Source organism: Taudactylus pleione, unplaced genomic scaffold (genome assembly GCF_031769625.1).
Source record: "Taudactylus pleione unplaced genomic scaffold, aTauple2 ptg000189l, whole genome shotgun sequence".
NCBI classification, from domain to species: domain Eukaryota; kingdom Metazoa; phylum Chordata; class Amphibia; order Anura; family Myobatrachidae; genus Taudactylus; species Taudactylus pleione.
The window spans coordinates 10,423,244-10,711,601 of NW_028284591.1; the positions used below are offsets into that span (position 1 = coordinate 10,423,244).

Sequence of the window (288,358 nt, forward strand, 5' to 3'; positions counted from 1 at the left end):
AACCGGATCAGACCTGGAGTTAGCCGGCGCTGACCCAGGATATTCCAGAGTCGGCGCCCTTCACACCGCAGCCGGGTCTGCAGTGACCCGGCTCTTCCGGCGTGGAAGTGGACGCTTGGAGATGACGTGTTCTCCAAATGCCACTGAAGCCGGCCGGCATGGGCGCTCTCCAGGTAATCGTGACCAGGAGCGCGCCGTTTACACTGCAGGGTTTCACGGGTTATTCCCGTGTTAAACCCTGCAAGTTACCTGGGTTGGATTGCCGGGTCACTCCACCCAGGAATCCAACCCTGTCCCCTTTTACACCAAGGAGCTACCCGGGTTAACCCTGCAATAACCCTGGTTTTAGCTCTAGTGTAAAAGGGGTATTAATAATGCCAGACCTGTGTTTTTGGGAGGCACCCTGACAGTCTATGTTTTCAGGATATCCATGCTTGAGCACAGGTGACTTAATTAGTGCCTCATCAGTCAATGATTTAACCATCTGAGCTGAAGCATGGATATCCTTACAACCTGAACTGTTAGGGTGCCTTGAGGACCAAGTTTAGGAAGCAAAAAATATATGGGTTGTCCTCCAGGGAATTACAGCCCCATGCTGCAAGTACTAACCTTCTTCTTAGCAGCGGTGCCCTCTGGGTGATGAAGTAATAAATAAATCAGCATTTTTGTCCGGCAGCTATGATAAAATGTACTGAGAATACAGACCCTCGCTCACCACTTATTAGTTCATTCCAAATGAATCCTCTTCCTTCTTGTAAATGCCAGGGGTGGGGTAAAAAAAAGCAAATTTACAGCTCAACTGCTCCACCGCCTGCTCACACGTGACCGAAGCATGTCATCAACTAACCAATCCAGAGCGACCTCACTCTGATATGTCAGAACCTGGGAAATCCGCTCTGATTGGCTACTTGAGCTTCATGACATAAACGAGGATCAGAGATACATTGATGCAGCCCCTGAGCCTGTTACTGGTCATACACTCAGTGGCCACTTTATTAGGCACCGGCTCAGTCATGTTGTCCGTGGGACGATTGCTGCTGCCAGGGAAGTACTTGGAAGTCTTGGTCGTGCGCGTCCAACCACTGTCGGACATTTCTAGCCATGTGACATATCGCATTGTCTTGCTGAAAGATTCCATCCGTCTCTCGGAAGACAATCAGCATGTATGGGTGTACGTGCTCTGCAAGGGTGGATTCCTTACCAAATCAGTTGATCCACATGGATGAGTGGGCCCAGAGAACGCCATGAAAACATTCCCCAGACCATAACGCTGCCACCACCAGCTCGTGTTCTTCCAGCAATGGTTGAAGGGTGTTTGTTCTCCGATGTTTCTCGCCTGACTCGCCAACGTCCATCCATTCAATGAAGCAGAAAACGTGACTCATCAGAGAAGACAACTCTTCGCCAATCAGCAGAGTTCCATTTCCGATACAAGTGTGAAGATTGAAGCCTTTTCCGCCGATGCACCTTTGTTAGCATAGGGGCAGTGACCATCCGTTTGCTTCGGAGCCCCATACGCAGCAGTGTTCGCTGTACTGTCGTTTTAGACACACGTCTGGTGGCCCCAGGTTCATTTTGACGGTGAGCTGCTCCACTGTAGCCCATTGTTCGGCCCTTACGCACCTTCATAGCTGATGTTCACCTCTCACATCAATGGCACGTGGTGCTCTGCAGTTTCCTCGTTGGTTATTCGCAATGGTGCCATTTGTCCAGTCACGATACATCTTCACCACAGCAGCACGCGAACAGTTCACAAATTGCGCTGTCTCAGAAATACGCCACCCTTGGCCCGAATGCCAATAATCATCCCTTTTTGCAACTGTGATAAATCGCCCCTTTTACCCCTGACCGCAACGAGTTATATGTGTGCAGACGGCCTATCACACCTTTTTATATACCCACCAAGCCAACGCACGGCAAGTGACGTACTTCATGGGCTACGTGCTGCCGACGTCAGATGTAGGAGGTGGTCATAATCAGTTCAACCATGTCACAATTCTCATGTTGACCTAATGACTGTCAACGAATGATACCACATCCCCTGGCACACATTAGGCCCCTAATGCCAACTAAGCTTTGTTTATATGCCACAGTCTACCTGAGTATTGTTTTGCTACTCACCTTTATGGCCAAAGTGTACCCATCTTTTAATGGCTACTTCCAGCAGGATAACGCGCCGCAGAACACAGCGCACGTCATCTCACGCTGGTTCTACGAACATGACATTGAGGTCAGTGTACTGCAATGCAGTCATTATAAAGGCTGTGGCTTTCCAGGGCAAAATCTGATATGGCTGTGTGTCACTCGCACATACCACTTCATGCTGGGGGCATACCGGATCCCCCACCCCCCACAGCACTTCATGCTGGGGGCATGCCGGTCCCAACCCCTATACCATTTCATGCTAGGGGGATTGCCGCCCCCCCCCTATACCACTTCATGCTGGGGGCATGCCGGTCCCAACCCCTATACCATTTCATGCTGGGGGCATGCCGGGCCACCCTCCCCCATATCACTTCATGCTGGGGGCAAGCCGGGCCACCCCCCCTCCATATCACTTCTTGCTGGGGGCATGCCGGGCCACCCACCCCATACGACTTCATGCTGGGGGCATGCCGGGCCACCCTCCCCATATCACTTTATGCTGGGGGCATGCCGGGCCACCCTCCCCATATCACTTTATGCTGGGGGCATGCCGGGCCACTCTCCCCCCATATCACTTCATGCTGGGGGCATGCTGGGCCACCCACCCCATACGACTTCATGCTAGGGGCATGCCGGGCCACTCTCCCCATATCACTTCATGCTGGGGGCGTGCCGGGCCACCCTCCCCCCAATATCACTTCATGATCAGGGGCAAGCTGTGCCACCCCCAGCATCTGACGTGTCTATATGTGGCGATGAGAGAGTGACCTCGCAATCCCCCACTGGAGACTGCGGCCCCTGGTTGGGACGGCGGGACAGTGCTTAAAAAGTGGGACTGTCCATCCCAAATTCGGATGGTTGGGAGGTATGCAATGGAGAATGTGAGGGGAGATTCTCGGCATGAACGTGCAGCCGGCGAATCTGCAACAACTGCGTGATGCTGTCATGTCACCATAGGCCAGAGTCTATAAGGAAGTTTTCCAGCAACTAATTGAATCCATCTATGCCACAAAGAATTTGGGATGTTCTGGGGCAAACCTAATAAAGTACCAAGGGACTGCCTTGTAGAAAAGACTGCCACTGCTAAATTCAATGCTTGTTGTTTATCCCATCCTGCCTGAACTAGAGCGGTTTCAATACATGTGATAATAATATGTCATAACTCTTGTAAAACAGGAAATAATAATTCTTTCCACAAGAGGGCAGCATTGGACAATAATATAGTCACCTATATTAAGGTATTACTCTGAAATTAATGTTTTGTATATTACTGTGAATAATGATCACAAACTGTCTCTTCCTAATTGTATCATTTACATTTTCATCCTAAAGGATGTAGACGATGTTCCTCTCTGAATATTTAAATTTAAAATAACTTGGAATGTTTTAACGTGACGCATTTGAGTAACACTCTTACATAAAATGCTGGATATTTCTTAACAGTAATTTATATAGCGCACATATTCTGCAGCGCTTTACAGAGTATTAGGTCATTCATATCAGGCCCTGCCCTAGTGGAGCTTACACTCTATATTTCCCATCACCCAGAGGAAATCCACGCAGGGAGAACGTGCAATCTCCATACAGTCAGGAACTTGGGCTTGATTCAGACCCGTTCGCTATCTGTGTACGATCGCTATATGCGTATGCAAATTTGTCAAAGTGACGCCACGGGAAGCGATCGCTTGTCAAGGCATAAGCACGCCCACCATGTCTTAGCGAGCGGCCACTTTGTGTATTTATACGCCCAATCACACAGGCAGAGCCGCCCAGCAGCTACACGTCATCTCCAGGAAGTGTATTAAAAGTTTGAGCACCATCGTATGTGAACGTAGCGCTTGAGGTAGCTTTACCCTACCGCAAGCATTGTGAGGAAATCAGAGTAAAAAAAGGCAAGTGACGTGTACTATGACGCTGCCTGTTAATTATGCACGCCTCTAAAACGGCGTTGAAACACCCCGGCACGCCTGCGTTCGCATCTCCAACCCTCCCGTTATTAGTGTCCTGCCCCTGTTACCACCCACAAACGGCCTCTCCTGTAACTCATTACCCTGTGCTGCCTTTGCTGGGCGAGTGTGAGGGATGCGATCGCAGTGTGTAGTTCGCACACGCGCAGAATGAAACGTGCGCGTACGCAAAACATCAGGCCACTTGCGAACGCACAGCGCGAGCAAGCGGCTCTGAATCAGGCCCCTTGTTTTGAATGGAACCCAAGTCCTCAGTGCTGTGAAGTAGCAATACTAACCACTATGCCAGTTGTGCAGTCACAGTGTACAGTTCATTTTCACATTTTATGTCTTTAGCTTTTTGTCTCATTATTTCCTAGTCTACCAGCAGCAGAAGAAAGAGGAGGAGAGGAAGATACCTATAGAGTAAAAAGTTACAACTAATTAAAGCCACTATTTGCAATAATAGTTACAGATGTTTGCATTGCTGAGCTATAGAATATACAGTAAATGGAATGTTCAGCCAACACCGGGAGCCCAAAGACTAAACATCCTGACTGGGGATGGTAGGTGTGCTAACCCTCTCCTGCCCCCCCATACCCTCGCCCCCCCCTTACCTTGCCTTAGTGGTGCCTAACCCTGACCTCCCTCTGGTGGTGCCTAACCCTACTGGGGAAGGGGGGGTGCCTAACCCTAACCTACCCCCCCCCATCCCCGGGGAGACTAGTATACTTACCAGAGTGTGGTCGTTCGGGATATTGGCGGCGACATTATGCCGGGCATCGGTATATCGGCATCCCGTTCGCTGGCAATATACCTACATCCCACAGTAAATGACTGGATGTATTTACCTGGAACTAAGGGACTGATTCGGGGGTGGGCACATTTTGAAACATCAAGCGCAAGCCAAGACACACTGTGCATGTGTGCCGATGGTTACTGCGGGGGACGCAATCGGAAATGCATTTCCGATGGGCGTTCCTGGGCATTCATTGGCAAGCATGTCTGTGCCAGGGACCGCAACGGATGACACAGTGGGCCTGATTCAGAGCCGCACGTAAGCGGCCGCTCGTTCGTTCCGAGCGATGTTTGCACAACTGCGCATGCTTACGGATCGTAATACGCATGCGCGAACCAGTCAGTGCGGCCGAAAATCGTTTGTTCGCTAAATAGCGAATGCCTGCTATTTTGAGTGACAGGAGGAGGCGTATGTGGGTGGTAACAGGGGAAGGTGCTTGAAAACGGGGAGTGGAGATCAGAACGCAGGCGTGCTTAAAGGTCAAAACGGGCGTTTTATGGGTGTGCATAATTAATACAACAGCGTCATTGACCACGTCACTGGGTTATTTTATAGCCAGAACTGCTCGCAAGATTGCGGTAGGAAAAACCAACCACAAGAATAGCGAGCAGTTCATACGCTGGTCGATGTACTCGATTAATCTAATAAATAGCGGACATGACGTAGGATGCGAGCGGCCAGGGGGCGTATTTTTCCAAAAAACGACTGCAAGTTTTGTTCACTCTTTCAGACCTAGAGGCGTGAACAGACCGCAAAGAGCGAACGGTTCATTTGAATAGCCACCCCTATTTTCTGAACGAGCGAGCGCTAATTGCGTCCGGCTCTGAATCAGGCCCTGTGTACCACCGGACATTCTGAGAAACAATAGGTTTGCTCTGATGTCCGATGATACGGCTGATGTCCCCTCTAGGATGCGACTATTTGCACACCGCAGTGGATTACGGCCGATGTTGGTGGATATCTCAATGTACAGCCCATCGGTTGCGGCATCAGTATAAATTCGCGGTACCGGCTGCCACAAAAGTAGCAGCCACTACTGCATTAGCATCCACATCTGAGTCGGGTACTGATTGTACGGACCAGGCTTTCTTTCTCACTGCAGGAGCCGGTTTCAAGGTTCTCTTTCTAAATCGGTAGAGAGTGACTGACCGCCTTGTAGACTTGCTTTGTAGAAATGCAGAGCGTGAATTGGTAGATACATAGACAGGCTTGAGGACAGTGATGTCACAGTAGCTTTACTGACTGCAGTCTCAGCTTTTTGTCCTGCGTCTGATACCATCAGTGATGCATTACCTGGCTGTTACTGCATAATGGCATTTTCTTTTCTAATTTAGAATCTCCCTAACAGTCTTTCAGGGGATCCCAATGCCCCTATACTCCATACGCGAGCTTCCTTCAATGCATGTAAAAAAACATTGCTGTTAGACCTCCAGAACACGTGTAAATATGAAAGTTAGCAATTAAATTAACGCGTTTCGCTTTCATATTTCAATGCCGGGGGGCCGCATCACAACCCCCTCTCCGCCGGCCTCTGCAGCGGTCGGCTGATTACCTGTACACATAACACGATGAGCAGATATATCTGCTGCACAGCCGATGCGATATGTCTGCACACGATATATCGTCCGATCAACTAAACGGCCAGTGTGTACCCACCATAATGCTGTAGGGCAACAAAATTAATTTAAGTGTAATCAGTTTATCACTTTAGGAATAAATAAAACCATGCAGATCCCGCGTAACTGAAGTGCAGCAATCAGAGACCCGCCATCGCCATTCCATCACACCATCCAGACTAATAAACCCCTGCATAAACAATTACTGCAAACATAAAGAGCTACAAATGCTTTGATCAGCTCCCAGCGTGTAACAGCAGGATGTATATCAGTGATTAGACCTCATCTGAGAGCATAACAACCTGGAATAAAATGCTCTTCCGCACAGAACTATGCTTATCATTTGGAAATCATCCTCCCAATGTATACTAATTAAATTGTTTTGTTAATGGTGGAGGGGTGCACCCAGGAATAAAAATAGATATGCAAAAAAAGAAGAAAGAAAGTATTCCTATATCGGGGCACTCATTGAATAAATGGAATTTATGATATCCCTACAAATACAACAATTCATTAGCACTATTAATCCTAAAATATAACCTTTAATATATCCTTAAAATAAATGAGCGAAATATTTTATTTTTATATATAGTGAACATATAATTAAAATTATTATCACACTATTCAGATGTAATTCCTTTCGTTCATAACATCGTCATGTTATAAATAATTCTCGGGTGTCTGTATACTAGGGACATATGTTTTATAAGTTATTGCATGCACAATACGTAAATGATATATATGTCAAGGGTATTATAGAAAGTCTCACATACGCTGTTGATCTTTCTTACTTATATTTGATCCTAATAGTCTTAGTGCAGATATTATTAGTCCGTCAACTGTAATACAACTAATATTTATTCATGCACATCTGACACTGGGTTATGTATATATTAATATCAATTCACAATAAATTATTATTATTACCCAGTATGTTTATCATTCAGTTGATCAAATGGTGAAATAAAGGGGTTCTGCTCGCTACTTGCGATGTGGAATCCCTTTATACAAGTATTCAACATGAGAAAGGCATTACATCAGTTCAATACTTTCTAGAGAAAGATGGAATAACACAATTTGGATCTTTCTTGGTAAAATTACTCTCTTTTGTACTAACCAAAAACTTCTTTGTTTTCAGTGACAAGTTCTATTTACAAATAAGGGGCACGGCGATGGGGGCAGCTTGTGCCCCCACATATGCCAATATCTACTTAGGCTGGTGGGAGGAGACTATTATCGTTTTCAATGAAATCCATGAAGAGTACACGAAACACGTGTTAATTTGGATGAGATACATAGATGATCTCTTCATAATATGGGATGGTCCCCGTGATAAATTTCTTGAATTCATCAACTTGTTAAACATCAACGATTTGAACCTCAGACTAACATTTGAGATCAGTGAATCAGAAGTGACATTCTTGGATCTGAGGATATGCATAATGCAAGACGGAAGAATTTCCACAGCTCTGTTTAGAAAACATACGGCAACTAATAGTATTTTACATAGGACAAGTGCACATTTTCCGCCAGTCCTAAAAGGTATACCAAAAGGGGAGTTTCTACGTCTGAAAAGGAACTGTTCTGACTCCACACAATTTGCTAAAAGATCAGAGGAATCGTCTGATAGATTGATTAGGAGAGGGTATAGTAGAAGATTGATTAAAAAAGCTAGATATGAGGCCAATCTGAATGATAGGAACTCTCTTCTATACCCTAACAAAACTAAATCTACAGAACCAGATAAGATCAGACTGGTTGGAGATTTTTGCACTGAATGTCAAGAGATCCAGCAAATAATAAGCAAACACTGGTCTGTGTTAACATTAGATCCAGATCTTGCTAAGAACATTGGACCTCATGTTTCAATAAGCTGGAGATGGTCCACCAACCTGAAAGACAGACTAGTTCATAGCCACTTTAAAAACAACAAGCAACGAAAACCGGTGGCGGAGGGGTCATTTAAATGTGGAAATTGCAAAGCTTGCAATGACATGTCACGTGCCACTGAATTTAGAGACAAATATAACAAAGCACATAAAATATGTGACTTTATAAATTGCAAGACCCCGGGGGTAGTATATTGTTTAACATGCCCATGTGAGAGAAAATATATAGGGATGACTAGGAGACCCCTGAAGTAAAGAGTGCTAGAACATGTGGGAAATATAAGAAATTCCAAAATTGACGTGTCAAAGTTCAAGCAAATGACATCTGTTGCAAGACATTTCTTTGATCAACATCATGGTGATCCTGCAGGTTTGAGAGCTTATGGTATAGAGAGAGTCCAGTTAGGAATTAGAAGAGGGGATGACACTCGAGAATTATTAAAGAGAGAGAGCCATTGGACCTTCCTGTTAGGAACTTTATATCCAGCTGGAATGAATGAACATATCAATTATGGGTTTTTTTTTAATTAATTTACCATCTATGCTATATTACAATACTCATGGGACCTTTGACCCACTATCTTATATTATATTATGGTATTCATTGACTCTTTGATGATCATGGTTATTTATTCCCATATAGGGAAGAGGTTGAGTTTGATTGGATGTTTGAGTACATAATAATCCACTATATGTACATTATATTTAATTTCACATACTAATGATATTGCACATAAACGCTGTATATTAAACACATTCATCACTAATTTAAGATATTCATTTATTCAGCACTTGGGTATTTGTTTACACAAACTGTATGAATTTAATTTATTTCGTCACCATTTTATTTTTATTATTTTTAGAGTTAGGGATTAATAGGGTATTGTTTAATATTAATATTTTTTACACTCAAGACAAGATTATGTCATTTAATACACTAATGTAAATGTTCAATTATATTATTCAGGTTAGTGAATATACCTATTGCACTTTTTCACATGTCTTTTATAATAAGCGGCTGTTTCTTTTAGAAATAACTATATTATTATGGGGGATAATAAACTATGATCAGAACACATTGGATGGTTACGGCAATGGGATATAGATAGGTATTTATCACATAATGGATTGTATATATTCTAATATTGCCATTGCTCATATTGGGAGATGAACAATAATATGATAGTTGCGGACATTTGCATTCTGATATAATCAAGATGTATTTTTGGACCGATTAATATATGGGGAAGTTTAATTTAATATAATATATTATTTACTCCTTAGGGTTTTTTTTCCATCTATAATATAAGGACATAAGGGGTCAAATTAAGAGTGTCTGGGAAGTATTTGATAATTTCGGCATATTTTTATTACTTTAACCACAACTCTAACCAATGAGAGTCTGCTCATATAAAGCCGATTGGCTTTGGAATCTCTTAATTGTTCCAGTCTGCTCCTATTTTACTGATAGAGCCTTTAACCAATAGACGCACTGACAGGCAAAACTGATTGGTGGAGAACTCTGTCAATATACTGAATCGAGCACTGATTGGTTAGCAATGAGGATATAGTTTTTCACAACCCGTTACACAGGTTGTTCCTAGGATTAAGCATACCAGCGAAACGCGCGTCAGGAGACACGCGGTGCACGCTGTTTAATGTGCAATATGTGTTGTTTGTTTTTATGTATGTCACACTAAAAGACAAATAGATGTATCTATGAAGGGTGTCTGTTAGACGTTGGGACGCTAAGAGCAGGTGCTTGGGCCCCAGCACATGCTGTATATATTTGGACTAATGGTTACAATGTGTTCAATACACCTAGTAACTTAATTACTTCTGTGACTAGCGCAGCAGCTATACCTGCACCATTATCAAGGGAAAGCACCAACGCTGACACTAATGTTAATTATCCCTGGTCTCTGACATTTGATCTATGGATCATAGAACGATAATATTATCTGGTATATGTACATTAAGCCATGAAATAAATATAAAAGACATATAATGTCAGTTCATTGTTGGGAATGTACAAGATGAGGGATATGAATAGTATCCATTGAATTAATAGCGGTGCTCCTTTTATATTGAACATAACCCCTTAATTTCATCTAATTTTTGTGACAAACTACCAATAATTGGTGATTTGTGAATTCAGTTTATTGATAGCGGATTTCTGTACCCAGATAGTGCTATATTAATTGAGGGGTTTATTATATTTAATCCATTAACGTTGGATACATGACTGTTTATTTATGCACACCTGTTATATGTTAATGGTCTATTGATATAGATCATAATATATAGTACGCCATCATTATGGTTTCACCATTTGATCAACTGAATGATAAACATACTGGGTAATAATAATAATTTATTGTGAATTGATATTAATATACACATAACCCAGTGTCAGATGTGCATGAATAAATATTAGTTGTATTACAGTTGATGGACTAATAATATCTGCACTAAGACTATTAGGATCAATTATAAGTAAGAAAGATCAGCAGCGTATGTGAGACTTTCTATAATACCCTTGACATATATATCATTTACGTATTGTGCATGCAATAACTTATAAAACATATGTCCCTAGTATACAGACACCCGAGAATTATTTATAACATGACGATGTTATGAACTAACGAAAGGAATTACATCTGAATAGTGTGATAATAATTTTAATTATATGTTCACTATATATAAAAATAAAAATAAAATATTTCGCTCATATATTTTAAGGATATATTAAAGGTTATATTTTAGGATTAATAGTGCTAATGAATTGTTGTTAGTATTTGTAGGGATATCATAAAATCCATTTATTCAATGAGTGCCCCGATATAGGAATACTTTCTTTCTTTTTTTGCATATCATAACAACCTGAGATAGAACTCTACACCACATTTTATGTAATAGAGTTTAAAAATATAAATGATTCCTGTTTTCTGTAAGCAGCATATCCGTGTTTGCGCAGGCAGCATATACAGTTACATTTTGGATAGAAAACAACTTATTTGTTAAAACATTTTAGAGATGTTCCTGTTTATTTAATTACGAAAAAAATCAATATGGTTCTGCGGCCGATGTTCTTCCTCTTTTGGCCTGTGTAGCTGTTTTAAGCTGGCCATACGCTGCACTGGGGCACTGGGCACACCAGCCGTCAGGGGCAGGCGAGGAGCCGGCTGTCTAATGGTTGTAGCGTTGCGCGATGTATGGAGACAATCTCCACTGACGGCCTGAAGCTGGCTCAATGATGATCGGGTGGATCTTAGTTAAACTGGTGTGGTTTATTATGTTAATACCTAGAATGTCGACACATGAATTTTCTACATGGTCATTATGTCACTATTGTGCATTTCGACAGTCGGCATGTCGACATACCACTTATCTAGTGGTAGAGTCCTAACCCTAACTGCAGCCTACACCTAACCCTAAACCTGTAATGTCCACATTTTCACTGTCAACATTCGCAATGTTAACCTAGACATACTGACATGGCCATGTTGACCTTCTGAATGACAACATAATGTTTACATACCTTAAACAACACAGAATAAATATATGTATTCAGCAAAAGTTAAGTTATATTGAGTTCAACATATCGAGATATTTCCTGGAATGTGATTTACGGACGCCAAGAAATGATAGCCGATCGCTGCCTTCTGTGTCGGTGGGTAAAGCACGTATGTGGGATGATATATTCCGTCATTTTGAAGCATATGAATTTTATTGTAAAGAAAGTCCTAAATAATGAGAGTCACAGTGAAATGCGACGCAGACTACAGCACAAGTGGGCGGTACGGGAGGTGCCGATAACGTGATACGCGGTGAATGTTTATATCCTCTGAACACCAAGTATTGTACTTCTGAGACATCTGTAACCTGCCAAGCACCGTCCGCAAGGGGCTCATCTTTCTACAGATGTTTGAGAAATAAACATCTTGCCTTAAGACGCCTGCATCTGATGGTATCCTGTGACCACCAGAGTAGTGCAAAACGCTATTCCATTCTCCAGCTCTTCTGGATTGATCCCAGTGTTTTCAAGCTGAAACCGTCTGCCAACTATTCTGTGCAGACTGGTCAATAGTGAGGCACCAGTGGTAATTAGCCTCACGCCTCAAATGAGATCTCAGAAACTTGGGGAAAATTCAGCACTGTTGCCTATTTATCAATTTATATTTCCAGGACAGCTGTTTTCCGGTGTGTGTGTGTGGTGATGATGGTGGGGGAGGAGTACCTGCAAACACAATATCCAATTAGCCGCGATAAATCGATAAATTATTGCCGGCTAATTTATCGCACTTATCGCCGGTTTTGGTGCGATATTTTCTCCTTTACCGGCAATGCGCGCTCCATTTTTTGCCAAATCCTATTGCAAAAGAAGCGAAAACGCATAGGCGCGATAATTTTTCATGGCGAAACCTGCAAAAATGTCCCCACATTTTGGGAAATCAGTCTGTACCCCCAAAAAAAGCCTAACTGACATAGGAAAGTGTATTGGCTGTAATAAAAGTATTTTGGGTTCTTAAATTGTGTCAATTGGCTGTTCTCTGCGTATTTGCCTAAGTGTTGAAAACTTATAAAAAAAAAACAATATTTTTTTGAGGAAACAATTGCTGCAGTTAAATTGGGGGTACATTAAAATGGGTGCTAGTATATTTATGTTTGTATAAAGTGCATTTAAAAAAAAAATGAAAATTAAAATGCATCGGCTCCAGCAACCGGCAATGTTAAAAACATCTGTCCAATCCATACAGCCCGCCAAAATACCAGAGGCCCACTACTTTAAACCCATTCTCCACTATTTTTATTTTTTTCAACCCAAAATTGACATGTCATTTTTGACCAAATTATGCTAAAAAAACTTTCTGGCTAATTTATCATTAACATGCAAAAATATGGATTTTGCATTTTTTTCTTGCTCTGAGATGGTGAAAACTTATCACTGGTTCCTGTCTATGCAATTATCGCACATGTGATAATTGAATTGCGCGATTTCGAAATTATCACAAAAGTGATAATTTATCGCAAAAACGGGGCTTATTGCGTCTACTTTGGATACCCCCCTAAGTATTCCCGGGATGTATGGCGGACTGCTCTAGATATCTTCAGCAGAAAGAACGGTTGCTTTCTGGAGTGGTCCAATCCTGAATTCAGAGTCCTGATCTAAAGGTGCGTATCCACTAGACGATTAAAATGAGCGATTGAACGATTACGACATCATTATCATTCAATCGTTCATTAATCGTTCATAAATCGTGCATTAAAATGTCGAAAATGACCAGCGATGCACACTCTCGCTGGTCGTTTTCGACATCTATCATCGTCTGAACATGCAGGCCAACCTGGTTGTGCATGTTCGGGGAGGAGGAAGGGTGCCTGCACTGAACGACATATCGTTCAGTGTAGGCACATTGGACCTCATTCAGAGTCTCTCGCTAGTGCTGTGCGCTCGTAAGTGGCCTGATGGTTTGCTTTCGCGCATGCGCACGCTTTGTTCTGCGCGTGCGTGAACTACTCTGTGCGATCGCAGGCCGCACGCTCGCCCAGCAAGACAGCCCAGTGAAATGAGTGACAGGAGAGGCCGTTTGTGGGTGGTAACGGGCAGGACACTAATAACAGTGTTTCAACGCCGTTTTAGAGGCGTGCATAATTAACACGCAGCGTCATAGTACACGTCACATGCCTGTTTTTTACACTGAAGTCCTCCCAGTGCTTGCGGTAGTGTAAAGCAACCACAAGCGCTGCAATCGCTTCCGATTGTCCTCGATGTACCAATGTTTTAATACACTTCCTGGAGATGACGTGGGCTGGTGGGCGGCTCTGCCTGTGCGATTGGGAGTACACTGGCCGCTCGCTGACATGGTGGGCGTGCTTATGCCTTGACGAGCGATCACTTCCCGTGGCGTCACTTTGACAAATTTGCATACGTTGGGGGCGAGCGATCGCCTCTAGCGAGAGACTCTGAATAAGGTCCATTATCCACTGCACAGTATTACAATGTTGTAATCGTACAGTCGTTCCACTCTCGTGTAATGGATTCGCACCTTAAGGAAAATGATTCACGCCGAACATCACAATAATATTCCTAAACTGAAACAGTTTTGTAAGTAGAAATGGTCCAACATCGCTCCTGACTGTTGTGCGGGTCTGATCAGCAGCTACAGGAAACGTTTGTTTGAGGTTATTGTTGCCAGAGAAGGGTCAACTAGTTATTAAATCCAAAGGTTGACAAACATTTTCAATGTATAAATGGTGCATTCAATAAAGACATTGAAGTGTATCATATTGTGTTATTAGTTTAAGAAAGACTGTAAGGCCCGTATTCAATTTGAGGCGAAAAGTCCGGATCCGCAATACTTTTTCGCCATCATTTTCGCCTGTTTTACTTTTACCCCGTATGAATTTGAAAGACTTTCCGCTTCAATACAATGTAATAGGCGAAAAAGTTTCACCTGTGAATAGCAGGCGGAAAAAAATGCAGAATTGGGGTTTTGTGGTGCAATGTTGTGGGAACCCCCCTCCAGCCTTCAGGCAGTCCCCCAAAGGTAAACTGTCCAAAAAATTGCAAAAAAAATCCCAAAAAATCACTTTGAAAAAGGGGGCAAAAAAAAAAAAAGTTGGAACAAAGTTAAAAACTAGCGAACTTGACTCTTGACCCCCCAGAACTTGACTCTGGGGGGGGACCCCAAGTATGCCCCAAGTGTTTTTTGGATTGCAGGTGCTTTCGGCAGGTGGATTTTTCACGATTTTTTCAACTTGACTTTAGCAACTAAATATGCTGCCCCCCATTTTCAAGTACCCCAAATTTGCTGGGATAAGTTATTTTCTGCAAAAAAACCTCCTGAATACTATTCTGCACCACTTGTACAAAAACGCTATTTAGCAGCTATTGAGCCCGTTTAAAAACAGCAAATACCTTCAGCAAGCCAAATCGGGGGGTATCACAGGGAACCCCCATGTCAGAGCATCATTTGGGGGGTGTCAGGCCGATTCCCCCAAATCTGACAGTACTTTCCACCTGTTCAAGTTTCGCCGGATCCCGTTTTCGCGTACATTCAAATTGAATATGGGGTAAAGCGGGCACGCGCGCAATACTTTTCCGCCTACAAAACAGGCGAAGTAGGCGAAAGTCCGGGACGCGAAAAAGTATCGCCGCTCTCAAATTGAATACGGCTCTGAAGGCCCCCATACACGGTGAGATTCAAAGTTGGTAAGATCAGTTGTACGATTTCCCTTGAAATTCTTCATAAGATGTGGTGAAATGGTGTACGATTGATCATTAAGATCATAAGGGTAAGATGCATAGAAGTGTGTCACATCGTACACGATCAGTTGAGATCTCTCTGCAAAACCATCTGATCTGCGATCCAACTAGACGACAGTGGGGACGCGCATCGGGGTCGCAGAAGACTCAAAATTCAACTATTTGCAAACGATTGGTCTGTCCAACCTGTAGAAACTGCCAAAATCGTGTTAAAAATTGTCCAGTGTATGGCCAGCTTTAGTCTATGTTTGTGACTTCGATGAAGATCAGATCACACTTTGGGCCTGATTCAGACCCACTCGCGAGAGGCTGTCCGCTCGCAAGTGGGTCGATGGTGTGCACTGAGCATGCGCACGACGGAGGGAACGCCTACCGTCAGAAGCCGGCCCACTGACATCACTAGTGATGTCAGTGGGAGTGATTTTGGCTCTGATAGAGCCAAAATCACTCCAGGGCTTGTGGTCGAAAAACCCGACCACAGGCTTCTGGTCGCACTGGCGATGGTCGCGATGGTCAAGACCATCGCGACCATCATCCTGCACGCTCGTATGTGCTGTGGGTGGTGACCCACAGCTATACGAGTGTCCAGGAGGACGCTCCATTTTTATGGAGGACGGCCCTCATTCAGAGCGAGCGCTCTGCTCAGAGCGTCCGGCTCTGAATGAGGGCCTTTGTCACCAATTTCTGCAGGAATCCAGGTAATTCCAAAGGATTTCCTGCCTGTGTGTGTGTATTTATACCGCCGGAGCTTTGTAAATAGGCGGCCCTCCCTCTCTGGAGCAAGCTGCTGCTGGTTTGTGCACTTAGTATGGAGATCAGGTTGAGCTGCTGGCACAGTGTAACCTTGATGTGACTCAGTGACTCAGTCAGTGCAGGATCCATGTACTTATCAGCTGCCTGGCACGGCTGTGCTGAATTACAAGTGCTATTCGCCGCCTCCAGCCATGTGTTATTTACATGTGCGCGGGGAGGTGAGGTGTGCGTAGGTAAAAGCTCCGTCTATATCCACAGGTCATAATTACTACAGCTCAACCAGTCGCTATGTGGAGCCCTGTTATGTAACCAAGGATAATTATTTATTAGAAAAATAAACCGTTCTTTCTATTACTTCTTAGGGATTTGGGCATTCGGTGGATTTTAAGCTAACTTGCAATATTGGGGGTTGGTTTGGAATACATTAGTTTTAAAGGGATGTAGTCAAAATTTAGACAGTCAAAATCTAATAATAATAATAATTTTATTTATATAGAGCTTTTCTCCCACAGAACTCTCGCTCTGAATCAGGGCCGTCCCTCTGAATTTTAGAGCGGCCTCCTGGCCGCTCGCATAGCTGTGGGTGACCACCCACAGCTATAGCGAGCGGCCAAAAAGATGGTCGCGATGGTCAAGACCATCGCGACCATCGGGCTTGTGACGAGACCCTTGTGGTAGGGTCTCGTCTGCCGCAAGCCCTGGAGTGCTTTTGGCTCTATCAGAGCTGAGAGTACTCCCACTGACATCACAAGTGATGTCAGTGGGGCCGGCCCCAGACGGTAGGCGTTCCCATGGGAACGCCTCCGTCTGGCCAGCCACGCCCCCGGCACGCCCACCAAAGTGGGCCTGCTGTCACTCACCAACGACAGCACGCCCCCTTTGTAGCGAGACCCATAGCGACGGCTTGCCCGTCGCTATCCGGGTCTTGCACATGCGCACGATGGAGCCGGGTCCGTCGTGCGCATGCGCACTGGCCCAACATCGACCCGCTTGCGAGCGGGTCTGAATCAGGCCCTCAGTCGCTTTACAGACATCAAACATGGGATGTTGTACAAATGATTTAGAATTAGAGCAAGAAGAAAACCACACAGGAATAATTAAAAAAGACAAAATCTGGAGAGCACGATAAGTATATTGCAGGGTTGGTGCAGACATTTTGGGTACGAAATTCCACAGGTTGTCTGCTCCACCCACAAAAGGTGCCAGACAAGGCAGACGTTTTGGGTGCGCTATGTAGGACAGGGGCGTCTTAAGAGAGGAAGGGGCCCGTGTACATTCCCCGTTTGGGGCCCCCTCCTCTCTCCACGGCGGCTGGCCGGCCACCGGGTGTGAATTATTAGATCGGACTCAACTTGTTCGACTATTAAATGGTCGACCACGTTAGTTCGACATGTATTTTAGATAGCCAAAGTATAGATAGACAGTAACAATAGTCAGACAGTAATATAGTCGAACAGGACATTAGATCGATATGTAATATATATCGAATATGTAAGATCGAAAGGTATATAAGGGCGACAGAACGTAGATCGACAACCAATTAGGTATACAAATAATAGATTGACACCACACAAATAGACATAATAACAGATCGACAGCTAATAGATCGACAGCTAATAGATCGACAGCTAATAGATCGACAGATAAAAGATCGACTAGTCCAAGATTGAAGCCAACTTGGTCGACACGTTACTTTGATACAATACAAAATAGTATCCATATCCTACACGCTGCCCGCTAATAGCGCATCCCCGCCGCTACTTTCAACCGTGGAACTACAGGTCCCAGCCAGCCCCAACATCCACCCTGCAGCCCTTGTCCCTAATTTCTGGGCACCCCCATGCTCTGCAGTGCACCCCTTCATCAACCCCCCCTCCCTGTGCTCCCCGCTATTCCTGGGCACCTGGACCTGGGGCATCTTCTCCCTGGCAATAACAAGCCGTCTGCTTGCAGACCCTCCAAAGGCTATTTCGCTAGTTTTTGAATTTGTACCATCGCTTTGAATTTTGTTTCCCACATTTTCAAAGTGCTATTTTGGGGTGTCCTTTTGTCTTTTTATGCGTTTTTTGACGCAGTTTGCGTGATGGCTTCTGTCTGTCTTTTTTTGTTTTTTTAAATTACTTGCAGCCCTTCCTCCAAATCCTTACCAGCCTCGGGCTTTATGAAGCCTGTCCTGGTTCTAAAAATACAGGGGACAAAGGGCCTGATTTAGAGCTGAACGCTCTGACCAGAGCGCTCGCTCTGAATCAGGGCCCTCCTACCTTTTTTTGGAGCGTCCTCATGGACGCTCGCATAGCTGTGGGTTACCACCCACAGCTATAGCGAGCATCCATGATGATGATCGCGATGGTCTTGACCATCGCGACCATCGGGCTTGCGACGGAGATCCTGCGGTAGGGTCTCGCTGCCGCAAGCCCTGAGTGATTTTGGCTCTATCAGAGCCAAAATCACTCCCACTGACATCACTAGTGATGTCAGTGGGGCCGGCTTGAGACAGTAGGCGTTCCCATGGGAAAGCCTCCATCTGGCAGGCACGCCCACCAAAGGGGGCGTGCTGTCAATCAACATCGACAGCACGCCCCCTTTGGTGCGAGACCCGGAGCGATGGAGAGCCCGTTGCTCGCCGGGTCTCGCGCATGCGCACGACGGAGCTCCCTCCGTCGTGCGCATTCGCAGTGGGGGAACATCGACCCGCTTGCGAGCGTACTGCCGCTCACGAGCGGGTCTGAATGACCACCAAAATGCGTAGGGGTCCCCTGTATATTAAGAACCAGCACAGGGCTTTCCTGAGCCGGGCCTGGTTTTGGATAATCAGGAGACAAAATTCCAAAACCAGCACCGAACTCTTTCTATCTGGGTAATGCCACAGCCAGGGAAAACCTTAGATGGGACTACTTTTATTTTTATTTTTTTTAAAAGTTGCAAAATGCTGTTCTTCACCACTTGCTCACAGACGCTAAAGAGCAGCAATTGAGGGCATTTAAGCACCCCAAATACCTTTAGCATCTTAATCTAGACGGCTTGTTATTGCCAGGAAGAAGATGCCCCACGTCCAGGCGTCCAGGCTGCCCTCTAGCTTAAGACGCTAGGGACAAGGGCTGCAGGGTGGATGTTGGGGCTTGCATTGCCAGGAGCGCTTGCAGGGATGTAAGGGCTGGCTGGGACCTGTAGTTCCATGGTTGAGAGTAGCATCGGGGGATACGCTATTAGCTTGCAGGATGTAGGATATGTATACCTTTTTGTTTTGTCTAAAAGTAACGCGTTGATCTGTTAACTGTCGACCAAGTTGGCATCGGTCTTGGACTAGTCGATCTATTAACTGTCGATCTTTAATCTGTCGATCTATTCAATGTCTACCTATTTGGCTTCGATCTGTTCTTCTGTCTACCTTGTTTGTTGTCGATCTGCATATCGTCGATCTGCTTTGTTGCGATCTTCTGTTGTGTCGATCTCATGTCCGTGGCGATCTTCAGGTGGTTGATCTAGGGGTCTGGTCGATCTATGGTTTGTCGAGCAATTGTTCCTGTCAAAGTAGTTGGAGTCGATGTACTGTGATCGATGTATGTATTGTCGATCTCAGTTAGGTCGATCAAACAACCGGATACCTCGGCCACCGCAGCATAAGTAGACTCTGGGCACTAGAGTGCCCAGAGTCTACTGCGCATGCGCAGATCACCGGGGAATGGCGCAGCTGCCATTTTCCTGGTGATTTCCTCAATGTGCATGCGCAAGACGCCGGAAAAATGGGCGCGGCACCCATTTTCATTTTGAGCAGCGCTGAGACACCCGACGCGGGACCTCCGAGAGGTAAGTTTTTGATAATATGGGTGCAGGGTGTGCGGTGCGGGCCCCCCCTGGACCCTGCACCATATTTGCCTACCTTTTGCTTCTCCTCCCCGGGAGAACCCTGGGAAGGAGAAATAGGTGGGTTGAGACGGGGCCTGACGGTGCGCGTAATTATGAACCGCCCCATTTGCAACAAATTGCCGTGATTGGCTTAAATTTAAATAGGGGGTGGGGCTAAATGACGGGATTCGTGGAGAATCATGTCATTAAGCCCCGCCCCTTACGCGGGGACCCACAATCGCTGCGAAAATTCTACCCATTCTGCCCACTTCACTAGGAAGTGGGCGGGATGTGGGAGAAGTGCCTACTCTACCGGGGGTGCGGCTGCCCCAGTGCAGGGAGGGTTCCGGGCAGGTGAATGGGCGGTGAGTTGGCCGTCCTACATTCCTCTCATTCAGAGCAATCCTGGGGGCCAAGAGGCATGTGAGGGAGGCTAGCATGTGGAAAACTGGCGGCCGCGGCCTGTCCCGGTGCTTCCTTAGGCCTCAAAGATACCTGAGTCCCCCGTCGGGCGGAAGTAGGTGGTGGAGGCGCCGGCAGGTGCGAGTAGGTAGCTGGAGCCGCAGTGCAGGTTCCCATGAAGGGACCGGGATTCCTCTGCGATGGTCTGCGGGGTCTCAGATCCTGCTAGATGCCTCAAATGGGTGAGGAAGAGTGTAAAGAGGGCAAACAGTGCGCCTTTATTTGCAGCAGGGCTTGACCACGGCTTCACATGCACTTGGCCACGCCCATGGTACCGGGTCCCATCAGATCCCCTGGTGGCACTGCTCAGAGAGTTGGTACTGTGGGCCTGATTCAGAGCCGGACGCTATTTGCGCTCGCTCGTTCAGAAAAAGGGGCCGGACATTTAAATTGAGCGCTCGCTCTTTGCGGTCTGTTGACGCCTCTATGTCTGAGCGAGCGAACGAAACATGCGCTCGCTATTTTGTAAAGACGCCCCCTGGCCGCTCGCATCCTACGTCATCTCCGCTATTTATTTGATTAATCGAATACATCGAAAGGCGTCTGAACTGCTCGCAGTGCTTGTGGTTGGATTTTCCTACCGCAATCATGTGAACAGTTTAGGCTAAGAAACAACCAAGTGACGTGGTCGATGACGCTGCTTTGTTAATTATGCACACCCTTAAAACACCCGTTTTGACCGTTTGGCACGCCTGCGTTCGGATCTCCACTCCCCGTTTTCAAGCACCTTCCCCTGTTACCACCCACAAACGCCTCATCCTGTCACTCAAATTAGCAGGCACTCGCTATTTTGCGAGCGCTCGATTTCCGACCACACTAACTGGTTGGCGCATTACGACCCATACGCATGCGCAGATGTGCGAACATCGCTCGGAGCGAACGAGCAGCCGCTTACGAGCGGCTCTGAATCAGGCCCTGTGTATCTAAATAAAACCACTATTACTCAGCATTACCAGTCCACAGAAAAAGAAATCAATATGCAAGACAAAATTTCCCTACCCACCATACTTATTATCGCTATGTTTACAGAGCGCCACGGAGCACAGTGCAGAGAATATTTGTTCTTCATATCAGTGCCTGGCTCATAGGAGCTTGCAGTCTAAAAATTTAGATATAGCCAGGGCCGGACTGGCCATCGGGCACTTCTAGCATATGCCAGAAGGGCCGATGGCCTAAGGACCGGCTCGAGGAGGAGGGAATGAAGTGACCCCTGCCCTCCACCCAACGGCTCCGGAATCATTAAGATATCACGGAGACAGAAGGGATGGAGGCGTGTATGGGCCGGCGGCGGCTGTACTGGGCCGGAAAGAGAGGGGGGGCGTACTGCGAGGCCAGTCCCCGTGACTCGCGGCATGCCCCCTTGTATTAACCACGCCTCCTTCACAATCAATTGCAGGGCGGACTGCCAGGGCTGATATACAGCTCCAGTCCCTGCATATAGCACTATATCTTGTTCATCCCCAGGGCCGCCTCCAGGGGTCAGAGCACACTGTGCCGATCCTCTTCACTGCGCCCTATCTTCGCGCGTGGCCGAAAATGGGGGAATGGCCTAATTACCACAGGTTCTCAAACAGTGCATGTTTTCCAGGTCTCCTCACAGAATCACAAGTGAAATTATTAGCTCCACCTGTGGATCTTATAAAATGTATCAGTGAGTAATGAATACACCTGTGCACCTGCTGGGTGACCTGGAAAACGTGACCTGTTTGGGGTCCTGAGGACCGAGTTTGAGAACCACTGCCATAGGCCATGCCCCCTATGTGACGTTATTAGGTGGTGTGCCCGCCTCCAAATAATGTCAGGCTGGGGGGATCCTCACTAGCTTGGCTTCCCCCAGCCCCTCTCCTGCCACTGAATGGATGTGGCGCAGCATCCATTCAGAGTCTCCGGGGTCCGGCACTGCCACACAGCTGCGGCGATGGGGATCCCCAACCTCCCGATTTGACCACTCACGGGCCACTTCGGCCTACGGATGGAGCAACAGCTGAAATCGGTCGAACACCCCCGGCCTACGGATGGAGCAACAGCTGAAATCGGTCGAACACCCCTAGAGCCGGCCCTGTTCATCCCCCCTATGGAAAATCATATAAATTAATCCAGCCCTGACACTAGACTCAGCTTGTGGTATTTGGCTCCTTTGGCCACACTGTGGAAGCTGAAGCTTACCGCAGCCTGGCCAGTTCCTGGTCACTTGGGAGGCCAGGAACACTAAGGTTGTGCCAAGCATACTTGCTCACTGCCAGGAGACCCCTGAATTTGGGGAGAAACTCCTGGCCTTCAGAAAATTGAGAAACTCTACTGCAACTGGTCGGCTGCCACCATTGTAAGTGATACAAAACACCCCACGACCCGCCCACCAGGACCTCGCTCTCCGTTGACCTTCCAGGAGGAGACTTGTTGAAGTCGTTGCTGTATGTATGCCATGCATTCCTCTTAGTATATGCCGGATGTAGTCAGCAACTCTGTCAAAATACCGACCGTTTGCAGTGGTGAGTATTCGGGTTAAGGGGAGGGATAGGTTTAGGCTGCAGGACAGGAGGGTTACATCGAGGCTGCGGGATGGGAGGGTTACATCGAGGCTGCAGGACGGGAGGGTTACATCGAGGCTGCGGAACGGGAGGCTTACATCGAGGCTGCGGGACGGGAGGGTTACATCGAGGCTGCGGGATGGGAGGGTTACATCGAGGCTGCGGGACGGGAGGGTTACATCGAGGCTGCGGGACGGGAGGGTTACATCGAGGCTGCGGGATGGGAGGGTTACATCGAGGCTGCGGGACGGGAGGGTTACATCGAGGCTGCGGGATGGGAGGGTTACATCGAGGCTGCGGGATGGGAGGGTTAGGCTGCGAGAATGGTTATAATATTTGAAGAAATCTGTTGGCATTCTGACCGCAGGGATCCCGTACCAAACGCCTTTATGCACTGAGGGCCTGATTCAGAGACGGACGCTCTGAAAGAGCGCTCGCTCTGAATCAGAGCGTTTTTGTTTTGTTTTGAGCGGCATCCTGGCCACTCACATAGCTGTGGGTGATCACTCACAGCTATTGCGAGTGGCCAGGTGATGGTCGCGATGGTCTCGTCTATCGTGACCATCGGGGCTTGCGACGAGACCCTTGCGGTAGGGTCTCATCTGACGCAAGCCCCAGAGAGCTTCCGGCTCTAATAGAGCCGGAAGCTCTCCCACTGACATCACTGGTGATGTCAGTGGGGCCACCCATAAACGGCAGGTGTTCGCACGGGAATGCCTCTGTTTGCCCAGCCACCACCCCTCCCCGCCTTCCAAACGGGGCGAGCTGTCGATAAACATCGACAGCCGCCCCTTTTGGATGCGAGCGCCGGAGCAAGTGCTTTTTGCTCACTGACCCACCATCGACCCGCTTGCGAGCGGGTCTGAGTCAGGCCCTGAGGCACTGGTTACCACAGCCTGCTTAAAGAAAGGTAGGAGGAAGGGGGTGGCCTATTCAACCTCCATATGTATATTCATGTTCATCCATTCAAAAATTGCTATGGGCCCAAAAACTTAAATCCCCCCCCCCCTCCCCTCCCTGGACAAAGCCCCAGATAGCCTACTAGGGAATGTCTTTGAATGCAATTCATAGGTAGAGCCACCCCAGAAATAGATATAATAATAAAATATAATTAGTAGGATTTCAGTTTGCAGACAAGACACATGGACAAGGCTATGCGTTCGCGAGCGGGTCTGAATCAGGCCCACAGTGAGGAACTCACAATGGGAGTAATAATCCCCCCCTGTCTTGTAACTAAAGATTACTAATAAAAATGCTTATCCTCGGTCACAGCTCACATTAGCAGCAGCAGAGTAGGGACGGACATCGATGGTCGATGGTTGCAGACCAGCAATGTTTCCTTGTGTCGGTACTGATTTTACCATTCGATGACACAGGGCCGATGATTACCGTCATTGAATGGTAATGAGTTGATGGTGTTCCGATGGCGACCTGCATTTTAATAGGCTGAGACCTGCGCCATCCCTGGCTGTTGCTCTCTGCATCAGGAGGGCACCATGGGTTCATTGGAGACTCAGACGTGGCCTACTCAGCCCCTCTCCCAAGCTGCTGCTAGGCAACAGAGCACATTGCTAGCTCTGATTGGATCTCACTGTCTCAGAGAGCCAATCAGAGCTAGCCATGGACTCTGTTGCCTAGCAGCAGCCTGGGAGAGGGGAGGGACTGGAGCAGTTACTGCGACAGGGACAGCCTCCAACAGACAAGATAACCCCCCCCCCCCCCAAATCTTCAGACGGCACTTGATCTTGGATCCCCGCACCTTCCTATGGGATGGAGTTCTGGGGATGCGAAGAGGGATCTGAGTGGATACCTCCACCGCCTCCTCGCTTCCTCTCTGGTGGCTGTGCGACTGTGTGACCAGCCCGACGGGAAAGAGGTAAGTAACGCAGCTACTTATGCAGCTGCGCAACTAAACGCGGGGTGAGATGCTTTTCGGAGCCTGATGAATTTCTCCGGTGTCAAGTTTCATCAGCGAGATAACATAATCCTACGGCCCCCGATGATGAATAGGCCCCTAAAAGTGATAACTCTATGACACTTTCATTTAAATATCACTTTCCACAGTTTGTGATTCTAAAGTAACATTGGGCCTGATTCAGAGCCGGACGCTATTTGCGCTCGCTCGTTCAGAAAAAAGGGGTGGCTATTCAAATGAACCGTTCGCTCTTTGCGGTCTGTTCACGCCTCTATGTCTGAACGAGCGAACAAAACTTGCGGTCGTTTTTTGGGAAACTACGCCCCCTGGCCACTCGCATCCTACGTCATGTCCGCTATTTATTAGATTAATCGAGTACATCGACCAGCCTATGAACTGCTCGCTATTCTTGGGGTTGGTTTTTGCTACCACAATTTTGCGAGCAGTTCTGGCTATAAAATAACCCAGTGACGTGGTCAATGACGCTGCTGTATTAATTATGCACACCTATAAAACGATCGTTTTGACCTTTAAGCACGCCTGCGTTCTGATCTCCACTCCCCATTTTCAAGCACCTTCCCCTGTTACCACCCACATACGCCTCCTCCTGACACTCAAAATAGCAGGCACTCGCTATTTAGCGAACAAACGATTTTCGGCCGCACTGACTGGTTCGCGCATGCGTATTACGATCCATACGCATGCGCAGTTGTGCAAACATCGCTCGGAACGAACGAGCGGCTCTGAATCAGGCCCATAGACCAGAAATGATGGGATAATTACATTGATGCTGTCCAGTTCCCACTGCAAAATGCTTATGTTGGGGTCCTGTAATCAGCTTTCTAATCCATGGCTCAGGTTGTGATTAGAAATTAAATGACTGCTCTATAAATATTATAGTTAATAAAATATAACATTAGCTTTTCAGCAGTTACTAATGATGTATTTGTAAGATAGCCTGAATTAACTAAATATTTATATTATTGAACAATAACCACTAATTAATAATTGTTAGTATATAAGGCCTTTAAAAAACTAGGATTGTCACTACCCACTGTTCATGTCATGGTGGGTAGTGACAATCCGTACTCCCCCAATGCCCATGGAGTGGGCATTGACCAACAGGGTAACATCCCCTGATGTAGGCAATATAAGGGTGACCCTGTTAATAATTAATTAACTCAAATGCCAATTTTGAAATATAATTATTATTTTGCCTCACAAACTTACCCTGATAGTCCCTGCCAGGTCCCAGCTGTCATTATGACATCACCATGACAGTGCAGGACGTGTCATAATGGTGATCAGGGTGATATAAGAGGCCGTACCGGTCTTGTGGCAGTTTGCAGAGGGGAAAGAGCCACACTCATCCCCCACTTCTAGTACCACACCACATCCCCACCATCCCTACCCCTAACACATCCACCTCCTCACCCTCCACTAACACCCCCACCCACCATCAGCAGGCAATCCCTATGGCACAAGTTAACATGGTAGTAGGAGATTTAATAGGGTGGAAGTGGAGGTAGGGCTGTTGGTGTGGTGGTGTCTTGGGGACGGTGGAAGTAGGGGTAGTGGTGATAGGGTGGGGGGTGGTCGTGGACGGGGGTAGTGAACATGGTGGTATATCTGGGGGCAAACACTTGACCTCATCCATTTGCATACCTCCCAACCAACCCCAGCATGACGGGCAACAGGGGCATGATGCGTGACCATGCCCCCAAAGTGGTCCAACCCCCCCAGTGGCTAATGTAGCTCTGCAATGAGTGGCCACTGTGCTGCATCTGGCACATGTGAGACTGGACATCAGCCACGTGCCTCATCTCTGCCACGTGCCTCATCTCTACCACATGCCTCATCCTTGCGGCGTCTGCTGCTAATCACTTCGCCAACAACCTCAAATGCATGAGGGGAAATGCTTCACATGAGACAAAAAAAAAAATACTTTCTAAATAATATTATCCCATTGGTGACTGGCCGACAATGGTGAAAACACTCGCCATCAGCCGCGGACCATCGATGGTTGGAAGGTCACGGCCCACCGTATGCGACGACAGCCCTGAGGCTGGACGTATTGTGTCTCCGTGATGCTGCACAGTTTCTAATGGTTACCTCTGCTCATGCACAAAATGTTCTTAAATTGCTGCCACATTAATAGATACAACAGAGAAAACCATAAACAGCGCTGCGAAGCCAATATCCAAACGGGAGACACAGGTCCCAAATGTGCAGCTGTAACATTCCAACGTCTTATTTTCTCATAACTCCAACATGGATTTTCACGATATGAGAAAGAAAAATACAGAAAAATTGGTTACATAACTATTAGGATGTACGCAGTTACTGAAGAACGAGGGCCTCAGACCCGCTCGCAAGCAGGTCGATGTTGGCCCAGTGCGCACGCGCACGACGGAGGTGGCTCCGTCGTGCGCATGCGCGAGACCCGGATAGCAACGGCAAGCCGTCGCTATGGGTCTCGCTACAAAGGGGGAGTGCTGTCGATGGTGAGTGACAGCACGCCCCCTTTGGTGGGCGTGCCGAGGGCGTGCCTGCCCAGACGGAGGCGTTCCCATGGGAACGCCTACCGTCTGGGGCCGGCCCCACTGACCTCACAAGTGATGTCAGTGGGAGTGCTTTCGGCTCTGATAGAGCCAAAAGCACTCCAGGGCTTGCGGTAACGAGTCCCTACCACAAGGGTCTCGTCGCAAGCCCGATGGTCGCGATGGTCTTGACCATCATGACCATCTTTTTGGCCGCTCGCTATAGCTGTGGGTGGTCACCCACAGCTATGCGAGCGGCCAGGAGGCCACTCTAAAAAAAGAGATGGAGGGCACTGATTCAGAGCGAGCGTTCTGTCAGAGCGTCCGGCTCTGAATCAGGGCCTGAGTCCACTGATTCCCAAGGCTGTGCTTAGTAGTAGAATACACCTTTAGTGCACGTCGCAGAAGATGCATAAAGTAATGCTTACTATAAGCTTACATCAGCAAGACATGTCGCAGACTCATAAAGGTTTCTTTTCTCCGTATATTTTTTCCTCAACTTCCCATTGGTCACATATATGAAAGTGAAGAAAAACTCAGGATGTAGATAAAAATCACTTTTTAATGTATAAAATATAAATAAGCAATAATACATCCGTACCAGATGGTAACAAGCCTAATCCATGAGCTTTACAGATAGTATACCGGGTGCTCTATTTAAATGGTGTGAAATAGGCTTTGCAGGTACGGAATGTAAATTCACTGTCACAACGCGTTTCAACTAGGGATGTGCAGGCTCGGATAGGTTCGAGTTTGCACGCTGAGTTCGGATTTTCCCTCCAAAAAAACGGAACTCAGAAGAGGCAAAACGTCATCTTGCATGGACAAACATCATTATACCTGGACAAAGTCCAAGAATGAACTCAGCGTGCAAACTCGAACCTATCCGAGCCTGCACATCCCTAGTTTCAACGCTCGCTGGCATCCCTGTTATAGGATCAAACCGGCACTGGTATCCACACCCAAACAGCGAAGTTGGGGGACAGGGGAAATGATGGTGTTGTCAACAGTGAGAAAAATGAAGAGTTCGGTTTTGTCCATATTGAACTTCAGAGAGCTCTCGGACATCCAGGAAGAGATGGTGGAGAGGAAGCTGGATACCTGAGAGAGGACAGAAGGGGAAAGTTCAGGAGAGGAGAGGTATAGTTGCGTGACTGGAGACCTCAAAATGTGGGTGCGTGCCTCTTTTACAGGGGTAGTGCCAATGCCGAGAGAGATGGATGTGTACTTTGAAATTCACTGGTTGGACACGTAGGCACATTTGTGCATAAACAAACAACGGGATGACGTGTAACATAACAGAGATTAAAAGTCCCATTTATAATGATGCCATCTGTGTGTCTTTGTCCTGTTTCACTTCCTCCACTCATGCTGCATTGCGGAATTATCCAGACACTTTTTAAATAATTATAATATTAATAGTTCAATAGGCTTGTGCTGTACATTTATATTACGCTATGCAATTGTCTCTGCCCGCCAGCTTCTCATTTTTTTTATTTTTTTAAGTATTGATCTCTCCTGTAATTGGCTCCAAAGTGCGTCTGGTGAGAGCAGGAATTCCCGGCCGCAGGGGGAAGCAGCTAATTGTCCGCAGTGTTGCTGATCACGGCAGAAACCAGCACCAGGATGTGCAGGAGATGATTGCCTGGCGCTGCAGCTGAAGTGGAAAGTATATCAAATGCACAACATCCAAAGCAAAGCTCTGCAATGCAAAGGCGGATGAGGACCAGCCCTGCACCCTCATCTGAGCAAATCTAAATTCTGCCTATGTGCACAGGAGAAGAGGCTTGCACGGGCAGAGGGAAGGAGATTGGTGGCAATAAGTCCTGGACATTTTAGTGACCTAGGTAGGCCATATACGGAGCGCCCACCCTAAAGTTGGCCATCTGTGGATTAATCATTGATGGCCACCATAAATGGTACCATTGGTGTTTAACCTCGATAATTTCTATCTCTGCCATCGATGCTAAAATGATCACCATTGGTGGCTAACCATTGATGATAGTTGTCCATCCCTAGCCCACCCCTTAAAGGCTGTCTCTGGCACCTCTGTATGGATGCTCTTGGATCCTCTCCACAGACCTCATACAATGTTCGAACGGGAGCAAAGAGCCTCTTCGGGAACTGGTGCCACTTGGGAAGCAATGCTATTGTAATGAGCTAAGGGGGCAGAGAAAGCATGGCCGTGCATGGACTCTTCTTCACCTCTGATCAACCACATGCGGCAAGCCGAGGAAAATACTTACGTAATTGGCTGACGGAGGTGGACCTCGCGTCGTGTCCGCACTACACTGACCAGTGTCCTGGACCCCGCCAGTTCAATGGCACCCAGGGCACGTGCCCTGCTTGACCCCTCCTTAGTTACGCCACTGCTGGTATTACACTACTATCAGGATTGCGGTCATGTAGAACCTGAAGTCCCGATGTAGCGAGGGCAGAGCCGAATAAAATACAATGAATATTCTATCACTCTGCCCATTATACCATACACCTCTCTTCTGCAACCACTCGTGATAAATACACAAAGGGCCACAGGTCCCGTAACACTCTCACATTTGCGCAAGATTGGCGACACAAAGTACCACACACTCAGTTGGTCTTCCCCTGCTTCTAGCTATAAATAATAGTTATAGTGTAACCATAGCAATCTAATAGCTTCCTCAAAGACTGGCTTCTGGAGCATATATAAAATTAAATAATAAATAAACACTTTATTTACAAAAAACAGTACAATGCTTAGCTACAGAAATGATATAAAGAAAAAGGGTTACAGATTATGTAGGCAAACTGGTTGCAATTTCAAATAAAGAAAGGATAAAACACGCAACCTGTTCTCGCTGAGGCACAGCTGGAAAAATGATGGTGCAGTCTCCCAATTACTGTAGCTTAATCCCCAAAGTCTGACAGAACAAAAAATTCATACCTTTTATCACCTGTCATGTTCCCCCCTCAATAGATGTCATGACTAAGCCTAAGGGTGAGCTCTCGTACTGTCAGCACTGGGCTATCTTTGTCTAGGAGGCCCCCCTCGGTCTAAGACTGGCTGTGCTGGTGACTATGGGGAAGATTTTTCAAGTTGTGCAAATAAATTGCAATACATCTCCCCAGATCCTGCATACTGGCAATCAAAAATGGCGATATGCAGGATTACTTACCTGCTGGAACAGCTCATCCAATACAGATGGCGTTGCCTGTACGAGCCTATGGTCTTCTTTCCTCTAAGTGGCCTGGAGAAGGATCTGAAGGGTCCCTCCCCAATAGTGGCCACTAGTGCAGGAGCAGCTCAATGGCCTGGGCATGGGCATAACTTCACCTGGGTCATAAACCTTGAAGTGAAGGTATCGCTGGGACAACTAGGTATTTTGGAGCTGTCCCAGCAAGAAGATAATATGCCCTGCAGAAGATCCCTGGGTAAGTAGGCAGTGATGTCAGTTAAAGATCACATTATAAATGTGATCATTAATGCATCTTGCCCTATATGACAGGAAACCTGTGCAATAGGGTTCTGCTGTAATCTGTGCACCAGCTCTAGACTGTCCAGCTCTAGACTGTGGTGGGACTCGCATAGTGTTATTGATATCAACATCACTCTGTTTGCGGAAATCACTGGAGAGGGATCTGAAAGACTCCTCTCTGTTCCTTGTGGCCGATGGGTGCATATGCAATTTGGACCCCAGGGTCATAAACCCAGGGCTTAAAGTGGGCAGGAACGGGGTGGAACTGAGGGCCTGATTCATACCCGCTCGCAAGTAGGTCATTGTTGGCCCTCCGTCGTGCGCATCCGCGAGACCTGGATAGCGCCGCCCCAGCCATCGCTCCGGGTCTCGTACCAAAGGGGGCGTGCTGTCGATGGTGAGTGACAGCACGCCCCCTTTGGTGGGCGTGCCGGGGGCGTGGCTGCCTAGACGGAGGCGTTCCCATGGGAACGCCTACCGTCTGGGGCCGGCCCCACTGACATCACAAGTGATGTCAGTGGGAGTGCCTTCGGCTCTGTTAGAGCCGAAAGCACTTCAGGGCTTGCGGCCACGAGACCCTACCACAAGTCTTGACCATCGCGACCATCTTCCTGGCCGCTCACTATAGCTGTGGGTGGTCACCCACAGCTATGCGAGCGGCCAGGAGGCCGCTCAAAAATCAAGAAGGACGGCCCTGATTCAGAGCGAGCACTCTGTCAGAGTGTCCGGCTCTGACTCAGGGCCTGAGGGGGTCATTCAGACCCGGTCGTTAGCGCCGATGCGCTCGGACTGGGTCGATGGCCCCCCACAGAGCATAGCGGGACTCGATCCAAAGGGGGCAAGCTGCTGTCGATGTTGATTGACAGCTCGCCCCGTTTGGAAGGCGGGCCGGAGGGGTGGCACCCCAAACGGGGGCGTTCCCATGGGAACGCCTACCGTTTGGGGGCAGCCCCACTGACATCACTAGCTGAAAGCTCTCCGGGGCTTACGACAAGGGAGACCCTACCCTAGGGTCTCGTCGTAAGCCCCGATGGTCGCGATGGTCAAGACCATCGCGACCATCACCTTAGGCGGTCGTAAGGCTGTGGGTGTTAGGCGGTCCTCCCCTCATTCAGACCGACCGCATGCTCTGTGCGACCGGCTCTGAATGAGGTCCTGAGTTCCGTCACCTCTAATGGTAGATGGAACTAGTTCCACCTCCACCAAGTCCCTGCACAGAAGTCCCACAGACAGAGAGCCAATGTATTTCACACTGTCATAGTTTGTGGGGACCCCATAAAAAAAAAAATAACTCGGAGGCACGACAGAAAAATAACACTGATGATATAGAATTTTTTTCTTCTTTTTAAGTGATCTAACACTGTAGTCTCAGCTGATATCAGGACTGCTAAAAAAAAAAAAAAAAAGCATCTAAAATGTATTTCACACTGTCATAGCCCCAAAAGCCCCACCATTCACTTTACCGTTTCCTATACACAATAGTGTCGGGTGCGTAGACGGCAGGGGAGATGAGTTCCACCACCTCTCCAGGACCACTTTAAACCCTGCATAAACCCGGAGGTCATTACATCGCCGAGACGGCTCTGTGGATGGAGGCAATGCAGGAACGTTCCTAATCCAACACCCCTCCTTGCTCAAGACTATCATCACATGACATAACGAGAGCATCACACACATTCCACGTCTCCCCTGTAGTAAGAAACAGAAAGGTTTATGCAAACATAACATTACTCAGCAAGTAACTAAATATCAACATTTACATATGTTCCATCCACTTTCCTGTAAGAAAACATTCTGGACATGAGAAAACAACACTTCTGTCAGCAATACCCTTTTCACATGAAAAACATTAGTTAAAGGATCCTCTATCAGCTCCCTGACAAAGTGATATCCTGCAGCAATGCTGAGAGCATTCTCCGAACTAGAAATGTTCAAATAATACTTAGTGGTACATGTACTAAGAGTCCACATTCTGCAGTGTTACTGCTGCTCCTGCTTTGCCTGTTATCGATTTTCCCGATGTCCTGGAAAGTGCCCCATAGTCTACTGCTGTAGTCAGTTTGCTGGCGGCCACCGGGAAGAGAGGAGGGGGCCCGTGTGCATTGCCCCCTCCTCTCTCCCCGACGCCCTTGCTGGGAAGACACCCACCAGTAAGTGCCTTTTCATGTTAGTAATATCTGATAATCTTGCCTGATTTAGCACTTCATACAGAAGACGGTGAAAATCCCTTTGGTGCATATCGAGAAGCAGTATGTGCAGGGATTTTTTCTGTCTTTATCATTTCTAGCTCTTATATCCGGTTAGGTCCAACTGTAGGTAGGATAACTGTGAGTATTCCCTCAACTTCTTCCTTTGCAGTTGGATACACAACTTTTGATGCTTCCAAGCTTCTTGGATACTTGTTTTGAACTTTAGGACTTATAGTAGATTTCCACTCTTGCCAATCATTAATTGGTTTTGGATGATGAAGTGTCAGAGGTACACAGCAAATAAGTCCAGCAAACTCCTCGCTGTATTTCCTAGGCTCTTTTTGTTGCTCCTCGTGGAACTCCTGTTCCTCAAATGGTTATTTCTATTTGTTGTCTCACTCTGATACGCTTTCAGCTGTAAGCATATGTACATCACAAGTCTATGTGGTTGTATGGTACATTACTCTGGTTGTCTTCAGCTCATGTACAGCCTCATGAAACTCAACGTCCCTTGATAATAGAAGCTATGTATTGTTAATGTCTTATAGACGGTAGCCTTTGCTGTGTTTACAGGATCCTAGCATGATGCACTTGATGGATTATAATCAAGTTTGTGTCTTTTCTCTTTAGGTATGTTAGTATAAACTCTACTCCCAAATACACATAAAGTACTGATGTTTGGTCTTTTCCTTGACTGCCTCTGTAGGCGATTGATTTCTGAGGAAAACAGCTGTTTATAGTGCTTCTGCCCAAAATCTTTTGTTGTCTTTTAGCTCAAGTTCTTTCAACTATTGTCCTATTTGCTCCTCACGCTATTCTGCTCTGGTGTATAAGCTCTAGTTAGCTGATGTTGTATGCCATTTTATCTAAGATAGTTAGAAGCCAGATCTTTGTTCTTGTACTCTATTTTCGTTTCAAACCTGTTTTGGCTTTTTATGAGGTTCTTGTACTCTCTGAACTTACTTGTTCCTAAGAAAATAAACATGTGTCATCCTAGTAGCATCATGAAGTATAATTTCCCACCCATGGATTCTACCTCCATTAATTTGCACAAATCAGTATACACTAGCTCCAATGGCACTTGTTCTCTACATGCAAACTTGAGAAAGGTGCAACATTTTTCTTGCCTTTCATGCAGCTTTCACATGCTGGTCTTACAGGACTGTCCATTGGCATCCCAGTCGCCAAGCCATTTTGAAGCTTCTATATATTGTCATAGCCCAGGTGTCCTAGCTGTCTGTGCCACAATTCCATTGATTGGTTGGATTCAGCAGCTACCACTGCACAACATTCTACTGCATTTAGAGTATAGAGTTGTTGGTACAGTCTCTCTTTGGTTGTACACAACACACAGACCCATTGCAAATTGGACTCTGTATCCTCTCCTTTCAATTACACTAATGGCAATTAGAGTAGTTCCTAGATCAAGCGTACAGTAATTGTCCTGACTTTTGTGGCATTTAGGACCTTGTCTCCTGTTACTCCGATATTTACTGACTCACATGGCTTTAATGACTTGAACTAACTTTTGTAACAGCTAAAATGCCTTGTGACTCCTGAGTCCATGTACCAGAAGGCCTTATGGGGGCTGTCTACTACATTTAATTCTGACTCATTCTAGGTGATGAGGTGCCACATGATACACTTGATCTGCATTTTGAGACCTTATGTCCCTATTTGTGACATTTGCAACAACTATACTTTGGCTGTTTGTGCTTTGTACATTTTCAGCTTTTAATTCTATAGGTATGCGCTATTGAAACTGCAATAATTTAGCACATACAGTCTATGTAGTTAGATTCATAGTAATGGGCTGTAATGCCACTACCAAGAAGTTGTGCTCTAAGATTTTGCAGCATCACTATTGCAACCTCTTCCTCATCTATTATGATGCCCACTGAAGTCAATTGCTAAGAGATAGATAACATTCTGTCTATATATTTGGCCGGCCATGCGCCCTGCCCGCCTCCCAAACGGGGCGAGCTTTCACTCACCATCGACAGCTCGCCCCCTTTGGTGCGAGACCCCTAGCGACGGAGCGCCCGTCGCTAGCTGGGTCTCGCGCATGCGCACGTCGGAGCCGGCTCCGACGTGTGCATGCCCAGTGGGGGAACATCGACCCGGTTGCGAGCGCTCAGTGCTTGCTAAATCCTACCAGCATTTGACGCCTTATAAACTTGCTGCAGCTGCCAACAGGTTTTCCAAGTTCTGCTGGGTCTTGTATGGAAAGTTACAGATCTGTTTGGAAAAGAGATAAGTAATACATGACACCTCTTACAAAGCTAAACAATAAAAGAACATCCTATCCCACACAGTTCTCTCTCATTATCCTCCCTCTCCATACTCATTGTCCCCTCCATGTCTGTATCATTATCCCCTGAGAACCCCTCCTTACACATCTCTCTCATTACATCCTGTTCATTGCTCACTCCCTCCATATCCCACTCATTACCCCCTCCATAATCCCACTCATTACCCCTTCCATAAACACACTCATTACCCCCTCCATAACACATTCATTACCCTATCCGTATCACACTCATTACCCCCTCCATAATCACACTCATTACCCCCTCCATAATCACACTCATTACCCCCTCCATAATCACACTCATTACCCCCTCCATAATCACATTCATTACCCCATCCATAATCACACTCATTACCTCCTCCATATCTCTCTATGGGATGTAGTCAGACTACCAAAGCCCATGAAGTCGTCTCATGGAATCCCGACTAAGGACTAAAGGTAGCCGTCTAAATCCTGACACCTATCTGTAGCCTGGTGACGTAATCTAGACAGACGGCTTCCTGAACGAAGGTAAGCAGGGTTAGCGTTAGCATCAAGGGGTTAGGTTTAGGGTGCGGGAAGGAGGGATAGGTTTAGGCATCACTGGGGGGATGTAGGGTTACTCATCCCCCCCCCGGGAGGGTTAGATTTAGGGTGCGGGAAGGGGGGGTTGGGTTTAGGCATCACTGGGGGGCTTAGGTTAGACAACCCCCAGGGGAGGGTTAGAGAGCGGGAATGGGGGGTTAGGTTTAGGCACCTCGGGGGGGACTTAGGGTTAGGCACACCTAAGGGAGGGTTAGGGGGGGAGAGGTATAGGGATAGCTGTTGGAATTCGGCTGGTTTGGGCTTCCGGCGTCGGCATTTCGCCGCCGGGATTTCATACCTAACCCTCTCTATGACCCCTATATCTCTCATTGCCCCCTCCATAGTTCTTTATTGCCCCCTCTATATCTCACTTGCTGCCCACCCCAAGCCCCGTTCTCCACATCTCTCCGCATCCCCACTTCCATAGCAATCTCATCACCCCTGAGCCCCATCCCCCATATCTCTCTCCCTGCCCTCTCCATAGCAATCTCATCACCCCCGAGCCCCATCCCCCATATCTCTCCCTCCCCTCTCCATAGCAGTCACATTGCCCCATGAGCCCCCTCCCTCCATATCACTCTACCCCTCCTTCCATTGCAGTCCCATTGTCCCCTGAGCCCCCTCCCTCCATTTCTCTCTACCCCTCCACCATTCATAGCAATGTCATTGCCCCCACCCCCTCCCTCCATATTTTGCTGCCCCACCTCTCCTCCCCTCTATAACAGCCCTGTCCCATCCAACAGCTCTTACCTTCTGCCGTGTGACTGCCTATTGCTGCTGCTGCCGCCGTGCGCGCGCTCAGTCCAGCCGTTCCACCGTCCTCTCTCCTCTGCTGCAGGCTGCAGCTGACAAGGGGCGGGGTGCATTAAGCATCTCATTTTGGATGCGACGTATCCCACCAATGATCGCACGCATACTGGCCTTTAGGTATATCGTATGCATGATCATTGCAGCAACGGACAGCTCTTCCAATAAGAGCTGTCCTTTGTGGTGTCGGCACTTCTGGGTTTATGACCCGGGAGTCCATCTGCGCGTGCAAGGCCATCTGCCAGTGCATGCGCCAACTGCGGGGGACCGTCTATGAGACTGTTGATATTTCATGGTAGGTGATAGTCACATGATATGAAGGAAAGGCATCATAATTATGGTTAGTTGTGGATGTTTTCTATTCTGTAATGTCCTCGCATTCATTACATAGAAACAAAGGAGACCACTCCTAATTGATGAATGCAAATAGCAGTGCTTTCCAAACGTTGGATTACGGTGCCCTACAGTGTCAGCATTTGTTATTTCACATTATCTTTAGGCCAAAAGTTTCTTATTGAGGGGCCTATTCACCATCGGAGGCCATATGATTAAGTATTGATCTCGCTACGAGGGATAGATTACACCAGAGCAATTCATCATTGCTCCGGTGAGGGGGCAGCTGCTCCGAAAAGCAGCTGTCCCCTGGGTTAGTATCGCAGCTACAGATGCAGCTGCGTTACTTACCTCCTCCCTGTCGTCCCGGCTACGTAGGCCTGACCTCGGATCACGCATGCGCACAGCTGCCGGGGAGGTAGTGAGGAGTAAGTTTTAAAAAATTCTGCATTTGTGCACCTGCCGCTATAATTCTATTCTAGAAAACACCTGCCGCATACTTGCAGAATAGCCCTGAACCTATTTCCCTATTGTTTAACAACTTTTTCCCATTTTTTTTTTTTTTGCACCCCAATTTTTGAATTAATTTTTTGGGGTGTCCCTATTTTTTTTTTTACTTTTTTTGACACAGCTCTTTTTTAAATGTCAATCTCAGGGGTGCAGGCTATTTTTTTTTAAACTTTTTTTTGACACAGTTATTTTTAAAATGTCATTCCCAGGGGTGCAGGCTATTTTTTTGCAGGCTGCACCCCTAAACCCCAATTCTGCACTTTTTTTCGACACCTATTCAATGGTGAAAAGTTATCCCCGTTTTTTATCAAAGACTTTTCAAAACTGCGATAAGTCTTTGATATTGAATACAGTGTAAAAGTAAAACAAGTGATATTAACGCAAAAATGTTAAAAAGTGCGATATTTACGCAAAAAACGATGTTATCGCACCCATATTGAATACCCCTATATAACTCCGGCGCTGGCCATGCACAGCTCAGTGCGGTGCCGGGCGGAGAGGAGGGGGCCCGTGTCGGAGACTGCACACGGGCCCCCTCCTCACTAGAAACGCCCCTGTGCAGAAGCTAGCGTTTCCGCATGGTTACCGGGCCATTTATCATATGATGAATAGGACCCTGAGAAACTGAGCAAAGATTGCTAGATCAAGTCCATTGTGCTTAGCTGCCATCCTTGGGTTGACTTATGTGATGGTGGTCAGGGCTTCGCTTCTGGTGTCCACTTATTTTATGATAGGCAAAACCAGAGCTGATGGCTGTCTGTCACACTGACCATAAATAATATGATTTGGTCCTGGGCCATCAACCTCTGGCACCCCTACAAGTGCACCGTGGAACCCAGTTTAGGAGCCACACGTCTGCAGTATGAACAGGTAGCATTAGTAGTTACCAAATATTTCACTGAGAGGAACACGCTGAAGTAAAATACTTTATTTTTAAAAAAAGAAGAAAACTCGTTCTCCGATGAAACTGCGGCAGAGCGAAAATGCTAAAAATAACGGTGACTCCGGAAGCGACAAATTTGGCTTTAAAGTTTGAGCAATTGGATGATTTTAGAAAAGAACACAAATCCTATTTATTACAATGCCGCCTTCACATTTTTCTGTTTTGAAAAAAAAAGCTTGGACGCTCGCAAGATGGCGGATCACTCCAGGACAATACCAACGCCATCTTCTGCCATTCTGCAGCGGTCCCTCGTGGCATTTTATCACCATATAGCATTAACGCCTACTGTCCTAAAATGTTAGAGCCTCCTGAATAGGGGGATGGTGTAGCACCTGGACTCCCGACAGAGCAAGCCATTCTCACTAAAGCGAAAGCGATGATGTAATAAAAGTGGCGATGTACGACGTGAGATGTGTCATCATGTACTGCCTATCACTATAGTGATGTGGTTTGTAGCATCCTGATTAGTGATTACTGAGGTGGGTGGGGCTTGATGAGGAAATCTCCCGGCCCACTTGTGCCTGGTGTCATCAAGCACCTCCCACCTCGCCTTCACTTCTCCTGGAAGCAAAGTAGGAAAAGCAGAAAAGCATGATATATAATTACCTTATAATATACAGTATATACTAATTGTCTCAATTGCTAATTGAAGCCATGTCTTTTGTAATTTAATTTAAAATAGAATTACAAAAAAAAATACTCATTGCATATGAAATTAAACACAAGACTGTGAAATAACCTACATGTGTTTATACAATTATTTCATCGTTATTTATTATGCATTTCATGCAGCTCTGAATACAGTATATCGGCATCTGGTGAATAATTCATATAAGCAATAAGGTAACATGCGAGGTCTTTCTGATTCTCTCTTTTCCCGGGAATGTTGTAGATATGAGAGAGAACGCTGTCCTGCTGAGGCCACGGGGGAGACGATGGCATGCGCTGTGCTCTCATTTACATCCGTACAAAGCGCACGTGTCTGAGATGCTATTACTGTACAACAAGCATCGTATGATATGTGGTTTTATCATCAGATACACTCACAATGCAACTGCAGCCTGCAGATCAATTACAGATGCAGTGTCTGAGTCTGAGCAAGACGAAATGTGGACGGATCCCGTGGAACAGATGCAAATTGCGCGCATATGCCGCACCATGCACAGGCACACAGACGGAGGCTGAAAGAGCGGATGGATTTGGCTGTCCGTTTTGCGGACCACTCTTTCAGTGAAATGGGCGGCAACTGGCATTTATGGGCGGCAACTGGGGTTACTGTGCGGGATGCAGTCAGGAAGCCGACGGTCGAAATGCCGACCGCCAGCCTGCCGACTGTGCAATCCCAACAGGGGACTAATTATAGGCGTCAAAATCCTGACGCCTATCATCCCTATGCCGGGAGCCCAACGCCTGGCATACCAAACGAAGGTAAGCCGGGCGGCGGGCGCGGACAGCCGCAGGCGGGGGGGTTTAGATTAAGGGTTCCCGGGGGGACTTAGGGTTAGGCACCCCCCCCAGGAGGGTTAGGGTCAGGCATCCCTGGGGGGGGAGGTTAGGGTTAGGCACGTCCCCCCAAGAGGGTTAGGGGAAGGCGGGGTTAGGGTTAAGCACCCCCCCCCTGGGAGGGTTAGGTTTAGGCACTAGGGGGGGTTAGGGTTAGGCACCTAAGGGAGGTTTAGAGGGGGGGGATAGGGTTAGTGTTACTTACCTTAATCCCCAGTCGGGATCTTCACTGCTGCTGGTTTTCCGGCATCAGGATTTCATACCGATCCCTACTGTGCGAATGCACGGAACAGGTACAGTATGTCTCTTGGGTGTGTCATTTGGAGCTTGCGGGTGGAGACGGAGGTGCCTGTTTCTGATCGATCTTTTGCACCCAGCATGGGGTGGGATAAAGGGGTCTATGAACTAAGCCTTGGGGAGAGATAAAGTGAACAGAGATAAAGTACCAACCAATCAGCTCCTCACTGTCACGTTACAGGCTGTGTTTGAAAAATGGCAGTTCGGAGCTGATTGGTAGGTACTTTATCTCCGTCCATGGCTTAGTACATAGACCCATAAAATCCTGATGCTAATGATGACGGCTGAAGACGGAGAACAAGACAGAAAATAGGCATATGGGGGCGGGATCCAATCAGAATGTCACAGTCATAATGTTCATGTTTAACATTGACAGCCAGTATGTTGACATTCAAAACTGTTGACATGGTTAAAATGTTGACATTTTCACAATGTCTACATTCAACATCAGAATGTTGACTTACGTTTCTTTCGCTTATTTTTAGGTTTAAAGTTAGGGTTAGGCTAAAATTCAGAAAAAACGATGTGTCGGCATTATTACCAACATATTGGCTGTCAACACAAGGTGCATGTCGACTTTTCATACCACACCCATAGGGGCAAATACTGGCAGTAGCATGAGGTAGTAAGCAGGCTGCTGCCACTGTACAGTCAGGTAAAATATTGGACAATTCTGTCTTCAATTCAGTTTCTCCCCGTCGCATTATACAAACGAGTTGGGTATCAAATCCCGTCTGTCGGGATACCGCTGGTCAGAATACCGCCAACGGCATGCTGTCAGCCAGAATCCTGACACCCATAGAGAAGAGCGGTAAGTATTTTTCTAACCCCTACCCTAACCCACCCTCCCTGGTGCCTAAACGTAACCCTCCCCCCAGTGCGTAAACCTAACCACCCCCTCCCTGGTGTCTAAACCTAACCTCTCCCTAGTGCCTAAACCTAACCTCCCCCTCCCCGCACCCTAAACCTAACACCCCCTCCCTGGTGCCTAAACCTAACCTCCCCCTCCCCGCACCCTAATACTAAAACTCCCTACCCGGTGCCTAATGGGGCCCATCCATAAGCGACGGATTGCCGCGATCCCGCGATGCTGCAACCCGGCATTGCCGGATCGCAGAAATCCAACATGTTGGATTTTCCCGATTTGATGATCGCGATCAAAAAATGATCGCGATCGTCAAATCGGGGACATTTAACATGTAATATTTCAGCGATCCTGCGACGGATCGCTGACCATCGATGTTGGCCGGCCGGCGTTTCCACCCGGCAGATCGGCATTTCCGATCGCGTCGCAGGATCGCAGAAATACCGGTCAGATGTATGGGCACCTTAACCCTAACCTCCCCCTAACACCCAATACTTACCTTCGAGAAGCCGGCAGTCGGGATATTGGTGCCAGGATCCCGACCTGTCAGGATTTCGGAGTCGGTATTCAGACTGTCGGCACCCCGCACGCCGGGATGAGACTACATCCTATACAAACATACATGTGAATATATTCGGCAAAAAAATTCAAATTCTGTAATTTTGTGAATGTAATTTTATTTATTTTTTTGCTACAGATAACATGGCCCTGTCTGGGGGACACTGCAGCCGCTCGGGTCAGCTACAGGATGTGGAATTACATTTGTATCAGTAAGCTTGCAAGCAGGGCCCTCCTACCTATTTGTCTGTCTGTTATTACTCAGTCTTCTTTTATTCTTGTTTTCAGTTATAAAGTGCAACGGATACTGGCGCTATATAAGTAACTGTTACTAAATTACACTCGAGCGCCTGGTCCCATCTGATGTCTCGGCGCCCTGCTCACCATTCTCCTGGGAGAGAAGTTGGAAAGTTACTTTACTTCTTTAGCTCGCTTTCAAAAATGTTTAATCTCAAACACACTGAAATGACAGTGACGCAGGAGAGAGAGAATATGGAAATAAGACTGTATCCTGCAGGAAGGTTCCGCCTCGTAACTCCGGAGAATTCCTCTTTAACAAGGAGCTGCAGGACGGCAGAATACTCAGAAATGTTTGAGAGACAGATGAGAGTCAGAAAGAGCGGGATCCATACACTAGGCAGCAGCAGGAGGTGTCATGATGCTGCATATACTGTAATTAGTCATTTATTAATGGGTACACAAGGGTGCTCTTGATTGCACGGCCAATTATGCACTTCCTGGCAGTCTGCAGATAACATCAGTAATCTGTGTGTGGAAGCTGTGACTACATATCTAAATGCTTTCTCTCCTGCATGACCCGTTTCCTCCAGGTGCCCCCATTTGCAGCCGCAGTCCCAAAACATGCTGGATGGAGCAGTGTTGAATTGCTGTGGCTCTCACGTGACGTTGAGTCTAAACGTTACGTATCGGGGGCCGCCCGTTGTGTGTGTGGATCTGAGCACTCAATCATTATAACTAGGGTGGGCAATCCTGGGATCGGTGGGACCCAGGATTTTGGACCAAATTTGGGCATGATTGAAATCTTCAAATCCCAGGATATCGGGATTGGCCAAAAAATGTTTTGTTTTGTTTTTAATGCCGAGCGACACTGAGCACCTTCAGCAGAGTGCTCAGACGCTTCTTGGCTCCCCCCTGCCCCCGGCTGTGTGCACTACACAGCGTGACGTGATGACAGGGGTCATGCTGTGAAGCCTGACGCAAGCCGTGCCACCGGCTGTACCGCCCGTCCACCCACCCCTCTACAGCCTGCTGCCAGAAAGCCCCGCCACCACCCGCCCCACGACGAGAGGAGGTAGTTAAGTCACTGTGGGGGCTTTTTCTTTTATCCCAATCCCAAATATCCCGGGAACCTGATTGGCCTCCTTAATTATAACATTATGGGGTCTATTTATCAAGCAGTTAAAAGTGTGGAGCAGTGGACCAGTGGAGAAGTTGCCTATAGCAACCAATCAGCTCTTTCCTATTATTTTATAGACTGTACTTGATAAATGTTACTTCAAAGCTGATTGGTTGCTATGGGTAACTTCTCCACACTTTTCACTGCTTGATAAATAGACTCCTATATAGACTCCTACTCTTATAATCCTATTAATTAGAGACACTGCGCTATTCTGAGCAGGGCCGGTTCTAGACATTGTGGAGCTCAGGGCGAAAGTTCACAGTTGCGCCCCCCCCCCAAAGAACAACAACTTTTTGTAGATGATGTTCCTCTGCGCACGCTGAAAGCACACGCGCATCCATAAAGGGGGCGTGTCCTTGCTGAACACCCCCAATTCATCACACTGTGGGGCGTGCCCAGCACTTATGAATGTGCTGGGCTTCCCCCAAGCTCTCCCCTCGTGGCGAATAATTGCCATGTGCAGTATTGCGCCTTACACAGTAATGCCCTTTATAAATACATTATGCCACACGCAGTAATGCCCTTTATAAATACATTATGCCACATGCAGTAATGCCCTTTATAAACACATTATACAACACACAGTAATGCCCTGTATAACACATTATACCACACGCAGTAATTCCCTTTATAAATACATTATGCCACATGCAGTAATGCCCTTTATATACACATTATACAACACACAGTAATGCCCTGTATAACACATTATGCCACACGCAGTAGTGCCCTGTATAACACATTATGCCACACACAGTAATGCCCTGTATAACACATTATGCCACATGCAGTAATGCCCTGTATAACACATTATGCCACACGCAGTAGTGCCCTGTATAACACATTATGCCACACACAGTAATGCCCTGTATAACACATTATGCCACATGCAGTAATGGCCTGTATAACACATTATGCCACGCGCAGTAATGCCCTGAATAGCACATTATGCCACACACAGTAATGCCCTGTATAACACATTATGCCACATGCAGTAATGCCCTGTATAACACATTATGCCACATGCAGTAATGCCCTGTATAATACATTATGCCATACGCAGTAATGCCCTGTATAATACATTGTGCCACATACAATAATTCCCTTTATAATACAGTATCCCCAATTCAAATTATGCCACACAGTAGTCCCTTATTCATGTTATGACACACAGTGGTGGCCCTTTTACACAATTAGTGTAAATTAGTGCCCCTTATACACAAGGTCCACAGTACTTAGTTGTGCCCCTAATACAATGCCCACAGTAGTAGTGCCCCCTATAGTAGTGCCCCAGTAATAATTATTTAATAAGCTAAATTGAAAATCTGTGGAATTATTTTTCATTACTATATTCTCCAGTTTATAATAAAATGTCTGTATTCATAAATGTTCAGGTGCATTATAGTGGAAGAATAAGCATGTAACTAATATACTTTAGAAAATACCCCTATCTATTTATTAATGGGTTCAGTGCTCTTGTATCTCCTTTTTCAACATCGGAGGGGACCTCTGAAGTCATCTGTCCTCCACAAGTGTAGAGGGGTGGCAAAAGGGCGGTGCAAAATAGCTGCCGTGCATGGGTAGTTGGGCACTTATCTCCATCCACTCACTCCTACCTTCATGCCACCGATGCCACTTGACTGTCCCGAAACCCAGGTCGGATGCGGACAGTAAAAGTTGACCTCCTGCTGATGGACCCTGCAAGGAAAACATGTGCTGAACCAAGATGACCTCCACTGAGATCAGTGGATGGTCATCTTTGGCACTGTTGACCTCAGACTCAGGGACAAACACAGATTTTATGCTTGATTTTAGAGCAAATGTGGCCACACACCACAAGGATGGCATAATTGGCACTTAACAAGTCTGTCTCATACAAAGTGAAGTGCATGTAATATTTCAGAAATATACAGGGGTAGCAATCATGGGAAGCCGTTAGATGCAGCGGTAGGGCCAGCCGGCCTCAGCGGAAAAGGTTAAACATCCCATAATAACATCCCTCATATTAGGATGCCTGTCTCTTCTTGCTGGCAGCTGCTCTCTGGTACACTGTGCTGATTGAGTGCTCAGATCCACACACACAACAGATATAGTAGGAGAAGCTGCTGCCACTGGCCCTTATACTGTACTAGGGACCCATCACGATAGTAATTTCATCTCGCCACAGTCCCCTGCATCTCATCACAACTCCCTGCTTCTCACTCCTGCCCCCTGCATCTCACCAGTGTCACCACAACCCCCACTGCGGCTGCCCTGCAGCTAGCTGGGGCTCGGCCACTGGGATGTGCTGGGAAGGGCAGGAGGATCATGGATGAGAGATTTGTATTGCAGCTACCGTAAGCATTATCAGCAGCATGTCCCCAAAGCTGGGACACCTGTGCATATTTCCGCAGCCTCCATGTGTACCCCTCCACAACTGCCGAACATTGTGATGAACAATGTCCTCTTTGCACAATGTACCCTGTATCTCCTGGACTTCCTGTTGAGCCTGCTCATCATGGTACCCCATGCCGACTTCCATGGGAGGTGCCTCCTGTTCACCCAGGGCATGTGGCTGAGCAGGAACATCACGCTGGAGAGGGAGCACTTCACGGTGGAGGAATGGTGGATGGGGTCCGTCTGCAGGTTCAGCGTAGGGACGGACATCAGAATCAGATGGTTCCTAACCATTATAGGGATGGTCAAGGACGATTTCAAAACATCAATGGCAGCCGCCCGATGTTAACTAGTTTTGCAATCGATGGCAGAGAACCAATGGTTCACCACCATCGAATGATGAGTGGGAGTCAATGTTTTTTTTCCCTAGACAGGAAGGAGCTTAACACTGCCCCCAGTGGCTGCTTAGCCCCACCGCCATTTTTAATTGGCCCATTTTTGATTAGATGTTTTTTATGCCATTGATGGTAATCACCGATGGGATCTTTGATGGACATTTGATGATCCGATGGTTGTGTTTTTTATTTTTTTTTATTCCTGAGAGCTATGCCCCCCTGGCTCCTTCCTGGCTACTGTGTCTGCTTCAGGGAATCTTCGTGGGTTTGTTGAAGGCTGTCTCTCACTATATGTCTGCCTTAGACGAGACCCTGCTCAGTCCATGACTCCCTCCCCTCTCTAGGCTGCTGCTGAGCAACAGGGCACATTGCTATCTCTGATTGGCTCTCACTGTCTCAAGAGCCAATGAGAGCGCAGCCATCGTCCCTGCAGCAGTCAGTTACTCACACAGCACAACAGTTTTTTTTATGTGACATTGCTTCACTCCATGGGGTAAATTCACTAAAAGTCGATTTGCAGGTCGATTTGAGGAGTGATTTAGCTCTTCTCAAATCGACTCAAATCGAATGCAGTGAAAGCAGTGAAAAAACGGTATTTACTATTATTCAATTTGTTTTGCGATTTGCAAAACAAATTCGATTTGAATCGGTTCTGAATAGTGATTTGCTGTTCGATTTGGCATGTTCATGCAAATCCCTGACACGTTAGAACTGCTTCATGCTTTCACTATCAGCCCAGTGCTGGTTGTACTGAGTACAGGGAGACCCTATGTAATTTTTTCCCTGTACTTAGTCAACCAGAACTGGGTTTCAGCAGTCCGGGGCTGGTTCTGATTTGTCGAAGGAACCTCAATTTTTTTCTAACTTTTAACTGTTTAATTACTTTTTCCAGTCAGATACATGCAGGCATCTCACTGATGTCTGTATGTGTCTGTGTCAATCCGACCTGCTCATGCTCAAATCGAAAGCATGAAGCAGGTCTATTCTATTGGGGATTTGAAGTCCGATTTTAAATCGAATGATAGTAAATAAGGGTTTTGTGTGTTGGTAAAAGTACCAATGTTTTTCCGATGGTCGATTTGAGGCCGATTTGACTCAAAATTCGATTTGAAGTCCGATTTTACATTCGATTTGGCCTTTAGTAAATACCCAAAAGTAAAATTGAATACAAACCGAATTAAAATCGCACCTCAAATCACTCAAAATGCCAAATCGACCTTTAGTAAATTTACCCCCGTGTCTCAGTTTCAGATGCTCTCTTGCTGTTTCAGCACCATGGCCAGCTCCTATATAGCAGCTTGGTGCAAGGTTTTTTTTTTTTCTTTCTGTAACTTGCTTCAATAAAATCGTCACTGCTCAGCTCCCTTTTGTAACAGAAGAATGTTCCATACACCTAAACCTTCCTTGATCAATGCTGTATAGAATAGGGAAATGCCATAAAAATCTGTCCAGTGGTTCAAGAGATTAGCCCAAACAAACAGGCAGACCGCCTAAACCAGGGATTTTATTTTATATATATATATATATATATATATATATATATATACATACATACTGTAGAGATGTTGTGACCTTAGCTCTTTAAATATCTTAATATATATATACTACTGCTATTGTCATCATGATGTACTGGCCGGGGCCTGCAACCCTAACGAAACCACTGGGGGGGTACACAAAAAACATGAATTATGCTCACCGAATACACTGGTCCCCTTGATGGTCGAATGGTCCTAATCTCAGCACCTATGAGGGGGCCTATTCATCAACACTAAAATAACGTTTTTAAGGACATTTTCCTTAAATAACGTTATTTTGGTATTCATGAACAGACTTAGTACAGGAGATATCACAGATATCTCCTTGCTAAGTTCCCCTGCGTTAATTTCCACACTCCCCATACATTAGTACATTAGTATGGGGATGTGGAAATTGTGGTATTCATCAAATTCCGAAAATTATGAATTTTCGGAAATTTGATGCAGTTACTATTCGCCACTGTGAGGTGGCGAATAGCTGAATCGACTTACCTGTATCCACGTGATCAGGTCCCCCGACGAGTCCCTCCAGCGCTCTGCTCCTTCCTCAGGCTCCGGAGGCTGGTCGGACATGTGTGCTCCCCAGCAGAGCACAAGAAAGTTTAGAAAAAAAAAAAAAAAATTTTTTTTTTTCTAATCTGTTATGTGGTCTGCTGGGAAACCACATGACAGACCAGCAGGACGGAGCCGGAGGCTGCTGCGCGGACAGGTAAGTCGGGGGGGGAGGTGAGCGGAGGGGGGAGGGGGGTCGGGGGGTACACAAACTTACTGCATCTGTAGGCAGTGCTGCGCATGCGCTGGTTTTACAGATGTAACAGCGCATGCGCAGCACTGTTTCCAGATGCGATAAGGTAGTGTAACAGGGAAAAGTATCTATTTCCCGAAAAGCTGTCATCGCAAAAATGACAGGTACCGGAATAGATACTTATGGAGAGGTGGAATGATGAATTCCACCTATAATTAGGTAGAACTCCATGCGAGTTCTAAACCTAATTATCTCCATCGAATTTTTAGGTTTACTGAATAGGCCCCTAGATGTAGTGTGCTTCCTACTACTGCCCTAACTACTCGACACAATGCAGAGGACACATTTGTTGATGAAGACACACTAATACTTTTTAGAAAATGCATGTAGGGATCATTTATTATTGTGCCTTATACCCAATACAGGGTAACGATACTAATTATCCCATTTGAATGTATATATCTCTGTTTTTTTTTTTTTAATATAACAGCTTCATAATGGGGGTAAGGTGCAACCAGGGAGATTGCTAGACTCTTCAGGGAGACAGGAGATTGCTGCTATTTCAGGGAGTGTCCCTGCCAATGAGGGGGAGTTGGCAAGTATGGCAGGGTTGCTGACTGTCTGGCTGCCCCTTCCGGGAGGGGGCAGCCAAATTGACAAATCAAGGGAGCGTGGCTGGCATTTGTGGGCGGAGCGGGGGCATGGCCACTTGATCACGTCATTTTGGCCCCGGCCTCGCTGCACAATGCCGAGATTACCCCCTGCTGCGGGGGATTATTTTACAAATGCAAGGGGGGGTTGATTGGGGCCCTCACTAATGATCTTGGGCCTACTGGCCGTCTAACGAGGGCCTTTGCGTAACCGGGCCGAGTGCCTGTCTGCTGGTCACACCCACACAGCACTGGTCACACCCACACACAACTGGTGACACCCACAGAGCACTGGTCACACCCACACAGCACAGGTTACACTTACACTGCACAGGTCACACCCACACAGCACTGGTCACACCCACACAGCACTGTTCACACCCACACAGCACTGTTCACACCCACACAGCACTGGCCACACCTCTTCAGCTTCTCAAAATGTGCTCTTGCCTTTTGATCATTAACAGCCCCATGCCCATGTGACCCTTAATACGGCCCTGTGGCCCCAAAACCTTAACCTTAGGAACCTAGCTCCTTCTTGCTTTATAACTGTTATCCTTACCTCCCAAGCTCTGGTGTGTAAGAAGTGGGGAAGTGGAGGCTTATTTAAGAGAAAGGGGGAAGTCTGAAAGGTGTTTGGGGGTAAATTAGATTTTAAATGTCATATGCAGGGGTTTGGGGTATTTGGCATTGTGTGGGTTCTGAAGGGTGTTTTGGGATGAGTGCGGTCTGAGGGGTGTATTCTAGGTTGTTTTTTTTTATTAAACGTATTGTTTGAACTTAATGAAGGGTATCGTGTGGCCTTTTAAAAGTTAGAGGATCACACATGCATCACCTGTCTATCAGTGCGCTAACCTGCTCCCTAACTTTACAGGTGCAGCTTCCAATGGTAATGCCGCTATCCGAGTGATTGACAGTATGGACAACACTGCGCCAGGTGCACTACAGCACCCATTATGCTGTTTCTCTATAAGGACCTTCTCCCAGGACAGTGTAAAAGTACGTTGTGAATAAGGGCATGCGAGAGCTGTACACAGAGCCATGAATGAACACAAAATAAACCATCGGGAGTGAAATAGTTAGCAATGCAATTTAATTTATTAGTTATAAATAAAGTACAAAAAAAGTCCACAAAATGTGAATTGAAGCAAGTACACAATTTCTAATGTCTCATTTTTAATGCACTATTGCTTTCATATTGATAATAATAAATAATCCTCTAGCATTTTTTATTCTTAGTTTTTTTACCATTTTTTTTACTATAAAATAGTCTATATGTAACAAAATGTTGCACCACGGCACATCAGACAGCAGTAGAGATTACAAAACCGAGATTGACCTTTTCCCTCACTCACGTTATTAAACAACTCATTAATTTCATTTTTTTATATATATTTTTTTTATTTTATTTTAGAGTTTGCATCTTAATAGTTATTTTGGCACAGAGAATTGTGAAATATATGCACTGTAAGATACACACTATAAATCTTTCCTTATACCCATTATAGACTGGCTTCAAATCTTTTCCACGTAAAGATCATTAAATTTGCTTTTTATATCAAATTAAAATTCATCCTGCATACATTATTATTTAATTGTCTATTTAATTAAGTGAACCAGTCACCTATGCACATCCATTTTGTGGTATAATAAACCAATATATGTGATGAAGTAATGACTATTGACTCCTCCTAAACAAGATGGCTGCTCACCTGTGGGCAATCTTGAAATAGAGCATAAAAGGCTGTGATGTGGGAAATTGCTCAGAGGGGTGGATTTACTAAAACAAAGAAAAGTGGGTGTGTTTCCCACATCAACCAATCAGATTCTCTCTATAATCTTATAGACTGTTCTAGCTAAATGACAGCTATAAGCTGATTGGTTGATGTGGGTAACACCTCCATTTGTCTTTTTTAAGACATATTAATAAATCTACCACACAATGTGTTCCCAAACTAGGAGAATATTGCCAAATAATCCACTTAAATAACTGCACTAAAACCATATTATGGGGTTTACGTAAGAGGTTCCAAGATTATGCAGTCGGCGTGATTTTGGTGAGTTCAACGCTAAATTTAAAGTGCCAATTAGTTATAAGGCACCAGCCTTATAACTGGTTGCCGCTTAAAATTTAGCGGCAAATTTGTCAAAATCAAGGAGACTCCATAATCACAGAACCGATTACATTGATAAACAAAGTCTGAAAAAAAGATATTCATTTAAACATGTCTAAGCAAGGTTATTATTTTCAAAACCATGTAACATTAAACCTTTATTATAATACATGTTATTTCATGTAGCAGCTAATGAGATCCAACAGTAAAGAAAAATATCCGATATTCGTTATCTGACACCTCAACGCAAATAGTACTATTTATATGTACCACGATGTGCAGTTTGCATAACCCACAGCAACCAATCAGGCAAGACTTACAGTCTAGTGTAAGTGCGACTAATGGAAGCAAATTTCTAATTGGTTGCTCTCGGGTAAAGTACCGTTGCGAGGTTTTGTATAATTTTAATCAAGTACTGCGGTTGCCTCCGTGCATTTCGTGACTGAATCAATATTCCTGAAAATGCAATTTTGTGCTGCACGCCTTATAAATTGATAAGCTGCTTTTCTGTGGATATTGCTTCAGCACACAAAATGGCTGCCCCCATCTGTCAGGCGATGGGTGAACTTTGTTGTAAATAACAACATAACGGGTGCACGGGTGTTGATTTTTTTTTTTTGTCTTCTTTTTACATCTATCGGCTTTCCCTGTTACCACACAGTGGACATTTCCACATACTGCCTCCGCAGACAAGCGGCTTGCTGCCATTGGACGTATAAATGCTGTATGTTGCATCTAGGGGGCAATCCTGAATGTACTGGTTGTCCTCCCCCTTCTAATGATAATGGCAGTTTCTGGTTGTCTTGGTATCTAACCGCGCATCGAGTAAGTTAATGCACTGTTGAAGCGGAGCAATTTCTCTCTCAAATGCAAGTTACGGGGCTGTTTATGCAGATGATTCATTTGCATATAGTAATTGAAAGCTCCCAACGCTTTCTTCTCCTCACCTCCGCTCCCGGCTTGTTCAGAAATCCACCTCACAATCTGAGCCGCTGGCTCTCCACGTAGAATTGTAATGTCCGTAGCTCCGTTCATTATGAAATTGAACAGGGGCCTATCTATTATCATTATACCTGATACAATGACCAGCATTAGGAGGTCACTTCGATTTACACTTCTCAGAGCTGAATGTGGCCATCCTGACAAAATAAGCATCAGTCACATCCGTGGCCAGCTAACAGCCCAACGGGTGGACACAGGGGAGGGGGGCGCAATCTGTCCATAGCTCTTCAAGAAAGCTCCAAAGAGCTATACATGGAATTCAGTCCTCGCGGCAATAACGACCAGACTGCAGGCAGAAGAGTTCAGAACTAGGCTGGAGGGTAAGGTGTAATCAGGCGTTAGGCCCCGAGCTGAACCTACACTGACGCAGGCTTGCATGCAGGAGACGTTGTCAGAACACTACCTGATTAGTCATATACTGGGATGTGATTAAAGTCACAAATATCTATGTGAACACTGCAAAACTACAAAGGTCATGTGACGTGCTACTGTAGAAGAAGGGAGCTAATATACAGGTACACGAAAGACGTGTATTGCAGGGTATTCCCTCTTGTAACCGCACATACATAATTTACACAGTTAAGTATTCAACTATCTTGCGATGGTGCCTTCATTCCGACCTGGCGCCTCCCGATCACCACCCTGACTGATTTTTCTTCGATTTCCTTAGAGGTGCACAGGAAAATCTGCAAAGTTAGGGCCCTGTGATTATAGGTGATGTGGCATGCGGCTTATCGCCAGCTGTGCATACTGCCAGCGCGCGTCGCTGATAACTGAATTACCCCCATTGTATTGGGAGAGCAATATGGCTACTGACAGCCATTTCTTTTCATGGTTCTTATGTGTGTATCAGACATGAAGTGGTATCAGGAATGTGGAAAGTAGACAAGCCATTAATCCTTTAGGCGTTGTCTTTTGCGATGTACGCCTGCGTTAAGATTTAGAACGTCCTTATCAGTAGTTAACCAATAGAGTAGTTTGAAGTAGGTTTTTGCCCATATTAGTAAAAGTTAGTTGGGTATGCAAGTAGGATACTATATAAGAAAAGACAAAGGAGATCCTAGCAGCCTGCCCTATGCCTGGATCAGACTGCAGCTGGTGGCCAGGAAATTGTTCATCCAGCTATTTCTGAAATAGACCGAGGCTCCTGGATCGTGTAACCATTATATATTCCGAAGCTAATTAACTATTATTCTTTTATATCTTATTTATTGTAATAAATTATATCTTTTTTCAAAATACTGGTTTGTGTGTCTTAATTAACCTTTTGTATCCAAGTACCTTATTTCGTTCCACCGGAAATTCCCCATATTATCAAATATCCTAACTTCTGTGAAGGTGCTGAAATCGCAAGTTCACATATTAGTGACACTACGAAAATATTATACATACATATGAATAATGGAGGGATCGGATGAGCCAGAAGTGGCTTAAACCAGAAGGATGTGGGTGGGCTTGGGTGGTGATCACATGCAGTTCATCTAACCTATTGGATAGTTAGGGGTGTGGTTTGTGCAGAGTTTATTTAAGCTTCGGATTGCAGGCCGAAGGCCTCTTTCCTGAAGAATATTTGCTCGCCCGCCTGCCCCTTTTAGTTTGCATTGTTGGGTTGCTTTGTGTAGGGGCCGTCCTTTCTTACCACCATGCAATATTTTAAAATCAAAATAAAATAATTTAAATAAACAGCTGACCTGTTTTAAATCCATATACTGTCTCCATGTGTTTATTCTGAGATAAATTTGGTTATGTATGATGATCACGCATCCAGGACACACTTCAGCTGTTACTAGGTTTAATATATATATATATATATATATATATATAATATAAAATCCAGGTGATTGTAAGAATAATTCAATTGTGCACACCACTATGCATTTAATATACTTGTAACAATGTTTCAGTTAACACCCATCACATTGTAACATATTATCAAAGCCTACAGAAGGGGCCCTTTATAAAAGTTACATGTGCAGGTTTTTGAGATTAAAATACAATCATTGGATATTTTACATTAATTTTCCTCAACGTTACTTACGCTGTGAGAATATTATACTTTCCACCAGCTTGCACAATCAATTAATACAAGTGTCATATGTTACAGCAGGTTGACTCTTTGGTTCTTAAAGGAAAAATATAACCTGGCCATAGACAGTTTTAATTAGCATTTTAAAGAGCAAAAATGTGTTTGGAAATAACGTATCTTATTTTTGCACAGAATGTGCAGTTTCTGCATATATACTTTAAGTATGCGCATATGTCTTAGTGGCAGCAGCTATATTGCAAATAGATATTGCTTGTTAAAGACCAAAACATGAAAACGCGTTAGAACAAAAGTAAGCACTACTGACATCGCAGTAATACGGTACTTCATTCAATTTAAAAAACTTGTAGAGTCTGAAAATGTACATTGGAATTGATATATATTTATTAACATTACAATCTGTTCAACTGCACATGACACACATTTAAAAGTAGGTATTATTTAGGTATATTTTTCCTTTAAATAACCAGGTCCTTTATAAATACAGGAAAAAAGTGGGAAAACTTTGGTACCACATCTGAAAAAGGAAAAGTTACATATCTGCAATACCTAAAAGAGTAATTCAATAACATGATGCGAAACTCAAAGGAAATGAGTGATTGCAACCACCCCGATATCCGCTTTAATTATCAAACTCAGTAATCAGCAGATGCTCAGATGCTGGACTGCCAACCTTTGAAACTATTTTTTTTACTAAAAATGTTATAAAAAAATATACGATGTATTTTTATCACAATATGTCCAGAAAATAAACTAGAGGCACTATATGCAAAACAAATGTAAATTGGTATTTTAATAAAAGGGTTTGCAACCCTACACAACCTAAACATTATTCTATTTGCTCTTCTTTATGTATTACTGAAGTGACAGCAGGGCCTGATTTTTACAATTACTTTTTTATTATTAATATGTGATCATTTTTATTTTTCTACTGATTGTCAGTAAAGTTAGTCATGGTTTGCAACCTTGCTTAAAAGTTCTATAACAATCAATACAAAATTATTATCATCTAGCAACACGAGAACTTCTTCTATTTCTGTTGAATATTATATACAGCAACGCATTTCACTGGCTGGAGAACCTGGTATTCGGAAGCTGCATGGTGACACCACCTATAGGTTGCTACACAGATGCTAATTAAAAAGATACTATTCAATATGGAATCGTGTTTGTTACGGATTCCTCACCCTGGTAGACTAATGTTCTATTTGGCTTCAAGTTTTCATGCAAGAGTCATTTAATAGACGCTGAGTAAAGTGAAAGGGTCATCTCGGTTTGATTATGAGTGCAAATAATATTTATATGTGCTAAATACGTCCACTATATTGCAGTTATCCACTAGGTCACAGCATACAGAAAGTTTGCATTCTTAAGGAATGTATCCAAGATAACAGCACCACAGTAATACAGTTCATAATCACACACCCTGAATTAATATTATTCATTTTTTTACAAGATATCATTTGTTTAAAATTACTTTCACATGCAGAGCATTCCAGTCCAGAACAATGCAGAAAATGAGGTAATAGGAGTTATATATATATATAAAAAAAATTAGTATCATCTCTAAATAAATAAATTATAATTAAAAAGGCCAAAACAACTATAAAAATAATTAAATAAGAACCCACAAAAAATCTACAAGTTAGTCATAAATTATGATTGTTAAATATAAGGCATTTAAACTCACGAAACCCTGTAAACTATCAACAGTTGATTCCTACAGATTTGAAATCACTCTATAGCTTTCTATTCGTACAAGATATTAAACACGTGGTACCCATAACACCAATACAATCTGTGACATTACAGCTCACTGTTTTTAGGGTTCATACACATGAATACAGTTTGATAAAAACTTGATGTTTTTAGAAAAAAATGTGCTTGTTCATTAGGCAATAATTTAATACTTGTCAGGACCAAAAACTCTGAAAGGCTACCTACCGTGCACTTAAGGAAGAGTCTGTTCAAGCTAAGGGGTATCTCATACAAAGACGAAACATAATAGAGCATTTTTTTTTCTTTTACACCTGTGATAATGGTTTGATCTGCTGATGCTGGATGTTAGACCCCATGGCCGTTCCACAAATTTCCAACTGGATTTTCACAATGGCATTAGATTTATTCTATAATGGCTTCCCATTAGGTAAATTGTGCTCTTATTAAAGGCTCTAAATGGTATTCGTTCTTTGCAGTCGTTGAACATCAGCTCTTGGGATCCCTGCGGAGCTCTAGCCGAGCATTATTAACTTCACTGAATTTTTGTCAAATTGAGAGGTTAATAGAGAAGAGAGGTTGGTACAGAGCTATTGAACAGCAGCAGCTTCATTAACAAGATCAATATATAAAGTCAGCGTTATTCACTAAAGCGTGCCAGCACCCTAAGAGTAAGCCGAACCTGTCCATGCTTATTCATTTTAGGGATAATGTAGAATTCAGTACCCAGTTGGCCTCATCCTGGAGTTTTTAGTGAGCCAGCAAACAGGTGTACCCAAATTTATAGGTTTTGCGGTCAAGTAGCTTCTGATATTTGTCCAATGCCAGATTATTATTCATTTATTTATTTATTTTAAAAAAATTGGAGCATCAAGCTTAAACAATATATTCATTATTAGTGGAGATGCAAAAATATAATTGATTAAATGCTCCTATGATTAATCTAATTACAGTAAGAGCTATAATATAGGGGACAAGTTTAGTTACTATTAAGCCATAAACACAGCATTAGGGCCCCTTATGAAAACATGGGAAATTAATATCCTATTTTCCACTGATCGGGATTTCCACTTTTAAATATAAATGTTATTAAATGAATAAATATTTACACTAGCAAGGAAACTCCTAAATATAGCAAATGTTTGTGGAAGGGACCCCAACCAAAATTCTATAATTATTTATTTATAAAGTGGATTTTTTTTATATTTTAGAGCCCTAACTGTTACAATTGTAGCCCTCACATAAATTCTCATTTTCAGATTGTGCTATAACGAGGATCCGATATAAATTTGTGCTGTGAATATTTTTTGGGGGGCTAGTGCTAACAGCGTTATTAAATCAGCTGCTTCCAAAAACATGAAGCCCCTGGACAACTATGGCTGTAATTCCACACTCCCTGCTCATGCATTTTCTTACAAATACTCTTGCGGACCCTGAAATACAACAGCTACGAGAACGGGACTTGCATCGTCTGTCGAGGGAATTTTTTTTTCCCCGTAAAATGCCCAGCAAAAGCAGAGTAAACCAAAGTAATGAAAACCTCAGCAACCTTCACCCTTTATATAACCTTCTGTAAACATAATTCAAGAGTAATAAATAAATTATTTTTGTAAAGTAAAATAACAAAGTCGAGGCTCCAAATCTCATCCTTTTATCTGTAAACAGGATATTCTTTTTAGCCTCGCATTTTGGAAGTTGGGAAATTTTGATGTATTGACCTTAATGGCTCACCCAAGCACCAAAACAAAAGAAACAATATATATAAATAAAAAAAACCCTAAGAAATAATATTTGGTGCAAAAGTAGGTTAATAGCAACATGTCAACCACAAGATGACTAGGGCATCAAACACAGAACATTTTTTTTGTAATAAGCTAACATGCTCCAGATGCCATCCACATAAATACTGCAGCTAAGTGTACCCCTACTTGATTCTACGTATTTGAGAGGTATATGTACAATCCTTTTGAGGTGCAGGATTGGCAAGCCAGACGACTACCACACTAGTACCTTGGTGAGCTAGTCTTCATCTCCAGCGATCGCCCCGTTTGGCTCTAGGAAGGCCAGCTTCCAGTAGGGCGTTATGGCTGTTAGGATCCTCCAATATTGTTACATGCCCACAATTCATCTACAGAATATGTGCTTGCAGGCTGTCCTCTAAATCAAATGGCTCAGAAGGCAAAGTTTTGCTGCAGGCAATGGCCACGTGACCTGATCGGGAACATGGGAATCCTGATGAAGGTCCTGCGACTTTCAACTGTCCTCTCCAAGTTGCGTCTCAATGTCCACCCTGCAGATGGGGCATTTCTTACTGGTCACTAACCATTGGTCCACGCAGACTTGGTGGAAGAGATGCATACATGGTAATCTCCTGGTGGGGGGGAAGAATAAAGTTAGATTCAGAGAACAGTTTGACAATCACAGGTTTTTTCAAAATAAGATAAAATTTTTCACTCTATACAAAAAAAAAAGAGCACCTTGCGGGGGAATAACCTAAACTGTTTATTCCCATACCAACATTTTGAAGGGATCCCCAATGCTTCTTGAGAGACACCTCTCTCCACAGCGGTTGTTCATTTTATACCCCACAGTAGTGACTTAGTTAATTTTATGCTCCACTTCACATTATGCTACATAGTACTGCAATCAGTTCACATTATGCCACATAGTAGTGCCCCCAATTCACTTTATGCCACATAGCAGTTCCCCCAGTTCACATTGGCAGGCTTCTGATTTACCGCATTCCTCGACCGCAGCAGCGCTCTTTGTTTTTTTGGTGGAAGGGGACAGTCTACAAACCGCTCAACAGAATTAGTGTATTCAAAACACCATATCGAAAACACCAGTGTCAAGGTGATTAGTGAACTGCCCTTCTGTATTTACCCCAGGAGCAGGTCTTCTACTTCAAGTTCTCTCGTGGTTCCCCAAAACCGCAGCTTGATTGACAGGCTGCTGCTGTTTGGGGGGTGGAGAGTGGATGGAGCCGGCCTGCGTTCCTGGAAACAAGGCTTGTGCGTTGGAAGACACAGATTTCCTGAACTTGGCTATGCAGGTAAGACGGCCATTCTGTTTAGCAAAAAGGCTCTCTCAGATGGCCGATGCTGCAAACATTGCGACTGACGGTTGCGATGGTGATCTGGTGATGCACCTTGGGACGCAGCACGTGGATCTACGATGCTGTGAGAAGGCGTCTTTTCTCCTCAGACGCCTCCTGCTGCATTAGCATAGGTTAGCGTCGCTGCTGCTTCCAAAGACACAGCCGCCGTGGGACCTGCGTCCATCTCTGAATCGGACCCTTAGTCCATAACTAAAGCTGAGCCCACATAAAGCAAATATCTTTATTTTAGATAAATTATTGAATTACAGTATACAATCAAGTCACACTAGGGGGTAAATTTACTAAAGTGAGAGTTTTTAGAAGTGAGTTTTAGTAGCATTCCTCCCAACTGTCCCACATCCAGACTAGTTTTTCTGGAATTGTCCCGCTGTCCCACCTGCGGGCCGCAGTGTCCAGCAGTGGGGGGGGGAAGTTGGGGGGACCACTATACTGCCCAGCATCTCAGTATAGTGACGAAAATGGGTGAAGCCACAAGGCTCCACCCCAGTTTCCATAGGCTCCACCTCTTTTCCCTTTTTGGCTCCGGGGCACGGACTGTCCCTCCCCAAGATGGCTAAATGTTGGGAGGTATGTAGAAGAGATGTTGCCGATAGCAACCAATCAGATTCTACTTAACATTTAACTAGCACCTTCTTGAACGGGGATGGGGAGCCTATTTCCTGCCGAGGACCATTTTGATATATATAACATTATTCATGGGCCCAGTGCAGGCCACGCTCCCTCCATGTGACGTCATATGGGGTAAGGCCACAATCGCCGATGATTTCAGCAATGCCCGGAGCATCCTGAGGCTCCAGGGAGCTGTAAGGGCAGCGGTGTGACCGTCTGAAGCGTCCTAAGGACGCACCAGGCGGCACTGTTGCATAGATTCTGGCTGCAGGGTGTTATTCTAGGCCCCCTGCTAACCAGATGAGGCTAGCAGAGAAAAGCTCCAAGGGCCAAATCAAATGCCCGGGCCTGAGGATCCCCATTCCTGTTCTAGAAGATAATAGCTAGAATCTGATTGGTTGCTATGGGCAACATATCTTCTAAAACTCTCACTTTAGTAAATTTACCCCTAGTTACTTACAATGTGATCCTTCTACACAGGGCCGCCAAGAGCCAAGGTGGGCCCCGGTAATAGGGGGCATGGCCTAATCTCGAGAGTTGTGGCCATGCCCCCTTGCCGAAAAAAATAAAATTAAAAAAGATTTGCAGCGGCGCGAAGCGCCGGGGAGGGGGGCACTCTGAGCCCCCTCAGCCCTGCGCAAAGCCAGGGGGGGCGCGATCAGTGTGATCGCTCCCCCGCACAGGCGTAGGAGACTGCTGTGGCTGCTGCTCAGTAGCCACGAGCAGTCTCCAACTGCAGCTCAGCACACGCTGTGTGCTGGGCTGCTGTGAGGGAGGAGGGGGTGGCGTCGGACCCAGGCCCCCACCGGGCCCCTCAGGAAGCCTGGGCCTGGGTAATCTGTACCCGCTCCCCCTCCCTCTCGGCGCCCCTGCTTCTACATCTGATAAGATTTAGGGCTCTATTTACTATAATCCGCATTTGTAATGCAGATTGTAGTGTGATATTATCGACTGAATTCGCATTGCGAATTCAGGCAATATCACAGGGATTTACTACCAATCCCTTGCAGGGACAGAGCTTGCGACAAAGCTCTGTCCCTGCGAATCCCCTCTGCACACTAGTCACAGTATTTTCACAAAAAATACCGTGACAAAGTGCCGACGCATGCACCGACCGACTGTTACCCCCCGCCCCGCCCCTGGCACTAAGCCCCGCCCCCCATGACCGCACCCCCTGCGACCCCCCCTCCCTCAATAGCACTTACCTGCAGTTATCGGTGCTCCGGTGATGTCTTCCATGCCTCTGGTCAGCTGACATCACATACTGCACTGGGACACGGTCACCTGATGACCGGGCCGCAGTGCACTATGGGAGACCAGTTGACCGGAGGGAGGACATCACCGGAGCCCCGATCACCGATCCATGGAGTCAGGTAAGTGAATTTTTTTTTTTACTTTTTTTGTCTTTTTTTTTTTTAGCAGAGATCAGCTTGTGGTCTGTTTAGACCACACAGCTGATCACTGGGACCGGCTCCGGGCTCTGCTCTGCCCGTTACAGCAGAGTAGGAGCCCGGTAACCGGGGGAGACCCTGGATAACGCCACCTCCAGGTGGCGTTATTATCACAGGGCCTCCCTAGGTATTTTTATCACTATTTATTTTAAGTAACTACCAGGCAGATCACATTTCCCATTACAATTATGGGAAATGCGATCTGATTACTAAAAATAAGTGATACTTAGTGGTTGGAGTAGAATTGCCCTGTAATAACTATAGGTGATACTAAAATAATGTGAAAAGTGTGTGAAAACACAAAACACCCTTTTCACTTTATTTTAGTAAAAATAATGATAATACATAGAGCCCCTAATGAGATCATAAATCCCATACCCATGTTCAGGCTTTGATTAGACAAAACAGACAGACATGTTCAGCTGGGGCATCAGCTCCAACCTGAACCTTCTAGATAAAGAATGGACTATTAGGTAACTGATTGATTTGCAAATGTGCAATTGCTCATACATTGAGTCTATTGCCAGACATTTACTTTTTTAAAGTTTGATAAAAAAAAAAGAATAAAAACACCCAATCAGATTGAATAATTGGATCGTAACGTATGCGCCAACTACAATGTTCTCTAGAGATTGTAACCCATTGAAGAGCCCGGGGGTGTAAAACAGAACGATAGTTATGCAGTTTAAAAAGATAACGATCATCTTGAAAAATATATTTTGGCGACAATGGCTTTATAATTGCTTCATAATAGTATCGTGCGCGGCGGCTGTCCACAGTTCCGAAATAAGCCATAATATAGAACAAAGTCCTCACTTGCCGACATTCTGGCTGCTAGGTCGGCATAGTGGTTGGGGGGGCTTGCAGGAACGTCATGTTTTATTTGGGGCGGAGCAATGGCGAGGTTACCAACATTGTGATGCAGGGGATGGGGCCACAATGACGCAATTCAGCGCGAATTGCGTCGATGCGTAGGGAAGGGGGGGCTCTGGGGTAGGCGGCCAGATGCGAGACTATTGATCCAATTGTATTGATTTGATCTTGACCCTGGATGTGATTTTTTTAATACATCTGGGAGGCACACGGTTTTGGTTTTTCGCATGAAATCTAAAAGTTTGCATTATACTCTTTTATGTTGCCACTCTGAAATATATTATACTAGCATATTGGACCGACCATTCACTGGGGTAAGGGTTCAATTCAATGGAAAAAAAAAAAGTTATTCAGATGTTGCTCAATGTGTGCTGCCATATTTTCACGAGAGTCCGCATCACATTCTTAGCCACTGATTTAGGTCAATAAGTACACTGCCCTGTTGGAAGCCATGTATGATCACCTTTCTTCTTCTTCACCTTTATTTATTCATGGTTCACAATAAAACAAGACACCAGGGTACAGAGCGTTTCCATCAGTATCGAACTATAGAAAATGTTTCCATGACAATCTCACTTTTTAAGTTGCTATCAGTTGGAGGTGGGGTAGAATTAAGGGCCCCTTAAACTATAGCATACCACTTGTGTCTCTCATCTAAAAGCCATGGTGCCTTCTATGTACAGTGGCACAAGGTGCCACCTGTGCACAGCTTCCTGTAATGTTGGGCCTCCACCTTTACTGACAGTAGGATGACTGGCAGGACATGCTGGGTATTGTGGTTCCACTAGAGACAAAGAGCTATCGGCTCCAAGGGTGGGGCTGCAGCACAGTCCAAAATTCAAACAGGGGAGTCACACCAACTGCCGGTGAGTGCCAGTCGGCAATGTATGGCAGCATTTAGAAGTGCAGCTGATGTGGCTCTCCTGTTTGAATTTTGGACTGTGCCGCAGTCCCACTTCTCTGGAATTGTCCGTAACTGAATTGCACACAAAAGAGGTACACGGGTTACAATGCTTCTTTTTAAGTCCTTTATATTTTAACTTTTTCCCATTATGCTTCGTATGTAAAATTGTCTACAAAAAATTAAAAATCAAAATGAGAAGCACCAGATAAAAATCACTAATTGTCAAGTTCTCGTAATTGGGCTTATTCAGATCTGCACACAAACGCCATCCCAGCTGCCATCTCTCACGCATTGCTATTCCGAAAATATGCTAATGACTCCCTCGCCGTCCAGTGCGTAGAGACGCCCACTGAAAGCATCTCACGTCCGCCGGTCATGCATAAAACCGGAAACATGGGACGCAGATCAGGCGCCCATCAGCCTTCTGAGTAATGGGGCACATCCACTAGCAGATATTAATGGACGACTGAACGTTAACGACATCGTTATCGTTCGGTTGTCCATTAATCGTGCATGAATCGGGCACTAAAATGTCAGAAACGACCAGCGATGCCTGCTCCCGCTGGTCGTTTCTGACATCAATCATCGCCCGAACATGCCGGTCAACCTGCCGATAACGACAGATTGGCCATGTTCAGGGATGATGGAGGGTGCCTGCCCTGTACGACTAATCGTTCAGTGTAGGCACTGCAGGGGATGGGGAACGACGGTACGATTATGATGTCATAATCGCACTGTCTTCCCTGGGTCGCGTAGTGGCTGTGCCCCTTTAGTCTAAGCTGCCGCAGACATAGACGGTGTTCCTTCAGATACGCAGAGGGCTCTCCTGCTGCAACGAAGAACGCAGCGGCTAATTTATAGACGCCCAGAAAATTATGTTTAAACGGTCACTGTTACCTGTTCAGTTTTAAGTGTCTGGTGAGTGCACTAACTGTGGAGACCCCCACTGCTATAGGCTGACAGAACTGAGCCCCAGTCTCAATGCCCAGAGACAGGAGTCTGGCCTCCACGTACCTCACATCCTCTCCATCTTCAAGCATAGACAGGCAGATTGTGCACTTCTCGTCTGTGTCGGCCTCCTCCTCATCTTCCTTCGTGTCTTTGCCGTCATGCGGTATCCTCTGTACAATAGAGAGTGTGAGAGTAATATACGGCAAAGCATCTGAGAGAGGCGAGTGGAGCAAGGCTCAGGGGAGGCCAAGGAAGGATAGGTAAGGTGGAGTCTGGTGATGGAAAGTCGATGGCTAGATGGAGCACACCACTAATACCGGGGAAGTGGAGACAGGCTAATTTACATGATGAAAGGGGAAGATGAGATAGAAGGATGGTTACGTGATGGAATAGTCAGATTGGTGGAAGGATCAAATGCTTTAAAATTGAAGTGGTCAATGCGACTATGGGGGAGATTTATCAAAGCTTGGAGATAAATTGGAAAGAGATAAAGTACCAACCAATCGGCTTCTAATTGTCTTTTTACAGACTGTGTTTGCCCCCTGTTTGCTACACAGTGACATAACCTCGGCCATGCGGGCACTTACCTTCTGTGGCTTGGCCGGCTCCACCTGAATGCTCCCAACTCTGTGTTCTGCATGCATACAGCGCAGAGTGGCTCCCAAGTACCCTCATCAGCGTCAAAGATGCGATGTGTCACATGATACTGATGAGGAGTCTCGGGAGCTTCTCTGCGCTGTATGCATTGTGCATACAGAACACAGAGCCGAGGCAGCCCCCATCCGGGAACAGATGCCGCTAGGCACATGTTCTCGACTATTGCAGGGTCAGACAACTCTGTGAGGGGGGCCCTCTGTGTTTGGGGTGCCAGGGCAATCGTTCCTGTTGCCCCCCACTTAATTCATCCCTTACCATGCGGGAGATGTATCAAACCTTTGCGAGAGATATAGTGGAGGTTGGCCAACCACAACCAATCAACTTGTAACTGTCATTTATCTAGCACAGTCTATAAAATGACAGAAGCTGATTGGTTGCTATGGGCAACTTCTCCACTTTCTCTAAGGTTTGATACTGAGCAAAATTCATTAACATAGTACTTATTTATAAACACAGAATTTTCACACTGCACCTAGCATCAATTTAGAATGCATGAGTGTGAAATGCGTGCGTGCATGAGTGTGAAATGCGTGTGTGCATGAGTGTGAAATGTGTGTGTGCATGAGTGTGAAATGCGTGTGTGCATGAGTGTGAAAAGCGTGTGTGCATGTGTGAAATGCGTGTGTGCATGAATGTGAAATGCGTGTGTGCATGAGTGTGAAATGCATGTGTGCATGAGTGTGAAATGCGTATGTGCATGAGTGAGAAATTTGTGTGTGCATGAGTGTGAAAAGCGTGCGTGCATGAGTGTGAAAATCGTGTGTGCATTAGTGAGAAATGCGTGTGTGCATGAGTGTGAAATACATGTGTGCATGAGTGTGAAAAGTGTGCATGAGTGTGAAATGCGTGTGTGCATGAATGTGAAATGCGTGTGTGCATGAGTGTGAAATGCGTGCATGCATGAGTATGAAATGCGTGTGTGCATGAGTGTGAAATGCGCGTGTGCATGAGTGTGAAATGCATGCGTGCATGAGTGTGAAATGCATGTGTACATGAGTATGAAATGCATGTGTGCATGAGTGTGAAATGCATGGGTGCATGAGTATGAAATGCGTGCATGAGTGTGAAATGCGTGCATGAGTGTGAAATGCGTGCATGAGTGTGAAATGTGTGTGCATGAGTGTGAAATGCATGCATGAGTGTGAAATGTGTGCATGCATGAGTGTGAAATGCGTGCATGAGTGTGAAATGTGTGCATGCATGAGTGTAAAATGTGTGCATGCATGAGTGTGAAATGTGTGCATGCATGAGTGTGAAATGCGTGTGTGCATGAGTGTGAAATGCATGTGTGTATGAGTGTGAAATGCGTGTGTGCATGAGTGTGAAATGCATTTGCTTCTTACCTTCTTGTACTTGTGAGGGAACGTGCACCTTTCTATGATGTTCTGCACTGCTCCTCGCGTCACACTTCCCAGTCTGTCTTCTAACTGCAGCAGTTCCTTCAGTGAGAGAGAGACACAATCATTCTATCTATGTCCCATTAACATGACCGAGATCACAAACAGACCGGTGTCTGATGCAAGGAGAGAACACACAGGACAATCTCAACAGCTCTGATTGTCTGATCCTGTGACAGATTTGTAACTGACAACCGACATTTCCCTTCTCATCTGATCTGAAATCAATGATTGAAAATCAGAGTTATACAGTTTGGGTTTTAATCTTCTTAATTATCATTTATTTATGGGTACGGAAAGAGACATACAAGTTACGAAAATGACAGATGATTAAAATGTATAATATTGTAGTGAGACAAAGAACCTATGCTAATTTACTAGGGTGAATTCCAATGCTTGAATACTGATATCGGTGCCATGAAAGCTTTAATCACTTGTTATAAAGGTTATGTGACTATGGGCCCTAAATCAGAAGTGCTCACAGATCATGCGCAGCTGCAATTTCTGAAACAAATGCGAAAATATGTGTCCTGCCGCGCTCCGGACTGAGCAGACCCTGATACGCTCACTTTGCATATCTGAGCAACGCTCAATCGAGCTGGTGGATCCGATCGTTCCACCATCGATGCACCATCGGCCACATCATCGAATCCTCGAGCAGACCTGCTTGAAGTCTTTCTTGTAACTTTTTTAAAATATGTCCACAGTGTCTGCGGTTCTGTGAAAGAGAATGCTCAACTGCGCTAGCATAAGCATTGCGCCCACCTCTATGAAACAGAGCTGAGCCAAATTGCGGAAAAATATGGCACTAATCGAGTTTCTCTGTGGTGCAAGGTTCCAGTGGACAAGGAGAGAACGAAGTTTCCCATGGCAACCGCTTCTAACTGTTAAGGGGGGCATCCACTACACGATTTTAGCAGGCGATTGAACGATAACGATGTCGTTATAGTTCAATCATTTATAAATCGTGCAGTGTTTGGTCGTTAACGATCAACGATGCGCGCTTCCGCTGGTCGTTTGATCGTCTCGTCAGTCTACCGAACATGCAGGTCAATTTCACTTGATCTATTAAAGATAGTTGGCAAATCGTTTAGACTGAAAGATAAAATTTCAAGGGAAAATCGTTTAGAGATTGGACAGGGAGTAGATGTGCCCTAGTGGATGTGCCCCATTAGGAGGGAGCGCCTGCGCTGCCTCCTCCCAGGACTCTGATAGTGGAGGCTGACTCAGCGATCACTAGGACAGTTAGACAGACCAGACCTCCGACATGCCCTCCTGCGTCTCTTCAAGTCTTTACTCCCTGGCGTTCCATGGGGACTGTCAGACCCAGGATACTCACAGCCTACAAAGCCATACCGAGCCCAAATACCTAACAGCAAGTACACTCTATGACCACCACTGGTGTATAGGGCACCCAGTGCACTACAACGCCCAGCAACTCCCTATATATTCTGCATACCGCTGTTACACCTGTGATATCCCTGTGTCAGATGCTACTTAGTTTTATTACATCAGATAGAACAATAAGATCTGGCTAAGCTGTACCACGTGTGTACTAACCACCATCTGCGTTACATGCTTAATACCACATGTACCTTGGCCTAAGTGCATTGTACCCTGGATTAACTTTCTATCTGGAGGACTACTAATCCCAGCACGTCCACCCTTTATATATCGATGGCCACATTTACCCTAACAGGTTGGGTCACCCAGTACGTTATCATCGCTAATACTAACTAGCATTTACCAAGTACATTCTATAAAATGACAGGTGATTGGTTGCTACGAGTAACTTCTCCCCGTCTCCAGGCATTAGAAACTCTGATACACCTCCCCCCATAGTCTCTGAGTTCTACTTTTGCCTCATCAATCAGCACTGTATGTTATATATAGTCCATGAAACTACTTAGGTCAATGACGGTCACCTTCGTCTACTGTGCGCCACGGTCATGGGGGCTGATTCAGCATTGCACGCAAATGCACTGATGATCGCAGACTCATGATTATCGGGAATCTGCGAGTGCGCAGGACCCATTCTGCGAGTGTAAAGAATGGGTCCTGGGTAGTCGCACGCAGCCCCTTCTGTGCTTCTGCCTGATTGACAGGCAGGGGCATTTAAAGGGCAGCGCGGGGGCGGCTGGCATTTCCGGACAGAGGGCCCTGGGCCCCCCCTCTGTCAGCGCCCCCAGCGTGACATGAAATGGGGACATGACATGTGACTACACCCCCTTTTCATGTGTGCGCCAAAGGCTTGGAAACAAGGATCCGATCCCTGCATCCCAAATGTTGTCATTGTTTAGTGTCCCAGCCCCCCAAAAAACATTTATCCAGCTCTGATGGACCAACAGCTGCGGTATTTTAGCTAGATGGTGCAAGAAGGAGGGGCAGGTCCGTAGCAGGGTAACAATGTGCCAGCCCTTCCCCCGAACATGTGATGTCACAGGGAGGAGCTTCTTTGTCCCAAGGAAGCTCTGGGTGCTTCTCTAGGCTACATGGTGCCATTCCAGGCAGCGACGGTTCTGCCCCCTATGCCCACCTCTAGTTACAGCCCAGGGAGAGGGTGCAGTTTAATGCTTGATTTTCTAAACAATTAAATATGCGTTGGTTAAATTTGAAAAAACTGCATGAAAGACGGAGCTTAAATGGAATCAATACACAAATAAAATCCAGATAGCCCCAAAGTTTCTGTTTCATTCTACACCCCTATTACTTTTCATTGGGAAATCATTTTAAAATCCATACAAATGGTATATAACATCGATTTACAATGGTGTGAAACTGAACTGAAATATTACACCGCAGAAACCCATTATATTCAATGGGGTTACTATTTCATGCTGTTACCTTTGCAGCGAATGTCATATTGAGTACAGCAAATTCTTATCACTGTTTATGAAAGGTAAGTACTCCACCAGGTAAAGTCGCAGGGATTAGATCAGAGCTTTTATAAGTACGCTCATTAATCTTTTGTCTTTACAAGCTGTGCGCGGAATGCTAGATTAGAGCTGATGATAATACAAGGCTGGGGCAGACTTCAATCGCTAGAATAACAATCTGCATTAATAGCATTGGAGACCTCCTGACTTCCCGTATAATGGAAAACACACGGAGCGGATAAATGCTGCTGTAATCAGCCCAGAGGAGGGCGAGGGTATCGGAACCTCTAGCAGCAGATACACAGTAATTATTGGTTGTGCTGTCTGGGAGCGGGTTCCTAGTCCAAGCACAGATGCCGATATCTGACTGCAATTGCTGGGACACTCTGCTGCTACAATGGGCCCGGGGCACCACAACACACCCCAGGGCATTGCACCGTACGGTGGACCCCTGACCTCTATTAACTGGATGTAATTTATAAAGCACAAACTGTCCACACACTGCGATTTCCGCACGTGTACCCAGATATCTACCATCCATGGCCTGCTCTAGGGTAGGGGGAGTATTTGTCAAATCTTCTAAATAGGGCAAGTGAAGATGTTCCCCTTAACAACCAATCACATACTAGCTATATTTACCCTGTACATGGCAAATAAGACGGAATCTGGTTGGTTGCTATGGGAAACACCTCCACTTCTCCTCATTAGGTACAGAAACAGGGTTTCCTTTTTGGAAACGGAGAGGGTGCTTTTTTTTAGGGGCATACCATGCAGTCTCCGACACGGGCCCCCTCCTCTCCGCCCGGCGGCCGGCAACGCACTGAGCTGTGCGCGGCCAGCGCCGGAGTTATAGACTCTGGGCACTAGAGTGTGCCCAGAGTCTATAGTGTATGCACAGGTCACCGGGAATATGGCCGCATGCGCAAACGATGGGAAAATGGCCGCCGCGGCCATTTTCCAGTCGTTTTACTGCGCCGGGCCCCCACGCCGACGTGCGACTCCAGAGAGGTAAGTAATATTATGGGTGCACCCATTATAGATACGCCCCTGCTGAGCTGAATGTACACCCTTTTCCACTCTGCTAATTCAAACATGAATTTGGCAACAGTTTAGAATCTGGCGGCTCCAGGGGTGGGGCTGCAGCACAGTCCAAAATTCAAATAGGGGAGTCACACCAACTGCCAGTGAGTCCCAGCCAGTGAGTGACAGTTGGTGTGACTCCCCTATTTGATTTTTGAACTGCGCTGCAGCCCCAACCTCTTACCAGGGAAGTCCAGGACCAGAGCACTGTGTCCCTCCTGCAGAGGGTCATGTTGGGAGGCATGCTGTAATGCGAATGGGTAAGGCGCATTTTCAGGTGAACTCCAAGCCAGGTAACATATTATAAATACCCCCCTCCTCCCAAAAAATAAATAAATAAAATACACACCTGTAATTCATACTTACCTGACTTTATTCCCCCAGGGATCCAGATGGCCCATGGGAGAGGGGCGGGGTCATGGTACTAATAATCACCTGATCTCTGCCCCGCCCTTGTGGGGTAATGCCACGTTTTGCAATCATTACCACGGATGATGTATTAGTATACCATTATTATTATTAGGACTATTGCAGACTATAAATAAGTACTGGTAATGAGTACACAGACAAACTGCTGCACCCGGTACAGGGGCTCATCAGCGTAGGGTAAGGGTTACATCTCAGCACATGCAGCAACATAGAGGCTACCTCATGAGTAACTGTTACGTATAGAGGACCTGATTCTGCGGCCGCCTTTCCGTCCGGCCGGACCAGCCTGCTTGCTTCCTTTATGCCAACGCGAGAATCCGTCCGTGTGTGCCGAACATCCGTGCGTCTGCATGTGGGAGCCCGTCCCGCCCACTATTATTACATCTGCAGCCGTCTCCATTAGTATCAGGCGCACCCACCTCCTTGCTGCAAATGGAGGGCGGACTTGTGGGGAAGGGGTCTGACCTCACGGCACACCCCTTGTTTCATCAGTCTAGCGATGTGCCCAGCACTCTCGGAGATGGCAGTCTGCCCCCAGACACTCTCCCTGCACTGCTGGCTCCTCATTGATCGTGAGATGGGCTCTGCCCTGTTATGTTGGTGCTCCATGTCACTGAGGAGGAGTCGGCATTTTGGTGCCACCACCCTGGAGGGTGGCCCCTGGTGTGGTCGGCGTGCCCCTAGTGACGCCACTACGTGCAATCACTGTCCATGTGCGTATGCCTGGTCTGACACAGGTGCAGACTGCACCATTTTTTTAAGTGCCACATGCGCAGTACGGGGATTTCCGTGGGATCCGGTCTGCATTCTCACTTGCCTCCAGCTGAGAATCAGGACCAGATACTTTTTAATGCAACGACGGCCACCTACCAGCAAGAATACGTTAAAATGTAATAAGGTCAGTATTTGGCCTAATAAAATACATATAACAATATACCACGTTACAACATAAACCCATCGGCAGAACCCCCCACACACGCTGTGCCCCTGATACCAAGCATACAACACAAACAGTAGGAACGGACAGTCTTAGGTGCAGAGGTTCCAAACCTATTATGCTATTTTCTTTGCCATTATATTGAAAAATCTAAAGTTTAATAGTAAGGAAGACCCTGGGTTCTGTAATGCGAAGACTCAGCCCCTCTAAGCCGTGTGCCACCAGCAGTAGCAATATTGGTTTCATTGCTCGGTCAGCTTTGTCCAGAAGATTTAACATTTCAATATAAAGGTTGTGGTAATGTTCCAGCCGTGACACTGAGCTAAGAAGGGTCTTATTATATGAACTATGCCACCAAGCTCTCCAGTCTCTGCCCTCCGGAAACCTTAACTTGTTGGGAAATACGGCCAATTCGCAATAGCGCCCCCAGGGGGACACTCATTAGATAAAAGAAAACTCTGCAGGTCATTTTTAAATGCCCACCCCCAACCGATAATAAGATTATCTGCAAAGTGTGTTATTAACTTTCCTGCTGCCTTCTGGGAGAGAATTAAGCATTTATTAAAGTAGTTTCTCTACAGACGTTGATAAATGCAGCTTGAAATGACGGCGGTCTGTGTCCTTGCATCCTCTCTCATTAGTTACAGTTACATAGAGGTAGATGTATGAAACCTTGGAGAGAGATACAGTGGAGAGAGATAAAGTACCAACCAATCAGCTCCTAATTGTCAATTTACAGGCTGCTGTCTGAAAAATGACAGGTAGGAGCTGATTGGTTGGTACTTTGTCTCCCTCCACCTTATCTCTCTACAAGCTTTGATACATCTCCCCCATAGTTATTATATACAGTAGTTACATTGTTACTCAGAGCCGTCTCTTCACTCCTGAGTAGGCTCCTGCGCATAGTCTACAAACCACGCATGTGCAGCGGCCATTGCAGCGGTAGGTTCTCTCTCCCGGCCAGTTTTGCGATGTGTAACCCATAGGCTACAGCAGCACAACGCCATCTTTAGATAGTATTAGCTGCGGGGGGACGAGCTCCGGAATGCTTTGCATTTCGGAGCTTGGTAAATCTGACACTATGGCATCCTCCATAGAAACCTATAGGGGTTGCGGGTGCTGTGAGAAATGGAGGGACAGCAGCAGATATCTGCCGCGGCGGGTTACTAAAACCGCCGCTTCGTAAATATCGCTTTTGCTCAGGAACGGCTCTAAGCTTTATCATAACATAAAAATACATGATCCTGCAAATGCTGAAGGTTATGTTTTGTCAGCTCCCAAATAGGTTTTTATGAGTGTGGGAGGAAACCAGAGTACCTGGAGGAACCCTAAGCAAACATGGGGAGAAGATACAAACTCCACACAGATAGAACTATGGTTGGAATTGAACACATGACCCTAGAACTGCAGCAGAGCAATAATGCATTCTCCACCCCCACCACATGTGACATCATAAGGTCATGGAAGGAGGCCGGCTGCCGCCATGACCAGAAAGCTGAGTTCCCAATGGTGCAGCGGGCAGGTCTCTGGCTGCAATGTGCTGTCCATGTACCCTGCAAGCCAAAAACAGGTGCCACCGGGGCAGCAAAGATGCGACCCCCTTGGTCTTGCACCTTGAGAGTCAACACTTCTCGGACGGGGGATCGGTATGAAATACCGCCGGACCTATGTCCAGCGGTTCAAATCCCGACGCCGGAGGCCAGCACCAGTGAAGATCCCGACAGCTGCAAAGGTAACTAACCTAACCCACCCCCCCAAACCTAACCCTCCTTTAGGGGTGCCTAACCCTAACCTTTCTCCCTAGTGCCTAACCCTAACCCCCCTCTGTGCCTAAACCTAACCACCCCTTCCCCGCAGCCTAAACCTAAGTCTCCTGGGGGGGTGCCTAACCCTAACCCCCCCCTTCCCCTAGCCTGGGGAGGGGGTGCGTAACCCTAAGTCCCCCCCGGGAGCCCCTAACCTAACCCTCCCCCCGCGGCTGTCCTCGCCCGGCGCCCAGGTTACCTTCAATCGGTATGCCGGGCATCGGACTCCCGGCGTAGGTCTAATGACAGGCGTCGGGATATCGGCGCCGGCCATTAGTACCTTGCCGGGATTTGACAGTCGGGCAGACGCGGTCGGCATTTCGACCATCGGCTTCCTGACTGCCTCCCTCGTACGGCGCTAGTTACACCCTACATGACCTCTAGCGCTGTGAGAAACCCCGATTCCCCTGTGTTATCAGTCACTCAGCAACTTAGCTGATATATTGTTAGTGGCAAAGTTACATCTAAATACATTGTTATCTGTCTAAAAACAACTTATCTAATGGATAAATTATATCACTCTCCTAAACATATGGATAAAGAAATTCAATTACATTTCTACTGTGTTTAAATACATGACGTGTAAAGCACATTACAAGCCAGTGAGTGATAATACTATACTATTACTTTTTAAAGTCTAATTTCCCCATAAGGATCTTAAATATGAGGAATGGATACACTGGGCCTTAATTATAAAGTGTAAATCGCTCATGGCGAGGCACAACTTAATTTCCGGATTTCGCAGCTCAATTTGCACCGGTGGGTCTGGTTTGTGTCGCAAGTTGTCGGCGTCCGTAGAGATGGGCAGTATACAGAGCTGCGTAGCGAAGGAGATTACGCGCTAAGTATTCCGTGCACTGATTTTGCAGAGCAGTGAGATATCGGCATATAGTTCTGCAGAGCGAGATGATTGACACGAGGTGACGGGGTGAAGAGTGTGCAATTTTAGGGGAGATCACTACACAACAGGGCTTGAATTTTGCACCAGTTCTTTACAGGTCTATATGGGGTAACGTCCTATGTCTTTATTGGTACATAATGTATTCAGGCCAAAACGCCTAAATGCAGAACAAGCACACTGTCAGGCGTTCATGCAAATCTTGTGATTAATTCTGGATGCTCAATGTTAAAAAAGTAGCTGAATTCTGCTGATAATTGTATTATCTGCGCTAATTGGGATGAAAAGACCTGACTGCCAGATAAGTACAGTCCTGTAACTCACGTGTTGTGCCCAGCCTCAACCTTAACTGCAACAATGTGTCGTATAACTTATATATATAATAATATGTCATGTAGCTTATAATCATTTTTTGTAGTTAATAATATTATTGTCTTATATGTGATATTCTATGACCGGTCATATTGTTGTTTCAGGATATTACATTTTCTTTTATATTTTGATCAATTATATTGTGTTTTATTTTCAGCCAGGTCTTCTTTTCATCCCAATTAGCGCAGATAATACGATTATTAGTTTTGTGTTCCACCTGTTTTTCAGGTATACATTGTGCCTTCACAAGCACACATCGTTTTCTGCTGCTGTATTCAATTTATTCTATATGTACATTCTTATTTTTTTATTACTGTTTAAATTAATTATTTTTATGTTTAGTAGCGCTTGGGTATTTTTTGTTTCAATTAATACTGTGTAAGTGTGAATTCTGCTGATGTCACATTGACCCGAACAGACTATGTATCCTTAGACTTGTGTCCCCTGTACACGTGGACAGGCTGACTGGATGGATGGACTATCTCTCAGTCCCTTTGATGGTCGGATGACCTGTAATTTGCTTTCTGTTGAGCTCTTGCTTTCAGACATTCCAGAAGGGATACATTGTCCCCCAACCACCTTGATAATTGGTTGGAATGGCACTCATTCTCTATTATAGTTGGACGGACGGACACTAATGCATTTTGATAGATGCAAGGACTGTCACTCATCCCGTTTTGCTGGTTGAATGGACAGTGCACAATTTGTTCGTAAGAAGTAATACCATTTGCATAGTTTGCTAGCTGGACAGACGGTGACATGCCTAGCTAGTCTGTCACAAATACAGATTGATGGATTTGCTAAGTTGAATGGACTGTCTGACTTAACTTGGATGGACTGTCACTCAGACACTTGACATGTTTGTTGGTCTTTCACTCATACATTTGATAAGTTGAATATACTGTCACTCATACATTTGATAAGTTGAATATACTGTCACTCATACATTTGATAAGTTGAATATACTGTCACTCATACATTTGATAAGTTGGATAGACTACAATACACTTGGCAATTTGGATGGGCTGTCACTCATACATTTGGTAAGTTGGATGGACTGTCAGTCATACATTTGGTAAGTTAGATGGACTGTCACTCATACACTTGGCAGGTTAGATGGACTGTCAGTCATACACTTGGCAGGTTAGATGGACTGTCACTCATATACTTGGCAGGTTAGATGGACTGTCACTCATACACTTGGCAGGTTAGATGGACTGTCACTCATACACTTGGCAGGTTAGATGGACTGTCACTCATACACTTGGCAGGTTAGATGGACTGTCACTCATACACTTGGCAGGTTAGATGGACTGTCACTCATACACATGGCAGGTTAGATGGACTGTCACTCATACACTTGGCAAGTTAAATAGACTGTCACTGATACACTGGATGAACTGTCACTCGTACATTTGGCAAGGTGAATATACTGTCACTCATACACTTGGCAAGTTGGATGGACTGTCACTCATACACGTGGCAAGTTGAATGGACTGTCACTCATACACGTGGCAAGTTGAATGGACTGTCACTCATACACGTGGCAAGTTGAATGGACTGTCACTCATACACGAGGCAAGTTAGATGGGCTGTCACTCATACACGTGGCAAGATGGATGGGCTGTCACTCATACACGTGGCAAGTTGAATGGACTGTCACTCATACACGGGGTAAGTTGGATGGGCTGTCACTCATACACGTGGCAAGTTGGATGGGTTGTCACTCATACACGTAGCAAGTTGGATGGGCTGTCACTCATACACGTGGCAAATTGAATGGACTGTCACTCATACACGTGGCAAGTTGGATGGGCTGTCACTCATACACGTGGCAAGTTCAATGGACTGTCACTCATACACGTGGCAAGTTGAATGAACTGTCACTCATACACGTGCCAAGTTGAATGGACTGTCACTCATACACGTGCCAAGTTGGATGGGCGGTCACTCATACACGTGGCAAGTTGAATGGACTGTCACTCATACACGTGGCAAGTTGAATGGACTGTCACTCATGCACGTGGCAAGTTGGATGGGCTGTCACTCATACAAGTGGCAAGTTGAATGGACTGTCACTCATACACGTGGCAAGTTGGATTGGCTGTCACTCATACACGTGGCAAGTTGAATGGACTGTCACTCATGCACGTGGCAAGTTGGATGGGCTGTCACTCATGCACGTGGCAAGTTGGATGGGCTGTCACTCATACACGTGGCAAGTTGGATGGGCTGTCACTCATACATCTGGCACATTGGATTCACTGTAACTCATGTACTTAGCAGATTGGCTGGCCTAACACTCGTACACTTTAATGGTTCAATGGACTGTCCCTTGTGCACTTGGCAGGTTGGCTAGACTGAAAATAACATAATGGCAGGTTGGACAGACTGTCACTCATGTACTTGGGAGGTTGGATGGTCTATGATTAATGCACTTTGATGGCATAAAAGACTGTCACGCATGCAACTTTCAGTATTATGGCCTTTCGGACTTAGATTTGGATGTTGGATGGACTTCGTACTACGATTTTTTTTTTTTCTGAATGCCAAATGATCCTGATCATTTAATTTAAAGCACGAAGCTACTCACTTCATAGCTTTCCCTCACAGCAGACGTATGCCGCACTGGACTGAGACCCTGGAGGGCAAGGAGATGTAGCTGCGGGTAAGGGTAATTTCTGATTTCATGGACAACCTTTTAAAACAGACAGACAAGAGAGACAGTTAATTCATTTAGAACAGTTGCATCCAGCCTGACAACGAATGTCCAGTCATTTGCACCGTGATAACTTCTGCAGTGCCCCCGCATAATTTGTCCGTATTTTCCTGAGCAATGAATAAGACTAGGCTAGCTTACCAATATCAATAAAGGTCAATACGGATGGGATGATGGGGCCGAATAGTACATACCAGATGAATAAATTACATGAATGGTTAGAGAATGATAAACTCAATCAAAAACACAAGAAGGGTAACTTAAGAAAAAAAAAAGTGCCACCGCCATGTGTTGCTATTTCTTCGCACATTCCTGCACAGTCCCTATGTTTGTTTGTTTTCTAGCTGACCGGGTCATAAGCATAAGAAAGGTTTTTTTTTAACATTTGTCTTAAACTTTAATAGCTAAAATAAATAAATAATAAAAACTCCCTAATACAGCAATTATAAGCTTCCTCCTCCGGTACAGAGAAAAGTAGCAGAAAAAGAAATAAATTCTAAAATAGACCCACATAATCCCATAATATAGGCAGGAGCAACTATCGGCTTCAGAGGTGAATCCGCAATCAACCAATCAGAAGCGGCTGGCTAATGCTGGTGTCGGTCATCATCGTCACCAGTGTATATACTGTCAGGCATATATGCGTCCCCATACAGGTCTGCTATTCGTACTGGATAGTGTACTATTATACAGTATTAATAATTAACCCTATTGATGGTCTATAGCAGGGCACCCCTAACAGTGCATGTTTTCAACATGTCCTAGTTGGTGCACACGTATATTTATTTCTAGCTGACACATTTTAAAAGATCCACAGGTGTTGCTAATCGTTTCATTTGTGAAACTGAGAAGAACATGCAGCGCTAGTAACATTCTATTATACATGCATTACTATTTCTATTGTTGTCATGGTGCGTGCTGGGGAGGGGTGTTTCCAGGCAGACGGAACCCCCCCCCCTGCGTTTGCCTATGGGCTCAACGCGTTTCCGTGTGGAAGTAACCCACATCTTCCTCAGGAGCAAATCATACATTTCCTGCGAGGACTTCTTGCTAAAGTAACCAGGATTGGTAATATCTCTACTTATTCAATATTGCTGGACATTATACCGGGACATAATATCTTATACATTCCATACTCAGTGATCCCTTCAAAGGGTGGGATATAACAGGCAGCGGAACGCTGATCGCCAATAACCTTTTTATATATTCTGTTTTATTTCTGTATTTTATGCCCTCACTCCCTGTACAAGAGATGACAGGCTATTAATGTGTCTAATAAATGTTTTATTACACCAGCCATGTGTTAGTATACATAAAACTCTTTATGGTGTAGAGTCATTCTCAAACCCCACTCTAGAGACCATTCCTGCCCCACATTAGCTCGATTATCTACCTTTTGTTTTCCATGAACGTAAGGTGACATCTCCCTACAGATGTCACTTCAGTGTGTTTTATTATTTTTTAATTTCATGCGTATTTGTGCACTTAGGAATGCGCTTTCCCTCATTAAACGGCCATAAATAAGAAAAGCAGTACAGGATGACTCTCAAATCTACTTCTGTGGAGATTGAGGTTTCTGTGCACCCCTGTGCTTGCTGACCAGGGTATCGCCAATAAAAGCTTCCCTCTCCACCCTTTCATTATCTGGGAATATTTCATTCAGCCAAATATAATCTTGCTTTTGCATATTGACGCAATATTAGCTACATTCATGCGTGCATTTAGCTGGGAGCGCCAAGGTCCATCCGAGTCCTACAAGCAGAAATGATGCACCCTCCACAGATGCCGCAGTCCTGACTCACATTTCCTGTAAAACACGGAGCATCAGTGATTAAAAAAAAAAAAGCCACACGTAACGTCCCCTAATCCTTTGTGGTGATGCTCCTTGGCGTGTTGTAAGCTTCATGCCACATGTTTATAGATCATACATACATTAAGTAACGCAGCAACAGTCTCCACTATGTACTAAGGGCCTTATTCAGCTACAGAAGGAATTGCAAAGCTGCTAGCAAACAGCTTTGCAATGCCGTCTGTGCGCAGGGCCGGCTCCAGGGATAGCCTCGCCCTGTGCCAGCTCGGTGTAAAGCACCAGCGACCGAAAATGGAGGAGGGGCCTAATTACCATAGGCCACGCCCTTTTGTGATGTTATTTGGGGGCGTGTCTGCATGGCACGCCTCCCGTGTAACGTCAGGCTGGGGGAGAGCCCAGCACTCCGCCACTAGCTAGGCTTCCCCCAGCCCTCTCTCAGCACTGAATGGATGCCGCGCGCATGAGCGCAGCATCCATTCAGCTACTCCGGGTTCCGGCACCGCCGCACAGCTGCGGCGGTGGGGTGCCCAACCTCCCGATTTGGCCACCCACGGGACACTTCGGCCCACGGGTGGAACGGGACAGTGCTGTCCCGCTGAAATCGAGATGTTGGGAGGGGGTGAATCATCAATTAAGAAAAATGAAAGTGTAAGGCAGCAAGTAACAACATCACTTATCTATATTGTGCAGTTCCCACAGAGAAAGAATTATTGGCACAGAAAGTTACATAGCCCCGCCACCCGCTGGCCAGCTGCCAGGGCGATTACATCATGCAATGATATCCACGCTCCCAATGACCTCATCAAAACACCATAATCAACAGGTCCAGCCAATGCTCTGACAGACATACGGATAAACACAGTACTATACTAATAATAACTGCAAAAAGTTACATAGAAGTTTTTACAAAAAAGGAGTTCCCGACTCCCCACACCAAATTATATCTTATTTATATTGTTTAGAATTCTTTTTTTGGGGGGGGAAATTAATCATTCACAGAAGGGTATACAATACATATACAGAGACTGGACACCGCCAATGATCCGATCTGCAGTTGAAATCCTGGCACTGGCATCCCGAAGACAAGTAGAGGGATTAGGATTAGGGGTTAGGGTTAGGCACTAGGGGAGGTTAGGTTTAGGGTGTGTGAAGGGAGGGTTAGGTTTAGGGGTAGGGTAGTGGTAGGGTTGGGATACTTAGCGACAGGTGTCGGTATCCTAATCCTGTCGGGATGTCGGTGTTGGGATTATGACCGCTGGCATCCTGTACCCAACCAGAGGCCCTGTTACTACTTTGCTCTTACCCAATTACTAATATACTGTATATATATATATATATATATATATATATATATATACACACACTGACATGAACACACATCTCCATATATACAATGTGTACAGTATGTGTTTTGGTGCAAAATTGTGTTCATTGTTTTGTTTTGCAGTTGTTCATATCTTGCAACTGTCTTATTGTTGCTGTAAGCCAGAGGAAGGCAACTTGTGTCACTCCAGCCACTATGGAACTACACATCCCAGCATGCCTTGCCGCAGGTTTAGCAGGATCTAACAGCAATACTGTAGTTAGGCACGTTTGGGATTTGTAGTCCCACAACAGCTGGAGTGTCACACGTTGCCCGCCCCAGCTATAAGGAACACCATCTCTCTTCCTCCGCACAAGTTTTCCTAAATGTCTATGAAAGGGGCTCATTTAATGACGTTGTGCCCAAAATAATGACATCCTGTAATTCCTATCAGCTGCTGTATCAGTCTAGTTCTCTCTGAGTAACGGAAGCGAATATCTGATTGGGGTGTTGGGATTACAGCACCTGTTCTACATGACTATTTTATTAAGTAATCCCTACAGAGTCTGAGACACATTCAATTGCCTCCGACAGCCGAGATAATTAATTATGGTGCATGGCACGACCAACTTTGCAGTAATTCTCATTTAGCGATGTTACACACGTCTTATGTATTTTTTCCCCTCATTATTAATTGTTTGCTGCCTGGTAGTCAGATCCCCAGTTGCTAAAGAAAGATGTAAGTGAGATGGATCATGCTATGGTGACAGCGGTGGGGAGAAGATCTCCTCCGTGTGGGCTGACAGACGTCCCAGCACGCCGCCACTAACATAAGAGGAAACGGGAAATTCCTTGTCTCAATCTGTTCCCTGACAGCGCTCCATTCATAAAGAATAATAACACCAGAAAGAAACATCGGTTCCTGCACTACGGCCCAGATTCAGACATGGACGCAACGAGCGATTATTGGCGGTCTGAGAAATCCTCAAATTTCAATACCACCGGCGAGGGTTGGTCCGCAGTTTGACTACCAGTCTGGGACCGTTTGGTGGAGGTAACGAGGCAGTGGTGACGAAAATGGAGACGTGTCGCGACCGTTGTTTTGGGGGCATGTTGCAAACTGCGATATTGTATGCAGTACACATCGCTCCAGAGTCTCAGCTCTGGTGGCCATTCTGCGCAACCTTAGGCTTATCGATGGCCTCTTGTGACTCCAGCTGTGAGTAGGGGTGGGCTTGTAGTGCACTGCGCGCTGGCAAAAATGGGGCATGGTCTTGCGGGTGGGGGCGTGGCCTGGAGGGTGGGACGTGGCACCCCCCTTGTGACGCCACTGGGGCAGAGCAACGCATACGCATGAAGATGGATGGATACTCGCAGTAGTATAAGGTAGTAAATCTTGCAGGCGCAGACATACCGCATATGCGCAATCACGCCCTATATGCAGTTTTATATGCCGGTGTGTGGTGCGGAGATAGACACGTGCTCCTCATACAGGTATGAAAGTAAATGCTGAGTATGAGAAGCACGAACATCCAGAAAGGATTAAGATTGTGAAATACTCGGAGGTTCTAGATCTGAGGGGGCTGCGGTAGGGACTGATACAGTGAGATATGATAGGTGTCACTGGTGATCACCTATAACCACACACTGACTGATAAAAGTTATCCATCTGGCCATCGCTACAAAGAACAGATCATATAATATGTCAGAGTCACCACCCTTAGGGCAGGGGCGTAACTAGATATTTGTAGGCCCCATAGCTGCAACGCAGCAGGTCTTGTTGGGGACGAGCCAGGCAAAATGCTAAAATGACGCAATTCGCAATGTTTTAGGCCCACCCCCCGTATACGGACCCACTGTTCCCGGTATAATCTCCCCATCTTGCTGACCAGGATGCGGGCGATCCACCCACTCTAGCCGACAAATCAAGAGTCTGCCGCACATCCAAGAGAGGAGATAAGTAATATGTGTCCCATAAGCTAATGTCTGAAACGCCCGTCACCTTATAGGAGCCGGCGAGCAGGGCCCTTGTACCTCTCTGTCTATTAACACCCAGGGGTAGACTTACTAAAGCTTTTAAAACAGACAAGTGGAGGTGTTGCCCATAGCATCCAATCAGATTCTGTCTATCATTTTCTTTAGAATGCAATGGAGAAATGATAGATACAATCTGATTGGTTGCTATGGACAACACCACCACTTTTCATTTTTAGAAGCTCTAGTAAATCTAGCCTCATGTCTCTGTTTATGGCTGTTGTGTGCGTAACGGAATATGCCGGCGCTATATAAATAAAGGTTAATAATCTTGTACTTGTACTATAAGACTTGAGCTTCGGGCTACGGTGGCCAAAGTCTGCGTTCATTACATCCTACTCATTTATTTCTGCGCTCTGCGTATGAGTCCTATGATAAACATTGCTGTGTGTTTCGCCATAACAGGACTTGTTCACACGGATGTAACTGTTATATGGGAGGTCTGGTCCATTCCACCAGGACTGGCCTCCAGTCCTAACTTCCATGTACACAAAATAGGAGGGGCGGCCAAATCGGGGAGGTGGAGAAATGAGGTTGAGCAATGAGAGCTCCAGGCAGGGAAAGGATCTCACCATTTGCGTTAGCGACGTGTTCCTCGGGAAATGGTGCAGTCGATGACTCGTTAAATAATGTTGATAGTGCTGGGGGACAGGTCTGACCTGGAACTGAGCGTGCGTCAAGCCGGCGTCCACACTGAGGTCCCTGGGAAAGGGAGAAGAAAGAGGCGACAGATTATTCACTACACAAATTGTTTTGAGCTCAGACACGTCGAGATTTGTATTGTATCCCATTAGGCCTAAAATCTATTTAGCCGTTAGTAAATAGGGCCCATAACTGTTTATAAGGGTAAAGAGCTATTAGAAGCACATTTTGCAAACAGAAAGGGTATATTTACTAAAGTGTGAGTTTTTAGAAGTGGATATGTTGCCCACAGCAGCCAATCAGATTCTACATTTAACCAGCACCTTCTGAAGATAATAGCTAGAATCTGAATGGTTGCTATGGGCAACATCTCCACTTCTAAAAACTCTCACTTTAGTAAATATAGCCCATAATTACTTTCCCACTTCCAGGACAGGATAACCATCTAATCATCGCTCTGGTGAAGCGTAAAATTACAGGCGGCTGAGGCTTCTCCACATCTCTCTTTATGTCATGAAGAGCCATTCAGCTATCAAAGAAGTGACATGTTAAACGTCGTCACTGCAGGACACACAGCAATAACCGGATCGTTTAATATGTTTCTCTGCATATGGCCTGTAAAACATCCCCCCACCATCCCCAGGCCCCCATCTCCAGACCCTGCGTCATGGACACATAGGTTACAGAGGACGTAGCACCAATTCTAAAGTGAAGGGTTTTTTTGTGATCAAACCTAATTTAACATGAAGCAACTAAAGGCTTTTTTTTCAATGGATGTTTCCTGACTATCACTGACGGAGGAAGCTTTGAGAGATCTGTATTAAAGAGACCCTGTCACCAGGTTCTGGAACCCTCTTTTTATTTATTCATTGCGCAGAGCCTAAGTAATGGTTTCCTCGCCCGTCACTGCCCCCCCGGCCTCACTGGCCGCTGGAGCTGTATGAGAGCGCGCCTGGGGGAGATCATAGAACAGGATCACTGGGGAGCAGAGTGGAGTGGATCACTGGGGAGCAGAGTGGGAGCAGAGTGGAGTGGATCACTGGGGAGCAGAGTGGAGAGCAGAGTGGAGTGGTTCACTGTGGAGCAGAGTGGAGTGGATCACTGGGGAGCAGAGTGGAGAGCAGAGTGGAGTGGATCACTGGGGAGCAGAGTGGAGTGGATCACTGGGGAGCAGAGTGGGGAGCAGAGTGGAGTGGATCACTGGGGAGCAGAGTGGAGTTGATCACTGGGGAGCAGAGTGGGGAGCAGAGTGGAGTGGATCACTGGGGAGCAGAGTGGAGTGGATCACTGGGGAGCAGAGTGGGGAACAGAGTGGAGTGGATCACTGTGGAGCAGAGTGGAGTGGATCACTGTGGAGCAGAGTGGAGTGGATCACTGGGGAGCAGAGTGGAGTGGATCACTGGGGAGCAGAGTGGGGAGCAGAGTGGAGTGGATCACTGGAGAGCAGAGTGGGGAGCAGAGTGGAGTGGATCACTGTGGAGCAGAGTGGAGTGGATCACTGGGGAGTAGAGTGGAGTGGATCACTGGGGAGCAGAGTGGAGTGGATCACTGGGGAGCAGAGTGGGGATCAGAGTGGAGTGGATCACTGGGGAGTAGAGTGGAGTGGATCACTGGGGAGCAGAGTGGAATGGATCACTGGGGAGCAGAGTGGAGCTAATTTGCAAGTGCTGTATTTGGGCTGGAGTCAGAGATGTACCCTTATGCATTCGCAGCTGCTGTGCTAGATTTTGCTAATGCTGCAGCCAGCTGGCAATGTATTGAGGGGCCCACTGGCGGCCTCGCAGATCCAAGCAAGTGTGTACAAATGCGCAGCCGCCGTCGCAGGTCATTGGATAATCAGCCATCTGAGCTCTATGGTCACGCAAAATGGCCGCCTGCACTGAGACGCCGGAACCATTTAATCTGCGTACAGGATCGCAGGCGCAGGCAATGACACGTCCCAAAATCGGCCGGTACACGCCTGCATTTTTTGCCGCCACTCCCCTGTAACTGCCCGCAAACAATCCCTGTCCATCACTTTGTAAAGTAATCCTCACGGCATGTGGCATCGCTAAGGTTAGTTTTACCAATAATCACTTGACTGCGTAAATATCGGAATAGCGTAAATCTCTGAATCAGGCTCTTAGGAAAAAGCAAAGGAGGGACTAAAATCTGCACGGACACCGGGCTGTGCTTAAACTGGGACCCCCCAAAAACTTTCTTGTTCCTGTACACCCGCTGGGACCCTTATTATACAATACCATTCTCTCTCACCCCAAGATAACATTTATATACATAGGAAGCATCAGACTCCCAGTAATTACAATAAATGGCAAAAACTTATCCCCAGAAAATCCAAATATAGTGTAAGACCCTCACCCATAACTCACTTACACCTGGTCATGGTCCCACTTGCATAGGGAAGTTCTTAACCCTTTTACTGCCATGCCCCCCCTCCCCCCCGCACCAAATACCCATTGTAATAAAGTTTCTTTTACATAAATATTGCACAAGCCTACGTGCAATAAATTAAAATTGGAATCTATTGGCAGGTTCAATGGTTCAACTGTGGTCAATTTGGACTGACATGATCCATCTCAGTGCTGTGCAACAGTAGTACTAACCACTACACCACCGTGCTGCTATATAGTTATGTACTAAAGAGGTCCCTGCTAGTGGGAGTTTTAACTTTTCAATCTATAGGGACAGGGCAGACAGACACAGGTGACTGGAGTGAGTCAATGTAACCAGATTTAACCCAGCCTACACTACAAGGTAACCATTTGGACAGCCGTCAGGAAATAATTCCAATCTGTCCTTTCTGTACATATCACCCTGATGTTCTAGAATGTCAATTGTCAGAGTTTCCTACATTGTTACTGTAACACATCCTGAATGGAACAGTGAGAACAGCAAGTCCCAGACAGTAAATCATCTTTGAAGCATAATCTCCATCTGCTTTTATTTAACAGAAGCTAAAGTCTTTATTTTGTACAAAAACAAACCCAGAGGAGCGAGAACATTTACCTTTTCCACTGTACAGTAATGTGGATGTCTGGGACTGTGCAGACAATTAGTTTAGTGCAGGATTTCCCAACTTCGGTCCTCAAAACACACTCATAGCCCTTTCATATATACATATTGTACATATATACATACATACATACAGCAAAAACCCACTTTTTTTTGCCGTGAACGTGCATCGACCTGGGTTTTTGCTGTATGTGAATAGGACACACAACCCGGGTTGAAGTAAAACATGCACTGAGGACTGGAGTTGGGAAACACTGATATAAGGGATAATTAGTCCTCGTTCCTCAGGTCTGAGCCAACCTTGGATATTAAGGGAAGGACCATATGTATCAAAGCAGGACAGTATCTAAATATTACTTACCGGTTCCAAAGTCATTTCTCCAGCTTATAAACATAAAGAGGGTGGAATGTGGTCTCCACTTACCAGTCTGTTCCTTCAGCCAAGTACCTAGGCCCCAACGTTTGGGACATCTGAACTTGTTGATTGAAGTCAAAGCCTGGGCGTAACCGATGTGGATGGACAGAGATTCGCTCCTGAGTCCGCCTGCGAGTAAAATGCATACGTTAGCCCGAAGGCTGACAATTAAGCGTGAGGGACATTAAACCATGCGTGTTTGATTGTTGCCATTTTAATCAGGTGTTGGTTATTGCCCCTTTAAGTTTAGTTTTGATAGGCAGCCAATGACTGGTTTGGGGGGAGTGGTTAAGGAGTATATAGTGTGGAGAAGTAGTGTGATAATATTAGATTTCCGGAGCTTGATGAACTCTGTCCCCATACTTGTGCATGGGGACAGCGGACCATTCCGCCAGAGGAAGGTTAGTAGGAGATATCTGTGATATCTCCTGCTTTACCCACTTGATGAATGGCCCGATGATAACTTAATTTTCACAATTGCAGGTGATAATGTGCATTTTCACCTGCTTTTGTGAAAATTAATTGATGATGAATAGGCCCCTTGGAGATATAAAAGTTGTCTATGTACAGTACTAAGCCTTGGGGTTTATACATAAAGAGAAAAATTTCCCCTGTGATAAGGACTGTACTGCCTGCATTCATCATGCCTGCTTCCTATACTTAATTATCATTTCCATAAATGCTGCTCTTTTTGCGGAGACAGCTTTTTGGAATAAGGGGAATTTTCATTTGCTGTCTGGTCTCTTCGCAGCCCGTCTTGAGGAAAGAAGATGAAGAAGTCCAGCCCCTCCTAACCCACCCCCCTGTCCCTTGCCTGCTCGCTCTCCCCTGCACACTGCTGGCCAACCCCGCTGCCTGTCCCCTGACGCCCCCGCAGAGGTGCAGCCACCAAGGGAGTCTGTGACCCCCGCTGAGGCCGTTCAGCCCTTGGTGTCAGTCCTCCACCGCCGCTGTTGTGTCCTCTCCCTTAGTCCTGGCTCACAGGAGCTTGGGGACCAGGGAGGAAGCTTCATTCAGGTAAGAGGACACAGCAGGGATGGACATTTTCAGATCCCTCTGCTGCCCTAGGTGCTGTACGCCATCTCTGGGGAGCGTACAGTATCACTGTCAATGCTTTTTCAGAACTTGATGAATTACATAATTTCCACATCCCAATACTATAGTATGGGGACTGTCGAAATTATTGGGGGACATTTATAACCAGGAGATATCTGTGATAACTCCTGCGTCACATGAATGATAAATAACCCTGATTACTTAATTTATACAAAAATAGGTGAAAATCATAATTTTTACCTACTTTTGTAGAAATTAAGTGATGATGAATAGACCCCTTGGAGAGAAATAAGGTGGAGGGAGATAAAGTACTAACCAATCAGCTCCTAAATGTTATTTTACAAACAGCCTGTAACATGACAACCTGAATGGTTGTTACTTTATCTCTCTTTAAGGGCTCTATTTACTACAATCCGCATATTGAATGCAGATTGTAGTGTGATATCAATGACTGAATTCGCATTGCGAATTCAGGCAATATCATTGGGATTTACTACAAATCCCTTGCAGCTCTGTCCCTGCGAATCCCATCCGCACACTAGTCACGGTATTTTCGGAAAAAATACTGTAACAAAGTTCCCGCGCATGCGCCGATCGGCCGCTGCTGCTACCCCCCGTCACTAATCCCTGCCCCTCCATTAATTACACTTACCTGCATGATCTGGGCCTCCGGTGATGTCCTCCATGTCCACCGGGCCGCAGTGCACTATGGGAGACCAGCTGACCGGAGGGAGGACATCACCCGGACCCCGACCACCGGTCCCTGGAGTCAGGTAAGTTAATTTTTTTTTTACAGTAATCAGCTTGCGGTCTGTTTAGACCACACAGTGATTACTGGGACCGGCTCCGGGCTCTGCTCTCCCCGTTAGAGCGGAGTAGGAATCCGGTAACCGGAGGAGACCCTGGATAACGCCACCTCCAGATGGCGTTATTATCACAGGGCTTCCCTAGGTATTTTTTTCACATTTTATTTTTAGTAACTGTGGTTAGATCACATTTCCCATTACAATTATGGGAAATGCGATCTGCTTACTAAAAATAAGTGATACTTAGGGGTTGGAGTAGAATTTTACAAATTCTACTCCAATTGCCCTGTAATAACTATAGGTGATACTAAAATAATGTGAAAAGGGTGTGACAACACAAAACAGCCTCTATCACTTTGTTTTAGTCAAAATAATGTTAATAAATAGAGTCCTAAGGCTTAAGGTGTGCAGCCACTACACAAGAGTGAACGACTGTACGATTACAACATTGTAATCGTTCAATTGTTCATCATTCTGTGCAGTGAGATAATGTGCCCACACTGATCGATATGTCGTTCCGTGCAGACACCCTCCCTCATCCCCGAACATGCACAACCTGTCATTTCGGCAGATTGACCTGCACGTTGAGGTGATGACAAATGCCGACAACGACCAGTGGGAGCGCACATCGCTGGTCATCGCCGGCATATTCACTGAACGATTAAACGATAACGATGTCATAATCGTTCAATCGCTCATTTTTCTCGTGTAGTGGATACGCGCCATTAGTACATAGCCTAAACCTAAGCTTCCAGGGTTGTGCCTAACCCTAAGTCCCCCCCCAGGAGCCCTAAACCTAACCCTCCCTCCGTGGTATTCCCGCCCGGTATCACTTCGATCAGGATGCCGGGCGTCGGTCTCCCGATGTAGGTAAAATGACAGGCATCAGGATTTCGACGTCTGTCATTTAACCATTGCCGGGATTTAGCAGTCGGGAAGCCGGCGGTCGGCATTGCGTCCGCCGGCTTCCCGACTGTTTCCCGTTCTGATGTGTACCTAGCCTTAAGAGCTGATTGCTTGGTACTTTATCTCCTAGGCTTAGTACATCTACCCCTATATCAGCAACTTTATTTCTTGCTGTGTGTAGCTGTTGTGACTAGTGATCACCCAGCAGGCTTCTTTGCAAGGTCTTGTGGGTCCTTTGAAAGCTAGCCAGGGGGGAAAATCCAGGATATGGCTTACACTTAGTTAAGAAGATGTTCACTTATACTAGTAACTTTGGGCCTCAGGGCCTGATTCAGAGTTGGACGCTCTTTCAGAGCACTCGCTCTGAATCAGTGCCCGCCTATTGTATTTTTAGAGCGGCCTCCTGGCCGCTCGCATAGCTGTGGGTGACCACCCACAGCTAGTGCGAGCGGCCAGGATGAGCAAGAGCAAGAAGTCCACCCACTGACATCACTTGTGATGTCAGTGGGGCCGGCCCTAGACGATAGGCGTTCCCATGGGAACGCCTCCGTCTGGGCAGCCACGCCCCGGCACGCCCACCAAAGGGGGAGTGCTGTCACTCAACATCGACAACACGCCCCCTTTGTAGTGAGACCCGGAGCTATCCGGGTCTCGCGCATGCGCACTGGGCCAACATCGACCTGCTTGCGAGCGCTCGCGAGCGGGTCTGAATCAGGCCCTCAGTTGGAAGCAGCTCGTTGGGCGGCCGCAAACAGAGAGTTTGAGCAAACTGAGAATGCGCAGAAGCGAATTTATGGATTTCTGAGTGTCTCTGGCCGATTATGAGATCTGTCTCACAAGAGTCTGTGTGGTGGAAGTTTTGCTAAATTCCATAGCATTCGTCATGCGTACAGCAAAGGGATGCTTATTTTCTTATAGATCTCTTCCACCAAGCAAAGGGCAGGTGCAAGTAGGCACTGTGAAAATCAGGACACATGAAATACACCTTTCCATGGCTGCATTTCTGTAGGCAAGTCAACTAAAGTACGTGGCAAATCATCATTTATCCCTCACACTTACAGTAAAGTGTGTCATTATTCCTGTAGCAGTCCACAACACTGCAGCCTTGGCATCAAGAGCCCAAGAACCCAGAGAAAGACTGCACAATCCCCATTTTATTCTGCCCCTTCTTTACGTAGAGGCAGATCTGATCACTGTACTCCGAGGCCGTCGTGGCTCGCCGTGACTCACCTGGGGTGAGGAACGAGTCTGCGGTGCTGTGCCTCTAGAAGTTGCTGTTGGAGGAGGTATTGCTGGTGTAGGGCCTGAGGTAGGAAGGAGGGTCCCGCCACCTCCTGAAACTGTAGACCAGTCAGAGGCGGCAGGGGCTGGTGCAGTGTGCCATTATGCTGGTGAGCCGTGGCCATGTGGGAAGCCATTCCTTGTTGCGGCTGAACCTGGTGATGGTGCAGAGGGAAGTCGGGGAGTTGAGGTTGAGGGCTCAGATGAAAGTGGCGGCAGGAGGTAGCGTGGGCATGTTGGGAGCGCTGAAATGGGGCACCTGGAAAGCAATACAGCACAGAGTTAGAAATTAAAGTTGACAAATATTATTTACAATACAAACAGAATTAGGGTAAGTAGTGAGATACCGTATCCTCCTGTGTACTTAGGGCCTGATTCAGAGCCGCTCGTAAGCGGCCGCTCGTTCGTTCCAATCGATGTTCGCACAACTGCGCATGCGTACGGATTTTAATACGCATGCGTGAACCAGTCAGTGCGGCCTAAAATCATTTGTTAGCTAAATAGCGAATGCCTGCTATTTTGAGTGACAGAAAGGGGCGTATGTGGGTGGTAACAGGGGAAGGTGCTTGAAAACGGGGAGTGGAGATCCGAACGCAGGCGTGCTTAAAGGTCAAAACGGGCGTTTTATGGGTGTGCATAATTAATACAGCAGCGTCATTGACCACGTCACTGGGTTATTTTATAGTCAGGACTGCTCGCAAGATTGTGGTAGGAAAAACCAACCACAAGAATAGCGAGCAGTTCATACGCTGTTCGATGTACTCGATTAATCTATTAAATAGCGGACATGACGTATGGTGCGAGCGGCGAAGGGGCGTCTTTTTCAAAATTACGACTGCAAGTTTTGTTCGCTCGTTCAGACATAGAGGCGTGAACAGACCGCAAAGTGCGAACGGTTCATTTGAATAGCCACCCTTTTTTTCTGAACGAGCGAGCGCAAATAGCGTCCGGCTCTGAATGAGGTCCTTAGTACATAAAGAAGATGACCTATGGAAAAACTGTGCTCTACTTTGGCCCCCAGTGAAATATATCCACTCTTAGGGCCTGACTTAATGTGCGCACATGCTACACGATATTTTCCACAATTTGCCCAATTCCGACGCATCAGAACGACAAATCGTAGTGTCCACTAATGATACTGATATTAATGCACAGTCCGGCGGGTCGTTTGTCGTATCCTCAGATCTTACCTACATGCAGTCAGATCTACCAATTTCCTTAACGATATTAAGGTCGTTGGTCAGATCGTTTGTCAGATTGCACAGTTTATGCAAGATATCGTTTGTTGGTTGCCGTGGGGAGTTCAAGGGAGATGGTTGACGGAATTGCATCTTTTGCGAGTCGTCTAGTGTGTTTGCACCTTTAAAGTTGGCACTAAGTCAAATTGCGCTATGTAAACATAAAACTATATATAAAAACTTGATGTGTGCACAACTTGCGCCCGTATTTTGAGTTGAGCGCTATGCCGGGCGTCGGGATTTCGGCGTGGGGCTAATAATAGGCGTCGGTTTTTATATGCCTATCATTAGTCCCATGCCGGGATTTCACTGTCGGGAAGCATGTCAGCATTTCGACCGCCAGCTTCCTGACTACATACCGTCTATATGCCAGGATTAATCACAACCTTGGTAGTCTAAGTGTACGGACGCACTTTTCTGTGTGTACCAAAGACACAATTTCATTTCTTATAGTAAATCAGTTCAGGGGACAAGGCAGAAGCGGGGCCTCTCAATGATCAGAGAATGTACAGAAATGAAGTTGCACTAAATACAATAACAATAATAACTGCTAATGTATCATATAGGTGACTTTACAACCATTACAGATAGGGCCCTGATCACACGGACAGCAAGATAAGCGCTTTGTTGTAAAAGATGATGTTTTGCATCGATCCGAGCTTGGATGGGAGATCCAAACCAAAGCCAACAGGTCATCTCTAATTCTAACCACTTGCATCAATGATGTAACCGAAAAAAAACTTGTGGGTTTTGCCTTTTAAATGAAATTACTGACGCTTGAAATCTTGCTGCTAAATTGCTGAAATTGCAACTCTCTGGCTGCTACATTTGGGGACGTATGACATTGGTGGATGCTCAGATACATCTCACAGATAGGAAGTCGCAGCACCCGGGCCGCTACACACAGGCAGGAACTGCGCTGTCACTTGGCCTCATACAGGCAGCAGGAGCTATAGGGACTGTAACTGTACAAAGCTTTCATCTGTCTCCCCTGTAGCATGATGTATGTGCATTATTACATTATGCTCAGAGATTCCATTCCTGCTATTCCATATGTGCAGTATTTCTATATATACAGTATTCCTATATGTATAGTATCCCTATATGTACAGTATTCCTATATGTATAGCATTTCTATATGTATAGTATCCCTATATGTACAGTATTCCTATATTTATAGTATCCCTATATGTACAGTGTTCCTATATGTATAGTATCCCTATATGTACAGTGTTCCTATATGTACAGTATTCCTATATGTGCAGTATTCCTTATACAGCCCCCAATTAGTTCCCCTTACTCGGTGCCCCCAGTAGTGGTCCCCCCAAATGCAGTGCCCTATGTAGTGTTCCCCCTTATGCAGTGCCTCCAGTAGCAGTCCCCACAATGCAGTGCACCCAGTAGTGGTATCCCCTTATGCAGTGCCCTTTATATAGTGACCCCAGTAGTAGTCCCCCCCATGCAGTGCCCTTTATATAGTGCCCCCAGTAGTAGTCCCCCCCTATGCAGTGCCCTTTATATAGTGCCCCCAGCAGTAGTCCCCCCCATGCAGTTTACCCAGTAGTGGTCCCCCTTATGCAGGCACCCAGTAGTGATCAAACCCTATCTAGTGCCCCCTGGAGTGGTCCCCCCAGTGCAGTGCCCCTAGCAGTAAGCCCCTTATATAGTGCCTCCAGCAGTAGTCCCCCCTCCCATGCAGTGCCCCCAGTAGTGGTCCCCCTGATGCAGGCCCCCAGTAGTGACCCCCCCTATCCAGTGGTCCCTGTAGTGGTCCTTCCTGTTATTGCCCCCAGTTGTGGTCCCCCCAGTGCAGTGCCCCTAGTAGTAGGCCCTTTTTATAATGCCACCAGTAGTAGTCCCCCCACCCAAGTAGTGGTCCGCAGTTGAGGTTCCCCCTCCCGATTAAGTGTCCCCTGTAATAGCCCCCCCCAGTAGAGGTCCTCCCAATAATGGTGCCCCCAGTAATAGCCCCCCCAGTAGAGGTCCTCCCAATAATGGTGCCCCCAGTAGTAGCCACCCCCCCGTTGTGCCCCCACCCCAGTAGAGGTCCCCCCAGTAGTAGCCACCCCCCTCCCCCGTTGTGCCCCCAGTAGTGCTGACAGGTTTTTTAAAAAAATATATAAAAACATACCTGAATCCACGCTGCTGCTCTGGACCGCGACACTGCTCCCGCCACCGCCCGCCAGTCCTACCCGGTCTGGCGCGCTCAGCATAAAGGGAGATACGTCATGATGTCATGACATCTGTCCCATTACCCACTGCAGGAGCTGGACGGAAGCCTGGCTCTTGCAGTGGGTGCTGCAGCAGCCAATGAGACTCTATCTGACTCTCATTGGCTGCTGTTTAACACACGCATTGCCGCCAGCGCTGGCGGCGATGCGTGTGTTATGCACAGCCTGAGCCCGCCTCCTGGCGCTATTGGGCAAGCGCTCAGGGGGAGGAAACGGGCTCAGGTGTGCAGCACAGGACCGGCACTGGAAGCCTAGCGCCGGTCCTGTGTAAATGTGTAGCGTTGACCGCACTCGCTGCGGTCGGCGCTACACTGGTGGCTAACTAGAGCGGGCCGGACCGTGGCCGGCGGCGCCCCCTCGCCCCCCCCCCGGGTCTCACCCTGCCCTAGTTACGCCACTGAGTATTCCTATATGTATATGTACAGTATTCCTATATGTATATGTGCAGTATTTCCATATGTGAAGTATTTCTTTATATGCAGTATTTGGATATGTACAGTATTCCTATATGTATATGTACAGTATTCCTATATGTGTATGTGCAGTTTTCCATATGTACAGTATTCCTATATGTACAGTATTCCTATATGTACAGTATTCCTATTATGTATATGTGCAGTATTTCCATATGTACAGTATTCCTATATGTACAGTATTCCTATTATGTATATGTGCAGTATTTCTGTATGTGCAGTATTTCCATATGTACAGTATTCCTATATGTATATGTACAGTATTTCCATATGTTTATGTGCAATATTCCTATATGTGCAGTATTTCCATATGTACAGTATTCCTATATGCATATGTATAGTATTCCTATATGTATAGTATTCCTATGTGTATGTATAGTATTCCTATATGTATAGTATTCCTATATGTGTATGTACAGTATTCCTATATGTATATGTACAGTATTCCTATGTGTATGTATAGTATTCCTATATGTACAGTATTCCTATATGTATATGTACAGTATTTCCGTATGTGAAGCATTTCTGTATGTGCATTATCTCCATATGTGCTGGATTTCCATATACACAGGTTTAAGGACACTTGGACCAGAGGTCTGTAATACATAAATAACCTTTAAGTCAAGTATTTAGTGCCCCCTCTTGCTGATGGAGTGGATGGGAACAATTTTTAAATAACAGAGACCTTGTCTTTTCGGCGACAAGCTGGGAGATAATCTTTTAACTCATTGATATGCTAATTGCGGCCTTAACAACTTGGGGTCTAAGGCAATCGCCTCAGTTGTCTTGCCCTCGATCCTGCTGCTTTCATTAATGAAGGAGACATAACTGCTGGTTGTAATCGAGCCAACGAGGACAGGAGGACTGGAACTGTGAGTAATTCTGTGTCCCACAACGTCCTCTAAGCGGTCACCATTAACAAAAACTATTATACAAGTGATTACGATGAAGGAATTCCTATTGTATAATTGCACCAAACCCTTTTATGAAGGATTTGACAAATACCAGTCCGTGTCTAATTCCCCACTTAATAATTAGGAAAAAGGAAGTGCATGATGCTTATAGGCAATTACATCTTCCATAAATGAAAACTTTACATCATCAGGGGAACTTGAGTCTTCGTTCAGCCTCAATCCTGAACCAGAAGCTGAAATCTGTATATCTACAAATGTAGCTCAGAAGCGAAACGCGTGGTGTGATAACTGCCCACTTATTAAGAATACACAAGTCACCAGCCCAAGCTCTACAGTATGATGTTTATATTCATCAGTGATGGTTTTTCCGCATACCCATACTTTCCGACATTCAGGGCCCCCTTCCGGGAGGGAGCTGAATGCCTGCATTCTGTGGGGGGCGTGGCCGGGCTATGATGCCATTTTGGGGGCAGGGCCAGGGGCGTGACAGCACGTTCGCATCATCGTGGCCCTGCCCCCTCTTCATAATGCTGAAAAAAAGGCATTGTGAAGCAGGGGGCGGAGCCACGATGACGCGAATCAGCCGGGAGGCTTGCCTGCCTTTGAGGGGGGTTGGGAGTGGCACCTGATATTCGGGAGGCTCCCGACCAAATCGGGAGGGTAGGCAAGCCTGTGCAAACCCCATATGTACTAACCACCGGAATGCATCATCCCGATGGGTAACACCAATTTCAGGTGGCGTTACCTAATAGAAACTTATGGGCTTCTTTTCAGGATGCCTCTCCTGAGAGGGATCCAATCGAATCCCTCCCATCATCCCCCGCACATGCCCAGAAGGATGCCAGAGGCTCTTCTGGTGGTTAAACCCGTAAGTCCCTCTGTCCAGAGCCATCGCAAAGGACAGCTATTATCAGGAGATCTGTCCTTTGGGATATTCTAGGTACATACTGCGGTAATCAACCACGTTATATACCCGAAGACAGGTGGGATGTACCGCATTGCGGATGCGATGCTTAGTACATCCCGTCCTAGATGCTGTCACAGCAAACGGAGAATAGTACAGTGATAGCTTTTGGTATCGCTACTCTGCCGCGCATGTGCAGAGAGGACCAACCTACTTGGGAGGAATCATAAAATCCTTATGACAACGCCATATTCAGACTGAGATAGCTAACGGTGACAAGCGAACTATAAGCCTGATTCAGAGTTGGGAATAGAGAGAGATCTCTCAACTGATCATCCTGGTGAAACCATGCTGCACTGCAGGTGGGGCAGATATAAAATGTTTAGAGAGATTTAGATTTGGGAGGAGTGTTTCCAAACTGACATCTAAATTGTAGAGTAATAATAAAGCTGTGCAGTATTTGTGGGCTACATGTAAAAGCAGCCAGTATTTACCTTACATGAAAAAAAATGTATGTATTTACACCCCTTGCATTGCAACATGGTTTGTCCAGGTACACAGTTAAGTGCTGGATGGGACATCGAAAGAAAACATTGGAAGTACTGATGTTTTTAACATTGAATACAAAACATTGTTTAGATATAAACATTGGTTCTCTGAAACCGATGTTCACCGATGTTTTTTTTAAGCAAACTGTATTTAAACATATAATAGACTAAAACTTTTAAAATAAGCTTATACTATGGCTATCTTCATGGAGGCATGCGGTATATATATATATATATATATATATATATATATATATACTAGGGGTGTGCACCGGCCACTTTTCGTGTTTTGTGTTTTGGTTTTGGATCTGGATCTTTAATTCGTGTTTTGGATCTGGATTGGTTTTGCCAAAACCACCCTTCCGTGTTTTGGGTTCTGGGTTTTGTGTTTTGGATCTGTATTTTTTTTTAAAAAAAGCATAAAAACAGCTAAAATGACAGAATTTGTGGGTTTTTATGCTCCTATTCAATTATTAACCTCAATAACCTTCATTTCCACTCATTTCCAGTCTATTATGAACACCTAACACCTCACAATATTGTTTTTATGGCCAAAAGGTTGCACCGAGGTAGCTGGATGACTATGCTAAGCGACACGAGTGGGCGGCACAAACACGTGGCCCATCTAGGAGTGGCACTGCAGTGGCAGACAGGATGGCAGTTTGAAAAACCAGGCCCCAAACAGTACATACTGCAAAGAAAAAAAAGAGGTGCAAGATGGAATTGTCCTTGGGCCCTCCCACCCACCCTTATGTTGTATAAACAGGACATGCACACTTTAACAAACCAATCATTTCAGCGCCAGGGTCTGCCACATGACTGTGGCTGAAATGATCGGTTCGTTTGGGCCCCCACAAAACAAGCTGGCAATTAATGTGTCCCTGCTCAAACTGGCTCTACGGAGGCAAGATGTCGTCCTCATCCTCCTCATCCACCGATTCCTTGGATAAAAGAGGGAAAAAGGGATTTAGGTGTCCTTGGACTGCTTACGGTCTTAGCCAAAGTTTCTGAACTTGACAGTAACTTATTATGAACGCGCTGCAGGTGCCGTATAAGGGAGGATGTTCCTAGGTGGTTAACGTCCCTACCCCTACTTATTTCACCTTTACATATGGTACATATGGCAAGAAAGTTGTTGTCCGGATTTGGATAGAAATATTGCCAGACCAAAGAGGTGGAATGTTTGGTCTTCTGCCCAGGCATGACCGTGATGGGCTTTTTCATCCCACGGACAACAACTGTCTCCCCCGGAGCCTGATTTAAACAAACCACATCACCATCAGAATCCTCCTCGCCAACTTCCTCCTCAGCGCCAGCTACACCAGTATCCTCATCCTGTTGTACTTCAACAGTGACATCTTCAATTTGCATATCAGCAAGTGGACTGTGGGTGCTCCTTTCAGCACTTGCAGGGGGCGTGCAAATGGTGGAAAGAGCCACCTCTTCCCGTCCAGTGCTGGGAAGGTCAGGCATCGCAACCGCCACCACACTTGGACTCTCCTTGGGGATTTGTGATATCTTCTTAGAACGCACAGTTCTTCGCTGTGCTTTTGCCAGCTTAACTTGTTAGATTTTTTTAGCGGGAGGAGGGCTTCCATCGTCATGTGAAGCTGAACCACTAGTCATGAACATAGGGAAAGACCTTAGCCGTTCCTTGCCACTCCGTGTCATAAATGGCATATTGACAAGTTTACGTTTCTCTTCAGATGATTTAAATGTTTTTTTTAAGGTCATTTTCCTGAACTTTGTCATTTGGGATTGTATGTGCCCTCTACTATGACATTGGGCATCGGCCTTGGCAGACGACGTTGATGGCATGTTATTGTCTATGCCATAACTAGTGGCAGCAGCTTCAGCACTAGGAGGAAGTGGTTCTTGATCTTTCCCTATTTTATTTTTATCAGAGAAAGTTTGGTCCTCCACTTATGTTATATTGATATATACGTGCAGCTAAGGCGCACACAAACACAGAAAATATTTTTTTATTTTTGTTGGCGACTAGTGCACTTTGTGGGTTACACCACCCTTTAAGAAATTAGCCAGCCGGCCCTTTACTTATGGGACACAGGCGCACGCTTGGCGCTGCTCCTTTGTTGATGCACGTGCAGCCACAGTGCACACAATTCACAAACACAGAAAATATTTTTTTATTTGGTTTGGAGTGTACTTTGGGGGTTACAGCACCCTTTAACGGTCAAGCCAGCCGGCCCTTTACTTATGACACAGGCGCACGCTTGGCACTACTTTGTTGATGCACGTGCGGCTACTGCGCACACAATTCACAAACACAGAAAATATTTTTTTATTTGGTTTGGAGTGTACTTTGGGGGTTACAGCACCCTTTAACGGTCAAGCCAGCGGGCCCTTTACTTATGACACAGGCGCACGCTTGGCACTACTTTGTTGATGCACGTGCCGCTACTGCGCACACAATTCACAAACACAGAAAATATTTTTTTATTTGGTTTGGAGTGTACTTTGGGGGTTACAGCACCCTTTAACGGTCAAGCCAGCCGGCCCTTTACTTATGACACAGGCGCACGCTTGGCACTGCTTTGTTGATGCACGTGCGGCTACTGCGCACACAATTCACAAACACAGAAAATATTTTTTTATTGGTTTGGACTAGAGTGTACTTTCGGGGGTTACAGCACCCTTAACGGTCAAGCCAGCCGGCCCTTTACTTATGACACAGGCGCACGCTTGGCACTACTTTGTTGATGCACGTGCGGCTACTGCGCACACAATTCACAAACACAGAAAATAATTATTTTTTTGGTTTGGACTGGAGTGTACTTTGGGGGTTACAGCACCCTTTAACGGTCAAGCCAGCCGGCCCTTTACTTATGACACAGGCGCACGCTTGGCACTACTTTGTTGATGCACGTGCGGCTACTGCGCACACAATTCACAAACACAGAAAAAATATTATTTTTTTTTAGCACTTGGGGGGAGCACCCCTGACGGACAGAGCACCCCCTGGACAACACAACAGCACCCCTTTAGGACTGGGACACTGCACAGGACTTTGGAGTGGACACAGCCCCTATGGACAACTGACTGCACAACACAATCCAGCCAGCCCCTATGGACTTTGAAGTAGTGGACACAGCCCTTATGGACAACAGCAGCACAGCACAACACAGCCAGCCCCTATGGACTTTGAAGTAGTGGTCACAGCCCCTATGGACAACAGCAGCACAGCGCAGCACAGCACAGCACAACACTACTCTACTCTACTCTGCACTACACTACACTACACAGCCCAGCCAGCCCTAACTCCGACCCTCCCTCTTCACTGTCCACAGCCGAGTGAGAAAATGGTGCCGACGCGGGTACCTTATATAGGATCCAAAACCCAGAAGGCGGGATGATGAAGTTTTGCCTCGATTTCAGATCCGAGTCAGGCGGTAAAAGTCGAGCCTGACTCGGATCGGCCTCGGATCGGGGGGGCTCGGGGGGGGTTCGGATTTCAGAAATCCGAACCCGCTCACCCCTAATATATACAGTATAGGGGTGTGCACCGGCCACTTTTTGTGTTTTGGTTTTGGATCTGGATCTTTCTTCGTGTTTTGGATTTGGATTGGTTTTGCCAAAACCACCCTTCCATGTTTTGGGTTCTGGGTTTTGTGTTTTGGATCTGTATTTTTTTTTTAAAAAGCATAAAAACAGCTAAAATCACAGAGTGTGTGGGTCTTTCTGCTCCTATGCTATTATTAACCTCAATAACCTTAATTTCCACTCATTTCCAGTCTATTCTGAGCACCTCACACCTTACAATAGTGTTTTTATGTCCAAAAGGTTGCACCGAGGTAGCTGGATGACTATGCTAAGCGACACGAGTGGGCGGCACAAACACGTGGCCCATCTAGGAGTGACACTGCAGTGGCAGACAGGATGGCAGTTTGAAAAACTAGGCCCCAAACAGTACATAATGCAAAGAAAAAAAAGAGGTGCAAGATGGAATTGTCCTTGGGCCCTCCCACCCACCCTTATGTTGTATAAACAGGACATGCACACTTTAACAAACAAATCATTTCAGCGCCAGGGTCTGCCATACGGCTGTGGCTGAAATGATTGGTTCGTTTGGGCCCCCACAAAACAAGCTGGCAAATAATCTGTCCCTGCACAAACTGGCTCTATGGAGGCAAGATATCGTCCTCATCCTCCTCATCCACCGATTCCTCACCCTCTTCAGTGTTGTGTACATCCTCATCCTCACAGAGTATTAACTCGTCCCCGCTGGAATCCACCACCACAGGTCCCTCCGTACGTTCTGGAGGCTGGTCTCCCTGGAAGAGTTGATAATTCATTTTTCTGAACATCATCTCCACATTTTGTGGAAGCAACCTCCTACGCCTTTCGCTGAAAAGGTTCCCGGCTGCACTAAACACTCTTTCGGAGTACACACTGGAGGGGGGGCAACTCAGGTAAAATAAAGCCAGTTTGTACAGGGGCCTCCAAATTGCCTCTTTTTCCTGCCAGTACAGGTACGGACTGTCTGACATGCCTACTTGGAAGCTGTCATAGATATAATCCTTTAACAGACAGACGCATGCTTGTCGCTGCTGCTTTGAGGATGCAGGTGTGGCTACAGCCCACACAATTCACAAAGACAGAATAAAAAGAAGAATTTTTTATTTTTTGTGGAGCGCAATTTGAGGGTTACACCACCCTTTAACAGACAGATGCACGCTTGTCACTGCTGCTTTGAGGATGCAGGTACGGCTACTGCGCATACATTTCACACACAACCACAGAAAAAAAGATTATTTTATTTTGGTTGGAGCGCACTTTGGGGGTTACACTACCCTTTAACAGACAGATGCATGCTTGTCGCTGCTGCTTTGAGGATGCCGGTGTGGCTACAGCCCACACAATTCACAAATACAGAAAAGAATAGAAGAATTTTTTATTTTTTGTGGAGCGCACTTTGAGGGTTACACCACCCTTTAACAGACAGACGACAGCTTGTCACTGCTGCTTTGAGGATGCCGGTGCGGCTACAGCCCACACAATTCACAAAGACAGACAAAAAAGAAGAATTTTTTTTTTTTTTGTGGAGCGCACTTTGAGGGTTACACCACCCTTTAACAGACAGATGCACGCTTGTCGCTGCTGCTTTGAGGATGCAGGTGCGGCTACAGCCCACACAATTCACAAAGATAGAAAAAAAAAGATTTTTATTTTTTATTTTTTGTGGAGTGCACTTTGAGGGTTACACCACCCTTTAACAGACAGACGCACGCTTGTTGCTGCTGCTTTGAGGATGCTGGTGCGGCTACAGCCCACACAATTCACAAAGACAGAAAAAAAAAGAAGAATTTTTTATTTTTTGTGGAGCGCCCTTTGAGGGTTACACCACCATTTAACAGACAGACGCACGCTTGTCACTGCTGCTTTGAGGATGCAGGTGCGGCTACAGCCCACACAATTCACAAAGACAGAAAAAAAAAGAAGAATTTTTTTTTGTGGAGTGCACTTTGAGGGTTACACCACCCTTTAACAGACAGACGCATGCTTGTTGCTGCTGCTTTGAGGATGCCGGTGCGGCTACAGCCCACACAATTCACAAACCACAGAAAAAAAGATTATTTTATTTTGGTTGGAGCGCACTTTGGGGGTTACACTACCCTTTAACAGACAGACGCCAGCTTGTCGCTGCTGCTTTGTGGATGCAGGTGCGGTTACAGCCCACACAATTCACAAAGACAGAAAAAAAAGATTTTTTTTTTGTGGAGTGCACTTTGAGGGTTACACCACCCTTTAACAGACAGGCGCATGCTTGTCGCTGCTGCTTTGAGGATGCAGGTGCTGCTACAGCCCACACAATTCACAAAGACAGAGAAAAAAGAAGAATTTTTTTTTGTGGAGTGCACTTTGAGGGTTACACCACCCTTTAACAGACAGATGACAGCTTGTCACTGCTGCTTTGAGGATGCCGGTGCGGCTACAGCCCACACATTTCACAAAGACAGAAAAAAAAAGAAGTTTTTTTTTTGTGGAGTGCACTTTGAGGGTTACACCACCCTTTAACAGACAGGCGCATGCTTGTCGCTGCTGCTTTGAGGATGCAGGTGCTGCTACAGCCCACACAATTCACAAAGACAGAAAAAAAAGAAGAATTTTTTATTTTTTGTGGAGCGCAATTTGAGGGTTACACCACCCTTTAACAGACAGATGCACGCTTGTCGCTGCTGCTTTGAGGATGCAGGTGCGGCTACTGCGCATACATTTCACACACAACCACAGAAAAAAAGATTATTTTATTTTGGTTGGAGCGCACATTGGGGGTTACACTACCCTTTAACAGACAGATGCACGCTTGTCGCTGCTGCTTTGAGGATGCAGGTGCGGCTACAGCCCACACAATTCACAAAGACAGAATAGAATAGAAGAATTTTTTATTTTTTGTGGAGCGCACTTTGAGGGTTACACCACCCTTTAACAGACAGATGACAGCTTGTCACTGCTGCTTTGAGGATGCCGGTGTGGCTACAGCCCACACAATTCACAAAGACAGAAAAAAAAAGAAGAAGTTTTTTTTTTGTGGAGTGCACTTTGAGGGTTACACCACCCTTTAACAGACAGATGCACGCTTGTCGCTGCTGCTTTGAGGATGCAGGTGCGGCTACTGCGCATACATTTCACACACAACCACAGAAAAAAAGATTATATTATTTTGGTTGGAGCACACTTTGGGGGTTACACTACCCTTTAACAGACAGACGCACGCTTGTCGCTGCTGCTTTGAGGATGCAGGTGCGGCTACAGCCCACACAATTCACAAAGACAGAAAAAAAAGAAGAATTTTTTATTTTTTGTGGAGCGCAATTTGAGGGTTACACCACCCTTTAACAGACAGATGCACGCTTGTCGCTGCTGCTTTGAGGATGCAGGTGCGGCTACTGCGCATACATTTCACACACAACCACAGAAAAAAAGATTATTTTATTTTGGTTGGAGCGCACTTTGGGGGTTACACTACCCTTTAACAGACAGACGCACGCTTGTCGCTGCTGCTTTGAGGATGCCGGTGCGGCTACAGCCCACACAATTCACAAAGACAGAAAAGAATAGAAGAATTTTTTATTTTTTGTGGAGCGCACTTTGAGGGTTACACCACCCTTTAACAGACAGACGACAGCTTGTCGCTGCTGCTTTGAGGATGCCGGTGCGGCCACAGCCCACACAATTCACAAAGACAGAAAAAAAAGAAGTTTTTTTTTTGTGGAGTGCACTTTGAGGGTTACACCACCCTTTAACAGACAGGCGCATGCTTGTCGCTGCTGCTTTGAGGATGCAGGTGCGGCTACTGCGCATACATTTCACACACATTTTTTTTGGAGCGCATTTTGGAGATTACAGCACCCTTTAACGGACAAGCCAGCTGGCCCTTTACTTATGACACAGGCACACGCTTGGCGCTGCTCCTTTGTTGATGCATGTGCAGCCACAGTGCACACAATTCACAAGCATAGAAAATAATTCCTCCACCATTCTGTCAGTGGTGACAGTATCATATGCAGTGACAGTAGACATGTCAGAAATTGTTGGCACGTCCTTCAGTCCGGACCAGATGTCCAAACCGGCCCTTGACTTATGACACAGGCGCACGCTTGGCGCTGCTGCTGTGTTGATGCACGTGTGGCTACTGCGCATACATTTCGCACACAAACAGAAAAAAAAAGAATTGTTTATTTTTTGTGGAGTGCACTTTGGGGGTTACACCACCCTTTAACAGACTTATGGGACACAGGCGCACGCTTGGCGCTGCTCCTTTTTTGATGCACGTGCAGCCACAGTGCACACAATTCACAAACACAGAAAATATTTTTTTATTTTGTTTGGAGTGCACTTTGGGGGTTACACCACCCTTTAACAGACAAGCCAGCCGGCCCTTTATTTATGACACAGGCGCACGCTTGGCGCTATTTTGTTGATGCACGTGCGGCCACATTGCACACAATTCACAAACACAGAAGATATTTTTTTATTTTGTTTGGAGTGCACTTTGGGGGTTACAGCACCCTTTACCGGTCAAGCCAGCAGGCCCTTTACGTATGACACAGGCGCACGCTTGGCGCTACTTTGTTGATAACCGTGCGGCCACAGTGCACACAATTCACAAACAGAAAATAATTTTTTATTTTGTTTGGAGTGCACTTTGGGGGTTACAGCACCCTTTAATGGACGAGCCAGCTGGCCCTTTATTTATGATACAGGTGCACGCTTGGTGCTACTTTGTTGATGCATGTGCGGCTACTGCGCACACAATTCACAAACACAGAAAAAAAAAATATTTTTTGCACTTGGGGGGAGCACCCCTGATGGACAGAGCACCCCCTGGACAACACTACAGCACCCCTTTAGGACTGGGACACTGCACAGGACTTTGGAGTGGACACAGCCCCTATGGACAACTGACTGCACAACACAGTCCAGCCAGCCCCTATGGACTTTGGAGGAGTGGACACAGTCCCTATGGACAACAGCAGCACAGCACAACACAGCCAGCCCCTATGGACTTTGGAGGAGTGGACACAGCCCCTATGGACAACATTAGCACAGCACAGCGCAGCACAGCACAGCACAACGCTACGCTGAGAAAATGGCTCTGACGCGGGTACCTTATATAGAATCCAAAACCCGTGAGAGGGCACTACTAGTGACAGACAGTATGGCAGAAGTGTTGTGTGTTACTGCTGGCAGGGCACTACTAGTGACAGACAGTATGGCAGAAGTGTTGTGTGTTACTGCTGGCAGGGCACTACTAGTGACAGACAGTATTACAGAAATGCTGTGTGTTACTGCTGGCAGGGCACTACCAGTGACAGACAGTATAGCAGAAATGTTGTGTGTTACTGCTGGCAGGGCACTACTAGTGACATACAGTATTGCAGGAGTGATTTGTGTTACTGCTGGCAGGGCACTACTAGTGACAGACAGTATTGCAGGAGTGTTGTGTGTTACTGCTGGCAGGGCACTACTAGTGACAGACAGTATTGCAGGAGTGTTGTGTGTTACTGCTGGCAGGGCACTATTAGTGACAGATAGTATAGCAGAAGTGCTGTGTGTTACTGCTGGCAGGGCACTAGTAGTGATAGACAGTATAGCAGAAGTGCTGTGTGTTACTGCTGGCAGGGCACTACTAGTGACAGACAGTATAACAGGAGTGTTGTGTGTTACTGCGGGCAGGGCACTACTAGTGACAGACAGTATAGCAGAAGTGTTGTGTGTTACTGCTGGCAGGGCACTACTAGTGACATACAGTATTGCAGGAGTGATTTGTGTTACTGCTGGCAGGGCACTACTAGTGACAGACAGTATTGCAGGAGTGTTGTGTGTTACTGCTGGCAGGGCACTATTAGTGACAGATAGTATAGCAGAAGTGCTGTGTGTTACTGCTGGCAGGGCACTAGTAGTGATAGACAGTATAGCAGAAGTGCTGTGTGTTACTGCTGGCAGGGCACTACTAGTGACAGACAGTATAACAGGAGTGTTGTGTGTTACTGCGGGCAGGGCACTACTAGTGACAGACAGTATAGCAGAAGTGTTGTGTGTTACTGCTGGCAGGGCACTACTAGTGACATACAGTATTGCAGGAGTGATTTGTGTTACTGCTGGCAGGGCACTACTAGTGACAGACAGTATTGCAGGAGTGTTGTGTGTTACTGCTGGCAGGGCACTATTAGTGACAGATAGTATAGCAGAAGTGCTGTGTGTTACTGCTGGCAGGGCACTAGTAGTGATAGACAGTATAGCAGAAGTGCTGTGTGGTACTGCTGGCAGGGCACTACTAGTGACAGACAGTATAGCAGAAGTGCTATGTGGTACTGCTGGCAGGGCACTACTAGTGACAGACAGTATAGCAGAAGTGTTGTGTGTTACTGCTGGCAGGACACTACTAGTGACAGACAGTATAGCAGACCCAAGCACCAGTGTTCACTGAGAGCAGCACCAGTGACAATGAGCCAGGGGTGGGACTGTCCTATGTGAGGCTGCTAATTGGCTGACCAGAGTGTCTTTCACTCTGCCAACCACCTCCCCCAGCAGCAGCATGCACACAGCAGCCATAACCCAGTCAGTGTTTTGTATTCTTGTCTTATGGAGCGTACACACGGTCAGATTTGTCAGACTTGTCAGATTTGTCAGATGAACGACTGAACGATTAAATGATCTGAACGATTTGAACGATTTGACCAAAGTTTTGAACGATTTGAACGATTGAACGATTGAACGATTTTTTACTGCATTAAAATGAATGGAATCGTCCAAGTCTGACTGCAAACCCATCAGATGTCAGATATCGTTATCTGACAAACGGGAACGCGCATCGTTGATCGTCCATCGTTCAGGCATGTCAGATATGAACGATTTTCCTTCAGATATGAACGACTGAACGATTTTTAAATCGTTATCGTCCATATCTGAAGAAAAAATCTGATCGTGTGTATGCACCATTAAGTTGTAACTGACTATAAAATAAGGAGAGAGCCAGCTGGCAGCCCAAAGCAGTGACAGAACCACAGTGTTTAAAAAAAAAAAACCATTGGAAAAGCAGGAAAAACATCGGGGGAGAAATCTTGCGATGGTAATGAAACATTGAATCAAAAGCATTGCAGGGTTAAACATCGAACATCGAAACCATTTAACTGATGTTTCTGATGAAACATCAAATGATTCCCATCCCTATAGCTCTCTCTCTATTCCCAACTCTGAATCATGCCCGATGAGACAAGCTATATCTTAAACAGAATAGTCCATTTACTTAATTGAGACATAACCTTGCGAAAACTTAAATTTTCACAGGATTTATAGCTGCGCAGAGTTTAATAAACAGGAACCTTAGGGGTCTACGTACTAATAATCGCAGAACTGCTGTGATTATTATGGCCCTCATTCAGAGCCACTCGTAAGCAGCAGCTCGTTCGCTCCGAGCGATGTTTGCCAAACTGCGCATGCGTACGGATCGTTATACGCATGCGCGAACCAGTCAGTGCGGCCGAAATTCATGTGCTCGCAAAATAGCGAATGCCTGTTAATTTGAGTGACAGGATGAGGCGTATGTGGGTGGTAATAGGGGAAGGTGCTTGAAAACGGGGAGTGGAAATCAGAACGCAGGCGTGCTTAAAGGTCAAAACGGGCGTTTTATGGGTGTGCATAATTAAAACAGCAGCGTCATTGACCACGTCACTGGGTTTTTTTTAGCAAGAACTGCTCGCAAAATTGTGGTAGCAAAAACCAACCACAAGAATAGCGAGCAGCTCATACCCTGTTCGATGTACTCGATTAATCTAATAAATAGCGGACATGACGTCGGATGCGAGCGGCCAGGGGGCGTAGTTTCCCAAAAAACGACCGCAAGTTTTGTTCGCTCGTTCAGACCTAGAGGCGTGAACAGACCGCCAACAGCGAACGGTTCATTTGAATAGCCACCCCTATTTTCTGGACGAGCGAGCGCAAATAGCGACCGGCTCTGAATCAGGGCCAATGTATCCATATCACAGGGGATATTTTCATTCTTAATGAAAATATTCCCGCTTTGTACAAATGGGAGCTCGCAGGAGGGCCACGGTTGCGGTTGCGGTAACCGCTGTCCCTGTGAGTTATATCCACGACGAATTTTAGAAGACATTCACGATTTTGAAAGACTTCTCCTGTGGAAGCTGTAATCAGGTTTTATAACCTACAGTATATATATCATTCTGCGCACTGGTTGGATGAAGAAGAGGTTGATACCAGCACCGACCACCTAACAAGAAAGACGCATAACTATAATTTATATACAGTAGTACAGTAGACAGCTATCATCTGATTGGCTGCTATGGGCAACGCCTCTACTTGCCCTGTTTAGCAGGTTTGATAAATCTTTGCCATTTCTCTCTTAGCGGAGTGAAGGGGGTAGAGTAAAATGAGAGAAACCCATCGCCAGCATTACATGAATCATCACTTCTAGGTAAACTTACTTGCCTAATCTCCCGGAAGATACAGGAGACTCCCAATTTTTTCAGATAGCCCCAGGATCCCCTTAAAGTGGATGGATCTTCCGCATCCTGCCCACTTTCTAGTGAAATGGGTAGGATGGAAAGAATATACCGGGTATTGCAGGTCAGTAGGCAGGGGGCACTACCAATATGACATGAAGAGCCCAGCACCACCCCCTGAGAGGTCCTGCCCTTCGGTGCAAAGGGTCCTCATTTAAGCCTCTGATTCTACCAATCATACAAGCTGGTTCCACATGAGATAACTACTGTCATTTATCTGGTACTGTGATAGCATGTTTGCTGCAGTGGAGGGGATTAAATAACTCTGATTTGAATCCGTACAGCAGGGGTTCCCAACAACGGTCCTCAAGACACACTAACAGCCCAGGTTTTAAGGATAGCCATATTTGAGCATAGGTGTTTTAATTATTAGTTATTTTTAGTTAACCATCTGTGCTCAAGCATGGATATCATTAAAACCTGGACTGTTAGGGGTATATTTACTAAAGTGCCGTTCTTTAGAAGTGGAGATGTTGCCCACAGTAACCAAACAGATTCTAGCTATTATCTTCTAGAAGGTGCTAGATAAATATTAAGTAGAATCTGATTGGTTGCTATGGGCAACATCACCACTTCTAAAATCTCTCACTTTAGTAAATATACCCCTTAGTGTGCCTTGACGAGAGAGGTTGGAAAACACTGCCGTATAGGATAAGCTGGGTTTTCTGTTTTTATTAAATGTTTCCTGCAATCTCCTGCCCCTTCTTGCGTGCTTTCCTAGAGATGAGATCAAACACGGTGAGCGCAGGCTATAACTGTAATGAATCCTCAAGCTTGGAAAAACAAACAGCTGAGGGTTTGCAGGTCCTGCGTCTATGGTGCGATAATGGGATATCCGTTATTGTTTCGAGACTCAAGGTCTATTCATCAAAACTAAAATAAGGACATTTTCCTTAAATACCATTTTTGTAGTATTCATTAACACACTCAGGGGCCTATTCATTAAACGTAAAAATTCAATGGAGATAATTAGCTTTAGAACTCTCATGGAGTTCTAGCTAATTATAGGTGGAATTCATCATTCCACCTCTCCATAAGTATCTATTCCGGTACCTGTCATTTTTGCGATGACAGCTTTTCGGGAAATAGATACTTTTAAATAGGTACTTTTCACTACCTTATCGCGCCTGGAAACAGTGCTGCACATGCGCTGTTACATCTCTAAAACCAGCGCATGCGCAGCACTGCCTACAGATGCGTTAAGTTTCGTACCCCCCCCCGATCCTCCCGCCTCCGCTCACCTTCCCCCCCCCGACTTACCTGTCCGCGCAGTAGCCTCCGGCTCCGTCCTGCTGGTCTGTCATGTGGTTTCCCAGCAGACAACATGACAGATTAGAAAAAAAAATAATTTTTTTTTTCTTTTTCTAAACTTTCTTGTGCTCTGCTGGGGAGCACACATGTCCGACCAGCCTCCGGAGCCTGAGGACGGAGCAGAGCGCCGGAGGGACTCGTCGGGGGACCTGCACATGCGGATACAGGTAAGTGGATTCTGCTATTCGCCACCTCACAGTGGCGGATAGTAACTGCATCAAATTCCGAAAATTGATAATTTTCGGAATTTGATGAATAACACAATTGTCACATCCCCATACTAATGTACTAATGTATGGGGAGTGTGGAAATTAACGCAGGGGAACTTAGCAAGGAGATATCTGTGATATCTCCTGTGTTAAGTCTGTTCATGAATACCAAAATAACGTTATTTAAGGAAAATGTCCTTAAAAACGTTATTTTAGTGTTGATGAATAGGCCCCTCATTACAGGAGATATCACTGATATCTCCTGGTTAAGTCCGTCTGCGTTCATTTCCACACTCCCCATACATTAGTACATTAGTATGGGGATGTAGAAATTAGGCTATTCATCAAATTCTGAAAATTATGTATTTTCAGAATTTGATGGTGTTGCTATCCGCCACTGTCAGATAGCGTACAGCGGGTTACACTTACCTGCTTTCAGCTGGGCAGGTCCTCCTCGGCTCCCTCCGTCACTCCCTGGCCCCTCCTCCGGCTTCGGCTGCTGCCCTGTGTGTTCTCCCGGCAGATTACAGTAAAGTAAAAAAAAAAAAAAGCCTGCCCCCTCTGCCTGGCCGTACCGTCCGCTGCAGATCGGGGCCAGGCGGGAGGTCCAAGTCCGCGGCTGCGGCCTGTGACAGGCGGCCAGCTAGGTGGGAGAGCGGAGTGGAGGAGGGACACAAAATCCCGCAGCTATAATCAGGGCGCTGTAGAGAGCCCGGCGAGGCCCGGGTATAGGAGGGGGCGTGGCCTAACCGCGGGGGGCGTGGCCACGCCCCCTTAAAAATATATATCAATATTGCAGCGCCGCGCACCGGGTAGGGGGGCACTGTAAGCCCCCCAGCCCAGCGATAAGCGGGAGGGGTGTGTGTGATCGCTCCCCCCCACAACCATAGGAGACTGCTCCAGCTGCTGCAGCAGCCACGAGCAGTCTCACACTGCAGCCCAGCACAAGCTGTGTGCCGAGCTGCTGTGAGGGAGAGGAGGGCGATGCCGGACCCGGGCCCCGACGGGCTTCTCTAGCAAGCCTGGGTAAACTGTGCCCGCTCCCCCCCCTCTCGGCGCCCATGGCTATAATCTGTGCTGCACTAATTACAGCTGCGGCAAGTTAGAGCAGGCGGGGAAAAGTATTTATTTTCTGAAAAGCTGTCATCGCAAAAATGACAGCTTTTTGGAATAGATACCTATGGGGAGGAGGAATGATGAATTACTCCGGTAATTAGGTAGAACTCCATACGAGTTCTAAACCTAATTACCTCATGCTTGCCGACATTTGGTTCCCTCCTTCCGGGAGGGAGCTGTCGGGCTTACAGGGCTGGGGGCATGACGCGGCCAAAGGGGGCGGGACCCGGCACAAGACGCAGCGTTGGGGGGCGGAGCATGGGGGCGTGACAGCGCGATCGTGTCATTGTGGCTCCGCCCCCTCTTCACAATGCCGTGATTAATGGCATTGTGCAGCCGGGGGTGGAGCCACGATGACGCAATTCAGCACGAATCGCGTCACCAGCCCCCCTGCTGCCGGGGTTTGTACTTAAAGGCACAGGGGGGTGCGGACACATCGCCGGGGCCAGGAGGATTGCCTGCGTTCCCGGGAGGTCGGGAGCGGCACCCGATTTTCGGGAGGCTCCCGACCAAATCAGGAGGGTAGGCAAGTATGAATTACCTCCATCGATTTTTTAGTTATGATGAATATGCCCCTCAGTGATTCCCTCTTCTACACTGGGTGTTACTAGCTGACCCCTCTGACAGCTATTACTCCAAGGTTTACCAACTATAGATGATATTTACTAACAGAAACATCAGTAAAGGTTAATTTCATATTTATATTACCAAATGAATAACATTATGATATGGAAACAATGTATTATTTACTTTCCTGCTGTCTATTGAAGTGAAAAACACGGTTTACGCATAGCACTATAATAATAGATATTTAGGGAGAGCTCAGACCTTTACAGTAACTTACTTTGAACTGGGTTCTGTCGCTCCCAGGTGTAACGTCACTTGATGGCTATTGTGGCATAGTACATTTGGAGGGGGGATGCATCTGCAGATGAAAAACATCAATACACTGCATCCGACTCAGGAACAGGCCCATAGATGGCAAAAAAAACAAATCATTAACCTGTCACTTTCCATGGCAACCCCTCTCCTCCCAAATAATCCAATAAATGATAATGTACAGCGTCCTCTGACCCTCCAATGTTCCATGCCCATCCCTACACTGAGGCGTAATGGATCTGATTGAGTGGTGAACGCAGTTATCGATTTCAGTCACAAATGGCCGATGTTTTCAGTGCACATGTGCCACGTTGGTCCTCCGACGGGGTCGTAGTGTGAATTAGGATACAGAGTGATTGACAGACAGTGACAGACATTTGGGGGAGGTAAACAGGGAGTGTAGACTAAAACGCAGTCGTGTTGCGACCGTCCTGGGGGCATGTCACAGCCAGTGACTGCGAATTCGTCTGCAGTGGTTAAGGCTCCAGCTTCTTACTTGCGATGGACATTATGAGCGAACCATAGTCCAATGCTGGGACCGATGGTGCGTCTTTCTACTCAAGTGAACGCACATGAGACACCACTTGTGTGTACGTGAATACAAACCCCGGGAGCTGCAACATTTGCATTAGTGACGGGCATTGCGCCCACTTTTATTGTACCTGGGCTGGTCAGCCTATCCTGTGCCATCTTACCCATACAGGCCACCTGAATGACATCTCTGTGATACGCAGACCGTGCACAATCTATATATTTTTTGGAAAGAACACAAATATGATATAACAGAATTGCGTAAGCACTTGTAAGTATCAGCTTCTGTCATTCTACGGAAGATTTGAGGCCCGCGACACCCATCTCCTTCCTGATGAGGTATCAGCAGGGAGCCCCATCAGTTGAAGGACGTGTAAATGCCTAAATACGTAAGACGGAAGACTAGAGATAAAAAGGCCACTTTCTTTTCTGCAAAGTAACATACGTGAGCTAATGTTGCCCTAATTCCCAGGGGCCTATTCATCAACACTAAATGGCCCGGTAACCATGCGGAAACTCTAGTTACTGAGCTATTCATCATTAGGAGTCCGAAAAGGACCCCTGATATTCAGCAAACTCCGAAAGCAAAAAGTTTTCGGAGTTTGCTTCCGAGAAAAAGCGCCATCTTCAGACGGCACTTGTTCTCGGATCTCCGATTCTTCCTATGGGATAGAGTTCCGGGATGCGAAGAGGGATCTCTCCGCCGCCTCCTCACTACCTCCTCGGCGTCTGTGCGCATGCGTGACCTCGAGCCACGCATGAGTAGCCAGGACGACAGTGAGGAGGGAGTAGCTGCGATACTAACCAAGGGGACAGCTGCCTCTCGGAGCAGCTGTCCCCGCACCGGAGCAATGATGAATTGCTCCGGTGTCAAGTTACCCCCGCTGTGAGCTGGTTACTTAATTATCCCTCGCAGCGAGATGATTACTTAATCATCGGAGGCCATACGGCCTCCCATGATGAATAGGCAACTTAGGGGGTCATTCAGACCCTTTCGCGAGCAAAGGACGCTCGCAAACGGGTCGATGTTGCCCCACTGCGCATGCGCACGACAGAGGGAGCTCCGTCGTGCGCATGCGCGAGACCCGGACTGCGACAGCCAAGCTGTCGCTCCGGGTCTCGCACCAAAGGGGGCGTGCTGTCGATGTTGATTTACAGCACGCCCCCTTTGGTGGGCGTGCCGGGGGCGTGCCTGCCAGACGGAGGCGTTCCCATGGGAACGCCTACCGTCTGAAGCCGGACCCACTGACATCACTAGTGATGTCAGTGGGAGTGATTTTGGCTCTGATAGAGCCCAAATCACTCCAGGGCTTGCGGCAGCGAGACCCTACCGCAGGGTCTCCGTCGCAAGCCCGATGGTCGCGATGGTCAAGACCATCGCGACCATCATCATGGACACTCGCTATAGCTGTGGGTGGTAACCCACAGCTATGCGAGCGTCCATGAGGACGCTCCAAAAAAAGGTAGGAGGCCCTGATTCAGAGCGAGCGCTCTGGTCAGAGCGTTCTGCTCTGAATCAGGCCCTTAGTCCTTCACTGAAATGGAAGGTTTAAGCATAACACTATAATAGTAGATATATACAAATAGAAGATAGAGGGCTGTATTCAATTTGAGGCGAAATGTCGGAATCGGCGAAAATGTATCGCCGATGACGTCATTTTCGCCTATTTTCATTATCCCGTAATTCAAATACATCCCGGCGAAAAGTCAATGTCATAAAATGGGGATAAATGTTTGCCTGCCTTTAGCTGACGAAAAAAAATGCAGAATTGGGGTTTAGGGGCGCAGGCTTAAAAAAATTACCCTGCACCCTTGGGTATGACCCCTTAAAACGATCTGTGTCAAAAAATAAAAAAATTAAGTAAATCGGGACACCCCAATTTTTATTTTACAATTTTGGGGTGAAAAATAAAAATAGGAAAAACTACTTCTAAAATAGTTAAATAGATTCCAGAGGGGGTCGGAAGTATGCGGCAGGTGTTTTTTTCAATGCGGGTGACAGCAGCAGGTGCATTTTTTCAGAATTAAAAAAAAAATCATTTTAGGGACTTAAAAATATGCTAGTACCCAGTTTTATGTACCCCAAATTTGATGGGACCACTTTCAACAATGAAAAAAAAAAGGTAAGTGCTCTTCTGCATCACTTCTTCAAAGTCGGGAAAAAAGCATCTGCCGCGGTTATTTAAAAACCCGACTTTCTTCTGCAGGCAAAAACCCTTAGTGATCCCCGAGGTCTGGACATCTTTAGAGGGGTCCTACAATTATTTCCCAAAAATTCCCGTATTTTTTCGCTGATCCAAGTTTCGCCAACTTTGTAATTGAATACGTGGAATAGCAGGCACGCGTGCGATACTTTTCCGCCTGGAAAACAGGCAAAGGAGGCGAAAAGTCCAGCAGGCGAAAAGTCTGGACTTTTCGCCTCAAATTGAATACGAGCCAGAGTGGCTGATTCAGAAATGCCCCTTAACCGTACGCAATGCTTATATTCACGCAGTTGGCGATGTTGGAAGCACTGCACATACACTGAACAAACTTCCGATGGTTACCGGAAGGGAGACGCAATTTGGGCGCGGCTGTCTGAGCTGTCTGTCTGCCTTCTCCTCTGTACCAAGAGGACTGTGTGAGACGCTGTAGCTAAACATAGGCGCTGACACTCTTACCTATAAGTGTATTAACCCTGCTTGTTCTTAACAAACATTTAGCTCACTATCTTATACAGTATGTGCCAGGCTGAAGCCAGGAAAAAACACTAGCACAGACAGTATACAGTATCTGCCTGGTTTCTTGCAGGACCATCCACTAGGGCAGTGACGGCCAACCTGATACACTTTGGGGGTCCACATTGGGAGGCCTTCTAACCTTTATAAGGGCCACACATGGGGATACTGTGATAAAGATGATGCTATGTTCTTCTAGTACAGTGGTTCTCAAACTCGGTCCTCAGGACCCCACACAGGTCCCATTTCCCAGGTCACCCAGCAGGTGCACAGGTGTATTCATTACTCACTGACACATTTTAAGAGATCCACAGGTGGAGCTAATTATGTCACTTATGATTCTGCGAGGAGACCTGGAAAACATGCACTGTTTGGAGTAGACCGAGTTTGAGAACCTGTGTTCTAGTATGATAAGGATCAATGATAAAATAAAGTAGTTCTCCTATAAAATTTGTTCAAGTGGGCGTATCTATGTTTAGAATGGTATGGTACTAATTAAGTATCATGTGGTGGCTACAGGCAGATCAGGTTGTCTTCCCTGGAGGAGCAATGTGGTTACCACTCATGGGGATGAATTCAGTTGCTGGCATTGTGCTTGCCGTCATTGCCGACATGCCAGCCAGTTGTGGTAGTGGATGGCACATCGTGTCCAGCTGGCCAAATTTTATTCCCCCTTTAATATACTGTGTCATTTATTCTGAAATGCATGAAACAGCTCAGCTGCTTCTGATATATTTACAGAATATTAATATAAATAAATATATGTTTTTCTTCTGCTTGATTTTACTCTACAATATATATTAAAAAAAAAAACACGTAAATCTATATTTTACTCTCACAATAAGAGGCAATCCCATGACGCTCACTTTAACTAATCGTTAACAATCGGCTGCTGTGTTTCAGTTACACGGCTGACGCTCCAAAGCAGATCCATTCAGGGATTCTACAGTCAGAACATGAGGCTGTATAGCAGTCGCTGTTATATACACGTTGCTTTGTGTTTGTAAGATTAGCTGCAGGGTGTGAGGCCTTTAGTTCTGCAGTAGGGCAGCTGTTAGGAGACCGGCAGAGGTTGTCTGTTAGACAATAGACGGGAGTTTTATAGCATGGGAGGAAAAGCGATTTTCTGTATCTGGCCTCCACTTAGGTAACAAAACAAAGCAAAGGACACGGCGTTCTGCCACCAGGATGCTCAGGTGTAGCTGCTGCTAAGTTACTAAGCATTAAAAACACTGTTAGCGTTAATTGTCCCCTGGGCTGACCCCCCCTGGGTGACGCGTGCCCCGTGAGGAGCACTGGTCAACAACTGGATCAAAATGCAGCTACAAAATAAAAACAAGCATTCAGTAACTCTGACACCCAATACTGACATTTTTTTTATCATTGTTATTTATTTGAAATCAAACTAAAAAAAAATAAAAACAAACTAAAAAAATCAGCAAGTCCCTTATTTATTTGATTTGGTTTTTACTCTTTAGGCTGGCGTTTGCGGTATCCTTACAGCTCTCCCAGTAGGACTATAGCGGGACCCAGCTGTTTGTATGAGACAGGTGTGTGCAATGTGTCAGGCAGCTGTGCCGAGAGCAGTGGCAGCTCTTGCTGGTTGCCGGCAGCTCACTGGTATTTCCAGAACATCAGCCTGCCAGACCCCGATGTTTAGCAGCTTCTCTTGTCTCTTCCTGATACTGGGGCTGAATCAGTCCCGATTCGATTGCTATTGACTGATATTTTCGGGACTGCGCTGGAGCCGCAGTGCGCGTGTGCCGCCATGCTACTGCTACTCAGGCCGCAGTGTGGGGGAAAGCCGCAGATTGATTGACAGGTTGCAGCCATTTAGGGGCGGGAAGATTGTGCATTTCAGAAAATGGAGATGCATTGCCTATGGTTCTGGGGCGTGCCGAGGCCAGCTACCGTGTCGTCGGACGCAGCTTCACTGCCATCAGCAACTGGACATTCTAAGCAACCTTAGGGCTGTGCCGATGATCGATGGTCTGACCAATGGTTGCAATCTGAAAATCCAGCAATGGTCGGCATTTTAAAAAATATGCCGCCTGCTGCTTTAACAGACGCAGCACTGATCACTCGTGTGTATATCTCTGAACTGTCATCAATTATGTGGTCAAACCCCTGAAAATGCTGCTTTTGGGGGGTTTGTCCGCATTTCTCATATACACAGGGCCGGATTAATGGGGGGTGGGGGGGCGACGGGGGCAGTCGTCCCTGGGCCCCCACACACAGAGGGTCCCCCACTAGCAGCGGTGCAGCCAGTGGCTTGCACTGGGGTCCGCTGTTTGCACCTGCTGCTAGTGTAGTGTAGAGTGACCGCAGTGAGCGCGGCCACACTACACAGTGACATACATACAGCCGCCGCCGGCAGCTGTGTGTTTGTTATAGCGGCCGATGAGAGTCACACAGACTCTCATTGGCTGCTGCATTAACGGAGGGAGCCGGCTGGAGCTCAGTCATGAGCTCCGCCTTCCGGCTCCCCCCGCAGCGGGGGATTATGGGAGAGACGTCATGACGCTGACGTCTCTACCATAGTGCAGGAGAAGAGCTGGGACTCGGAGCCGACAGCGGCGGTCGCGTCAGGAGGTAAGTTGTGTTGTTGTTTTTTTGCATGTGTGTATAAGGGACACTGGCACTGCATAGGGGGAGCCGCTACAGGGGTCTCTATAGGGGGGCCGCTTCATTGGGCACTGTATAGGGGGGGGTGCTACTAGGGGCAATGCATAGGGGGGACTACTACTGGGGGCACTGCATAGAGGGACCACTACTGGGGGCACTGCATAAGGGGCATTACTACAGGGGAATGCATAGGGGGGACAACTACTGGGGGCACTGTATAGGGGGGACTACTACTGGGGGCACTGTATAGGGGGGACTACTACTTGGGTCAATGCATAAGTGGGACTACTACTGGGGGCACTATATAAGGGGCATTACTACAGGGGCAATGCATAGGGGGGACTACTACTGGGGGCACTGTGTAGGGGGGACTACTACTTGGGTCAATGCATAAGTGGGACTACTAGTGGGACTACTACTATATAAGGGGCACTGCATAGGTGGGGACCACTACTGGATCTGGGGGCACTATATAAGGGGCACTACTGGGACCACTACTGGGGGCACTGTATAGGGGGACCACTACTGGGGGCACAGCATAAGGGGCATTACTACAGTGGGCACTGCATAGGGGGGACCATTACTGGGGACATTGCATAAGGAGCACTACTACAGTGGGCATTGCAAGAGGGGCATTACTACTGGGGGCATTAACGTGAATAGAAGGAAAAAAAATGTTCCTAGGGTAACAAGAAACTGTGGTACAGTATATAGGGGCCCCTACAAGTTTGTTGCCCATGGGCCCCCACAGACCTTAATTCTGCCCTGCATATACCCTGAGCTTCGGAAAGCGAAGCTTTCCGCAACTAGGACCCAATGGAGACACACCATCTTCAGTAGCCGTTGCCCAATAGAAGCCTATGGGCTTCTTATCGCAATGTGCTGTGACAGGGATCCAATCGGATCCCTCCCAGCGCCCCTCATTGCGCGCGCATCCTACAACGCAGGCACAAAGGGACTTCGAACTCGCAAATCATCATGAATACCGGTGTAATTAACGCCGGCATGCATGCGATGAGTGGCGGGATGCCTCACATGCTTGACGCATCCCACCCAGGGGCTGATCAGGAGATGGACGCGGATGCGGCTGTGTTATGCTTATGCCGCAGACGATTTTGTTCACAGTGAGATGCCCACATGCAGCCGTGCATATCCATCTCTGCGCATCCTTACACGCACCATCGACACTTGTACCAGTCCTTTAGACGCAGCTGCTGTCATTGACGCCACACTCTCCCTGCGTCCACATTGGTTTTGTGTCTCCCTGTGGTAACCATCAGCACGCATCTATCATCCTACAGTTTCATTATGTTTTCAAAACCTCTCTGGAAGGCAAAGAAAAATGGCTGCCAGATACAAACACTCTGGGCCTGATTCAGAGCCGTTCGCTAGATGCGATCGCTCGCACGATGTGTATGCAAATTGTGTAAGCACAATGCATTAGCACTCCCAGTATTTCTTAGAGCGCGATCACATAGTGTATGCAGACATTCACCAGCCTGTTTTTAGATGCCCACTTGTGCACGTCATGTCCAGGAAGTGTATGCAACCATCGGTACATCGGATGCTATCGCAGCGCTTGAGGTTGACCATACCCTGCCGCAAGCACTGCGAGCACTTCAGTGTAATAACAAGCCAGGTGACGTGTACTATGATGCTGTCTTATAATTATGCACACTTCTAACACGCCGCTGAGATGCTCAGGCACGCCTGCGTTTGCACCTCCACTCCCCCATTTTTAATGGCCAGCCCCTGTTACCACCTACAAACGGCCTCTCCTGTCACTCACTCTGCTGTGCTGTCTATGTGCAGCGAGAGAATGCATTGTGAACTTTCGCTAAGGTATGCGCACAATGCATACCATCGGCAGCAGCGAGAGTATGCATCTTAGCGAGCGGGTCTGCATGAGCCCCTCTGTTCTCAGCTTGTCAAGTGATGGCATAAGGTAGAGAAGAAGGATGTCAAAGTGAGGATATAGCTCAGAAGGATTTTCCAAAGTCTCTCTGCTCACTACATCATGTATCATGTTCAATGTCGACATGGCAAACCATGTAGACAAAATGAATGTCGACTCTGTGAATGTCTAGAACATATACCACCAAACCCCACCTTTCATTTAAATTGGTGAATGCTCCCACTTTACATGCTGTCAGTGTATTGTGTGCTATTGTACACTGCCGGATGTTTTCTATAAAACACCTTACTTACACATAGCACTTACAGTCCAGCACTACAAAGGGTTTTCCTACCCGCGGCTCTATGAAAAGCTTTCAGGTGCTGACACAATGCAGTCTGTCCATTAACACTGAAGCACAAAGGTTTTTCCCTAGTGCACCTTGAGGATGGATGTCGGAAGAATAGAAAAAGAATGGAAACATTGCAGAAATGTTGGATGTTGCAGAGAGAGAGACACAGGGCCTGATTCAGAGCCGGACGCAATTAGCGCTCGCTCGTCCAGAAAATAGGGGTGGCTATTCAAATGAACCGTTCGCTCTTTGCGGTCTGTTCACGCCTCTAAGTCTGAACGAGCGAACAAAACTTGCGGTCGTTTTTTGGAAAAATACGCCCCCTGGCCGCTCGCATCCTACGTCATGTCCGCTATTTATTAGATTAATCGAGAACATCGACCAGCGTATGAACTGCTCGCTATTCTTGTGGTTGGTTTTTGCTACCACAATCTTGCGAGCAGTTCTGGCTATAAAATAACCCAGTGACGTGGTCAATGACGCTCCTGTATTAATTATGCACACCCATAAAAACGCCCGTTTTGACCTTTAAGCACGCCTGCGTTCTGATCTCCACTCCCCGTTTTCAAGCACCTTCCCCTGTTACCACCCACATACGCCTCCTCCTGTCACTCAAAATAGCAGGCATTCGCTGTTTAGCGAACAAACAAATTTCGGCCTCACTGACTGGTTCGCGCATGCGTATAACGATCCGTACGCATGCGCAGTTGGGCAAACATCGCTAGAAGCGAACGAGCGGCCGCTTACGAGCGGCTCTGAATCAGGCCCACAGACCGGTAAACTGTCCCGATATCGGTGAGACAGTCCCGGTTTTATACTGCAGAAGGCAATGACTTGCACAGACGTGTAATTATGTTAGTGGGTGCTGGGCTGCTGTGATGTAAGAGGGAGGGAGGGTGATGCCGTACCCGGACCCCCGCCGGGCCCCTCCAGCAAGCTCGGGCCCGAGTAATTAGTACCCGCACGCCGCCCCTGTGATGTACCCGGAGATCTGCCGGGGCTGCTGCGCTTGCGCAGTCATGCTGACTGCACATGCACGGCCGCCATTGCCGGGGAACCCTCTGCCTGCTAATTATGCGCTGTGTAGCCCATACGCTACAGTGGCTAATTCCATTTTCAGATGGCGTTAGCTGCGGGAGCCAATACCCTTAATACATGCAGATGTAACTTAATATTTCAGGTTAACCCCTGAATCGGGGATTATACACCAGCATCTGCAGCACTAGAGCAGCAGTTTTCAACCCCAAATTTCCTTATTTTCTGGATCTCTCTAATCTATTTTGCTGGGTCAGTAATTATCCCACGTTTCCACAGAAAATTCTGAAAACATGGCCTGTTTGGGGTACTTGATGACTGGAGTTGAAAACCACTGACTAGAGATTTCATATACCTCCAGAGGTACAGTCCCGAATTACGGAACTTGAAAGGGGCAAAAGTCTCTCAAAAGTTGGTGTCTTCTGTGTATAGGGGGCAGGATTGGGCTGGTAGGGGGCAGGATTGGACTGGTAGGGGGCAGAGTTTATTTAGTCAAAGTACTGCATGGTATAACTTTTGAATAACCCTGCGCTACTAACAGCATAGATGTGAAGTCACAAACCGGCAGATTGAAGCAGTGAATTACACTTACTAAAGTAACTGACAACCGTTGTGATGTCGGGGTTATTGTTCTAAGCATTGAAATATCCAATACTTGTCACGATAATCTCTGCCCCCCACCCCCTGCAGTTACTTTTATCGTGGGTGTAGCTATATTGGGTGCAGGGGGTGCCATTGCTATGGGGCCAGAGGCTTCAGGAACCCCAAATCCAGAGTGCACTGCAATGTTACATAATATTAACTGAGGGAGGAACTGTAATATGGCATACGATTAACCAGTGGTACCAAAATGTTGCACAGTATGAAATGGGGGTACAGTAATGTGGCACAATATAAAATGGGTGCGCTGTAACATGGCATAAAATGAACTGGGGGCACTGTAATTAGTCATGAAATTAACTGGGGGCACTGTAATTAGGCATGAAATTAACTTGAAGATTGTAATGTGGCACAATATGAAATGGGGGCACTGTAACATGGCATATTAAGAACTAGGATCACTGTAACCTGGCGTAAAATGAACCAGGGGCATTGTAATATAGCACAGAATGAACTGGAGGCAATGCAGTGTGACATTATATGTACTTGGGGCTACTACAGTGTGACATAATATGAACTGGGGGCAATAAAGTGTTGCATAATATGAACTGGGGAACTACAATGTGGCATAATGTGAACTGGCAGCACTGCAATGTGGCATTTGAACTGAGGGCACTGTGTGGCGCAGTCTAAACAAGGACACATCTATAGTGCATAACATTAACTAGGGCACTACTACTACACTACTGTGGTTCAAAAATTAACTAAGGCACTACTATGGGGCATTGGGGTGGGGACCCCTTCAAAATGTTGCTATGGTCCCACAAAGTTCTGGCTACACCCCTAACTTTTACTCAGTGTTTTTTTTTCTGGCGGTACTCAGCAGTGCGCAATATCGGCACCTTATTTTTTGTAGAATTTTTAACTCACAGCTATTTCTGGAAACAGGTAGAAATCAGTGACATTATTTCAGAAATGAGTAAAGTAACCATCTGAAGACTTGTCCAGGGTATGGAAGCTGCTATAAATTATTTATCAATTTGTAACTTTAGGTGAGTATCGGTATATTTTTCATGGAAGGATGTTGATCCCGTCTCCGTTGAGTACATCGCTGCCGGTAGGTCAGAAGTTCCCACCAAAGAACATCAGTGAGCTGAGGACAATTAATGAACTGCTTCACTTTATTAATGTTTGCACAATATTGTTGCTGACAGATAATTAAAGCTGGGTTTGGTTTGTCATTAAATGTGACATGATTAATATTTAATGTTAAGCATCCAAACAAACGTGTCTCTTACCGAAGCCTGAATGCATGAAACGTACAGTATGACAACCATTGGCTTTTAAGTTTTTATACATTTTATATTTAGAAAATTAACCGTCAAGGCTCAATAAACCTTGCGCAACTAATCGATATGTTAATCTGATGTAGGAAGCGCTGTTGGGTGGGCGGCAGTGATGGAAAATGGGGAGGAGCCACTTTTAAATTGCCTTTGATTCACAAGTAAAATAAAGGTTTGTCTGTTATCACATTGTTAAATGGGAGTAGCGACAGTCTCAGGTGTAGAATAAAAGACAGTTAAAAGGTTGACAATGTCTACATAGACACCAGGGGGTAAATTTACTAAAGTGAGAGTTTTTAGAAGTGAGTTTTAAAAGTGATGTTGCCCATAGCAACCAATCAGATTCTAGCTATTATCTTCTAGAAGGTGCTTGTTAAATGTTAAGTAGAATCTGATTGGTTGTTATGGGCAACATCACTTTTCAAACTCACTTCTAAAAACTCTCACTTTAGTAAATTTACCCCCAGATGTTAGACAGGCAAGAGGTCGACAGGGGCAAAAGGTCAGCACACTAAAGGTCGACATAGAAGAAGGTTGACAGATACAAATGGTCGACCGTGTCAAAATGTCGACACAAAATGACGCCGCAGAAATGGTCGACACATTTTTTTTTCTAACCCAAATCTTCATTCTAACCCTAACCCTCACTTTGGTGCCTAACTCTCCCTCCTGGTGCCTCACCCTAACAGTCGGGGTAGGTGCCTGACCCTAACTCTAAAAAAACAAAAAAAGGTGTGTCAACCATTTTTGTGTCGACCATTTGTACCTGTCGACCTTGTGTCCCTGTCGACATATTGCCTGTCTAACATCTGGTGTCTATCTAGACACTGTCTGCCTTTTAACTGTCTATCTATAGTGCAGAACCCAACGATCTCTTGTGTATTAATTGAGAGACTGATACATTCAATAACTGCCATAGTTATGAGACCGGCAGTCTCAATCCCGACATCGGAATCCCGGCAAGGGATTCAAGATAGGCGTCAAAATACTGACACCTATCTTAATCGCGATGCTGGAATGCAGAGGACGCCATCCCGAACGACGGTAAGTCCGGGGCGCCCTTTGTGTTAGCTGCTGGAGGGGGAGGGTTAGGATCAGGGAGTCTAGCGGGATTAGGGTTAGAGGGAGGGGGGGGAATTAGGGTTTAGCACCCCTATGGGGGAGGATTAGGCACCCCCAGGGAGAGATTAGAGTTAGGTTTACGGAGCAGTAAGAGGGGGTTAGGTACCCCTGGGGGGAGGTTAGGGTTAGGCTCTAGAGGGGGAGGTTAGGGTTAGGCACCACTAAGGGAGGGTTAGGGGGGGGAACAGGGGAGGGTTAGGTTCATACTTGCCTACCCTCCCGATTCGGCCGGGAGCCTCCCAAAAATCGAGTGCCGGACCTGGCCCCCCGGAAAGGCAGACAAGTCTCCCAGCGACCCGTCCGCCCCCCCCCCCTTACGCGCTGAATCGTGGCCCCACCCCTTGCTTCACAATGCCATTAATATCGTCGTTGTGAAGAGAGGGCGGGGCCACGATGACGCAATCGCGCTGTCACGCCCGAGCTCCGCCCCCAAATTTGCATAATTTATCGGCCAGGCCCCCTATTTACCACGACCCGCCCCCCCGCCGAGAATGCTCGACAGCTCCCTCCCGGAAAGGAGGGAGCGAGATATCGGCAAGTATGGTTAGGGCACTTACCTGCCCCAGATCGGATCTTCATCCTGTCGGGTATCCGCTGTCGGGATTTGAACCGCCGGTATTTCAATCCCATTCCAACTGCCACATTGTGTTGCATTTGTACAGCAGGTGGCAAATGGGCGCAATGTGGCCCTAAGTGAACCCAATCCTACCCTAAACCCAACCACACAGCAGAATGAAGAGGCCGTCACCATGTAATCACAGCTAATGGGCATCTCTGTACGGATTCCATTGCCCATCTCTGTAAGACCGGAATGTGGCACACCTGGAAAACGGCCTGATTGCAGCTGTAAACCCCCTCGCTTTACCCAACTGTCGCCAGTAAATGATATTACAGGTTAGCAAAGCTGCTGACACGTCACATGCCCCTGGCCATCCCTCATCACTACAATAGACCTTCTCGGCCACAAATACACTCATCTCTGCTGAAAAACATGCTTATTGTTTATTTTGTCACTCCAGAACAGTCGAAAATTGGATGGCTGCTTATTTGGAAAAATGGCGTCTCGGTGATGTCGCCAAGGGCCATTTATGCAAGTCTCCCGCTGTCCTGACACCACACGCACCAATGTGTTTGCGCCCAAATCCATACGGCAGGCAAAGATTTTGTACGTGAAAATGCGCAAATAATTTAAGCATATTTGCCCACTCTCCCGAAATTTCCTGGAGACTCCTGAATTTGGGGGGAGTTCCCCTGGGCTCCCGAGGTTTAGACAACCCTCCAGGATTCTGCTCGCTTCCCCAATGTAGTGGGCAGTCTGGAATCATAATGACGGGAATTGCGGTAAATTGTGTCATCGTGGCCCGGAAAATCATGGCATTACGTCATGGGAGCGCGGTCACAGTGGAGCGATTTGCTGCGTCACATCCTCCCTAACGCCTACCTTGACCTCCCCTTCAGAAAGGACTCCATCAAAATGTAGGCAAGCATTCATTTCAGACACAAAGGTAGATAAACGTAGCAGTATTATAGTAATAAAAACAGAAGCATTGAAGTGAATAGACGGGGCTGTCTGAAAATTTTCACAGCACGGACCTATGAAGTGACGTTTCAACGACAAACGAATTAACACATTGGTACAAAATTAAAATGAATTCATGTTGTATGAATATTGGTCGTCGCCCACAGACTGGTTCACACCCCAATAGACTGGCTCAGGTTACTATGATTTTAGTGGTGTTGCTATGGTAATATCAGTGTATTATCTAATTCAAGATGGCCGCCTTGGCCAATTGCCTTGATTTTTCCTTTTATACCTTATTTACTTAAATACATTCTGTTGTGCAATTTGCTTCTGGGGATTCATCCAATATGACCTGTTTCATATTACGGTCTTGTATCGGTGACATCCAACACCCCTCCCCATCCACCCCCTTCCTTTGTCTGCAGGCTGTTTCTAATACACCTCCAGTTCTATCACATAGCTGCGAGCTTAGAAGCCACGTCATTGTTCTCCCACGGGGTCCCAGCCTCTGACTGAAATGTCTTAGTTAATGAATTGATTTATATATTTAATTTCTCCCTGCGCACGTATGCGATGCCCAGCCAGGGTATTACGTACAGCGAGGAGGGGCGATTTACTAAAAGAATTACTGGCTGCGCTAGACATATCACTCAGGTCACTTCTGCCGTATTCAATGGGTTAGCTAAGGACTGCTGAGTACCTCAATCCATATTGATCCATCAACTTGGACAAGTTAAAAGGCTCAAAATAATCTTCATATCTTTGGTGTCAGATGAGAGAAATGTGAGAAGTTACTGCAAGGCCCCAGGTGCATCGGGAGCAATAAGTAAATATGATACCTGCCTAATATATTATACTGTTGGTTTTAGCTTAATTTTCCCATGCACTTATGTTATTTAAAATCAATGTTTTGCATATAAGATTAAATAGCAAACTTTCCCCAGACAGGCGGACCTTGGAAGGAGTGTGGTTTATGTGGACTGGGCAGGGCCAACTTTGGTCCTGATTTTGCCCAGGTAAACGTTGGGCATTATGTAATAAGACTGGAGTTTGCTAGTATTGTCCCAATTGTCAGGCGCCAGGGCCATGGTAAGTAGGACTAGCTGTGTACTGTACAAGACTTGACCATGGTTGGGTAGATCTGTTTGGGATTTGGCAGATTGAGCCAAGGTTATGGCAGATCAGAGAAATTCCTGATTTGCTAGCCTGAGCAACACATACCCAAACTGCATAATGTGGTATAAATGTGATCTGAAACACTGTAATATAGCACAATGTGAACTGGGGGACCTGTAATGTGGCATAATATGACCTGGGGGCAAAATTATGTGACATAATGTGAACTGGGGTCACTGCAATGTAGCATAATGTGAATTAGAGACACTGTAATGTGGCATAATGTGACATGGGGCACTGCAATGTAGCATAGTGTGAATTAGAGACACTAATGTGGCATAATGTGACATGGGGCACTGCAGTTTGGCAGAATGTGATCTGGGGGCACTGTGATGTGGCATAATTTAAACGATCGACACTTTAATGTGGCATAATGTGACCTGGGGGGGAACTGTGATGTAGCATAGTGTGAGCTGAAGTACTGTCATGTGGCACAATGTGACTGAATCACTGTAATGTAGCACAATGTGAATTGGGGGCACTGTAATGTAGCACAATGTGAACTGGGGGCACTGTAATGTAGCACAATGTGAACTGGGGGCACTGTAATGTGGCATGATGTAAATAACCTCTTCGGACGGAAGTGTCTCTCTAAAATTTTGGTATGGAACCCACAAACTTCTAGTTATGCCCTGACTTTACCTACCCCCCTCCCCAATTTCCTACATTGACACTTACAGCTATCAGTGTCCTTCCAGAATGGAGTATCGGTGGAGCGAAAGTAAGTTTAAATAATTTTGTTTTTATTTTTATTGTTTTACCTAACCCTACTTAAAGTTTATCATTTCTAGCTGAGGATGGGGTAACCATATCCTAAAAAATACTGCTTTGTATAAGTGGGTAAAATAAAGCTCATTGAATTCTAAGGACAAAGGAATCATATAATATTAATAACTAAGGTTTGTGAAGGCTTGTATGTATTTTAGGCGTTGTGGGCCTGATTCAAAAGTGGGAGCAATGCCGTTGTGTGCGCAGGTGAGTGATGTTATTTATACAGCGCCTGAATATGAGTCCCGCTGCACATGTGCTGCGATTGATTACCGATGGCAGTCGCAGTGAGAATGTAGTCACAGAATGAGTCACAGCCAGTGAGCATTTATGGGAGGTAACTGGTGGGGGAGGGGGGTGGATAGTTAAACGCGGCACGTTCAAAGCATTTTGTGGGCTTGTCTTGGCCAGCGGCTTCATCTTTGGCCGCAGTGGTAAAGGGTCCAGCGAGTTCCGTCGGAGCATTCTGAGCCATAGTGTTGCCAAGATGTTCGATGCTGCGACTGGTAGTGCGTCTCTGTACCCAAGCAACAGATCAGAGACGCCGCCAGCGGGTGTCTCTGTACAAGTCCCGCTGCATAGAGGTATGTAGTGGCAAAGGGATTAGCGTCCAACCGTGAATCAGGCCCTATGTTCCTTTAAATTCAGATTAACTCCTTTTCAAGAATAACGCCGACCTGTCTTATTGTACAAAAGCCTCGTACACTGATTCCACTTCACAAACTCCTCTAATCAGCCAGATTAGATCTATCATTGATTTTATACAAATTTTAACTTTTTTTTCTTAAGCAAATTTATTTATTTTTTTAGAGATGAATTTTACAAAAGCATTCATATCATACAGGAATTTCATGCCTACTGATCACAAATGAGGCAGTATTGGATAGCTGTTATCTGCCTAGCCACACTACAGTCCACCACAACTGTATCCCAAGTTTACTTTGTGATGTCTTAAATCAACAGGCCGCGACGCCTTGTCCTTGGCAAAAATGTGAGTGTCCCTTGCAAGATGGGACGTCTGGGCAATATTCTATTTTTATTCTCTTTAGTCAGGCTGAGTAGTAAGATACAGTAGGACGGGTGCTGTGGGTCAGCCAATAGGAGAAGGATGAAGAGCAGTTACAGTGAAGAGGTCCATAAACACCTACGTCTGCTCCTAGCCCCCCACAGAGAGGCAGCACAGAACTGATGCATGTATGTCACTGTGCAGGGCACCATTAAACAAAGACAGTTTTCAAGTTAAATAGCCTGTAGTGCAGGCCTGGCCAACCTGTGACTCTACAGCTGTTGTGAAACTACAAGTCCCAGCATGCCTTGCCAGAGTTTTAGCATTCCCTAATAGCAAAACTGTGGCAAGGCATGCTGGGACTTGTAGTTTCACAACAGCTGGAGAGCCACAGGTTGGCCAGGCCTGCTTTAGTGAATGGTTGAAGATGGCTGAGAGGATAATGGCCCTCATTCAGAGGCGGTCGGAGGATGCAAGCGGTCGCTCAGAAACTGGGCGGCCGCTTGCATCCTGACCGGCTGCCTCTGTTTCGGTCATTAGGCTGTGGGTTTACACCCACAGCTCTAACGACCGCTAGGGTGATGGTCGCGATGGTCATAGACCATCGCGACCATCGGGGCTTACGACGAGACCCTAGGGTAGGGTTTCACTTGTCGTAAGCCCCGGAGAGCCTCTGGCTCTGTCAGAGGCGGAAGCTCTCCACTGACATCACTAGTGATGTCAGTGGGGCCTCCCCCAGACGGTAGGCGTTCCCATTTGGGCTGCCACCCCCCCCTGCCACCCCCCCGGTGCTGTCGGTCGTAGCGAGTCTCACGCATGCGCACGAAGGAGCCGGCTCCCTCATGCGCACTGGACAAACATCGAGGCGGCCGTGCGGTCGTAAACCGTACGGCCGGCTCTGAATGAAGCCCAATATGTATTTCCAGACATACACAGTGACTGCAAAATATTTTACCTTTTATTAATGTAGTCTGGTGTCCAGTTAATATTCGCTACTAAGTTATATTGTATTTCAAAAGTTGTCTTATGCAAATTAGCCTTACTAATATTCTTGTATGTGTAATAATAATAAAATTGACCTAGTTATTCCTAATTTACAGGTAGTGGAAGATTCTGGAAACTTTTATGGTGAATACACGATCAGATTTAAAGGATGATTTAAACGATAACGATATCGTTTGATCGTTTTAATCGTCCTTTTTTTGCCCCCTCAAATGACCAAACGATGCGTGGGTACGGATGGTTGATATCGACATCGAACATCGCCCGTGCATGCAGGACAACCTGGTCGATATCGACCAGGTTAGCCTGGTTACTATAGGGGGGATGATGCATGTGCTGGATGTTCGATAACCATCATCCAGCACATGTAGGACGGTCAGACAATGATATCTGATCGCTGTCTGATCTGACCATGTGTACGGTCCATTACATGTACAAAGTGCACCCTATTTCAGTCTTTTAGAGCAAGAAGGTCGCAGTCACTCTCAAGCAGCACAGTGTGAATGACAGGCTTGCTATCTTGCTCTGCAGGACTAATCTTTGGGCCTGATTCAGAGCCGGATGCTATTTGCGCTCGCTCGTCCAGAAAATAGGGGTGGCTATTCAAATGAACCGTTCGTTGTTTGCGGTCTGTTCACGCCTTTAGGTCTGAACGAGCGTACAAAACTTGCGGACGTTTTTTCGTAAACTACGCCCCCTGGCCGCTCGCATCCTACGTCATGTCCGCTATTTATTAGATTAATCGAGTACATCGACCAGGGTATGAGCTGCTCGCTATTCTTGGGGTTGGTTTTTGCTACCACAATTTTGCGAGCAGTTCTGACTATAAAATAACCCAGTGACGTGGTCAATGACGCTGCTGTATTAATTATGCATACCCATAAAACGCCCGTTTTGACCTTTAAGCACGCCTGCGTTCGGATCTCCACTCCCCATTTTCAAGCACCTTCCCCTGTTACCACCCACAAACGCCTCATTCTGTCAATCAAAATAGCAGGCATTCGCTATTTAGCGAACAAACGATTTTCGGCCGCACTGACTGGTTAGCTAATGCTTATTATGATCCGTACGCATGCGCAGTTGGGCAAACATCGCTCGGAGCGAACGAGCAGCCACTTGCGTCCAGCTCTGAATCAGGCCCTTTGTCATTTGGTGAATTCATACACGGTGCCGATTCCAATGATATCACATGACACACGTACATTTCCCAATTGTGTGGGCCTTGAAAGGGATGAGGCTTATTGTCAGGATTTATGGGGTTTCCCAGGAAGCAAGTGTGGTTGGTTGGAAACGGATGAGATTGGAGTGATACGATGATGTGATTTGCCCAATTCAGGGGCAGGGCTCGTTTGGTCTGACCGCTGCCTGGATAAATGTGGTGGAGCTATGCATTCACTGATTTATTTTTTTTTATCAGCTTTTTTTTAGTTTCTTTTGCACAGTAGGCTTTGTGCTGTGGCTTCCGCTAACTGTAAAGGAGGGCAGTAGATTTACTCAGGACCATTTTACTTTTTAAAGGTGCATACACACGTAACCATATCGTAACGTATCTATAATGGGTGCAGTGTGTGCGGGTCCCCCGGGTCCACACTGCACCCATATTATTTTAGACTTACCTGTCCGTGGTCCCACGTCGGGTGTCTGCGCTGCGCAGAACACTGGAAAATGGCTGCCGCGGCAATTTTACCGGTTTTCTGCGCATGTGCAGTACACTCCGGGCACTAGAGTGTGCCCGGAGTCTACTGCGCATGCAGAGAACGCCAGAAAAATGTCCGCTGTGGCCATTTTCCGGCGTTCTGCGCATGCGCAGTAGACTCCGGACGCACTCTATTGCCCTGAGTCTACTAAAGCTCCGGGGGCTGGCTAGCCGCGTCAGTCGGCTGCCGGCCACCGGGGAGAGCGGAGGGGGCCCCGCACGTAACGATTTTGTAACTAACGATTTTTTTATCAGATTATCTGTCAGATTTTCGGTCAGGTTTTCCCTTGAAAAAGTGAACGGTTTTTGAAGTGTAATTAACGATTTTTACAACGATGAACGAAAAATGTTCCTTCCCTTAATGAAAATCCTTATGTTGGACAGTCTGAAATGGCCGATGAACGATAACTGCAAACTACAAACGGGAACTCACTTGAACGATTATCGTTCATCGATTTTTTTGAACGAATGAACGATAACGACGTCGTTAATGACAAATCGTTCAAAAAATCGTTCCGGGTGTATGCACCTTAACACAGCAGCCGTTGAACACAGAGCTGGTTATGTGCATTTTACCTTCATGCTGCCTGTATCAAAGTTTCAATCTTTGGGGCCTATTCATTATAAAGTGCGGTGGCCCTGCGGAAATGATGTTTAAACCTCACTGCCATTTTCAGCGGCTGACACCAACGCACCTTAGTAATTCAGCATTGCTCCCGTGCCAGGACAGCTGGTTCCACAAAGCAGGTGTCCCACAGTCACTAACACTTTCATAGCTAAATGGTAGTAGCAAATGTTTATACTGACAGGCAGTTTAAGTGCCCATGCACAAATTTAGGGGGTCATTCAGACCCGTCCGCAAGCAAAGGACGCTCGCAAACGGGTCGATGTTGCCCCACTGCGCATGCGCATGACGGAGGGAGCTCCGTCGTGCGCATGCGCGTCGCTCCGGGTCTCGCACCAAAGGGGGCGTGGCGGCCAGACGGTAGGCGTTCCCATGGGAACGCCTACCGTCTGAAGCCGGCCCCACTGACATCACTGGTGATGTCAGTGGGAGTGATTTTGGCTCTGATAGAGCCAAAAGCACTCCAGGGCTTGCGGCAGCGAGACCCTACCGCAGGGTCTCCGTCGCAAGCCCGATGGTCGCGATGGTCTTGACCATCGCGACCATCATCATGGACGCTCACTATAGCTGTGGGTGGTCACCCACAGCTATACGAGCGACCAGGAGGACGCTCCATTTTTATGGAGGAGGGCCCTGATTCACAGCGAGCGCTCTGGTCAGAGCGTCCGGCCCTGAATCAGGCCCTTAGTCCATGCAGTCACTTAAAGAGGACCGGTTGAGGCGGAGCGATCTGAATGGGTCCCTTTTTGCACTCCCGACCTCCGTTCAATAGGAAGGAGCGGGGTTGCAGGGGTTAACGCCATCTTAATAGTGATGAATGAGTCTATAAGCTTATCATACACCATCTGTGTATTTTATACATGGCCTGTTAGGCCCAGCTGAGGACTGTCATTCATGTCAATCTAGAGGTAATGATTTTCCTGCAGTGCTCTGGCACTGGCACTGGCACTGACTGGTCCTACCTGATCTCTGTAACAACGACGCATGCAATGCAGTAATTGGCTAATGATTACCCACCACTTGCCCGTCACTAGAAAGGTGAGCGCAGCAAGTTTATACAAAGTGATGTCGTGTACAGAACATTTTGTTTAATTAGACCACTGGGATGTCCTCTCTATACTTCCTGATAAGTCAGGAGCTTTTTTTTTGTGTGACCGACCAATGAAGGTCCTAATTGCTGCACGGGGACTGAATGGCTTCTGCTGAGGTCGTCCTATTCCATTTCTGTATAATATAGGCCTGATTCAGAGGTGCAGGCTATTGCAGCCGCAACAATGTCTTTTACAGCAGCGCGACGGGCTTCCTACTGAGACTGCCCAACAGCTTCAGTGCTAATCTGCCACTGTGCACATGAAGATGCACCAATGGTCCCACCATCGGACATTGCACCAGCATGAAGTCTGAACACGGTCGCTGAAGCCAGTGCTGACTGCGACATGCCTGCATCCGGCTAGCCACCCCCCTTAACATTCAAGGGTACTAATATGCCCGTCCTCAATTACTTGGCTCTGCAGTCATGTCACGTGATTTACACCCAATTGCCCTTCCATGAAAGACTCCCGCCAACCTTTATTGGACCTGGCATGGGTGAAGTCAGCAGGCTTTATATTCTATTTCAGTAAGGAGCTGCACAAAGTACAGTGGAGATTTTGGGGCTGATTCAGAGCATACTTACCCACTCTCCCGATTTTATTGTGTAGTCCCCTGGACCTCCGGAAAACTGGGAGGACCTCTTAGCGAAGTGGGCAGGATGGAGAGATAATACCGGGAACTGCGGGTTCATATGTCGTCATGTGCATCTCTCCAGGCTTCTCCCGGAGATGAATGCTTGGGAGCAAATTACATTCAAGAACTAATATATTACCTGTTTGAATTCAGGGCCTGATTCAGACCCGCTCTCGAGCGCTGAGTGCTCGCAAGCGGGTCGATGGTGCCCTAGTGCGCATGCGCACGACGGAGGGAGCTCCGTCGTGCGCATGCGCAAGAACCGCATAGCGACGGCCAAGCCGTCGCTATGGGTCTCGCACCAAAGGGGGTGTGCTGTCGATGGTGAGTGACAGCACTCCCCCTTTGGTGGGCGTGCCGGGGGCGTTGCTGCCCAGGCGGAGGCGTTCCCATGGGGAACCCATGGCGAACCCATTTTCGTCTGGGTTCGGCCCCACTGACATCACTAGTGATGTCAGTGGGAGTGCTTTTGGGAGTGATAGAGCCAAAAGCACTCCTGGGCTTGCGGCAGCGAGACCCAACCGCAGGGTCTCGTCGCAAGCCCAATGGTTGCGACCATCTTTTTGGCCGCTCGCATAAGCTGTGGGTGGTCACCCACAGCTATGCGAGCGGCCAGGAGGCCACTCCAATTTTAGGTAGGAGGGCCCTGATTCAGAGTGTCCGGCTGTGAATCAGGCCCTCAGTTTGTATGTTTTTTTTGAAAGGTTTGACCAAGGGCATATTTATAATGGGTGCAGGGTGTGCGTTGCATACGGGCCCCTACATACCCTGCACCCATACTTTTTTTTTTTTCATACTTACATCCCTGATGTCCCATGGAGTAGCACTGCTGAAAATGCCTGGAAAATGGCTACCGCGCCCATTTTTCCAGCGTTTTGTGCATGCAAACTAGATAATCACCGGGAAAATGGCTGCCACGCCATTTTCCTGGTTAACTGCACATGCGCAGTAGACTCCTCACACACTGTAGTGCCCGGAGTCTACTGCTGCTGTTAGTTTGCCGACGGCAGCCGTGTAGAAAGGAAGAGGGCCCAGACTGGGAGTGAACACGGGCCCCTCCTCTCTTAATACGCCCCTGGGTTTGACATTCACACATTGTGGTGTATTTACTCAAGTGCAGCATAGCAACCAATCAGATTTTACTTGTCATTTATCTAGCACCTTCTAGAAGATAATAGCTAGAATCTGATTGGTTGCTATGGGCAACATCTCCACTTCTAACAACCCGCACTTTAGTACTTTTTGGGGTCTATTTACTAACAGGAGAAAAAGGTAAAAAAAATGAAGAAGACAGTGAAAATCCCTGTACATATCGCTTCTCAACAAGTACTAAACGATTTTCACTACTTTTCTCTGCCTGCGCTAAGTTCTGACATGCATATCGCGCTGACGTAGGCTGCTATGGCGGCGATATGTCCCTCAGCTGTTACTATAGTGTGATATGAGTCACTGCTAGCACTTACCTCCAGCGACGGCTTCGCCTCTGACGGCTGCCGTTATCTTCCCTCTCCTAAGCACAGACTGCAAAGCCGACTCCGAGGTCTGTTCTTCGCTGTTGTTAATTTTGTTTATTATAAATAGTTATTCTGCTGTTTAAAAAATACTTGTTGGATCTGATTAGGTGGCCACTGTGTGACTCCTGCTGGACACTGGCTGATAACATTAGGGTCCTCTCTGTGTAGGGAATTTAGGCCTTGAATCAGAGCCGGACGCTCTGACCAGAGCGCTCGCTCTGAATCAGGGCCCACCTCCATAAATATGGAGCGTCCTCATGGACACTCGTATAGCTGTGGGTCACCACCCACAGCCTATACGAGCGTGCAGGATGATGGTCGCGATGGTCTTGACCATCGCGACCATCGCCAGTGCGAGCAGAAGCCTGCGGTTGAGTTTCTCAACCGCAAGGCCAGGAGTGGTTTTGGCTCTATCAGAGCCAAAATCACTCCCACTGACATCACTAGTGATTTCAGTGGGGCCGGCTTCTGACGGTAGGCGTTCCCTTGGGAACGCCTCCGTCTGGCAGGCACGCCCCCGGCACGCCCACCAAAGGGGGCGTGCTGTCAATCAACATCGACAGCACGCCCCCTTTGATCAGACACTACGAGCGAAAGAAAGTCCTTCGCTCATCGCGTCTCGCGCATGCGCACGTCGGAGCTCCCTCCGTCGTGCGCATGCGCAGTGCACACCATCGACCCACTTGCGAGCAGACAGCCGTTCGCGAGTGGGTCTGAATCAGGCCCTTAGACACTACTGACTCCTCTGTGCAGTGCAGTCAGTCCCAGCTGATCGGGGCTTCTTATCTCTCTACACACATATGAGCTAACCCAGTGGTGTCAAACTCGGGCCCTTCAGCTTTTGTGGGACTACATATTCCAGCATGCCGTGCCACAGTTTTAGCATGCGCTAATAGAAAAACTGTGGCACTGCATGCTGGGATGTGTAGTTCCACTGCAGCTGGAGGGCCCAAGTTTGACACCACAGAGCTAACCCTTCAGGAATGCACTGTGTGCCTAAAGCTGGGAAAACACTGAGAGATATATTGGCCAATCAATTAATCGGCCAATATCATACCTCCCAACATTAAGGGGGCGTGGCCTGGTCGTAAAAGGGGGTGTGGTCTGATGACATGACCCCATTTACATCACTAATGGGGCGTGTCCTGCTGCCCCCGGGCTTCCCCCCGTACTGTGAATAGATGCTGTGCGCATGCGCACAGCAACTATTTTTGCTCTGCATGTATGCTTCCCCCAACTTTCCCCCCACCGCAGGACACTGCGGCCCACGGGTGGGACAGTCCCAGAAAAACGGGACTATCCCACTGAATGCGGGACAGTTGGGAGGTATGCAATATATCTGCTGCCCGTGGGCCAGTATGTACAGACGATGGGGTAAATTTACTAAGATCCATGTTGGTCCCCATTTTTCCCGTTTTCCAACTCGAATAGTTTCGATCAAAAATGGACATTTTTTTTTTTTTTTCACTTTTTGATTGATGGTGCATTTGGTCGATCCTGTCCATTTTGAAGTCCTGATTTCACCGACTGAATTTCTCTCCCGAACAAACATGCTACACATATCAGTGAAATATGTGCAGGCTGCTTGGGGGGTTTTCTAGGATTATTTTAAAGGTTAATTTTAGGGAAAAAAAAAAAAAATTCCTAAAAAAGGTGGGTCCCCCCACCTAAAAAGGCTAACTAGTCCCGGACTGGTCAGCCAGTGCTGGTTCCTAAAATTACGGGGAACAAAACGAGTAGGGTTCCACTGTTATTTAAGAACCAGCACCAGGATGCAGGGCCAGTGTTGGTTTGAAATATAGGGAAATAAAATTTTGTAGGGGTACCCCCTATATTTAAAACCAGCACCAGACCCAAAACGACCGGGGGTGTAATGTCACAGCCAGGAGACCCTACTACTGGGTCTCCAGGGCCAAAGCATTCTCACCCCAAGAACCTCAGGCCAAGCCGGGGATTTCGGGGAGGTGGGGACCCCTCCAAAAAAGTGGTCCCCCCTCTCTCCCGAAATCCCAGCCTTGGTCTGAAGCCCGGGGCTCTTCCCCGCACCCCTGGAACGGTGGGTACGGGAGTAATAAAGTGTAAAATAGTATTAAACTATTGTATTTTACGGTGGAACTACAGGTGCCAGCATGCCTGCCCTAACACCATCAGACAGCTTTGCAGCCCTTATGGGGGCTGCGGCTGCTGCTGGAAATGGAAAAATCTGCTGCGGTCCCTCCTTAGTGCATTCGGGAGATACTTAATATCGATATTCCCCAAAAACAGCAGTTTTCGGGCAATATCCTGCAGATATTATTTGATAAATAGGCCCCTTAGACTCTAAAATGACTCTTGTCCATTCTCTTTGTCCGACTCTTTTCTCTCCAACGTCAGTGTTACAATATACTACATTCCTGCTTGATTTTCATCTAACATTTAATTTAAAACCTCAGTCACACAATCCTTTTTAACAAAAATGATGGCTTGTATGTCTATTTAAAAAAAAACTCTTGGTGGTTTCGGGCGCGGTCTGCCCAGTTCTGCTTTCTAAGTGTAAGGGACGTTCTAAAGAAGAACGATGAGATGAGTGATGTTTCCAGGAAAGTTATAGTCAATCAGAAACGTTTGAAGTTGTGTCATTTCTATACTTTAACCACATACAACATCATGGGAAGAGATAGGCAGACACAAGATGATCCACAATTGTGTAGTCATCAGGAATGTTTTCAGTGTTTTATATAACGGTGGCATGTTACAGAACCTAATGCAAATATTGACTCAGTATTACAGCCCTAAAGTGACTGCTTTCATGTACAAAGTTTCACACAGAAGCGCCTTTCACGCCTATATATGGTGTCGCTGTTAGCATTCGTCTTACAGATGTCGCAGCAATCTGATTGGTTGCCACCTTTATACTTAGGCTTAGAATCATCTTGCAGCTAAGTTTCCGGCTTCCTTCACCTTGTTATTTATAACACGGAAATCCATTTTATAAACCCGTCTCAGGCACCTTGAGACACGGAGGTAATGTACATGTATTTGTTATAATCTGAGCAATGACGTGAATAACATTTACAATAACTTCCAACATTTGAATATAGTTTACAAGGACGTGTTGTTTTATGACATGCACTCCGGTACACGACGTGTGTAGCTTTGGAAGTTATGCAGTGGACGCTGTTTGTACTAGGGATGTGCAGGCTCGGATTAGTTCAGATTTTCCCGCCAAAAATCAGGTCTCAGAAAGAGGCAAAACCTCATCTTTCATGAAAGATGATGTTTGTCCATGAAAGATGATGTTTTGCCTCTTTCTGAGACCCGATTTTTGGCGGGAAAAATCTGAATTTGGCGGGAAAATCCGAACTAATCCGAGCCTGCGCATCCCTAGTTTGTACGGGATGCAGTCAGGAAGCCGACGGTTGAAATACCGACCGCCGGCTGCCCGACTGTGCAATCCCGACAGGGGATTAATGATAGATGCCCGGCATACTGAACGGGGGGGGGGGGAGGGTTAGGTTAGGGACTCCCGGGAGGGACTTAGGGTCAGGCACCCCCCTGGGAGGGTTATGGTTAGGCTAGGGGAAGGGGGGTTAGGGTTAGGCACCATCGGGGGGAGGTTAGGGTTAAGCATCCCCCCGGGAGGGTTAGGTTTAGGCCGCGGGGATGGGGGGGTTAGGATTAGGCACTTATGGGGGGCTAGGGTCAGGCACCCCTAAGGGAGGGTTGGGGGGGGGTTAGTGGTACTTACCTTAATTCATACTTGCCTACTTTTGAAAAAGCTTTTCAGGGATATTGTGAAAGCAGCACCTATGAGCGCGCATTAAAGTGGGCGTGTACTGCTACATCTGAGGGGCGTGTCATCATAATGACTTACATCCAAATATAAATGAGCCCTAAAGCAGTCAGTAAGATCTATTTTTTGATAAACAAAAACACTGATACCTTTCAGAAAATACTGTACATATAGCCATAGGGATCATTGTGCCTTATAACCAATGCAGAGAAATTATACTAATTATCCCATTTCAATGTATATATCTCTGTTTTTTATATATATATATATATATATATATATAACAGCTTCACAATGGGTGTAAGATGCAATGAGGGAGATTACTAGACTCTTCAGGGAGTCAGGGAGATTGCTACGATTTCAGGGAGTCTCCCTGACAATGAGGGAGAGTTGGCAAGTATGCCTTAATTACCTGTCAGGATCTTCACTGCTGCTGTTCTTCCGGCGTCGGGATTTGAACCAATCCCGTTTGTACGCCGTTGGCATGGCCCTCCATATATACTACCATACTTGCCAACTTTTCCTGAGAGACCTCCAGGAGATGTATGGAGGGGGAGGTCCAGGTGGAAGGGACAGGATGTGATGTTATGATTTACGTCACCGCAGACCCTCCCCTGAAATGTTTTGCTGCAATTCACAGCAATAAGGGTTATGTATAGTTCCCCTTCAGTAGATGTACCTGGAAGTGACGTGGACCGAGGACGGAAGTGCGGCTCCATGCCCCTAAAGGCCACCAAAAGAAGATTTTCTTTTTTTTTTTTATGATTTTTATCATTAGGATAAGGGTCAGGTTTAGGGCAGCGGAGGATAAGGGTTAGGTTGCGGAAGGGGACGGTTAGGCAGGAAATGCTGAGTTGTGTAGTTCATCAGCAGCTTGAGGGGCGATTATTTCCTGCACTAGGGGGAGGGTTAGGGTTAGGCACTAAGGGGAGGGTTAGGGATAGTGTGAGGATTAGGGTTAAAATATATATATAAAAAAAAGTCAACCTTGTTCTGTGCCGACCATTAGTGTGTCGACCTTTTGACCCCGACGACCTTAGTCCATGTCGATTTTTTAACTGTCGACCATTTGATCCTGTCGACCTATTGCCTGTTGATCATCTGATGTGGACCTATTTACCATCTATCTAACTATACGCTGTCGATCTTTTACCCCACACCCCTAACAATAGATCATTGCTTTCATCTTTTCTCCTTTATATGACATGCGATGTGACGTCTCAGACAGATTCGGTAGCGATGTTACATGTGCAGGAGCTGTAAATGATCTCTCTCTGGACATAATATTGCCTGGCTGTGTCCCTGAACAATGGTAAATACGGCCGCCGTGAAGGGAGGCTGCTGAATAATTACTCGCCAGGAGCAGGATATCGGCCTCGGTAGCCAGAAAAGCCTTTGATCAGAAATTGCACACAACCACCTTCCCGCCCCTGCAGTCAGCATGAATTCATGGCAATCACAGCGCCGCTCACCAACATCTCAGCACAGAACAGGCCTTTATAGCCCTCACTGTATCCCTTCTATGAGCAGCTCCTCGCTACCACTAATGTACCTGAGTAATCAGCCTGGGCTTAATAATTGTCTCATCTGCGTTTAACTGCACCATTATTTCCGAAGCCTGTACAAAGACCATGCCATTTCTCTACATAAAGAGAAGCTTATTTTCATGCTGGCTTATTTACATTTTGCAGACAGGGCAAAGTGGCCTCTGGGCCTGATACAGCAAAGCACGCAAGTGCACTGCTGAACGCAGGTTTCCAATCATTGGGGATCTGCACGTGCGCAGGAGCCGTTGAATGCCTCTGCCTGAGGCATTTATGGGGGGGGGGCGAGAGCGGGAGCGGCCGGCGGTCCTGTAAACGGGGCCCAATTTCCGGGAGTGGCCAGCCCAGGGAGTGCGTGGACGTACGCAGTCTGCTGGGCTCGCAAGCCGGCCAGCCTGAGTAAGCTGAAGCTTACTCAGCTGGCCAGCCGCCCGATGCCGTCCACCATCGCGACCATTGACCACCGATGGTCGCGATGGTGATCCTAGCCTGCGACCTCCGTCGCAGTGCTGGGATCGCAAATGCAGCAGGGGGCGTCATACAGGGGATGTCATACACCACCTGCTGCATTTGCATTATTGCAAGGGTTACAATTGCACAGCTGAATTGTGATCCTTGCTGAATCAGGCCCTCTGAGCATGGATTGTGTGATTGATGGAAGAAAGGAGTTTTCTAAGATTGAGATATGATAATACTCAAGTACACTGTAGAGCTGCAATCTGATCGTTTGGCATGACAACAAATCTGAGAATGTCTCCTGTTTGGTCGCACCCATAAAAACCATGTGGTCACCAACCAGTTGTTTTGGCCTTCCCAATGGTCCCAATGTTTCCTCGCCTATCCATAACCTTACACACACAGGCCCTCATTCAGATGCGGTCGCAAGAAGCGACCGACCAGGTTGATGGTCATGATGGTCAAGACTCTAATCGAGCAGGAAGCTCCCCACTGACATCACTGCTGATGTCAGTGCGACCGCCCACAAAACGGCAGGCGTTCCATAAGGAACGCCTCCGTTTATGAATCCACCCCCCCGCCACGCCTACAAAACCGGGTCTGAATCAAGCCCTATGCATGCATGACCTACAGGACCTCCTTCCCATAGGGAAGGAGCGGGTTGCGATCTGAAGATGGAGAATGCTCCTGCAGTCAAGCTCCAAAAATATTATATTTTCGGAGCTTGAAGAATTCTGTCCCCATACTAGTGTATGGGGAGAGCCGGCCATTCCGGGAGAGGAAGGTAAGTAGGAGATATCTGTGATACTAGTGTATGGGGACAGCGGCCATTCTGGGAGAGGAAGGTAAGTAGGAGATATCTGTGATACTAGTGTATGGGGACAGCGACCATTCTGGGAGAGGAAGGTAAGCAGGAGATACTGTGATACTAGTGTATGGGGACAGCGGGCCATTCCGGGAGAGGAAGGTAAGTAGGAGATATCTGTGATACTAGTGTATGGGGACAGCGGGCCATTCCGGGAGAGGAAGGTAAGTAGGAGATATCTGTGATACTAGTGTATGGGGAGAGCCGGCCATTCCGGGAGAGGAAGGTAAGTAGGAGATATCTGTGATACTAGTGTATGGGGACAGCAGCCATTCTGGGAGAGGAAGGTAAGTAGGAGATATCTGTGATACTAGTGTATGGGGACAGCGGCCATTCTGGGAGAGGGAGGTAAGCAGGAGATACTGTGATACTAGTGTATGGGGACAGCGGGCCATTCCGGGAGAGGAAGGTAAGTAGGAGATATCTGTGATACTAGTGTATGGGGACAGCGGGCCATTCCGGGAGAGGAAGGTAAGTAGGAGATATCTGTGATACTAGTGTATGGGGACAGCGGGCCATTCCAGGAGAGGCAGGTAAGTAGGAGATATCTGTGATACTAGTGTATGGGGAAAGCGGGCCATTCCGGGAGAGGAAGGTAAGTAGGAGATATCTGTGATACTAGTGTATGGGGACAGCGGGCCATTCCGGGAGAGAAAGGTAAGTAGGAGATATCTGTGATACTAGTGTATGGGGACAGCGGGCCATTCCGGGAGAGAAAGGAAAGTAGGAGATAACTGTGATACTAGTGTATGGGGACAGCAGGCCATTCCGGGAGAGGAAGGTAAGTAGGAGATATCTGTGATACTAGTGTATGGGGACAGCGGCCATTCTGGCAGAGGAAGGTAAGTAGGAGATACTGTGATACTAGTGAATGGGGATAGCGGGCCATTCCGGGAGAGGAAGGTAAGTAGGAGATATCTGTGATACTAGTGTATGGGGACAGCGGGCCATTCCGGGAGAGAAAGGTAAGTAGGAGATAACTGTGATACTAGTGTATGGGGACAGCGGGCCATTCCGGGAGAGGAAGGTAAGTAGGAGATATCTGTGATACTAGTGTATGGGGACAGCGGGCCATTCCGGGAGAGGAAGGTAAGTAGGAGATATCTGTGATACTAGTGTATGGGGACAGCGGGCCATTCCGGGAGAGGAAGGTAAGTAGGAGATATCTGTGATACTAGTGTATGGGGAAAGCGGGCCATTCCGGGAGAGGAAGGTAAGTAGGAGATATCTGTGATACTAGTGTATGGGGACAGCGGGCCATTCCGGGAGAGAAAGGTAAGTAGGAGATATCTGTGATACTAGTGTATGGGGACAGCGGGCCATTCCGGGAGAGAAAGGAAAGTAGGAGATATCTGTGATACTAGTGTATGGGGACAGCGGCCATTCTGGGAGAGGAAGGTAAGCAGGAGATACTGTGATACTAGTGTATGGGGACAGCGGCCATTCTGGGAGAGGAAGGTAAGTAGGAGATACTGTGATACTAGTGTATGGGGATAGCGGGCCATTCCGGGAGAGGAAGGTAAGTAGGAGATATCTGTGATACTAGTGTATGGGGACAGCGGGCCATTCCGGGAGAGAAAGGTAAGTAGGAGATAACTGTGATACTAGTGTATGGGGACAGCGGGCCATTCCGGGAGAGGAAGGTAAGTAGGAGATATCTGTGATACTAGTGTATGGGGACAGCGGGCCATACCGGGAGAGGAAGGTAAGTAGGAGATATCTGTGATACTAGTGTATGGGGACAGCGGGCCATTCCGGGAGAGGAAGGTAAGTAGGAGATATCTGTGATACTAGTGTATGGGGAAAGCGGGCCATTCCGGGAGAGGAAGGTAAGTAGGAGATATCTGTGATACTAGTGTATGGGGACAGCGGGCCATTCCGGGAGAGAAAGGTAAGTAGGAGATATCTGTGATACTAGTGTATGGGGACAGCGGGCCATTCCGGGAGAGGAAGGTAAGTAGGAGATATCTGTGATACTAGTGTATGGGGACAGCGGCCATTCTGGGAGAGGAAGGTAAGTAGGAGATACTGTGATACTAGTGTATGGGGACAGCGGGCCATTCCGGGAGAGGAAGGTAAGTAGGAGATATCTGTGATACTAGTGTATGGGGACAGCGGGCCATTCCGGGAGAGAAAGGTAAGTAGGAGATAACTGTGATACTAGTGTATGGGGACAGTGGGCCATTCCGGGAGAGGAAGGTAAGTAGGAGATATCTGTGATACTAGTGTATGGGGACAGCGGGCCATTCCGGGAGAGAAAGGTAAGTAGGAGATAACTGTGATACTAGTGTATGGGGACAGCGGGCCATTCCGGGAGAGGAAGGTAAGTAGGAGATAACTGTGATACTAGTGTATGGGGACAGCGGGCCATTCCGGGAGAGGAAGGTAAATAGGAGATATCTGTGATACTAGTGTATGAGGACAGTGGACCATTCCGGGAGAGGAAGGTAAGCAGGAGATATCTGTGATACTAGTGTATGGGGACAGCGGGGCCATTCCGGGTGAGAAAGATAAGTAGGAGATAACTGTGATACTAGTGTATGGGGACAGCGGGCCATTCCGGGAGAGGAAGGTAAGCAGGAGATACTGTGATACTAGTGTATGGGGACAGCGGTCCATTCCGGGAGAGGAAGGTAAGCAGGAGATATCTGTGATACTAGTGTATGGGGACAGCGGGCCATTCCGGGAGAGGAAGGTAAGCAGGAGATATCTGTGATACTAGTGTATGGGGACAGTGGGCCATTCCACAAAAGGAAGGTAAGCAGGAGATTTCTGTGATACTAGTGTATGGGGATATCTGTGATACTAGTGTATGGGGATATCGGTGATACTAGTTTATGGGGATATCCTTCTTGATGAATGGCTCGATAACTTAATTTTTACACTTTCAGGTGACATTGGGCGGGATGTACTAAAGGAAAAATGCAGTAAAAACACAGTTTTCTGTGTTTTTACCACATTTCCATATGTACTAAGCTGCAGCCACCCTACTTTGCGGAGGGTAAGGCCAGAAAAAGCTTACGTTACCCTATAGAAACCCATGGGCTTCTTAACGCATCCCGCACCCGACATTTCACCCGCCGCGCAGTCGCCCAGCACTGGCCCTCACTCACCTGAGTCTCCTGGTCGCCGGCCTGTGTTCCTCCTGGGTCCTCCGCCTCCTAATCTTCTTCTGGGTGCAGGGAGGAGCCTGGAGCTTCCTGTACAGGTCACCAGCAGGAAGCTCCAGGGGCTCCGAGGGGGCGGGGTCCCAAGGAGACCCCCTCACCCGGCGTCTGCTGCTTCGCAAAGGGCAGCTCTTATCGCAAGATCTGTCCTTTGCGATACTAATCACATATGTTAGTACATATGCGATTGGTAATGTTGTGGAGACTGGCGGAATGCTCACCACAACCTTAGTACATCCCGTCCAATGTGCATTTTCAACTGCTTGTGTGAAAATGAAGTGATGATGAATAGGTCCCCCTGTGTGGAGGGAGAGTTTGATGTGGTTCAGTAAGGGTGGAAATGAAGAGCTGTTAGTCCCTTTGTCACTGTACTTTCCACACGGCTGTCTCCTACATGCAGTTGGGGAGGGGAATGGTGGAACTGTGGGAGGGAGGACCAATCAGAAGCCGCAATCTCTATCTCTGTGATGCCAATTTAGTTGACAGTTCTGTACCTATAGCAAACTATATAACACCTACAGGACACCGATTATAACACCTATTCTATTAGATTACATTGAAAACATTGGAATGGTGCGGTAAGCATGGGGCAGTTGCCAGTGGCGGATTGCCCACGCGGAACATGCAGGGGGTCATGGGCAGCTAATTGTGGATCTGGCGGTGGTGGTGGGTGAAGCTTGGGCTACCTAGGCTGCCTGGAGGCATCGGGACCGCCCCTGACAATAATGTTGTGCCTAGGGACGGCCTGACCCCTAAATCTGCCCCTAGGCAATTGTGATCCGAATGTGCTGAACAATTTGGCCACTGTCTTATCTATACCTATGTCTTCTTACTCTATTTGTGGCTAAAACAGTCAGTTATGTGAACCCTAGCTGCCTTGGGTAACCCCCAACCCCAGCCCGCAAGATAAGATGCCCTAAAGACCGGCACCTCTCCCTCAATGGTCCAGACATTAAAATAACCGAAGTTAGGATAGATCTGAGGGCATATAAACACCTAGGCAGGGATACGTGTAGTTAATAAATTAGGTAGGAAGGTTAGCTTAGTGATTGACAGGTTGTCGCTGTGTACGGATTGGTGTGTGCTGATTTAGGGGTGTGGTTAGTAGGAGTGTGGGTAGGTCTGTAGAGTTAATCTGCCTCTTTTGAACTTGATCTCCCACCCTCCCTCCCCGATTTTTCCTTTCGTGTCTTGTGTCGCCTTTATTTGCAATGGCGGGAAAGAACGGCAGTCTATATAAAGCGTCCACCTTGCTGCAGTAATTGGCGGTGCGCCCCCCTTCAATGCACTGGTTAGGCTGATTTTACCCTACTGGGGTCAGTGGCACCTCTCGTCGGAGTGGGCTAATAATAGTGCATTGGGATGGGGGCTGGATACCGTCCAACTTGCCAGAGAGGGATATCGGCCCTTGCAAGTTGTTATATCACTCTGACATTTGAATTGGGATAGTGGCCCTTTTCAGTGAGTGCATCACATCCTTGCTTAAGTCAAGTGGGGCGCCAGATGACTTGCCGTTCTTTCTTATTCCACCATACTATGTTGTAAAAATAAATAAAGCTGACCATATGTTTTTATCGCATATACTTTGTCTGTCTCTTTATTTATAGTTAAGTTGTTATAACATGTTTATGGTTGCACACATTATCTGCCGATAGGTAGTTTATGAAGATTATGCCTGGTGCAAGGCTAGTGGCACATGCTATGATGCCTAAATCCAAATACACACTAGACGATGTGTGCATGCGGCGGTATTATATATAAAATATATATAATGATATGGTTATTGTTCAATCGTTCAAATTATCGCCAAGTGTGTTCGCAGCTTAAAGAATTTCAGGAAAAATTGCAACAATTTCTGGAGCTCCTCTCACAATATTTCCAAACCAGCCAAATATAAACCAGGTTCAACCAGTACTAAGGAAAGAAGTTATATAGGCCCTGTAATACCCAAAGCAGCAGTATCGTATGCTTATAGCTCATCCCAACACGCATAGAGCTGCTGTATATGGCTAATGTAACCAGGGACGTGCGGTCAGGGCAGACTCCCCCGTCATACTCCCTCCCCTATCATACTCCCTGTCATACTCCCTCCCCTATCATACGCCCTCCTCTATCATACCCCCTGTCATACTCCATCCCCTATCATACTCCCTGTAATACTCCCTCCTCTATCATACTCCCTGTCATACATCCTCCCCTATCATACCCTCCCTATCATACTCCATCCCCTATCAAACTCCCTGTAATACTCCCTCTATCATACTCCCTGTCATACTCTCTCCTCTATCATACTCCCTGTCATACTCCTCCCTTATCATACTCCCTGTCATAGTCCCTCCCCTATCATACTCGCTGTCATACTCCCTCCCCTATCATACTCCCTGTCATACTCCCTCCTCTATCATACTCCCTGTCATGCTCCCTGTCACACTCCCTCCTCTATCATACTCCCTGTCATACTCCTCCCTTATCATACTCCCTGTCATACTCCTCCCTTATCATACTCCCTGTCATACTCCTCCCTTATCATACTCCCTGTCATTCTCCCTCCCCTATCAAACTCCCTGTCATACTCCCTCCTCTATCATACTCCCTGTCATTCTCCCTCCCCTATCATACTCCCTGTCATACTCCATCCTCTATCAAACTCCCTGTCATACTCCTCCGTTACCATACTCCCTGTCATACTCCCTCCCCTATCATACTCCCTGTCATACCCCCTCCTCTATCATACCCCCTGTCATACTCCCTCCCCATCATTCACCCTCCTCTATCAAACTCCCTGTTATACTCCTCCCTTATCATACTCCCTGTCATACTCCCTTCCCTATCATAATCCCCCCTCTATCACACTCCCTGTCATACTCCCTCCCCTATCAAACTCCCTATCATACTCCCTCCTCTATCATACTCCCTGTCATACTCCCTCCCCTATCATACTCCCTGTCATACTCCATCCTCTATCATACTCCCTGTCATACTCCTCCCTTACCATACTCCCTGTCATACTCCCTCCCCTATCATACTCCCTGTCATACTCCCTCCCCTATCATACTCCCTGTCATACTCCATCCTCTATCATACTCCCTGTCATACTCCTCCCTTACCATGCTCCCTGTCATACTCCCTCCCCTATCATACTCCCTGTCATACTCCCTCCCCTATCATACTCCCTGTCATACTCCCTCCCCTATCATACTCCGTCATACTCCCTCCTCTATCATACTCCCTGTCATATTCCCTCCCCATCATTTTCCCTCCACTATCAAACTCCCTGTCATACTCCTCCCTTATCATACTCCCTGTCATACTCCCTCCTCTATCACACTCCCTGTCATACTTACCTCCCCTATCAAACTCCCTGTCATACTCCCTCCTATATCATACTCCCTGTCATACTCCTCCCTTATCATACTCCCTGTCATACTCCCTCCCCTATCATACTCCCTGTCATACTCCCTCCCCTATCATACTCCCTGTCATACTCCATCCTCTATCATACTCCCTGTCATATTCCTCCCTTACCATGCTCCCTGTCATACTCCCTCCCCTATCATACTCCCTGTCATACTCCCTCCCCTATCATACTCCCTGTCATACTCCCTCCTCTATCATACTCCCTGTCATATTCCCTCCCCATCATTTTCCCTCCACTATCAAACTCCCTGTCATACTCCTCCCTTATCATACTCCCTGTCATACTCCCTCCTCTATCACACTCCCTGTCATACTTACCTCCCCTATCAAACTCCCTGTCATACTCCCTCCTCTATCATACTCCCTGTCATACTCCTCCCTTATCATACTCCCTGTCATTCTCCCTCCTCTATCATACTCCCTCCTCTATCATACTCCTTGTCATACTCCTCCCTTATCATACTCCCTGTCATACTCCTCCCTTACCATACTCCCTGTCATACTCCCTCCCCTATCATACTCCCTGTCATACTCCTTCATTATACTCCCTGTCATACTCACTCCCCTATCATACCCCCTGTCATACTTCCTCCCCTATCATACTCTATCCTCTATCACACTCCCTGTCATACTCACCTCCCCTATCAAACTCCCTGTCATACTCCCTCCTCTATCATACTCCCTGTCATACTCCTCCCTTATCATACACCCTGTCATTCTCCCTCCTCTATCATACTCCCTCCTCTATCATACTCCCTGTCATACTCCTCCCTTATCATACTCCCTGTCATACTCCTCCCTTACCATACTCCCTGTCATACTCCCTCCCCTATCATACTCCCTGTCATACTCCTTCCTTATTATACTCCCTGTCATACTCACTCCCTATCATACCCCCTGTCATACTTCCTCCCCTATCATACTCCCTCCTCTATCATACTCCCTGTCATACTCCTCCCTTATCATACTCCCTGCCATTCTCCCTCCTCTATCATACTCCCTCCCCTATCATACTCCCTGTCATACTCCCTCCCCTATCATACTCCCTGTCATACTCCCTCCTCTATCATACTCCCTGTCATGCTCCCTGTCATACTCCCTCCTCTATCATACTCCCTGTCATACTCCTCCCTTATCATACTCCCTGTCATACTCCTCCCTTATCATACTCCCTGTCATACTCCTCCCTTATCATACTCCCTGTCATTCTCCCTCCCCTATCAAACTCCCTGTCATACTCCCTCCTCTATCATACTCCCTGTCATTCTCCCTCCCCTATCATACTCCCTGTCATACTCCATCCTCTATCAAACTCCCTGTCATACTCCTCCGTTACCATACTCCCTGTCATACTCCCTCCCCTATCATACTCCCTGTCATACCCCCTCCTCTATCATACCCCCTGTCATACTCCCTCCCCATCATTCACCCTCCTCTATCAAACTCCCTGTTATACTCCTCCCTTATCATACTCCCTGTCATACTCCCTTCCCTATCATAATCCCCCCTCTATCACACTCCCTGTCATACTCCCTCCCCTATCAAACTCCCTATCATACTCCCTCCTCTATCATACTCCCTGTCATACTCCCTCCCCTATCATACTCCCTGTCATACTCCACCCTCTATCATACTCCCTGTCATACTCCTCCCTTACCATACTCCCTGTCATACTCCCTCCCCTATCATACTCCCTGTCATACTCCCTCCCCTATCATACTCCCTGTCATACTCCATCCTCTATCATACTCCCTGTCATACTCCTCCCTTACCATGCTCCCTGTCATACTCCCTCCCCTATCATACTCCCTGTCATACTCCCTCCCCTATCATACTCCCTGTCATACTCCCTCCCCTATCATACTCCCTGTCATACTCCCTCCTCTATCATACTCCCTGTCATACTCCCTCCTCTATCATACTCCCTGTCATATTCCCTCCCCATCATTTTCCCTCCACTATCAAACTCCCTGTCATACTCCTCCCTTATCATACTCCCTGTCATACTCCCTCCTCTATCACACTCCCTGTCATACTTACCTCCCCTATCAAACTCCCTGTCATACTCCCTCCTCTATCATACTCCCTGTCATACTCCTCCCTTATCATACTCCCTGTCATACTCCCTCCCCTATCATAATCCCTGTCATACTCCCTCCCCTATCATACTCCCTGTCATACTCCATCCTCTATCATACTCCCTGTCATACTCCTCCCTTACCATGCTCCCTGTCATACTCCCTCCCCTATCATACTCCCTGTCATACTCCCTCCCCTATCATACTCCCTGTCATACTCCCTCCTCTATCATACTCCCTGTCATACTCCTCCCTTATCATACTCCCTGTCATTCTCCCTCCTCTATCATACTCCCTCCTCTATCATACTCCTTGTCATACTCCTCCCTTATCATACTCCCTGTCATACTCCTCCCTTACCATACTCCCTGTCATACTCCCTCCCCTATCATACTCCCTGTCATACTCCTTCCTTATTATACTCCCTGTCATACTCACTCCCCTATCATACCCCCTGTCATACTTCCTCCCCTATCATACTCTCTCCTCTATCACACTCCCTGTCATACTCACCTCCCCTATCAAACTCCCTGTCATACTCCCTCCTCTATCATACTCCCTGTCATACTCCTCCCTTATCATACACCCTGTCATTCTCCCTCCTCTATCATACTCCCTCCTCTATCATACTCCCTGTCATACTCCTCCCTTATCATACTCCCTGTCATACTCCTCCCTTACCATACTCCCTGTCATACTCCCTCCCCTATCATACTCCCTCCTCTATCATACTCCCTGTCATACTCCTCCCTTATCATACTCCCTGCCATTCTCCCTCCTCTATCATACTCCCTCCTCTATCATACTCCCTGTCATACTCCTCCCTTATCATACTACCTGTCATGCTCCCTCCCCTATCAAACTCCCTGTCATACTCCCTCCTCTATCATACTCCCTGTCATACTCCTTCCTTATTATACTCCCTGTCATACTCACTCCCCTATCATACCCCCTGTCATACTTCCTCCCCTATCATACTCCCTCCTCTATCATACTCCCTGTCATACTCCTCCCTTATCATACTCCCTGCCATTCTCCCTCCTCTATCATACTCCCTCCTCTATCATACTCCCTGTCATACTCCTCCCTTATCATACTACCTGTCATGCTCCCTCCCCTATCAAACTCCCTGTCATACTCCCTCCTCTATCATACTCCCTGTCATACTCCTCCCTTATCATACTCCCTGTCATTCTACCTCCTCTATCATACTCCCTGTCATACTCCCTCCCCTATCATACTCCCTCCTCTATCATACTCCCTGTCATACTCCTCCCTTATCATACTCCCTATCATTCTCCCTCCCCTATCAAACTCCCTATCATACTCCCTCCTCTATCATACTCCCTGCCATACTCCTCCCTTATCATACTCCCTGTCATTCTCCCTCCTCTATCATACTCCCTCCTCTATCATACTCCCTGTCATACTCCTCCCTTATCATACTACCTGTCATGTTCCCTCCCCTACCAAACTCCCTGTCATACTCCCTCCTCTATCACACTCCCTGTCATACTCACCTCCCCTATCAAACTCCCTGTCATACTCCCTCCTCTATCATACTCCCTGTCATACTCCTCCCTTATCATACACCCTGTCATTCTCCCTCCTCTATCATACTCCCTCCTCTATCATACTCCCTGTCATACTCCTCCCTTATCATACTCCCTGTCATACTCCTCCCTTACCATACTCCCTGTCATACTCCCTCCCCTATCATACTCCCTGTCATACTCCTTCCTTATTATACTCCCTGTCATACTCACTCCCCTATCATACCCCCTGTCATACTTCCTCCCCTATCATACTCCCTCCTCTATCACACTCCCTGTCATACTCACCTCCCCTATCAAACTCCCTGTCATACTCCCTCCTCTATCATACTCCCTGTCATACTCCTCCCTTATCATACTCCCTGTCATTCTCCCTCCTCTATCATACTCCCTCCTCTATCATACTCCCTGTCATACTCCTCCCTTATCATACTACCTGTCATGCTCCCTCCCCTATCAAACTCCCTGTCATACTCCCTCCTCTATCATATTCCCTGTCATACTCCTCCCTTATCATACTCCCTGTCATTCTACCTCCTCTATCATACTCCCTGTCATACTCCCTCCCCTGTCATACTCCCTCCTCTATCATACTCCCTGTCATACTCCTCCCTTATCATACAACCTGTCATGCTCCCTCCCCTATCAAACTCCCTGTCATACTCCCTCCTCTATCATACTCCCTGTCATACTCCTCCCTTATCATACTCCCTGTCATTCTACCTCCTCTATCATACTCCCTGTCATTCTCCCTCCCCTATCAAACTCCGTCATACTCCTCCCTTATCATACTCCCTGTCATACTCCGTCCCCTATCAAACTCCCTGCCATACTCCTCCCTTATCATACTCCCTGTCATACTCCCTCCCCTATCAAACTCCCTGTCATACTCCCTCCTCTATCATACTCCCTGTCTTACTCCTCCTCTATCATACTCCCTGTCATTCTCCCTCCCCTATCAAACTCCCTGTCATACTCCCTCCTCTATCATACTCCCTGTCATACTCCATCCTCTATCATACTCCCTGTCATACTCCTCCCTTATCATACTCCCTGTCATTCTCCCTCCTCTATCATACTCCCTGTCATACTCCCTCCTCTATCATACTCCCTGTCATACTCCTCCCTTATCATACTCCCTGTCATTCTCCCTCCTCTATCATACTCCCTGTCATTCTCCCTCCCCTATCATACTCCCTGTCGTACTCCCTCCTCTATCATACTCCCTCCCCTATCAAACTCCCTGTCATACTCCTCCCTTATCATACTCCCTGTCATTCTCCCTTCCCTATCAAACTCCCTGTCATTCACCCTCCCCTATCATACTCCCTGTCATACTCCCTCCTCTATCATACTCCCTGTCATACTCCGTCCCCTATCAAACTCCCTGTCATACTCCTCCCCTATCATACTCCCTGTCATTATCCCTCCCCTATCAAACTCCCTGTCATACTCCTCCCTTATCATACTCCCTGTCATACTCCCGCCTCTATCATACTCCCTGTCATGGTCACTCCTCTATCATACTCAATCCCCTATCATACTCCCTTTCATACTCCCTCCCCTGTCATTCTCCCTCCTCTATCATACTCCCTGTCATATTCTCTCTTCTATCATACTCCCTGTCATACTCCCTCCGCTATCATACGCCGTCCCCTATCATACTCCCTGTCAAGCTCCCTCCCCTTTCATGCTCCCTGTCATGCTCCCTCCCCTATCATACTCTCCGTCATACTCCCTCCCTATCATGCTCCGTCATGCTCCCTCCCCTTTCATACTCCCTGTCATACTCCCTCCTCTATCATACTCAATCCCCTATCATACTCCCTTTCATACTCCCTCCCCTGTCATTCTCCCACCTCTATCATACTCCCTGTCACATTCTCTCTTCTATCATACTCCCTGTCATGCTCCGTCCCCTATCATACTCCCTGTCATACTCCCTCCCCTATCAAACTCCCTGTCATACTCCTCCCTTATCATACTCCCTGTCATTCTCCCTTCCCTATCAAACTCCCTGTCATTCACCCTCCCCTATCATACTCCCTGTCATACTCCCTCCTCTATCATACTCCCTGTCATACTCCGTCCCCTATCAAACTCCCTGTCATGCTCCCTCCCATATCATACTCCCTGTCATGCTCCCTCCCCTATCATACACTTTATCATACTCCCTCCGCTATCATACTCCGTCATACTCCCTCCCTATCATGCTCCCTGTCATACTCCCTCCTCTATCATACTCCCTCCCCTATCATACTCCCTGTCATACTCCCTCCTCTATCATACTCCCTGTCATACTCCCTCCCCTATCATATTCCCTGTCATACTCCCTCCCCTATCATACTCCCTGTCATACTCCCTCATCTACCATACTCCCTGTCATACTTCCTCCCCTATCATACTCCCTGTCATACTACCTCCTCTATCATACTCCCTCCCCTATCATACTCACTGTCATTCTCCCTCCTCTCTCATTCTCCCTGTCATGTTCCCTCCCCTATCATACTTCCTGTCATACTCCCTCCCCTATCATACTTCCTGTCATACTACCTCCCATATTATACTCCCTGTTATACTCCCTCCCCTATCATACTCCCTCCACTATCATACTCCCTGTCATACGCCCTCCACTGTCATACTCCCTGTCATACTCCCTCCCCTATCATACTCCCTGACATACTCACTCCTCTATCATACTCCCTCCCCTATCATACTCCCTGTCATGCTCCCTCTTCTATCATACTCCCTGTCATACTCCCTCCCCTATCATACTCCCTGTCATACTCCCTCCTCTATCATAGTCCCTCCCCTATCATACTCCCTGTCATGCTCCCTCTTCTATCATACTCCCTGTCATTCTCCCTCCCCTATCAAACTCCGTCATACTCCTCCCTTATCATACTCCCTGTCATACTCCGTCCCCTATCAAACTCCCTGCCATACTCCTCCCTTATCATACTCCCTGTCATACTCCCTCCCCTATCAAACTCCCTGTCATACTCCCTCCTCTATCATACTCCCTGTCATACTCCTCCCTTATCATACTCCCTGTCATTCTCCCTCCCCTATCAAACTCCCTGTCATACTCCCTCCTCTATCATACTCCCTGTCATACTCCATCCTCTATCATACTCCCTGTCATACTCCTCCCTTATCATACTCCCTGTCATTCTCCCTCCTCTATCATACTCCCTGTCATACTCCCTCCTCTATCATACTCCCTGTCATACTCCTCCCTTATCATACTCCCTGTCATTCTCCCTCCTCTATCATACTCCCTGTCATTCTCCCTCCCCTATCATACTCCCTGTCGTACTCCCTCCTCTATCATACTCCCTCCCCTATCAAACTCCCTGTCATACTCCACCCTTATCATACTCCCTGTCATTCTCCCTTCCCTATCAAACTCCCTGTCATTCACCCTCCCCTATCATACTCCCTGTCATACTCCCTCCTCTATCATACTCCCTGTCATACTCCGTCCCCTATCAAACTCCCTGTCATACTCCTCCCCTATCATACTCCCTGTCATTATCCCTCCCCTATCAAACTCCCTGTCATACTCCTCCCTTATCATACTCCCTGTCATACTCCCGCCTCTATCATACTCCCTGTCATGGTCACTCCTCTATCATACTCAATCCCCTATCATACTCCCTTTCATACTCCCTCCCCTGTCATTCTCCCTCCTCTATCATACTCCCTGTCATATTCTCTCTTCTATCATACTCCCTGTCATACTCCCTCCGCTATCATACGCCGTCCCCTATCATACTCCCTGTCAAGCTCCCTCCCCTTTCATGCTCCCTGTCATGCTCCCTCCCCTATCATACTCTTTGTCATACTCCCTCCACTATCATTCTCCGTCATACTCCCTCCCTATCATGCTCCGTCATGCTCCCTCCCCTTTCATACTCCCTGTCATACTCCCTCCTCTATCATACTCAATCCCCTATCATACTCCCTTTCATACTCCCTCCCCTGTCATTCTCCCACCTCTATCATACTCCCTGTCATATTCTCTCTTCTATCATACTCCCTGTCATGCTCCGTCCCCTATCATACTCCCTGTCATACTCCCTCCCCTATCAAACTCCCTGTCATACTCCTCCCTTATCATACTCTCTGTCATTCTCCCTTCCCTATCAAACTCCCTGTCATTCACCCTCCCCTATCATACTCCCTGTCATACTCCCTCCTCTATCATACTCCCTGTCATACTCCGTCCCCTATCAAACTCCCTGTCATGCTCCCTCCCATATCATACTCCCTGTCATGCTCCCTCTCCTATCATACACTTTATCATACTCCCTCCGCTATCATACTCCGTCATACTCCCTCCCTATCATGCTCCGTCATGCTCCCTGTCATACTCCCTCCTCTATCATACTCCCTCCCCTATCATACTCCCTGTCATACTCCCTCCTCTATCATACTCCCTCTCATACTCCCTCCCCTATCATACTCCCTGTCATACTCCCTCCCCTATCATATTCCCTGTCATACTCCCTCCCCTATCATACTCCCTGTCATACTCCCTCATCTACCATACTCCCTGTCATACTTCCTCCCCTATCATACTCCCTGTCATACTACCTCCTCTATCATACTCCCTCCCCTATCATACTCCCTGTCATTCTCCCTCCTCTCTCATTCTCCCTGTCATGTTCCCTCCCCTATCATACTTCCTGTCATACTCCCTCCCCTATCATACTTCCTGTCATACTACCTCCCATATTATACTCCCTGTTATACTCCCTCCCCTATCATACTCCCTCCACTATCATACTCCCTGTCATACGCCCTCCACTGTCATACTCCCTGTCATACTCCCTCCCCTATCATACTCCCTGACATACTCACTCCTCTATCATACTCCCTCCCCTATCATACTCCCTGTCATGCTCCCTCTTCTATCATACTCCCTGTCATACTCCCTCCCCTATCATACTCCGTCATACTCCCTCCTCTATCATAGTCCCTGTTATACTCCCTCCCCTATTATACTCCCTATCATACTCCCTCCCCTATCATACTCCCTGTCATACTCCCTCCCCTATCATACTCTCTGTCATACTCCCTCCTCTATCATACTCCCTGACATACTCACTCCCCTATCATACTCCCAGTCATACTTACTCCTCTATCATACTCCCTCCCCTATCATACTCCCTGTCATGCTCCCTCTTCTATCATACTCCTTGTCATACTCCCTCCCCTGTCATTCTACCTCCTCTATCATACTCCGTCATGCTCCCTCCTCTATCATACTCCCTCGTCTATCATACTCCCTATCATACTCCCTCCTCTATCATACTCCCTGTCATACTCCCTCCCCTATCATACTGCCTGTCATACTCCCCCCCCTATCATACTCCCTGTCATACTCTTTCCCGTATCATACTCCCTGTCATACTTCCTCCCCTATCATATCTCTGTCATACTGCCTCCCCTATCATACTCCCTGTCATACTTTCTCCCCTATCATACTCCCTGTCATACTCCCTCCGCTATTAAACTCCCTGTCATACTCCCTCCCCTTTCATACTCCCTGTCACACTCCCACCCTTATCATACTCCCTGTCATACTCCCTCCTCTATCATACTCCCTGTCATACTCGCTCCCCTATCATACTCCTCCCCTATCATACTCCCTGTCATTATCCCTCCCCTATCAAACTCCCTGTCATACTCCTCCCTTATCATACTCCCTGTCATACTCCCGCCTCTATCATACTCCCTGTCATGGTCACTCCTCTATCATACTCAATCCCCTATCATACTCCCTTTCATACTCCCTCCCCTGTCATTCTCCCTCCTCTATCATACTCCCTGTCATATTCTCTCTTCTATCATACTCCCTGTCATACTCCCTCCGCTATCATACGCCGTCCCCTATCATACTCCCTGTCAAGCTCCCTCCCCTTTCATGCTCCCTGTCATGCTCCCTCCCCTATCATACTCTTTGTCATACTCCCTCCACTATCATTCTCCGTCATACTCCCTCCCTATCATGCTCCGTCATGCTCCCTCCCCTTTCATACTCCCTGTCATACTCCCTCCTCTATCATACTCAATCCCCTATCATACTCCCTTTCATACTCCCTCCCCTGTCATTCTCCCACCTCTATCATACTCCCTGTCATATTCTCTCTTCTATCATACTCCCTGTCATGCTCCGTCCCCTATCATACTCCCTGTCATACTCCCTCCCCTATCAAACTCCCTGTCATACTCCTCCCTTATCATACTCCCTGTCATTCTCCCTTCCCTATCAAACTCCCTGTCATTCACCCTCCCCTATCATACTCCCTGTCATACTCCCTCCTCTATCATACTCCCTGTCATACTCCGTCCCCTATCAAACTCCCTGTCATGCTCCCTCCCATATCATACTCCCTGTCATGCTCCCTCCCCTATCATACACTTTATCATACTCCCTCCGCTATCATACTCCGTCATACTCCCTCCCTATCATGCTCCGTCATGCTCCCTGTCATACTCCCTCCTCTATCATACTCCCTCCCCTATCATACTCCCTGTCATACTCCCTCCTCTATCATACTCCCTCTCATACTCCCTCCCCTATCATACTCCCTGTCATACTCCCTCCCCTATCATATTCCCTGTCATACTCCCTCCCCTATCATACTCCCTGTCATACTCCCTCATCTACCATACTCCCTGTCATACTTCCTCCCCTATCATACTCCCTGTCATACTACCTCCTCTATCATACTCCCTCCCCTATCATACTCCCTGTCATTCTCCCTCCTCTCTCATTCTCCCTGTCATGTTCCCTCCCCTATCATACTTCCTGTCATACTCCCTCCCCTATCATACTTCCTGTCATACTACCTCCCATATTATACTCCCTGTTATACTCCCTCCCCTATCATACTCCCTCCACTATCATACTCCCTGTCATACGCCCTCCACTGTCATACTCCCTGTCATACTCCCTCCCCTATCATACTCCCTGACATACTCACTCCTCTATCATACTCCCTTCCCTATCATACTCCCTGTCATGCTCCCTCTTCTATCATACTCCCTGTCATACTCCCTCCCCTATCATACTCCCTGTCATACTCCCTCCTCTATCATAGTCCCTGTTATACTCCCTCCCCTATTATACTCCCTATCATACTCCCTCCCCTATCATACTCCCTGTCATACTCCCTCCCCTATCATACTCTCTGTCATACTCCCTCCTCTATCATACTCCCTGACATACTCACTCCCCTATCATACTCCCAGTCATACTTACTCCTCTATCATACTCCCTCCCCTATCATACTCCCTGTCATGCTCCCTCTTCTATCATACTCCTTGTCATACTCCCTCCCCTGTCATTCTCCCTCCTCTATCATACTCCGTCATGCTCCCTCCTCTATCATACTCCCTCGTCTATCATACTCCCTATCATACTCCCTCCTCTATCATACTCCCTGTCATACTCCCTCCCCTATCATACTGCCTGTCATACTCCCCCCCCTATCATACTCCCTGTCATACTCTTTCCCGTATCATACTCCCTGTCATACTTCCTCCCCTATCATATCTCTGTCATACTGCCTCCCCTATCATACTCCCTGTCATACTTTCTCCCCTATCATACTCCCTGTCATACTCCCTCCGCTATTAAACTCCCTGTCATACTCCCTCCCCTTTCATACTCCCTCCCCTATCATACTCCCTGTCATGTTCCATCTTCTATCATACTCCTTGTCATACTCTTTCCCGTATCATACTCCCTGTCATACTTCCTCCCCTATCATATCTCTGTCATACTGCCTCCCCTATCATACTCCCTGTCACACTCCCTCCCTTATCATACTCCCTGTCATACTCCCTCCTCTATCATACTCCCTGTCGTACTCGCTCCCCTATCATACTCCCTCCCCTATCATACTCCCTGTCATGTTCCCTCTTCTATCATACTCCTTGTCATACTGCCTCACCTGTCATTCTCCCTCCTCTATCATACTCCGTCATACTCCCTCCTCTATCATACTCCCTCCTCTATCATTCTCCCTGTCATACTCCCTCCCCTATAATACTCCCTGTCATGCTCACTCCTCTATCATACTCCCTCCCCTATCATACTGCCTGTCATACTCCCTCCGCTATCATACTCCCTGTCGTACTCCCTCTGCTATCATACTCCCTGTCATACTCCCTCCCCTATCATACTCCCTGTCATGCTCCCTCCCCTATCATACTCGTTGTCATACTCCCACCTCTATCATACTCCCTCCCCTATTATACTCCTTGTCATAGTCCCTCCCCTATCATACTCTTTTTCATACTCCATCCCCTATCATACTCCCTGTCATACTCCAAGTCATACTCCCTCCTCTATCATACTCCTTGTCATACTCCCTCTCCTATCATACTTCCTGTCATACTCCCTCCCATATTATACTCCCTGTCGTACTCCCACCCCTATCATACTCCCTGTCATACTCCCTCCTCTATCATACTCCCTGTCATACTCGCTTCCCTATCATACTCCCTGTCATACTCACTCCTCTATCATACTCCCTCCCCTATCATACTCCCTGTTATGCTCCCTCTTCTATCATACTCCTTGTCATACTGCCTCACCTGTCATTCTCCCTCCTCTTTCATACTCAGTTATGCTCCCTCCTCTGTCATACTCCCTCCCCTATTATGCCCCTTGTCATGCTCTATCCCCTATCATACTCCTTGTCATACTCCCTCCCCTATCATACTCCCTGTCATACTCCCTCCCCAATCATACTCCCCGTCATACTCCCTCCTCTATCATACTCCTTCCCCTATCACACTCCCTGTCATACTCCATCCTCTATCATACTCCCTCCCCTATCATACTCCCTTTCGTTCTCCCTCCCCTATTATACTCCTTGTCATACTCCCTGTCATGCTCCCTCCTCTATCTTAATACCTTTCATACTCCCTCCCCTATCATACTCCCTATCATACTGCCTCTTCTATCATATTCCCTCCTCTATCATACTCCCTGTCATACTCGCTCCCCTATCATTCTCCCTGTCATACTCCCTCCCCTATCATACTCCCTGTCATACTCCCTCCCCTATCATTCTCCCTGTCAAACTCCCTCCCCTATCATACTCCCTGTCATGTTCCCTACCCTATCATACTCCATTTCATACTCCCTCCCCTATCATACTCCCTCCCCTATCATACTTCCTATCATACTCCCTCCTCTATCATACTCTCTGTCATACTCCCTCCCCTATCATACTCCCTCCTCTATCATACTCCCTGTCATACTCCCTCCCCTATCATACTCCCTGTCATACTCCCTCCTCTATCATACTCCCTGTCATACTCCCTCCTCTATCATACTTCCTTTCATACTCCCTCCTCTATCATACTCCCTGTCAAACTCCCTCCTCTATCATACTCCCTTTCATACACCGTCCTCTATCATACTGCCTGTCATGCTCCCTCCTCTATTATACTTCCTTTCATACTCCCTCCTCTATCATACTACTTGTCATACTCCCTTCTCTATCATACTCCCTCCTCTATCATACTCCCTCCCCTACCATCCTCCCTATCATACTCCCTCCCCTATCATACTCCCTGCCATATTCCCTCCCCTATCATACTTCCTATCATACTCCCTCCCCTATCATACTCCCTATCAAACTCCCTCCCCTATCATACTCCCTGTCATACTCCCTATCATACTCCCTTCGCTATCATACTACCTATCAGATTCCCTCCCCTATCATATACCCTGTCATACTCCCTCCCCTATCATACTCCCTGTCATACTCCCTCACCTATTATACTCCCTCCCCTATCATACACCCTGTCATACTCCCTCCCCTGTCATACTCCCTGTCATACTCCCTCCTCTATCATACTTCCTATCATACTCCCTCCCCTATCATACTCCCTGTCATACTCCCTCCTCTATTATTCTCCCTCCCCTGTCATTCTCTCTCCCCTATCATACTCCCTGTCATACTCCCTCCTCTATTATACTCCCTCCCCTGTCATACTCCCTCCCCTATCATACTCCCTGGCATACTTCCTCCTCTATCATACTTTCTATCATACTCCATCCCCTATCATACTCCCTGTCATACTCCCTCCCCTATCATACTCCCTGTCATACTCCCTCCACTATAATACACCCTGTCATACTCCCTCTCCTACCATACTCCCTGTCATACTCCCTCCTCTATCATACTCCCTGTCATACTCGCTCCCCTATCATACTCCCTCCTCTATCATACACCCTGTTATACTCGCTCCCCTATCATACTCCTGCCCCTATCATACTCCCTGTCATACTCCCTCTCCTATTATACTCCCTGTCATACTCCCTCCCCTATCATACACCCTGTCACACTCCCTCTCTTATCATACTCCCTGTCATACTCCCTCCTCTATCATACTCCCTGTCATACTCGCTCCCCTATCATACTCCCTCCTCTATCATACTCCCTGTCATACTCGCTCCCCTATCATACTCCTTCCCCTATCATACTCCCTGTCATACTCCCTCCCCTATCATACTCCCTGTCATACTCCCTCCCCTATCATACACCCTGTCATACTCCGTCCCCTATCATACACCCTGTCATACTCCCTCCACTATCATACTCCCTGTCATTCTCCCTCCCCTATCATACTCCTTGTCATACTCCCTCCCCTATCATTCTCCCTGTCATACTCCCTCCCCTATCATACACCCTGTCATACTACCTCCCCTATCATACTCCCTGTCATATCCCTCCCCTATCATTCTCCCTGTCATACTCCTTCCCCTATCATACTCCCTGTCATACTCCCTCCCCTATCATACACCCTGTCATACTCCCTCCCCTATCATACACCCTGTCATACTCGCTCCCCTATCATACTCCCTCCCCTATCATACTCCCTGTCATACTCCCTCCCCTATCATACACCCTGTCATACTCGCTCCCCTATCATACTCGCTCCTCTATCATACTCGCACCCCTATCATACTCCCTCCCCTATTAAACTCCCTGTCATACTCCCTCCCCTTTCATACTCCCTGTCACACTCCCTCCCCTATCATACTCCCTGTCATACTCCCTCCTCTATCATACTCCCTGTCATACTCGCTCCCCTATCATACTCCCTCCCCTATCATACTCCCTGTCATGTTCCCTCTTCTGTCATACTCCTTGTCATACTGCCTCACCTGTCATTCTCCCTCCTCTATCATACTCCGTCATGCTCCCTCCTCTATCATACTCCCTCCTCTATCATACTCCTTGTCATACTCCGTTCTCTATCATACTCCCTGTCATACTCCCTCCTCTATCATACTCCCTCCTCTATCATTCTCCCTGTCATACTCCCTCACCGATCATACTCCCGGTCATACTCCCTCCCCTATAATACTCCCTGTCATGCTCCCTCCTCTATCATACTCCCTCCCCTATCATACTGCCTGTCATACTCCCTCCGCTATCATACTCCCTCTGCTATCATACTCCCTGTCATACTCCCTCCCCTATATACTCCCTGTCATGCTCCCTCCCATATCATACTCGTTGTCATACTCCCACCTATATCATACTCCCTCCCCTATTAAACTCCTTGTCATAGTCCTTCCCCTATCATACTCTTTTTCATACTCCATCCCCTATCATACTCCCTGTCATACTCCAAGTCATACTCCCTCCTCTATCATACTCCCTCGCCTATCATACTCTCTGTCATACTCCCTCCCCTATCATACTCCATGTCATACTCCCTCTACTATGATACTTCCTGTCATACTCCCTCCCGAATTATACTCCCTGTCATACTCCCACCCCTATCATACTCCCTGTCATACTCCCTCCTCTATCATACTCCCTGTCATACTCCCTCCTCTATCATACTCCCTGTCATACTCGCTCCCCTATCATACTCCCTCCTCTATCATACACCCTGTTATACTCGCTCCCCTATCATACTCCCGCCCCTATCATACTCCCTGTCATACTCCCTCTCCTATTATACTCCCTGTCATACTCCCTCCCCTATCATACACCCTGTCACACTCCCTCTCTTATCATACTCCCTGTCATACTCCCTCCTCTATCATACTCCCTGTCATACTCGCTCCCCTATCATACTCCCTCCTCTATCATACTCCCTGTCATACTCGCTCCCCTATCATACTCCTTCCCCTATCATACTCCCTGTCATACTCCCTCCCCTATCATACTCCCTGTCATACTCCCTCCCCTATCATACACCCTGTCATACTCCGTCCCCTATCATACACCCTGTCATACTCCCTCCACTATCATACTCCCTGTCATTCTCCCTCCCCTATCATACTCCTTGTCATACTCCCTCCCCTATCATTCTCCCTGTCATACTCCCTCCCCTATCATACACCCTGTCATACTACCTCCCCTATCATACTCCCTGTCATATCCCTCCCCTATCATTCTCCCTGTCATACTCCCTCCCCTATCATACTCCCTGTCATACTCCCTCCCCTATCATACACCCTGTCATACTCGCTCCCTTATCATACTCCCTCCCCTATCATACTCCCTGTCATACTCCCTCCCCTATCATACACCCTGTCATACTCGCTCCCCTATCATACTCGCTCCTCTATCATACTCGCACCCCTATCATACTCCCTCCCCTATTAAACTCCCTGTCATACTCCCTCCCCTTTCATACTCCCTGTCACACTCCCTCCCCTATCATACTCCCTGTCATACTCCCTCCTCTATCATACTCCCTGTCATACTCGCTCCCCTATCATACTCCCTCCCCTATCATACTCCCTGTCATGTTCCCTCTTCTGTCATACTCCTTGTCATACTGCCTCACCTGTCATTCTCCCTCCTCTATCATACTCCGTCATGCTCCCTCCTCTATCATACTCCCTCCTCTATCATACTCCTTGTCATACTCCGTTCTCTATCATACTCCCTGTCATACTCCCTCCTCTATCATACTCCCTCCTCTATCATTCTCCCTGTCATACTCCCTCACCGATCATACTCCCGGTCATACTCCCTCCCCTATAATACTCCCTGTCATGCTCCCTCCTCTATCATACTCCCTCCCCTATCATACTGCCTGTCATACTCCCTCCGCTATCATACTCCCTGTCATACTCCCTCTGCTATCATACTCCCTGTCATACTCCCTCCCCTATCATACTCCCTGTCATGCTCCCTCCCTTATCATACTCGTTGTCATACTCCCACCTATATCATACTCCCTCCCCTATTAAACTCCTTGTCATAGTCCCTCCCCTATCATACTCTTTTTCATACTCCATCCCCTATCATACTCCCTGTCATACTCCAAGTCATACTCCCTCCTCTATCATACTCCCTCGCCTATCATACTCTCTGTCATACTCCCTCCCCTATCATACTCCTTGTCATACTCCCTCTACTATGATACTTCCCGTCATACTCCCTCCCGAATTATACTCCCTGTCATACTCCCACCCCTATCATACTCCCTGTCATACTCCCTCCTCTATCATACTCCCTGTCATACTCGCTTCCCTCTCATACTCCCTGTCATACTCACTCCTCTATCATACTCCCTCCCCTATCATGCTCCCTCTTCTATCATACTCCTTGTCATACTGCCTCACCTGTTATTCTCCCTCCTCTGTCATACTCCGTTATGCTCCCTCCTCTGTCATACTCCCTCCCCTATTATACCCCTTGTCATGCTCTATCCCCTATCATACTCCTTGTCATACTCCCTCCCCTATCATACTCCCTGTCATACTCCCTCCCCAATCATACTCCCCGTCATACTCCCTCCTCTATCATACTCCCTCCCCTATCACACTCCCTGTCATACTCCCTCCTCTATCATACTCCCTCCCCTATCATACTCCCTTTCGTTCTCCCTCCCCTATTATACTCCTTGTCATATACCCTGTCATGCTCCCTCCTCTATCTTAATACCTTTCATACTCCCTCCCCTATCATAATCCCTGTCATACTCCCTCCTCTATCATACTCCCTGTCATACTCGCTCCCGTATCATACTCCCTGTCATACTCCCTCCCCTATCATACTCCCTGTCATACTCCCTCCCCTATCATACTCCCTGTCAAACTCCCTCCCCTATCATACTCCCTGTGATGTTCCCTCCCCTATCATACTCCCTGTCATACTCCCTCCCCTATCATACTCCCTCCCTTTTATACTTCCTATCATACTCCCTCCTCTATCATACTCTCTGTCATACTACCTCCCCTATCATACTCCCTCCTCTATCATACTCCCTGTCATACTCCCTCCCCTATCATACTCCCTGTCATACTCCCTCCTCTATCATACTCCCTGTCATAATCCCTCCTCTATCATACTCCCTGTCATACTCCCTCCTCTATCATACTTCCTTTCATACTCCCTCCTCTATCATACTCACTGTAATACTCCCTCCTCTATCATACTCCCTTTCATACTCCCTCCTCTATCATACTCCCTGTCATGCTGCCTCCTCTACTATACTTCCTTTCATACTCCCTCCTCTATCATAATCCTTGTCATACTCCCTTCTCTATCATACTCCCTCCTCTATCATACTCCCTGTCATACTCCCTCCTCTATCAAACTCCCTCCCCTACCATCCTCCCTCCCCTATCATACTCCCTCCCCTATCATACTTCCTATCATACTCCCTCCCCTATCATACTCCCTATCATACTCCCTCCACTATTATACTCCCTCCCCTATCATACACCCTGTCATACTCCCTCCCCTGTCATACTCCCTGTCATACTCCCTCCTCTATCATACTTCCTATCATACTCCCTCCCCTATCATACTCCCTGTCATACTCCCTCCTCTATTATACTCCCTCCCCTGTCATACTCTCTCCCCTATCATACTCCCTGTGTCATACTCCCTCCTCTATTATACTCACTCCCCTGTCATACTCCCTCCCCTATCATACTCCCTGTCATACTCCCTCCCCTATCATACTCCCTGTCATACTCCCTCCTCTATCATACTTCCTATCATACTCCCTCCCCTATAATACTCCCTGTCATACTCCCTCCCCTATCATAAACCCTGTCATACTCCCTCTCCTATCATACTCCCTGTCATACTCCCTCCTCTATCATATTCCCTGTCATACTCGCTCCTCTATCATACTCGCTCCCCTATCATACTCCCTCCCATATCATACACCGTGTCATACTCCCTCCCCTGTCATACTCCCTCCCATATCATACACTGTGTCATACTCCCTCCCCTATCATACACCCTGTCATACTCCTTCCACTATCATGCTCCCTGTCATACTCCCTCCCCTATCATACTCCTTGTCATACTCCCTCCCCTATCATACTCCCTGTCATACTCCCTCCCCTATCACACTCCCTCCCCTGTCATACTCCCTGTCCTACTCCCTCCTCTATCATACTTCCTATCATACTCCCTCACCTATCATACTCCCTGTCATACTCCCTCCTCTATTATACTCCCTCCCCTGGCATACTCCCTCCCCTATCATACACGCTGTCATACTCCCTCCCCTATCATACACCCTGTCATACTCGCTCCCCTATCATACTCCCTCCCCTTTCATACTCCCTGTCATACTCCCTCCCCTATCATACACCCTGAAATACTCGCTCCCCTATCATACTCGCTCCTCTATCATACTCGCACCCCTATCATACTCCCTCCCCTATTAAACTCCCTGTCATACTCCCACCTCTATCATACTCCCTGTCATACTCCCTCCTCTATCATACTCCCTGTCATACTCGCTTCCCTATCATACTCCCTGTCATACTCACTCCTCTATCATACTCCCTCCCCTATCATACTCCCTGTCATGCTCCCTCTTCTATCATACTCCTTGTCATACTGCATCACCTGTCATTCTCCCTCCTCTGTCATACTCCGTTATGCTCCCTCCTCTGTCATACTCCCTCCCCTATTATACCCCTTGTCATGCTCTATCCCCTATCATACTCCTTGTCTTACTCAATCCCCTATCATACTCCCTGTCATACTCCCTCCCCAATCATACTCCCCGTCATACTCCCTCCTCTATCATACTCCCTCCCCTATCACACTCCCTGTCATACTCCCTCCTCTATCATACTCCCTCCCCTATCATACTCCCTTTCGTTCACCCTCCCCTATTATACTCCTTGTCATATACCCTGTCATGCTCCCTCCTCTATCTTAATACATTTCATACTGCCTCCCCTATCATACTCCCGGTCATACTGCCTCTTCTATCATACTCCTTCCTCTATCATACTCCCTGTCATACTCGCTCCCGTATCATACTCCCTGTCATACTCCCTCCCCTATCATACTCCCTGTCATACTCCCTCCCCTATCATACTCCCTGTCAAACTCCCTCCCCTATCATACTCCCTGTGATGTTCCCTCCCCTATCATACTCCCTGTCATACTCCCTCCCCTATCATACTCCCTCCCTTTTATACTTCCTATCATACTCCCTCCTCTATCATACTCTCTGTCATACTCCCTCCCCTATCATACTCCCTCCTCTATCATACTCCCTGTCATACTCCCTCCCCTATCATACTCCATGTCATACTCCCTCCTCTATCATACTCCCTGTCATACTCCCTCCTCTATCATACTCCCTGTCATACTCCCTCCTCTATCATACTTCCTTTCATACTCCCTCCTCTATCATACTCACTGTCATACTCCCTCCTCTATCATTCTCCCTTTCATACTCCCTCCTCTATCATACTCCCTGTCATGCTCCCTCCTCTATTATACTTCCTTTCATACTCCCTCCTCCTCTATCATACTCCTTGTCATACTCCCTTCTCTATCATACTCCCTCCTCTATCATACTCCCTGTCATACTCCCTCCTCTATCATACTCCCTCCCCTACCATACTCCCTGTCATACTCCCTTCTCTATCATACTCCCTCCTCTATCATACTCCCTGTCATACTCCCTCCCCTATCATTCTCCCTGTCAAACTCCCTCCCCTATCATACTCCCTGTCATGTTCCCTACCCTATCATACTCCATTTCATACTCCCTCCCCTATCATACTACCTCCCCTATCATACTTCCTATCATACTCCCTCCTCTATCATACTCTCTGTCATACTCCCTCCCCTATCATACTCCCTCCTCTATCATACTCCCTATCATACTCCCTCCCCTATCATACTCCCTGTCATACTCCCTCCTCTATCATACTCCCTGTCATACTCCCTCCTCTATCATACTTCCTTTCATACTCCCTCCTCTATCATACTCCCTGTCAAACTCCCTCCTCTATCATACTCCCTTTCATATACCCTCCTCTATCATACTGCCTGTCATGCTCGCTCCTCTATTATACTTACTTTCATACTCCCTCCTCTATCATACTCCTTGTCATACTCCCTTCTCTATCATACTCCCTCCTCTATCATACTCCCTCCCCTACCATCCTCCCTATCATACTCCCTCCCCTATCATACTCCCTGCCATATTCCCTCCCCTATCATACTTCCTATCATACTCCCTCCCCTATCATACTCCCTATCAAACTCCCTCCCCTATCATACTCCCTGTCATACTCCCTATCATACTCCCTTCGCTATCAGACTACCTATCAGACTCCCTCCCCTATCATATACCCTGTCATACTCCCTCCCCTATCATACTCCCTGTCATACTCCCTCCCCTATTATACTCCCTCCCCTATCATACACCCTGTCATACTCCCTCCCCTGTCATACTCCCTGTCATACTCCCTTCTCTATCATACTTCCTATCGTACTCCCTCCCCTATCATACTCCCTGTCATACTCCCTCCTCTATTATTCTCCCTCCCCTGTCATACTCTCTCCCCTATCATACTCCCTGTCATACTCCCTCCTCTATTATACTCCCTCCCCTGTCATACTCCCTCCCCTATCATACTCCCTGTCATACTTCCTCCTCTATCATACTTTCTATCATACTCCATCCCCTATCATACTCCCTGTCATACTCCCTCCCCTATCATACTCCCTGTCATACTCCCTCCACTATAATACACCCTGTCATACTCCCTCTCCTATCATACTCCCTGTCATACTCCCTCCTCTATCATACTCCCTGTTATACTCGCTCCCCTATCATACTCCCGCCCCTATCATACTCCCTGTCATACTCCCTCTCCTATTATACTCCCTGTCATACTCCCTCCCCTATCATACACCCTGTCACACTCCCTCTCTTATCATACTCCCTGTCATACTCCCTCCTCTATCATACTCCCTGTCATACTCGCTCCCCTATCATACTCCCTCCTCTATCATAGTCCCTGTCATACTCGCTCCCCTATCATACTCCTTCCCCTATCATACTCCCTGTCATACTCCCTCCCCTATCATACTCCCTGTCATACTCCCTCCCCTATCATACACCCTGTCATACTCCGTCCCCTATCATACACCCTGTCATACTCCCTCCACTATCATACTCCCTGTCATACTCCCTCCCCTATCATACTCCTTGTCATACTCCCTCCCCTATCATTCTCCCTGTCATACTCCCTCCCCTATCATACACCCTGTCATACTACCTCCCCTATCATACTCCCTGTCATATCCCTCCCCTATCACTCTCCCTGTCATACTCCCTCCCCTATCATACTCCCTGTCATACTCCCTCCCCTATCATACACCCTGTCATACTCCCTCCCCTATCATACACCCTGTCATACTCGCTCCCCTATCATACTCCCTCCCCTATCATACTCCCTGTCATACTCCCTCCCCTTTCATACTCCCTGTCACACTCCCTCCCCTATCATACTCCCTGTCATACTCCCTCCTCTATCATACTCCCTGTCATACTCGCTCCCCTATCATACTCCCTCCCCTATCATACTCCCTGTCATGTTCCCTCTTCTGTCATACTCCTTGTCATACTGCCTCACCTGTCATTCTCCCTCCTCTATCATACTCCGTCATGCTACCTCCTCTATCATACTCCCTCCTCTATCATACTCCTTGTCATCGTTCTCTATCATACTCCCTGTCATACTCCCTCCTCTATCATTCTCCCTGTCATACTCCCTCACCGATCATACTCCCGGTCATACTCCCTCCCCTATAATACTCCCTGTCATGCTCCCTCCTCTATCATACTCCCTCCCCTATCATACTGCCTGTCATACTCCCTCCGCTATCATACTCCCTGTCATACTCCCTCTGCTATCATACTCCCTGTCATACTCCCTCCCCTATCATACTCCCTGTCATGCTCCCTCCGCTATCATACTCGTTGTCATACTCCCACCTATATCATACTCCCTCCCCTATTAAACTCCTTGTCATAGTCCCTCCCCTATCATACTCTTTTTCATACTCCATCCCCTATCATACTCCCTGTCATACTCCAAGTCATACTCCCTCCTCTATCATACTCCCTCGCCTATCATACTCCTTGTCATACTCCCTCTACTATGATACTTCCTGTCATACTCCCTCCCGAATTATACTCTCTGTCATACTCCCTCCCCTATCATACTCCTTGTCATACTCCCTCTACTATGATACTTCCTGTCATACTCCCTCCCGAATTATACTCCCTGTCATACTCCCACCCCTATCATACTCCCTGTCATACTCCCACCTCTATCATACTCCCTGTCATACTCGCTTCCCTATCATACTCCCTGTCATACTCACTCCTCTATCATACTCCCTCCCCTATCATGCTCCCTCTTCTATCATACTCCGTTATGCTCCCTCCTCTGTCATACTCCCTCCCCTATTATACCCCTTGTCATGCTCTATCCCCTATCATACTCCTTGTCATACTCAATCCCCTATCATACTCCCTGTCATACTCCCTCCCCAATCATACTTCCCGTCATACTCCCTCCTCTATCATACTCCCTCCCCTATCACACTCCCTGTCATACTCCCTCCTCTATCATACTCCCTCCCCTATCATACTCCCTTTCGTTCTCCCTCCCCTATTATACTCCTTGTCATATACCCTGTCATGCTCCCTCCTCTATCTTAATACATTTCATACTGCCTCCCCTATCATACTCCCGGTCATACTGCCTCTTCTATCATACTCCTTCCTCTATCATACTCCCTGTCATACTCGCTCCCGTATCATACTCCCTGTCATACTCCCTCCCCTATCATACTCCCTGTCATACTCCATCCCCTATCATACTCCCTGTCAAACTCCCTCCCCTATCATACTCCCTGTGATGTTCCCTCCCCTATCATACTCCCTGTCATACTCCCTCCCCTATCATACTCCCTCCCTTTTCTACTTCCTATCATACTCCCTCCTCTATCATACTCTCTGTCATACTCCCTCCCCTATCATACTCCCTCCTCTATCATACTCCCTGTCATACTCCCTCCCCTATCATACTCCCTGTCATACTCCCTCCTCTATCATACTCCCTGTCATACTCCCTCCTCTATCATACTCCCTGTCATACTCCCTCCTCTATCATACTTCCTTTCATACTCCCTCCTCTATCATACTCACTGTCATACTCCCTCCTCTATCATACTCCCTTTCATACTCCCTCCTCTATCATACTCCCTGTCAGACTCCCTCCTCTATCATACTCCCTCCCCTACCATCCTCCCTCCCCTATCATACTCCCTCCCCTATCATACTTCCTATCATACTCTCTCCCCTATCATACTCCCTATCAAACTCCCTCCCCTATCATACTCCCTGTCATACTCCCTATCATACTCCCTCCGCTATCATACTACCTATCATACTCCCTCCCCTATCATACACCCTGTCATACTCCCTCCCCTATCATACTCGCTGTCATATTCCCTCCTCTATCATACTCCCTATCATGCTCCCTCCCTCCCCTATCATACTCCCTATCATGCTCCCTCCCCTATCATACTCCCTATCATGCTCCCTCCCCTATCATACTCCCTGCAATACTCCCTCCCCTATTATGCTTCCTATCATACTCCCTCCCCTATCATACTCCCTATCAAACTCCCTCCCCTATCATACTCCCTGTCATACTCCCTATCATACTCCATCTGCTATCATACTCCCTATCATACTCCCTCCGCTATCATACACCCTGTCATACTCCCTCCCCTATCATACTCCCTGTCATACTCCCTCCCCTATTATACTCTCTCCCCTTACACACTCCCTCCCCTGTCATACTCCCTGTCATACTCCCTCCTCTATCATACTTCCTATCATACTCCCTCCCCTATCATACTCCCTGTCATACTCCCTCCTCTATTATACTCCCTCCCCTGTCATACTCTCTCCCCTATCATACTATCTGTCATACTCCCTCCTCTATTATACTCCCTCCCCTGTCATACTCCCTCCCACATCATACTCCCTGTCATACTCCCTCCCCTATCATACTCCCTGTCATACTCCCTCCTCTATCATACTTCCTATCATACTTCCTCCCCTATCATACTCCCTGTCATACTCCCTCCCCTATCATACTCCCTGTCATACTCCCTCCTCTATCATACTCCCTGTCATACTCGCTCCCCTATCATACTCCCTCCTCAATCATACTCGCTCCCCTATCATACTCCTTCCCCTATCATACTCCCTCCCATATCATACACCCTGTCATACTCTCTCCCCTATCATACTATCTGTCATACTCCCTCCTCTATTATACTCCCTCCCCTGTCATACTCCCTCCCACATCATACTCCCTGTCATACTCCCTCCCCTATCATACTCCCTGTCATACTCCCTCCTCTATCATACTCCCTGTCATACTCCCTCCCCTATCATACTCCTTGTCATACTCCCTCCCCTATCATACTCCCTCCCCTATCATACTCCCTCCCCTATCATACTCCCTGTCCTACTCCCTCCTCTATCATACTTCCTATCATACTCCCTCACCTATCATACTCCCTGTCATACTCCCTCCTCTGTTATACTCCCTCCCCTGTCATACTCCCTCCCCTATCATACTCCCTGTCATACTCCCTCCTCTATTATACTCCCTCTCCTGTCATACTCCCTCCCCTATCATACTCCCTGTCATACTCCCTCCTCTATCATACTTTCTATCATACTCCATCCCCTATCATGCTCCCTGTCATACTCCCTCCCCAATAATACACCCTGTCATACTCCCTCTCCTATCATACTCCCTGTCATACTCCCTCCTCTATCATACTCCCTGTCATACTCGCTCCCCTATCATACTCCCTCCTCTATCATACTCCCTGTTATACTCGCTCCCCTATCATACTCCCTCCCCATCATACTCCCTGTCATACTCCCTCTCCTATTATACTCCCTGTCATACTCCCTCCCCTATCATACACCCTGTCATACTCCCTCCCCTATCACACACCCTGTCATACTCCCACTCCTATCATACTCCCTGTCATACTCCCTCCTCTATCATACTCCCTGTCATACTCGCACCCCTATCATACTCCCTCTATCATACTAGCTGTCATACTCGCTCCCCTATCATACTCCCTCTGCTATCATACTCCCTGTCATACTCCCTCCCCTATCATTCTCCCTATCATACTCCCCCCCTATCATACTCCATGTCATATTCCCTCCCCTATCATACACCCTGTCATACTCCCTCCCCTATCATACACCCTGTCATACTCCCTCCCCTATCATACTCCCTCTCATACTCACTCCCCTATCATACTCCCTGTCATACTCCCTCCCCTATCATACTCCCTGTCATACTCCCTCCTCTATCATACTCCCTCCCCTATCATACTCGCTCCCCTTATCATACTCCCTCCCCTATTATACTCCCTGTCATACTCCCTCCCCTATCATACTCCCTGTCATGCTCCCTCCCCTATCATACTCCCTCCCCTATCATTCACCCTGTCATACTCCCTCCCCTATCATACACCTTGTCATACTCTCTCCCCTATCATACTCCCTCCCCTATCATACTCCCTGTCATACTCCCTCCCCTATCATACACCTTGTCATACTCTCTCCCCTATCATACTCCCTCCCCTATCATACTCCCTCCCATATCATACTCCCTGTCATACTCCCTCCCCTATCATACTCGCTCCCCTATCATACTCCCTCCCCTATCATACTCCCTGTCATACTCCCTCCCCTATCATACTCCCTCCCCTATCATTCACCCTGTCATACTCCCTCCCCTATCATACACCTTGTCATACTCTCTCCCCTATCATACTCCCTCCCCTATCATACTCCCTGTCATACTCCCTCCCCTATCATACACCTTGTCATACTCTCTCCCCTATCATACTCCCTCCCCTATCATACTCCCTCCCATATCATACTCCCTGTCATACTCCCTCCCCTATCATACTCGCTCCCCTATCATACTCCCTCCCCTATCATACTCCCTGTCATACTCCCTCCCCTATCATACACCCTGTCATACTCCCTCCCCTATCATACTCCCTGTCATACACCCTCCCCTATCATACTCCCTGTCATACTCCCTCCCCTATCATACACACTGTCATACTCCCTCCCCTATCATACTCGCTCCCCTATCATACTCCCTCCCCTATCTTACTCCCTGTCATACTCCCTCCCCTATCATACACCCTGTCATACTCGCTCCTCTATCATACTCCCTCCCCTATCATACTCCCTGTCATACTCCCTCCCCTATCATACACCCTGTCATACTCCCTCCCCTATCAAACTCCTTGTCATACTCCCTCCCCTATCATACTCGCTCCCCTATCATTCTCCCTCCCCTATCGTACTCCCTGTCATACTCCCTCCCCTATCATACACCCTGTCATACTCGCTCCCCTATCATACTCCCTCCCCTATCATACTCCCTCCCCTATCATACTCCTTGTCATACTCCCTGCCCTATCAAACACCCTGTCATACTCCCTCCCCTATCATACTCCCTGTCATACTCCGTCCCCTATCATACTCCCTGTCATACTCCCTCCCCTATCATACTCCTTGTCATACTCCCTCCCCTATCATACTCCCTCTCATGCTCCCTCCTCTATCATACTCCCTCCCCTACTCCCTCTCCTATCATACTCCCTGTCATACTCCCTGTCATTCTCCCTCCTCTATCATACTCCCTCTCCTATCATACTCCCTGTCATACTCCCTCCCCTATCATACTCCCTGTCATACTCCCTCTCATGCTCCCTCCTCTATCATACTCCCTGTCATACTCCCTCCTCTATCATACTCCCTGTCATACTCCCTCCCCTATCATACTCCCTGTCATACTCCCTCTCCTATCATACTCATTGTCATACTCCCACCCCTATCATACTCCCTGTCATACTCCCTCCCCTATCATACTCCCTGTTATACTCCCTCCCCTATCATACTCCCTGTCATACTCCCTCCCTATCATACTCCCTGTCATACTCCCTCTCCTATCATACTCCCTGTCATACTCCCTCCTCTATCATACTCCCTGTCATACTCCCTCCCCTATCATACTCCCTGTTATACTCCCTCCCCTATCATACTCCCTGTCATACTCCCTCCCTATCATACTCCCTGTCATACTCCCTCCCCTATCATACTAATGTCATACTCCCTCCCCTATCATACTCCCTGTCATACTCCCTCCCCTATTATACTCCCTGTCTTACTCCCTCCCCGATCATACTCCCTGTCATACTCCCTCCTCTATCATACTCCCTGTCATACTCCCTAGCATACTCCCTCCCCTATCATACTCCCTGTCATGCTCCCTCCCCTATCATACTCCCTGTCATACTCCCTCCCCTATTATACTCCCTGTCATACTCCCTCCCCTATCATACTCCCTGTTATACTCCCTCCCCTATCATACTCCCTGTCATACTCCCTCCCTATCATACTCCCTGTCATACTCCCTCTCCTATCATACTCCCTGTCATACTCCCTCCTCTATCATACTCCCTGTCATACTCCCTCCCCTATCATACTCCCTGTTATACTCCCTCCCCTATCATACTCCCTGTCATACTCCCTCCCTATCATACTCCCTGTCATACTCCCTCCCCTATCATACTAATGTCATACTCCCTCCCCTATCATACTCCCTGTCATACTCCCTCCCCTATTATACTCCCTGTCTTACTCCCTCCCCGATCATACTCCCTGTCATACTCCCTCCTCTATCATACTCCCTGTCATACTCCCTAGCATACTCCCTCCTCTATCACACTCCCTGTCATACTCCCTCCCCTATCATACTCCCTGTCATGCTCCCTCCCCTATCATACTCCCTGTCATACTCCCTCCCCTATTATACTCCCTGTCATACTCCCTCCCCTATCATACTCCCTGTCATATACCAGAGTTTTGATATAAAAACTTTGTGTTCTTATCAGGGCCATATGTACCATTAGGCATCCTTGGCGCCCGCCTACCGCTGGAAATCTGGACCTGGAGTGAACCTGTTGAACTTCTGCTGTGTTCGAAGTTGAACTGCTGCGCTGCTGGCACACTCAGCAGCATGGTCCAGTGACCTGCCCCTGGCATCTAGCCAGCTCCTTATAACCAATCCCCAAGCAGCCTGCACCGCACCTGCAGTCGTGCAGCCATCCTCCTCCTTCATTACAGCCCCCCCCCAGTATAACAGGCAGCCTTCCCCCTCCCTAGTATAGCAAGCAGCCCTCCTTCCCCCTCCGCAGTGTATCAACCAGCCTTCCCTCCCCCCTTCTGCAGTATATCAACCAACCTTTAGTCCCCCCCTCTGCAGTATAGCAACCAGCCTTTCGCTGCCCCCCCCCCCACGCCTGCAGTATAGCAAGCAGCCTCAGTATGTATGTGTGTGTGTATAGTATGTGTGGGAAATTATATATATATATATGTATGTATGTATAATGTATATACATGTACACTGTCTATAAATATATATATATATATATATATATATGTGTGTACAGTATATGTATACAATATATATACACTGTATGTGTGTATATACATTGTATATGTTGTATGTATAATATATATATATATATACATATATATTCACTGAGTCTACCTCTGTTCTTTCCCCTTTTGTTCTCCCTCTGTTTGTCCCTCCCTATACTCCGGGCTACCTCTGTTTGTCCCCCTCTCTTCCTGTCTCCCTCTATTTGTCTCCCTCTCTTCCTGTCTCCCTCTATTTGTCCCCCTCTCTTCCTGTCTCCCTCTGTTTGCCCCCCATTTCTCCCGTCTACCTGTTTGCCCCCCATACCAACCGTCTACCTCTGTTTGCCCCCCATTCCTCCCATGTACCTGTTTGCCCCCCATTTCTCCCATCTACCTGTTTGCCCCCCATTCCTCCCGTCTACCTGTTTGCCCCCCATCTACCTCTGTTTGCCCCCTATTCCACCCGTCTACATGTTTGCCCCCCATCTACCTCTGTTTGCCTCCTATTCCTCCCGTCTACCTCTGTTTGCTCCCCATTCCTCCCGTGTACCTCTTTGCCCCCATTTCTCCCGTCTACCTGTTTGCCCCCATTCCTCCCATCTGCCTCTGTTTGCCCCCATTCCTCCATGTCTACCTGTTTTCCCCCATTCCTCCCATCTACCTCTGTTTGCCCCTCATTGCTCCCATCTACCTGTTTGCCCCCATCTACCTCTGTTTGCCCCCTATTCCTCCCGTCTACCTCTGTTTGTTCCCCATTCCTCCCATCTACCTCTGTTTGCCCCCCATTCCTCCCATCTACCTGTTTGCCCCCACTCCTCCTGTCTACCTGTTTGCCCTCCATTCCTCCCATCTACCTCTGTTTGCCCCCATTCTTCCCATCTACCTGTTTGCCCCCCATCTACCTCTGTTTGCCCCCATTCCTCCCGTCTACCTGTATGTCCCCATCTACCTCTGTTTTCCCTCTATTCCTACCGTCTACCTGTTTGACCCCATTCCTCCCATCTACCTCTGTTTGCCCCCCATTCCTCCCGTCTACCTGTTTTCCCCCCATCTACCTCTCTTTGCCCCCTATTCCTCCCGTCTACCTCTGTTTGCCCCCCATTCCTCCTGTCTACCTGTTTGCCACCCATCTACCTCTGTTTGCCCCCTATTCCTCCCGCCTTCCTCTGTTTGCTCCCCATTCCTCCCGTCTACCTCTGTTTGCCCCCCATTCCTCCCATCTACCTGTTTGCCCCCATCTACCTCTCTTTGCCCCCTATTCCTCTCGTCTACCTTTGTTTGCCCCCATTCCTCCCGTCTACCTGTTTGCCACCCATCTACCTCTCTTTGCCTCCTATTCCTCCCGTCTACCTCTGTTTGCTCCCCATTCCTCCCGTCTACCTCTTTGCCCCCATTTCTCCCGTCTACCTGTTTGCCCCCATTCCTCCCATCTGCCTCTGTTTGCCCCCATTCCTCCCTTCTTCCTGTTTGCCCCCATCTACCTCTGTTTGCCCCCTATTCCTCCCGTCTGCCTCTGTTTGCCCCCCATTCCTCCCGTCTACCTGTTTGCCCCCATTCCTCCCGTCTACCTCTTTGCCCCCATCTACATCTGTTTGCCCCCTATTCCTCCCGTCTACCTCTGTTTGCTCCCCATTCCTCATATGTACCTCTGTTTGCCCCCCATTCTTCCCGTCTATCTGTTTGCAACCATTTACCTCTGTTTGCCCCATTCCTCCCGTCTACCTCTGTTTGCCCCCCTTTCCTACCATCTACCTCTCTTTGCTACCCATTCTTCCCGTCTACCTGTTTTCCCCCCATCTACCTCTGTTTGCCCCCCATTCCTCCCATCTACCTCTGTTTGCCCCCCATTCCTCCCAGCCACCTCTGTTTGCCCCCCTTCCTCCCATCTACATCTGTTTGCCCCCCATTCCTCTCATCTACCTCTGTTTTCCCCCCATTCCTCCCATTTACCTCTGTTTGCCCCCCATTTCTCCCATCTACCTCTGTTTGCCCCCCATTCCTCCCGTCTACCTCTGTTTGCCCCCCATTCCTCCCACTTACCTCTGTTTGCCCCACTTCCTCCCATCTACCTGTTTGCCCCCCATTCCTCCCACTACCTCTGTTTGCCCCCCATTCCTCCCATCTACCCCTGTTTGCCACCCATTCCTCCCATCTATATCTGTTTTCCCCCCATTCCTCCCACCTACTTCTGCTTGCCCCCCATTCCTCCCATCTACTTCTGTTTGCCCCATTCCTCCCGTCTATCTCTGTTTGCCCCCCATTCCTCCCATCTACCTGTTTGCCCCCCATTCCTCCCATCTACCTCTGTTTGCCCCCCATTCCTCCCGTCTACCTGTTTGCCTACCCATTCCTCCCGTCTATCTGTGTTTGCCTCCAATTCCTCCCATCTATCTCTGTTTGCCCCCAATTCTCCTGTCTACCTCTGTTTGCCCCCCATTCCTCACATCTACCTGTTTGCCCCCAACTACCTCTGTTTGCCCCCTATTCCTCCCGTCTACCTCTGTTTTCTCCCCATTCCTCCCGTCTACCTCTATTTGCTCCCCATTCCTCCCATCTACCTCTGTTTGCCCCCCATTCATCCCGTCTACCTGTTTGCCCCCCAGCTACCTCTGTTTGCCCCCTATTCCTCCCGTCTACGTCTGTTTGCTCCCCATTCCTCCCGTCTACCTGTTTGCCCCCATTCCTCCCGTCTACCTGTGTTTGCCCCCATTCCTCCCGTCTACCTGTTTGCCCACATTCCTCCCATCTACCTCTGTTTGCCTCCATTCCTCCCATCTACCTCTGTTTGCCCCCCATTCCTCCTGTCTACCTCTGTTTGCCCCCATTCCTCCTGTCTACCTGTTTGCCCCCATTCCTCCCATCTACCTCTGTTTACCCCCATGCCTCCCGTCTACCTGTTTGCCCCCATCCACCTCTGTTTTCCCCCTATTCCTCCCGTCTACCTCTGTTTGCTCCCCTTTCCTCCCGTCTATCTCTGTTTGCCCCCCATCCTTCCGTCTACCCCTGTTTGCCCCCCATTCCTCCCGTCTACCTGTTTGCCCCCCATTCCTCCCGTCTACCTCTGTTTGCCCCCCTTTCCTCCCGTCTACCTGTTTGCCCCCCATTCCTCCCGTCTACCTCTGTATGCCCCCCATTCCTCCCTTTCTACCACTGTTTGCCCCCCATTCCACCCGTCTTCCTCTGTTTGCCCCCCATTCCTCCCGTCTACCTCTGTTTGCCCCCCATTCCTCCCGTCTACCTCTGTTTGCCCCCCATTCCTCCCATCTACCTCTGTTTGCCCCTCATTCCTTCCATCTACCTCTTTCCTCCCATCTACCAATGTTTGCCCCCCATTCCTCCCATCTATCTCTGTTTGCCCCCCATTCCTCCCATCTACCTGTTTGCCCCCATTCCTTCCGTCTACCTCTGTTTGCCCCCCATTCCTCCCTTCTACCTGTTTCCTCCCCATTCCTCCCATCTACCTCTGTTTGCCCCCATTCCTCTTGTCTACCTGTTTGCCCTCCATCTACCTCTGTTTGCCCCCTATTCCTCCCGTCTACCTCTGTTTGCTCCCCATTCCTCCCATCTACCTCTGTTTGCCCCCCATTCCTCCCGTCTACCTGTTTGCCCCCCCATCTACCTCTGTTTGCCCCCCATTCCTCCCATCTACCTCTGTTTGCCCCCATTCCTCCCATCTACCTCTGTTTGCCCCCATTCCTCCTGTCTACCTGTTTGCCCCCCATCTACCTCTGTTTGCCCCCATTCCTCCTGTCTACCAGTTTGTCCCCCCATCTACCTCTGTTTGCCCCCCATTCCTCCCATCTACCTCTGTTTGCCCCTCATTCCTCCCATCTACCTCTGTTTGCGCCCCATTCCTCCCATCTACCTCTGTTTGCCCCCCCTTCCTCCCATCTATCTCTGTTTGCCCCCCATTCCTCCCATCTACCTGTTTGCCCCCATTCCTTCCGTCTACCCCTGTTTGCCCCCCATTTCTCCCGTCCCGTCTACCTGTTTGCCCCCCATTCCTCCCATCTACCTCTGTTTGCCCCCCATTCCTCCCATCTACCTGTTTGCCCTCCATCTACCTCTGGTTGCCCCCTATTCCTCCCGTCTACCTCTGTTTGCTCCCCATTCCTCCCATCTACCTCTGTTTGCCCCCCATTCCTCCCGTCTACCTGTTTGCCCCCCATCTACCTCTATTTGCCCCCCATTCCTCCCATCTACCTCTGTTTGCCCCCCATTCCTCCCATCTACCTCTGTTTGCCCCTATTCCTCCTGTCTACCTGTTTGCCCCATCTACCTCGGTTTGCCCCCATTCCTCCTGTCTACCTGTTTGTCCCCGATCTACCTCTGTTTCCCCCTATTCCTCCTGTCTACCTCTGTTTGCTCCCCATTCCTCCCGTCTACCTCTGTTTGCCCCCCATTCCTCCCAACTACCTCTGTTTGCCCCCCATTCCTCCCGTCTACCTGTTTGCCCCATCTACCTCTGTTTGCCCCCTATTCCTCCCATCTACCTCTGTTTTCTCCCCATTCCTCCCGTCTACCTGTTTGCCCCCCCATCTACCTCTATTTGCCCCCCATTCCTCCCAACTACCTCTGTTTGCCCCCCATTCCTCCCATCTACCTCTGTTTGCCCCTATTCCTCCTGTCTACCTGTTTGCCCCCATCTACCTCGGTTTGCCCCCATTCCTCCTGTCTACCTGTTTGTCCCCCATCTACCTCTGTTTACCCCCTATTCCTACCGTCTACCTCTGTTTGCTCCCCATTCCTCCCGTCTACCTCTGTTTGTCCCCATTCCTCCCGTCTACCTGTTTGCCCCCATTCCTCCCGTCTACCTCTGTTTACCCCCCTTCCTCCCATCTACCTCTGTTTGCCCCCCATTCGTCCCATCTACCTGTTTGCCCCCCATTCCTCCTGTCTACCTCCGTTTGCCCCCATTCCTCCTGTCTACCTGTTTGCCCCCATTCCTCCCATATACCTTTGTTTGCCCCCCATGCCTCCCGTCTACCTGTTTGCCCCCCATCTACCTCTGTTTGCCCCCTATTGCTCCCGTCTACCTCTGTTTGCTCCCCATTCCTTCCGTCTACCCCTGTTTGCCCCCCATTCCTCCCGTCTACCTGTTTGCCCCCCATCTACCTCTGTTTGCCCCCCATTCCTCCCGTCTACCTGTTTGCCCCCGATCTACCTCTGTTTGCCCCCATTCCTCCCGTCTACCTCTGTTTGCCCCATTCCTCCTGTCTACCTGTTTGCCCCATCTACCTCTGTTTGCCCCCTATTCCTCCCGTCTACCTCTGTTTGCTCCCCATTCCTCCCGTCTACCTCTGTTTGCCCCCCATTCCTCCCGTCTACCTCTGTTTGCCCCCCATTCCTCCCGTCTATCTGTGTTTGCCCCCATTCCTCCCATCTACCTGTTTGCCCCCATTCCTCCCATCTACCTCTGTTTGCCCCCCATTCCTCCCGTCTACCTGTTTTCCCCCATCTACCTCTGTTTGCCCCCCATTTCTCCCATCTACCTCTGTTTGCCCCCCATTCCTCCCGTCTACCTGTGTTTGCCCCCATTCCTCCTGTCTACCTGTTTGCCCCCCATTCCTCCCATCTACCTTTGTTTGCCCCCATTCCTCCTGTCTACCTGTTTGCCCCCCATCTACCTCTGTTTGCCCCCTATTCCTCCCTTCTACCTCTGTTTGCTCCCCATTCCTCCCGTCTACCTCTGTTTGCCCCCCATTCCTCCTGTCTATCTCTGTTTGCCCCCTCTTCCTCCCGTCTACCTCTGTTTGCCCCCCATTCCTCCTGTCTACCTCTGTTTGCCCCCCATTCCTCACATCTACCTCTGTTTGCCCCTCTCCTCTTGTCTTCCACTCTTTGTCCTCCATTCATCCCATTCTACATTGCAGCCTTGCAAAAGGAGGGCCTGTCTACCTGTTTGCCCCCCATCTACCTCTGTTTGCCCCCTATTCCTCCCGTCTACCTCTGTTTGCTCCCCATTCCTCCTTTCTACCTCTGTTTGCCCCCCATTCCTCCCGTCTACCTCTGTTTGCCCTCCATTCCTCCCGTCTATCTCTGTTTGCTCCCCATTCCTCCCGTCTACCTCTGTTTCCCCCTATTCCTCCCGTCTACCTCTGTTTGCTCCCCATTCCTCCCGTCTACCTCTGTTTGCCCCCCATTCCTCCCGTCTACCTCTGTTTGCCCCCCATTCCTCCCCCCATTCCTCCCGTCTACCTCTGTTTGCTCCCCATTCTTCCCGTCTACCTCTGTTTGCCCCCCATTCCTCCCGTCTACCTCTGTTTGCCTCCCATTCCTCCCGTCTACCTCTGTTTGCTCCCCATTCCTCCCGTCTACCTCTGTTTGCTCCCCATTCCTCCCGTCTACCTCTGTTTGCCCCCCATTCCTCCCGTCTACCTCTGTTTGCCCCCATCTACCTCTGTTTGCCCCCAATTCCTCACATCTACCTCTGTTTGCCCCTCTCCTCTTGTCTTCCACTCTTTGTCCTCCATTCATCCCATTCTACATTGCAGGCTTGCAAAAGGAGGGCCTTGGCCGTTCACTTAAAATTTCCTTCAATTGTGTGTGTGCGTGTGTAGAAGTGCTATTAATCTCTATCATATATGATGTTTTTGCCTTGCTCATGTTTTCTAGTGTGTATTTGATTACAGTAATATCTGCATACATTACAGTAGTTTCACTGGAGCAAGTGAATATATATATCTATAAATATGATGTGAGTATATAATTTGATTTGTGTATCTTGCTCCAGGAATACATACTATAATATATGCACAGGATTGTTTGAGGGAGCGGGGCCCCAAACTGGTATCTTGCCTAGGTCCCCATGAGGTCTAAATCCGGCTCTGGTTCTTATACATGGGTGTCTCCCCAGCCATTGACCTCACCGGACGTCACTGACTGTAACCCCTATGAAGATAGCTATATTGTCATACATACCAAGCGGGGTTGCATGGCCCTTATGGACCAATGTCTAACAACACACCCGACTGAACCAGAACATTGGGCAGTGTTGCCACATCTGTGCCAGCTCCACATCGACAAAAATTCCTCTTGGTTTCTGCGAGAAAGATGGCGGTGCAATGGCTGCATGTGCGCACTGCGGTATTCGTTCATGCGCATTAGCAAACAATCTCTCGATCTGCTTAGAAATTGCCATTGTGTCCATCTCTGAATCAGGCCCTTTGAGATCATTTAAGATAACAGGACAGGTTAGCGGCTGTGTGTAAGCTGAGCTCTCATAAGTTGTGGTGAGTAGCTTCTACTATCCAGAGCCTCTATACAGGAAACCTGCACTGCATAGAAAAATGCTTCCCCCTAACAATGATTCTAATTCATATTCTGTTCTGACGCGTTCTGGGGATATTTATATATAAAGTTTGTCAGAGCTGTAACTAGACTTTTTGGTGCCCTGTGCCAGAAAGAGCATTGGCGTCCCCCTCATTTTTCAAAGGGACATAATGCACCCAAAAAAGGGGAATGGTCTCATGGGGAAGAGCCGGGGAAGAGATAGGGGAGGCCAGGAGATGCTGGGGATGAAATAAGAGGAAGCTACAAGCAAGAATGATAATAAACAGAAATTTGACAGGCCCAGCGCCCCCTCACCTGTGGTTCCATGTGCGATGGCACCGGCCGCACTGCCCTAGCTACGGCCCTGATGTTTATGATAACGCTGAGGTTCCCAAACTCCGCCATTACAATCCAGTTTTTAAACATATCTAACCATGCTTGAGCACAGGTAACATAATTAGTGTCTCAGTCAATTTGATTTAACCATCAAGACTCAAGTATAGATATTCTAAAAGTGACTTGTTCATATAAATTAACTTGGGTATTGGATCTAGGGGTCTATTTACTAAGAAGTGTTAGGAGACAGAGTGAAAAGTGATAAGGTGCCAGCCAATCAGCCCCCAACTGTCATTTTTCAAACACAGCCTGTGAGATGGCAGTTAGGAGCTGATTGGGTGGTACCTTATCACTTTGTTATCACTTTTCACTCTGTCTCCTTCCTAACACTGCTTAGTAAATAGACCCCCTAGTGTCTTTTGACCTACAACTTCTTAACGCAACCGGCCGGACATTGTAGACCAGGATTAAGTAACCCTGTATCTCCATCTGCTGACAGACACAACGACCAGCATGCTTTACCGTATGCCTGTAGGGAATCGGTATGTAATGCCAGCAGTCATATCAAAATACCGATAGCGGCATCCCGATGGTTGGCATACTTACTCTCCCCCCTTCACCCCCTAACCCTCCCTTCTTGTAGTCTAACCCTAACCCTCCCCACCCCGCACCCTAACCCTCCTCATTAGTGCCTAAACCTAAGTCACCCCCCTTTGTGCCTAAACATAACCCTCCCACTTCAGTGTCTAACCCTAACCCCCCCAGTGGAGCCTAACCCTAACATCACCCCTACGCGTGCCTAGCCCTATACCCCCCCCCCACAAAACCTAACCCTAGCCCCGCTACCTAAACATAACTCTCCCTCTTAATGTCTAACCCTAACCCCCCTCCTCCCAGTGGTGCCTAACTAACTCCGCCATGCTACCTAAACCTAACACTCCCCCCCGCGGCTAACAGCTAATACGCCCCCGGTTTACTTCATTCGGGCTGGCGTCTTGTCTGTATTCTGGCGTCGGGTTAAGATAGGCATCGGTATTTCCCATGTGGGGTTTCCAGCGTCGGGATTCAGACCGGACTGGTAACTACATCCCCCTGTAGCTCCACTCCAATAAGAGCTACTATTGTTATTGACTTTTATTTTTTTAAAGCGTCAAAAAGTGTACGCAGCGCCAGCAAGAAATACACGCTCTCTACAGGAGTGTCTCAACCTAAAAATAACCCCAGAACATACTTAGTAACCTAAAAACATAACCACAGAACCAGTATAATAGTGCCGATGGTCTACCGTAACTTTAGCCAGATAATCTGAGTTCTTACTTAAATCCAGTGAAGTTGCTGAAATCAACTTTCATTTTGGTTTTATTAAAACTGTAAAATATAATAAAAAGTGCATAATAAAAAGGCTATTTGTAAGAGGGTCATCTCCGGCTATCACTCAGCGTGTGAGGACAGCTGCTGGATCAGTTTCACCACAACTGCACAACTGGTAGGGTGTTGTTGTGTGTAAGGACGGGGGGGGGGGGACACGTTTCAGGATCATGTTTACTGTGTGAGGAGAAGTGAAGAATAAGCTGGGTACACACTAAGGGCCTGATTCAGACCCGCTCGCAAACGCATAGCGTTCGCGAGCGGGTCGATGGTGGGCCATTGTGCACGCACGGCGTGATCCCTGGAGCGAGTGAGAAATCACTCGCTCCGGGGCTCGCTACAAGACGGGGCGGCTGTCGATGTTGATCGACAGCTCGCCCCGTTTTGTAGGCGGGGAGGGGGGGTGGCTGCACAAACGGAGGCGTTCCCAAAGGAATGCCTGCCGTTTGTGGGCGGCCCTACTGACATCATGAGTGATGTCAGTAGTCTATTAGAGCAGGAAGTCCACTCGGGCTTGTGAGACCTGAGACCCTACCACAAGGTCTCCTCGCAAGCCCGATGGTCGCGATATCCACGACCATCGCCAGGCCACACGCACACGCTGTGGGTGGTCATCCACAGCTGTGCGAGCGGCCCGGAGGCCGGTTTAAAAAAAATATAGGGACGCCCTGATTCAGGGCGAGCGCACACTCAAATAGCGCGCGCCTCTGAATCAGGGCCTAACACCCCTTTCAGATCGCATTAGGCGGGTCACACCCAGGACGCACGCGCCCATCCCGGGTGCGACCTGCCTTTCAGACTGGTGGCTCGACCCGGCACTAATGCCATCGCTGCTGAGCCGGCACTTGGAGATGATCTCATCTCCAAGCGCCGACTCTCCCTATGCAGTGATCGGGACCCGGGTCACCATGTGTACTCAGCAGTGCGACACACGACCACCCTGCCGATGGGCCGACATATCGGGTGGTCCGTACACACTGGGCGATCCAATGTCCGACCAGCCGATATTCCGGTCCCCGCCGCATAGCGCTGCATGGGATCATCAGCCGCATCACCTGATTGGACTGCATGTACAAAAGATCGGGCAATGCGGCCGACGACCCCACGGAAGCACGCAATGCACTATATAGTGCGTACACAACACTGGACGATTTTAACGACTTTATCTTCAGTGTGTACCCGATAAAAGGCGGGATGCTTAGTGCATCCCACCCGTTGACTGTCAATTATACTGCGAGTAAATAGTTGCTACGAGCGACTACGATACTGTACCTTGATGCATGTGCATTGTGACTGAGGGGTCTATTTAGTTACTAAGCAGTGTTAGGAGACAGAGTGAAAAGTGATAAGAAAGTGATAAGGTGCCAGCCAATCAGCTCCCAACTGTCACCTCACAGGTGTTTGAAAAATGACAGTTGGGAGCTGATTGGCTGGCACCTTATCACTTTCTTATCACTTTTCACTCTGTCTCCTGACACTGCTTAGTAAATAGACCCCTTAGACATGTGCAGTTTAATGATAATCAATCAACTCCATAAACATCGGAATAGCGCAGAACTCTATACCAGACCTATACACCACTAAAGTACATAGTACATACCTCCCAACTTCCTGGCAATACAGCCTTGTCCCGCAGTCAGGACCATTGTCCCCCTTTCCCGAGCTGTTTGGAGGTCTGTCCCGCTCACCTTGGGAGGGAGAAGTAATGCCGCGGAATAGAGCTTTGATAAATCAGCCCTACTGCCTCCCACATGATCAAAACAATAATCTGAGCCACCAAGGGAGCGGGAATAGGTACTTAATAACCCCTCTCTTTGCGCCCCTGACAATAATTTCCTCAAATGTCCTGTGCTGCTGTGAGCATTCTGATGATCTAATTGGCTAGCTGTTATTGTATCCCCTTCAAAACTGCGAACACACGGACAAGCAGGAGATAAAAGTAATTAAGGAAATATAATTAAGGCCCTCATTCAGAGCCGTACGCTCTGAGCAGAGCGCACGCTCTGAATGAGGGCCGGGCTCCATTTTCATGGAGCGTCCTCCTGGACGCTCGTATAGCTGTGGGTCACCACCCACAGGCTATACGAGCGTGCTTTGTGATGGCCGCGATGGTCGAGACCATCGCGACCATCGAAATTGCGAGCCGGAGCCTGCGGTTGAGGTTTTCAACCGCAAGCTCCGGAGTGATTTTGGCTCTATCAGAGCCAAAATCACTCCCACTGACATCACTAGTGATGTCAGTGGGCCGGCTTCTGACGGGAGGCGTTCCCGTGGGAACGCCCCCGTCAGGGAGGCACGCCCCCGGCACGCCCACCAAAGGGGGCGTGCTGTCAATCAACATTGACAGCACGCCCCCTTTGATCGGACACAACGAGCGAAGGACTTTCCTTCGCTCGTCGCGTCTGGCGCATGCGCACGACGGAGCTCCCTCCGTCGTGCGCATGCTCAGTGCATAACATCGACCCACTTGCGAGCGGACAGCCGCTCGCGAGTGGGTCTGAATCAGGCCCTAAGAGCCTAAAATACACCTTAAAATAGACTACCTAGAAACACCCAGTACACATGGCCACTTCTCACTTTGGAAGCCCACAACTACCCAAATTGGCAAGCCCACTACTTTGTATGTCCGTTGAAAAAAGACGGCTCTGTGAAAATCAGGACTCTTTAGGAATTAAGAAGATGGCTTGAGAGGAAATTTGTAAACATTTCAACTATTTCTACTTACAATTTGCTGTATTAGAAGTAGGGGTGAGCGGGTTCGGATTTCTGAAATCCGAACCCCCCCGAGCCCCCCCGATCCGAGTCCGATCCGAGTCAGGCTCGACTTTTCCCGCCTGACTCGGATCTGACATCGAGGCAAAACGTCATCATCCCGCCTTCCGAGTCTCGCGGGTTTTGGATCCTATATAAGGTACCCGCGTCGGCGCCATTTTCTCACTCGGCTGTGGACAGTGAAGAGGGAGGGTGGGAGTTAGTGCTGTGTAGTGTAGTGTAGTGTAGTGCTGCTGTTGTCCACTACTTCAAAGTCCATAGGGGCTGGCTGTGTTGTGCTGTGCTGCTGTTGTTAATAGGGGCTGTGTCCACTACTTCAAAGTCCATAGGGGCTGGCTGGACTGTGTTGTGCAGTCAGTTCTCCATAGGGGCTGTGTCCACTCCAAAGTCCTGTGCAGTGTCCCAGTCCTAAAGGGGTGCTGTAGTGTTGTCCAGGGGGTGCTCTGTCCATCAGGGGTGCTCCCCCCAAGTGCTAAAAAAATAATATATTTTCTGTGTTTGTGAATTGTGTGCGCAGTAGCCGCACGTGCATCAACAAAGTAGTGCCAAGCGTGCGCCTGTGTCATAAGTAAAGGGCCGGCTGGCTTGACCGTTAAGGGTGCTGTAACCCCCGAAAGTACACTCCAGTCCAAACCAAAAAAAAAATTATTTTCTGTGTTTGTGAATTGTGTGCGCAGTAGCCGCACGTGCATCAACAAAGTAGTGCCAAGCGTGCGCCTGTGTCATAAGTAAAGGGCCGGCTGGCTTGACCGTTAAGGGTGCTGTAACCCCCGAAAGTACACTCCAGTCCAAACCTAAAAAAAAATTATTTTCTGTGTTTGTGAATTGTGTGCGCAGTAGCCGCACGTGCATCAACAAAGTAGTGCCAAGCGTGCGCCTGTGTCATAAGTAAAGGGCCGGCTGGCTTGACCGTTAAAGGGTGCTGTAACCCCCGAAAGTACACTCCAGTCCAAACCAAAAAAAAATTATTTTCTGTGTTTGTGAATTGTGTGCGCAGTAGCCGCACGTGCATCAACAAAGTAGTGCCAAGCGTGCGCCTGTGTCATAAGTAAAGGGCCGGCTGGCTTGACCGTTAAGGGTGCTGTAACCCCCGAAAGTACACTCCAGTCCAAACCTAAAAAAAAATTATTTTCTGTGTTTGTGAATTGTGTGCGCAGTAGCCGCACGTGCATCAACAAAGTAGTGCCAAGAGTGCCCCTGTGTCATAAGTAAAGGGCCGGCTGGCTTGACCGTTAAAGGGTGCTGTAACCCCCGAAAGTACACTCCAGTCCAAACCAAAAAAAAATTATTTTCTGTGTTTGTGAATTGTGTGCGCAGTAGCCGCACGTGCATCAACAAAGTAGTGCCAAGCGTGCGCCTGTGTCATAAGTAAAGGGCCGGCTGGCTTGACCGTTAAGGGTGCTGTAACCCCCGAAAGTACACTCCAGTCCAAACCTAAAAAAAAATTATTTTCTGTGTTTGTGAATTGTGTGCGCAGTAGCCGCACGTGCATCAACAAAGTAGTGCCAAGAGTGCCCCTGTGTCATAAGTAAAGGGCCGGCTGGCTTGACCGTTAAAGGGTGCTGTAACCCCCGAAAGTACACTCCAGTCCAAACCAAAAAAAAATTATTTTCTGTGTTTGTGAATTGTGTGCGCAGTAGCCGCACGTGCATCAACAAAGTAGTGCCAAGCGTGCGCCTGTGTCATAAGTAAAGGGCCGGCTGGCTTGACCGTTAAAGGGTGCTGTAACCCCTGAAAGTACACTCCAGTCCAAACCAAAAAAAAATTATTTTCTGTGTTTGTGAATTGTGTGCGCAGTAGCCGCACGTGCATCAACAAAGTAGTGTCAAGCGTGCGCCTGTGTCATAAGTAAAGGGCCGGCTGGCTTGACCGTTAAGGGTGCTGTAACCCCCGAAAGTACACTCCAGTCCAAACCAAAAAAAAAATTATTTTCTGTGTTTGTGAATTGTGTGCGCAGTAGCCGCACGTGCATCAACAAAGTAGTGCCAAGCGTGCGCCTGTGTCATAAGTAAAGGGCCGGCTGGCTTGACCGTTAAGGGTGCTGTAACCCCCGAAAGTACACTCCAGTCCAAACCAAAAAAAAAATTATTTTCTGTGTTTGTGAATTGTGTGCGCAGTAGCCGCACGTGCATCAACAAAGTAGTGCCAAGCGTGCGCCTGTGTCATAAGTAAAGGGCCGGCTGGCTTGACCGTTAAGGGTGCTGTAACCCCCGAAAGTACACTCCAGTCCAAACCTAAAAAAAAATTATTTTCTGTGTTTGTGAATTGTGTGCGCAGTAGCCGCACGTGCATCAACAAAGTAGTGCCAAGCGTGCGCCTGTGTCATAAGTAAAGGGCCGGCTGGCTTGACCGTTAAAGGGTGCTGTAACCCTCGAAAGTACACTCCAGTCCAAACCAAAAAAAAATTATTTTCTGTGTTTGTGAATTGTGTGCGCAGTAGCCGCACGTGCATCAACAAAGTAGTGCCAAGCGTGCGCCTGTGTCATAAGTAAAGGGCCGGCTGGCTTGACCGTTAAGGGTGCTGTAACCCCCGAAAGTACACTCCAGTCCAAACCAAAAAAAAATTATTTTCTGTGTTTGTGAATTGTGTGCGCAGTAGCCGCACGTGCATCAACAAAGTAGTGCCAAGCGTGCGCCTGTGTCATAAGTAAAGGGCCGGCTGGCTTGACCGTTAAAGGGTGCTGTAACCCCCAAAGTACACTCCAGTCCAAACCAAAAAAAAATTATTTTCTGTGTTTGTGAATTGTGTGCGCAGTAGCCGCACGTGCATCAACAAAGTAGTGCCAAGAGTGCGCCTGTGTCATAAGTAAAGGGCCGGCTGGCTTGACCGTTAAAGGGTGCTGTAACCCACAAAGTACACTCCAGTCCGAACCAAAAAAAAATTTATTTTCTGTGTTTAGCCGCACGTATATATCAAATCGATATAACATAAATGGAGGACCAAACTTTCTCCGATAAAAATAAAATAGAGAAAGATCAAGAACCACTTCCTCCTAGTGCTGAAGCTGCTGCCACTAGTCATGACATAGACGATAACATGCCATCAACGTCGTCTGCCAAGGCCGATGCCCAATGTCATAGTAGAGGGCACATACAATCCCAAATGGCAAAGTTCAGGAAAATGACCTTGAAAAAGACATTTAAATCAGCTGAAGAGAAACGTAAACTTGCCAATATGCCATTTACGACACGGAGTGGCAAGGAACGGCTAAGGTCGATCCCTAGTATGTTCATGACTAGTGGTTCAGCTTCACATGACGATGGAAGCACTCCTCCCACTAAAAAAATCAAAAGAGTTAAGCTGGCAAAAGCACAGCGAAGAACTGTGCTTTCTAAGAAGATATCACAAATCCCCAAAGAGAGTCCAAGTGTGGTGGTGGTTGCGATGCCTGACCTTCCCAGCACTGGACGGGAAGAGGTGGCTCTTTCCACCATTTGCACGCCCCCTGCAAGTGCTGAAAGGAGCACCCACAGTCCACTTGCTGATATGCAAATTGAAGATGTCACTGTTGAAGTACAACAGGATGAGGATACTGGTGTAGCTGGCGCTGAGGAGGAAGTTGGCGAGGAGGATTCTGATGGTGATGTGGTTTGTTTAAATCAGGCTCCGGGGGAGACAGTTGTTGTCCGTGGGATGAAAAAGCCCATCACGGTCATGCCTGGGCAGAAGACCAAACATTCCACCTCTTTGGTCTGGCAATATTTCTATCCAAATCCGGACAACAACTGTCTTGCCATATGTACCATATGTAAAGGTGAAATAAGTAGGGGTAGGGACGTCAACCACCTAGGAACATCCTCCCTTATACGGCACCTGCAGCGCGTTCATAAAAAGTTACTGTCAAGTTCAGAAACTTTGGCTCAGACCGTAAGCAGTCCAGGGACACCTAAATCCCGTTGTCCTGTTGTATCCAAGCGCCTGCAAACCACACCGTCAACTCCCTCCTCGTCAATTTCCTCCTTAGTCAGGATCGGAAGTAGTCCTGCAGGCCATATCACTGGCATGACTGACTCTCCTATCCGGGATTCCTCCGGAGGATCCTGCATTGCTACGCCTACTGCTGCCGCTGCTGCTGTTGCTGCTGCTGCTGGGAGTCGTTCATCATCCCAGAGAGGAAGTAGGAACACCACTACTTTTACTAAACAATTGACCCTCCAACAGTCCTTAGCGAGGAGGATGAAGTACGACAGCAGTCATCCTGAAGCAAAACGTATAACTGAGGCCTTGACTGCTATGTTGGTGTTAGACGTGCGTCCGGTATCCGCCATTAGTGCAGTGGGATTTAGACAATTGATGGAGGTAGTGTGTCCCCGGTTCCAAATCCCGTCTAGATTCCACTTCACTAGGCAGGCGATACCGAGACTGTACAGAAACGTCAGAAAAAGTGTCCTCAGTGTCCTGAAAAATGCCGTTGTACACAATGTCCACTTAACCACGGACATGTGGACAAGTGGAACAGGGCAGACTAAGGACTATATGACTGTGACAGCCCACTGGGTAGATGTATCACCTTACGCAGCAACAGCAGCAGCGTCACCAGTAGCAGCATCTCAGAAACGCCAGCTCGTTACAAGGCAGGCTACGCTGTGTATCACCGGTTTCAGTAAGAGGCACACCGCCGACAACCTCTTAGAGAAACTGAGGGAAATCATCGCCCAGTGGCTTACCCCACTTAGACTCTCCTGGGGATTTGTGATATCTGACAACGCCACCAATATTGTGCGGGCATTACATCTGGGCAAATTCCAGCACGTCCCATGTTTTGCTCACACAATAAACTTGGTGGTGCAGAATTTTCTGAAAAGCGACAGGGGCGTGCAGGAGACGCTTTGGGTGGCCCGAAAAATTTCTGGCCACTTTCGCCATTCAGCGACTGCGTGCCGAAGACTGGAGCGCCAGCAAACACTCTTGAACCTGCCCCGCCATCACCTGAAGCAAGAGGTTGTGACGCGGTGGAACTCAACCCTCTATATGCTTCAGAGGATGGAGGAGCAGCAAAAGGCCATACAAGCCTATACATCCACCTATGACATAGGCAAAGGAGGGGGTATGCACCTGACTCAAGCGCAGTGGAGAATGATTTCCGTGTTGTGCAAGGTTCTTCAGCCCTTCGAACTTGCCACACGTGAAGTCAGTTCAGACACTGCCAGCTTGAGTCAGGTCATTCCCCTCATCAGGCTTTTGCAGAAGCAGCTGGAGAAAGTGAAGGAGGAGCTAAGACGGAGCGATTCCGCTCGGCATGTGGGACTTGTGGATGAAGCCCTTCATTCGCTTTGCCAGGATTCCAGGGTGGTCAATCTGTTGAAATCAGACCACTACATTTTGGCCACCGTGCTCGATCCTAGGTTTAAAGCCTATGTGGTGTCTCTCTTTCCGGCCGACACAAGCCTGCAGAGGTGCAAAGACCTGCTGGTGAACACACTGTCAGCTGAAGCGGAACGTGACACGTCAACGGCTCCTTCTTCATTTTCTCCCGCAACTGGGGCTGCCAGGAAAAAACTTAGGTATCCTAAGCAACCCGCTGGCGGTGATGCAGGGCAGGCAGGACCAAGTTTGGACATCTGGTCCGGACTGAAGGACCTGGCAACAATTTCTGACATGTCTACTGTCACTGCATATGATACTGTCACCATTGACAGAATGGTGGAGGATTACATCGGTGACAGCATCCAAGTAGGCATGTCAGACAGTCCATACCTGTACTGGCAGGAAAAAGAGGCAATTTGGAGGCCCCTGTACAAACTGGCTCTATTTTACCTGAGTTGCCCCCCCTCCAGTGTGTACTCCGAAAGAGTGTTTAGTGCAGCCGGGAACCTTGTCAGCGAAAGGCGTAGGAGGTTGCTTCCACAGAATGTGGAGAAGATGATGTTCATCAAAATGAATTATCAGCTCTTCCAGGGAGACCAGCCTCCAGAAGGTACAGAGGGACCTGTGGTGGTGGATTCAAGTGGGGACGAGTTAATACTTTGTGAGGATGAGGATGTACACACTGAAGAGGGTGAGGAATCGGTGGATGAGGAGGATGAGGATGACATCTTGCCTCCGTAGAGCCAGTTTGTGCAGGGACACATTAATTGCCAGCTTGTTTTGTGGGGGCCCAAACGAACCAATCATTTCAGCCACAGTTGTGTGGCAGACCCTGGCGCTGAAATGATTGATTTGTTAAAGTGTGCATGTCCTGTTTATACAACATAAGGGTGGGTGGGAGGGCCCAAGGACAATTCCATCTTGCACCTCTTTTTTTCTTTGCATTATGTACAGTTTGGGGCCTAGTTTTTCTAACTGCCATCCTGCCTGCCACTGCAGTGTCACTCCTAGATGGGTCACGTGTTTGTGCCGCCCACTCGTGTCGCTTAGCATAGTCATCCAGCTACCTCGGTGCAACCTTTTGGACATAAAAACACTATTGTGAGGTGTGAGGTGTTCAGAATAGACTGGAAATGAGTGGAAATTAAGGTTATTGAGGTTAATAATAGCATAGGAGCAGAAAAACCTACAAATTCTGTGATTTTAGCTGTTTTTATGCTTTTTTTCAAAAAAATACAGATCCAAAACACAAAACCCAGAACCCAAAACACGGAAGGGTGGTTTTGGCAAAACCAATCCAGATCCAAAACACGAAGAAAGATCCAGATCCAAAACCAAAACACAAAACACGAAAAGTGGCCGGTGCACACCCCTAATTAGAAGTTAGAACTGGACAGGAGTCACCTAGGGGTATATTTACTAAAGGGCGGGTTTTTAGAAGTGGAGGTGTTACCCATAGCAACCATTCAGATTCTACTCAACACTTATCTAGCATCTTCTAGAAGATAGTAGCTAGGATCTGAATGGTTGCTATGGGCAACATCTCCACTTCTAAAAACACGCACTTTAATCAATATACCCCCCTAGAGTTGTCTAGGGAAGGCGCATCTCTGAAGTAGCATGTTCATTCCATACTTGCCGTCTTTCTGGCTGCTCCTTCCGGGAGGGAGCAGCCAGATCGGCAGGGCAGGGGGCGTGGCCGGGCTGGTGACTGGCATTTGTGGGCATGACAGGGGCGGGGCCACGCGATCAAGTCATTTTGGCCCCGGCCGAGCTACACAATGCCGATAATACAGGCGTGAATCAGCGTGTTTCATTCTGGGATACGTGAGGCAAGTTCGCAGGTTTATATTAAAAAAAAAAGGAAAAAATAAGAAAAAAGTTAAGTGCTAGAAAACGCTTTGAAGATCATTTGTAGCTTTGAGCAATGTGTTGCATGCTGCAGCTTCTCAGGGCCATAAAGCAATCACTATTATTATAAAGTAACCCAGACTATCAAATGTTATTTTTATTTATTTTATTTTTTTTAGTACCTGAGGCAACACATCCTTCTGAAACGTCTTCCCTTTTGGGAACTTGGAACACAAGGTTGTGTTGTAGCATTTACTAGCAGGCCGCTCAATAGAGGACGACGGCTTCCCAGAGCGTCCTAAGAAATACATTCTGCAATAAGGCCTGTAGTCTGAAATGACCTGTCTGAGAGAGGGGGAGGGCTATTGTTCTGTGGTAACTGACAAGGCCTGATGTAAACTAACCAATTGATTCAGGCTGGATTGGATGGACATGGATTAATTAGAGGGGGCGCGGGACGTGAGAGATGGCGGTGGCTTGATGAAACCTTCCAATATGGCATAATTAAAATATTTGCTAAGAGTGAATTAACCATCGCCGCTACACTGCTGGAATACAAGACTAATCGAACTGGTGCTGATGGGAATTACTACAAGTCCTATTACACTGTCAGACTCCAATTCTATTCTCTTTTGATCTTGTATGAGAAATTAACCTGTTTACAAGTTCCAGTTAATCTTCTATTAATGTACCAGAAGCTTCGTTACTGTATAATCATACTTCAAACAAGCTGAGGTGAAGACCTCCCAACATCAGGCGAGTTACACCACCTATTCCCTCTCCTAATATATACATATTTGTGTTATAATTTTATAAGGCCCAGAATAACATACATTTGAAATAATTGTCACGTTTGATACATTTTCTTTTTTGCTGTTGTTGTTTTCTGTAAATAAATTGCCGCGTTCATTTGAGGTATTAAAGGGTAACTGTAGCTAAAGCTAATATTATTGTTATTACCACAGTCCTTCCTTCCCACAGTTAGATAACGAGCTAGGAACCTCTGCAGTTTGGGAGAATCCCCCTCTGCCCCCCAGCACGGAAAGCTTATTGCCCTGGTGTTGATGATAATTTCCGCTACTTGAAGAGATATGTGTTCGGCATCCCGGTGGTCTGGATGCTGACGCTTACCTTACCGGCGCCAGAATACCGACGCCAGTTAGAATCCTGGCGCCGGGATCCCGACCGCCGGGATGCCGAAATAAAGTAGTGGGGTGTGGGGGAGGGTTAAGGTTAGCTTTAGGGTTTAGGGTTAGGCACTAAGAGGAGGGTTAGGCACTAAAGGGGGATGGTTAGGTTTAGGGTGCGGGGAGGTTAAGTTCAGGCACCAGGGAGGGAGAGTTAGGGTAGAGTTAGCATACCGACCACCAAGTGTCGGTATATTGGAATACATACCAATTATCCGGCGGTTCAAATCCCGACATCGGCAGGCCGACACGGCTGAAAGTCCCGATCGTCCCCAGCTAAGTATCAACTAACCTAACCTAACCCCCCTAACCCTCCTTAGGGGTGCCTAACCCTACCCTTCCCCCAGTACCTAACCCTAATCCCCCCTCTAAGTGCCTAAACCTAACCCCCCCTTCCCCGCTGCCTAAACCTAAGTCCCCCGGGGGGGGTGCCTAACCCTAACCCTCCCTCTCCCTAGCCTAACCCTAACCTCCCGGGGGGATGCCTAACCCGAAGTCCCACCCGGGAGCCCTAAGCCCTAACCCTCCCTCCCGCGTCTGTCTGCAGCGGTGCCCGGCATTACTTCGATCGGGATGCCGGACGCCGGTCTCCCAGCGTCGGTAAAATGACAGGCGGCTAGAATTAGACACCTGACATTTAACCCTCGCCGGGATGAAGCAGTCGGGATGCCGGCTGTCGGGATTACGTCCGCCGGCTTCCCGATTGCATCCCGGTATGTTAACCCTGTCCGGATCCTGGCGTCGGGATTCTGGCCGCCTGGATCCCGTCTGTGGTTACATACATACCAATTCAATTGAAGAGAGGGAGTTTATGGGATAAAAATGGCATTTCAGTCGGAGTTACCCCTTTAAATGGTAATTGTGTAAGCAGGGGCACAGAGAGGGGGACAGCAGGTACTAATTACCTGGGCCCAGGGGTGTATCTATAATGGGTGCAGGGTGTGCGGTGCACATCCTGCACCCATATGTTTAATACTTACCTTACCTCACCGGTAGCCATTGTAATTTGTTTTGGCAGTTTGAGCATACGCTGTGGGGAAATCGATGGGAAAATGGCTGCCGTGCCATTTCCCCAGTCACTTGCACATACTGTACATAGACTCTGGGCACAGACTAGACTGAAAATGGCACCGGATTGGGCCTGTTGGAGGGGCCCTGTATGGGCACAGGACAGTTGCTGATGGATAAGTGCCCCCATTGCAGCACATGTGCATGGTATTTTCCATTGTATTTCCATGAGGAGGGACGTAGCCATGCCTCCCGGGTTTGGCCATCACCCCTTCAGTACCCAGGCCCCGCGGCTGTCTCAACGGCCCTATGTTAGTTCTGTTTAGTTGCCAGCGACATTGAGGGCGGGAGACTAATCTATTTTGGATCATTTTAGATTGCCTGGACATCCCGCGGCCGATGTGTGATATTTGCTGGGAAGCTATAGGTTATCCTGCACAGAAAACCCAACGCATTTCTCCACCGTGAGGAGGATGTGGACGAAAGCTTCTAAATACAGGGCTTTGTGTAACCTAGAGGGACTTCAGAGCTGATATTGCCAAATGGAGGGCTCAGGCCTGGATCGCTATCTAACCAGCAAGATGTGGCATCTTCCTTCCGGGAGTCTAGTCATTATCCCGGATTTTTATATCGTAGCTAAGATTGTGAAACCGGCATTCTGCCATTTGTCCCTTGATTGACCACACAGCGGGTCAAGAGATTATAAATTCAGGTGTGAAAAATCAACTGGTCAGTGGACGTCCGTAAACAATCTGACTCTAGAGCGGTTGATGCTAGATCCAAGTTGGCAGAAGGACCTCTGACGTCACTACCATGTGACCGCTACTACAGGGCCGGTCAGCTACCAGTGTTATTATGCACGTGGGCATAGAGGGGGAACATAAACCTGTGGCAGGGGCAAAGCGAGCCACCGTGACCAAAGGTCCTGTAAATCACTTCACTTTAGACCTAACCATCAATTTATATCAATAGTTTGGCATGATACAGTCGCCATATTGAGGCAATACAAGAAATCATAGATATTGGCCTTCCAGCTCTCATCCTAACTTGCTGCTACATCCTCCTTCCTCCCTGCCTACCCCATCTGTGTCACTCCTGTTAGTCTGCCCCTCCCTTTTAGAATGTAAGCTCTTTCGAGCAGGGCCCTCTACCCTCTTCTGCTTCTCCCTACTGTAATTTAATTTATCTCTTACTCCCCTCTAGGGCAACTAACACTCTGCTGCTTATGTGGGCATTAAGGTCGCTAATATAGCAATGTTTATTATACATGTCCATGTCCTGCTTTGTATTGTACTGTAAGTCACTGGTTACTTATTGTTCATGTACTTTGTAAGGCGCTGCGGAACACTTGTGGCGCCATATAAATAAATGATAATAATAATAATAATATTGGTTGTATCAATTATTTGGTCCCGTTACATAATGCAAACATAAATGTACATGTAACCTTAAGGTGCATACACGGTCAGATTTGTCAGATGAACAGTTGAACGATTTGATGAACGATTTGACCAACGATTTGAACGATTTGAACTACGAACGATTTTTGACTGCATTAAAATGACTGAAATCGTCCAAAACTGACTGCAAACACATCAGATGTCAGATATCGTTATCTGACCATCGGGAACGCGCATCAGATTTTCCTTCAGATATGAACGATTGAACGATTTTTTAAATCGTTATCGCTCGGATCTGAAGAAAAATCTGACCGTGTGTATGCACCATTAGAATTCAAATAACTAGCAAAACAGTACATTACTGCATCACTAACAGGTAGTAGAGCAACGTGTATGATTATCACTGCCCTGGTCTCCAGGCGGAAGGGACGGCTGGAATGCACAATTCACAATCATCCACTAAACACCATGAAGATAAACTCACAAGGAAAGGAAAGGCGGCAGCTCTTAGAGCCGTCCAACTCTTTCTATGCCAAAGCAGCATTGAAAGAAACCATTCATATAATGGCATATTAATTAACTAATGGTATTAAGTTTCGTTTGGTATTGTGTTGGGAGGACGTGTACATGGGAAAATATATATACGGTCAGTGTTTATGTTCTAGATTTGGATAACGACATTTCTGTCCGAGACAATGAGCTGAGGACCTGATTCAGAGCCGGACGCTATTTGCGGACGGTCATTCCAAAAAAGGGGCTGGCTATTTAAATTGAGCGCTCGCTCTTTGCGGTTTGTTGACGCCTCTCTGTCTGAGTGAGCAAACGAAAAATGCACTCGCTATTTTGTAAAGACGCCCCTTTGCCGTTCGCATCACACGTCATCTCCGGTATTTATTAGATTAATCGGGAACATCGAAAGGCATCTGAACTGCTCGCAGTGCTTGTGGTAGGTTTTTCTTACCGCTATCACTGCGAGCAGTTCAGGCTAAAAGACAACCAAGGGATGTGGTCGATGACGCTCCTTTACTAATTATGCACTCCCATTAAACGCCCTTTTGACCGTTCGGATCTCCACTCCCCCGTTTTCAAGCACCTTCCCCTGTTACCACCCACAAACGGTACATTCTGTCACTCAAATTAGCAGCCCCTCTCTGTTTTGTGAGCGCACGATTTCCGACCGCAATGACTGGTTTGCGCATGCGCATTACGACCCAAACGCATGCGCAGTTGTGCGAACATCGCTCAGAGCGAACGAGCAGCCGCTTACGAGCGGCTCTGAATCAGGCCCTGAGTATGCACAGCAGGCAGCCACGGGTGGTCCCTGGTGGTCCCTTCTGCTCCACCCCCCCTCCCCTCTTATCAAACAGGTCTGATATGATACTAGTTCTTCCTAAAGTATCAGAGGGGAGAGAGTGGTGCTGATATAGAGGTGGGGGAGGGGAGATTTATTATTATTATTATTATTATTATTATTGTTATTTAGAAAAATATATAGGTAAAAGTCTTATCTTTATTTTTTTAAAATAAATATATTTATTTAGAACTCCACTGTATTCAGGTACTGGACACAATTGAAAGTGAAAATTAATGCAAATAAAAATCAAACTTTAAAATAAAAATTTCATTTCTACGTCATCTGTGCAGACTGTGACGGAGCTACGCCAGCACGCGGCAGCATGCACGGCGTAACTCCAGATTTCGCTGATTTAGAAAGAGACGCATTTATTTCGACTTTAGATACCATTTGTAAGCACAAACATCTGTTTTAAACATAAATAATAGCTATATTTTTTTCTTGGTAGTGGTCCGTTTCCAGGGAACTGAGCAGGTGATAACTTAGCACTTCCCGGTGGTCTCCTCTGTGAGGCCGGGCCTATCAGAAGAGTGTTAGGAGCAGTGCTCTGTGGGATATGCTGGGTCCCCTGTGGCTCAGATGTGGGACTCCATCTCGGAGAGAGAACACGCCACCCTGCAGCCTTCACATTCCCTCAAGACAGGCTTCATGTGCACACAGGCTAAATATATAGATTGGCGGGAAGACAAAAGATAAATTACACAGTTGGGGAGAAGCTAGAAGCCAGGCTGTGGTTATTCTGCGACGACTGAGGAGTCATGATTCACAGCGTCTAATCTTGGGTCTGACGTACTTGACAATTAACAGGATCAGACCATCCAGTGGCAGATAGAACAGCCCCATTCCTTCCACGCCACATACCAGTCTCTGCTATGGCGAATGCACTCTCCAGTCCTGATAACAGGAAAGTGGCTCTGGTTAATATATTGTGGCAGTTTATTTGAGGGTCTACTGCATGATTCCTGTTTCACGAACACGGTACATTGACCCCCGTTTATCGTCCGTTCAACTCGCCGTGATGGCGGATTGTTCACCCTATGTTGAAGACTCGTTTATGCGAAACGTAAATAGTGTATGAGCTTGGGTTGCGAGCAGAAGCTTCTAATCCCATATTTATGTGTGATATTACAGCCGGGGGAGCAAAGTGATTTTATTGACCCTCTTCTAGATCTGCAGTTTTCAGAACCTCATTGTGTCTCTTTCGCTGAAGGCACGGTCTTTGAATTAATAGATTGCAAATAATTCACTTCATTACCTCCCGAGAGATGAGCACCGCATTGCCCTGTTCTAATTTCCCTTTCAAAGAATATTGATTTTTGTCCAAGTGTCTCATGCTTTCAAACCGGGTATAGCACTGTAAAAGATTTTAGTTGGCCCCTGTACATGATCATGTTTTGCCCTGGATGGAACTTTGGGCCTGATTCATTCCTGTTCGCTAGGATGCGTTCGCACGCAGCCGTCAGCAGCCAAAGTATGCAAATCCCGCCATCGTTAGCAAGACATAAGCACACCCACTATGTCTCCCCGTGCGATCGCGGTATGTATTTAGATGCCCGCCAGCCTGACACAAGACGCCCACTTTCCCTTAGTAACATACGTCATGTCCGGGAAGTGTATTAAACATTCGGTAACACCGGACCCATACGCACCACATGTGGCTGACCATACCCTACCGCAAGCACTGCGAGTGCTGCTGTGTGTAATTCAGCCATGTGACGTGTATGCTGACGCTGCGTCTTAATTATGCAGTTCATTTTTAGGGGCCTAATTCAGTGATGGATGCTAATAAAATGTTTACGCAGATCGAGCGATTGTTGGCCATTGCGCACGCACAGAAGATCCATTTGCAAAGTCAGTGACAGGTAGTCAGCTTTTAGGGGAGGTAACAAGGGGATGGTCAATAAAACGCAGGCGTGTCTGACCATTTAAATGCCGTTACATTGGCGTGCATAAATTAGACCTTGCGATGCCCTACGCAGTATGAGAGCCCTCAGCGTGTCCTTCCGCAAGGACAAGATGGCCGCTCAATATGCGTCGATGTTACCGATATTTACGCAGGTAGGCGACGTCATACGCATATGAGAAGGCAGTAGTGGGCGTCATTATGCTCGGTTAAGCTTTGGAACTATTTGCATATTTTGTCAGCTGAGTTCCGTGCGAAATTGCAGCTGCCAAAAGCATTAGCCTCCATCTGAATTGGACCCAAAGGGCCTGATTCAGAGCCGCTCGTTCGCTCTGAGCGATGTTTGCCCAACTGCGCATGCGTACGGATCGTTATGCGCATGCGCAAACCAGTCAGTGCGGTCGAAATTCATGTGCTCGCAAAATAGTGAGTGCCTGATAATTTGAGTGACAGAAAGAGGCGTATGTGGGTGGTAACAGGGGAAGGTGCTTGAAAACGGGGAGTGGAGATCCGAACGCAGGCGTGCTTAAAGGTCAAAACGGGCGTTTTATGGGTGTGCATAATTAAAACAGCAGCGTCATTGACCACGTCACTGGGTTATTTTATAGTCAGAACTGCTCACAAAATTGTGGTAGGAAAAACCAACCCCAAGAATAGCGAGCAGTTCATACTCTGGTAGATGTACTCGATTAATCTAATAAATAGCGGACATGACGTAGGATGCGAGCGGCCAGGCGGTGTATTTTTTCAAAAAACGACCGCAAGTTTGGTTTGCTCGTTCAGACCTAGAGGCGTGAACAGACCGCAAAGAGCGAACGGTTGATTTGAATAGCCACCCCTATTTTCTGGACGAGCGAGCGCTAATTGCGTCCAGCTCTGAATCAGGCCCAAAGTCCAATGGCTAGTTTGTGACCACGGGAGACTGCGTTAAAAAATCATCACAGCACCTATTTACGCAGCTCAAGAAAAGAGACTGCATTTAATCCTATCAGTGCCAGTGCGCCAGTGAACGCCCTCAGCAGACAGTCATGTGGGCGATGTATATTATACTTAAGTGGATGCCTATTATGTACAAATGACATAAAATGAGGCTCAAAGACAAATCATTTACAATGGTGAATGTTTTGCTTTAAAAAGCAATGTAATCCACATATTAATCGTTCCTTTATAGCAATGCCTGAGCTGAGCTAAATTATGCACCTGAAATTAGAGGAGTCAGTTTAACAGCGTGCTGCCCGCACTGATATTATGCTAAGAATTGCCATGTGAGGAAGGGGGGCCTTCTTTGTCTTGCATCACTTATGGACGGCACAGAAGTGTCTGAATGACAGATTTGCAGTCTTGCTTCTGTGTTTGAAGATTTTGCACATTAACACGAAATGTGGAGTCTTTGAGGGCTCTATTAATTTGTAATACACACTATAGTGCACTTCTATATATCAGTCCTTAAAGAGGTTTTCTACTTCTATTTTGTTGGGGTTCCTCTGCCATTAAACATGGGCCCAAATCCTCTATAAAGCCAAGAACTCCAATGTATCTGCTTAAAATGAAATTTCTATGAAAGGACCTATTTGACCTGACAGGACCCCCTACCAAATTGCTATTACTGGGAAAAGAGGGGCTTTGTAGACCGCCAATTATCATTCGGCAGAACCAATGATTGACCAGATGGGTAAGCAATGGCCAGACTACACTGATCAAATTGGGCCGATTGCAGCGCCTTACACCACTGGGGGTTAATGATACATAGGGGTAAATTTACTAAAGTGAGAGTTTTTAGAAGTAAGTTTTAAAAACTGATGTTGCCCATAGCAACCAATCAGATTCTACTTAACATTTAACTAGCACCTTCTAGAAGATAATAGCTAGAATCTGATTGGTTGCTATGGGCAACATCACTTTTAAAACTCACTTCTCAAAACTCTCACTTTAGTAAATTTACCCCATAGGGTTCAGTTGGGGGGGGGGGTCATTGTTATCACCAGGTTGATTTTTTGCCATAGCCGATCAAACGTGATGTAAATGTATTGGTTTTTAACGTAGCGTATAAATTGTTTCTGAGGGCACACAGCAAACAAAATCCAAAATAATGAAAACACGGAATGGAACGTCAACGTGTGTGGTCAGCGTCCCTCTTCTGCAAAGCGTCCAGCTAGCCGGCAATCCTCTATCCCGACAGGTCAGTGCCCAGCTGTTGCTGGATCAATGCCAGGATGTTAGGAGATGTAGTTATACAGCTTCATGTCCCCTGTCCGTTCTATTCTGTACAAGTCACTACGCTCCTGAATGTAGATCTGCCGTGTCTGCCATGTCACCAGGCTTATCAGTTATTCAGACGATAAATAAAGATTATTATTAATAATGATGATGCAGAAAATATAGTGACATTTGAATATGCAGCTTGTGATCTCCACCTTGCCAGGGAGGGTGTATAAACTGATAGAAATAGTCATCTAGTGGAGGCTCAGGGTGAGGTATATCAAGCCTTGGGGGATTATTCAGTAAACAACATTTGCAGGACATCTCGCGATACTTAATAAATACGCCCCTTGGAGAGAGATAAAGTAGAGTAGCTGCCCAAAAACAGCCAATCAGCTTTTACCTGTCATTTCGGGATCCTGTTAGAATGACCACAGTCAGAATTTAGACGGCAGAATGTCAACAGGTTGTGAATGTCAACAGTCAGAATGTCGACCTGGACATAAGGTAGACCAGAAAAATTGGGACATTCACAAATGTCGACATGCGTCAAAATGTCGACATGTGTCAAAATGTCGACATGTTTGAAATATCGACATTTAGCATGTCGGCACCAGAATGTCTACAGTATATTTTTGGGTTATTTTTAGGATTAGGTTTAGGAATAGGATTAGGGATTAGGATTAGGGGTTAGGATTAGATTTAGGTTTAGGGATTAGGTTTATGGTTATATTTAGGTTTATGGTTAGGATTAGGGATTAGGTTTATGGATTAGGTTTAGGGGTTAGGATTGGGGTTAGGTTTAAGGTTATATTTGGGGGTTAGGATTAGGTTTAGGATTAGGGTTAGGTTTATGTTTATGGTTACGCTAAAATATGGAAACAAATGTATATTGACAGTCTGGTGTTGACATGGTCAACATTTTAACCATGCTGACATTTGCGAACGCCGACACTATTATTATTATTATTATCCTTTATTTATATGGTGCCACAAGGGTTCCGCAGCGCCTTACAAAGTACAGAAACAAATGAGTACACAAGAAAACAGTTATTAACAGTACAAACAATGCAGGACAAATACATAATTTATACATTGCTGCATAACACTTAAGCAGCAGGGTGTCAGCAACCAAGTGTTAGGTGCCGTTGCAAATGAAAGTAAAAGTAAGGCAAGGAGAAGCACGTGAGGGAAGAGGGCCCTGCTCGTGAGAGCTTACATTCTACAGGGGAGGGGCAGACAAACAGGGGAGACACAGATGGGCTAGATAGTGAGAAAGGAGCATAGTAGTGGGTTAAGATGAGCGCTGGAAATTGCTCGTCGACCTAATGTCCAAGTCGACATTCTGAATGTCGACTTCGCATACCACACCCATCATTTCATAGACTGTGCTAGATAAATGACAGTTTATGATAAATGAGCAGCTGACTGGCTGCTATGGGTCACTTCTCCACTTTATCTCTCTCCAAAAGGAATATTTATTATTCATTTATATGCAGTCTGCCCCCCGATATTAAGGATTCCTTATTCGCCTGAATGTATTATAACTAGATCGCAGGGACTGGGGCTCCAAAAGTATCTCATTCCGGAGATCAGTAGAAGGAAAGTAATCGCATCCACAATCACTTGACTTTCTGCTTCGGCCAGCGGCTGCGCTACTGCGCATGTGCCGACGTCCAGGCGGCATATTTGCCAGCAGGCAGCAGCGGGGTTGAGCTACAATGGACTAAAGGCAACTAAAGATGACGTTAGCTGCTGGGGGCAACGATCCGGAATCGCTTTGCAATCTGGAGCTTGGAAAATCCACCAATCTAGCAGCCCCTTCAGAAAGCTATGGGGGCTGCGGTTGCTGTGGTAAGCTGTAGGGACCGCAACAGATAGCGAAGATACTTGCTGTGGTCCCTCCATGGTACACCCAGAGAATCAGTAATATATTTAGAAAACGTGTGATTTTGGTGGATTTTCCTGCAAATTTTAATTGATATATACGCCCCCAAGGCTTGGTACATCTCCCCCTCCGTCACGTGACATGGGGATTGTAAACGGGAACAAAAACATAATTTCACTTTCTGCAACTACTGTCCTCATTTTTTTTTTTGCCTGTCGGTACAACTTTGCTTTAAACGTTACAAATTGCATTTTATAGGAATATTACCTATGGTGTAGTATAACGTTTGTGTTAAACTGAATATATAAATGCCAATGATTAATCTCTCAGTAACTCCATTTTTTTTCTTCAATTATATTTTCAACAATTGTTCACCCAACAAGTCGGTGCTGTGAAACCACAGTATTAGAGTAAGCGAGTTTTACTATTGCAGATTGTGTAAAGTGTCCCACTAGACTTTATAGTGCATAAAGTGAACATCTGCTGTCTGCAAGTGCCGCGTTCAGGATAAGATGCTACACAAAGAGGCCTAGTATTACAGGGTTACCATTAGCCATCTGGCTCCCCTGATAAGTCTCAAAAGAGATATACGGCTGTTCACAGAGGCTTTGCCTTCAGCAAGTTTGGTGGTTCATCACTTCTCTATGGGTGGCCAATGAAAGGAGGCGAAACATTATTAGGTCACTTAGAGAATTTGTGCGGTGAAGCAAAGTCTCAGGTCTGGTTGAGGAGAAGACTAGAGAGCAGGACGGTTCCTACCATCTGTATGCGCACCCTGGGTATGATGGGGGCCCAATATGGCTGCTTCAGTCTATTACCCACAGCAGCTGTGACCCTTATAGGTACCAGTGCATAGAACGCGGAAACAGCCTCCTTATAACAGAAGGCAATCACATGCCCTGAGTATAAAATATGTTGCTTCACATCATACTGGCCTACCCTTCCGATTCAGCCGGGAGCCACCCGAAAATCAGGTTTCGCTCCTGGAGCCCCCGGGAGGGCAGGCAAGTCTCCCGGTGGCCGCCAAACCGCAGTTCGCGCGGTCAAGCCCATGCTCCGCTACCGATGCTGTATCATCACAGCGCCACGTCCCCTTTTTGTCGCGACACGCCCCCCCCTCCCCTCCGGCATGGAAGCCGGACAGCTCCCTCCCGGAAGGAGGGAGCTGAAAGCCGGCAGGTATTCTTCACTAAGCTGCAAATAAATAGGGATTGTGGGCGGAGACATGCAAATAATTAGCTGCACCTCGCTCCGGCTTCTAAGCATGCAAGAACCTGCTGATTAGCAGGACATGTATGTAATGTATAGACAATTATGTAGAGACATATGAATAATGTATTTTGTGTGCCGTGGGGGGCTTCCTTGTTCATTTTAAAATCCCTATCCTTAATGCTAAGCCTGCAATATAACATCAAGTTTTCCCAGCAGGCCATGTTTTGAGGATTTCTGCCTGTGGAAGCAGGTGTGATAATTACTGACCCAGCGAATTAGATGAACTCACCTAATTTTAAGGAGCCATTATTTTACTGTCATATCCTAACAGGTCTCTCCAGGAAGATGTGGCAATTTAACCATGTACTGTCCGTGGGCTGTACACTGCACAGAGTAACACTCACCTGTGACTGCCACTGCTGACCGTCCACATGCAGGAGTGTGTGCAGAGAGGCCCAAGCCATGCTTGCCTACCCTCAAAATTTGGTGAATTTATGGTCCCCATACTAGTGTATGGCAGGGCCGCAACTAGGGGGGGGGCTGAGGGGTCATGTGCACCTGGCGCCATCCTCCAGCGGCACCGGGCACACACTTTTCTGTGCCGGAGGTCTGCAGATAGAGACCTCCGGCTGTGGTGCGCGCCGGACATTGAATATCGGTGGAAGATCCCGCCCTCCCTCCTGCCGTCGGAAGGTAGGGTGAGCGCTCGGGGGGGGGGGGCGGACAGTCAGTGAGAGGGGCGGCAGTGCTGCACTGGGCGCACTGCCGTCTAGCTACAGCGCTGTGTATGGGGACAGCGGGCCACATCGGGAGAGGAAGGTAAGCAGGAGATGTCTGTGATACTAGTGTATGGGGACAGCGGGCCACTCCGGGAGAGAAAGGTCATACATGCCTACCCTCCCGGTTTTCGCGGGAGGCTCACGATTTTTTGGGTAACCCCCCGCACCCACGGAAGGGTAGGCATTTCTCCCGCATTCTGCCCACTTCCTAGTGGAGTGGGCAGAATGAGGAGAATTCTGGCGGCGATCGCGGGTCTCCGTGTAGGGGGCGGGGCTTAAGACGTTATTCTACATGAATCTCGCTGTTTGGCCCCGCCCCCTATGTAAATTCTAACCAATCGCGGTAATTTTACCACGAGGGGGTGGGGCTTAATGTCGCAACTCGTCAGGTCCCGCCCCAGTCACCCCCCGCTGCTTCTCTTACCCGGGCTTCTCCCGGGAAGAGCTACTGAAAGGTAGGCAACTATGAGAAAGGTAAGTAGGAGATATCTGTGATACTAGTGTATGGGGACAGTGGGCCATTATGGGAGGGAAAGGTAAGCAGGAGATATCTGTGATACTAGTGTATGAGGACAGCCGGCCATTCCGGGAGAGGAAGGTAAGTAGGAGATGTCTGTGATACTAGTGTATAGGGACAGAGGGCCATTCCAGGAGAGAAAGGTATGCAGGAGATATCTGTGATACTAGTGTACGGGGACAGCGGCCATTCCAGGAGAGGAAGGCAAGTAGGAGATATCTGTGATTCTAGTGTATGGGGACAGCGGGCTATTCCGGGAGAGAAAGGTAAGTAGGAGATATCTGTGATTCTAGTGTATGGGGACAGCGGGCCATTCCAGGAGAGAAAGGTATGCAGGAGATATCTGTGATACTAGTGTATGGGGGCAGCGGGCCACATCGGGAGAGAAAGGTAAGCAGGAGATATCTGTGATACTAGTGTATGGGGACAGTGGGCCATTCCAGGAGAGGAAGGCAACTAGGAGATATCTGTGATACTAGTGTATGGGGACAGCGGGCTATTCCGGGAGAGGAAGGTAAGCAGGAGATATCTGTGATACTAGTGTATGGGGACAGCAGGCCATTCCGGGAGAGAAAGGTAAGTAGGAGATATCTATGATACTAGTGTATGGGGACAGCGGGCCATTCCAGTAGAGAAAGGTATGCAGGAGATATCTGTGATACTAGTGTATGGGGGCAGCGGGCCATTCCGGGAGAGAAAGGTAAGCAGGAGATACCTATGATACTAGTGTATTGGGACAGCGGGCTATTCCAGGAGAGGAAGGTAAGTAGGAGATATCTGTGATACTAGTGTATGGGGACAACAGGCCATTCCGCTAGAGAAAGGTAAGCAAGAGATATCTGTGATACCAGTGTATGGGGACAGCGGGCCATTCCGGGAGAGTAAGGTAAGCAGGAGATATCTGTGATACTAGTGTATGGGGACAGCAGGCCACACCCGGAGAGAAAATTAAGCAGGAGATATGTGATACTAGTGTATGGGAGAGCGGGCCACATCGGGAGAGGAAGGTAAGTAGGAGATATCTGTGATAGTAGTGTATGGGGACAGCAGCCCACATCAGGAAAGGAAGGTAAGCAGGAGATATCTGTGATACTAGTGTATGGTGACAGCGGGCTATTCCGGGAGAGGAAGGTAAGTAGGAGATATCTGTGATACTAGTGTATGGGGACAGCGGGCTATTCCGGGAGAGGAAGGCAAGCAGGAGATATCTGTGATACTAGTGTATGGGGACAGAGGGCTATTCCGGGAGAGGAAGGTAAGTAGGAGATATCTGTGATACTAGTGTATGGGGACAGCAGGCCATTCTGGGAGAGAAAGGTAAGCAGGAGATATCTGTGATACTAGTGTATGGGGACAGCGGGCCATTCCGGGAGAGGAAGGTAAGCAGGAGATATCTGTGATACTAGTGTATGGGGATAGCGGGCCATTTTGAGAGAGAAATGTAAGCAGGAGATATCCGTGATACTAGTGGGGGACAGCGGGCCACATCGGGAGAGGAAGGTAAGCAGGAGATATCTGTGATTATAGTGTTTGGGGAGAGCCGGCCACATCGGGAGAGGACGGTAAGCAGGAGATATCTGTGATACTAGTGTATTGGGAGAGCGGGTCACATTGGGAGAGAAAGGTAAACAGGAGATATCTGTGATACTAGTGTATGGGGACAGGGGGCCATTCCGGGAGAGGAAGGTAAGCAGGAGATATCTGTGATACTAGTGTATGGGGACAGCGGGCCATTCCGGGAGAGGAAGGTAAGCAGGAGATATCTGTGATTCTAGTGTATGGGGACAGCGGGCCATTCCGGGAGAGGAAGGTAAGCAGGAGATATCTGTGATCCTAGTGTATGGGGACAGCAGGCCATTCCGGGAGAGGAAGGTAAGCAGGAGATATCTGTGATACTAGTGTATGGGGACAGAGGGCCATTCCGGGAGAGGAAGGTAAGCAGGAGATATCTGTGATACTAGTGTATGGGGACAGGGGGCCATTCCGGGAGAGGAAGGTAAGCAGGAGATATCTGTGATACTAGTGTATGGGGACAGGGGGCCATTCCGGAAGAGGAAGGTAAGCAGGAGATATCTGTGATACTAGTGTATGTATGAGGACAGCGAGACATTCCGGGAGAGGAAGGTAAGCAGGAGATATCTGTGATACTAGTGTATGGGGACAGGGGGCCATTCCGGAAGAGGAAGGTAAGCAGGAGATATCTGTGATACTAGTGTATGTATGAGGACAGCGGGACATTCCGGGAGAGGAAGGTAAGCAGGAGATATCTGTGATACTAGTGTATGTATGAGGACAGGGGGACATTCCGGGAGTAGGAGATATCTGTGATACTAGTGTATGGGGACAGCGGGCCATTCCGGGAGAGAAAGGTAAGCAGGAGATATCCATGATACTAGTGTATGGGGACAGCGGACCGTTCCAGGAGAGAAAGGCAAGCAGGAGAAACCTGTGATTTTAGTGTATGGGGACAGCAGGCCATTCTGGGAGAGAAAGGTAAGCAGGAGATATCTGTGATACTAGTGTATGGGGACAGCGGGCCATTCCGGGAGAGGAAGGTAAGCAGGAGATATCTGTAATACTAGTGTATGGGGACAGCGGGCCATTTTGAGAGAGGAATGTAAGCAGGAGATATCCGTGATACTAGTGGGGGACAGCGGGCCACATCGGGAGAGGAAGGTAAGCAGGAGATATCTGTGATACTAGTGTATGGGGAGAGCCGGCCACATCGGGAGAGGACGGTAAGCAGGAGATATCTGTGATACTAGTGTATTGGGAGAGCGGGTCACATTGGGAGAGAAAGGTACACAGGAGATATCTGTGATACTAGTGTATGGGGACAGCGGGACATCCCGGGAGAGAAAGGTAAGCAGGAGATATCTGTGATACTAGTGTATGGGGACAGGGGGCCATTCCGGGAGAGGAAGGTAAACAGGAGATATCTGTGATACTAGTGTATGGGGACAGCGGGCCCTTCCGGGAGAGGAAGGTAAGCAGGAGATATCTGTGATTCTAGTGTATTGGGACAGCGGGCCATTCCGGGAGAGGAAGGTAAGCAGGAGATATCTGTGATCCTAGTGTATGGGGACAGGAGGCCATTCCGGGAGAGGAAGGTAAGCAGGAGATATCTGTGATTCTAGTGTATGGGGACAGCGGGCCATTTTGAGAGAGGAATGTAAGCAGGAGATATCCGTGATACTAGTGGGGGACAGCGGGCCACATCGGGAGAGGAAGGTAAGCAGGAGATATCTGTGATACTAGTGTATGGGGAGAGCCGGCCACATCGGGAGAGGACGGTAAGCAGGAGATATCTGTGATACTAGTGTATTGGGAGAGCGGGTCACATTGGGAGAGAAAGGTAAACAGGAGATATCTGTGATACTAGTGTATGGGGACAGCGGGACATCCCGGGAGAGAAAGGTAAGCAGGAGATATCTGTGATACTAGTGTATGGGGACAGGGGGCCATTCCAGTAGAGAAAGGTATGCAGGAGATATCTGTGATACTAGTGTATGGGGGCAGCGGGCCATTCCGGGAGAGAAAGGTAAGCAGGAGATACCTATGATACTAGTGTATTGGGACAGCGGGCTATTCCAGGAGAGGAAGGTAAGTAGGAGATATCTGTGATACTAGTGTATGGGGACAACAGGCCATTCCGCTAGAGAAAGGTAAGCAAGAGATATCTGTGATACCAGTGTATGGGGACAGCGGGCCATTCCGGGAGAGTAAGGTAAGCAGGAGATATCTGTGATACTAGTGTATGGGGACAGCAGGCCACACCCGGAGAGAAAATTAAGCAGGAGATATGTGATACTAGTGTATGGGGAGAGCGGGCCACATCGGGAGAGGAAGGTAAGTAGGAGATATCTGTGATAGTAGTGTATGGGGACAGCAGCCCACATCAGGAAAGGAAGGTAAGCAGGAGATATCTGTGATACTAGTGTATGGTGACAGCGGGCTATTCCGGGAGAGGAAGGTAAGTAGGAGATATCTGTGATACTAGTGTATGGGGACAGCGGGCTATTCCGGGAGAGGAAGGCAAGCAGGAGATATCTGTGATACTAGTGTATGGGGACAGAGGGCTATTCCGGGAGAGGAAGGTAAGTAGGAGATATCTGTGATACTAGTGTATGGGGACAGCAGGCCATTCTGGGAGAGAAAGGTAAGCAGGAGATATCTGTGATACTAGTGTTTGGGGAGAGCCGGCCACATCGGGAGAGGACGGTAAGCAGGAGATATCTGTGATACTAGTGTATTGGGAGAGCGGGTCACATTGGGAGAGAAAGGTAAACAGGAGATATCTGTGATACTAGTGTATGGGGACAGGGGGCCATTCCGGGAGAGGAAGGTAAACAGGAGATATCTGTGATACTAGTGTATGGGGACAGCGGGCCATTCCGGGAGAGGAAGGTAAGCAGGAGATATCTGTGATTCTAGTGTATGGGGACAGCGGGCCATTCCGGGAGAGGAAGGTAAGCAGGAGATATCTGTGATCCTAGTGTATGGGGACAGCAGGCCATTCCGGGAGAGGAAGGTAAGCAGGAGATATCTGTGATACTAGTGTATGGGGACAGAGGGCCATTCCGGGAGAGGAAGGTAAGCAGGAGATATCTGTGATACTAGTGTATGGGGACAGGGGGCCATTCCGGGAGAGGAAGGTAAGCAGGAGATATCTGTGATACTAGTGTATGGGGACAGGGGGCCATTCCGGAAGAGGAAGGTAAGCAGGAGATATCTGTGATACTAGTGTATGTATGAGGACAGCGGGACATTCCGGGAGAGGAAGGTAAGCAGGAGATATCTGTGATACTAGTGTATGGGGACAGGGGGCCATTCCGGAAGAGGAAGGTAAGCAGGAGATATCTGTGATACTAGTGTATGTATGAGGACAGCGGGACATTCCGGGAGAGGAAGGTAAGCAGGAGATATCTGTGATACTAGTGTATGTATGAGGACAGGGGGACATTCCGGGAGTAGGAGATATCTGTGATACTAGTGTATGGGGACAGCGGGCCATTCCGGGAGAGAAAGGTAAGCAGGAGATATCCATGATACTAGTGTATGGGGACAGCGGACCGTTCCAGGAGAGAAAGGCAAGCAGGAGAAACCTGTGATTTTAGTGTATGGGGACAGCAGGCCATTCTGGGCGTGAAAGGTAAGCAGGAGATATCTGTGATACTAGTGTATGGGGACAGCGGGCCATTCCGGGAGAGGAAGGTAAGCAGGAGATATCTGTGATACTAGTGTATGGGGACAGCGGGCCATTTTGAGAGAGGAATGTAAGCAGGAGATATCCGTGATACTAGTGGGGGACAGCGGGCCACATCGGGAGAGGAAGGTAAGCAGGAGATATCTGTGATACTAGTGTATGGGGAGAGCCGGCCACATCGGGAGAGGACGGTAAGCAGGAGATATCTGTGATACTAGTGTATTGGGAGAGCGGGTCACATTGGGAGAGAAAGGTACACAGGAGATATCTGTGATACTAGTGTATGGGGACAGCGGGATATCCCGGGAGAGAAAGGTAAGCAGGAGATATCTGTGATACTAGTGTATGGGGACAGGGGGCCATTCCGGGAGAGGAAGGTAAACAGGAGATATCTGTGATACTAGTGTATGGGGACAGCGGGCCCTTCCGGGAGAGGAAGGTAAGCAGGAGATATCTGTGATTCTAGTGTATTGGGACAGCGGGCCATTCCGGGAGAGGAAGGTAAGCAGGAGATATCTGTGATCCTAGTGTATGGGGACAGGAGGCCATTCCGGGAGAGGAAGGTAAGCAGGAGATATCTGTGATACTAGTGTATGGGGACAGCGGGCCATTTTGAGAGAGGAATGTAAGCAGGAGATATCCGTGATACTAGTGGGGGACAGCGGGCCACATCGGGAGAGGAAGGTAAGCAGGAGATATCTGTGATACTAGTGTATGGGGAGAGCCGGCCACATCGGGAGAGGACGGTAAGCAGGAGATATCTGTGATACTAGTGTATTGGGAGAGCGGGTCACATTGGGAGAGAAAGGTAAACAGGAGATATCTGTGATACTAGTGTATGGGGACAGCGGGACATCCCGGGAGAGAAAGGTAAGCAGGAGATATCTGTGATACTAGTGTATGGGGACAGGGGGCCATTCCGGGAGAGGAAGGTAAACAGGAGATATCTGTGATACTAGTGTATGGGGACAGCGGGCCATTCCGGGAGAGGAAGGTAAGCAGGAGATATCTGTGATTCTAGTGTATGGGGACAGCGGGCCATTCCGGGAGAGGAAGGTAAGCAGGAGATATCTGTGATCCTAGTGTATGGGGACAGCAGGCCATTCCGGGAGAGGAAGGTAAGCAGGAGATATCTGTGATACTAGTGTATGGGGACAGAGGGCCATTCCGGGAGAGGAAGGTAAGCAGGAGATATCTGTGATACTAGTGTATGGGGACAGGGGGCCATTCCGGGAGAGGAAGGTAAGCAGGAGATATCTGTGATACTAGTGTATGGGGACAGGGGGCCATTCCGGAAGAGGAAGGTAAGCAGGAGATATCTGTGATACTAGTGTATGTATGAGGACAGCGGGACATTCCGGGAGAGGAAGGTAAGCAGGAGATATCTGTGATACTAGTGTATGGGGACAGAGGGCCATTCCGTGAGAGGAAGGTAAGCAAGAGATATCTGTGATACTAGTGTATGGGGACAGCAGGCCATTCCGGGAGAGGAAGGTAAGCAGGAGATATCTATGATACTAGTGTATGGGGACAGTGGGCCATTCCGGGAGAGGAAGGTAAGTAGGAGATATCTGTGATACTAGTGTATGAGGACAGTGGGCCATTCCGGGAGAGTAAAGTAAGCAAGAGATATCTGTGATACTAGTGTATGGAGACAGCAGGCCATTCCGGGAGAGGAAGGTAAGCAGGAGATATCTGTGATACTAGTGTATGGGGACAACGAGCCATTTCGGGAGAGGAAGGTAAGCAGGAGATATCTGTGATACTAGTGTATGGAGACAGCGGGCCATTCCGGGAGAGGAAGGTAAGTAGGAGATATCTGTGATACTAGTGTATGGAGACAGCGGGCCATTCCGGGAGAGGAAGGTAAGCAGGAGATATCTGTGATACTAGTGTATGGGGAGAGCCGGCCACATCGGGAGAGGAAGGTAAGCAGGAGATATCTGTGATACTAGTGTATGGGGACAGCGGGCCATTACAGGAAAGAAAGGTAAGCAGGATATATATATGACACTAGTGTATGGGGACAGCGGGCCATTCCGGGAGAGGAAGGTAAGCAGGAGATATTCCCCATCTTCAGATTGCGAATGCTTCTGCATCGCAACCCACTTCTTCCCTATGGAAAGAAGGTCCAAGTTGCGAAGCTCCGCCCCTGTCTGGCTCCTTCCGCCGGACGTTGGGGCTCTTGCGTGCATGTGTGACCTGTAAGTTGCGTATGCGCACCCCCATCACTGCTCCGAGAGGAGCAGTAAAAAGATTCACTGCTACAAAAAGGAGCAGTGAAGCCGCTAGCGGGGACAGCTGATTTCACATCAGCTGTCACCGTGCCGGAGCAATGTTGAATTGTTCCGGCAACCGCGGTGAATTATTATTAATTAATTATTATTAACACGATGAATAGGCCCCTAAATTTCTCCTAAAGTAGGTGAAAATGTTAATTTTCACCTGCTTATTTTTAGAAAGTAAGTGATAATGAATAGACCCCTTAGCAACAGATTGCAGTTTAGTGCAATCCACCCTATCTTGCTTCTAGAAAGCCAGGTGTAGGGGACGGGGTTTCCACAGATGTCAGGAGGCATACTGCTGATTTGCTTTGCAGGTCCGTCCACTGGGCAGCACATGGTTAATTTCCCACACTTGAGCAGAGAAGCCTTTCAAAGTGATTTCACTGCTTTCTATTCATCAACAAAGAATCTCACCAGTAAGTAAGTAATCTGCTATGGAGTCACTGCGGCCCTGCGGGTACCAGACGTACAGCCTGGAGAGATTCACCTCCAAAAGCATGTAAGATTCACAGACGCTTCACAATTTAGTGGGATGGTGGCACTGATGCTTTCACTGGTTATGTAATTGGCATTCACATGCCCGATCAATTACCTTCCAGTCATCCACACAATTATGGACCTGTAGGACACCCGGAATGTCACTGAGACTCCCTGAAATAGTGGGTGATCTCCCTGACACCCTGGAGAGTTATAGCAAACCCCTCTCATGCCAGGCCAGGTGGACGCAGTCATCATTGGTCCGAAGCGCCACCTACTGTCACATTTGGTCCGAAGCGCCACCTACTGTCACATTTGCGCCTTAGCCACATTATCTAGTGATCATACAACTTGGAAAGCCCCCCCAAAAATATCATAGCTGTAGCCCTTTATGTGTATATACAATTTATGATGTGTATTCTATCTGCAGGACTATGTGACTGACCTGACACTCATTTATACTCATTTCGACCTGAACGTACGTCAATTTTCTGACACGCCCCACAGACGGGGCAATACATGCCCTCCTCAGCGCCGCGCGCATAGGTGTTGCTCTCACAATGTCACTGAAATGCATTTTCAAAAGTAGGCCCGTATGGCGTATGATCAGGGTACGAGCGACCTAACCGCGCTTAATTATAGTTCTCTGTCTTCACCTTTCAACTTAATAATATGGCTGAAAGTCAGAGGCTGAATACATTACTGTGCGGAGAAGTTGGGGAGGGCGGCAGCGTTCTCACGGCAACCGCTTGTGAAACAGCCAATGCCCTGCTTTCCCGCTTTCCTCCACCTCTATGTTTAAGTCATACATTTCAATTTTGTTTTAATATTCCCTCTGGTATATCGAAGAGAATGACCTGACTTCAATGTAGAAGATGTGTGTGAGTGGGAGGGGGTGTTAATGGCGTCATGGCGAGGCAGCGTTTTGTGCAGTAAGGCTATAATGACGTAATTCCACATGTTTCCCGTCATCAAGGCCAAGGCTCGCTTGCTGTGTTCCAGGGGTCTGGTCTGCCCTTCATGGAATCAGGAAGCACGATGGTTGGACAGTCCTGGCCCCATCAGCTAATGTAGGGATGGTAAGATCGTGGTGTATGGACAGACTGACAAGGAATATATGGGAAAGAAAATGCTACTTCAACAACTTCATGTCCAAAAAAGATTCCTTAAATATTGTGATATTGTATGTGGCTGTGCAATTAAATCATATATCAGAGGCAGGTTAGGTTTACCCTATAGCTATCCAGCTGTAGTAGAACTAAAGGGGAAGCAATCGGGAAGCCGACTGCCTAAATACCGGCAGCCGGCTTCCCGGCTGTCATATCCCGGCAAGGGTGAAATGCCGGGCGTCTAGATGTAGACGCCCGCATTTCCCCGACGCCGGGAGCCCGGCGCCCGGCAACCCGATCGTAGTGATGCCGGGCGCCGCGAGCGGACAGCCGCGGGGGGGGAGGGTTAGGTTTAGGGCTCCCGGGGGGGACGTAGGGTTAGGCACCCCCCCGAGAGGGTTAGGGTTAGGCTAGGGGGAGGGAGGGTTAGGGTTAGGCACCCCCGGGGGGGACTCAGGGTTAGGCACCCCCCCGGGGGACTTAGGTTTAGGCAGCGGGGAAGGGGGTGGTTAGGGTTAGGCACTTAGAGGGGGGATTAGGGTTAGGCACTTGGGGGGGAAGTTAGGGTTAGGCACCCCTAAGGAGGGTTAGGGGGATTAGGTTAGTAGATACTCACCTATCCACGATCGGGCTTTCCAGCGCGGTCGGGCTTCCGCTGCTCGGAACTCTGTTGATGTCGGCCTGCCGCTGACGGGAATCGAACTGCCGACCATGCGGCCGGCGGTATTTCATACCCATTCCGAACTAAAGGTCCCAGATCGACCAGTTTGTCTGGCTGTGCAAGCTGGGGCTTGGGAGTTCCACATTAAATTATCCGTCACCCACCCAAAGAATGGGGAGATTTATCAAAGCTTGGAGAGAGATAAAGGGCCTGATTCAGAGCCGCTCACTCGCGCTGTGCGTTCGCAAGCGGCCCGATGTTCTCCGTAGGCGAATGCTTCGTTCTGCGCGTGCGCGAACTACACACTGCGTTCGCAACCCTCTCGCTCGCTCAGCAAAGGCAGCCCAGGGTAATGAGTGACAGGAGAGGCCATTTGTGGGTGGTAACAGGGGCAGGACACTAATAATGGGGGGGTTGGAGAAGCGAACGCAGGCGTGCCTGAGTGTTTCAACGCCATTTTCAGAGGTGTGCATCATTAACAGGCAGCGTCATAGTACAAGTCACTTGCCATTTTTTTACCCTGATTTCCTCGCAATGCTTGCGGTAGGGTAAAGCTCCCGCAAGCACTGCGTTAGCATACGATGGCGCTCGATGTACCAATGTTTTAATACAATTCCAGGAGATGACGTGTTGCTGGTGGGCGGCTCTGCCTGTGCGATTGGGTGCACGCTCACGCAAAGTGACCGCTCGCTAAGACATGGTGGGCGTGCTTATGCTTTGGCAAGTGATCGCTTCCCGTGGTGTCACTTTGAAAAATTTGCATACGCATATAGCGAGCGTACGCAGATAGCGACCGGGTCTGAATCAGGCCCAAAGTACCAACCAATCAATGTCTAACTGTCTTTTTTCAAACAAAGCCTATAAAGTGACAGTTACAGTAGGAGCTGATAGATTGGTAAATTTTCTCTCTCCATGGCTTAGTACATAGACCCCACAGCCTGTAAAGTGACAGAAGCTGATTGGTTGGTACTTTATCTATGGCCACTATATCTCTCTTCAAGATTTGATAAATCTCTTCTTTGCTGATGAACTGATAAATCCCATTACCTGCCAACCAAATATCACCCTCTTCTGCTCGTAGGCGACCGGCCCTCATTAACAGGCCATCCAGGGGCGTTTTAAGAGAGGAGGTGGTCCTTGTGCAGCCTCTGTTTCGACCCCGTCCTCTCTGGCCATGCAATAGATTCTTGCTTAAAGCCAGAATCTATTGCACGTGCATGGGTCTCCGGGGGAAAATGGCGCCTGCCCCTTATTCGCTGGGGCATCTATTCTGCACATGCACAAGTCACCGGTAAAATGCTCAGCAGCGCGCAGCCTGGCACTGCAGAGCAGAGCGGCCTGGCACTCTGGAGGCTGCGGAAAGGTAAGTATAACTATATATGGGTGCAGGGAGTGCGCTGGGGGTCCCCTGCCCCTGCCCAGACACACCCGCACACCCTGCACCCATTATAGATACGCTCCTGAGACCACCTCAGGTAGGTTCTATGTTGCCCACAAAGGACTAGTTAGTTACACACCTGATGCATACTTGCCTACTCTCCTGGGAGGTGCTGGAGGCAGATGTCGTCAGTGTTCTGCTGCTGATAAAGTTAGATTGTTATCCCGATTCTGATCTAGAAGGAGGCGTTCACTCTTTCCGCCCCTCCATGTTAAGATTGCAGCATGAGTTTGTTCCTGTTTATATAGAAATAAGGGGATCCTGTTTGGTTATACTTTTCTGCTGCTCCTATATAGCATCGAAGAGACGGGAACTTTGAGCAATCCTGGCTAATAAACCTGGTGACCTGTAATACCATTCAAGCCCCCCCCCCCTTTAGAATGTAAGGGGGAGATGTATCATCGGCAACATCGCCCATGCGGTACATCCCCCCCGACTTCGCGTACATACCGCGGTATGTACCAAGAATATCGCAAAGAACAGTTCCCTCGATGAGAGCTGTCCTTTGCGATGCTGCCGGGCAGAGGGACTTCCGGGTTTAACACCCAGAAGTCCTTCTGCGCATGCGCAGGAAGACGCGGGCCGTGGTGGCTCATGGGAGGGATCCGTTCGGATCCCTCCCAGCCCCGAGCATCGCGCTAAGAAGCTCACAGGCTTCTATTAGGTAACGCCACCTGAAGGTGGTGTTACCTAGCAACGCGAAGCAGCAGAGCTTAATACATATGTGGAATGCGGTAAAACCCCCGAAAACTGCATTTTCGAGTGTTTTACCGCATTTTCGCCGATGATACATCTTCCCCTAAGCTCTCACGAGCAGGGCCCTCATCCATACTTGTCGACTATCTGGCTGCTCCTTCCAGGAGGGAGCAGCCAGATCGGCAGAACAGGGGGCGTGGCCGGCAAAAGGGGGCGCGGCCGGGCTGAAGGCAGTTTCCGGGTGTGACAGGGGCGGGGCCACGCGATTGCGTCATTTTGGCCCCGCCCCCGCTACACAATGCCGAAATCGCGTCAGCGGCCCCCTGCTGAAGGGGGTTTATCAGGTACTGGCGGGGGGGAGACAGGGGATCGGCGGCATGCGGGAGGCTTGCCTGCCTTTCCGGGGGGGGCGGGAGCTGCACCCGTTTATCGGGAGGCTCCCGTCCGAATCGGGAGGGTAGGCAACCCTGCCCTCATCTCTCATGTGCTTTTCCTCCTTACTTATACTATCATGTACTCCTAACTCCCCAATTGGCACCTAACACTTGGTTTGCTGACACCCTGCTGCTTGTGGTACGCAGCGATGTGTATAAACCATGTCCTTGTCCTGCATTGCTTTGTATTACTATTACTGTTTTTTCTTGTGTGCTCATTTATGTACTGTGTAAGGCGCTGCGGAACCTTTGTGGCGCCATATAAAGGATAATAATAATAATAATAATAATAATAATAATAATAAAAGCCATGACAGAAAGTTTTGTGGATGCCCCCGTCATTTTGGCGGTGTAGATTCTGACAGGGAGCGTTGCTCTCTGCTCCAGCGCACTACTACATATAGGCAGAGAGTTCCCACGACACGTATAAAGGGTCTCAGCCCGGGTCAGGCTGGCACAATACAAGGAAAAATAAATCCTTTTCTTCAGTCAGAACACTGACAGGTGGCCGCAGGACAAAGGACCAGACAGATGCATTGGATGGCCATTGTCCTTAGCAGCAGTCAGTGAAAAACTCCCCTTTAGAGATTTATTAAAGAACAGCCCCTACATACATGGGGCTCAGGTGGGAGCCTGGTTACGGGGAACACTAGCGTAGACCATTCAGGAAAACCATATTGTTCTTCCTAGCTTAACTCTAATGATCTAGAAGCGTTTTTTTTTTTTTTAAGGAAAAAATAATGATCAGATATTCAGATTGGGTTTTTTGTAGACCCTAGATACAATAGAAATATCCCCGTAACAATGCCGTATGGCGTAATTATATGGTTGGGTGATGATAGTCTAGTCACTCGTTCTGGAAAGTTAAACTATTGCTACTGCATTAAGACGAAAGGGGTTATAGACAAGATTGCGTTAAACACATTGTAGAATGTTCAGTGCTATCAAAGAGACAGAAGTTCTTGGAAGTAATTACCGATATAGCTGAAATAGCTGGTGGCCATACACAATGGATTCATTAGCACCTAGTACAGGGCCACTGGGGCGGTTTGCAAGTCATAACATCCATTAAAAAGTTAGTTTTCCCTTTTCTGTCTCTAGAATATCCCTTTGCAAATACATGTCTGACCTATTTATTATAGCTGCAGTTTATGTGCATAGGTTTAGTAAATACAAAAATAAAGGTAATAATCATTCTGAACGACACAAAGGCCTAGGAGGAAAGTGGACAACCTGTGGCACTCCAGATAGAACAGATACTTCCAGTGACTGTCAGCTTGCTGGGACCTGCAGTTCCACATCCAGCCGACCTGTGTATTAATGACTCACTTGTACTAAGTCTAACGCGGACATGATTCCACAATGTATGAAAGATTTAATTAAAAAAAATAAAATAAATACACAATAAAAACATACCCCAATGTGTGTTATCCGGTGGGTAAGTAAGATGATCTCTTCCTCATCCTGAGGGTTTTTTTTACCATAGAAATATTTTGTCACCTAACAGCTGGTCTCCTAATTATCTAAGTGCCTGGCTTGCACCGTCTAAGAAATATGGAGTGACCCATTGGCCTACATTTACATAGAAACAGGCATATGTTCACATGCAATAAACGGTCTATATTATCGAACTGCTGAAAGCTGTGCTACCAACTATCAGAGAAAGTGATTTAAAGTCCCCCTAGACTGAGGCAGACACTCCCGATTCTGTAACACAGAACCAGCCAATCAATGTAATTGACAAACTTTAAACAAAGGAAGAGAGATAACAGCACGAGGATGGGGGACCAATTACAACACTTTTGATTAATTCTCCCATTCTCCCATTTCAACCCCCTTTGCCCTGGTTTCTGCCCCTGTTGTGAAACCTGGAGGAGAAGGGTGCCCTCAGTACATCCTTTACCCAGGTAGTAATGCAGGTTTACCCGTTCGGTTGAAAATCACCTGTTGTGTATAAACTTTGCGACTGGTCCAACTGAATGTTTCAGACAGAAGGAATACAGAAATATGACGTATATGGCAGGAATTGGACCAACGTAAGCCGCTGATCATTACACGTCATGTCCGAGTGACACTCTAATACCAGCCGGTGGGCACCTGACCACCTGCCATAGTACCCAACAGACAGGAGCAGCCTTGGTCAGTGTGCCCTTCCACTGACCTTCGGAGGAGCAATTCATATGTATGGAAATCATTGATGCCCTCTGTCGCCCACAGTCTGTCTGCAGCATGATTTTGGAGGTCATATGACACGGCTTCCAACTGGCGACCCTCCACAGACTTGTGATAACTCCACAGGCCATTGCATGACACTTTCCTGAACAGTATTTGGTCCACATGCACATGGTAAAACAAATGCACCCCTCTGTGTGGCAAAACTCCGAGAGAGCGCGGCCACATGATCTACCAGACCCCTTTTTCCAAATAACCACTTTGTGTGTGTGTGTGACTGTGGGGTCTATTTACTAAGCAGTGTTAGGAGACATAGTGAAAAGTGATAAGGTGCCAGCCAATCAGCTCCCAACTGCCATCTCACAGGCTCCCAACTGCCATCTCACAGGCTCCCAACTGCCATCTCACAGGCTCCCAACTGCCATCTCACAGGCTGTGTTTGAAAAATTATAGTTGGGAACTGATTGGCTGGCACCTTATCACTTTTCACTCTGTCTCCTAACACTGCTTAGTAAATAGACCCGTGTGTGTGTGTGTGTGTGTGTGTGTGTGTGTGTGTGTGTGTGACTGTGTGACTGTGTGTGTGTGTGTGTGACTGTGTGTTTTTATTATTATGGGTTTTTTTTAAATGGAAGTGAAGAGAATAAAAGAATTGTGACAAATTAAAACCACATTGAAATGAGCAGCCTCATAAGACATGCATGTTTTTTCATTCATGCAAGGCGAAGCACGTCCTCCCTCCACTAACACGTGTGCATGTGTGTGGGTGCATATGTCTCAGCTAAGAGCTTAGCCTGCAAATCCAGATTAGACCGAAGAGAGTGAAGTATTAAGGGGGGGAGGGCTGTGTACACTGTTTACACCCGGGGGATGCACATGTCATAATGCAGAGAGGGTCAGAGACACAGGAAACAGGCCTCTAAAATACATACTACATATTAGCAGCTAAAGCCTGATGCAAACACATTTTCAGATCATGTTACATGTGTGTAGAAAGGGTGCTTTGTTCAATGTGCTTTCAGAATGATGAAATAAAGCTCATTTCATGGTGCCGTTAGTATATATTACTGGATATTATTTTTTTTTTTTACTGTATTTTGAGAAACAACTTTTAATAATATGGACACAAAAGATGTTTTATTACACTTTAAAATCTGACTGAAGTAAACCACAACTATATTTTAGACTGTTTTATGTTCAAATGTTGTGAACAGATTTAAAACTGTATAGAATTAATTATATTATTATGTGTGTTCTAGTAATATCCCTGTAGCATGCGGTGTGTGTCTATAAGGTTATACATTATTCTATACCTCATGGGTGAATACGGTAAGGAGGAGCATCCTCTAACAACACACAGCGGAGGTAGCCATATTGTGGAGCAGTATGATCCATGAACGTTCAGCACATCAGTTAGCTAATAACTAGTGACACCAGTGCATTTCATGTGATGTCACTGTCTCTGTAAGAATATCGCTTTTCTAAGATCTGGTGAGATCTCTGGAGAACATTACATCCTAGTGATGTCACTAGTTCTGCAGCCGAAAGATTCACCACGAGTCAGTGACATCACTCGAGACCATTTAGTTTGAGTAATGTTCCCTAGCAGTGATTTGCGGTCAGGTGAGGCAGAGCCATGCTTGCCGACTATCTGGCTACCCCTTCCGGGAGGGAGCAGCCAGATCGGCTTGACTGGGGGGCGTGGCCAGCAAATGGGGGTGGGGGCCGGCCAGACTACAAAAGTTTGTGGGTGGAGCGGGGGCGGAGCCACATGATCGCGTCATATTGGCCCCGCCCCCGCTACACGCTGCCGATATTACAGGCCCCCCGCTGCCGAGGATTTTCCTGTCATTGCGGTGGGGGGCAGGAGGGGTCGGCAGCTGCCGGGAGACTTGCCTGCCTTCCCGGGAGGTTGGGAGCGGCACCCGATTTTCGGGAGGCTCCCGACCAAATCGGGAGGGTAGGCAAGTATGGGCAGAGCTTAGGTATACTTCAGAGTTTTGACTATAAAAATTATAATAAAATGTAAAGAAAATATTATAAATATCCTCTATGTATTGTTCTAAACATTTCTATAGTCGAAACTCTGGAGTAAAAAGTGTATGGAAGGTGAGGCACTGCCGCCCCTGTCTACCTTTTCCGCACATCCTTGATCAAAACATACCAAATTTCCAGCACTATATACTGCTGCACCTTTGTATAATGCCCACATGACTCCTCGGGTTCATATATATATATATATATATATATATATAATGTGTGTGTGTAAATCTGGCTAATACTAGCCGGTGCCTCCCCAGCTATTTACCTCACCTCACCTCATTGTTCCCTTGTATTATCATAGGCTTCTCATGAAGCGTTAGGCTGCAGAACCAGTGACATCACTAGGGTCTAGGGTATAATGTTCCCCAGTGATGTCACCAGATCATAGAAAAGTGATATGCTGCAGAGACAGTGACATCACAAGGACGTAATGTTCCCGAGTGATTTCACCGGCTCCTGGTGATGTGATAGGCTGCAGAACCAGTGACATCACTAGAGAACATAATATCCTGGTGTTATCACTGGTTCTGCAGTCTATCACTTACAAGGAGCCTTTGACGTCTCTCAGGGACATTAGATCCTAGTGACATCACTGGTTCTGCAGCTTTATTGCTTCATAAGAAGCCGATGACATCACTCTTAGTGATGTCAACACTTGGGTTGTTTTATTGTATGGGCCGCAACAAACACAAAGAAAGAACCCCTTTGTAGAGGCAGGCACTACTTGAACATGTGAACATTCCATTCTAGTGATGTCACTGGTTCTGCAACCTATCACTTCACCAGGAGCCGGCAACATCACTTGGGAACACTATGTTCTAGTGATGTCACTGGTTCTGCAGGCTATCACTTCATGAGGAGACAGTGACATCACTCTGAAACATTGAATCCTAGTGATTTCACTGATTCTGTAGCCTATGTCTTCACGAGGAGCCGGTGACATCACTCTGGAACATTACATTCTGGTGATGTCACTGGTTCTGCAGGCTATCACTTCATGAGAAGACAGTGACATCACTCTGGAACATTGAATCCTAGTGATTTCACTGGTAATGCAGCCTATCTCTTTACGAGGAGCCGGTTACATCACTCTGGAAAATTACATTCTGGTGATGTAACTGGTTCTGCAACCTGTCACTTCACGAGGAGCCTGTGACATAATTCCGGAACATTACATTATGGTGAAGTCAATTGTTCTGCAGTCTGTGACTTCATGAGAAAAATTGAAAAATAACAGCGCTCACTTTAAGTAAAAGAAATGACTGATTCAATAAAGCATGCAAAGTATATTAGCAATGCATATTAATATTAATAAAATGTATAAGGATATACATAAAAACAATCCAATCCACCAATCACATCGGTGTCTTATAGATGCTGGGAGGCTTAAATGGTAATCCAATAGATAGTGATCCAATGGTACTGAGCATGTAAAGTTCTGAAAATCAGTCCATTCTCATAATTACCAAATCCAATGTCCACTTGAATTGAGGGGTCCTAATTAGCAGTGCTGATAGGCTTCCGCAAGAGTTTGGTCCCCTGGGCAGAGGTTCGGCAGGCTGAGTAAACACGCTGTTTAGACCATATGCTGGCACAACACAGCGTGTCGCTGTGTTGTACCCACAGCTTTATCAAATCACCTTTGATAAAGCTGTGGGTACAACACAGCGAAACGCGTCAGTTTTGACTGCTTTTTCATGCCACCCATCCACCAAAAGAGTGCCAGCTTATGGTCTAAACAGCGTGTTTATTCAGCCTGCCGAACCTCTGCCCAGGGGACCAAACTCTTGCGGAAGCCTATCAGCACTGCTATAAGACACCGATGTGATTGGTGGATTGGATTGTTTTTATGTATATCCTTATACATTTTATTAATATTAATATGTATTGCTAATATACTTTGCATGCGTTATTAAATCAGTAATTTCTTTTACTTAAAGTGAGCGCTGTTATTTTTCCATTTTTTTCACTACTTTTGAGGACTGACTACCCTCTTTTTATACAGCTGCTCTACGTTTGGTATTTATATTTGTTCATTTGTTACTTTTGTGCCCTGTTCAGCGCTTCTACAGTATATTACTGTGTTTCTTTTGTGTCACTTCATGAGAAGCTGGTGACATCACTCAGAAATATTACATCCTAGTCATGTTACTGGTTCTCCAGCCTTTAGCTTCATGAGAAGCTGGTGACATCTCTCGGGAACATTAAATCCTAGTGATGTCACTGGTTCTGCAACCTATCACTTCACCAGGAGCCAGTGACATCGCTTGGGAACACTATATTCTAGTGATGTGACTGGTTCTGCAGGCTATTGCTTCATGAGGAGCCGGTGACATCACTCTGGAATATTACATTCTGGTGATGTCAATGGATCTGCAGCCGGTCACTTCATGAGAAGCTGGTGACATCACACGGAAATATGACATCCTAGTGATGTCACTGGTTCTGCAGCCTATTGTTTCATCAGTAGCCGGTGACATTACTTGCGAACATTCCATCCTAGTGATGTCATTGGTTCTGCAACCTATCACTTCACCTAGACCCGGTGACATAATTCAGGAACATTACGTCCTAGTGATGTCACTGGGTCTGCAGCCTATCGCTTCATGAGGAGTCAGTGACATCACTCTGGAACATTGAATCATAGTGATGTCACTGATTCTGCAGCATATCTATTTATGAAGAGCCTATGCCATCACTTAAGAACATTATATTCCAGTGATGTCATTGGTTCTGCAGCCCATTACTACATGAAAAGATGTGTCATCACCTGTGAACATTACATTCTAGTGATGTTATTGGTTCTGCAGCCTATCACTACATGAAAATCTGTGTCATCACCTGTGTACATTACATCCTAGTGATGTCACTGGTTAGCTTCATGAGGAGCTGATGACACCTCTCTGGAACAGTAGATCCTAGTTATGTCACTGTTCCTGCAGCCGATTATTTAACCAGTAGTTTGATGATATCACTAAGAAACTTTACATCCTAGTGATCTCACTAGTTCTCCAGCCTATCGCTTCACGAGGAGCCAGTGACATCACTTGGGACCATTACATCCTAGTGATGCCAATGGCTCCAGTGAATCTATGGGCTATGTTTCCAAAATGGCTGCCTCCACCATATGCATGTGATGCGGAACCCTCTGTTTTTGTGCTCTTTATATCTGAACAAAAGTGGACACTCACTGTCTATGTGATTGTTTGACCAGTGGACAATGGGGTTCACCTCATTTGACAGCTATCTCATTCTATAACCCATTCAGAATATATTGATATATTGATTTAGCTGAACACTTTTATACAGAATATATAAGATGTGAAACATGTGAAAAATGTCTCTGTAACAAGGGGAACCAGCAGGAGAATGAGCATATTTAATAAAAAAAATAAAAAATCTTTTTAATTGTGCACAACATAAAATAAAAAAAATAAAAAATAAAAAAAAATAGGCTCTGATACAATACAAATATCCTGTAGGCGAGGAACTATCGAAGCATTCACACTGATCTCACAGGAAGGAAATAGTGATATGAGGGAATATAGAGTCTAATAGAGAAAGGAGTACAAATAAATGGGGCAACAGCAAGAGAAAACCCAGACTAGGTTAATAATAGGAAAACTAGTTTCTTTATTGAAAGATTTTTGTATTAGTATTAGTGATACTGTGTAACAATTTCATGCACACAATACAGAAGGCAAGCCCACCATGCGTTCCGAGGGGGGTACAACAGGACAAGCGGCATACAATGAGTAGATGTATAAAAGCACAGTACATTTTCAGCAGGGCAATGTCTCTACAGAGATTTACATCAGAAACTAGGTAATGTAAAATTATACAGAGCATGCTTTAGTCCTAGTACATGGGATAACAGAAGGTGGAAGGCCCACGGCTAAAGGCTGTCAGATACAGAGTATTACCCACAAAATAAGAACAGGAAGTAGTTGGTTTTATAGCACAGCAGAAAATAAAGAGTACCCCTGTTAAATGGAAATCCATTTTGCCAACAAGCTTCAAAAAAAAAAAAAAAATCAACTGAGAACAGCACTTCAGGGGATTAGAATGGTGGAAGAATGACCATTGACTATAATGTGGAACAAGATACTATGGGACTTATGTACTAAGCCCAACGGAGATAACGGCCAATCAGCTCCTGTCACGTTACAGGCACACAGTTAGGAGCTGATTGGCCGGTACTTTATCTCCATCCAAGGCTTAGCACATAGGCCCCTATATCGCCACATAGGATATGTCCAGATTCCCCAAAACAGACAAAAGATTGACCCAGTGGTTGCAATGTATGGTGGGAAGCCAAATTCACCCTCTGTTTCCTTTTAGGCTTTGCATACGGTCATTTTTGTGCTGTCGCCCTATAGCTTAGACCGAGGCCTCGCCTCCCCCATGGCAAAATAAATCCACTTAACAGAAATTTACAGTGTAATGTACTTAGCTAAACAAGATGAAGATACAAGAAATGACTGTTATTTTCTACACAGCTCTACTGAATGACCAGGTTGTCTATGTTACTACAATGAGACTATGACGAGAGAAAGAAATTAAACCAAGGAGGTCCAAGGGTTACATTCTCTACAGTTTTAACAAGAAAAAATATGATTTTTAGGAATTTCATTTTGAAAAGCCTCAGTATCCTCTTGTTGCAGGGCTATTTTATCTGGGTCGTACCCAAAATTAAGCAGCTATAAATGCCAATTTATCTTGACTCAAGATCTAGGGTTCTGCAAAAAAATATAGGTGTACGGCTTCAGAAAAAATATCTATTAGTGGAAATTTATTAGTGGGCATAATAGTGCAATTGCAAAAAAAAAAAGAAAAAACAACGACAAAGAAATATATTCTAATGCAAAATAGCAGCTTAATGATTGCTAAACATGAGACAGCGGACCAGATGGTGTAATTGAAGCATTCAAAAAAAAAAAAAAAGTGGGGGCTAATTGCCTTTTGCATGCAAGCACAAGGGTTACCCGCAAAGTAAGCCTTTCTGGTCAACAAAGGGTGCAGCCATGAGAGAAGGGGATACTGCAGCTTAAATAAAGACCAATGTTTTCTTCAGATGGAAACAGGAAATGGTTAAGAGGGTTTCACAATACAGGTAAATGCAGGAGGCTGAGGGACCACACCACAGAGCAGCACGTTGGCTCATTCACTGTGCTACACAATGAAGGAAAAAAAAAACAAAAAAAAAAAGAAAGAAAAAAACAAACAAAAAAAAAAAACAATTGATAAATGCAAAATGTTATATCTCACAGTCAAGATAGACAATGCTTTTTTAGTGGGCAAATGGTTTTATATATGTGAGTGAGTGTGTGTGTGCAATAATAACACTGGTATGTACGTATAATATTTATATTATTTTTTTTTAGCAAAACTAGAATCATCATTAGCAATGAGCGGCCGGTCCTGGCTGGAGAGGCCAGGAAATGATTATGCAATGATCTGCTGACCTCCCCAGCAAAGGAAGGACAGATCTGTATTAAAATGCGTTGCTGTGATCTAAGCTAAGACAGAAGTGTCAAATCTCAACAGGCACAAACACACACATACTACACACACACACATAGACACACACACCTCCCTCGCCCCCCCCCAAATCCACATTCTCACTCATGCTGGCTCCACAATACCCCTAACTGACACTGGTCTCTAGCTGAGATTTGCTTTAGGTTGTGATACTGTGACATTTACCACAAAATGACAAAACAGACTACAGCAAATGCAGCTGGTCCAAAATGAATCCACTCTGCAATGTCTAAAGGTATAAGATCAGCAGCAATGTGCATGGGAGGGGGACGGGGGTCTGGTCCTGTCTGCACATTCACATTAATGGGTCAACTATGCCATCAGAACTGCAATATTACACTACAGCATCTAATAGATCATAGCAACAGTCCTACTGTATGTAATGGTGTAACCACTAGCCTACTTCCCCTTCCTAAACTAACCCCCCCCCCAGGGGTAGCCACCTATTGCAGGAGAATTTGGTAGCAGAAACAGCAGCTGATGTCATGATGGGGAGAAGGGAAGGAATGAAGAATGGGGGGTGGGAGGCTGCTTTCACAAAGAGTAATAGGATCTGATCTGCCTTAAATAAAACCGTATACAAGACAGATATCTCCAGCTAGGAATAAGATGATGGCCAGGAGATAGGAGCCAATAGTATAAACCCACTAATATAATTAGACAGCACAGTCAGAAAGATCTGCATAGAGCAACCCCTATAGCATTAGCTATATATACAATGTATCCATGTATAGAATGTATCACTGTACACAATGTATCCATGTATAGAATGTATCACTGTACACAATGTATGGCATGAATCACTGTATAGAATGTATCCATGTATTACTGTACACAATGTATCCATGTATAGCATATATCACTGTACACAATGTATTCATGTATAGCATGTATCACTGTACACAATGTATCCATGTATAGCATGTATCACTGTATAGAATGTATTACTGTACACAATGTATCCATGTGTAGCATATATCACTGTACACAATGTATCCATGTATAGCATGTATCACTGTACACAATGTATCCATGTATAGCATGTATCACTGTATAGAATGTATTACTGTACACAATGTATCCATGTATCACTGTATAGAATGTATCCATGTATTACTGTACACAATGTATCCATGTATAGCATGTATCACTGTACACAATGTATCCATGTATAGCATGTATCACTGTACACAATGTATCCATGTACAACTACACAATGTATCCATGTATAGCATATATCACTGTACACAATGTATCCATGTATAGCATGTATCACTGTACACAATGTATCCATATATCACTGTACACAATGTATCCATGTATAGCATGTATCACTGTACACAATGTATCCATGTATCACTGTACACAATGTATACATGTATAGAATGTATCACTATGCACAATGTATCCATGTATAGCATGTATCACTGTACACAATGTATCCATGTTTATAATGTATGTATATATACAATGCATCTATGTATACAGTGTATGTTTATATACGTATATATGTATCTCTGTATATATTATATATATATACACAATGTATATCTGTATACAATGTATATATAATATATACAATGTACCTGTATAGAATGTATATATATATATATATATATATTATATATATATACAATGCATCCATGTATAGAATATATACAATGTATTTCTGTATAAAATGTATGTTAATACAAAATCTATATTTTACAGAATGTATGTTTATATACAATGTATCTCTGTATAGAATGTATGTATATGTCCAATTTATATCTGTATATGATGTATGCTTATATACAATTTATCTCTGTACAGAATGTATGTATATCTACAATGCATCCATGTGTAGAATATATACAATGTATCTCTGTATAAAAATGTATGTTTATATACAATGTATATCTGTATAAATTAGAATGTACGTATATATACAATGTATCTCTATAGAATGTATGTTTATATACAATGTATCCGAGTATGGAATATATACAATGTATCTCTGTATAGAATGTATGTACAGTATACATACAATGTATCTCTGTATAAAATGTACAGTATATATACAATGTATCTCTGTATAGAATGTATGTACAGTATATATACAATGTATCTCTGTATAGAGTGTTTGTACAGTATATATACACAATGTACTCATGCAGCAGGATACACAGGATTGCAATGTTCTACCCTGTATTATTAGGAATAGACTCCAGCAGAACGTTGCAATCCTCTCCAGGCTGTGGCTGACCCACGCCGCAGCCCCCTCCCCTCCCGTGCCAGGCACACCACCAGCCTGCCCCCAGACCTACCTCGGTTCCGCACAGAGCCGAAGACTGGAAGAACAAGGTAACCGACGTGTACTAGCACCATGCTGGGAGAGAATGCGCCGATAGCTGCCGCTGGCTGGAAGGCTGATCCCAAAGCTGACACTCTGCCTGCTGCTACTGCTGGCTGCGAGACAGATGGTTCATTGGAAGTGGTCCCTCCAAATCCACCCCCACCCTCCCCTATATACATTCAAATGTGCTGCAGCTGCCTGACACAAAGGGAGGGGGCACAGAGCTATCTTCCAGCCCTAAGACAAAGCGGGCCAGCCAATGAGTGCCAGGCTTGGGGGAGGGCAGGCTACTTGCAGTCTGTCTGGGGGTAGCATGGCAGCTTGCTTCAGGGGTTTCTCCTTTTCTTATTAATCAATGAGAGACACATACACAATAAAAAGAGTCACTGGCCCTGAGCTGGGTGCTGTGTGGCATCATGCCCTGCTGTGTGCCAGGCTACTTTACCGATTGGGGGAAGGGGTAGGGCACGTGAGTTTGACCCAATTATCAGAAGTCCTGACATGTGCCCTGTGTGTATAGGGAGGGTAGGGAGGGGGGAGGTTACTGAGCCAGGACAGCTGACAGAGCTGCTGCAGACACTCTTGGGAACACCTGTCAATCACAGGGCTGGCAGATTGTCATTGTGCCTAGTAAGTGCCCTCCCAGAGATAAGAAAACCTAAATTTTGCTGAATTTTTTAAAAAACGTTTACTGACAGCTAGTCTTTATTTGTATTTATTTTTTTGAAAGAAAAAAAAAAAACAACCCAAAAAATAATGTGATATTAGTTTTATTGAACAAAAGGAATTGCATCGTCAGCAAAAAGTGGGCTGTAGGGGCTCGCCAGTCGCCGCTGTACACAATTTTGAAGTCCATGACAGCTGCTTATTTTATTGTAGGGTCAGGAGGGCTATAAGGTTTTTCCCTCGTGGTGATGAGTTACTTTTTCTAGTTAGTAAAATTGCTGCAGCCTAGTGACACTAAGGAGTTGATTCAGACCCGTTCGCTATGATGCGAATGCTCGTAGCTGGCCGATAGTCGCTAACTGCGCATGTCTACGCATTGCAATGCGCGAACCAATGCGAGAGATCGGGAATGCGTTCGCTCGCTGCGCATAGACTGCCCAGCAGAATGAGTGACAGGAGAAGCCGTTTGTGGGTGGTGACAGGGGCTGACCACTGGGAATGGGGGGAGTGGAGGTGCGAACGCAGGCGCTCATAAGTGTCTCAAAGCCGTTTCAGAGGCGCGCATAATTAAAAGACAGCGTCAGAGTACACGTCACTTGGTGGGATTTCACTCTGAAGTGATCGCAGTGCTTGAGGAAGGGTATAGGCTACCTTAAGCGCTGCGATCGCATTTGATGGTGCTCGAGGTACCAATTTTTTCAAGCCAGGAGATGACGTACGCAAGTAGGCGTCTTAAGAATGGTGGATGGGCATCTGCATACACTAAGTGATCGCACGCCAAGACATAGTGGGGGTGCTAATGCCTTGCCGTGCGATCGCCTGCCTTGCTGGGCGTGCGCTGGATTTGAATATGCAGGGAGCGAGCGAGCGCATCTAGCGAGCGGGTCTGAATGAGCTCCTAAGCCCTATTGTTGGGGGAACTATTTCTGATTTATATACTTTGTAAGTCGCTGTGTGCCCCATGTGGCACCAGTTAAAGAGCAAGTAAAGGCTATACTTGACATTATAAAGCAAATATAAAATGTGCTTTATTGAGCTGAATAAGATACGTGAAATAAATTGAATTCTTACAATTAACTAAATATGCCCATTAGCAGGGCCGGCTCCAGGGGGAGCCGCGCCCTGTGCAGAACGGGACTTAGGCACCCGTTACCTGCATGTGTCCAAAAATTGGGGTGTGGCCTAATTTCCATAGGCCATGCCCCCTAAATTACGTTATTTGGGGGCGTGCCCGTATGGCACTACGTCAGCCCACTTCCTGCACTGAATGGATGCCGCACGCATTCGCGCGGCACCCATTCCTCTTCTCCCGGGCCGGCACCTCCCGACCTCCTACGGGACACTTCGCCCCACATGTGGAATAGTGGGACAATGCTAGAAAATCGTGAAAGTCCCGCTGAAATCGGGAATGGTTGGGAGGGGTGCGCCGTCTATTGGGGTGGCACCCTTGTTCAACTGCACTGGTCGAATGTGCCTCGAGCCAGCCCTACCGATTAGGATTTCTTCCACCACTCTGCAACGGAATGCCATGTTAGGAGGGATGACTGACAGCTTGGCAGACTTGATTTGCAGAAATGCAGTGAGTGGATTGGTGGATTCATACTCAGGGGTGGGGCCAGTGATGTCACAACAGCTTAAATGACTGCAGTATCAGCTTTTTGAACTATATTAGACCACTTTAGGTCTTGGTCCTAAAGATGTTGGTGTCGGAGTAGCACCAGCTGTGTCAGGGGCGTAGCCAGAACTTTGTGGGACCCATAGCATCATATTGATGGGGAGCCCATCCCAATGCTTGTAGAGAGACACCTCTCTCTGCAGCAGTTGTTCATTTTATGCCCCATAGTAGTGCCCTAGTTACTTTTTGAACCACAGTAGTGTCCTAGTTAATGTTATGCACCAAAGATGTGCCCTAGTTCACACTGCACCACACAGGGCCCTCAGTCCATATGCCACATTGTAGTGCTGCCAGTTCATATTGTTACACTGTAATATCCCAAGTTCATATTATGTCACACTGTAATACCACAAGTTCATATTATGCCACACTGTAATACCCCAAGTTCATATTATGTAACACTGTAATACCCCAAATTCATATTATGTCACACTGTATTGCCCCCAGTTCACACTGTGCTACATTACAGTGCCCCAGTTCATTTTGTCACATTGGTGACCCTAGTTCATATTATGCCACATTACAGTGCCCCCCATGGGCATGACTACCATAGGTGCAAGGGGTGCAGCCGCTATCGTACCCGGAGCTGAGGGGGCCCATCTTCCTTAACAAAATTACATGTTACATACACTTTTCACCATTCGGTGGTACAGATTGTCCACATATTGTCCACATGTCCACTAGCCTCCTTGCGTGTTAAACAAGACTCGGTAGCGCGACTTTTTCCCTTAAAATGCATCTTATTCACAAAGCAATGCGAATAGAGGGCCTGATTCAGAGCCGTTCGCTATTTGCGGTAGTTCGTTCAAAAACAAGGGGTGGCTATTCAAATGATCCGTTCGCAAATTGCAGTCTGTTCACACCTCTAAGTCTGAACGAGCGAGCAAAACATACGCTCGTTTATTTGTTAAAAACGCCCCCTGGCCGCTCGCACCATACGTCATGTCCGCTATTTATTAGATTAATCGAGTACATCGTACAGCGTATGAACTGCTCGCTATTCTTGTGGTTGGTTTTTTCAACCGCTATTTTGCGAGCAGTTCTGAGTTAAAAAAAAACAAGTGACGTGGTCAATGACGCTGCTGTATTAATTATGCACTCCCTTAAAACGCCCGTTTTGACCTTTAAGCACGCCTGCGTTCGAATTCCACTCCCCCGTTTACAAGCACCTTCCCCTGTTACCACCCACATACGCCTCATTCTGTCACTCAAAATAGCAGGCACTCGCTACATTGCGTACAAATGATTTTCGGCCGCACTGACTGGTTCGCGCATGCGTACTAAAAACCGTACGCATGCGCAGATGTGCGAACATCGCTCGGAACGAGCGTACTGCCGCTAGCGAGTGGCTCTGAATGAGGGCCAGAATGCACAAGCAGCTTCTGTTAAATAAAATGATATGTGACATGCCTATATTCTGTGTTCGGCTGCCGGTGTTTCTGCCTGCGAAATGCTGCGTTACAGTCTCACAGCCACTGACATATCATTTTAATCAGCAGAAGCTGCTTGTGTGTCCTATACGCATCACTTTGCGAATAAGAAGCGTTTAAAGTTAAAAAAGTTGCACGAAAAGATGCTCGGCGCTACCGGGTTGCATGGCGCTCAGGCGTTTCGTGTAAAGCGACTTGTGGCACACGGAGGATAGATGTATGTTGACAAATCTGTACATAGGGACCCTTACAAACATGCAAACATTTGCTATGCGGCTTTCAAATACCTAGTTACGGCCCTGGTGCCCCCAGTTCATAATGGGCCACATTACACATTACAGTTCTTCCAATTCATATTGTGCCCGACCGTAGTGTACCCAGTTCATACTGTGCAACATCGGGCCCTATGTTAGCAGACTCATAAACTCGCCCTGGCACCTGGTACAAAAGTCTCTGCTCCAAAACTTCTCACTTAGAGCCGGATTCAGCAAGGAACGCTATTCTGCTTAAACGCACGCAACGTCGCTACTATTATCAGCGGTGATATATAAATAATTGCATTCGCATTGCGATCGCAGCCTACCATAAGGACGCTCACTTCCCCTTACTCACATCCATATACTTATATATACTTAAACGTATATTATAGCAAATTAATCGGTAACATCGGACCCACAGTTAAGGCAGGTCAGACCTCACTCAGGAATTGCTTACTTCAGCGCACGCTATGAGGCCTCAGGCTGCGTCTGGTGTCACAGTGGATGTTTTATGCACGCCCATGCAACGCTGTCCCAACGCACTGGCACATCTGCGTTCGCCAGACCACCACCCCCCCGTCACCACCCGCAAATGCTACTTCCTGTCAATCACTCTGCCAAGGGTCTGCATGTCCTCTGCGATCGCAGTACCGAGTGCAATGGCCGGTTCACGCACTGCGATGCATACGTATGCGCAGTACGCAACAATCGGCCAGTTGCGTGCGTATAAGCAACTGCGATCCTTCCCGAATCAGGCCCTTAATTGACTATTGCAGTCACCTCTGCTGAATCACCTCATTGATAAAAGATTGATGATAGATTTAAAAGAAGCGCCATCTAGTGGCCATTTGTTATGTAAAAAGTAGATCAACCAGCTATAAGGTTCCAAGGCGGGTCATAACCGGGATTTACCCCATTTCCATTGTGGTGTCGGCACTTGGTGATGATGTCATCACCAAGCGCAGGAAACTACAGCTCTCCCCTGAACACCGGAGCGAATCGGGTCGGAGACCATGGGAGGGGCGGGCTGTCAGGCGGGAGGCTGCCTGTGACAGCTGTCACCGGGCAGGGAGAGATTACATCCTCCCCATATGAAGCGAGGATGGGGTAAAAACCCTCCCCAGTGACATCTGTCACACAGACAGCCTCCTAAATGACAGCCAATCACCATGCGGGACACGGGTCGCCGTTTCCACTGAGCCTGACCAGAGTTTGACCCGCGTAAAACCCTGCTCGAGACCCGGGAAGAAATGCCGGGATTTTTTCCTAGGAGCCTTTTCCACTGAGCCGCTACCTGGGTTGACACGGCAGTAACCCGGGTATTTTGGCCGGTGGAAAAGGGGTATAAGTAAAAGATCACCTATACATCATGCAAGTTCCAGTAGTGATTTCCCTTTAACATTTTCTTTTTATCGTTATATGTATCTCAGCTAATGTACAGGATTAGGAGGAGGACAGATTTAGCAGCAATCTACTAGTCTGAAAAGAATCGTGTTGAGTGGCCTCGTAGATTCGGGGAGAGGGACGCGAATGATGAAATCTGTGTCGATTGCATGCAGATAACTGGACAGATCTGTCCAGATGGATCACTATGTTTTGTTCAAAGATGGCAGAACTTGGGAGCATGTTCCTGCAAGCTGCTCTGCCACATTTGTCCCTGCTGTAACGCAGTCTGTCACTGGTTATACGAGGGCAGCCGGTGGTGTCAGCCTGACTGTACTTATTTATAATCTTTACAACTTCAGAAATGTAATATCCGCTGCTGCCCAGCTTTAGAAATGTAATACTGTGCGACTGCTGAGCTAGCGAAGATTGCAGAGCCTAATTGTATACAGACCCAACTCTGGGCAACCATTGTAAAAGTCGAATAAAGAAAAACTGGAGTTAGTGGAATTACCTGCGATTTCCAAATCATGACTCGATAGAATTCTCAACGAAAAGTCATTGGGCCAGATGTACTAAGCTCTGAGAAGTAATAAACTGGAGAGTGATAAACCAGCAGCCACTCAGCTCCCAACTGTCATTTTTCAAACACAGCCTGTAACATGACAGTTGGGAGCTGAGTGGCTGCTGGTTTATCACTCTCCACTTTATCACTTCCCAGAGCTTAGTACATCTCCCCCATTTTGAATCCTGTCACCTTATTCTACTATTTACTCAAGAGAGAGTTTTTAGAAGTGGAGATGTAGCCCATAGCAACCAATCAGATTCTACTTAACATTTAACTAGCACCTTCTAGAAGTTAATAGCTAGAACCTGATTGGTTGCTACAGCCAACATCTTCACTTTTAAAAACTCTAACTTTAGTAAATATACCCCATAATCTCTACATTATATCTTTACATTAAATATGGGGTTGGGAGATAGAAGTAATTCCAAAGGGAGTTGTCACGGACCCGTTTCCAAGATACTCCAATCTCTAACCGCTGTCATTATCAGCACTCATTTGAGCTTGCGTGATGTGGGACTGACACAGAGTTAAGAAAAAAACAAAACACCTGGTCTGTCTACAAAATTTATTACACTCCCCACTATCTCTCCCACTCACTATTAATGTCAAATATCTGCCACCAAGGACTGGATTTCAGGAGCAACACACACTCCAAGTAGGAAGTTTCCGTTCTCCCTACGCGATTACAATTAAGTTTCAGGTATCATTACCCAAATAATAGCCTGTAGTACTGATATGTATCCTGGATTAGCCAAATCCAAAGGCAAAATAGATCCGATAAGAATCACAGAGACCAATCTAATTAACTGAAGTTTAATATGAGAAAGATACCATGCTTAAAGGGGATGTAGTTGACATCCCGGTGGTCTGGATGCCGGCGTTCAGAATACCGGTGCCAGAATCCTGGCATAAGTCGGACCCCCACGAGAATCCTCACCGCTGGCAGTATAAGGGTTAAGGAGAGGGTTAGGCACTAGGGGGAGGGTTAGATGCAGGAAAGGAGGGTTAGAAGTTAGGGTTAGGCAACTTACCTTTGAGCATCGAGTTTCTGACTATCGGGATGGCGCTGTCTGTATTCTGACCACCAGAATCCTGACTGCCGGCATCCAATGGTAAGTATTAGGGTTGAGGAGAGGGTTAGGCACTAGGGGGAGGGTTAGATGCAGGGGGAGAGGGCTAGGGTTAGACTGCAGGAAAGGAGGGTTAGAAGTTAGGGTTAGGCAACTTACCTTTGAGCATCGGGTTTCTGACTGTCGGGATGGCGCTGTCGGTATTCTGACCACCAGCATCCTGACCTCCGGGATCCCCTACCCAACCCACTTAAAGTATATACAAAGACAAATGTATATCTTTTCATTTTTAACAATGAATAGATGTAATGCAGATGCAGGCTTAGCAGTTCAGTAGCCATGCACAGAAGAGGTTAGGGGTGGGGGCAGAATGAATATTTGCCAACTCTATGTGGAGCTCTGAGTATATTGTTTCCCGTATTGTGTATACTATGGGGCTTATTCAGAGTTGGGAGCAAAGAAAAAAAAAAGGATTAACTGCAATTGGACAAGCCATGTAGCAATGCAAAGGGTGCCAGTACATTTAATTATTTATTTTGAATGCAGGGTAAATACCGGCCGCTTTTGCATGTAGCCCACACATGCTGGACAGCTATATTCTTACACTGCAATTTACATTTAGATTAAACTATCATACCTAATCTCTCTGCACATCACATCTCCCCCACCTGCTGAGCAATATGGTTTTTTCAAGGGGCAAATTTGTTCCTTTTCTTTGCTCCCAATGCTGAAACAGCCCCCACATGATCAATTGAAGCCAAATATGCATTAAAGATCATAATCATGTCCAAGTGAATTACACAGTTTCCATTCGAGTATAAGGTGCTTTATAATATAAGGATTATTTCAGTATCATTAACATTTCAGTCTTCAAGCAGATCTCAAACGATCATAAAAACAGAATTTTTATGTGTAAAACAAACAATTCACATGTATTAATTAAACAGGCGCCTCATTTTGGTCTTATACAGTATGAAAACCACCAAGATGGGGACGGTAACAGCCGTCGACAATTGCAGGACATGAAATAAGGGATAACAACAGCAGCCGCTGACAGGAATGGAGTAAGGTACTTAGGGCTGAATGATCTGATATTTTACCAGGATTCCTGACACTCTGGCTGCCTGGGCATGCTGGGGTTTGCAGTTCTACAGAAACCAAAAAAAAACACAGGTTGCATAAGCCTGCTTTAATATCTAATTAAATGCCTTTATATAGTTATGACAGGACCATAGGTTGCTGGGTAGGTCCTGTAACAGGGATCTTCCTGGAGGCCTGCTGCTGTAGTCAATGCATCGCACCTGGCTTGCAGGAGGAGCTTACAATCGGTGAAGCGCCATGTCCAAGGTCAAGGAACGGATGCTGCTATCACATGCTCCTGAAACACCCTGCATGTTATTAATGTGCCTGCATCCTCTGCGCTGCTGAGCGTGACATCACTGCTTAGCAGACACAACACAGTTCTGGTGGGTAGAGAGAGACGACAGATCTCCTCCCACAGTGTCGGAATATTAATGTAGGAAGGAACAGTGGGTTCTGTACTCTCATCATTAACAGTACCCTGAGCTGCTGAAATGCTAGCACAGCCCTTTCCGCTGACAACTCATGTCTAGGAATTAAAGGGACACAGGCAGGGAAATGCATTTTTTCCAACTGATGGACGCCTCAGGTAACAGCAGAAGGGAGATGTATCAAGCCTTGGAAAGAGATAACGTGGAGAGAGATATAGGGGTAGATGTACTAAGCCTTGGAGAGAGATAAAGTACCAACCAATCAGCTTCTAATTGTCATTTTTCAAACACAGCCTGTAACATAACAGTTAAGAGCTGATTGATTGGTCCTGTCTCTCCATCTACTATATTTCTCTCGCTATATAAGTAACTGTAATGGTGCATACACACGATCAGATTTTTCCTTCAGATATGAACGATAACGATTTAAAAATCGTTCAGTCGTTCATATCTGAAGGAAAATCGTTCATATCTGACATGCCTGAACGATGGACGATCAACGATGCGCGTTCCCGTTTGTCAGATAACGATATCTGACATCTGATGGGTTTGCAGTCAGACTTGGACGATTCCATTCATTTTAATGTAGTCAAAAATCGTTCAATCGTTCAAATCGTTCAAATCGTTCAAAACTTTGGTCAAATCGTTCAAATCGTTCAAATCGTTTAATCGTTCAATCGTTCATCTGACAAATCTGACAAGTCTGACAAATCTGACCATGTGTACGCTCCATTAAGCTGCATACACACACAACGATTTTTGGATCGATTATCGTTAAACGATATCATTTAACGATAATCGTTTGGAAAAATCGTTCACTTTCTGAGTCAAACAATGAACGATTATCGTTCATGCGCGTTCACGTTTGTAGTTTGTAGTTTGTAGTTCAGTCAGACTTGTCAACTGAACGATTTTCATTAAGGGAATATGCAAAAATCGTTTGTAGTTCATAAAAATCGTTCATTACACTTTAAAAAATCTGACAGATAATCTGACATAAAATCGTTCATAAATAATCGTTGGTAACAAAATCGTTGTGTGTATGCAGCTATATATAAGTAATAATATTGATATTAGGCATATGCCGAACGTTTCCTGTTGACCAGTCAATGTATTATTATTAATAATATTGATATTAGGCATATGCCGAACGTTTCCTGTTGACCAGTCAATGTATTATTATTTGTGTGTGTGTGTGTCTCATGCACCACAACGGTACAAACCGCAGACGCAAACTGCATACTGCGAGACTAAAAAAAAAAAAAGGAAGAAACAAAATAAATAGGAGGTTTCTAGTACAGGACCAGGGGCGTACCTATAATGGGTGCAGGGTGTGTGGGGCACACAAGTCCCTGGGTACAGGGGGGCCCCACACCGCACACCCTGCACCCGTAGTATAACTTACCTCTCCGGAGTCCCACCAAGGGGCAGAACTATGGGAGACAATGGCAGGCGCTTGCCGCCGGGCTCCAGCTCTGAAGGGGCACCACTTCCATTGTCCACAACATATTCACCCAACTTAGGGCTGTAACTATGTACCCAGAGTATACCGTCATGGGCATCAAATACACGGCACCCCTTCCCGTCACCTGAGAAGCCACCATACACTAGTGGAGAGCTCTATGTCAGACCATCAGCGGCTGCCTACGTCCGTCTATAGCCTGTCTGCATGCAAATTGCTACATTACAGTGCCAGCGGCCGTGACGGGGCGCGCGGGGGGGTGCTTGGGTCTGGGTACCTGAGTGTTTGCAATCATTTGTGCCAGCTCCATTTTTCCAGAAAGATGGTGCCACCAGCTGCAGATATACAGTAGGAGATGGGGGGGTGCTGTGAAATCCTTGACCCATGGGCCCATGTGCTATGCACACCCATTATAGAAGCCATTTTTTTTTAGAGACGTCTACAGAGGATAGAGAAGAAACGTGACTGCAGAAGGAATTATTGTGACCAGAATTATAAATTGCGTCCCACAGAGAGCAGGTGGCCAGCACAGAGACTGGACGAAAGTAGTAGAAAGCCAGCCAGGATGGGTTGGAGTGTCAACAATTTGGTTAATGGAATACTGATCAGCTGAGGGGGACATTAGTCAAGAGAGACAATGATGAGAACACAGATTAGTGTTTTATTGGGGCCGTTAGTGGGGTAAGTGCCGAGTCTGGAGATACATATAGGATGAGGTGAAACAACATGATCTGGGATTAAAGGACAGGTTGGAATAAGATATCACCCTGAGACAAAGGGTTTGTGCTTTGGAGTCATCATGTGAACTGGGGCAGTAATGTGAGGCATTATCATGTGAACTGCGGCAGCAATGTGAGGCATCATCATGTGAACTGGGGCAGTAATGTGAGGCATCATCATGTGAACTAGGGGCAGTAATGTGAGGCATCATCATGTGAACGGGGGGCAGTAATGTGAGGCATACACGTGAACTGCGGCAGTAATGTGAGGCATCATCATGTGAACTAGGGGCAGTAATGTGAGGCATACTCATATGAACTGGGGGCAGTAATGTGAGGCATCATCATGTGAACTAGGGGCAGTAATGTGAGGCATCATCATGTGAACTGGGGCAGTAATGTGAGGCATCATCATGTGAACTAGGGGCAGTAATGTGAGGCATCATCATGTGAACGGGGGGCAGTAATGTGAGGCATACACGTGAACTGCGGCAGTAATGTGAGGCATCATCATGTGAACTAGGGGCAGTAATGTGAGGCATACTCATATGAACTGGGGGCAGTAATGTGAGGCATCATCATGTGAACTGGGGCAGTAATGTGAGGCATCATCATGTGAACTAGGGGCAGTAATGTGAGGCATCATCATGTGAACGGGGGGCAGTAATGTGAGGCATACACGTGAACTGCGGCAGTAATGTGAGGCATCATCATGTGAACTAGGGGCAGTAATGTGAGGCATACTCATATGAACTGGGGGCAGTAATGTGAGGCATCATCATGTGAACAAGGGGAAGTAATATGAGTCATCATCATGTGTACTGGGGCAGTAATGTGAGGCATCATCATGTGAACTTGGGGCAGTAATGTGAGGCATCATCATGTGAACTAGGGGCAGTAATGTGAGGCATTATCATGTGAACTAGGGGCAGTAATATGAGGCATCATCATGTGAACTGGGGCAGTAATGTGAGGCATTATCATGTGAACTAGGGGCAGTAATGTGAGGCATTATCATGTGAACTGGGGCAGTAATGTGAGACATTATCATATGAACTGCGGCAGTAATGTGAGGCATACACGTGAACTGCGGCAGTAATGTGAGGCATCATCATGTGAACTAGGGGCAGTAATGTGAGGCATACTCATGTGAACAGGGGGCAGTAATGTGAGGCATCATCATGTGTACTGGGGCAGTAATGTGAGGCATCATCATGTGAACTAGGGGCAGTAATGTGAGGCATCATCATGTGAACTGGGGCAGTAATGTGAGGCATCATCATGTGAACTGGGGGCAGTAATGTGAGGCATCATCATGTGAACTGGGGCAGTAATGTGAGGCATCATCATGTGAACTGGGGGCAGTAATGTGAGGCATCATCATGTGAACTGGGGCAGTAATGTGAGGTATCATCATGTGAACTGGGGAAGTAATGTAAGGCATACTCATGTGAACTGGGGGCAGTAATGTGAGGCATCATCATGTGAACTGCGGCAGTAATGTGAGGCATCATCATGTGAACAAGGGGCAGTAATATGAGGCATCATCATGTGAACTGAACTGGGGCAGTAATGTCAGGCATCATCATGTTAACTGGGGGCAGTAATATGAGGCATCATCATGTGAACTGGGGCGGTAATGTGAGGCATCATCATGTGAACTGGGGCAGTAATGTGAGGTATCATCATGTGAACTGGGGCAGTAATGTAAGGCATACTCATGTGAACTGGGGGCAGTAATGTGAGGCATCATCATGTGAACTGCGGCAGTAATGTGAGGCATCATCATATGAACTAGGGGCAGTAATATGAGGCATCATCATATGAACTGGGGCAATAATGTGAGGCATCATCATCATGTGAACTGGGGCAGTAATGTGAGGCATCATCATGTGAACTGGGGCAGTAATGTGAGGCATCATCATGTGAACTGGGGGCAGTAATGTGAGGCATCATCATGTGAACTGGGGCAGTAATGTGAGGCATCATCATGTGAACTGGGGGCAGTAATGTGAGGCATCATCATGTGAACGGGGGGCAGTAATGTGAGGTATCATCATGTGAACTGGGGAAGTAATGTAAGGCATACTCATGTGAACTGGGGGCAGTAATGTGAGGCATCATCATGTGAACTGCGGCAGTAATGTGAGGCATCATCATGTGAACAAGGGGCAGTAATATGAGGCATCATCATGTGAACTGAACTGGGGCAGTAATGTCAGGCATCATCATGTTAACTGGGGGGAGTAATGTGAGGCATCATCATGTGAACTGGGGGGAGTAATGTGAGGCATCATCATGTGAACTGGGGCAGTAATGTGAGGTATCATCATGTGAACTGGGGCAGTAATGTAAGGCATACTCATGTGAACTGGGGGCAGTAATGTGAGGCATCATCATGTGAACTGGGGGAGTAATATAAGGCGTCATCTTGTGAACGGGGGGCAGTAATGTGAGGCATCATCATGTGAACTGGGGGCAGTAATGTGAGGCATCATGTGAACAAGGGGCAGTAATGTGAGGCATCATCATGTGAACTAGGGGCAGTAATGTGAGGCATCATCATGTGAACTGGGGCAGTAATATGAGGCATCATCATGTGAACTGGGGCAGTAATGTGAGGCATACTCATGTCAACTGGTGCAGTAATGTGAGGCATCATGTGAACTGGGTGCAGTAATGTGAGGCATAATCAAGTGAATTGGGGGCAGTAATGTGAGGCATACTTATGTGAACAGGGGGCAGTAATATGAGGCATTATAATGTAAACTGGGGACAGTAATGTGAGGCATTATAATGTAAACTGGGGGCAGTAATGTGAGGTATTATAATGTAAACTGGGGGCAGTAATGTGAGGCATCATCATGTGAACTGGGGCAGTAATGTGTGGCATAATCTTGTGAGCTGGGGGCAATAATATGTGGCATAATCAGTGAACTGGGGGCAGACATTTGAGGCATACCCATGTGAACTGGGGGCAATAATGTGAGGCATAATAATGTCTTTATTTATTACCAGTTATTTATATAGCACACACATATTCTGCAGCATTTTACAGAGAATATCTGGCCATTCACATCAGTCCCTGACCCAGTGGAGCTTACACTCTATATTCCCTACCACATTATCTCATACACACACACTCGGGTTAATTTTCCGTAGAGGACAATTAACCTACCAGTATATTTGTGAACTAGATGCAGAAATGTAAGGCACAATCACGTGAGCTGGGGCAGTAATGTGTGACAAAATCACGTGAGCTGGCGCAGTAATGTGTGACATAATCACGTGAACTGGGGGCAGTAATGTGTGCCATAATCACGTGAGCTGAGGCAGTAATGTGTGACATAATCACGTGAGCTGGGGCAGTAATGTGTCACATAATCACGTGAGCTGCGGCAGTAATGTGTCACATAATCACGTGAGTTGGGGCAGTAATGTGTGACATAATCACTTGAGCGGGGGCAGTAATGTGTGACATAATCACGTGAGCTGGGGCAGTAATGAGTGCCATAACCACGTGAGCTGGGGCAGTAATGTGTGACATAATCACGTGAGCTGGCGCAGTAATGTGTGACATAATCACGTGAGCTGGGGGCAGTAATGTGTGACATAATCACGTGAGCTGGGGCAGTAATGTGTGACATAATCACGTGAGCTGGGGCAGTAATGTGTGACATAATCACGTGAGCTGGGGCAGTAATGTGTGACATAATCACGTGAGCTGGGGGCGGTAATGTGTGACATAATCACGTGAGCTGGGGCCGGTAATGTGTGACATAATCACGTGAGCTGGGGCCGGTAATGTGAGGCATAATCACGTGAGCTGGGGCAGTAATGTGAGGCATAATCACGTGAGCTGGGGGCGGTAATGTGTGAAATGATCACGTGAGCTGGGGCCGGAAATGTGTGACATGATCACGTGAGCTGGGGCAGTAATGTGTGACATAATCACGTGAGCTGGGGCTGTAATGTGTGACATGATCACGTAAGCTGGGGCAGTAATGTGTGACATGATCACATGACAAGGGGGAGTAATATGTGACATGATCACGTGACCTGGGGGCAGTAATGTGTGACATGATCACGTGAGCTGGGGGCAGTAATGTGTGACATGATCACGTGAGCTGGGGTGGTAATGTGTGACATGATCACGTGAGCTGGGGGCAGTAATGTGTGACATGATCACGTGAGCTGGGGCGGTAATGTGTGACATGATCACGTGAGCTGGGGCAGTAATGTGTGACATGATCACGTGAGCTGGGGCAGTAATGTGTGACATGATCACGTGAGCTGGGGGCAGTAATGTGTGACATGATCACGTGAGCTGGGGCGGTAATGTGTGACATGATCACGTGAGCTGGGGCCGGTAATGTGTGACATGATCACGTGATCTGGGGCCGGTAATGTGTGACATGATAACGTGAGCTGGGGGCGGTAATGTGTGACATGATCACGTGAGCTGGGGCCGGTAATGTGTGACATGATCACGTGAGCTGGGGCAGTAATGTGTGCCATAATCAGGTGAGCTGGGGGCAGTAATGTGTGCCATAATCGCGTGAGCTGGGGGCAGTAATGTGTGACATAATCGCGTGAGCTGGGGCATTAATGTGTGACATAATCGCGTGAGCTGGGGGCGGTAATGTGTGGCATAATCGCGTGAGCTGGGGGCGGTAATGTGTGGCATGATCGCGTGAGCTGGGGGTGGTAATGTGTGAAATGATCACGTGAGCTGGGGGCGGTAATGTGTGACATGATCACGTGACAAGGGGGAGTAATATGTGACATGATCACGTGAGCTGGGGCAGTAATGTGTGACATGATCACGTGAGCTGGGGCGGTAATGTGTGACATGATCACGTGAGCTGGGGCGGTAATGTGTGACATGATCACGTGACCTGGGACGGTAATGTGTGACATGATCACGTGAGCTGGGGCGGTAATGTGTGACATGATCACGTGAGCTGGGGCAGTAATGTGTGACATGATCACGTGAGCTGGGGCGGTAATGTGTGACATGATCACGTGAGCTGGGGGCGGTAATGTGTGACATGATCACGTGAGCTGGGGCCGGTAATGTGTGACATGATCACGTGAGCTGGGGCAGTAATGTGTGACATGATCACGTGAGCTGGGGCAGTAATGTGTGACATGATCACGTTAGCTGGGGGCAGTAATGTGTGACATGATCACGTGAGCTGGGGCCGGTAATGTGTGACATAATCACGTGAGCTGGGGCCGGTAATGTGTGACATAATCACGTGAGCTGGGGCCGGTAATGTGTGACATAATCACGTGAGCTGGGGCAGTAATGTGAGGCATAATCACGTGAGCTGGGGCAGTAATGTGTGACATAATCACGTGAACTGGGGCAGTAATGTGTGACATAATCACTTGAGCTGGGGCAGTAATGTGTGACATAATCACGTGACAAGGGGGAGTAATATGTGACATGATCACGTGAGCTGGGGCAGTAATGTGTGACATGATCACGTGAGCTGGGGGCAGTAATGTGTGACATGATCACGTGAGCTGGGGCGGTAATGTGTGACATGATCACGTGAGCTGGGGCGGTAATGTGTGACATGATCACGTGAGCTGGGGCGGTAATGTGTGACATGATCACGTGAGCTGGGGCGGTAATGTGTGACATAATCACGTGACCTGGGGCGGTAATGTGTGACATGATCACGTAAGCTGGGGCAGTAATGTGTGACATGATCACATGACAAGGGGGAGTAATATGTGACATGATCACGTGACCTGGGGGCAGTAATGTGTGACATGATCACGTGAGCTGGGGGCAGTAATGTGTGACATGATCACGTGAGCTGGGGTGGTAATGTGTGACATGATCACGTGAGCTGGGGGCAGTAATGTGTGACATGATCACGTGAGCTGGGGCGGTAATGTGTGACATGATCACGTGAGCTGGGGCAGTAATGTGTGACATGATCACGTGAGCTGGGGCAGTAATGTGTGACATGATCACGTGAGCTGGGGGCAGTAATGTGTGACATGATCACGTGAGCTGGGGCGGTAATGTGTGACATGATCACGTGAGCTGGGGCCGGTAATGTGTGACATGATCACGTGATCTGGGGCCGGTAATGTGTGACATGATAACGTGAGCTGGGGGCGGTAATGTGTGACATGATCACGTGAGCTGGGGCCGGTAATGTGTGACATGATCACGTGAGCTGGGGCAGTAATGTGTGCCATAATCAGGTGAGCTGGGGGCAGTAATGTGTGCCATAATCGCGTGAGCTGGGGGCAGTAATGTGTGACATAATCGCGTGAGCTGGGGCATTAATGTGTGACATAATCGCGTGAGCTGGGGGCGGTAATGTGTGGCATAATCGCGTGAGCTGGGGGCGGTAATGTGTGGCATGATCGCGTGAGCTGGGGGTGGTAATGTGTGAAATGATCACGTGAGCTGGGGGCGGTAATGTGTGACATGATCACGTGACAAGGGGGAGTAATATGTGACATGATCACGTGAGCTGGGGCAGTAATGTGTGACATGATCACGTGAGCTGGGGCGGTAATGTGTGACATGATCACGTGAGCTGGGGCGGTAATGTGTGACATGATCACGTGACCTGGGACGGTAATGTGTGACATGATCACGTGAGCTGGGGCGGTAATGTGTGACATGATCACGTGAGCTGGGGCAGTAATGTGTGACATGATCACGTGAGCTGGGGCGGTAATGTGTGACATGATCACGTGAGCTGGGGGCGGTAATGTGTGACATGATCACGTGAGCTGGGGCCGGTAATGTGTGACATGATCACGTGAGCTGGGGCAGTAATGTGTGACATGATCACGTGAGCTGGGGCAGTAATGTGTGACATGATCACGTGAGCTGGGGGCAGTAATGTGTGACATGATCACGTGAGCTGGGGCCGGTAATGTGTGACATAATCACGTGAGCTGGGGCCGGTAATGTGTGACATAATCACGTGAGCTGGGGCCGGTAATGTGTGACATAATCACGTGAGCTGGGGCAGTAATGTGAGGCATAATCACGTGAGCTGGGGCAGTAATGTGTGACATAATCACGTGAACTGGGGCAGTAATGTGTGACATAATCACTTGAGCTGGGGCAGTAATGTGTGACATAATCACGTGACAAGGGGGAGTAATATGTGACATGATCACGTGAGCTGGGGCAGTAATGTGTGACATGATCACGTGAGCTGGGGGCAGTAATGTGTGACATGATCACGTGAGCTGGGGCGGTAATGTGTGACATGATCACGTGAGCTGGGGCGGTAATGTGTGACATGATCACGTGAGCTGGGGCGGTAATGTGTGACATGATCACGTGAGCTGGGGCGGTAATGTGTGACATAATCACGTGACCTGGGGCGGTAATGTGTGACATAATCACGTGAGCTGGGGCGGTAATGTGTGACATGATCACGTGAGCTGGGGCGGTAATGTGTGACATGATCACGTGAGCTGGGGCGGTAATGTGTGACATGATCACGTGAGCTGGAGCGGTAATATGTGACATGATCACGTGAGCTGGGGGCGGTAATGTGTGACATGATCACGTGAGCTGGGGGCGGTAATGTGTGACATGATCACGTGAGCTGGGGCCGGTAATGTGTGACATGATCACGTGAGCTGGGGCAGTAATGTGTGCCATAATCACGTGAGCTGGGGGCAGTAATGTGTGCCATAATCGCGTGAGCTGGGGGCAGTAATGTGTGACATAATCGCGTGAGCTGGGGCATTAATGTGTGACATAATCGCGTGAGCTGGGGGCGGTAATGTGTGGCATAATCGCGTGAGCTGGGGGCGGTAATGTGTGGCATGATCGCGTGAGCTGGGGGTGGTAATGTGTGAAATGATCACGTGAGCTGGGGGCGGTAATGTGTGACATGATCACGTGACAAGGGGGAGTAATATGTGACATGATCACGTGAGCTGGGGCAGTAATGTGTGACATGATCACGTGAGCTGGGGCGGTAATGTGTGACATGATCACGTGAGCTGGGGCGGTAATGTGTGACATGATCACGTGACCTGGGACGGTAATGTGTGACATGATCACGTGAGCTGGGGCGGTAATGTGTGACATGATCACGTGAGCTGGGGCGGTAATGTGTGACATGATCACGTGAGCTGGGGCGGTAATGTGTGACATGATCACGTGAGCTGGGGGCGGTAATGTGTGACATGATCACGTGAGCTGGGGGCGGTAATGTGTGACATGATCACGTGAGCTGGGGCCGGTAATGTGTGACATGATCACGTGAGCTGGGGCAGTAATGTGTGACATGATCACGTGAGCTGGGGCAGTAATGTGTGACATGATCACGTGAGCTGGGGGCAGTAATGTGTGACATGATCACGTGAGCTGGGGCCGGTAATGTGTGACATAATCACGTGAGCTGGGGCCGGTAATGTGTGACATAATCACGTGAGCTGGGGCCGGTAATGTGTGACATAATCACGTGAGCTGGGGCAGTAATGTGAGGCATAATCACATGAGCTGGGGCAGTAATGTGTGACATAATCACGTGAGCTGGGGCAGTAATGTGTGACATAATCACTTGAGCTGGGGCAGTAATGTGTGACATAATCACGTGACAAGGGGGAGTAATATGTGACATGATCACGTGAGCTGGGGCAGTAATGTGTGACATGATCACGTGAGCTGGGGGCAGTAATGTGTGACATGATCACGTGAGCTGGGGCGGTAATGTGTGACATGATCACGTGAGCTGGGGCGGTAATGTGTGACATGATCACGTGAGCTGGGGCGGTAATGTGTGACATGATCACGTGAGCTGGGGCGGTAATGTGTGACATAATCACGTGACCTGGGGCGGTAATGTGTGACATAATCACGTGAGCTGGGGCGGTAATGTGTGACATGATCACGTGAGCTGGGGCGGTAATGTGTGACATGATCACGTGAGCTGGGGCGGTAATGTGTGACATGATCACGTGAGCTGGAGCGGTAATGTGTGACATGATCACGTGAGCTGGGGGCGGTAATGTGTGACATGATCACGTGAGCTGGGGGCGGTAATGTGTGACATGATCACGTGAGCTGGGGCCGGTAATGTGTGACATGATCACGTGAGCTGGGGCAGGAATGTGTGACATGATCACGTGAGCTGGGGGCAGTAATGTGTGACATAATCACGTGAGCTGGGGCCGGTAATGTGTGACATAATCACGTGAGCTGGGGCAGTAATGTGTGACATAATCACTTGAGCTGGGGCAGTAATGTGTGACATAATCACGTGAGCTGGGGCAGTAATGTGTGACATAATCACGTGAGCTGGGGCAGTAATGTGTGACATAATCACGTGAGCTGGGGCAGTAATGTGAGGCATAATCACGTGAGCTGGGGGCGGTAATGTGTGGCATAGTCACGTGACAAGGGGGAGTAATGTATGACATGATCACGTGAGCTGGGGTAGTAATGTGTGACATGATCACGTGACAAGGGGGAGTAATGTATGACATGATCACGTGACCTGGGGGCAGTAATGTGTGATATAATCACGTGAGCTGGGGCAGTAATGTGTGACATGATCACGTGAGCTGGGGGCAGAAATAGGAGGCAAAAGCAGTTCTGCACACAGCTCTGCTATCCCATTCTTTGCAGATCCCAGCATCAAGTGCTCATGTCCCCTGATTAGTAGCACAGCCCATCAGTTCTGCCTCCAGCGCTCCTGTCCCTCCTCCTCAGCACAGCCCAGCCTAGCTCTATATCCAGTGATCCTGTCCCCTCCTCCTCTACAGAGCCCAGCACTTCTGCATCGAGTGCTCCTGTCCCTGCTCCTCCGCACAGCCCAGCACTTCTGCATCCAGCGCTCCTGTCCCCTCTTCCTCAGCACAGCCCAGCACTTCTGCATCCAGTGCTCCTGTCCCTCCTCCTCAGCACAGCCCAGCCTAGCTCTACATCCAGCACTCCTGTCCCTCCTCCTCTGCACAGCCCAGCACTTCTGCCTCCAGCGCTCCTGTCCCCTCTTCCTCAGCACAGCCCAGCACTTCTACATCCAGTGCTCCTGTCCTCTCCTCCTCAGCACAGCCCAGCACTTCTGCATCCAGCGCTCCTGTCCCCTCTTCCTCAGCACAGCCCAGCACTTCTACATCCAGTGCTCCTGTCCTCTCCTCCTCAGCACATCCCAGCACTTCTGCATCCAGTGCTCCTGTCCCTCCTCCTCAGCACATCCCAGCACTTCTGCATCCAGTGCTCCTGTCCCTCCTCCTCAGCACTGCCCAGCCTAGCTCTACATCCAGCACACCTGTCCCTCCTCCTCTGCACAGCCCAGCACTTCTGCATCCAGCGCTCCTGTCCCCTCTTCCTCAGCACAGCCCAGCACTTCTACATCCAGTGCTCCTGTCCCTCCTCCTCAGCACAGCCCAGCCTAGCTCTATATCCAGTGATCCTGTCCCCTCCTCCTCTACAGAGCCCAGCACTTCTGTATCCAGTGCTCCTGTCCCTGCTCCTCTGCACAACCCAGCACTTCTGCATCCAGTGCTCCTGTCCCTCCTCCTCAGCACAGCCCAGCACTTCTACATCCAGTGCTCCTATCCTCTCCTCAGCACATCCCAGCACTTCTGCATCCAGCGCTCCTGTCCCCTCCTCCTCAGCACAGCCCAGCACTTCTGCATCCAGCGATCCTGTCCCCTCTTCCTCAGCGCAGCCCAGCACTTCTACATCCAGTGCTCCTGTCCTCTCCTCCTCAGCACATCCCAGCACTTCTGCATCCAGTGCTCCTGTCCCTCCTCCTCAGCACAGCCCAGCCTAGCTCTACATCCAGCACTCCTGTCCCTCCTCCTCTGCACAGCCCAGCACTTCTGCATCCAGCGCTCCTGTCCCCTCTTCCTCAGCACAGCCCAGCACTTCTACATCCAGTGCTCCTGTCCTCTTCTCCTCAGCACAGCCCAGTAGTTCAGCATCCAGCACTCCTGTCCCCTTCTCCTCAGCACAGCCCAGCCTAGCTCTACATCCAGAGATCCTGTACCCTCCTCCTCTACAGAGCCCAGCACTTCTGCATCCAGTGCTCCTGTCCCCTCCTCCTCAGCACTGCCCAGCACTTCTGCATCCAGTGCTCCTGTCCCTGCTCCTCAGCACAGCCCAGCACTTCTGCATCCAGTGCTCCTGTCCCCTCCTCCTCAGCACAGCCCAGCACTTCTGCATCCAGTGCTCCTGTCCCCTCCTCCTCAGCACAACCCAGCCTAGCTCTACATCCAGTGCTCCTGTCCCTCCTCCTCTGCACAGCCCAGCACTTCTGCATCCAGCGCTCCTGTCCCCTCTTCCTCAGCACAGCCCAGCACTTCTACATCCAGTGCTCCTGTCCTCTCCTCCTCAGCACATCCCAGCACTTCTGCATCCAGTGCTCCTGTCCCTCCTCCTCAGCACAGCCCAGCCTAGCTCTACATCCAGCACTCCTGTCCCTCCTCCTCTGCACAGCCCAGCACTTCTGCCTCCAGCACTCCTGTCCCCTCCTCCTCAGCACAGCCCAGCAATTCTGCATCCAGCGCTCCTGTCCCCTCTTCCTCAGCACAGCCCAGCACTTCTACATCCAGTGCTCCTGTCCTCTCCTCCTCAGCACATCCCAGCACTTCTGCATCCAGTGCTCCTGTCCCTCCTCCTCAGCACAGCCCAGCCTAGCTCTACATCCAGCACTCCTGTCCCTCCTCCTCTGCACAGCCCAGCACTTCTACATCCAGTGCTCCTGTCCTCTCCTCCTCAGCACAGCCCAGTAGTTCAGCATCCAGCACTCCTGTCCCCTCCTCCTCAGCACAGCCCAGCCTAGCTCTACATCCAGAGATCCTGAACCCTCCTCCTCTACAGAGCCCAGCACTTCTGCATCCAGTGCTCCTGTCCCTGCTCCTCCGCACATCCCAGCACTTCTGCATCCAGTGCTCCTGTCCCCTCCTCCTCAGCACAGCCCAGCACTTCTGCATCCTGTGCTCCTGTCCCTGCTCCTCAGCACAGCCCAGCACTTCTGCATCCAGTGCTCCTGTCTTCTCCTCCTCAGGACATCCCAGCACTTCTGCATCCAGTGCTCCTGTCCCTCCTCCTCAGCACAGCCCAGCCTAGCTCTACATCCAGCACTCCTGTCCCTCCTCCTCTGCAAAGCCCAGCACTTCTGCATCCAGTGCTCCTGTCCCCTCCTCCTCAGCACAGCCCAGCCTAGCTCTACATCCAGCACTCCTGTCCCTCCTCCTCTGCACAGCCCAGCACTTCTGCATCCAGCACTCCTGTCCCCTCTTCCTCAGCACAGCCCAGCACTTCTACATCCAGTGCTCCTGTCCTCTCCTCCTCAGCACAGCCCAGTAGTTCAGCATCCAGCACTCCTGTCCCCTCCTCCTCAGCACAGCCCAGCCTAGCTCTACATCCAGAGATCCTGTACCCTCCTCCTCTACAGAGCCCAGCACTTCTGCATCCAGTGCTCCTGTCCCTCCTCCTCAGCACAGCCCAGCACTTCTGCATCCAGTGCTCCTGTCCCTGCTCCTCAGCACAGCCCAGCACTTCTGCATCCAGTGCTCCTGTCCCCTCCTCCTCAGCACAGCCCAGCACTTCTGCATCCAGTGCTCCTGTTCCCTCCTCCTCAGCACAGCCCAGCACTTCTTCATCCAGCACTCCTGTCCCCTCCTCCTCAGCACAGCCCAGCCTAGCTCTACATCCAGCACTCCTGTCCCTCCTCCTCTGCACAGCCCAGCACTTCTGCCTCCAGCGCTTCTGTCCCCTCCTCCTCAGCACAGCCCAGCAATTCTGCATCCAGCGCTCCTGTCCCCTCTTCCTCAGCACAGCCCAGCACTTCTACATCCAGTGCTCCTGTCCTCTCCTCCTCAGCACATCCCAGCACTTCTGCATCCAGTGCTCCTGTCCCTCCTCCTCAGCACAGCCCAGCCTAGCTCTACATCCAGCACTCCTGTCCCTCCTCCTCTGCACAGCCCAGCACTTCTACATCCAGTGCTCCTGTCCTCTCCTCCTCAGCACAGCCCAGTAGTTCAGCATCCAGCACTCCTGTCCCCTCCTCCTCAGCACAGCCCAGCCTAGCTCTACATCCAGAGATCCTGAACCCTCCTCCTCTACAGAGCCCAGCACTTCTGCATCCAGTGCTCCTGTCCCTGCTCCTCCGCACATCCCAGCACTTCTGCATCCAGTGCTCCTGTCCCCTCCTCCTCAGCACAGCCCAGCACTTCTGCATCCTGTGCTCCTGTCCCTGCTCCTCAGCACAGCCCAGCACTTCTGCATCCAGTGCTCCTGTCCCCTCCTCCTCAGCACAGCCCAGCACTTCTGCATCCAGTGCTCCTGTCCCCTCCTCCTCAGCACAGCCCAGCACTTCTGCATCCAGTGCTCCTGTTCCTCCTTCTCAGCACAGCCCAGCACTTCTTCATCCAGCACTCCTGTCCCCTCCTCCTCAGCACAGCCCAGCCAAGCTCTACATCCAGTGCTCCTGTCCCCTCTTCATCAGCACAGCCCAGCAGTTCAGCATCCAGCACTCCTGTCCCCTCCTCCTCAGCACAGCCTAGCCTAGCTCTACATCCATTGATCCTGTCCCCTCCTCCTCTACAGAGCCCAGCACTTCTGCATCCTGTGCTCCTGTCCCTGCTCCTCCGCACAGCCCAGCACTTCTGCATCCAGTGCTCCTGTCCCCTCCTCCTCAGGACATCCCAGCACTTCTGCATCCAGTGCTCCTGTCCCTCCTCCTCAGCACAGCCCAGCCTAGCTCTACATCCAGCACTCCTGTCCCTCCTCCTCTGCACAGCCCAGCACTTCAGCATCCAGCGCTCCTGTCCCCTCTTCCTCAGCACAGCCCAGCACTTCTACATCCAGTGCTCCTGTCCTCTCCTCCACAGCATATCCCAGCACTTCTGCATCCAGTGCTCCTGTCCCTCCTCCTCAGCACTGCCCAGCCTAGCTCTACATCCAGCACTCCTGTCCCTCCTCCTCTGCACAGCCCAGCACTTCTGCATCCAGCGCTCCTGTCCCCTCTTCCTCAGCACAGCCCAGCACTTCTACATCCAGTGCTCCTGTCCTCTCCTCCTCAGCACAGCCCAGTAGTTCAGCATCCAGCACTCCTGTCCCCTCCTCCTCAGCACAGCCCAGCCTAGCTCTACATCCAGTGATCCTGTACCCTCCTCCTCTACAGAGCCCAGCACTTCTGCATCCAGTGCTCCTGTCCCCTCCTCCTCAGCACAGCCCAGCACTTCTGCATCCAGTGCTCCTGTCCCTGCTCCTCCGCCCAGCCCTGCACTTCTGCATCCAGTGCTCCTGTCCCCTCCTCCTCAGCACAGCCCAGCACTTCTGCATCCAGTGCTCCTGTTCCCTCCTCCTCAGCACAGCCCAGCACTTCTGCATCCAGTGCTCCTGTGCCCTCCTCCTCAGCACATCCCAGCACTTCTGCATCCAGTGCTCCTGTCCCTCCTTCTCAGCACAGCCCAGCACTTCTTCTTCCAGCACTCCTGTCCCCTCCTCCTCAGCACAGCCCAGCCTAGCTCTACATCCAGTGATCCTGTCCCTCCTCCTCTACACAGCCCAGCACTTCAGCATCCAGTGCTCCTGTCCCCTCCTCCTCAGCACAGCCCATCACTTCTGCATCCAGTGCTCCTGTCGCTTCTCCTCAGCACAGCCCAGCACTTCTACATCCAGTGCTCCTGTCCCTCCTCCTCAGCACATCCCAGCACTTCTGCATCCAGTGCTCCTGTCCCCTCCTCCTCAGCACAGCCCAGCACTTGTACATCCAGTGCCCCTGTCCCTCCTCCTCAGCACAGCCCAGCCTAGCTCTATATCCAGTGATCCTGTCCCCTCCTCCTCTACAGAGCCCAGCACTTCTGCATCCAGTGCTCCTGTCCCCTCCTCCTCAGCACAGCCCATCACTTCTGCATTCCGTGCTCCTGACGCTTCTCCTCAGCACAGCCCAGCACTTCTACATCCAGTGCTCCTGTCCCCTCCTCCTCAGCACAGCCCAGCACTTCTGCATCCAGTGCTCCTGTCCCTCCTCCTCAGCACAGCCCAGCCTAGCTCTATATCCAGTGATCCTGTCCCCTCCTCCTCTACAGAGCCCAGCACTTCTGCATCCAGTGCTCCTGTCCCTGCTCCTCCGCACAGCCCAGCACTTCTGCATCCAGTGCTCCTGTCTTCTCCTCCTCAGGACATCCCAGCACTTCTGCATCCAGTGCTCCTGTCCCTCCTCCTCAGCACAGCCCAGCCTAGCTCTACATCCAGCACTCTTGTCCCTCCTCCTCTGCAAAGCCCAGCACTTCTGCATCCAGTGCTCCTGTCCCCTCCTCCTCAGCACAGCCCAGCCCAGCTCTACATCCAGCACTCCTGTCCCTCCTCCTCTGCACAGCCCAGCACTTCTGCATCCAGCACTCCTGTCCTCTCTTCCTCAGCACAGCCCAGCACTTCTACATCCAGTGCTCCTGTCCTTTCCTCCTCAGCACAGCCCAGTAGTTCAGCATCCAGCACTCCTGTCCCCTCCTCCTCAGCACAGCCCAGCCTAGCTCTACATCCAGAGATCCTGTACCCTCCTCCTCTACAGAGCCCAGCACTTCTGCATCCAGTGCTCCTGTCCCTCCTCCTCAGCACAGCCCAGCACTTCTGCATCCAGTGCTCCTGTCCCTCCTCCTCAGCACAGCCCAGCACTTCTGCATCCAGTGCTCCTGTCCCTGCTCCTCAGCACAGCCCAGCACTTCTGCATCCAGTGCTCCTGTCCCCTCCTCCTCAGCACAGCCCAGCACTTCTGCATCCAGTGCTCCTGTTCCCTTCTGCTCAGCACAGCCCAGCACTTCTGCATCCAGTGCTCCTGTGCCCTCCTCCTCAGCACATCCCAGCACTTCTGCATCCGGTGCTCCTGTCCCTCCTTCTCAGCACAGCCCAGCACTTCTTCATCCAGCACTCCTGTCCCCTCCTCCTCAGCACAGCCCAGCCTAGCTCTACATCCAGTGCTCCTGTCCCCTCTTCATCAGCACAGCCCAGCAGTTCAGCATCCAGCACTCCTGTCCCCTCCTCCTCAGCACAACCTAGCCTAGCTCTACATCCAGTGATCCTGTCCCCTCCTCCTCTACAGAGCCCAGCACTTCTGCATCCTGTGCTCCTGTCCCTGCTCCTCCGCACAGCCCAGCACTTCTGCATCCAGTGCTCCTGTCCCCTCCTCCTCAGGACATCCCAGCACTTCTGCATCCAGTGCTCCTGTCCCTCCTCCTCAGCACAGCCCAGCCTAGCTCTACATCCAGTGATCCTGTCCCTCCTCCTCTACAGAGCCCAGCACTTCTGCATCCAGTGCTCCTGTCCCTGCTCCTCCGCACAGCCCAGCATTTCTGCATCCAGTGCTCCTGTCCCTCCTCCTCAGCACAGCCCAGCCTAGCTCTACATCCAGTGCTCCTGTCCCTCCTCCTCTGCACAGCCCAGCACTTCTGCATCCTGCGCTCCTGTCCCCTCTTCGTCAGCACAGCCCAGCACTTCTACATCCAGTGCTCCTGTCCTCTCCTCCTCAGCACATCCCAGCACTTCTGCATCCAGTGCTCCTGTCCCTCCTCCTCAGCACAGCCCAGCCTAGCTCTACATCCAGCACTCCTGTCCCTCCTCCTCTGCACAGCCGAGCACTTCTGCATCCAGCGCTCCTGTCCCCTCTTCCTCAGCACAGCCCAGCACTTCTACATCCAGTGCTCCTGTCCTCTCCTCCACAGCACAGCCCAGTAGTTCAGCATCCAGCACTCCTGTCCCCTCCTCCTCAGCACAGCCCAGCCTAGCTCTACATCCAGAGATCCTGTACCCTCCTCCTCTACAGAGCCCAGCACTTCTGCATCCAGTGCTCCTGTCCCCTCCTCCTCAGCACAGCCCAGCACTTCTGCATCCAGTACTCCTGTCCCTGCTCCTCAGCACAGCCCAGCACTTCTGCATCCAGTGCTCCTGTCCCCTCCTCCTCTACGCAGCCCAGCACTTCTGCATCCAGTGCTCCTGTCCCCTCCTCCTCAGCACAGCCCATCACTTCTGCATCCAGTGCTCCTGTCGCTTCTCCTCAGCACAGCCCAGCACTTCTACATCCAGTGCTCCTGTCCTCTCCTCCTCAGCACATCCCAGCACTTCTGCATCCAGTGCTCCTGTCCCCTCCTCCTCCGCACAGCCCAGCACTTGTACATCCAGTGCCCCTGTTTCTCCTCCTCAGAACAGCCCAGCCTAGCTCTATATCCAGTGATCCTGTCCCCTCCTCCTCTACAGAGCCCATCACTTCTGCATCCAGTGCTCCTGTCGCTTCTCCTCAGCACAGCCCAGCACTTCTGCATCCAGTGCTCCTGTCCCCTCCTCCTCAGCACAGCCCAGCACTTCTGCATCCAGTGCTCCTGTCCCTCCTCCTCAGCACAGCCCAGCCTAACTCTATATCCAGTGATCCTGTCCCCTCCTCCTCTACAGAGCCCAGCACTTCTGCATCCAGTGCTCCTGTCCCTGCTCCTCCGCACAGCCCAGCACTTCTCCATCCAGTGCTCCTGTCCCCTCCTCCTCAGGACATCCCAGCACTTCTGCATCCAGTGCTCCTGTCCCTCCTCCTCAGCACAGCCCAGCCTAGCTCTACATCCAGCACTCCTGTCCCTCCTCCTCTGCACAGCCCAGCATTTCTGCATCCAGTGCTCCTGTCCCCTCCTCCTCAGCACAGCCCAGCCTAGCTCTACATCCAGCACTCCTGTCCCTCCTCCTCTGCACAGCCCAGCACTTCTGCATCCAGCGCTCCTGTCCCCTCTTCCTCAGCACAGCCCAGCACTTCTACACCCAGTGCTCCTGTCCTCTCCTCCTCAGCACAGCCCAGTAGTTCAGCATCCAGCACTCCTGTCCCCTCCTCCTCAGCACAGCCCAGCCTAGCTCTACATCCAGAGATCCTGTACCCTCCTCCTCTACAGAGCCCAGCACTTCTGCATCCAGTGCTCCTGTCCCTCCTCCTCAGCACAGCCCAGCACTTCTGCATCCACTGCTCCTGTCCCTGCTCCTCAGCACAGCCCAGCACTTCTGCATCCAGTGCTCCTGTCCCCTCCTCCTCAGCACAGCCCAGCACTTCTGCATCCAGTGCTCCTGTTCCCTCCTCCTCAGTACAGCCCAGCACTTCTGCATCCAGTGCTCCTGTGCCCTCCTCCTCAGCACATCCCAGCACTTCTGCATCCAGTGCTCCTGTCCCTCCTTCTCAGCACAGCCCAGCACTTCTTCATCCAGCAATCCTGTCCCCTCCTCCTCAGCACAGCCCAGCCTAGCTCTACATCCAGTGCTCCTGTCCCCTCTTCATCAGCACAGCCCAGCAGTTCAGCATCCAGCACTCCTGTCCCCTCCTCTTTAGCACAGCCTAGCCTAGCTCTACATCCAGTGATCCTGTCCCCTCTTCCTCTACAGAGCCCAGCACTTCTGCATCCTGTGCTCCTGTCCCTGCTCCTCCGCATATCCCAGCACTTCTGCATCCAGTGCTCCTGTCCCCTCCTCCTCAGGACATCCCAGCACTTCTGCATCCAGTGCTCCTGTCCCTCCTCCTCAGCACAGCCCAGCCTAGCTCTACATCCAGCACTCCTGTCCCTCCTCCTCTGCACAGCCCAGCACTTCTGCATCCAGTGCTCCTGTCCCCTCCTCCTCAGCACAGCCCAGCCTAGCTCTACATCCAGCACTCCTGTCTCTCCTCCTCTGCACAGCCCAGCACTTCAGCATCCAGCGCTCCTGTCCCCTCTTCCTCAGCACAGCCCAGCACTTCTACATCCAGTGCTCCTGTCCTCTCCTCCTCAGCACATCCCAGCACTTCTGCATCCAGTGCTCCTGTCCCTCCTCCTCAGCACAGCCCAGCCTAGCTCTACATCCAGCACTCCAGTCCCTCCTCCTCTGCACAGCCCAGCACTTCTGCATCCAGCGCTCCTGTCCCCTCTTCCTCAGCACAGCCCAGCACTTCTACATCCAGTGCTCCTGTCCTCTCCTCCTCAGCACAGCCCAGTAGTTCAGCATCCAGCACTCCTGTCCCCTCCTCCTCAGCACAGCCCAGCCTAGCTCTACATCCAGTGATCCTGTACCCTCCTCCTCTACAGAGCCCAGCACTTCTGCATCCAGTGCTCCTGTCCCCTCCTCCTCAGCACAGCCCAGCACTTCTGCATCCAGTGCTCCTGTCCCTGCTCCTCAGCACAGCCCTGCACTTCTGCATCCAGTGCTCCTGTGCCCTCCTCCTCAGCACAGCCCAGCACTTCTTCATCCAGCACTCCTGTCCCCTCCTCCTCAGCACAGCCCAGCCTAGCTCTGCATCCAGTGATCCTGTCCCTCCTCCTCTACACAGCCCAGCACTTCAGCATCCAGTGCTCCTGTCCCCTCCTCCTCTACGCAGCCCAGCTCTTCTGCATCCAGTGCTCCTGTCCCTGCTCCTCAGCACAGCACAGCACTTCTGCATCCAGTGCTCCTGTCCCCTCCTCCTCAGCACATCCCAGCACTTCTGCATCCAGTGCTCCTGTCCCTCCTCCTCTGCACAGCCCAGCACTTCTGCATCCAGTGCTCCTGTCCCCTCCTCCTCAGCACAGCCCAGCACTTCTACATCCAGTGCTCCTGTCCCCTCCTCCGCAGCACAGCCCAGTATTTCAGCATCCAGCACTCCTGTCCCCTCCTCCTCAGCACAGCCCAGCCTAGCTCTACATCCAGTGATCCTGTACCCTCCTCCTCTACAGAGCCCAGCACTTATACATCCAGTGCTCATGTCCTCTCCTCCTCAGGACATCCCAGCACTTCTGCATCCAGTGCTCCTGTCCCTCCTCCTCAGCACAGCCCAGCCTAGCTCTACATCCAGCACTCCTGTCCCTCCTCCTCTGCACAGCCCAGCACTTCTGCATCCAGTGCTCCTGTCCCCTCCTCCTCAGCACAGCCCAGCCTAGCTCTACATCCAGCACTCCTGTCCCTCCTCCTCTGCACAGCCCAGCACTTCTGCATCCAGCGCTCCTGTCCCCTCTTCCTCAGCACAGCCCATCACTTCTACATTGAGTGCTCCTGTCCTCTCCTCCTCAGCACATCCCAGCACTTCTGCATCCAGTGGTCCTGTCCCTCCTCCTCAGCACAGCCCAGCCTAGCTCTACATCCAGCACTCCTGTCCCTCCTCCTCTGCACAGCCCAGCACTTCTTCATCCAGTGCTCCTGTCCCCTCTTCCTCAGCACAGCCCAGCACTTCTACATCCAGTGCTCCTGTCCTCTCCTCCTCAGCACAGCCCAGTAGTTCAGCATCCAGCACTCCTGTCCCCTCCTCCTCAGCACAGCCCAGCCTAGCTCTACATCCAGTGATCCTGTCCCCTCCTCCTCAGCACAGCCCAGCACTTCTGCATCCAGTGCTCCTGTCCCTGCTTCTCAGCACAGCCCAGCACTTCTGCATCCAGTGCTCCTGTTCCCTCCTCCTCAGCACAGCCCAGCACTTCTGCATCCAGTGCTCCTGTGCCCTCCTCCTCAGCACATCCCAGCACTTCTGCATCTAGTGCTCCTGTCCTCTCCTCCTCAGCACATCCCAGCACTTCTGCATCCAGTGCTCCTGTCCCTGCGCCTCAGCACAGCCCAGCCTTGCTCTACATCCAGCACTCCTGTCCCTCCTCCTCTGCACAGCCCAGCACTTCTGCATCCAGCGCTCCTGTCCCCTCTTCCTCAGCACAGCCCAGCACTTCTACATCCAGTGCTCCTGTCCTCTCCTCCTCAGCACAGCCCAGTAGTTCAGCATCCAGCACTCCTGTCCCCTCCTCCTCAGCACAGCCCAGCCTAGCTCTACATCCAGTGATCCTGTCCCTCCTCCTCTACACAGCCCAGCACTTCAGCATCCAGTGCTCCTGTCCCCTCCTCCTCTACGCAGCCCAGCACTTCTGCATCCAGCGCTCCTGTCCCTGCTCCTCAGCACAGCCCAGCACTTCTGCATCCAGTGCTCCTGTCCCCTCCTCCTCAGCACATCCCAGCACTTCTGCATCCAGTGCTCCTGTCCCTCCTCCTCTGCACAGCCCAGCACTTCTGCATCCAGTGCTCCTGTCCCCTCCTCCTCAGCACAGCCCAGCCTAGCTCTACATCCAGCACTCCTGTCCCTCCTCCTCTGCACAGCCCAGCACTTCTGCATCCAGCGCTCCTGTCCCCTCTTCCTCAGCACAGCCCAGCACTTCTACATCCAGTGCTCCTGTCCTCTCCTCCTCAGCACAGCCCAGTAGTTCAGCATCCAGCACTCCTGTCCCCTCCTCCTCAACACCGCCCATCCTAGCTCTACATCCAGAGATCCTGTACCCTCCTCCTCTACAGAGCCCAGCACTTCTGCATCCAGTGCTCCTGTCCCTCCTCCTCAGCACAGCCCAGCACTTCTGCATCCAGTGCTCCTGTCCCTCCTCCTCAGCACAGCCCAGAACTTCTGCATCCAGTGCTCCTGTCCCTGCTCCTCAGCACAGCCCAGCACTTCTGCATCCAGTGCTCCTGTCCCCTCCTCCTCAGCACAGCCCAGCACTTCTGCATCCAGTGCTCTTGTTCCCTCCTCCTCAGCACAGCCCAGCACTTCTGCATCCAGTGCTCCTGTGCTCTCCTCCTCAGCACATCCCAGCACTTCTGCATCCAGTGCTCCTGTCCCTCCTTCTCAGCACAGCCCAGCACTTCTTCATCCAGCACTCCTGTCCCCTCCTCCTCAGCACAGACCAGCCTAGCTCTACATCCAGTGCTCCTGTCCCCTCTTCATCAGCACAGCCCAGCAGTTCAGCATCCAGCACTCCTGTCCCCTCCTCCTCAGCACAGCCTAGCCTAGCTCTACATCCAGTGATCCTGTCCCCTCCTCCTCTACAGAGCCCAGCACTTCTGCATCCTGTGGTCCTGTCCCTGCTCCTCCGCACAGCCCAGCACTTCTGCATCCAGTGCTCCTGTCCCCTCCTCCTCAGGACAACCCAGCACGTCTGCATCCAGTGCTCCTGTCCCTCCTCCTCAGCACAGCCCAGCCTAGCTCTACATCCAGTGATCCTGTCCCTCCTCCTCTACAGAGCCCAGCACTTCTGCATCCAGTGCTCCTGTCCCTGCTCCTCCGCACAGCCCAGCACTTCTGCATCCAGTGCTCCTGTCCCTCCTCCTCAGCACAGCCCAGCCTAGCTCTACATCCAGTGCTCCTGTCCCTCCTCCTCTGCACAGCCCAGCACTTCTGCATCCAGCGCTCCTGTCCCCTCTTCCTCAGCACAGCCCAGCACTTCTACATCCAGTGCTCCTGTCCTCTCCTCCTCAGCACATCCCAGCACTTCTGCATCCAGTGCTCCTGTCCCTCCTCCTCAGCACAGCCCAGCCTAGCTCTACATCTAGCACTCCTGTCACTCCTCCTCTGCACAGCCCAGCACTTCTGCATCCAGCGCTCCTGTCCCCTCTTCCTCAGCACAGCCCAGCACTTCTACATCCAGTGCTCCTGTCCTCTCCTCCTCAGCACAGCCCAGTAGTTCAGCATCCAGCACTCCTGTCCCCTCCTCCTCAGCACAGCCCAGCCTAGCTCTACATCCAGAGATCCTGTACCCTCTTCCTCTACAGAGCCCAGCACTTCTGCATCCGGTGCTCCTGTCCCCTCCTCCTCAGCACAGCCCAGCACTTCTGCATCCAGTACTCCTGTCCCTGCTCCTCAGCACAGCCCAGCACTTCTGCATCCAGTGCTCCTGTCCCCTCCTCCTCAGCACAGCCCAGCACTTCTTCATCCAGCACTCCTGTCCCCTCCTCCTCAGCACAGCCCAGCCTAGCTCTACATCCAGTGATCCTGTCCCTCCTCCTCTACACAGCCCAGCACTTCAGCATCCAGTGCTCCTGTCCCCTCCTCCTCTACGCAGCCCAGCACTTCTGCATCCAGTGCTCCTGTCCCCTCCTCCTCAGCACAGCCCATCACTTCTGCATCCAGTGCTCCTGTCACTTCTCCTCAGCACAGCCCAGCACTTCTACATCCAGTGCTCCTGTCCTCTCCTCCTCAGCACATCCCAGCACTTCTGCATCCAGTGCTCCTGTCCCCTCCTCCTCAGCACAGCCCAGCACTTGTACATCCAGTGCCCCTGTCCCTCCTCCTCAGCACAGCCCAGCCTAGCTCTATATCCAGTGATCCTGTCCCCTCCTCCTCTACAGAGCCCAGCACTTCTGCATCCAGTGCTCCTGTCCCCTCCTCCTCAGCACAGCCCATCACTTCTGCATCCAGTGCTCCTGTCGCTTCTCCTCAGCACAGCCCAGCACTTCTACATCCAGTGCTCCTGTCCCCACTTCCTCAGCACAGCCCAGCACTTCTGCATCCAGTGCTCCTGTCCCTCCTCCTCAGCACAGCCCAGCCTAGCTCTATATCCAGTGATCCTGTCCCCTCCTCCTCTACAGAGCCCAGCACTTCTGCATCCAGTGCTCCTGTCCCTGCTCCTCCGCACAGCCCAGCCTAGCTCTACATCCAGTGATCCTGTCCCCTCTTCCTCAGCACAGCCCAGCACTTCTACATCCAGTGCACCTGTCCTCTCCTCCTCAGCACATCCCAGCACTTCTGCATCCAGTGCTCCTGTCCCTCCTCCTCAGAACAGCCCAGCCTAGCTCTACATCCAACACTCCTGTCCCTCCTCCTCTGCACAGCCCAGCACTTCTGCATCCAGCGCTCCTGTCCCCTCTTCCTCAGCACAGCCCAGCACTTCTACATCCAGTGCTCCTGTCCTCTCCTCCTCAGCACAGCCCAGTAGTTCAGCATCCAGCACTCCTGTCCCCTCCTCCTCAGCACAGCCCAGCCTAGCTCTACATCCAGAGATCCTGTACCCTCCTCCTCTACAGAGCCCAGCACTTCTGCATCCAGTGCTCCTGTCCCTCCTCCTCACTACAGCCCAGCACTTCTGCATCCAGTGCTCCTGTCCCTGCTCCTCAGCACAGCCCAGCACTTCTGCATCCAGTGCTCCTGTCCCCTCCTCCTCAGCACAGCCCAGCACTTCTGCATCCAGTGCTCCTGTTCCCTCCTCCTCAGCACAGCCCAGCACTTCTGCATCCAGTGCTCCTGTGCCCTCCTCCTCAGCACATCCCAGCACTTCTGCATCCAGTGCTCCTGTCCCTCCTTCTCAGCACAGCCCAGCACTTCTTCATCCAGCAATCCTGTCCCCTCCTCCTCAGCACAGCCCAGCCAAGCTCTACATCCAGTGCTCCTGTCCCCTCTTCATCAGCACAGCCCAGCAGTTCAGCATCCAGCACTCCTGTCCCCTCCTCCTCAGCACAGCCTAGCCTAGCTCTACATCCAGTGATCCTGTCCCCTCCTCCTCTACAGAGCCCAGCACTTCTGCATCATGTGGTCCTGTCCCTGCTCCTCTGCACAGCCCAGCACTTCTGCATCCAGTGCTCCTGTCCCCTCCTCCTCAGGACATCCCAGCACTTCTGCATCCAGTGCTCCTGTCCCTCCTCCTCAGCACAGCCCAGCCTAGCTCTACATCCAGCACTCCTGTCCCTCCTCCTCTGCACAGCCCAGCACTTCTGCATCCAGTGCTCCTGTCCCCTCCTCCTCAGCACAGCCCAGCCTAGCTCTACATCCAGCACTCCTGTCCCTCCTCCTCTGCACAGCCCAGCACTTCAGCATCCAGCGCTCCAGTCCCCTCTTCCTCAGCACAGCCCAGCACTTCTACATCCAGTGCTCCTGTCCTCTCTTCCTCAGCACATCCCAGCACTTCTGCATCCAGTGCTCCTGTCCCTCCTCCTCAGCACAGCCCAGCCTAGCTCTACATCCAACACTCCTGTCCCTCCTCCTCTGCACAGCCCAGCACTTCTGCATCCAGCGCTCCTGTCCCCTCTTCCTCAGCACAGCCCAGCACTTCTACATCCAGTGCTCCTGTCCTCTCCTCCTCAGCACAGCCCAGTAGTTCAGCATCCAGCACTCCTGTCCCCTCCTCCTCAGCACATCCCAGCCTAGCTCTACATCCAGTGATCCTGTACCCTCCTCCTCTACAGAGCCCAGCACTTCTGCATCCAGTGCTCCTGTCCCCTCCTCCTCAGCACAGCCCAGCACTTCTGCATCCAGTGCTCCTGTCCCTGCTCCTCAGCACAGCCCTGCACTTCTGCATCCAGTGCTCCTGTCCCCTCCTCCTCTGCACAGCCCAGCACTTCTGCATCCAGTGCTCCTGTCCCCTCCTCCTCAGCACAGCCCAGCCTAGCTAAACATCCAGCACTCCTGTCCCTCCTCCTCTGCACTGCCCAGCACTTCTGCATCCAGCGCTCCTGTTCCCTCTTCCTCAGCACAGCCCAGCACTTATACATCCAGTGCTCCTGTCCTCTCCTCCTCAGCACAGCCCAGTAGTTCAGCATCCAGTGCTCCTGTCCCTCCTCCTCAGCACAGCCCAGCCTAACTCTACATCCAGCACTCCTGTTCCCTCCTGCTCAGCACAGCCCAGCACTTCTGCATCCAGTGCTCCTGTGCCCTCCTCCTCAGCACAGCCCAGCACTTCTTCATCCAGCACTCCTGTCCCCTCCTCCTCAGCACAGCCCAGCCTAGCTGCATCCAGTGATCCTGTCCCTCCTCCTCTACACAGCCCAGCACTTCAGCATCCAGTGCTCCTGTCCCCTCCTCCTCTACGCAGCCCAGCTCTTCTGCATCCAGTGCTCCTGTCCCTGCTCCTCAGCACAGCCCAGCACTTCTGCATCCAGTGCTCCTGTCCCCTCCTCCTCAGCACATCCCAGCACTTCTGCATCCAGTCCTCCTGTCCCTCCTCCTCTGCACAGCCCAGCACTTCTGCATCCAGTGCTCCTGTCCCCTCCTCCTCAGCACAGCCCAGCACTTCTACATCCAGTGCTCCTGTCCCCTCCTCCGCAGCACAGCCCAGTATTTCAGCATCCAGCACTCCTGTCCCCTCCTCCTCAGCACAGCCCAGCCTAGCTCTACATCCAGTGATCCTGTACCCTCCTCCTCTACAGAGCCCAGCACTTATACATCCAGTGCTCATGTCCTCTCCTCCTCAGGACATCCCAGCACTTCTGCATCCAGTGCTCCTGTCCCTCCTCCTCAGCACAGCCCAGCCTAGCTCTACATCCAGCACTCCTGTCCCTCCTCCTCTGCACAGCCCAGCTCTTCTGCATCCAGTGCTCCTGTCCCCTCCTCCTCAGCACAGCCCAGCCTAGCTCTACATCCAGCACTCCTGTCCCTCCTCCTCTGCACAGCCCAGCACTTCTGCATCCAGCGCTCCTGTCCCCTCTTCCTCAGCACAGCCCAGCACTTCTACATTGAGTGCTCCTGTCCTCTCCTCCTCAGCACATCCCAGCACTTCTGCATCCAGTGCTCCTGTCCCTCCTCCTCAGCACAGCCCAGCCTAGCTCTACATCCAGCACTCCTGTCCCTCCTCCTCTGCACAGCCCAGCACTTCTGCATCCAGGGCTCCTGTTCCCTCTTCCTCAGCACAGCCCAGCACTTCTACATCCAGTGCTCCTGTCCTCTCCTCCTCAGCACAGCCCAGTAGTTCAGCATCCAGCACTCCTGTCCCCTCCTCCTCAGCACAGCCCAGCCTAGCTCTACATCCAGTGATCCTGTCCCCTCCTCCTCAGCACAGCCCAGCACTTCTGCATCCAGTGCTCCTGTCCCTACTCCTCAGCACAGCCCAGCACTTCTGCATCCAGTGCTCCTGTTCCCTCCTCCTCAGCACAGCCCAGCACTTCTGCATCCAGTGCTCCTGTGCCCTCCTCCTCAGCACATCCCAGCACTTCTGCATCTAGTGCTCCTGTCCTCTCCTCCTCAGCACATCCCAGCACTTCTGCATCCAGTGCTCCTGTCCCTCCTCCTCAGCACAGCCCAGCCTAGCTCTACATCCAGCACTCCTGTCCCTCCTCCTCTGCACAGCCCAGCACTTCTGCATCCAGCGCTCCTGTCCCCTCTTCCTCAGCACAGCCCAGCACTTCTACATCCAGTGCTCCTGTCCTCTCCTCCTCAGCACAGCCCAGTAGTTCAGCATCCAGCATTCCTGTCCCCTCCTCCTCAGCACAGCCCAGCCTAGCTCTACATCCAGCACTCCTGTCCCTCCTCCTCTGCACAGCCCAGCAATTCTGCATCCAGTGCTCCTGTCCCCTCCTCCTCAGCACACCCCAGCACTTCTGCATCCAGTGCTCCTGTCCCTCCTCCTCTGCACAGCCCAGCACTTCTGCATCCAGTGCTCCTGTCCCTGCTCCTCAGCACGGCCCAGCACTTCTGCATCCAGTGCTCGTGTCCCCTCCTCCTCAGCACATCGCAGCACTTCTGCATCCAGTGCTCCTGTCCTTGCTCCTCAGCACAGCCCAGCACTTCTGCATCCAGTGCTCCTGTTCCCTCCTCCTCAGCACAGCCCAGCACTTCTGCATCCAGTGCTCCTGTGCCCTCCTCCTCAGCACATCCCAGCACTTCTTCATCCAGCACTCCTGTCCCCTCCTCCTCAGCACAGCCCAGCCTAGCTCTACATCCAGTGATCCTGTCCCTCCTCCTCTACACAGCCCAGCACTTCTGCATCCAGTGCTCCTGTCCCTGCTCCTCAGCACGGCCCAGCACTTCTGCATCCAGTGCTCGTGTCCCCTCCTCCTCAGCACATCGCAGCATTTCTGCATCCAGTGCTCCTGTCCCTGCTCCTCAGCACAGCCCAGCACTTCTGCATCCAGCACTCCTGTCCCCTCCTCAGCAGAGCCCAGCACTTCTGCATCCAGTGCTCCTGTCCCCTCCTCCTTAGCACAGCCCAGCACTTCTGCATCCAGTGCTCCTGTCCCTTCTCCTCAGCACAGACCAGCACTTAAATATCCAGTGCTCCTGTCCCCTGCTCCTCAGCAAGGCCCAGCACTTCTGCATCCACTGCTCCTGTCCCTCCTCCTCAGCACAGCCCAGCACTTCTGCATCCAGTGCTCCTGTCCCCTCCTCCTCAGCACAGCCCAGCACTCCTGTCCCTCCTTCTCAGCACAGCCCAGCACTTCTGCATCCAGAGCTCCTGTCCTTCTCCTCAGCACAGTACAGTAGTTCTACATCCAGTGCTCCTGTCCCCTCCTCCTCTGCACAGCCCAGCACTCCTGTCCCTCCTCCTCAGCACAGCACAGCACTCCTGTCCCTCCTCCTCAGCACAGCCCAGCACTTCTGCATCCAGTGCTCCTGTCCCCTCCTCCTCAGCACAGTCCAGCACTTCTGCATCCAGTACTCCTGTCCCCTGCTCCTCAGCACATCCCAGCACTTCTGCATCCAGCGCTCCTGTCCCTTCCTCCTCAGCACAGCCCAGCACTTCTGCATACAGTGCTCCTGTCCCCTAATCCTCACCACAACCCAGCCTAGCTCTACATCCAGTGATCCTGTACCTCCTCCTCAGCCCAGCCCAGCACTTCTGATCCAGTGCTCCTGTCCCTCCTCCTCAACACATCCCAGCACTTCTGCAACCAGTGCTCCTGTCCCCTCCTCCTCTGCACAGCCCAGCACTTCAGCATCCAGTGCTCCTGTCCCTTTTTCCTCAGCACAGCCCAGCACTTCTACATCCAGTGCTTCTGTCCCCTCCTCCTCAGCACAGCCCAGCACTTCCGAATCCAGCGCTCCTGTCACTGCTCCTCTACACAGCCCAGCAGTTCTACATCCAGTGCCGCTGTCCCTCCTCCTCTGCACACCCCAGCACTTCTGCATCCAGTGCTCCTGTCCCCTTCTCCTCTGCACACCCCAGCACTTCGGCATCCATTGCTCCTGTCCCCTCCTCCTCAGCACAGCCCAGCTTAGCTCTACATCCAGTGCTCCTGTCCTCTCCTCCTCAGGACAGCCTAGCACCTGCATCCAGTGCTCCTGTCCCTCCTCCTCAGCACAGCCCAGCACTTCTGCGTCCAGCTCTCCTGTCCCTGCTCCTCTGCACAGCCCAGGACTTCTGTATCCAGCACTCCTGTCCCCTCCTCCTCTGCACAGCCCAGCACTTCTGTATCCATTGCTCCTGTCCCCTCCTTCTCAGCATAGACCACCACTTCTACATCCAGTGCTCCTGTCCCCTCCTCCGCAGCACAGCCCAGCACTTCTACATCCAGTGCTCCTGTCCCTTCCTCCTCAGAGCAGCCCAGCACTTCTGTATCCAGTGCTCCTGTCCCCTCCTCCTCAGCACAGCCCAGCACTTCTGCATCCAGCTCTCCTGTCCCCTCCTCCGCAGCACAGCCCAGCACTTCTGCATCCAGCACTCTTGTCCCTCCTCCTCTGCACAGCCCAGGACTTCTACATCTAGCGCTCCTGTCCCTACTCCTCAGCATAGACCAGCACTTCTACATCCAGTGCTCCTGTCCCCTCCTCCTCAGCACAGCCCAGCACTTCTACATCCAGCACTCCTATCCCCTCCTCCACAGCACAGCCCAGCACTTCTGCATCCAGCACTCCTGTCCCTCCTCCTCTGCACAGCCCAGCACTTCTGCATCCAGCACTCCTGTCCCCTCCTCCACAGCACAGCCCAGCACTTCTGCATCCAGCACTCCTGTCCCCTCCTCCGCAGCACAGCCAAGCACTTCTGCATCCAGCACTCCTGTCCCTCCTCCTTTGCACAGCCCAGCACTACTACATCCAGCGCTCCTGTCCCCTCCTCCGCAGCACAGCCAAGCACTTCTGCATCCAGCTCTCCTGTCCCTCCTCCTCTGCACAGCCCAGCACTTCTACATCCAGTGCTCCTGTCCCCTCCTCCTCTGCACAGCCCAGCACTTCTGCAACCAGCACTCCTGTCCCCTCCTCCTCTGCACAGCCCAGCACTTCTACATCCAGCGCTCCTGTCCCCTCCTCCGCAGCACAGCCCAGCACTTCTGCATCCAGCTCTCCTGTCCCTCCTCCTCTGCACAGCCCAGCACTTCTACATCCAGTGCTCCTGTCCTCTCCTCCTCAGCACAGCCCAGTAGTTCAGCATCCAGCACTCCTGTCCCCTCCTCCTCAGCACAGCCCAGCCTAGCTCTACATCCAGAGATTCTGTACCCTCCTCCTCTACAGAGCCCAGCACTTCTGCATCCAGTGCTCCTGTCCCTCCTCCTCAGCACAGCCCAGATATTCTGCATCCAGTGCTCCTGTCCCACCTCCTCAGCACAGCCCAGCACTTCTGCATCCAGTGCTCCTGTCCCTGCTCCTCAGCACAGCCCAGCACTTCTGCATCCAGTGCTCCTGTCCCCTCCTCCTCAGCACAGCCCAGCACTTCTGCATCCAGTGCTCTTGTTCCCTCCTCCTCAGCACAGCCCAGCACTTCTGCATCCAGTGCTCCTGTGCCCTCCTCCTCACCACATCCCAGCACTTCTGCATCCAGTGCTCCTGTCCCTCCTTCTCAGCACAGCCCAGCACTTCTTCATCCAGCACTCCTGTCCCCTCCTCCTCAGCACAGCCCAGCCTAGCTCTACATCCAGTGCTCCTGTCCCCTCTTCATCAGCACAGCCCAGCAGTTCAGCATCCAGCACTCCTGTCCCCTCCTCCTCAGCACAGCCTAGCCTAGCTCTACATCCAGTGATCCTGTCCCCTCCTCCTCTACAGAGCCCAGCACTTCTGCATCCTGTGGTCCTGTCCCTGCTCCTCCGCACAGCCCAGCACTTCTGCATCCAGTGCTCCTGTCCCCTACTCCTCAGGACATCCCAGCACTTCTGCATCCAGTGCTCCTGTCCCTCCTCCTCAGCACAGCCCAGCCTAGCTCTACATCCAGTGATCCTGTCCCTCCTCCTCTACAGAGCCCAGCACTTCTGCATCCAGTGCTCCTGTCCCTGCTCCTCCGCACAGCCCAGCACTTCTGCATCCAGTACTCCTGTCCCTCCTCCTCAGCACAGCCCAGCCTAGCTCTACATCCAGTGCTCCTGTCCCTCCTCCTCTGCACAGCCCAGCACTTCTGCATCCAGCGCTCCTGTCCCCTCTTCCTCAGCACAGCCCAGCACTTCTACATCCAGTGCTCCTGTCCTCTCCTCCTCAGCACATCCCAGCACTTCTGCATCCAGTGCTCCTGTCCCTCCTCCTCAGCACAGCCCAGCCTAGCTCTACATCCAGCACTCCTGTCCCTCCTCCTCTGCACAGCCCAGCACTTCTGCATCCAGCGCTCCTGTCCCCTCTTCCTCAGCACAGCCCAGCACTTCTACATCCAGTGCTCCTGTCCTCTCCTCCTCAGCACAGCCCAGTAGTTCAGCATCCAGCACTCCTGTCCCCTCCTCCTCAGCACAGCCCAGCCTAGCTCTACATCCAGAGATCCTGTACCCTCTTCCACTACAGAGCCCAGCACTTCTGCATCCAGTGCTCCTGTCCCCTCCACCTCAGCACAGCCCAGCACTTCTGCATCCAGTACTCCTGTCCCTGCTCCTCAGCACAGCCCAGCACTTCTGCATCCAGTGCTCCTGTCCCCTCCTCCTCAGCACAGCCCAGCCTAGCTCTACATCCAGTGATCCTGTCCCTCCTCCTCTACACAGCCCAGCACTTCAGCATCCAGTGCTCCTGTCCCCTCCTCCTCTACGCAGCCCAGCACTTCTGCATCCAGTGCTCCTGTCCCCTCCTCCTCAGCACAGCCCATCACTTCTGCATCCAGTGCTCCTGTCCCCTCCTCCTCAGCACAGCCCAGCACTTGTTCATCCAGTGCCCCTGTCCCTCCTCCTCAGCACAGCCCAGCCTAGCTCTATATCCAGTGATCCTGTCCCCTCCTCCTCTACAGAGCCCAGCACTTCTGCATCCAGTGCTCCTGTCCCCTCCTCCTCAGCACAGCCCATCACTTCTGCATCCAGTGCTCCTGTCGCTTCTCCTCAGCACAGCCCAGCACTTCTACATCCAGTGCTCCTGTCCCCACCTCCTCAGCACAGCCCAGCACTGCTGCATCCAGTGCTCCTGTCCCTCCTCCTCAGCACAGCCCAGCCTAGCTCTATATCCAGTGATCCTGTCCCCTCCTCCTCTACAGAGCCCAGCACTTCTGCATCCAGTGCTCCTGTCCCTGCTCCTCTGCACAGCCCAGCACTTCTGCATCCAGTGCTCCTGTCCCCTCCTCCTCAGGACATCCCAGCACTTCTGCATCCAGTGCTCCTGTCCCTCCTCCTCAGCACACCCCAGCCTAGCTCTACATCCAGCACTCCTGTCCCTCCTCCTCTGCACAGCCCAGTACTTCTGCATCCAGTGCTCCTGTCCCCTCCTCCTCAGCACAGCCCAGCCTAGCTCTACATCCAGCACTCCTGTCCCTCCTCCTTTGCACAGCCCAGCACTTCTGCATCCAATGCTCCTGTCCCCTCTTCCTCAGCACAGCCCAGCACTTCTACATCCAGTGCTCCTGTCCTCTCCTCCTCAGCACAGCCCAGTAGTTCAGCATCCAGCACTCCTGTCCCCTCCTCCTCAGCACAGCCCAGCCTAGCTCTACATCCAGAGATCCTGTACCCTCCTCCTCTACAGAGCCCAGCACTTCTGCATCCAGTGCTCCTGTCCCTCCTCCTCAGCACAGCCCAGCACTTCTGCATCCAGTGCTCCTGTCACTGCTCCTCAGCACAGCCCAGCACTTCTGCATCCAGTGCTCCTGTCCCCTCCTCCTCAGCACAGCCCAGCACTTCTGCATCCAGTGCTCCTGTTCCCTCCTCCTCAGCACAGCCCAGCACTTCTTCATCCAGCACTCCTGTCCCCTCCTCCTCAGCACAGCCCAGCCTAGCTCTACATCCAGTGATCCTGTCCCTCCTCCTCTACACAGCCCAGCACTTCAGCATCCAGTGCTCCTGTCCCCTCCTCCTCTACGCAGCCCAGCACTTCTGCATCCAGTGCTCCTGTCCCCTCCTCCTCAGCACAGCCCATCACTTCTGCATCCAGTGCTCCTGTCCCCTCCTCCTCAGCACAGCCCAGCACTTGTACATCCAGTGCCCCTGTCCCTCCTCCTCAGCACAGCCCAGCCTAGCTCTATATCCAGTGATCCTGTCCCCTCCTCCTCTACAGAGCCCAGCACTTCTGCATCCAGTGCTCCTGTCCCCTCCTCCTCAGCACAGCCCATCACTTCTGCATCCAGTGCTCCTGTCGCTTCTCCTCAGCACAGCCCAGCACTTCTACATCCAGTGCTCCTGTCCCCACCTCCTCAGCACAGCCCAGCACTTCTGCATCCAGTGCTCCTGTCCCTCCTCCTCAGCACAGCCCAGCCTAGCTCTATATCCAGTGATCCTGTCCCCTCCTCCTCTACAGAGCCCAGCACTTCTGCATCCAGTGCTCCTGTCCCTGCTCCTCCACACAGCCCAGCACTTCTGCATCCAGTGCTCCTGTCCCCTCCTCCTCAGGACATCCCAGCACTTCTGCATCCAGTGCTCCTGTCCCTCCTCCTCAGCACACCCCAGCCTAGCTCTACATCCTGCACTCCTGTCCCTCCTCCTCTGCACAGCCCAGCACTTCTGCATCCAGTGCTCCTGTCCCCTCCTCCTCAGCACAGCCCAGCCTAGCTCTACATCCAGCACTCCTGTCCCTCCTCCTCTGCACAGCCCAGCACTTCTGCATCCAATGCTCCTGTCCCCTCTTCCTCAGCACAGCCCAGCACTTCTACATCCAGTGCTCCTGTCCTCTCCTCCTCAGCACAGCCCAGTAGTTCAGCATCCAGCACTCCTGTCCCCTCCTCCTCAGCACAGCCCAGCCTAGCTCTACATCCAGAGATCCTGTACCCTCCTCCTCTACAGAGCCCAGCACTTCTGCATCCAGTGCTCCTGTCCCTCCTCCTCAGCACAGCCCAGCACTTCTGCATCCAGTGCTCCTGTCCCTGCTCCTCAGCACAGCCCAGCACTTCTGCATCCAGTGCTCCTGTCCCCTCCTCCTCAGCACAGCCCAGCACTTCTGCATCCAGTGCTCCTGTTCCCTCCTCCTCAGCACAGCCCAGCACTTCTGCATCCAGTGCTCCTGTGCCCTCCTCCTCAGCACATCCCAGCACTTCTGCATCCAGTGCTCCTGTCCCTCCTTCTCAGCACAGCCCAGCACTTCTTCATCCAGCAATCCTGTCCCCTCCTCCTCAGCACAGCCCAGCCAAGCTCTACATCCAGTGCTCCTGTCCCCTGTTCATCAGCACAGCCCAGCAGTTCAGCATCCAGCACTCCTGTCCCCTCCTCCTCAGCACAGCCTAGCCTAGCTCTACATCCAGTGATCCTGTCCCCTCCTCCTCTACAGAGCCCAGCACTTCTGCATCCTGTGGTCCTGTCCCTGCTCCTCCGCACAGCCCAGCACTTCTGCATCCAGTGCTCCTGTCCCCTCCTCCTCAGGACATCCCAGCACTTCTGCATCCAGTGCTCCTGTCCCTCCTCCTCAGCACAGCCCAGCCTAGCTCTACATCCAGCACTCCTGTCCCTCCTCCTCTGCACAGCCCAGCACTTCTGCATCCAGTGCCCTGTCCCCTCCTCCTCAGCACAGCCCAGCCTAGCTCTACATCCAGCAATCCTGTCCCTCCTCCTCTGCACAGCCCAGCACTTCAGCATCCAGCGCTCCTGTCCCCTCTTCCTCAGCACAGCCCAGCACTTCTACATCCAGTGCTCCTGTCCTCTCCTCCTCAGCACATCCCAGCACTTCTGCATCCAGTGCTCCTGTCCCTCCTCCTCAGCACAGCCCAGCCTAGCTCTACATCCAGCACTCCTGTCCCTCCTCCTCTGCACAGCCCAGCACTTCTGCATCCAGCGCTCCTGTCCCCTCTTCGTCAGCACAGCCCAGCACTTCTACATCCAGTGCTCCTGTCCTCTCCTCCTCAGCACAGCCCAGTAGTTCAGCATCCAGCACTCCTGTCCCCTCCTCCTCAGCACAGCCCAGCCTAGCTCTACATCCAGTGATCCTGTACCCTCCTCCTCTACAGAGCCCAGCACTTCTGCATCCAGTGCTCCTGTACCCTCCTCCTCAGCACAGCCCAGCACTTCTGCATCCAGTGCTCCTGTCCCTGCTCCTCAGCACAGCCCTGCACTTCTGCATCCAGTGCTCCTGTCCCCTCCTCCTCTGCACAGCCCAGCACTTCTGCATCCAGTGCTCCTGTCCCCTCCTCCTCAGCACAGCCCAGCCTAGCTCTACATCCAGCACTCATGTCCCCTCCTCAGCAGAGCCCAGCACTTCTGCATCCAGTGCTCCTGTCCCCTCCTCCTTAGCACAGCCCAGCACTTCTGCATCCAGTGCTCCTGTCCCTTCTCCTCAGCACAGACCAGCACTTAAATATCCAGTGCTCCTGTCCCCTGCTCCTCAGTAAGGCCCAGCACTTCTGCATCCACTGCTCCTGTCCCTCCTCCTCAGCACAGCCCAGCACTTCTGCATCCAGTGCTCCTGTCCCCTCCTCCTCAGCACAGCCCAGCACTCCTGTCCCTCCTTCTCAGCACAGCCCAGCACTTCTGCATCCAGAGCTCCTGTCCTTCTCCTCAGCACAGTACAGTAGTTCTACATCCAGTGCTCCTGTCCCCTCCTCCTCTGCACAGCCCAGCACTCCTGTCCCTCCTCCTCAGCACAGCACAGCACTCCTGTCCCTCCTCCTCAGCACAGCCCAGCACTTCTGCATCCAGTGCTCCTGTCCCCTCCTCCTCAGCACAGTCCAGCACTTCTGCATCCAGTACTCCTGTCCCCTGCTCCTCAGCACATCCCAGCGCTTCTGCATCCAGCGCTCCTGTCCCCTCCTCCTCAGCACAGCCCAGCACTTCTGCATACAGTGCTCCTGTCCCCTAATCCTCACCACAACCCAGCCTAGCTCTACATCCAGTGATCCTGTCCCTCCTCCTCAGCCCAGCCCAGCACTTCTGATCCAGTGCTCCTGTCCCTCCTTGTCAACACATCCCAGCACTTCTGCAACCAGTGCTCCTGTCCCCTCCTCCTCTGCACAGCCCAGCACTTCAGCATCCAGTGCTCCTGTCCCTTTTTCCTCAGCACAGCCCAGCACTTCTACATCCAGTGCTTCTGTCCCCTCCTCCTCAGCACAGCCCAGCACTTCCGAATCCTGCGCTCCTGTCATTGCTCCTCTGCACAGCCCAGCAGTTCTACATCCAGTGCCCCTGTCCCTCCTCCTCTGCACACCCCAGCACTTCTGCATCCAGTGCTCCTGTCCCCTTCTCCTCTGCACACCCCAGCACTTCGGCATCCATTGCTCCTGTCCCCTCCTCCTCAGCACAGCCCAGCTTAGCTCTGCATCCAGTGCTCCTGTCCCTCCTCCTCAGCACAGCCCAGCACTTCTGCATCCAGTGCTCCTGTCCCTCCTCCTCAGCACAGCCCAGCACTTCTGCATCCAGTGCTCCTGTCCCTGCTCCTCAGCACAGCCCAGCACTTCTGCATCCAGTGCTCCTGTCCCCTCCTCCTCAGCACAGCCCAGCACTTCTGCATCCATTGCTCCTGTTCCCTTCTGCTCAGCACAGCCCAGCACTTCTACATCCAGTGCTCCTGTGCCCTCCTCCTCAGCACATCCCAGCACTTCTGCATCCAGTGCTCCTGTCCCTCCTTCTCAGCACAGCCCAGCACTTCTTCATCCAGCACTCCTGTCCCCACCTCCTCAGCACAGCCCAGCCTAGCTCTACATCCAGTGCTCCTGTCCCCTCTTCATCAGCACAGCCCAGCAGTTCAGCATCCAGCACTCCTGTCCCCTCCTCCTCAGCACAACCTAGCCTAGCTCTACATCCAGTGATCCTGTCCCCTCCTCCTCTACAGAGCCCAGCACTTCTGCATCCTGTGCTCCTGTCCCTGCTCCTCCGCACAGCCCAGCACTTCTGCATCCAGTGCTCCTGTCCCCTCCTCCTCAGGACATCCCAGCACTTCTGCATCCAGTGCTCCTGTCCCTCCTCCTCAGCACAGCCCAGCCTAGCTCTACATCCAGTGATCCTGTCCCTCCTCCTCTACAGAGCCCAGCACTTCTGCATCCAGTGCTCCTGTCCCTGCTCCTCCGCACAGCCCAGCATTTCTGCATCCAGTGCTCCTGTCCCTCCTCCTCAGCACAGCCCAGCCTAGCTCTACATCCAGTGCTCCTGTCCCTCCTCCTCTGCACAGCCCAGCACTTCTGCATCCTGCGCTCCTGTCCCCTCTTCGTCAGCACAGCCCAGCACTTCTACATCCAGTGCTCCTGTCCTCTCCTCCTCAGCACATCCCAGCACTTCTGCATCCAGTGCTCCTGTCCCTCCTCCTCAGCACAGCCCAGCCTAGCTCTACATCCAGCACTCCTGTCCCTCCTCCTCTGCACAGCCGAGCACTTCTGCATCCAGCGCTCCTGTCCCCTCTTCCTCAGCACAGCCCAGCACTTCTACATCCAGTGCTCCTGTCCTCTCCTCCACAGCACAGCCCAGTAGTTCAGCATCCAGCACTCCTGTCCCCTCCTCCTCAGCACAGCCCAGCCTAGCTCTACATCCAGAGATCCTGTACCCTCCTCCTCTACAGAGCCCAGCACTTCTGCATCCAGTGCTCCTGTCCCCTCCTCCTCAGCACAGCCCAGCACTTCTGCATCCAGTACTCCTGTCCCTGCTCCTCAGCACAGCCCAGCACTTCTGCATCCAGTGCTCCTGTCCCCTCCTCCTCTACGCAGCCCAGCACTTCTGCATCCAGTGCTCCTGTCCCCTCCTCCTCAGCACAGCCCATCACTTCTGCATCCAGTGCTCCTGTCCCTTCTCCTCAGCACAGCCCAGCACTTCTACATCCAGTGCTCCTGTCCTCTCCTCCTCAGCACATCCCAGCACTTCTGCATCCAGTGCTCCTGTCCCCTCCTCCTCCGCACAGCCCAGCACTTGTACATCCAGTGCCCCTGTCCCTCCTCCTCAGAACAGCCCAGCCTAGCTCTATATCCAGTGATCCTGTCCCCTCCTCCTCTACAGAGCCCATCACTTCTGCATCCAGTGCTCCTGTCGCTTCTCCTCAGCACAGCCCAGCACTTCTGCATCCAGTGCTCCTGTCCCCTCCTCCTCAGCACAGCCCAGCACTTCTGCATCCATTGCTCCTGTCCCTCCTCCTCAGCACAGCCCAGCCTAACTCTATATCCAGTGATCCTGTCCCCTCCTCTTCTACAGAGCCCAGCACTTCTGCATCCAGTGCTCCTGTCCCTGCTCCTCCGCACAGCCCAGCACTTCTCCATCCAGTGTTCCTGTCCCCTCCTCCTCAGGACATCCCAGCACTTCTGCATCCAGTGCTCCTGTCCCTCCTCCTCAGCACAGCCCAGCCTAGCTCTACATCCAGCACTCCTGTCCCTCCTCCTCTGCACAGCCCAGCATTTCTGCATCCAGTGCTCCTGTCCCCTCCTCCTCAGCACAGCCCAGCCTAGCTCTACATCCAGCACTCCTGTCCCTCCTCCTCTGCACAGCCCAGCACTTCTGCATCCAGCGCTCCTGTCCCCTCTTCCTCAGCACAGCCCAGCACTTCTACACCCAGTGCTCCTGTCCTCTCCTCCTCAGCACAGCCCAGTAGTTCAGCATCCAGCACTCCTGTCCCCTCCTCCTCAGCACAGCCCAGCCTAGCTCTACATCCAGAGATCCTGTACCCTCCTCCTCTACAGAGCCCAGCACTTCTGCATCCAGTGCTCCTGTCCCTCCTCCTCAGCACAGCCCAGCACTTCTGCATCCACTGCTCCTGTCCCTGCTCCTCAGCACAGCCCAGCACTTCTGCATCCAGTGCTCCTGTCCCCTCCTCCTCAGCACAGCCCAGCACTTCTGCATCCAGTGCTCCTGTTCCCTCCTCCTCAGCACAGCCCAGCACTTCTGCATCCAGTGCTCCTGTGCCCTCCTCCTCAGCACATCCCAGCACTTCTGCATCCAGTGCTCCTGTCCCTCCTTCTCAGCACAGCCCAGCACTTCTTCATCCAGCAATCCTGTCCCCTCCTCCTCAGCACAGCCCAGCCTAGCTCTACATCCAGTGCTCCTGTCCCCTCTTCATCAGCACAGCCCAGCAGTTCAGCATCCAGCACTCCTGTCCCCTCCTCTTTAGCACAGCCTAGCCTAGCTCTACATCCAGTGATCCTGTCCCCTCCTCCTCTACAGAGCCCAGCACTTCTGCATCCTGTGCTCCTGTCCCTGCTCCTCCGCACATACCAGCACTTCTGCATCCAGTGCTCCTGTCCCCTCCTCCTCAGGACATCCCAGCACTTCTGCATCCAGTGCTCCTGTCCCTCCTCCTCAGCACAGCCCAGCCTAGCTCTACATCCAGCACTCCTGTCCCTCCTCCTCTGCACAGCCCAGCACTTCTGCATCCAGTGCTCCTGTCCCCTCCTCCTCAGCACAGCCCAGCCTAGCTCTACATCCAGCACTCCTGTCCCTCCTCCTCTGCACAGCCCAGCACTTCAGCATCCAGCGCTCCTGTCCCCTCTTCCTCAGCACAGCCCAGCACTTCTACATCCAGTGCTCCTGTCCTCTCCTCCTCAGCACATCCCAGCACTTCTGCATCCAGTGCTCCTGTCCCTCCTCCTCAGCACAGCCCAGCCTAGCTCTACATCCAGCACTCCAGTCCCTCCTCCTCTGCACAGCCCAGCACTTCTGCATCCAGCGCTCCTGTCCCCTCTTCCTCAGCACAGCCCAGCACTTCTACATCCAGTGCTCCTGTCCTCTCCTCCTCAGCACAGCCCAGTAGTTCAGCATCCAGCACTCCTGTCCCCTCCTCCTCAGCACAGCCCAGCCTACCTCTACATCCAGTGATCCTGTACCCTCCTCCTCTACAGAGCCCAGCACTTCTGCATCCAGTGCTCCTGTCCCCTCCTCCTCTACGCAGCCCAGCTCTTCTGCATCCAGTGCTCCTGTCCCTGCTCCTCAGCACAGCACAGCACTTCTGCATCCAGTGCTCCTGTCCCCTCCTCCTCAGCACATCCCAGCACTTCTGCATCCAGTGATCCTGTCCCTCCTCCTCTGCACAGCCCAGCACTTCTGCATCCAGTGCTCCTGTCCCCTCCTCCTCAGCACAGCCCAGCACTTCTACATCCAGTGCTCCTGTCCCCTCCTCCGCAGCACAGCCCAGTATTTCAGCATCCAGCACTCCTGTCCCCTCCTCCTCAGCACAGCCCAGCCTAGCTCTACATCCAGTGATCCTGTACCCTCCTCCTCTACAGAGCCCAGCACTTATACATCCAGTGCTCATGTCCTCTCCTCCTCAGGACATCCCAGCACTTCTGCATCCAGTGCTCCTGTCCCTCCTCCTCAGCACAGCCCAGCCTAGCTCTACATCCAGCACTCCTGTCCCTCCTCCTCTGCACAGCCCAGCACTTCTGCATCCAGTGCTCCTGTCCCCTCCTCCTCAGCACAGCCCAGCCTAGCTCTACATCCAGCACTCCTGTCCCTCCTCCTCTGCACAGCCCAGCACTTCTGCATCCAGCGCTCCTGTCCCCTCTTCCTCAGCACAGCCCAGCACTTCTACATTGAGTGCTCCTGTCCTCTCCTCCTCAGCACATCCCAGCACTTCTGCATCCAGTGGTCCTGTCCCTCCTCCTCAGCACAGCCCAGCCTAGCTCTACATCCAGCACTCCTGTCCCTCCTCCTCTGCACAGCCCAGCACTTCTTCATCCAGTGCTCCTGTCCCCTCTTCCTCAGCACAGCCCAGCACTTCTACATCCAGTGCTCCTGTCCTCTCCTCCTCAGCACAGCCCAGTAGTTCAGCATCCAGCACTCCTGTCCCCTCCTCCTCAGCAGAGCCCAGCCTAGCTCTACATCCAGTGATCCTGTCCCCTCCTCCTCAGCACAGCCCAGCACTTCTGCATCCAGTGCTCCTGTCCCTGCTTCTCAGCACAGCCCAGCACTTCTGCATCCAGTGCTCCTGTTCCCTCCTCCTCAGCACAGCCCAGCACTTCTGCATCCAGTGCTCCTGTGCCCTCCTCCTCAGCACATCCCAGCACTTCTGCATCTAGTGCTCCTGTCCTCTCCTCCTCAGCACATCCCAGCACTTCTGCATCCAGTGCTCCTGTCCCTGCTCCTCAGCACAGCCCAGCCTTGCTCTACATCCAGCACTCCTGTCCCTCCTCCTCTGCACAGCCCAGCACTTCTGCATCCAGCGCTCCTGTCCCCTCTTCCTCAGCACAGCCCAGCACTTCTACATCCAGTGCTCCTGTCCTCTCCTCCTCAGCACAGACCAGTAGTTCAGCATCCAGCACTCCTGTCCCCTCCTCCTCAGCACAGCCCAGCCTAGCTCTACATCCAGTAATCCTGTCCCTCCTCCTCTACACAGCCCAGCACTTCAGCATCCAGTGCTCCTGTCCCCTCCTCCTCTACGCAGCCCAGCACTTCTGCATCCAGCGCTCCTGTCCCTGCTCCTCAGCACAGCCCAGCACTTCTGCATCCAGTGCTCCTGTCCCCTCCTCCTCAGCACATCCCAGCACTTCTGCATCCAGTGCTCCTGTCCCTCCTCCTCTGCACAGCCCAGCACTTCTGCATCCAGTGCTCCTGTCCCCTCCTCCTCAGCACAGCCCAGCCTAGCTCTACATCCAGCACTCCTGTCCCTCCTCCTCTGCACAGCCCAGCACTTCTGCATCCAGCGCTCCTGTCCCCTCTTCCTCAGCACAGCCCAGCACTTCTACATCCAGTGCTCCTGTCCTCTCCTCCTCAGCACAGCCCAGTAGTTCAGCATCCAGCACTCCTGTCCCCTCCTCCTCAACACCGCCCATCCTAGCTCTACATCCAGAGATCCTGTACCCTCCTCCTCTACAGAGCCCAGCACTTCTGCATCCAGTGCTCCTGTCCCTCCTCCTCAGCACAGCCCAGCACTTCTGCATCCAGTGCTCCTGTCCCTCCTCCTCAGCACAGCCCAGCACTTCTGCATCCAGTGCTCCTGTCCCTGCTCCTCAGCACAGCCCAGCACTTCTGCATCCAGTGCTCCTGTCCCCTCCTCCTCAGCACAGCCCAGCACTTCTGCATCCAGTGCTCTTGTTCCCTCCTCCTCAGCACAGCCCAGCACTTCTGCATCCAGTGCTCCTGTGCCCTCCTCCTCAGCACATCCCAGCACTTCTGCATCCAGTGCTCCTGTCCCTCCTTCTCAGCACAGCCCAGCACTTCTTCATCCAGCACTCCTGTCCCCTCCTCCTCAGCACAGACCAGCCTAGCTCTACATCCAGTGCTCCTGTCCCCTCTTCATCAGCACAGCCCAGCAGTTCAGCATCCAGCACTCCTGTCCCCTCCTCCTCAGCACAGCCTAGCCTAGCTCTACATCCAGTGATCCTGTTCCCTCCTCCTCTACAGAGCCCAGCACTTCTGCATCCTGTGGTCCTGTCCCTGCTCCTCCGCACAGCCCAGCACTTCTGCATCCAGTGCTCCTGTCCCCTCCTCCTCAGGACATCCCAGCACGTCTGCATCCAGTGCTCCTGTCCCTCCTCCTCAGCACAGCCCAGCCTAGCTCTACATCCAGTGATCCTGTCCCTCCTCCTCTACAGAGCCCAGCACTTCTGCATCCAGTGCTCCTGTCCCTGCTCCTCCGCACAGCCCAGCACTTCTGCATCCAGTGCTCCTGTCCCTCCTCCTCAGCACAGCCCAGCCTAGCTCTACATCCAGTGCTCCTGTCCCTCCTCCTCTGCACAGCCCAGCACTTCTGCATCCAGCGCTCCTGTCCCCTCTTCCTCAGCACAGCCCAGCACTTCTACATCCAGTGCTCCTGTCCTCTCCTCCTCAGCACATCCCAGCACTTCTGCATCCAGTGCTCCTGTCCCTCCTCCTCAGCACAGCCCAGCCTAGCTCTACATCCAGCACTCCTGTCACTCCTCCTCTGCACAGCCCAGCACTTCTGCATCCAGCGCTCCTGTCCCCTCTTCCTCAGCACAGCCCAGCACTTCTACATCCAGTGCTCCTGTCCTCTCCTCCTCAGCACAGCCCAGTAGTTCAGCATCCAGCACTCCTGTCCCCTCCTCCTCAGCACAGCCC

At 48.7% G+C, this 288,358-nt stretch overlaps 1 protein-coding gene across 3 annotated transcripts; it reads right to left on the minus strand.

Annotated features, from left to right (window-relative positions):
• Nucleotides 1–58,297: 58,297 nt before the first annotated feature.
• On the minus strand, nucleotides 58,298–235,151 carry ARK2C (arkadia (RNF111) C-terminal like ring finger ubiquitin ligase 2C). 3 transcript variants are annotated; one of them, XM_088476564.1, is made up of 8 exons: nucleotides 234,928–235,101; nucleotides 90,335–90,644; nucleotides 86,346–86,465; nucleotides 82,840–82,969; nucleotides 76,995–77,099; nucleotides 65,951–66,046; nucleotides 64,014–64,120; nucleotides 58,298–58,415 (listed from the first exon to the last, which is right to left on the minus strand). In XM_088476564.1, exons 1-8 carry the CDS (start codon nucleotides 234,986–234,988, stop codon nucleotides 58,298–58,300), a joined length of 1,047 nt encoding a protein of 348 aa, XP_088332690.1. In that variant the 5' UTR covers nucleotides 234,989–235,101. The 3 variants fall into 3 exon arrangements, 2 of the variants coding, with proteins under 2 accessions (XP_088332690.1, XP_088332689.1); XM_088476563.1 differs by lacking the exon at nucleotides 76,995–77,099 and having other exon boundaries at nucleotides 234,928–235,151; XR_015878936.1 differs by lacking the exons at nucleotides 58,298–58,415; nucleotides 64,014–64,120; nucleotides 65,951–66,046; ... (2 more) ...; nucleotides 86,346–86,465; nucleotides 90,335–90,644 and adding an exon at nucleotides 230,694–232,252 and having other exon boundaries at nucleotides 234,928–235,151.
• Between the last annotated feature and the right edge of the window lie 53,207 nt (nucleotides 235,152–288,358).

What these genes read in the sequence shown, in the direction of transcription:
- ARK2C (XM_088476563.1), bottom strand. Translation starts at nt 235,135, where the DNA reads ATGTATATAGGGGAGGGTGGGGGTGGATTTGGAGGGACCACTTCCAAT. An exon ending in TTGGCTGAAGGAACAGACTG is followed by an intron (nt 82,970 to 86,345) that starts GTAAGTGGAGAC and finishes TCCCTTTCCCAG; the next exon opens with GGACCTCAGTGTGGACGCCG. An exon ending in GAAGATGGAGAGGATGTGAG is followed by an intron (nt 58,416 to 64,013) that starts GTACGTGGAGGC and finishes CCCCCCCACCAG; the next exon opens with GAGATTACCATGTATGCATC.